General features: G+C 35.8%; 1 protein-coding gene across 1 annotated transcript; it reads right to left on the bottom strand.

The window, feature by feature from the left end:
• Positions 1-50,498: 50,498 nt before the first annotated feature.
• On the bottom strand, positions 50,499-284,816 carry ARP5 (actin-related protein 5). Its single transcript, XM_089798325.1, has 12 exons — positions 284,490-284,816; positions 284,322-284,392; positions 203,107-203,231; positions 197,235-197,271; positions 141,201-141,308; positions 140,819-140,928; positions 86,859-86,968; positions 86,649-86,739; positions 52,631-53,062; positions 52,175-52,302; positions 51,692-52,040; positions 50,499-51,599 (listed from the first exon to the last, which is right to left on the bottom strand). The coding sequence occupies exons 1-12, from the start codon at positions 284,588-284,590 to the stop codon at positions 51,090-51,092; spliced, it is 2,172 nt and encodes a 723-aa protein (XP_089654451.1). The 5' UTR covers positions 284,591-284,816; the 3' UTR covers positions 50,499-51,089.
• Positions 284,817-288,358: the final 3,542 nt, after the last annotated feature.

The following is a 288,358-nucleotide window of genomic DNA, read 5'->3' as shown; positions in this document are numbered from 1 at the left end:
TGATTATAGACAAAAATATAAATTAAAACAAGCAGGAATGCTTTAAAATTTATGTAAAGAAGACATTGGCATGATATAACCTATAGATCTTATCAAGACATGGTATTTTGTATCTCTAGACCACCCTTGAAGATTTGAAGATGGCAGCTTAGGAATTGCATAGTTGGTAGTGGTCATCTAGAGGTCATTAAAATCAATGTAGAATAGGCCACCATGTACTCATGTTATGCTTTAGATGTCTATGGAAAGAATAATAAGTACAACACATGAAACTTATAAGTCTAAATCTTTTCAAGCTTATTATGATGGCATGTTGAGATCATTAATTCTTCATCTTGAGGTCATTAAAATCAATGTAGAATAAGCCACCATGTACTCATGTTATGCTTTAGATGTCTATGGAAAGAATAATAAATACAACACATGAAACTTACAAGTCTAAATCTTTTCAAGCTTATTATGATGGCATGTTGAGATCAATTGATGTTAAAGTACCAACGATGAGATATTTGGCGGACAATTGGAGAATGAAAGTCTATCCAGAATCTCATTTCATAAGTCAAACAATATAAAGATTAGAGAATTATAACCTTTCTACTAAAAATAGCAGCTTTTGAAGCTTGAATTATATGCTATCAATTTCTACCACCTAGGAGGTAGAGATGTACCTAACACAAGCCATAAAACACAAAGTAGAAAACTAAGGGGCAACAGCTAGTTTCCATTAAAACTTGAAGGTTTAGGGGGGGGGAGGGGTCACTTCCCTATATTTAACTTGTTATATACTTTAAGTCCGCCATTGGATTTTATACAGATCTAACTTGATGTTGATTCCCTCTTTGGATGCTGGTCACTGCTCTTTGAACAAGTGCTTATGCTGATTGGATCAATGTATATGCTTCATTTGGAATGATTGCTCGATCATTTTTATGGCTTCAACTATCATGGTCTTCTTGCCTTTATATCTTGATGTATCAATGAAAAGAGACAACCCTTGGTAAGTTATTGCCCTTTTAGCAATGGTTATATCCATTCATTGATAAAAAAACATAAAGGAATCAAGACTTATCACCTAAACATACTTCCATATGCTTTTAGCACTCTAGGGTAGAAAATCACAAATGTAGCATGCACCACTAGAAATAAAAGGATATGAATGGGTCATATATTCTTACTACTTGCTTCTGAGTTAGCAAATTGAAATAGAAATATCAATCACAATATCTCTTACTCCTTTCATGTGGCAATTTAAAATAAAGACATTGATTACATTCTTCTAACTTATTGACAATTAGAAATGAAGAATGGATCATATACTTCTATTTCTTTATTTTCTCTCACTTGTCAATCTAAAATAAAATAATAGATAGAGAATATGTTCTTGATTTAAATGTAGAATGAAATGGTTGTAAGTATGCATTTCTACCACATGCAAATGATTTTGAGATACAGATCTGTGCAATCCAATCTCCCAAGGAATATATAGCACCACTTATCGCCATCTTTGCCAAAACATGATTTCTCATAAAGCGATGTTAGAATAGTTACTAAAATGGTCATAAATTATGTTGTTATAGTAAAAGAATACTTTAACTTAAGAAAAAAACTACACAATATTAAAACATGACATCATGCTTTAAAAATTAAAAAGGTACCTGTAACAAAGAACTTTATTTGGACTTGCTAATTGGTTGTCACTATTAACTATAAGCTTATCTTTAAAGTTTGAGCTTTACTTGGTTTTGAGAATAGTTTAATATTTTCTACTAAATAGGGCCAACCACGTGAAGGTGGAAGCTCATTTGGCCCCTCCCTCAACCCCCCAATAACATTCATTCATTCATCCATTTTTGAAATATAACATTCAATCATTATAATCACATGATAACATTCATTAACACATAAAATTCATTAGCACTCAACATTCATGAATAATTAATTAACACAAAATTCATTAACATGCAAAATTCAAGAGTAAGTCATTCATGAATAATTCATTAACACAATATTTATTAACACCCAACATTAATGAATAATATTCATTAACACAATATCGATTAACAATATTCAAGAGTAAGTCACTCATGAATAATCATTTCTTTTTGGCTTTCTTGCCTTTTTTTTTCATAAAATTTCTAAGAGGAATATCAATGTCCTCGTCATCCCCCTCCTCTATTGGTTCTAATGCATGTCTCCTCCTCATCTGTTTAGGAACATCATGAGGCCACTACACCAAAGGGGGGTCGACTACAATAGCAAGTACTTCCTAAGCTAAATTCACACCATTTTATATTAGTGAATTGAAAGTTTTTATTTAAGTGAAAGAACTATAAATCAAAAAATTAATTTAAAAGAACAAAAAATAGATTTTCTTTACTTGAATGTGTGACATGAGCTACCTGCTAATCAGTCTGAACATCCTCCAACACTCGTTCATCAGCATGACATGATTGATCTATATCCTTTAAAATATACACAAAAAGGTTATACCAAGTTCAATTAAAGATGATAAATTGTATTAATAATTACATAATTAGTTTTAAATAGCAATTGAGCACCTCCATGGACAGTATGAGGCACATTAGGGGCTTCATGATGCGGTGTATGATCTGTGTCATGATTAACAGGCTGCATTGCAATCTCATGCACATTATTATCAAATAGATTGTTGCTCAAGTATTCAATTTCTAATATGTTTTTTTGGAATATTTAACTATGCACATGATGTAGGAGATTGTTCGGTTGGGGCAATGGAAGCTTGCGTAGGCATTCAACCATGGCTACATAGCTTTACTTGAAGGCAATTCTTTTGTGTTCTTCCGTGGCCTCCAGATTAAAATCAGCGCCTTACATTTTATTTGCATTTTTTATTAATTAACAAAATTATTTGCATTTTAAAAACATTTTTTTCTCTACATTTCATTTATTGCTACTTACAACTCGTGCTTTGATTTGAGAATATCCCCTAGAGCCAAGTTTGCGCTACCCAACCTTTTCCAGCCTAGCCTTTGTTGCCTTTGATGTGTCCTGCAACCTATGAAAAGTTTTAAATATGTTAGATGATATAGATATAAAGATTAGTACTAATTAGTGCATTAGTACATTAATGTACTAGTAGTTAATACTATTGCATACCTTTTCAAATTTTTTGGTGTACTTTCTTTTTGACCTTCCCCTTTCTCCTTTGCATCCAAAATGAACTCATTCCACTCCCTCACTAAAATAAAGGGAGGACGCTCATACTTTAGGTTTAGGATGAGACTCTTTCTATATGAGTCCCTCACAACCTTAAGATGTTTGCAAGCTTTTTGTAACAATTTCTTATGATAAAAAATATTACTACCAAACTCATTCTCTACATCTTTGATGAGCTCATCTTTTAATTTTTTATCTTGGAAGTTCCACCTTTTAAGAAAAAATAGAAAATTGTTAGATATAGCTAGTATAAGAAAAGACCCGAATGAAAGGAAAAATGTTGCACCAATTAATGATATGAAAAAAAAATAGTGGGATAAAATTAGTTCAATTATGATGTTCCACCTTGTACATATGGTGGACCCAAATCTTCGCAATGTGAGGTCATAAAGCCTCCTATAAAATGTATCATTTCTTGCAAAAAATTTCATGGGATAATTAATAGTAAAAACCATTAAAATGAATCATGCAAATAATACTTTTCATAGTGAATAACATTATATTAAATATTCCACTCCACTCAAACTATTATTTTATGCAAAAAAATAAGTATACATTAGAAGGGAATTGACTTGTACTATAGCAAACTATAGACTCTAAATTGAAAACCACTTTTTCCCCTTTATAGTATACAATTGTGCAGTTGCTGATGTCAAACTCTACTAGTCAAACTAGTCAAACTCTACTAGGGTTCTGTTGCTGATGTCAAAATTCAGCCAAATTTGGCCTATGAATTCTCCTCAGCAAAACCACATTCTAAATACAGGACCCTGGCCATATTTGGACCAGGTCACACTGGACCCAAAATCTAGACTTCTAGGGAAGAATTTGGCAATGTAGCTTTTTTATGAACATATGCAGGAATAAGTAATATGTTTCATTAATTTAGTTTTACACATGCTTTTAAAAATTTTGTGTCAGATTAATTTACCAAATATTTCCAGAGATTTTGCAAAATCTCAAGTTTGTTAAAAAAATGGGTTCGTAGAGTAATTTGTCTAGTCTAAGTTTTCAAAGTATGATTGAAAATTTTAAACAGCATTAAGGATGCAGAAAAAGTTACTACAGTAACCAACATCAGACATAGCCCAACAAACATTTTCTTTCAGTCATTTCCATTAAATACCAAACTAAAAAATGTACTATGACTATATTAATCAATATACCTTGAAAAAAATATAGTTCATAATACATATAACTTGCCATGACCTTCATTTTTTTTCATTCTTAATTGATGTTGTCACTGATCATGCCTAGGATATTATGGAAAACAAATATTGCTAAAATAGATAGTGAAGCTGAAAGTGAGCACTCTAAACCTCTAATAGGCAATAGCAATGATGTTGGAAATCATTGAAAACTGAACATTGAATATGAAAGAAGACTCCCACTTTTAGTTCTCTGTAGAAAAATTGTTTAGTATCTTCTAGTGTTAAAGCATGATATTGCAATGTATCGAATGGCACATCTCAATGGTACACACACTTCCACTATTTAGATCATATAGTGCAAGTAGAAATATTTATATCGAACTTGGAACTCAGAGATCTAGTTCAAAAACATTAAAATGCAAATTAGACTTGTAGAGGGTTGTGCCCTAGCATAATAGACTTATTAAATATCAATAGAGGAAATCATGAACTCTAAATTACAAGTGATATAAATGTACATGTTGCTTTTGGTCTCCCATCAATGTACTTGCAATATTGCCATTTGAGCAATCCAAATTAAAACCACCATGAGTACTAAATCAAATACATTATAGCTCAAACTGGATTACTAAACTAGAGAATTACTGGTATAGACAAAAGGTCATTGATAATTCAGATGATCCTACCAAACCCCTAATAAAAAGGAATTCCAAAATAATTAAACAACTTGCACAATATGATATACTAAAGAAGGTCATGAGGCATCACTCCTCATGAAAAACCCTTGCATTCACCACTTCCTATCATGTTTATGTCTTGCAAGAAAATCCTTATTACAATATAAAAAATAATTATTTAAAGTACCTAGAATCTTAGGACATTTTAAAGGCATTGATTCATCATTGTCAATCAACAACAATGTCTGTATAGCTCCCATGCTAGAAACATGGGTAGCTCCAGGAAATGATGGTGAATTATCACCAATACATGCACTATGATCTGCATCTAGTGGCGTAGGAGAGGGTGCATCTCCTAGCACAAAAAAATAATCCACTATGTGACACACCCAAGATTAAAGTACAAATTATCAACTCATAATTAACACAAAACCAAATATAGTAAAACAAGGATTTACCAATTGGACGTCCCCTTGTTTCCAACATTGCAGTCAGTAATCTCGTATAGACGTCCATCAACCTCATAGGAGTCTCCTGCATTGGATGACTTGAACAATACATTGTTAGCAAAGACATTCTAAAATAATAAAAGTAAGAGTTAACTTAAGAAGTTTTGAATGTTTGAAATAAAAAATTCCTTCTAACTTGTCAACTAAAAGATTATTTTAGCAGTGGTAGTCAGAGCTTTGCTACTACCAGCCTCACCGCGTTGTTCTTGACCAAGTTGTGGATCAGTTGCCAAAAAATCTTGTATAACAAGAATTTAGTAGTTAAAGTTTCTTACAACTCTTTAAAAAAATTGCATCAATAAAGTATTTTTGCACATATTACATATTTTACTTCACAACATAAAATATTATAAAATATAAATCTTTATTGAACTTTTGTTATAACTAAAGATTCATTACTACTTACTTCATAATGACAAGTTTGTGCTCTCAAATCTGATAGCCTCTTCATCATCTCCTTGGATGGAATATTTGCCTCATCCTAAATTTTCATTATTTTTAAATTAATTATTTAAATTTTTTTCTTCAACATTATTGTTACATTGGGAGTTTCAGCAATATCCTCATCAAAAGGCATAGCTGGTGGCTCGGTGCTTACTGTTGGTGCTTTTCCCTTATCCTGAACATCAAATTGTGAGAGGAATATCAGTAAAACTATCATAAAAACTCAAAAACCATAAATTAAATAATGTAATAACATAAATTTTTTGAACTATCTAATTTGTACAATTTCAATAAGGTTTACCCTCACTAAAGAAGGGGTGGGAGTAGCGTTCTGGTGGCCTCTATCATCTGTCAGATCCATATTGTCATGTCACAAAGATTAAACATAAAAAAATTCAGCTAACTAAAAGCAATAGATAGCAAAAAAAAGGACTTATTAAGAAAATGGTATATAGTACTTATAACACTCATGATAGTAACTTTGTTTGTATCTATGTGATTTAAATGGTAATCTATTAGCAGTTCTTCCCCTGCACTTATTGATTTTATTGCACAAACAAAAACTTCATTCCCCTCATGCGTCTCAAATATGCAATTGGGTTGCTTACTAGTTGAGGAAGGTCGTGTACTATTTATAAAACCTGCAATATTACATGTTTCTTTTGGTCTCCCATCAATGTTCATACAAATCTTTTACTTTGATCATTTTCTTTCTGTTGTATATAATTAGCTAATAGTGCATACCTACGCATACTTTTTTTATGTCAAACAATCCGCATCCAATCATTGTAATTGTAACATGGACCGACATACTTGAACAATTCGACAACTTTTTTGTAACATACCTTTATCCCATCCATGGAAAATAGGCCCAAATCATGCAATGAGGATGGAGCAATGCCATATATCCTCTAATTAACACAAAAATCTATGTTAATTGGAGGTAGCTCATTGGGTATCCATTCTTTCTCAATGTGTGTGTACCGAAAGGGCACCTTGATGTTGCCTTTGGTCTCATCATCATAAGAACATGACCCCCCATTAGCAAGAAAAAATTGCATGTGTTTATCAATTTTTTTCTAATCTTTTGACCTCTAATTGATCTCCCTATTTTAGCCATACTACATGTAGAGCTTTCATCTACCATTTCCTCATTTCCCTCATTTGATGTAGATAGATTTTACAAGTACCTATTTGGTGGGTTCTGCAATCCATCAAATGGAAGTGAAAATGACAAATATAAAATGTAGTTAGTTGAAAGTGATTATACAATTATATTTCTATATGGACCTTCTTTGTCTATGTATACATTATATGATTATATAATATGCCTATTTATAACATACATGCTCAATGATAAACAAGAAGAATATAAGAAAATTATGTCTATTTATTGACTTATACCTACTGATCCATGTCACTGTGCACGATCCACGCCAAAGGGGTCAAATTTCCTCCATATGTTAATCATTTATCTTAAGTTAGCTAAATACTACATGATATGCATAAACATGAATAAATTTACCTTATATATGGAATGCAAGATCATCAACAGAAGGGGTGATGATGTACCTGTAGTCAATTGACTATTTGCAAAAAGGGTGATAATCAGACACAATATAAACATTGGTAATTATAAATAACATATGTTGTAATCGTTAGAAATGAACAGAATAAATATGTAATCAAATTTCCTGCATATGTTAATCATTTATCTTAAGTTAGCTAAAAATTACATGATACATGTATGCTACAAATAACTTAGAAGACAACATGAACAAATTTATCTTATATATGGAATGCAAGATCGTCAACAGAAGGGGTGATGATGTACTTGTAGTCAATTGACTATTTGCAAAAAGGGTGATAATCAAACACAATATAAACATTGGTAATTATAAATAACATATTTTGTAATCATTAGAAATGAACAGAATAAATATGTAATCAAATTCCCTGCATATGTTAATCATTTATCTTAAGTTAGCTAAAAATTACATGATACACATATGCTACAAATAATTTAGAAGACAACATGAATAATATGCAACATCGTAAACATGAAGAAATTTACCTTATAAATGGAATGCAAGATCGTCAAAAAAAGGGGTGACGATGTTTGTAGTCACTGATTATCTTCATCATCATCATCATCATCACCATCATCACCATCATCATCGCCATCATCACAATCATCATCACCATCATCATCATCATCACCATCACCATCATTTTCATCACCATCATCTTGATCTTCATCATCTTCAGTATCTTCTTCTTCCATAACATTATACTTTATCGGCCTTCCTCTTGGATCATGTCTAACAACAAATGACCAACCCTATTTATGTGGAATGTTTGAGTAAAACACTTGCTCACATTGGCTTGGAAGAACATAGGGCTCATCTCCAACTGGCTCAAATGACCTTGTAGTAATCATTATAAATCCATTATCATGTTGAATAACTATTCGATCTAGATCATTTTGATTTAGTCGTAACCTGTACCATTTGACGACAAATAGAACTACTTTGAAAGTGTTAAAATTACACTCAATTATATCATCCAAGATTCCATAGTATTGATTTTGAGATTGTTGAGAATGTATGTCATTTCTAGATGATATATTGGTGACCTCAAAAATTGCAGTTATCCCAGAAACACAAGTTTTCTTTTTGTCATCCAACTTTTTAATGCAAAATTTGTGGCCATGATAGTACATAGCTTTGTGGTGCTTGACCTACAAGTTTTGAAGTGTGTATAAATTATTTGCATCATGAGTTGATACAAAACATACATCAAGTTATGATCATTAATAAACTTCTATGTACCTCTCCACCTCTTAAACCCTTTACTAGATCAACTACCATCGACATAACATTGGAATCTCCATTACAGTGAGCTTCTATAACCAATGAAGCAACACCTTCCCATGTTAATGAGCAACCATTCCATCATCCAATCAAGATTGTTCACAATATACAAATGTATTGCATCCCACTCTCAACCACCTGTTTCAAAAAAAATACACCAATTATAAATAACTTATATTAAAGATTTAGAAGAATTAATTAACTACAATAACATCTTAGATTTACCTCTCACTTTCCTCAATCTACATTTTCCCATCAAGTACTCCCCTTCGAATTTTTTAATTGAGTTGGGATCCCAAATATGATCTACATGGATCTTTGTTGTAAACTTAGGAAGATATTCACTAATGTACACCATGGTCTGGTATATCATATATCTCTCCACCATAGAACCCTCAGGATGTGCTCTCTGTTGAACCAAGCCTTTCAAAAATTTCAAGTGCCTCTCAACCATCCACATTGACCTAGTTGGTATAGGTCCACACAATTCAATCTCCTTAACTTGATGTATGAGGTAGTGTTCTTGTGCATTGAAAAAACTTGGAGGTAGACACTTTTGCATTTCACACATAAGAAGAGGGATTTTTATCTTCCAATATTTTATATCTTCTTTATTGATTTCTTTAGATGACAACCACCTCATGTATTTTCCAAGATCATATATAACTTGTTTGACATTGTTGGCAAAGTGGTGTGGGAGAGATAGAGGTAGAACGTACTGCAATAATTGTAAAATGATCTTGTCAATATTTTATAAAAGAATGCAATTAAAACTACATGCAATATATAAATATATAGTGAATACAAAATAACATGAATTACCTTAATAAATATATGCCAATCATGTGTTTTCAACCCTAGCCCAAATTCACTTTTCTTTGATATGAGATTGTTTATGTTCACATCAAATCCTGTGAGAAATTGTATTTTTATGAGTTCTTTTATAGCATTGCTCTGTTGCTTTGACAATAACCAACTAAGGGCACTTCTATCATTTTGGTCTCCATTTTTTTTTGATCAAATGCCATTTTTTATTGCATGGTTGGATTCTTCAATGTCACTACAAGTTTTGACAATTTGGTCTTTGCCATGCCTTCCATCCAAGATTTTCCATAATATCTATGTTACATTCTTTCCAATATGCATAGGATCAAACAAATGCACAATTGGGAGCTCCTCATAGTATGGCAACCTAGTAAATTACGTAGGATAAATTTTTAGTCCTTTTGGAAGTTGGTCATTGATGCCTTGATGACCTTTACAAGCATCAATCACATCATTAGTAAACAAAACACAATATCAAGATATAAATTTGAAACAAAAACCATCAGATGGAATGATATTATCTCGATGATTTATTTTATTGTATGCCAACTTCCATAGGCAAGGTGTCATTCTCTATGGCTTTGACATAGTCTCTTCTTTCTTATTGAAAAGATGTTTTTCAATAATTTGATACTTATGATTTCTATGCAAAAAGTGTCTATTCTAATCGAAAACCTACTTTCTTAAACTTTTTAAATGATGAGATTTCGTCTTTGGAAAACAAACTAGACTACAAATTTTTTCTTTGTCTAAAGACCTACAAGATCATGTATAATTGGATTAAATATGTTAACTTTGACATGCCAAAAAAGAGGTGTTAAGAAGAGAACATACCACAAAAATGTGTTAGCCCATGGGCATCATGTATTGTCCATACAAGCATTGCATGAAATTGAAATTGTCTTTGTCCTATTGGTCTATAGATGTCATACATATAACCCCATTTCATAACTCCATCAACTCATCAATAAGGGGTTCAATATATACATTGATATCTTTAACTTGGTACTTACCTAATTGAATGAATAAAATCATTACATAATTATTATGACCATTTTGATGGATTAGTAATAATAAATTAATATAGATGACCATTAAATCAAAAAATACTTGGAACAATTAGTGTCAACATTATGTGCTCTCTCTTTATGGACAACCAAAGAGGTATGTTATTGTTAATAACAAAAATAGGCCACACCGAGTAAGTAGATCTCATCTCTCCAAAAGGATTGACACCGTCTACTACTACTAAAAGCTTGAGATTATGAGGTTCTTCTTTAAAGTGTGGCCATTTTCCCTCTATTTCCTTAAATGCTGAACCATCTATAGACATTTGCATAATGTCATCTTGACTTCTATTGCATGCACAGTAATCCATAAATTGTACCAAGCTATTGCACCTGAATAATCATTGCAGATGTGGAATAATGGGAATATGTCGAAGAACCTTGCGAGGCACCTTTTTGTTAATCAATCTGATTGATATCTACTAATATGACAAATAGGGCATGGTGTTGCAAATTCATGTTATTTATGATATTTAATATGATCGTTCGAACATGCATGTATTGTTTGATTATCCATTCCAATATCTTTCATGATGGCAGATAATTCTCACTATGACCAAAAATATAATTTGTTAATTTAAAGAATATTAATTGCTTCATGAACCCAATGTTAATTGTAAGGGAACTATGAGTAAAATAATGAAAGAAGATGGCATACCTTAACATATGTGTCATTGCTACGTTGGATAAACCATTCATAACCTTCACCAACAACAATACAATGGCAAGAAGAGTTGTTTTGGAGCCTTCATATAGGGGCTCATGTGCCTTCTCAAGTATAGGTACATCAAGCTCTGCATTATCATCATCATCATCATCTTGATCATCGTGATCATCTTGATTATCATGATCTTCATCATCATGGTCTTCTTCCATGGTATCATTACCTTCTACTTCAATATTCACACCTCCATGTTCCCTCATTTGGAAATCCGCATTCTTTGAATTGTCATGGTCCATAACATGAAACTCAGGGATGTTGACCTATATGAAAATGATGACCTTATATTAACCATAACCACGATGTCATCATCAAATCATGTTTTATGTAATTTATAAACTATTAAAATACATACCAATGGGCGATATTCATTTCCCCCTTTAATGTGACCATGTTTCCTACAATGTTGCTCAGTTTTTGTGATTAGATATCTTCGAGTCTTTAAGCCCTTACAAATTTTGAAAGGACAATAACATTTTCTATCATCTTTTCTTTTTAAGTTAGACTACAGTCTAGCAATTGTCTCCCTATTTTTTTTCTGCCTTGATATCATCATACATGGTCTTTCTTGAATGGAATGACTCATTGGTGGAAGAAGGATGATTTGTTTGCAACCTGCAGATGGACTAGTAAGAGGAAGACACATATAGAAATGAATAGTAAAGTGAGACAGATAGAAAGAGGTATAGATAGAGAGATAGATTGATAAAGAGATAAAGAAATATAAAAAATGAAAAGAAACAAATACTTAGTTGACCTTCCATAACTCTACCTCTACATATTGCACTAGCTACATACAAGCACTTCCTAAGAAAATGGACACCAACAGCCAAGAAGGGAATAGGAGAGTCCATTTGGCTCAAGAGGAGGATGCACAAAGTGACCAAGGGGCAAGAGGAAATGCTGATCCAAAGAGAGAAGAGTCTCTAACGTTCAATAGAACCCTACTAAAGACTGTCACAGAGCAAGAACTTCCCCAAAAAAATACATTTTTGGGAACTCTCTGCAAGGTAAGAGATAAGGTCTGCAAAGTTATTGTAGATTCCGGTTCAACTGATAATATAGCCTTAGCAGAAATGGTAGAGAAGCTTGGATTGAAGAAGTTGCCTCATCCTAACCCTTATAAGGTTTCATGGCTAAATAAGGAGCAACAAGTCATAGTAAATGAACAAGTTCATGTTCAATTTCAAATAGGGGAGTACAAAGATAAGATTTTCTGTGATGTTGTAGAAATGGATGCTTGTCACCAATTGTTAGGCAGGCCCTGGCAATTTGATGTTAATTCTAAGTCAAAAATGGGAAGGAATACACCATGAGACCACTACCAAAAGATGGGAAGGAGATCCAAAGGAGATCCAACATGCATCTAGTGCGATGATGGTTGGAGAGAAGGAGTTTTTGAAGACCCTCAAGCTCAAAAACACCCCTTGCTTTGCCATAGTAGTAAAATCAAAACTTGAAGAAAAAGGAAAGAAGTTAGGTCTATGAACTAAGTAGGAGTTAGGACATGCTGGAGTGGGGTCAGCCCAAGATATTTTGGAATCTTCAAGAACCTAGTAAAGGGTATCTGGAAAGGTGAAAATAAACAAGTATTTTTACAGCTACAAAGGATGAATCAATAGCATTATAAATAATGAAGAAGAAACTTAAATCCATACGACTTCACTTCTATTTACAATTTGACCTTTCTGCATGTGAAATATGACAATATACAAAATTTCTAGTCACATTTTTACTTAAAAAAGAACACCAAATATACCTTTGCTACAATATCTTCTTTAGATTCTTCGCTATCAGATTCTTTAGAACTGCAAGCTCCTATGCAAAAAAAAGATGAGATGTACTAAGTAATTTTTGATGGGAAATATTTAAATAAATCAACTATCAAAAAATAATTTATGAAATTTAGTTGCTTTATTATGTACTGAAGACTTGGCAAGATGTTCCAGTTCTATCTATAGAGTGCCTATTTGTATGGTTGTTTGCAAATAGTCTAGTATGGTGTTGCTTTTGAACAACAACAAATGTCACTGGGGCTGGTAATTTGGCTCAAGAGATGCACGAGCCTATTGACACCACATAACTTTTAGTTCATATAGCATTCAACTATCTTCTTTAACAAAATCCAAAGAGAATACAAACAATCTAATGATTTGTGTCAATCTCAATTGAATAGCAAGTACTATAGTGAGTATTAGTAAACTAACCCTGCAAATAGCATCCAGTTCATAAAGTAGAACTTGGTAAAATTGTCCTTCACTTACACCATCTCTAAATAAATACCAAAGTTGTCACTAAGGAGACATAAGAAATGCAGAACTAAATCTCACCACAAAAACTAATCAAAATGAAATAAATTCCCTATAAAATATGATTTGCAGAGGCTTTTGTCATGTTGCTCTGTGAAAAGAAATCAGTAGCTCCTTGCAAAGAATCAAAGTGAAATAATCATCTGAATTTCTTGATGTCATACTTTAAATTTCAAGTAGCAAGTAAATTTCCAAAAATCATATTTTTAATTTTGAGAAGCAGTAACTTGTCTAAGAATTTTCAATTTCATTGGTTGATTTAGTGTTAATAAAATGCATAATAATCAAGGCAGAAATTGTGCTCTAGAGGATTTTCTCCTCTTCATCATTTAGTAATTTAGAACACGTCCCTAATCCATGGTGTATGAAGTTGTAAAAGTTTTCCCTAGGTTAATTCTTTGTGACTTCAGGCCAGTCTTGAGATGCAACCACCTAACATTTGCACCAAACCCAAAATATTAAGATAAGCATTTCTCATATGAATTGTGTGAACTAGAACAACAACAAACAATGATCTATATTGAAAACCTATTGCCACTATTGATGGACTAGAATCTTCTCCAGGGTGTAGATGTGTGACATCTACCCCATAGGAGTCTAAAAGACATTGTGAAATTTTTAATCAAGTAACATTTCTTACTTGTAAGAAAACCTCAAAAACACAAAAGTCAAAAATCTAAAAAGTTATCCACAATTGCACATTGAATAAATAGCAATAGATTTGCAAAATAATAAAAAGGAAACTCGACACCAACTTGTATCGAGAATAATTGATCAAACTCAGATCACCTCAATGCGAAAATTAATTTAAGATATGGTGATTAAAAGTTAGGTTTTTTCTCAAAATCGCTACAACTTAGAGGACCAAAGCTTTGCTAATTAGTTTAACATAGATTGGTGAATAGAAAATTCATAATAAAAATCTATTTTTTGCCACACTTGTTCAAACCATATAATGAATGAAAAAAAATGAATTGTATACAAGTCACTCCAAATCCTTAGCTTTTAATATGCTTCATAGATGAGAATGCATTATATGGTTTGAACAAGATGTGGAAAAAAATGAAATGACAGAGTCACTCCAAATCCTTAGCTTTTAATATGCTTCATAGATGAGATTGATCATGACTCTATTGATGATTTAGAGTGATAAGAATACAAATAGAGTGTACTTTCTTTGAAAGTTCATGGTTTTTAAGTCATTTTGAAGGTCACTATGTTGGAATAGTCAGACCTAAACCAAAGGAGTGTATGCTAGGGTTAGAATATGTTTTAGTACTTCAAAAATGGTGTCCATAAATTATATTACCTTGTCAATTGATGTGGGAAAATGTCAAGTTATTTAGGCTTTTATGCTGTTGTAGGGTTGCTAGTTTGTCAAATAGGTCTCCTAAGGTGCATTGGAGGAATTGGGCATAGGGAGTTGGTTCTAGCCAAGTGGATGGTTAAATCTGGTTGAATACACATTATATAACTCATAAAAGTCTTATTTAAAATTGGTTAAGTCTTTTTTATGTCTGGAGTCATTTGGAGTCACTTCGGGTTTGTAGGTGTTTTTGGGCAACTTGGGTAACTTGTTGCTTGAAGAAGTTTGGAAGTGGAGTTAGTCTTGTGAAGTCAAAGGTGTAGAGCTTAGTGTGTTAACCTTTTGAATGATTATCCTTTGATAAAATATTGAGTGGGTTGGGTCATTGTTTCAGTTACATTTGTGGAAGATATAAGGGCACTATTACAAAACAAAGAGATAGTTAGTTATCTCATGCATTAAATCAAGGGTTGACGACTGACCTCTGCATCAATTATCTATTTCCTCTAGTATTGAACTTTGAAACAAGGAATCACCATTTGGCCTATAATATACACCAAGCATCATGCACTCCTTGAATTTAACACAGAGTTTAGTAGAGGAGAAGCACTACAAAGAAAAATAATAATTCCATATTAATTGCATAATACTTACTACCTAGCACAGAGGAAGCTCTTATGGAAAATTTACCACAAACCTCAATTAAAACTTTGTGAATGGCCCATTTCCTACTGCATAGACTCCTTCAAGTTAAAAGGTAATTAGCCAAGTTGATTGGATAAAATGCACCATCGATTATGTACAAATAAATATAAGCATGAGATTTAATATAGAATATATACAAAAGCCAATATAACTCCTATTATTTTAATAAATATACTTACGGATTAGTGATATATTCCACACTCTAGAGCATTCCATGGCAATCATACTTCATAGACAATATTAATATGGACTTCCATTTAAGTTATGTTAAATATTTGATAAATGACTTGGCATTAGTAATGCCTGCCCAAAAATGGCAAAATTCTAAAATTTAATCATAGGCCTACCCCTGCTAACCATATGGAGGGGAAAATGGAGGAAAGCATTAAATCACTTTAAACAAAAGAGGAAGTGGGAATTTTGCAACAATTGCAATACTTGAAGGTGTGAGAATACCAGACACTCTCATACATAATCCTGAAGAGTATACCAAAAGTTAGAAATGACTTTAGCAAGTGAGCTTTAAGTAATATATGAGATCTAAAATCACTTGTAACATCAAAAAACCACTTTGATATGGCTTAGAGAACCTAAAAATAAAAACATTATAGGGAAGCATCTAGCACAAACAAAGTATTTTTCACATAAGGTTTCGTGGGTGATAATTTTACAAACTTGGAGACAAATAAAGCTCACTTAACCTTGAACAAAACTAATATTTGTTCTTCAAAAGTAATGAAGATGTAGAATACCCAAAAAACTTAACTTAGATTTGGTTGAATTTAACAAGAAGGTTCTAAAGACCATTCATTAGAGAAATCAATTCAAAGGTGATGTCTTGTTGCATATGGTAAGAGAATTTCACTTTCTAAAAGAAATAGAATGCTTACTAGCTCTGTGACACATTTTGATACAAAAAATTATAGTGACTAGTCAAAATATCAATATGCTCAATTTGGTATTATATGTCAAATTTTATAGTGCAAATTGACTTCGAAAGGCATAGGTACTATCATCAGTTTCTTAGCTCCTATTATTTAAGTAGACTTTGATGCGATGAAGTTTGAACTCTATTTTGCAAAGAAAAGAGTTGTTGATTATTTAACTTACACTAGTACCACTTATCCAATTTATATAAAAAGAATACCATCAATATTTGATAATAATTTCCACAATAAGTTGATGTAAAAAAAAGTAGAACGAAAGTATAGTAATAGTCCAGATTGAGTTGAAGACAAATTTATGGTATTCATTGATTGTGAAGAATATCAAAATCATATATTATAGTTCAAAATTTTGAAATAGAAGAAGATGTGAATGTTAATTTTGGTTCTAATCCAAGATATAGTGCCAAATATTTTTAATGGTTATATACATACTCTTGTCAAGAAATAAGGTTATTATTTTTAAAATAACATTTAATCTTCAAAGCCACCCAAATGAAAACACACATTATTTCGGTCTTTTTGTTTCAATAATCCACTTATCCAATGAGGAATCATATCATTAAAAGCTTCATTACAATATTTATAAAGGTCTTAAATTTTGTCAATTACAATCTTCCATAGAAAGAAAAGAAGTTACCAATTGCCCAACCTAGATAATTTTGTTGAAGGAGATCTATGTTGTGGAACACTTCCAAGAAATGCAAGTTACACTTCAAAACAAACAAAGAAACACAAAGTCAGATGGTACTTTTTGCTTCTATAAATTATATTTAATCCTAATATTAACATAAAATAGAACAAGTTTAAATGACCATAAAGAAATTGGCTTTAAAAACTTTCACTAATTCTTGGAAATTTTTGAAACATTTAAATTGAAACCCAAAGTAACATGAATATTTGAACTTAGTTATCAAACCTTATTTTACTAGCTATGTACTAGCAAGACAAACTAAAATAGTTTGTAGAATAGGTTGTTGCATATACACACTAGTTACAAATTATAGCAAGATAGAAAAAACAAAAATAATGGAAAGTGAATTGAAAAAATCTACAAACAGGCATAGAACGAATGGGACAAGGATCTACAACACAGAGACTGGTGATAAAAGAAGCTAATTTTATAATGAAGTTCATCATAATATTGTAATTGGAAGCAGAATGTACACATTAGTTAAGGTGAGACAAAATGGCAAAAGTTGTGAAGAAAAGACAACTTATCCCCTTGGTAAATAATTAAAGGATATCATAAGTTTGGAGGAAATAATTAATTAGATTATTTTATATACATTACATATTGAGGACTCCAAGAGCCTTACAACAACCAAGGAGGGTGGAAGTAATCCACCACTGGTAAGAAATAAAGATTGCATGTGCATATAGCCTCAATCAGAGAGGATGATCTTAACAAGAACATCACATAAGAAATAAGATTAAATATCAGAAATAGTGATAAAAAACTTCAAACTGGCCATTATATCAAGCCATCATTTGGATAAAAAAGTGGATCATCATATACACAAAATTGATGAACATCAGAAACAATTATGAGCATATTACTTTCAAATTGATTTAAAATTATATATTTGATTCATTTCCCAAAAAAGAAATTCAACAATATAAACCATATTACATTTGTTTCCCACAAAAGCAAGTCAACAATATAAAACCCTTCACCAATCAGTAGTAAAAACTTCAAGAGATGATACAAAACCCTGCTATAGCCCTAGGCTTCTTATAATTTTTGTTGAATTTTTTTGTGCCTCTTTCACCAAAATTGAACTGTATATGAAAGAGTAGGTAGGGTAGATGAAGAAACAACAAAAAGAAAAGATTTCGAACCACTACAAACAACCAATAGTTTCACAATTTGATGCCCTCAATCTACCATAAAATCCTCTTCCAATTTTATCAACTCGAGAAGGAAAAGTGAAGGATGAAGTTAGAGGCATGGGTTGCCAGACCCCAAGCATATGCATCATATTCACATTGCAAGCCATTTACAAATAAACTCTGCATAACAAGCCATATTATAAATTGAAGCTGCATATACCATATAAATAGTTGCATTTTTCCCTTACCGTTGATGGTGGTAAGTCTTCAAGTGGCCCTATATGCTCAAATGATGCTCCAATCGATGAAGAATACTGGAAAGCTTCAAATTCTCCGCTTAAGCGAAATGCCCTCAAGAACAATTTTAAAGCCCTTTCCTGACTGCATGAAATTAAAGAGGAAGAAATTAGTAGAGCATGGAAAGCAAAAGATCTCTCCTAGCAAAAACCTCTAGACAACATGGGAAAGCAACAAACCTAAGGAAAACCCATCTACTTGGTATCTGCTGAAAATCCCTTAGAAGCAATCTATCACAGAAGGATTGGGAGAAGGCTAGTAGATGATTGGCAATGAAAAAAATAAAAAAAGTAGAGACTTTACCAAATCTCACAAATAGGACCTCAAGTGAAATGCTGGAATGGTGCTCAAGTAAAATGCCCTCAACACTAATTTTCTCAAGTGAAATGTGTTTTTGCCCTTCTTTTTTTGTCTTTATGCTACCATGTATGTCGCAATTGAGACCAACACAAAATACAAATAATTGGTCGCAACTGTGACCAACATGGGCATGTTATTATTTAAAAAAAAATTTTCTTTATAATGTGACCAACCAAGCCATTTAAAAGAGTTGGTTGAAATTTAAGGTTAAATGCACTAGTGCAAGGACAAAGCACATTGATATTCAATATCATTTTTTTCGAGAGGAGATAGATAGAGGACATATATATTTGGCCAAGATTCACATAGATGTTAACCCAATAGATATTATGATGAAGGCTATAGGTGGAGAGAGGTCCATTTGATGTAGAACTTCTCTTGGTTTGCATATTGCCTAACAATTGGTAACAATGGAAATGATATCTTGACAAAGGAATTTCACAAGTTTGTAATGTGACTTCAAGTGGGAGAATGTCAAGATGTGAAGTAATTCTACTCATCATCTAGTTGTGATTGTGTCATCAAAAGGGGTTGATTCATGATTGTTCATGCGTTTTGAACATTGTTGTGATTGTGAAAATTCTTGAGAAACAAAGTTAAGAGATTGGCCTATGGTTTTTTACTAGTGTATTTTTACCATGTTTTTCCGTGGAAATATTGTGTTATGTGATCTTTCTCTATTTTACAATTTCATACACTATTGTTATTTTTCATTACACCTACCTCCTACTATCTTATGATACATTAGGGTTTCTTATGAGCATGTATCAAATAAAAAACCAACCCTCTTGTTCCTAAGCAATATTTTGATAAGGAACAACTCTAAAAGATCATCTTCTTTCTTGGCATTGGAGCTTTCACCTACTATACAACTCCTTTAACACTGAAATATATCCTCGTGAAATCTATGTCAATCAAGATTTTTATTTCATTTTTTACAAAAGTAGAGTGCAACTTTTTATTCTTCACTAGCCTTTCTCATAATGAAGAAGTTTTCAATCCTTTGCCCTAAAGAGAGAAATGTTAATTCACAAAAGTCATTGACCAAATACATTCCTCATAGCTTTTAATCATATCGTTAAAACCACAATATACACATTGTTAGAAAAAATGTGACTAAGATGATATAGTTCAAGGCATTATCTAATCAATTTGTACAAAGAAGTTCACAAATCTCAGACAGAAAGGAAGGAAAATTAAGTTAGACTAGAATCACAATGCCTAACCAACTATAAAAATGATAAGTTATTAAGTTTCATTTGGATCCACCTAGGCAGGCTCTAACCATGTCATTGATAACTCGAAAAGGATCCAACAACATTTAAAAATACATATTGAAAATGGATCATTACTTGATTTAGCCTATCAGAGATAATCAAAGTAACATGGGGATGTGTCCACCACCCCTCCCCCCCCCCTTGTCAAGCCCCACATTTTGGAGACAAGGATACACTAGGGGTGGGGGGGTGTCATTGTGCCATTTTCAGCACTGCCACCAAATAGTTTTCATCCTTAGGAGACTAGGAGAAATCTTGACATCTTACGAGGGGGTAGGGGAATACGGACATGTCCCTTGAACCCTCTATGGGATGGGTGAACATTCTGGTCTCAACACAAAGTAAAAGCAATTTTTTATAAAAAAAACATATTTCTATTTAATCCTAGTGGTTGTTTTTTTACCCTAAGACATGTGGGGCCTATAAAATGTGTTATATTGTTTGCATTCTCTATGTGGCTTCATTTGCATTCATTTTGGGTTTTCTATTATTTGCAACAAAAACAAGAAAAGGGGTGAAGATTCGAGAAAAGGGTGTCTTTGAGGATGAAAAGAGTGATTGTGAGAGGAGTGACAAGTGTGGGGCCTCAACCTGACCCATCATAGTTCAACTAATACACTTATTTTGATACATTGTGATTTGATATTTTGAGACATTATATTTGATGTACTAGACATTTATCAGTATTATCTATGACATGTGATGATTACTTCAATATGTTTTAATTAAGATGATTATGATGTTTTAGGTATATTCATGAATTATGATGATTATTTTAGTAATTTAATTTGAATTGATGAATATGTTAAGATATTTTAATTATGCAATCAATTATGTTTTATCAGGTGCAAAAATGGAAAAGTTTACTAAAATGAAATTTAGAATACTTCAATCAATTAACTATGCAATGTGGTTATTATATACATGTGATTTTATTGAACTATTGATATTCGAATCAAGAGTGCAGGAAAGCTACCATGGAAATTTATCAGAGAAACAATAACCAGTCCTATGTGCAAACTATAAAAGTCAAGTTTGAATCTAATGAAGAGATTCAAACCTCATTGTCAAGTGATTTAATTTGTGATCATAATCTATATGGATGTGTTAGGTTATTTCATTATGCAATTAGTGATATGTCAAATGTTATGTAATGTGATTTTTGTAGTTTCACTTGACACTTGTCATGTGTATGTGTAAATGACATGTATACTAGGGTTGGAAATGTAACCCTTAACCTAACTAACTTTTAGGAGCCTGATTAAATCCCTCTTGATAAGAGATAACTTGTAAAGTCCCACCAATTATTTTATTTGAATTTAAATTTTCTAGTCACTTCTAGTGCCTAAGTGTTAGGGGCATGGGTTGGGGACATTTTAAAAACTACTAGAACCTCCTAGTGGCTTTGGTGACCCTCTAAATATTCCACTTTCCCCATGTTACAAAAATTGAGTGAACTCTTGACCTTTCCCAAACCCACACACCTTCTCAATCTTGCATTTATGGTAGGGGATATGATGATGGTGAAAGGACTTAGGGTCAATTCTAAATTTATTGCTATTAGGTGGGTGGGATTTGGAGGTCTTTTTAGAGGCCCTTGGAGAAGTTATTGGATGTTCACCCAATCTATATCTTTAGAGAAATCATGCTTGGAATTGGAGAAAGCAAAGGGATTAGGGCTCTTCTCAAACATCATTTTTCCATAACACATTGTAAAGGTTGGTGATCTCCTTTTCTATGGATACATGTTCTTATTTTTCAATAGATTAGTATGTGCTTGTAAATATCTTGCATATTTGTATTGTATATTTTGTGGTATTGTAATGTGAGGGATGAGATTTTGGGTTTTTTTGCAATCTTGTTCATATTTGTTTCTTGATTTTGTTGAAGGATTTCAAAAGGGAGTGATGACATTACTCACCTTTGGATAGGGAAGAAGTGGCCATGTGTGGGGGAAGGGGTTATTTGGACTCCATGGAACTATAGAGTCTCTTCTCATGGTGAGAAGAGGGATAAAGGAAAGGTGTATGGGCCATTGCTTGCCAATGCATATGGATATTATTTTGGGTGAGATAATGAGAAATGAGCATGGAAGTTGTATGTGAAATTTAGCCTTGGAAGAGACTTTTTTTTTTTTATGTTCTTCATTGACATCTCCTACATGGAAGTTTCACCTTCACCCCTTGTCATGGGTTCAAGGTGAAACCCATTTGTGATTACCTTGGATGGATGTCACCCAATTGGCTATTGTTTCTCCTAGCTTGGTGGGTGGCCACCTTGAAGCCTAGGTTGGGAGGTGAGCTCTCCATGGTATGTTTTATGTGTAATTTTAGATTTGGGATAGATTCGAAGAGGGAGAAAACTTGGATTGGATTTCTTGATGGTGTTCTTGAGTCACTTGTGTTGGGAGATTTCTCCATTATCACACCTTGTTGTATCTTGCATTCATGTATTAAAGGAAGAAATTGTAACTTGATGATGATCTATGAAATTGATCCAATGTTGTAAATTGCATATTTGGTAAAAAGAGTGAAGTTTATTTTATTAAAATGATGTATATTATGTGACAACATTTCAATAGATTTCAACTCATTTCTTGTCTTTAAATGCATTGATTTAACATAGTTATCAAAAGCTAGTTATTCCATAATTCATCTCTTGTAATCATTGATTCCAATCATGAATGAAAAGATATTTGATTGTTTTAGAATCATGGTATTGCATGAAGAAATTAAAATGAAATGTTGATAGGTTTCATAATGTTCAATGATAAAGCTGATGTTCAAATTGATATATTTTTCCAATAGTTATACCTTAAATTTAATTAGCAGAAATAATGGTTAATTAGTAGATTAAAATCCAAGCTGGAACACATGCATATAACCATATAATTCAATCATAAACTTATCTCAAATGCACCTAATAACATTACTATGAAAAATTGGAAAGTTCCTGAAAGATCCAGTTGTGCATTTGTAAATCACACTAAAATTTTCATCTTACACAATCATTATAATATAGGTTTTTAATAAGCCCATGTGACTAAATATCTTAGTTTAACCTATACCCCTTTATGAGACCTTATTATTAAAGGAAAAGGACAAGAAATGCCTTTATGGCATCTAAAATAAAAAATATTAAAGAAATGAAATTTGGAGGGGATGAGTGGGTCCCACACCACCCATCAGCGTCAACATCCCAATTATCCACGCTGGATTTTTTTGGATGTGCATGAAAAGTCAAAAACAACACTAAGTGCTTAAACTCCTAAACTACCCAATCCCCTACTTCCCACCTAACCCATCCCATGATATACCTTCCACCTAATGCCACCTCACCTTTCCCATGCATTGGCAACTACATCGATTACCCCTACCATGCGTACCATCTTCTATCCCCACTTGGACTTTGACTTGGGCATTGACATGTTGAAAATTAGGGAAGTAGCAATATGAAAACCTTTCCCTTGTCCCTTTTTTCCACCTCACCATTGATGGAGCCCTTAACCATGCATACTCCTTGGATAGGAGCGTTGCCCAACACCAAGGACATGTTAGTGCTTAGGGAAGTGTGCACTCAAACCTTGGAGAACACACATAAGGCTTGGGATTGGGGCTGCTTAGTGGCCAAGTGGCCCATCTATGATGAATAGAGTTTAGGGAATTTTTAAGTTAGCTATAGTTGCTAGTTTTATTGTTAGTAATTTATTTAGGTGTTTAGGTATTAGCAAATTAGATTAAGTGTTATGTGTTTTAATTATGATTTGTAATTATAAATTTTAACTATTATGTTAATAGACAGTGAATGATTGCTTATAGATAGTATTTTGTAATAGTTAGTAAGGGGTAAGAATAGGAATAATTGAGTTAGGAATTAATGTTAAGTGCTTTTATTTTAGAAATTTACATGTGTAATGAAATTTGTATTAGGGTTATTCATTTAAATTTTTTTAGAGCTTATATTTATTGGTAAAGTTCAAAATGGGCAATGAAGTGCTAGAGGATAGTTATTATTAAATAGTGTTAGGAGATTCAAAGGTAGTTTGTTTTTTCAATATGACTAGTGTTGGATCATAGTTTTGTAAACATGATACATATATTGTATTGTTAATAGGGAAACATCTTGTAATAATAATAATTGATGTTTATTAAGTTCTGATATGATATGTTACAATTGGAACCAAGTAATTTTAAATTGATAGGTTAACCTTAAGGGAAAAATTACTTCTTCTAGTGGATTGAACTAGTAAAATGATATGAGTGTAAGATATCAAATCAAACCTAATGTAACCTATGTTATTGATCAAATCAAATGATGTGTAATTCCATATGGTTAGGTAGCGTCTATCAAACCATTAATTAGGGTTAAAACTTGAATGTGGCCATGAAGAGGTGTGTTTCCACTCTCATGACAGAAAGTGAAACTTGTGATCCTAACTCTACTGAGACTGTAGCTAACTATCTATTTCAAATTGAGAGCTTGGAAACCCTAGATATACTTTTAGGTTGATGACAAACTATTGAAATATGAACTTGTTTATGTATACTTTAACCACACCTACTTACCTTTACCTGAATCAATGTTTTAATAAGAATTTGAAAACCCTAGAACTCTATTAAACTATTCATGCAATTTTGAGACTTGTACTCAACATTACCTAGTCATCATCTTCTACAATGTATTCAATGTTAGTATGTATTAAACTTAGTTGCTATTACCTTTAAAATAAAAATAAAAAATTGGTTTATTTTGCCCTAATATTTTGGCATGACAAGAAGAAGAAGAGGAAGAAGATTCTTCACCTTGTTGAAGAGATTTTTTAAGAAAAAGTTAGGGTTTCTTATTATTTTTGCATTATCATCAGAGATTACTTTAGCAACAAATCTTTTCCTTTTGGCAATCCTGTCTGACGGGTCAATCATCATTTGGAAAATATTTATCATATTTGGGTCCAACTGCGTTGCTAGATATTTATCATATTTGAGTCCAACGCCCAGGGTGGTCACCCATTAGTTATCACATGATTGGTCAAAAATATCGGTGCAATCGCCAATGCAATATATAGTTTGGATACATTTATTTTAAACATATCGCTAGCCTTTGCATGCTATTTCTTATTGGCCGACGTTATTTTGCCATTACTACAACCATATAAAATTTCCCTTAGGTTGGGTGTCACCAACCATTTTATCGATGTGTGTCGATCACCTGCCCCATTTTAGCCAACTGTTTTCTACTATGGGCTTGCATAGGAAGGTGCATTTCACCTGCATTTGATATTCCCACTTGTTAATCTCACCTAATTCACCAACCTAGATTGGACTATAAGAAATTATTATTCTACACAATTTGCTATTTTCTGGTCTGGAGACTGGCATTTCTTATTACTACCAAAATTTTAGAGTGGTGAGTGCATTGGCCATTGACTCATGGACCCTAGTTTTTGTAAAAGGCCAATGATTTTCAAATTATTTTGTAAGTGGTACTGGTTATTTTTTTAGTTTCACTGTCCAGTGTCTGGTGGTGACTAGACATCTCACATGCTAAGATAGCCTATAGGTATTAGGTTTGCAAATTATATTGGGTAGTACTATAGACTATAGTACTATAGTAGTAGTACCCTTTTTTTGAGAATGAATCATATTATTGTTATTATATGTAGTCTAAGTAGTTAAGTCTTTTGTTCAACAACTAAGTTAATTTTTTTTGCAACCTTTATCAGTTTGCCATGTCAAACAAGAGGGGTAGGATCCCTGAAATCCAAGAGAGGCCACCACTACCAAAATGCAGAACCATAGTAGCATATTTGGTGGTGGAAATGTTGGCAACCTACAAGATTCACAAGTTAGATCTCTAGTGGTTACTGAAAAAGGAGATTCATCATAAGTTGGACCCTCAGACAGTATTGAAGTTCAAGTTGGTGAACCTGATATCTCAGTCAAGGATGAATTTGAACAAGATCTGGAGGAACTTCCCCTGAGTAGGGAGTCACAAACTGAGATTATAGAGTTGGAGTTGGTCCCGGACCAGTCGATTGAGAAAACCAAAATTGATTCCATAAATCAGGTTCATGCACAAAAGGGGAAAAGAAAACTGGAATCAAAGAAAGATTGATCTCACTGGGATCTATCCAAAAGGAATTTTCAGTTAGAATGGGTGTGAAAGTACTAGTTCATTGAACCAGTGCCCAATCCAAATGATGGTGAGCCTCCTACAGAATGTAGATGTAAGATTTGCACAAAGATAACAAAGAAGACAAAGAGGTTGTAGCTTAAAATTGATACCATAGAAAAGCCTGTCGGTAAAGTTTACAAGAAGGAAATTATAGATGGAGTCAAAAAATCCATGCTAACTTGGAAAACAAAGGAGAGCTGTCTGCATATTAGGAATGCTGAAATATATGAGTTACACCAGCAAATATGGGAGAAACGTTCTATAGTAAAAGGTTCCATTGAAAATTTCATTGGGAAAGCAACGAAAGTGTAAAATATGGGAAAATTAGTTCAATTAGGTGTGGTCTTTTATATATTGAGTAGAGGATGCCCTATGATGGACTACCCTTCAATGACTGCATTATTGCATTTTTTGAAAACTTGAAACTATCGCAACAGTCACTAGTCAGTAAACAACGGGTGGGAATGGGCTAAATGTCTTGCACAAGTTGAAATAGAAGATATGAAGGAATCTATAAAAGCTCAAATTTCATTGCATTTTCTCTAGATGAAGTTACAACAATTGATAATAATTCCTGGGTGTGCATGTATGTTTATACTGTAAACAATCTTTGTCGTCAACCATTTCTACTATTTGTTGCTAAATTGAATCGTAGTGCAACAACTGAAAACTTATATGAATTATTAAAGACTACTCTAATTGAATCTAGAGGTTTGGATAGCATGGAGATTGCCAAAAAGTTGGTGTGTGTTGGAGCAGATGGTGCTCCGGTTATGCAAGGTCATAAAGGTGATCTTTGCAAAAAGATCAAGAATGATTTGGCACCCTACGCTATTCCCATTCATTGCATGGCCCATTGAATGAATCTAGCTTTTACAATTGTTAGCAATTTTGGTTGTGTAAGTAAAGTGGAATCTTTGATCAAAGAGATTTACCAATACTTTTGTCGAAGACCAAAACGAGTCCGAAAATTTCAACACTTTGCTGCAGGACTTACTAATGGGAGGAAGCTTCTTAAAGACAATGATACCAGATGGATCTCTTTGGATGGACTAGCGCATCGAGTAATGTCTGAATACCTGTCATTGCTTGGACTAATCCACTCTATGTGAGATAGATTCCCTCGACTATATTCAAGCCTAACTAATGTTAAGGTACTCTTAACTTTAGCAGCTATTCTCCCCATGCTATAGGACATGAGAAATATTATAAAAAAGGTTTAACAAAGAGTTATGTACATTGCAAAATATAATAAGCTGCGTAAAATGACATGTAGTAGCCTGGATACTCTGTATCGATTATTACCATTAGATGAAACAAAGTTTGCAAAGTGGTTAGAAATCTTACATTTGAACAATCTTGGAAGCTTTTTACATATTGGTGCAAATGATGAGGTATATGCTAGGGTATGTGGAGTTGACATACCAATGTAGTACTATGCCCGCATCAACCCCAAATCCAACCCCAATGAAGCAGGAAGCAAAGTTGAATTAGAACCAGAGAAGGTATTTTCACATGTTACAAGTGAAGCCTTCAAGAAGATCAAAGACTCTATTCTTGACTCTGTCAAGCGAGTTTGCTACAATCTATCATCAGAAATCAAATTCAGATTCCCTCCAGAGGAACTGCTGGAAGCAATGTCAATTGTTTTTCCACAATATTGGTCTCTATACAATCCAACTAATTTTTGAAGAGGGATGATGACTCTGATTCAACATTTTTGCACACCTAAAGTAATCAATGGAGTCACCATAAATGATATTTTAGATGAAACTTTACTGAGAGACCAATCATACTCTTTTGCAAACATAATGAGGCAACAATATGCCGTTATGGAGAACCCAAATGAAGAGGGAGCGATAACAAATCTTTGGAAAAACCTTGGTGAGGGAAATCAATTGAGAGAGGCAATACTAGAATATTTCAAGCTTATCTATTTATGTTTGACAATGATATTGGGTTCAGTGGAGGATGAGAGAGTTTTCAGTACTTTGGGCTTCCTTAAGTCAAAGGTTAGAAACAAATTAGACAAAAATTTGGATAATTGTTCGAGGCTCTATAATTCTAGGTATGAGGTAGAAAGTTTCCCTTATGACAGGTTTGTCAACATTTGGAGAAAGTTATGTCAAAGAAGAGGGATTGCCAACATTTCAAACACAAGTGGCAGTGGTAGTGGTGGTGGCAGTAGCAGTGGCAGTGGTTTATATCCTGATATTGAAAGTCAAAGCAATGAAGATGATGTTGAATTTGGCATGCATAGTGAGTCTGACACTGATAGTGAATATGAAGAAAACACAAAAAATAGTGAAATGTTATATGCAATAAATGAGGAGGATTCTAATGATAGTGATGATGAGCCGATCCAGGCAGAATGGCAACTACAGTAGCTTCTCAACCTTCTGTATGAGTCAAGTAGTAGGCTAGTAGCTCTAATCTAAGACTCTACCTACTAATTAATTATGTAACATGTTTGTAGAAGTTAATTTATAGCCTTCATTCACTATCCCTTTATAGATGCTTAATTTTTTATTTTATTTTTTGAACATGTTGATGTTACAAACTTAGTACTTACATGTGGAGATTTTCATTGATTGTATTTTTTTAACATGTTGAGATTTTCATTGATTCTAGTTTCTTTAAAAAATTGTAACATAATGCATTTAACAGAATAAGCTCCATTTAAAAAAAATTGTACTATAATTTATAATTACAAATTAGCCTGTAACACAATACATTTAATGATTGTCAATTACAAACAATTGCAACCCTTTGCAAATGACTCAATGTCAAATTGCAATGACCGTGAATTTCCTTTTGCAGATACAAGGGAGTAACAATAGTTGTAGGTCAATTTGTAATTGTATATATGATCAAATATGCTGGCTCTTGATTCCTGATATTGCATAGTATGCCAGTGCTTGGCTGCCCAACTATCCTGATATGATGACTCTTGATTCCTGTAACAATTAACATTAAATAAAGTTGAAATTAAATCCAAAATTTGAAATTAAAGAGCAACAAGTAACAAAATGATTATAGTTCTATCACTTACTAAGTTGCTACAGTGTTACTACTTAGTGCTATCAACTATGACTACCATTGATAGCAATAGTAACAATTTGAGAAGATGACCTAGCTTCACTGAATTTCTTTAGGGTGTTCCATTCTACATCATTTGGAAGCCCCATTTTTTTAAGGCTGTAGCTAATTAGTTCTAGTCTTGTCAACAAAAAATACTTCTGAGAGATAGAATCATATGATAGGAGGAATCTATCTATAACATCACTCCTTGTTGACAGTGGTTTGATACAACTTGCAATTCCCTCAGGAGTGAATTCCTCAGGTAATTTCCCTAAATCAAAATTCATCCTGCCCTGCAACTTCTTCATGTAATTTTTGTTTCCAATGAATGTGCCTTCTAAGTTAGCTGGATTTGGTTATCCAAAATTTAGAAAGTTCAGTATGGTTTTATTCATCTTCATCAACTCTTTGGAAGCAGAATTGAGCGATTCACCAATTCGCGTTACTTCTGCACAATGTTGATAGACATTAATGGCCATTACACATGCATCCAAGTGGTTGTTTATTCCATGGTTTTCCAAATCCCTATCACTGGATCTCTTTAGTTTATTGAGAACTTGGTTAGAAAGATCTTTTAAGGAACTGGTGAAGATTTGTCTTTTAGCCTGAAAATCAATTTTTACATTTTCAAAGACAATTCTGAGATTGCTATTTAAATCAAGCCATTCAACCAAACCATCACTGATTGTCATTATTTTGTCCCAAATTTCTTTTTTGATAAGCTTAACCGTGTTTATTATAGTATCCTTCACATGATGGTCTTTGGAAGAGGTCATTTTATTTTCTGCCATTACATTCTCCACCTTTTTCTTCATTTTAGACATCTCTTTTTCACTCTTTTTCAGTATTTCCTCTAGTTTCCTTTGCCAATTTGTTGCTCTCTTCCTCTCATCCTCCAATTTCTTCTTCAAATCTTGGATTTTATTTGCAGTAGTTACCTCTTTTTTCTTCTTTTCCTCAAGTTCCCTTTTCAAATCATGGATTGTCTTTGAAGTGGACTCCTCCTTTTTCTTCGCACTATCCAATTCCTTCTTCAAATCATGGAGACTTTGAGTAGACTCCTCTTTCTTTGTGTTCTCCAATTCCTTTCTCAAATCGAGATTTTACTTTGTAGCTGACTCCTCTTTTTTCTTCTTTTCCTCAAGTTCCCTTTTCAAATCATGGATTGTCTTTGAAGTGGACTCCTCCTTTTTCTTCGCACTATCCAATTCCTTCTTCAAATCATGGAGACTTTGAGTAGACTCCTCTTTCTTTGTGTTCTCCAATTCCTTTCTCAAATCGAGATTTTACTTTGTAGCTGACTCCTCTTTTTTCTTTGCATTCTCCAATTCCCTCCTCAATTTATGGATTGTGTTAGTGCTTGCAGTAACACTAGACTCCATTTTCTTTGCATTCTCCAATTCCTCCTTTAAATCATTGATAGTTTTTGCAGTTGACAACTCTTTTTGTTTCATATTCTCTAATTACTTATTCAAATTGTGGATTCTGTCTACACTAGACTCCTCTTTTTTCTTCTCATTCCCCAATTCCTTTTGCAAATTAAAAATCATTCTTGCCTTAGACTCCACTTTTTTCTTTTCCTTCTCCCATTCATCCTTCATAATTTTATTTTCTTTGGTAGTAGATTCCAGCTCAGTTTTCAATTGATTGATGACCTGTCCACTACTCTATAGACTTGAACAACTGTGCAGTAGACTCTTGTTCATTCTAAAGTCTTTTTTGGCACTCATCCAATTCTTCAGTCAAATGTTGCACTTTTTCATTCATCTTTTCTTGCTCGACAATTGCCTCTATAGGAGAATATTTCTTTATCCTATTTTTCAATTCTTTGAACCTATTGTTTGCTGCTTTCTCCTTCGCCTTCATATTATCAAGGTCTTCCTGTAACTTTTCTATTTGTTTTGTAAGCCTTTTGTTTTCCCTCTCCGCTTTCAGAAGTGTAGAGTAGACCATTTTGTTGCTCTCTTTTGATATATTGATTTTGTCAATATTTTTCACTTTTGACAAATCCATTTGAAGACTGGTAACTTGTATATCGATACGATTTATTACATTTTGTGGTGGATTATTATCTCTACCCAGGGGCATAACAGCCATGAAGTTCATCATTTCATTGTTTGGATCATATGTTGGAAATATTCTATTAGTAGATCCCTGACATTCAACAACTGCATCACTTTTCAAAGTCTTCATAATTTGCCTATTTCTTTCAGTTATCTTTTCAAATTTCAATGCAAACTCGTTCAAACTAAAATTCGGATTTTTTGACACAATTGAGTGTTTGAAAGGTGAATTACCAATTGTATAGTTGAATGTTGATGCTCCTCCATCTCCAGCTAAACTTACTCCACCTACAATTGTATTTTGAGGATTTCCAACATACTGAAGATGGCCCATTCCAAATCTTGGCATTTTAGGACTATTTTCAAAGTTTTGTACAGAAGCCACTGGTGCATACATTGCTGAAGTAACCACTGACATTTTTTGCCGTGTAATTGTCATAAGTTTTTTCTTTTTTGCACAAGGTTCATCCATGCTAGTGCCAGTGTTAGTGCCAGTGCCAATGAGATCAACTACAACTGGATTTGAAGATTTAACAAATAATGTGTTGGGATGACCTTCAGAAGCAGAAGTATAATGTTTTTTGCCCTTTTTAGATGAATCATCTTCAATCTCAGAGCTTCCAATGATTGGTCTACTTCCTCTTTTGGGTGGGTCTAGTACTGGAACTGGATTCCAAATCCCATCACCACTTGCAACAATGGGCCCTATACCTGCATAACCCAATTTTTGTATCATAGTTGCTCCTTTACCATACGTTTGTTTAGTAGAATCACTCATTTGAAGTTTAATAATATCTCTGCCCTTGGTTGACTCGGAATCCTCAATACCTTGAATGTCAGCATCAGACTGGAGGTTCTTTTGTCTTTGAATATCACTGTTACTGCAACTGCCAAGTTGATATAGTACAGTTGGATGCTCTTTATCCCAATAAGTGCTGAAAAGGTCATCCTCATCGATTTCCTCAAAATCTGCTGATGTCTTTGGTTCACCCAAATTTTGCCTCATTTTCCAATACTCAGTTATCTTGGTTTGACACCACATTTTAGATATGCATGCCTCTTTAATTGCTTTTGGCATAGACTTCTGAGATGGTTCAGATGCTTTCTTGTAGAAATTTAAGTATGTTAGAAGCCTTGATTTTTGTGACTCTGATATGTGCAATGTTGTAATTTGGGATGACAATTGTTGCATTGAAATATTATTCTATGTTGCATGTTTCTCCATCTCTTTCTTAACCTCATCCCACAAATCCTTGTTTTTTAACTTTTCTATCAATGACATCCCCCTAGTGTTGATATTTGCTTGTAGCGTTCCCATTGGCAATAAGTCTTATTTTTATTATGTTCAGTGGATCATAATTTCAGTGACTAACAAAATGAAAGCCAAAAAAAGTTACCAATTCATTTGCCACTTTGAAAGCCTTTCTCTCAAATGTGAGGCCTCCAATTGTGAAAGGCAAGGAAGAAAATATCGTTTTCTTTTGTTGTCCACTGAAAAGTTCATCTGCACTCTCCATCTACCTTACATATTCCAGTGCAAAAACCCTTTCTGTAACATGCATTGGAAGTTTGTAGGGTTCAACCATTGAACTATAAAACCTTAAGACAGTGTACTCTTCCATGAAGAACCAGTCAGCCAATTGAATTTGACTTCCCAGTTGAATGCAATCTTTACAAGACACAGGCAATCTATGCATTGTAGTGCCTATGATTTTTTGGTAAATAAGTGCCAAAAAGAAGTCTACAAAATGATTGTAGTTTTTATTGTTAGCAGTCATCCTCATCTTATTTGTCCACTCATATACTAGACTTGGTGTCTCTAATTTCTTCTGGGTTTTCTCATCAAACTTATAGACCTCAATATCAAGTTTGTTGTTCTTTGTCTCAAATATTGGGCGATGCTTTGCTAAAAGAAGGTAGCACAAGTAACTTGTGAACCTAAATGTCTTTGTCTTGCCTATAGTTGTACTTTATTTAATCATTAGTAATAGTTGTTGCATAGATTCAACAATGTACCAAACAAAATCATATCTTACTGCTACATTGTCAACTAACTAACCTCGACAATGGATATTATAAATCATTTCAAGAACACTGGCCCCCACTTCCTTGTTATTGTCCAATCCCAGGAAAAATGATAAAAAAGAAATAGAATTCTGAACCCATGGCACAAAAATATCGTACTGATAAGGAGGCTTATAGTATTTGTCTAGTGTAACACTAGTAGTGGACTCTGAGGGTATTAAACCCTTAATATATGAATCTTGAAAACTTCTTTCTAGCTTGTCATAAGCCTGAGCTAGTTTATCCAAGTCAATGCGCTCCTTAGAGCTTTCTATTCTAAACCCTAACCCTAGGTCTAACAAAGTGAAAAATTCATTCTCAGTTATTGATAAAATTTCCCCCTAAGTGTTTTGGTTTACAATTGTCTTTCTATTTTCATCATAATTCTGAGCACATAGCATTACAATTTCAAGGCAAGGGAATACTTCAGGTATAGCGAGGTTTGCTAATCCAATAACCAGAGCAGCTAGTTTATTTGTATATGCACCAATACTGCTGTTATATTTGTAATAAATTCTCCCCTTCTGTGGATCTTTCCACTTACTAAACAATGAATGTCTGATTGCCATGATTCCAGAATCTCCATGGATAACAGGATAAAAAATATCATGACATTCATCGGTGAAACCTGGGGTTTGTAGCACTTGTCTGAGTTCTATAATGGTGTTCTTTTCCTTTATGGGTGCACTTGTTTGGGAGGTTTTTGACTTTGTTTTGCCCATGCCCATCTGCTACTGGTTATTAGACTTCAGGCCCTATTCAAAATAATTATAAAGTGTAAACCTAAGACAATTAAAATCAAGATTTCTATTTTTGCAAATTGCAATGAATTTTTTTTTTTAAAATTAAATACCTGGAATTGAGATTGGATAATTGGTGTTGTCGTCTGATACCTAAGTTTCACACTTTCAGTCTTCAGAAATCAGAACACAAAATGGAATTTTGCCAGTCTTTGAAAATTTAAAATTTGAAAACCCTATGGCTATCGTATCAAACTCTCGTCTTACAGTTCTAAAACTCTCAACTTCATACTCTAAAAAGGTAATACTTGAAGTTTAATAGTTAAAATGAAATAAGTAATTAATGGTTTTAACTTTGATGTACAATGTACATCTAACCATAATTAATTTTCAAGACTCAATATTAAATAATGTAGTGATGTACATAAGTTACACGTGTCATGATTTCGGATGAATCTTGGTAGATGGAAAAGCATTCCCCAAATCGACCTAAAATTCATCTCAAGCTGTCGATCTATAGACTATCAAATGGTTATTAAATTTATTATTATTATATTATATTAATTAATATTATTTATATAATATTAAATAATATTAAATAATATAATATAATAATAATAATAATGGCCATCTCAATTTGATAAATCGACAGCCTGGGATGAATTTTGAGCCGATTTGGGAAATCTTTTCCTATATGCCTAGATTCATCTGAAATCGTGACACGTGTCCTTGACCAAGGACACATGTCATGATTTCGGATGAATTGGGCATATGGGAAAAGATTTCCCAAATTGGCCTGAAATTCATCCTGGACCGTCAATGACTCGATGGTCATTATTATTATTATTATTATATATAAATATTATATGGTTATAATTATATTATATTATATGGTTATGATTATATCATATGTTCTATTATTTTTAATTAAATTATTATTGTTGTTAAATATTTTTAACTTTTTTTAATGTAAGTGCATTGGTTTATATTTTATATTTTAATAATGTATTTTTTTATAAATTATAATATGTTTTTTGGCATTCAATTAAAAATAATATTACTTATACTATGTAATCATTTAATATTTATTATTATTATAAAAATAATATTATTTACAATTATAATTATTTATTATATAATAGAACATATAATATAATTATTTATACTATAATATAATATAATTATAGCCATATGATATAATCATAACCATATAATAAAATATAAATATAACCATGTAATATAATATAATATAATAATAATAATAAATTTAATAAAATATATAATGACCATCTCAATCTGATAGATCGACAGCCCGGGATGAATTTCGAGCCGATTTGGAGGATCTTTTTCCATCTACCTAGATTCATCCGGAATCGGGACAATCTGAAATCGTGACATGTGTCACAATTTCCCAAATCAGCCCAAAATTCATCTCGAGCCGTCGATCTATCAGATTGAGATGGTCATTATTATTCTTATATTAGATAAATATTATATGGTTATGATTATATCATATGGTTGTAATTATATTATATTATATTATAGTATAAATAATTATATTATATGTATATGATATGGTTATAATTACAATTTAGAAATATAATTGCAAATACTCTATTTTTATTCATATTTATTATTTAGTTTGAAAATTAAAATATAATATAGTTATAATATCTATAAATTATTAAAATTTAACATATATTGAAAATTGTGATAATTGTTTATAAACTATTTTTCATCATTTGAAAGATTTCATAATGAAAAAAAAATTTAGGAATGGGTGACAAGATAGGTATGAAATAAAAATTTGACACATAAATTATCAAAATTATATTCAACTTTGTTAAGGTTATAATCTATTAATCTTTAATTTTCCTTGAAGCTCCATTTGTTAACTTTTAACCAATTAGATTAAAGAAAAATAGTTAATTATTAACAGTTCACTATTTTTAACTAAGTCACAAACTAACAATAACATTTCAAAAGTGCATAATTTGAGAAACAAGATGCCAAAAACAAACTTACAAAGTCGTAGACTAAGAAGAACAACAATTTGAGAAGCCAAAAACTATTATTTTCATTAATAATATTTAGATTCATAGCTTACATATTCAAAATAGCTGATTAAATCACTAATTAGCCTAGTTTTACTATTTCATAATTTACAAAAAAGGGTAGGGCCCAATCCAAAGAAAAATACAGATATCTTGAAAATATTTTTTTGGCAAACTTTTTCCCTAATCAAAATATTTTTTTGTCCTAAAGGGCCAAGGGAACAAGGAACACTGAACAATGAACCAGAGAACCAGGGAGGCTGGAAGCATGAGCGAGCTGAGGGGCTGAGGGATTGAAGCCTTTAATCAGAAAGGTCTTCAATTCCATCTGCGAGGAATCTATTGGAGAAGATGATGTCACTAAATTTGTCCAGCCATGTGAAGTCTGTCTCGCTAATGTCATCATCCAACAACAACCATTTCCATAGAAAATCCCTTCCGAGTTGTGCCCACTTTCGATGGCGATTCATTTGTCGTTCGTTCATGCCGAGCAAGAAAGGATGCTTATGTATAATGCACCCTATGCCTTCCTCCCAACACTTGTCTGCTACATTTGCAAAAGGGATGCCAATACCTGGCCCTGGTATGTGCTTAGCCAATACAATAATTTTGATATAATCTTCTTAAAATGTTTCCTTAAAAACGTTATGCAAAAGCATCAACATGTCTATTTTCCTGCCTCCAAGGTCGAGAAGAGACGCGAGGAAGTGAGAGGTAATATCCATGGACACAGGTACCTCTTACCATTTCTCAAGAATTCATCTCCGAGTACCATGCATATAGCATGATGGATAAAAGGACTTCAACCATCTACCTTGCAAACCATGGCAAGGACATCATCAGGAATTTTGCCAAGAAAGAGTTTTTGCAGAGCCATATTAGTGCATTTCAGGTGAATTGGCATATCCATGACTATGACTCAAGAAACTGAAAACTTTGCAAAGTGCAACTACAAACCAAATTCAGATTGAAGAAATTAGAATATGAGAAATGATATTGAAAGAGGAATTGAAGAGCTTATTTAATGGCAGATTACAGTTGCATCTAATTCTTTGGTGTTCGCGATCTTCCATATCTTATTTTTTCGTATTCCTATTAATTTTCAAGTGTGTGAAATACTGAAATATGCTGACATTAATGTTGGACAGTCAATAGTGCCTGACATGATTAATGATTTCCATGCAAAATTTTTCACGTGTCTCCATTCTAGAGAATTACGTGCGACTCCAAGTCTTTTCAAGCGAGTGGCTCCGAGATGCATCTACTATCGTTGATCTCTAACTAATCAACGGTCAATAAAACTATTGTATTTACTATTAACATAACAAAAGTGATGATAGTCAACTTGGTAATTGTGACACTGACATAAGAATGTTACGACATTATTAATAACACACCTAAGATAGTACACAAGTTGAAACTTGAAAGTAACTACTCAGTAATCAATAGTCACTAGCTAATACATGTGCAAATTTTGCTTTTAGATTAAACGATTTTTCAGTTTACCACTGAAGATTAGCCAAAACCATTATTATTCATTTTCCTACAAAACAAGTAATTTGCCTCTGACATTATTAATCCATTTTTGGCAAGGGAAAAAATAGCCATCATTTATATATCCGTCAGTGAAAAAAAACATTAATTTGCCACATTTAAAATGATTTTTGCTAGGGCAAGAAAAAAATCGCCAACATATAATATTTTATTTCCCTATATGGAACAAAAAAATTGCCCTGGATATTAAATTTTTCCTGCCCACAAGATGTTGGATTCGCCCGCATTTTAGGCTCTCTTTTTTCGGGAGGGGTTTCTTAAAGTTATCCCTAATTATCATTAGTTTTATATTTTTTGTTATTTATTTTTGTTATAGTTATTTGAATGTCATCTCTAGATTGAAGTGGATTCTTTTTGTTTCAATTATAAATTCTTGTTGGTTAAACTTTGACTTTAAATTTTATTTTTTAAAGAAGGGCATATGTTGAAACCGTGTATTTATTATTATTTTTTATTTGGAGAAATCCAAAGTTAAAATGAGCCCCCACAGTCATGAAACAAGTGGCAATGCTAATGAGATAGAATTGGAAACTCACTCTCATAGTAGCCAAGAATATGAACCTAAAGCTGAGCATGATGATGAGAAGTAAGGGGGATGAGCAAATTTAATCTCAATTCATAGATAATTGGCCACTTGGTATACCATCTACTAATTTCCCCTCCACACTTTTGGAAAAGTGGGATGGGGTAAATATAATCCTAAATCACCTCAGACAAATTGCAATGACATCATATGCTCCAACACAAGAAGGTGGTGACACAAGAAAGTGGAAAGGCAACCTACGTGGTACATAATGGTTTGGTAGCATCACTAGAGTAAATGTACACTTCCTCTTTTGGACATGAAAAAGTGTGGGAGCATGTGATTTTTTCAGCCGCAATAAAAATTTGCATTATAGAATTGAATTCAACAAGCTTTGGGGTATACTAGATGACTTGGGGATTGAAATGCTTACTACCTTATCTGATAGGCAATAGATTGAATCTATTCAACAGTCATGCAAATAGAAATTAAAGGGAAACCATGTATTTTTTCTCCTGGATCTCAGCCAAGAGCATCATCATTTATAGGGGCAACTTCGGGACCTTCTTCCACTTTTAGTGTTATGGCCAAGGTACAACTGAGCAAGGGAAAACAAAATGTGACAATTGCAAGTAGTCTGACAATAGATTTATTTAATGCATGTGTGAAATAGGAGATAGAGGAATTCATTAGTAGACTTCTTTTTTTTCTAAAGGCATACCACTTCATATAGCTCAATCTCCTTATTATAAGGAGATGTTGCATAAGCTTGTGAAGGAGAAAGGACCATCATTTGTACCACTAGGTGAGCACAAATTGAAGACCACAATCTTGGAGACCATCATTTGTACAATGATGGAGACCATGAGGGTAGTTTGGGAGGCTTAGGATGCAACATTATCATGGATGGGTGGAAAGACAATAGGAAATGTTCACTCATCAATATCATAGTTGCATGCTCAGATGGCCCATTCTTTCTCAAGTAAATCGATTGTGTAGGGTGTCAAAAGGATGTTGATTTTTAGTTTGACATCCTTCAAACAACTATTGAGAAGATTGGGCCACAAAATGTGGTCCAAGTGGTGACTGATGAAACACCTATGTGGAGAGTGGTAGGGAGGCTTGTTGAGGTAGCATATAGACATATTCGATGAACTCCAAGTTGTGTCATGCCATGAACAATGCACCTAAGGACATGGGGTAGATCGACTAGATTAAGGTAGTGGTTAGCGAAGCTAGAGATGTGCAAATGTGTATGTGCAACCACCACACTTCGCATGCACTCTTTAGGAACTTCATGAAGGAGTTCCTTAAACCAATTGAGACCAAATAAGCATCCTACCTCATTCTTTTGTAGAGAATGTTTGAGTTGCAGGAGCCACTACAACTCATGGTTATAACAAATGAGTGGAATAGGTGGCATGGGTCCAAGACAGAGTAGGAGAGGAGGGTGAAGGAGATAGTAAAGAGTGATGTATTTTGGAGTTATGAAAACTACAGTCTTTATCATCACTCCAACTTTCTAGGTCATTAGATATGGGGATGGGGATGTGCCTAGCCTTGGAGAGGTGTATAAGTGCATTGATTCTATGTTTGGCTAGATGAGGGCAATTGTGCAAGAGAGGGGTCTTAGTTTAGCATTCTACCATGAGCACATTGGGCCTATCATTTAGCACAAATTCGATAGCTAAAACACTCCCCTACATATGGTTTCTTATGCATTAAATCTATCATGGTACACGCCTAGGCCTGGTAGAGACACACTGATTCAAGATGATGAGGTGATTCATATCATGACACTTATTCTAATCATATTTTTGTCTCATATTGTAACATACCCTACTAATTCTACCTTGAATTTTTTAGTTTTGATTCAACAGCATTTTGTCAAACAGTTGGTGTGCAAAGTCTGATTTATAATTTCTGAGTTCTTGTTCAGATGTTATAATACTTCTCTGCCAAACAATGACCATATGATCTGAAGAATAGCAAGGACAAATATCTTGGCACTTGAACACTACTACAAATATGCAATGTAAAGAGTTCTTATGGACTGATCCTAAATGTTCCGTACACTTATTCCTCTATTCAAGATATACAAACTTCATATAGCTGTGTACAAAAGTGACTGAGTTTGTAGTGCAAAGACTGTTACACAGTGACTGAATATGCAAAACTCTTTATAATTATGACACCTATACATTCATTGAACTATTATAATCGGGTGTAGAAGAACCTGGAAATAATATGATCGCTGCTGTTCGAAATTTGAGGATGGATGTCCAGTTTAGCAACCCATCTAATAGCTGCTCGGTTAGGGTATGAAATATGACCTCCAAGTACACAGAATGAGGATTGTTCATGCGCACTATTCACATGCACTGTTCACGCGCACTGTAGCAGCACTGTTTACCCACAAACCTGCTCCAAATCTCACCTCCAAATCTGCTGTCCATGCTGTTCAATGTCTGCAATGATATGCCTTTGGAAATGGAACAATTTCAATCTTACCTGTAGCTGAAAAATTGAAGCTGAATGCACACAGTATGAAGCTAATAGATCTTAAATCCCTTGACTCTGTCTTCCAAGAGCGAAAGGATTGTCACCAATGGAGGATTTCGTCTCCAAAAGCCAGCAACCAAACCAACCAAACTAAGCTTGAATTCATCAATCTCTTCATATCTCCACACCCCATTCATGGCTGTATATAAAGTCCTCTTAGAGGGTCGACCCCCACTCCACAAGCAATGTGGGATTAAATCTCATATTTGCATTTTAATATATTGTTTCCATTTATCACTTTAAAATACAAAATATAATAAAGTAACCTTATAATATTAATTTAATTGAAGTTACTTTATTAAATAACTTCCGGCATTAAAATTCCATAGCAAATGATCTCGAAACACCACAAATGATAGCTCGTTAGAAAGAGCTAAGAAAAACACATCCAACCCCATCATCAAAATTATCATCCGGCTAGCCTGGCTGACTTACTAAAAATAGTAAGTCACATTGTAAATGCCTCCAAACGAACTTAGTTGGCCCCAGAACAAAATCGACTAGGCCAAAACACCACAAGATCCCGTCCATGTCCTTGTTAGCCCCCGGGACCACATAGAAGTAGGCTAACGACAACATATATCCAAACTGGTTAAACAGGGGACATTACAGTCCGCCCCTCTTGAAATTGCTTGTCCCCAAGCAATCTCAACTCTGGATGTTGAAGAACCTGCTCTGCCTCCCATGTTGCATCCTCAATAGGTAGGTTCCTCCACTTCACTAGGTACTCCCTGATAGTCCTCCTGCGAAGCACCCTCTCCCGGGTGTCAAGTATAGCTTCAGGAACCAAGATAAGCTTTCCCTCATCATCGAGAGGTGGCAATACTACTGAAGGCACCACATTGTGCCCCAATGCCTTTTTAAGGCGTGACACATGGAACACATTATGCACTTTACTGTCTGCAGGCAGTTCCAACTCATAAGCTACCTCGCCCACTCTCCTGATTACTCTGAATGGTCCATAGTAGCGCGGTTTCAATTTCTCTGTTCCACTCCTCTTGAGAGAGGACTGCCTATACGGCTGTAACATGAGGTACACCATGTCTCCCACCTCAAAAGACCTCTCAACCCTGTGCTGATCAGCATATTGCTTCTGCTGATTTTGTGCCTTTTGCAAGTTTTCCTTCAAGGATCGCATAATGTCCTGACACTCTTGCAAAAGATCCTTGGCCTTAGGCACCCTACTGTCCCCAAATAACAAATCCAAGAAATTAGGAGCATCATACCCGTATAGTGCCATAAAAGGGGACATTTGAATAGACATATGGTAAGAGGTATTATAGCAGTACTCCCCTAGATGTAGCCACTTCACCCAAGCCCTCTGCTGCCCTGCAATATAGTTTCGGAGATATCCCTCAACCCACTTGTTCACTATCTCTGTTTGCCCATCAGTTTGGGGGTGGTAACTGGTACTCGGAGTGAGCTCTGTTCCACATAACTTGAACAACTCCTGCCAAAAGTGGCTCATAAATCTGCTGTCTCTGTCACTGACTATGCTTCTTGGTATCCCATGTAGTCTGAATACCTCTCGAAAAAATAGTTCTGCTGTTTGTGTTGCTGAATACGTAGACGAAATTGCAAAGAAATGTGCAAATTTCGTCAATCTGTCTACCACAACAAAGATACAATCCCGACCCTGTGCCTTGGGGAGGCCTGTGATGAAATCCATGGAAATGCTATCCCACTTCTTCTCTGGTATGGGTAGGGGCTGTAGTAAACCACCTGGAAAGGAATGTTCCTGTTTGTTCTGCTGACATACTTGGCACTCTCTAACAAATTGAAGCACCTCTGTTTTGAGTCCTTTCCAAGTGAAGCGCTCTCTCACCTGCCGATATGTCTTAAAGAATCCAGGATGTCCTGCCAATGGTGAATCATGAAACGCCCTCAAAATCTTCTGCTTCATAGCAGACCCGGGTACTAAATAAATCCTTTCCTTGTAGATGATCAGATCATTTACAACAGTGTATCGGCTATCCTGAATAGTTCCTTCAATAATACTAGATGCCCAACTATCCTTGGCATACTCTGCCAAGATCAACTCTCTCCAATCATCCATGACTATCCCAACAGCAAGCAAATGAGGCCTTCTGGATAAAGCATCTGCGACAATATTTTTCTTCCCTTTGACGTAGACTATGTCGAAATCATAAGCTTGTAACTTACTCACCCATTTCTGTTGCCTGTCATTAAGATCCTTCTGCCCAAGGAAGTGTTTCAAGCTGTTATGATCTGTTTTTACTGTGAATCGGCTCCCTGCTAAATATTGCCTGAACTTAGCTAGCGCGTGCATGATTGCTAGCATTTCTTTGTCATAGATGCTGTAAGTTCTCTCAACACCTCGTAATTTCCTGCTCTCATATGCGATGGGATGTTTGTCCTGCATGAGGACAGCTCCTACGCCCTCTCCCGAGGCATCACACTGCAGCTCAAAAGGCCTGGTGAAATCTGGAATGGCTAAAACAGGACACGTACTCATCAGCTCCTTGAACCTGTCAAAACAATCCTGAGCCCTCTCTGACCACTTGAAACTGTCTCTCCGTGTCAAATCTGTAAGGGGTGCTGCTATCTGTGAAAATCCCTTCACAAATCTGCGGTAGAACCCACAAAGCCCGAGAAATCCCTTGAGTTGTGAAGTGTTCCTCGGCGGTGGCCAATCCAGAATGGCCCTGATCTTGTCTGGGTCAACCCGAACACTTCCTGCACTAATAATATGCCCTAGATAGAGCAACTCTGTCATCCCGAACTCGCATTTACTCATCTTGGCATATAATGACTCCCTCTCTAGAATACTGAGCACTGTATCAATATGCTTCAAATGTTCCTCCCAAGTATGGCTGTATATCAGTATATCATCAAAGAATATCAACACAAAATTCCTCAGCTGATCTCTGAACACTCTATTCATACAGGACTGGAAAGTGGCGGGAGCATTAGTCAACCCGAAAGGCATGACTAAGAACTCAAAATGTCCGTAGTGGCATCTAAAAGCTGTCTTCTCCACATCCCCCTCTCTAACCCGTATCTGGTGGTAGCCAGATCTCAAATCAATCTTAGAGAAGTAGCATGCACCGTGCAATTCATCAATAAGCTCATCGATGCGCGGGATAGGGTATCGGTTCTTGATTGTCTTCTTGTTTAGCTCCCTATAATCAATGCACATCCTCATTGTACCATCCTTCTTCTTCACCAATACTACTGAAGAAGCAAAAGGACTCTTGCTTGGCCGTATGTGCCCCATGTCAATCAACTCCTTGATTGCCTTTTCTATTTCATCCTTATATCTCTTGGGGTGGCGGTAAGGTGTGATGATAACTGGCTTAGCCCCTTCCTCTAACTCAATAACATGCTCGATTCCCCTATCTGGGGGTCTTCCTGGAGGTATCTCATCAAACACCTTAGTATGTTTGGTTATTATTTTTTGTACATCAGGTGGATACTCCTGTTTATGCTGCTCTGTCACCTCAGGCATTACTTTGAACTCTGTTGCCCACTGCACCTGATCATGTCTAAAGAAACTCTGCATTCGTTTGAGTGAGACCACTCGAAGTCTCCCATCTGACAAACCTCTGAGCACTATCTTCTTACCATTTGCCTCAAACCTCATTTCCATTTTCTGGAGGTTAAATGTAAACTCTTCCAGAGACTTCATCCAGTTCATTCCAAGCACCATATCCTGATCACCAATGTTGACCACAAAGAAATCTCCTGTCATGTCATAATCTCCCAAACGAAGCTGCAAGTTGGAGATTTTCTTGGTACAGTCAATTTTGAAGCCATCGGCAACCATCACCTTAAATCCCCTATGCTCCTCTGTATGTAGCCCTCTGCGTGTCACAAACTTCTCATCAATGAAGTTATGTGTTGCCCCTGTATCAATGAGTGCCACAAATCTCTGTCCATCCAAAGTTCCCCTAACTCTGAAAGTGACGGCCTCCTGTATACTAGACAACTGAGCTATCGTGCCATCACTACGTGCTTCCTCATGTGAAGAATTATCATCATCTCCATCTGATTCTGATGACTGCTCTGAATCTCCATCCACTGACTCTTCAGCTGAAAAGTACTCCATCTGCTTAGCTTTTGCTTTCAATGGACACTTATGTGACAAATCCCAAGGCTCCCTGCAATGAAAACAAAGCTTCTTCTTCCTGAGATCATTAAGTGTTTCATTGTCCAACCTCTTACTTTCCTCCTTAGGTGGCGGAGGCTCTCTATGAAAAGGTTTCCTGTCCTTATCTTTCCTTGAAGGGAAACTCTTTGCGAGGAATTTATTTTTAGAAGCTGAAGAGGAATCCATGTCACGAGCTTTCTTAATGGCTTCCTGCAAAGTGGGAGGGTTGAGAGCTTTAATCCACCCTCTCAACGGATCAGCTAACCCATCCATAAATAGAACCAGTATCCTCCGTTCAGATACATCTGTTACTAACACTGCAAGTTTCTGAAACTCTGAAATGTATGTCTCCAATGATCCCCATTGTTTAAGCTGAGCTAACTCCTTGAAATGGAGTTCTGGATCCTTCCTATCAAAACGTTCAATCAGTCTTTCCGTGAACTCCACATATGAGGTAATGTGTGCATGACCCATAGTGACCATACCATGATGCCACCACTCGTGTGCTAACCCCTCCAGATGAATTGCTGCGTACTTAATAGCTTCTTCCTCAGGCATAGGGTTCAATTGAAAGTATGTGTCAAGCTTTTGAACCCAAGCTCTTGCTGAAGACTTCCCCGAGCCATCATAATATGGTAACTGAAGTTTCCCTACTTTCTTCCGTAGCTCATAGTTCTGGTTCCTGTCATGTCCACGTGGCATATGTTTCATCCGCACATCCATATACTCCCTAAAGGTAATTGCAGCAGTAAAATCTGGACCTCCGGCTTCCCAATCTCTCCTTAACTGGTCCTGTATATCAATGATCTGGGGTTCTGGTACGGGCTGCTCTGGAGCTCTAGGAGGAAATGTGGGAATCATGGGCCTCGAACTCACGGTCCTAGCTTGCTGGGGTGCATGACCGAAATTGTTCCCAACTTGTTCACCTTCATTATGTGTCCCATCCTGATTATTCCCATTCTGATTGTTACCATTCTGATTATTACCTCCACCCATGTTAGCATTCAACCCCATTTGACGAGCCATCATCTGCATCATAAGCTCCAATCTCTGATTCTGTTCCTGTGCCCTTTGTTCTGCTAATCGCTGTCCCTGTGCCAAGGTCTCTAATAATTGTAAAAATCTTTCCTCTCCAGGCTCTGGACCGGCATTCCCGCCTCCACCTAATCTTGTATTCCTGTCATCTCGGTCACCCATATTGCTGTCTTGATCAAAAAATACCTCCACTGTGTCTGTATGACTGGATTCTATACCCCCCTGTACGGATGAACTAGACTGTTTGCTTTGCAGGTCTGAACTCCTACTTTGTCTTGCTCTGGTATTGCGGAAATTATAAGGCCCCTGTCGCATGCTCAAACATAAATGCTCTGATTTTAGTGTTTTGACAAAAACACTTTCCCCTCTATCCGCCAGTTCCAAATTTCCTATAAGACCTCCACAGGATGGCAGGACTTATAGCTCTGATACCACTGTAACATACCCTACTAATTCTACCTTGAATTTTTTAGTTTTGATTCAACAGCATTTTGTCAAACAGTTGGTGTGCAAAGTCTGATTTATAATTTCTGAGTTCTTGTTCAGATGTTATAATACTTCTCTGCCAAACAATGACCATATGATCTGAAGAATAGCAAGGACAAATATCTTGGCACTTGAACACTACTACAAATATGCAATGTAAAGAGTTCTTATGGACTGATCCTAAATGTTCCGTACACTTATTCCTCTATTCAAGATATACAAACTTCATATAGCTGTGTACAAAAGTGACTGAGTTTGTAGTGCAAAGACTGTTACACAGTGACTGAATATGCAAAACTCTTTATAATTATGACACCTATACATTCATTGAACTATTATAATCGGGTGTAGAAGAACCTGGAAATAATATGATCGCTGCTGTTCGAAATTTGAGGATGGATGTCCAGTTTAGCAACCCATCTAATAGCTGCTCGGTTAGGGTATGAAATATGACCTCCAAGTACACAGAATGAGGATTGTTCATGCGCACTATTCACATGCACTGTTCACGCGCACTGTAGCAGCACTGTTTACCCACAAACCTGCTCCAAATCTCACCTCCAAATCTGCTGTCCATGCTGTTCAATGTCTGCAATGATATGCCTTTGGAAATGGAACAATTTCAATCTTACCTGTAGCTGAAAAATTGAAGCTGAATGCACACAGTATGAAGCTAATAGATCTTAAATCCCTTGACTCTGTCTTCCAAGAGCGAAAGGATTGTCACCAATGGAGGATTTCGTCTCCAAAAGCCAGCAACCAAACCAACCAAACTAAGCTTGAATTCATCAATCTCTTCATATCTCCACACCCCATTCATGGCTGTATATAAAGTCCTCTTAGAGGGTCGACCCCCACTCCACAAGCAATGTGGGATTAAATCTCATATTTGCATTTTAATATATTGTTTCCATTTATCACTTTAAAATACAAAATATAATAAAGTAACCTTATAATATTAATTTAATTGAAGTTACTTTATTAAAAACTTCCGGCATTAAAATTCCATAGCAAATGATCTCGAAACACCACAAATGATAGCTCGTTAGAAAGAGCTAAGAAAAACACATCCAACCCCATCATCAAAATTATCATCCGGCTAGCCTGGCTGACTTACTAAAAATAGTAAGTCACATTGTAAATGCCTCCAAACGAACTTAGTTGGCCCCAGAACAAAATCGACTAGGCCAAAACACCACAAGATCCCGTCCATGTCCTTGTTAGCCCCCGGGACCACATAGAAGTAGGCTAACGACAACATATATCCAAACTGGTTAAACAGGGGACATTACACATATTGTTATACACATTGATATTTGAACCTTTTCATAACTAGCATATTCTATTCCCCAATAATTTGGATTTTTGAAATTTTAATTTTCTAGGTGAACAAAGGGTTCTTCAAGTGCATTGATAGAATGCTTGACTACAAGACTACTGAGAAGGTTCACATTAAGTGGACTAAATTTTCTACTCTTATGGGTTATATAGTTGCAGAATAGGTGAGCCTAAAAACTATGGCACATGAGGATCCAATTTTGTGGTGGACTTGTCATGGACCAAAATCAACGACCACACTAGCTATTAGTTTCTCGCCTCGAGTATTTAGCTCCTCAATTGTAGAAGCTTTTTAATAATAATGAGTAATTGAGAAATGTCTTAAATTTTTACTTTTTAACTATAAGAGGGCTTAAGAGTTTTACTTTTCAACTTTTCTCACACTAGTCACTTAATTGCTATATCAAGTATCTAGTTCTTCAATTTCTGAGACGAACTAGTCTACATATAGCTTTGTCCACTCTATTAAGGGGAACAAGCTCTCTCAAAGAGCAGAGAAGGTAGTGGTTGTATAGTGTCTTGCATATAAATGATCGTAGGATGCATGTGTACAAGGAGTCTCATCATAGATTGATGATGATGGGGATATTGCATATGCAAGGCTAGTTGGTGTTCCTTTCATGACTCTTTAACCTTGGAGATTTTAATAGTTCTAATAATGACAAGCTTTTTGCCCTCTCCAGGGATGATTATAGGTCTCCTTCACTACATTTTACTATTCTAGGCCTGGTTGTTGGCATTTTGATTTTGACCCCCTTCACTATTTCATTTTGAGATGACATTGTGTTGCACTTGCTCAATGTAATCATCTTTATGATGATTGATGAGATATTCATACTTGAAATTTGATATCTATGACTATTAATTGGCTTTGTTGATTCATGGTTTTAGCATTCTAATATTTATAGATCAATGTTCAATCACAATGCAATGTTCAATTATTTAAATTTTATAAAATTAGTATTTTTTCATTTTACATCTTTATGTCTTATATTGTCAATGTTCTACCTCCTTCCATGTCTAGCATATAGTATATAGAATGGACATCTGCCCTTCCCTCGTCATCCCAAAATTGAGGCCCCTCTATCCCCCCTGCTCAAAAACTTGTCCCCCCCATCCTGATATTTCCTCGACCCCCAAGACAAAGTAACTATGTCGATAGTCCTTAATACCATTTGCTTAAATTATTTTTAAAAAGTCTAAAACGTGATAAATATCACTAGTCCAAAATGATCATTGAGTAAGACCATCTAAATAAGATTTGGATGAAACCGAATAAAAAGTGGATGAGTAAATAGGATATAAGTTTGCATGAATTTTCTAATATTAATAAAGAGAAAAATATTCAAAACTACTATATGGATAGAACCAATTCGTTAAAAAATACACTATATCAAAGAATTCAAATCCTTGTAGGAACATAATAAACAAACTTATTTAAAATTCGTAATGCTTAGCTGAGAATTGGGTCTCATCATCTTTGATGTGAAACAAGTAGCCATGAAAGATTCGGAAGGAATGAATTTGTCTTGTTTATGGTAAAGAGTGGTTGAAACAGAACAAAACTTTCATCCTACAATGTGTAGTATACGAGTACTCATTTTAAAAACATATTGCAAGTGAACATTTGAAATGAGACTTTTGAGAAGATAAGTCTTCACAACACTGCATGTTTTTGAGATACATAAATAATAGAAGAGTTAACATTAAAAGAAACTTGAAAATGGATCAACTTTGGGTCTCTTGGTTTCTAACACTATTTGGTCTCGTAGACATCATTAAAAGTCATTCATAAAATTGCTTGGTCTCATGAATATCATTATGATTCATTCATTCATCATTCAAGTCACTAAGGAGATAAGCTTGATGCTTTTGCCATTGTGTGTGGCAACTTGTGGGGCTTGTGGTGCCTACCAATCGTATTTGTTGTTGCCTTTGCTTGGACATGCTTACTCTTAAGGCTTTCTTTACTTTGTCTTATTTTGTTTTTTAATAAAAGTATGATTTCACTTTAATATTGTCGATGTTGATGGTCATTAGACTCCTTGTTTTGTAGATGATTAATTTTATGCATTATTGATATAATCAATATAAGTACACTCTTCAATTGAATAAATCCCAATATTGCAAACAAAAATTCATACGGTACAATTTTATATTTTATTGAATAGTGCACATGGGATCATGTAACAATTGAGCTTACAAATCCACATGTGAATACTCTATAAAATAAATACCTTGTATATTCGATCTCAAACCCAAATGTTAATCTAGAATATTAAACTAAAACCATAACTCTCAACTCTTCAGTAATGCCCCATTAATGGGGATGGAGAGTTTAATAAATTGTAACATTAATAATGTTAAAAAGCATTCTAAAAATGTTTAAATTGCTTACAGTGAAAACAATAATGCTCATATGAAATAGAATACTTGGCGAGGTTGAATTTTTTTAAAGTATGCTCATATACCTGAGACACTAGACTGTCTCATTTCCATTGTATATATACAAATCATTAACAACTTGCTTCCTCAAGGGGTACAACAAAAAGTTATAAATATCAGAAGTTACAACTGATTGGTGAAAATCAGCTTTAACTAAGCAACAAATGAATATCTCAATTGGTTTTTATGAAGCCAATCTTCCCCCATGCACCCGAGACACCTAACTATGTTCTTTCCATCGTAGGTATACAAATCATTCACGATTTTCTACCTCCACAGAGGTAGAACAAAAAAAAAAAAGTTATAAATAGTAGAATTTACAAATGATTGGTGAAAATCGACTTGTACTTTAAATTGGTACAGCATCTAAGCACCGAATGAATAACTTAATTTGTATTTTCGAAGCCAATCTTCCCCTTTCTCCATGAAGTCTTGTCTAGTAAAAGAATATACAGTAAAGAGTGAGGAGGCAGCATAATGGGATGCCCCACGCCATGCATCTAAAAGTGGATCAGATGCCCTAACCAACCTCACTGTAGATCCAAGAGGCCTTATTTTTTGTATCTCTGCCTGTAGCCTAGCATCCAAACCAGGCAAAAGTGAAGTCCCACCTGTTAATAGAATAGTACCATTCATTGCTGCATTTGCACTATGAGAAGGCAATCTTCGGGCTGAAATTCCTACCATTTCGTCAAGTCCTGCCTGATCAATTCCAATCATATGAGGTTGAAATAAAATTTCAGGGCATCTGAATCTTTCCACCCCGAGTGTGATGCGAAAATCCTCTGCAGTAAGTGGGCGGGGCTGCTGAACTTCCAATGTAGGCTGGCTAGCCGTGGTATCAGCTAATGGTAATATAAACGTAGGATCTAGTTCCTGTTCCCAAATGAGATCCATTAGTTGACAGTCCGTGGGATAAGTAAAACAAAATATTATATGTTAAATATACAAGAGAAAATACAGAAAACCTGAAGGCGTGCATTCAAACGTGCAAGTTCTGCTTCATCCTGGTCTAGTGTATTATCATCATCATCATCATTATCCTTGCTCATTTTCTTATACAGTTGCCAGTCTTCGTCTTTCTGTCCAAATGTGTCCTCACCTTTCCCACGATCAAAAGCAGCAGTAGTCAGAAGTCTCATGCGCTCCCTCTGTGCCGCATTGAGCCTCTCCCCACGTCCTACTCCTCCAGTTACAGTACCATTATTGTTTGTATGAGGAAAACCATTCACCTTTAAACGTTTTCGCTGCTCAACTTTTGCTGCAAGCTCTGCTTGTTTTGCGCGCAACTGCTCCAGGTAAAGCTCGGGATTTTCCCTGAATCACACCCAAAGTTGTAGGGAAAAATTCCTAAATCAATCACCTTCAAGGAGAGGCCCTGAAATCTATAAAGGGAACAATAACTATGTCTGATTTTCAAAAGCATTTTCACAATACTGACAAGAACTTACAGTCGCCTTTCCTCATCCTGCTGATTTTCTCTCTCCCGTTGTAATTCCTCCTCATGGCGCTTTTGCTTTGCCTTTGCCCGACCCTCAGAGGTAGTTTTGAGGAACAGCTGCCTCTTTTTCTCTTTTATCTGTTAAAAATTGAACGCCCATGAATAACAAGCATGAGCAATCTTGATTTTTAAGTTGCGTAGATCAAAACCCCCTTGAATTTGTGATGGATGATAGTCCAATTTAAAGAAGGTGCAAAATAAAGAACAACAATCCTTCAGCTCTAATCTGCTGTCATGAACAACAAATCAACAAGTTGTCTATTGTGCACTTGAAGCCTCTTTTACTTGGCGTGATGCTAGAGAGAAGCATAAACATGATAATGAAAGCTTGAGTTGCTTCCAGTAATAGCAGCTTTCTTTATAACTACATATTGAAAATAGATATAAATACCAAAAAGTGCATTACCTGCTCAGATGTCAGCATGCTGTTGGGAATGTTGATAAGAGGGTATCTTTCTTCCATTGCTACATCCTCCTTTTCCTTCTCAACTTCAGTAGGCTCACCCTTAAGCTTTCTCAAGGATGTCATGGATTTCACAAGTGCATTTTCTATCTCCTGCCTTGAACCAAAACCATTCTCAGTTGAAAATAAGTCTGCCTGATCATCCGAGTAGTCTAGTTGTTGTAAGAGCTGTTCAAATCCCTCAATTTCACTTTCTAACTCTGCAATCTTTGAAGAGCGCTTTGCAGCTGCCATTTCACGAAGCCGTTGTCCTTGCTTTTCTTTGATAGCTGCTTTTCTTGCAAGCTCTTCTTCTGTGATCACCTTCTCTTGAGGAGGTGGAACCCAGGGTAGTTGCCAATATCTAGTCTTCTCTTCAGCCTCCTTTGAAGCTTTCTGAAATCAAATCATTTACATGTGTTAAGAGATCCAACATGTTTTATCAAAATACTACAAGCACATTTCAATCTAAAGAAGAAATAGATATTTATACTTCACTAAATTTCTGTGCTTTTCAAGGCAACCTTTCATCATGCAACAATTTTTTTTTTATGACTATATAAAATTCTTCTGAAAAATCATTAATTTTTAATTTGAATTAACACTCATATTTTTCCCTGGAAAGATAGTATTACACAGTTGGGAATGTAAAAATAATTACTCATCAGTGGCAAGAAGACCGTGTTGTCGTAGGTGCCTTGTTCAATTAGCATTATAAAATCTATGTAGTTAGGGTGCAGGGCAGTGGCCATCTAGCAATGTTACACGTGGATTCAAAAAATATTTTTTAACTTGAAATTCGCTTTTAACCCATATGGCAGTAAAGTAGTTACATAAATACCACACATGTTACCGACTACTAAATGATTAGGAAACACATTCTGCATTTAGGTATATAGTCACTGTGTACCTATGTCACCAGAAATGCAATGGCAGAGGCTTGTTTCACGTTTCAATGGCAGAAATGGGTTTCTCCATTGCTAACGGCCGCTTCTAAGCTGTTCCATTGTTTTTAATTTTGTTTTAAAATTCACTGCAGTTCACTTACAATAACAGGAGTATTCAGTTGCAAAATAATCTTTGCCAAAAACAATAGTGGTCCTTTGCTGTCATTAACTACCTACAAGCTGAACTGTTCAATTAGTGTCTACTGCAATAAAAAAATTATTTAAAAGATTAGCAAGGCATAAACTAATAGTTAACTATTTTTGACTGCTTAAATGGAATAACACTGATAGTAGTTAATTAATTGTTTTGAACTTCTCAAATGTACATTTATCTGAAATGTCTAATAAATCCTATATTATGTAAATGTTCACAAGATCTCTGATAGAGTAAGTTCACAGATTTCTGATAATAATTAACAGTAGGTCTGATATAGAATTGGACTGAACTGAATAATATATATAAATGTGTGTGTGTGTGTGTGTGTGAATAAGTTGTTGCAGTGAACAACTTAACTTTCAAACAAATCTATTATATGCAATAGTACCTATGTAACAGTGAATTCTGAATGTAAGTTATGAATGCTTGATAACTACTGATCGCTGCTGAAGGTAATATGAATTGCCGTGGTGATTGATTCATTTCCCATCGGCAGCAACCTATGTATATAATGACCAATAGTCATGTCACGTAGAGATATGACTCTATATGGCTATTGCCACATACGGTCATGTCCCTACATGGCATGACTGACTAACCTTAATTAATCATGATCTAACAACCATTCGAAAGGTGCAGATTATTAACAATTTCAATCATACTGTTTTGACTGTATTGGGTATAACAAGGAAGCCCAATCAGATTATATTTTGTGGATGATATACATATATATATATGAATTAAATATATGCAAAGTGCATATATAGAGAAGATCTCAGAATGTCTCACTTTGACTGAAACTACTGTCTTTTAACATTCCCTCTTAGTGAGGGAGAAAAGAGTCATCCAACTTTCTCATATTCTCTTGATATGTGCACTGGTATCAACTTCATTGATACCTTTTAGGAGAATAGGTTATCTGATTTTTGGCACTCTGGGACACCGATTTAAAATAGCCTATCAGATAACAAAAATCACAATGTCATGAACTCTATCATGACAAGTATTATGATCTCCGGCACTCAGGGACAACTTAATGAAGTCTGATCAAAATACGTTCGTTATCATGACTTCTGGCACTCTGGGACAACAATTTAATGAAGTCTGTCATGATAACGAGTCTACCATTTATAAGATCGTCACCTTACAATGCTTACCTTCAGTTTATATATGTCAATGAGAGATCGTCGCCTTTCATGACATATCACATGCAACTATAAAATAGTAACATTTTATTTAGGAATTTATATGAATATACATATACATTTCAAAACTGAGATTTGATTTTTGTAGTTACAATCATAGTTGAACCATTCCAAGTTTACCTCTGAAATACTCTAATTTGGGCTTGGATAGATGTTTGGTGAGTACATCAGCTGTTTGTTCGTTTGTGCTTATGTATTCGAACTTGAGAATATCTTGATCTACCATATCTCTGACATAATGATAAGGGATTTCAATATGTTTAGATTGGTTGTGGAAAACTGGATTCACAGACAGCTTGATGCAGCTTTGATTGTCGCAGTGGATGACTGTTGGCTTCAAAGGTTTCCTGAACAATCCAACTAGCAATTTCTTTAGCCACACCACTTCTCTGGCTCCCATAGAAGAAGCTATGTATTTTGCCTCAGTGGAACTTAAAGCGACTGGCAATTGTTTTCTACTGAACCAAGATATTATTGTTGAACCAAGACTGAAACAACACCCTGTAATGCTCTTACAATCAATAGAGCTGCCGGTCCAATCAGAATCAGAATATCAATGAAGATTAATCTCAACTTGATCATACTTGAGATCTAGTACAATTCTACTACATAAGTAACATAGGATGTGTTTGGTTGCCATCAGATGGATCTTCTTCGGCTCACACATGCATTGGGTAAGGCATTGGTTGCGTAACGGATATCAGGACGAGTGTTTACCAAGTACATTAGTGCTCTAATAGTTTGTTGGTAGTAAGTGGGATATGTGGGTTCAAATTCAAAACCATCATTCTTCAATTTGTGTAGATTTGTTTCCATAGGAGTAGTTAAGGGTTTGCAGTCCATCATCCCAAACTTTGTCAGAATGTCAATAGTGTATTTTTCTTGATTTAGAAACATATAGTTCCTCTTTTGCCATACTTCTAAGCCTAGGTAGTGAAGAAGTCCTAGATCTTTCATGTAGAATTCAGCTGCCATATCCTATTTGCATTTTGCTATAAAATGTTCTTCACCTATTATTAGTAAGTCATCAACATATAATACAAGAATAATCATATCACCATTAACTATTTTGAAATATATGTTAGGATCAGCTTCAATTTTGGAGTATCCTAATTTTGAAAGATGACTCTCTATTCTTTTGTACCATGCCTTGGGAGCTTGTTTAAGACCATTTAGTGCTTTCTTTAGTTTACATACATAGGAACTTTTGTATTAATTTCTGGGGAAGATTGTGTGAGAGTTTTTTCATCAACGTTTCGGATCATACTGTATGATCCATCATCAGGATGCCACTGAGTCACTGAGAGCAAAAAATGGTGGATCATACAATATGATCCGAAACGTTGATGAAAAAACTCTCACACAATCTTCCCTAGAAATTAATACAATATTCATGGATTGTGGAAATCTGTTTGCTTTGATAGGAACTTTTGTCATGGGTGACATCCTTCTGGTCGTTCGATGTATACTTCTTCGATGACACCGTTTAGAAATGTAGTTTTAACATCCATTTGATGTATCTTCCACCCTTTGAAAGTTGCAATGACTATGATGGTTCTGACAAAAGTGTAATGAGCGACTGGAGAAAAGGTTTCTTCATAATCTATTCCTTCCTTTTGCGAAAATCCGTGAGCTACAAATCTGGCTTTGTATTTTTCAATACTACCATCCGGTGCATGCTTGATTTTGAATAGCCATTTGGAGGAGACAACTGATTTATCTTTACATCTGGGTACAACATCCCATACATCATTTTTTCGTATGGATTGATATTCTTCAACCATCGCATCTTTCCAAGGTTGGCATGATAATGCTTCTTCAACACTTGCAGTTTTTGTTTTGATGAGTTCGGATATTTGTGAAACGTAGCATGAATGATTTCTTATTCTTTTGCTTTCTTTGAATACTTCATCAGGTTCTACTTGATTTTCTTCTATCATTTCTCTTGCCCAAAGTGGCCTCTTTTTATTGTTAGGGGTTTCAATATTTTCTAGATTAGAACTTGGAGGTGCAAGACTTCCAAAATCACACACTCTCTGATTCTCTATTGTGGGATTCTCATCTAATTCGTTTGTTGGTTCTATATATGATTCATCAATGTTCTTTGAGTGATTCAAAGCAATGTCTTCTTCAAATTTTACATCTTTGCTGATTTCAATGGTTCTTTGTCCAGGGATGTAAATCCTGTAACCTTTGGATGGTTCACTATATCCTATAAAAATGTCTTTCTTCCCTGATGGTTCGAGTTTAGTTCTCTTCTCCTTGGGTATATGAATGTATACAGAACATCCAAAGATTCTTAGATGACTTAAGTCTGGCTTTGGCAGATTTTATGATAGATCTGTTTTTCCTTTCTGTAACTCCATTCTGTTGAGGATTATATGGTACAAAACTCCCTCTTAATCCCAATAGAGATGCAAAACACTTTAAAAATTTTCGAAATGTATTCACCCCCATTGTCGGATCTTAGAGTTTTTATTTTCTTTCCAGTTTGGTATTCAACTAGAGCTTTAATTTTTTTGAATTTGGATAGCATTTCATTTGATTCCTTAAGTTTAAGGAAGTAAATCCAAGTTTTCCTAGAGAAGTCATCTATAAAAATTACATAGTACAGACATCTGTTAAGAGAAGGTACTGACATTGGACCCCACAGGTTAGTGTGAATAAGTTCAAGTATAGTTATGGATTTATGTTCACTTTTGGGAAAGGAACCTTTTGTATTTTTACCTAATGGACATCCTATGCAAGTTCCAAAATGATAAGGTTTTAAACTAGGTAACCTGGTTACTATCTTTTCTATGGATGGTAAGGCACGGAAATGAAGATGTTTAAGTCTTCTATGCCAGATTTCATTAGTTTTTGAGATTTCATGATTTAGGGCCAATGGTATTGCATTCTTAATGTTGGAGTTCCTGGGCCAGGATAGTACTTTATCCTCTTGGAATATGATTTGATACCCTTAATCTACAAGGCCAGAGATTGAGACTAAGTTTCTTTTTATGCCAAGTACAAACAATACATTCTTTAGTTGGAGAGTGATTCTTGTTTTTACTTGAATTGAACATGATCCAATCCCTTTTATTGGATATGTAGAATTATCCCCAATAGTTACTTCTTCAGAGGAGTATTCATCCAAAGTTTTGAATTTGTCTTTAAAGCTTGTTATATGACGAGATGATCCAATGTCTATAATCCATGTATTTTTGTTGGAGTTGATTTCACTTGAGAGGGCTAAATAGAATGCTAAATTTTCATCCTTTTCATCCTTCATTTTTGCTAGGCCTGCTTGAATTTTCTTCTGCTATGGACAGATTTTATGTGTGACCAAACTTGTCACATTTGAAGCATTGTGCTTTGGACCAATCTCTTTTCTTGTACGTTTGTTGAATTCTCTTTCCTCTTTTTCGTTTGAATTGACCCTTCTTTCCTTTATTGGTTGTATTAGTTTGTAATGCTAGAATTTCTCCCACTTGATGTAGACTGTTTCCTCTTAAGATTAGTCTCAACTCCTCTTGAGTGCATTCATTTTTGAGTTGCTCAAAATTTGGTAGTTCAGGTTGAGTGCTTAATCCACGAATAAAGTTTTCCCAAGATGAAGGTAAACCTTTTGGAGGAATTAGACATAGCTCTTTGTTGTCTACTTGATTTCCGATGCTAGCAAGTTGATATTTTAATTCTGCAATTCTTTAAAAATATGATGTGATAGACTCTCCATTGTTCATTTTGATGGATAGTAGTTGTTGCTTCAATGTTAGCAATTTGTCTAATAGTCCTTGTTGTCTCACATCAAAATTCTCAAGTTTGGGCTATGGTCATTTTGTCAAACAGTTGGTTTGTGATCCCAAATATTACACTATAGTTTCACTGAAATATCTTTTAACTCCAATAATGCAGCAAAAAGGTTTCAAGAGTTCATATAATGTGAAAGGAAATACACTCAATGATAATGCTTAAAACAATGGCATTAGATTTAAACTCACAACCAGACCTTGTTTGAATGTTGAGTAAAGAAAGGGGAATACATTGATATATTCCTACACATGATTCGAAGCATATAAGAGTTCTCAAATTGTAAACAAGGAGATGATGAACCTGGTACCTTGCCGATGTTTGTATGCCAGCCGGATTTCTTTGATCACCCACTGTATTGTATTCCCACGTATTTTGGGTCGACTCACTAATAAAACCCGACTCGTGAAGTCTTTGTGTAGTTATGTCTAGTGTCTGTAGGTATAAAATGCTTGCACTGTTGTTATGGCCACGTAGTATAGAGAATATGGGTATTAGTATCGACTCTTCCTTACACTTGTAACAGGTATACTCTTTGTCTCACCGCCCAACTGCTAGCCATCAACCAGAGTTTTGCTCAATAGTCATAGTCATGACTGTAAATGCTGATAAGATGCTGATAGAACAAAGGAGAGTTGTGACTGGTCTAGTGTCATTAACTAACTGGTGAAAGCTACTTCTAAAATCCCACTGTCTCCTTCCAGATGATCTGATTATTGATGTAGGTTATCACTGTCACTCTTGTATACCTTCAATACACTTTAAATGTAAAGGATATTTGGCCCACACTTTTCGCAACTAATATAACCAAAAACTCGAACATACGTATATTATCTTGTCATCTCCATGCTCATAGTAGTTCTATTGAGTTCATGTGTTTCTCTGTAGTCTTCTCACTTGAAACCTGTTGAAATCTCCAAGAGGCTTGGGTTTAAGTCTAGCTTCTCTAAGTTTCCTTGAGGGTTTTCATCCCTAAGAAGGCACAGCCACATTTAAGCAACATTTTAGGATTTGAATAATAACATATATTCGTATTGTCAATCCCAATGCAACTGCTTTGTTTTATAACCTGGGAATGAGGGGAGATGCGAACAACTTAGCAATGTGGGATAAAAGTCTATTTCGTCTTTTAGTCACTTAAGTCATTTTGTCATAAAGTGACTTTAAATAATAATTTACTTTATAAAACAACTCAATAATACAATGTGACTTTAACCTTAGAATCTCCCACTTAAAATCTCCTCTACTGAAACCAAAACTCCTATGACTAGCCGGCATCCTACAACAAATGTCGTTAGCCTATCCGAATGGAAAGATAGACCAACTAGGCGCCATTAGAACTAGTGCGGAGAAGGGGACATTACAGTCCTCCCTTCCCGGGATTGCTTGCCCTCAACCAATCTCAATGCCAGATACTGTAGGATTAACTTGCTTTCCCAAGTAGCATTCTCATATGAAAAATCCTTCCAACGAATAAGATATTCCTTGATGGATCTGTTATGCAATTTCCTTTCTTTGACCTCTATTACCTCTATTGGAACTAATACAAGCCCCTTCCTCATCAAGTGGAGGCAATCCAATGGAGGGTGCTACATGCTGACCAATCACCTTCTTGAGGCATGAAACATGAAACACGTTATGAATTTTGCTATCATCTGGTAAGTCTAGCTCGTAGGCGACCTTGCCATCCCTCCTAGTAATGCGATAGGGAGCAAAAAATTTGGGCTGAAGCTTTTGAGACCCACTCTTCTTCAAGGTACTCTGTCTGTATGGTTGGAGACGAAGATAAACCATGATACCCAACTCAAAACTCTGCTCAGTCCGTCGGCAATCAATGTACATCTTCTGTTGATTCTGGGTCTGTAGAATGTTCTCCCGAAGAGATCTAAGGATGTCTTGTTGACCCTATATCCAATCCCCAGCTAGTGGTGCCCTGTTGTCCTACAAAGCCAACTCTATGAATGATAGGGGCTCGCTGCCATAGAGAGCTCGAAATGGAGACATCTGAATGGACATGTGGTAGGAGTTGTAACAATACTCTCCTAGACACAACCATTTAACCCAAGCTCTCTGCTGCCTTGGTACATAGCTTTGGAGATAACCCTCCACCCATTTATTTACTATCTCAATCTGCCCATCTGTCTGGGGCTGGTAACTCGTGCTGGGTGTCAACTACGTACCGGTCAATCTGAATAGTTCTTACCAAAAAGTGCTAAGGAACTTGTTATCATTGTCGCTCACGTTGGTGCGAGGGAGACCAATGTAGACAAAAAACCTCCCGAAAGAATTACTCAACTACCTGAGAGGCTGACCAATCTACTGCTATGGCAAAGAAGTGAATGAATTTCATCAATCTATCCACCACCACAAAAACAGAATCTCTGCCCTGCACCTTAGGCAATCCTGTAATAAAATCCATGGAAATACTCTCCCATTTCTACGCTGGAATGCGAAGAGGCTGTAATAACTCAGCTAGAAACTCATGCTCTGACTTGTTCTATTGACAAGTCCAACACTCTCTGATATGCTGGAGGTCATCATCCTTGAGGCCCTTCCATGAAAATCTTTCCTTGATCTGTCTATAGGTTTTGAAGAACCCTGGGTGTCTTGCTGATGGGGCATCATGTAGAGTTTCCATAATCTTACCCTTGAGTTTAGATCATGATACGAGGTAGATCCTATCCTTATAGAAAATCACATCATCGATTACCTTGTAACTGTTGTCCTGAAGTTGTCCATCCATAATCTGGCATGCTGGAGTATTCTTAGAATACTCAACCAGCAACTAAGACTTCCAATTTGCTGATATCTCGGAAATAGCATAACATTCTGCTACTGAAGGTCTCCTAGAAAGGGCATTAGCAACTACATTGTTCTTACCCTTGACATACTCGATGTCAAAATCATAGGCCTGAATCTTGCTGACCCACTTTTGTTGTCTTTCATTTAGATCCTTCTATTCTAGGAAGTAGCACAAACTATTGTGATCCATCTTAACTAAGTCTGCCACCCACTAAGTACTGTCTAAACTTGGCTAAAGCGTGCATAATGGCCAACATTTCCTTATCATATGTGGAGTACAGTCTCTTGCCATACTTGAGCTTCTTACTCTCATAAGCAATCAAATGCCTATCTTACATAAGAATTGCGCCAATACCGCTTCCTGAAGCATCACACTCAAGAACAAATGGTTGAGAGAAATCGGGCAGTGCCAACACTGGGCATGTGCTCATCACCTGCTTGAGCCTATCAAAGGTCTCCTCTGCCTCAACTGTCCATTTGAATGCCTCTTTCCATGTGAGATCAATAAGGAGAGTTGCTATCTGTGAGAAACCTCTAGCAAACCTCCTGCAGTAAGAGAAAAGACCCATGAATTCCCTCAAGTTTGATATGTTCCTCGATGGTGGACAATCTAAGATTGCTTGAATCTTTTCCTGATGTACCTTCACCCCATCTACACCAATCACGTGACCAAGGTAAAGAATCTCGGTCAATCTGAACTCACAGTTTGACTCCTTCGCAAACAATGAGTGCTCCTCCATGATACCAAATACCTCATCTAGATGTTGCAAGTGCTCCTCCCAAGTTCTGTTGAAAATCAAGATGTCATTGAAAAATATTAGTATGCTCTTTTGCAACTATTTTCTAAAGATATGGTTCATAGATGACTGAAATGTAGCCGGCACATTAGTGAATCCAAATGGCATAACCAAGAACTCATAGTGTCCATAATAACATCAGAAGGTTGTCTTATGCTCGTCCTCTTTGCGAACCCATATCTGATGGTATCCTGATTTAAGGTCAATCTTTGAGAAGTAAACTACCCCGTATAACTCATCAATGCAAGGGATGGGGTAATTGTTCTTGATGGTCCTCTTGTTAAGAGCATGGTAATCTATACACATGCGAAGAGTGTCATCCTTCTTCTTCACCAATAAAACTAAAGAAGCAAAGGGACTAGAGCTAGGTTTGATGTGTCCCATGTCTACTAGTTCCTTAATCGTCCTTTCTATCTCCTCCTTATATTGTCTGGGATGACAATAAAGTGTAGCGATGATGGGTTTGGTGCCCTCCTCTAACTCAATGATATGCTCAAACCCTCTATCTAGGGGAATGCCTAGAGGTATGTCCTCAAAAACCCTCTTGTGCTTTTCAAGCACTGGCTAAATGTCAACATGAATCTGCTATCTTGAGTCTAAGGTAGCCTTAGAAGAAATAAAAGAGTGCGTTGACCACTCCATGTCATCATGCCTCATAATTGCCTCCATCCTGTGGGCTGAAATCAATCTAGGTTCACCCTCTAGCATAGCCTTGAGGATCACCTATCGGTCATCCTATGAGAATTCTAGTTGCATCTTAATATGATCCACTGTGTACCTGCCAATAGTCTGCAACCACTATCTACCCGAAATGGCATCTAACTGATCCAAATCAACCACATAAAAATCTGCCTCAAAAAGGAAATCATCAAAATGAAACGGAAGTCCTAACACCTTCCTTGCGCATCTCAATCTCTCACCTCTTGCCACTCTAACCTAAAACTCAAGTATGTCGTTAATCTATAACTTCCTCTTGGTAACCTAGCGTGAGCTTATGGAGTTATGCGATGCACCTGTATCCAAAAGACATATATATGCTGCCCTCTAACAATTCCCTTCAAACGAAAGGGATGTCCCATGGGATCACTAGAAAGGGATGCTATGATAGGAGGCTGTCCCTAAGTGCATTCTTTCTTTCTCTATCTAGGTGGTCGCTCCTCATTTTCTTACTCATCACTACCATCATCACTGCCCTCCTTTTGCTCATCCTCTACCTTTAAGTGTAGCTCGACATAATGTATTTTTCCTTTGCCAAGGCATCTATGATCCGGTGTCCATGGTTCTCTACAAGTGAAACATAGCTTCTTCCTCCTGAGTTCATTTCGTGTCTCAACGTCCATCATGGAAGGTGCAGCCTTATGCTGGTTCTTGTTCTTTTGGAATGAGGTGGACCCTTTGTAAGGTTTCTTAGGAGGTTGTAATATCGAAGAGGGCAATTCTAGATTGTGTGCGATCTTAATAGCATCATCCAAAGTGTTTGGCTTAAGTACCTTAACCAAACCTCTATATCTATCCCGTAATCCCTCTGTAAACAACATTACCTTACATTGTTCTCACATATCTGGAACCATCATTGAAATCCGTTGAAACTCATCAATGAAATCACCTAGAGATCCACCCTGTCGTAACTGTGCTAAATCTCTATAATAGACCTCTATATCCTTACTGTCAAAGCGAGTGATCAACTTAGAGCTGAAAGTCTCATAAGATGTAATGAGACCATGATCCTAGGTGACCAGCCCATGATGCCACCAATGATATGTCACTCCCTCTAAATGCATCGTCGCAAATCTAATGGCTTTTGTCTCCGACATGGGCTTGAGTGTTAGGTATGTATCCAGCTTGTGAATCCAAGCTCTCGCTTAAGTCTTACTGCTGCCGTCAAAAGTAAGGAGAGATAATTTGTTCATAGCATGTTTCAAGTCCCTATTTTGTGCTCTCGACCTCCTATACTGTTGATCAGCAAACATATCCCATTCATCGTACATTGCCCTAACGTTATCCGGCAATAAGGTTGGTGCTGCAGGTGGTGCTACCTCTTCCTCCGCATTAAAAACGGGCATCAAAGGCCTGTCAGTGTTCCGTGTGGGGGCCCTAGCAGCTCGGGGTGATCCTGTCACACTACCACCTCCACTATGATGGCTTGGGGCTCCCCTGTTAACCGGGGCTAATTGCTACATAGTACTTGCAAGTTGTTGAAGCCCATTAGCGATTTTATTCTGCCTATCTCGAATAGCCCGCAATGTTTCTCTTCTCATTCTTGTTCATTCTCATTATGAGCCATTTGATTGTTTTGCACTAGTTCAATCTATTCAACCTCATTAACCTATTCAACATATTCCAAAATTTAACTCCTCATCCACTGAATAACTATCCTCTATGTCAATCTAATATGAAGATTCTGCGTGTTCAAGTTGGAGGTGACTAAATTTGTAAAGTTTCATCCTCATACCTAGCTGTCATTTTTCCTGTTTAATCCAATCTGTTACATAATAAATTTCCTACAAGTTGGCAAGACTTATGGCTCTGAGACCACTGTAGTAATCCTTGTTGTCTCACATCAAATTTCTCAAGTTTGGGCTACGGTCATTTTGTCAAATGGTTTGTGATCCCAGCATTACACTAGTTTCACTAAAATACCTTTTAACTCCAATAATGCAGCAAGGATGATTCAAGAGTTCATATAATGTGAAAGGAAACACACTCAATGATAGTGCTTAAAAAAATGGCATTAGATTTAAACTCATAAACAGACCTTGTTTGAATGCTGAGTAAAGAAAGTGGAATACATTCATATATTCCTACACATGATTCAAAACATATAATAAGAGTTATCAAATCGTAAACAAGGAGATGCTGAACCTAGTACCTTGCGGATGTTTGCATGCCAACCGTATTTCTTTGATCACCCAATGTATTGTATTCCCACGTATTCCAGCTCGACTCACTGATAAGACCCGACTGGTGAAGTGTTGACATAGTTATGTCTAGTGCTTGTAGGGGTAAAACGCCTGCACTACTGTTATGGCCACGCAATATAGAGAATATTGGTATTAGTATCGACTCTTCCTTCACTTGTAATAGGTATACTCTGTCTCACCACCCAACTGATAGTCATCAACCAGAGTTTTGCCCAATAGTCATAGTCATGACTGTAAATGTTGATAAGGCGCCAATAGAACAAAGGAGAGTCGTGACTGGTCTAGTGCCGTTAACTAACTAGTGAAAGCTACTTCCAAAATCCCACCATCTCCTTCCAAATGATCTGATTACTACTGTAGGTTATCACTATCACTCTCGTATTCCTTCAATACACTTTAAATGTAAAGGATATCTGGCCCACGCTCTCCTCAATTGATATAACCAAAAACTCGAACATACCTATATTATGTTGTCGTCTCCATGCTCATAGTAGTTCTATTGAGCTCACAGATTTCTCTGCAGTCTTCTCACTTGAAACCTGTTGAAATATCCAAGAGGGTTGGGGCTATGTCCAGCTTCTCTAAATTTCCTTAAGGGTTTTTGTCCGTAAGAAGGTACAATCACATTTAAGCAACCATTCAGGATTTGAATAATAACATACATTCATGGTGTCAATCCCAATGCAACTGCTTTCTTTTATAACCTCAAAATGAGGGGAGATGCGAACAACTTAGCAATGTGGGATAAAAGTCTATTTCGTCTTTTAGTCACTTCAGTTATTTTGTCATAAAGTGACTTTAAATAATAAAATACTTTATAAAACAATTCAATTATACAATGTGACTTTAACCTTATAATCTCCCACTTAAAATCTCCTCTATTGAAACCAAAACTCCCGTGACTGGTTGGCATCCTACAACAAATGTTGTTAGCCTATCCAGATGGAAAGATAGACCAACTAGCGTGGAGAAGGGGACATTATAGTTTTCTGGTATTATTAATTTCGAATGTATTCTTAATAGTGGTGAACATCTCATAAGCTATTTTTAGGCTTGATATTGATGGGAGTATCTGATCTTTGACAGAATCTATAATGATCTCCATAGCTTTATTATTATGTCTTTTCTAAGTTGTTTTGTCTGGATCATTCTCAGGCATAGACTTATCTACCTCTATTTATCCTTCTAACTCCATTTCTCGAAGGATAATCATAACTCGTATTTTCCATGATGCAAAGTTGGAGGCCCTTCAAGTCTGTCTTCTAATCTTACATGATTTACCATAGTTTCAGATTGAAGATAATTTTATTAGATTTAAATCTGAATGTGACTGATTGTGATGCTCTATCAATTAGGCTCCGATACCATGTAAATGTTCACAAGATCTTTGATAGTGTAAGTTCATAGATTTCTGATAATAATTAACAGTAGGTTTGATATAGAATTGGACTGAATTGAATCATATATATATGAATAAGTTGTTGCAGTGAACAATTTAACTTTCAACCAAATCTGTTATATGCAATAGTCCTTATGTAACAATGAATTCTGAATATAAGTTATGAATGCTTGATAACTACTGATCGCTGCTGAAGGTAATATGAATTGCCGTGGTGATTGATTCATTTTCCATCGGCAGCAACCTATATATAATGGCCAATAGTCATATCAAGTAGAGACATGACTCTATGTGGCTATTGCCAAGTAGGGCCATGTCCCTACGTGGCATGACTAACCTTAATTATTCATGATCTAACAACCATTCAAAAGGTGCAGATTGTTAACAATTTCAATAATATTGTTTTGACTTTATCGGGTATAACAAGAGAGCTTGATCAGATTTTATATATATATATATATATATATATATATATATATATCAGTGTAACGAGACTCTGCGAGTCTGACCAGGACTCTACGAGTCCAAGGCAAAGTCCCAATTTCCGAGGCAATTGGCCTCTGGACTCTGCCTCAGCCGAGAATTGGCAGAGTCCACATGGACTCACCGAGTCCCAAGCCCAGGACTCTCACTAGCAGCAAACACTTAAAGTGCAAAAAAAAAAAAAAAACATTGACTTAAGTTGGACTTTTCTGGTTCTTATAACATCTAATTGACCTAAAAAGGTCATTCCACCATTTGCTTATGCTTGTGATAGAGAGGAAAGAGTTAAAGAAGAATATTGGGGTTTTGAGAGAAAAATCAGCAAACTGGTTGGCTCTCCCATATCGATTGCTGATAGTTTGTGCAACTTTGTAGTTTGAACTTAAGCACTGACAAGAGCTTAAGGAAGCATTTGGAGGAGGCTTCTACAAATTTACTTGCATTTCCATTGGTTGACTTTGTGCAAATTTAAAGAGGTAAGCAACAAGTTGTATTTCTTTGTGTTGTTTTGTAATATGTTTTACATTCATATTTTTTATTTCCCATTTTGTATTTGTTTAGTGTCTACTTCTACTCTCTACTATTTAGAATCTACATTTATTCTAATTTATGTTGATGACAAAGTAAGAAGGCCCTAAAGTTTAAAAATCTGATTTGATGCTAACTTTTTTCTATTTATAATATATTCATATTGCAGCAGGCTAGCAGCAAACACATTGAAATTTGACATAATGCCTCAAGGTGAGGGAAGTGGAACTAAGCCCGCAGTTAACCCTAATGCAGACCCAAGTGCAATAGCAAGAGATGGGGCTTGGAAACATGCCATCCCAGGGCACAAAAAGGGAGTTGTTACATGTTGGCATTGCACTGTAGTATATAATGGGGGAGGAATAAATAGATTGAAGTTTCACCTAGCACATATACTTAGGCGTGATGCTAAAAAATGCAAAGATGTACCCCAAGATGTTATGAGAGACATGCAAACTCTTCTAGTGGAAAAAAATGGAGAAAAAAGAATTGGAAAAGAAGCAACAAGAAGAAATGGCACAACTAGCCCAATAGGGATCTTCTAGTTTTCATCTCCATTATCCCCTACTCTACCTACAGATGCTACTGCTTCTACGAGTGTGACCATTGGGCCTCACATTCATGAGCAACGATCGACACTTGATTCCATGTTTGTTCCATGCATGGCTCCAAGTTCACAACCATCGCTTAAGAGCATGGGTTGGAACAAGGAGAAGCATAATTATGCAAAATTGGCACTTGGAGACTCTTAATCTATAACAACATTTTATTCAATGCAGCAAGGTACTTATTTATTTAAATTTAAATTTATGTCTTACTTCTCTTGCTTTCAACTTTCAAATTTCAAGAGACAATAATATGCTTATTTTGTTTATTTTAATTTATATTTTGCTTTCAAACTTATTTATAATATACTAATTTGTTTAACTTTAAATTTTACTTTATTTGTTTTAGGTCCCCTTATTGGCAAATTGCAATCGATGTTGTTACTGTTTGTGTTCCGGAGTTCAAAGCCTCCAGTGCTGACGAGCTAGGACGCCGTATTTTGATCCAAAGAGTGGCTGATGTGGAAGGTGCAATCAAGGAGCAGCGTGAGGTGTGGAAGACAATGGGTTGCACACTCATGACTGATTGTTGGATTGATAGGAGTAGAAAATTCCTCAACTTTCTTGTCTCCTCGTCAAGTAATTGTACTTAGAGTCTTAGACATTAAAAATTTAGAAGTAGAACTTGTACTTAAGTAATTAAGTTTATAAATTATGAATTTATAAATTATGATTCATCATTAATCATTATACTAATTTGTTTCTTTTTCTTCAGGTGCCACGGTTTTTTGGAAATCAATTGATGCCTTAGGAAAAACAAAGAATGTTGAATATCTTTGTGAGGTAATGGATGAAGTGATAAAGGACGTGGGTGAGGAGAATGTGGTGCAGATAGTTACAGATAATGTGACAAATTATGTTGCTGCAAGAAAGCTTCTTACGGAGAGACACCCTCACATATTTTGAACCCCTTGTGCTGCTCACTGCATTGACCTCATGTTAGAGGATCTTGGTAAACTCCCTTAGATAAAAACAATTATAGAGCAAGGAAGGAGTGTATGCAAATTCATATATAATCATACATGGGTCCTCAACCTCATGCGGAAACACAATGAGCAAAAGGAGTAGTCTCGCCGAGAGGTCACTAGATTTGCAAACAATTTTCTCACATAGAAATTTTTGCTTGATTGAAAAGGAGGTTTGAAATGCATGTTTGTTAGTGAGGAATGGATTGCATTATCATATGCAAAGACCACTGCAGGGATTGATGCTGTTGATCACATTTTTTATGAGGCTTCCTTGTGAACACTGATTGCTGATATTGTCATGGTAATTTTCCTTTTTGTCCTCATTTCAACTTTATTTTTATGAAATTATGTTATAAATTATTGTTCATTTTTTAAAGAAAAAACTCAACGCTGATTATTTCTCTTCCAACTATCATATGAGTTCCTATTTGTAAAGCCGTTTTTTGTTCTCCTACGAACTGCTGATGGAGAGAAGCCCTCAATGGGCTACATTTATGAGGGCATGGATAGGGTGAAGGAGGCCATTCACTCTTTTTTTGCAAGAAGTCAAGATAGGTATGGGCCTATGTGGGATGTCATTGATAGATGTTGGCACAATCTACTTCACAGGCCTATACATGCAGCGGCCTACTTCATTAATCTAGCATACCAATTCAGCCCACATTTCAAGGCTGATGATGTGTGGAGCAGCCTCTACGATGTTGTAGAGAGAATGTCACCTAATTCAAGAGTTGGAACAATTGTAGTCTGTAAGATTGAGTTGTTTAAGAAAGCTCAAGGAGACTTATTTGCATGGGAGTTGTGCAAGAAAAATAGGACAGAATTGATGCCTAGTAACTTTGATTCTACATCCTAATTTCTAATTCTATTACCATTTTAGTTTAATAAATTCAAAGTTATTGATATGATTTAAAATTTTCTTGTTTTAGATGCATGGTGGGAGATGTTTGGCACAAAGGTGCCAAATTTACAGAGGATTGCGAATCGCATCTTGAGCCAGCCATCTAGTGCATCAGGATGCGAACTTAATTGGAGTCTATTTGAGCACATACACTTGAAGAAGCACAATAGGTTGGCAGTGAAAAGATTGAATAATCTTGTCTTTGTTCACTACAACCTTCGCCTTCGCCATAGATAGATCCTTGGCACCGATTGTATTAGAAAATGTTGATCCACATGCAGAGTGGAACACAGAGATTGTCGATCCTGTCTTCAATGATGAAGATGTGGAGTGGGTAGATCAAGTGGGTCGGGAGGCTGAGGTAGTAGCGATGGCAGTCGAGGAGGCTAGAGCATGAGGAGATAGAGTGCAGGACCCTAAGGCTAGGAGTGATGGATCTGAGTCTGATGATGAGGATTATGTGGGTGAGGATGAGGTTCAGCTTTAGCTTCAGACACAGAGAGAGAGGATGGCTCTACAATATTCTATGACTTGTCTTAGGCGAACTCGTAAGAGGACATAGACTACTACGAGCCTTAGTCTTCTAGTTATTATTTTGATATATGTTTTGAACTTTTGATACTATGGATTTCATAATCCATGAATATTGTAGACATTTGAGTCTTTGACACTGGAGTGACACTATGTTTATTACTTTAAGTTTATATTTTATAGTTTATAACTTTATAGTGTTATTCAATTTTTTTCCTTAAGAAATTAGCTTTTATATTTATGTGATCTATGCAAAATTGTGTGTATTAAGTAGCTTCTATTTATCTCAATTATTGTGTATTTGATGTTAATTAACTGAAAGATGCATGAAACAATCTTAAAATTCTTTAAAATCTTTGAATTTCGTGGGTTTTTCAAATTTTCGAGTCCTTAGAGTTCGATCGCTGAGTCCAAGCTCGAGTCGGATTTTGACTTTCCGAGTCAGAGGCAAGTCCGAGTCTTATAACTATGATATATATAAATCCTTATTGTTAGGGTTTGACAGATCTGGAACAATATAAGAATAAACAATTATATGCAAAAAATAATAGAAGAAAACACAAAGAACACAGATAACACACAGATTTAATGTGGTTCACCCAAAACTTGGGCTACATCCACCTACACAGCCTTCAACCTTTCTATTATTCAGCAAAAATGTTGACCAACATTACAATGCATTATGCATCTCAGTCACTTATAACAGCGTTTTAGGGCAACCTCTAAAATCGAACATTTTAGGGTTTTTTAAATTGTTGCGTTTTAGGACTACTGGAGAAGGCACCACAACATCAACCCCCACTACATGATCAGTCGCCACAATATCAACAATCTCCCACTTGGAGACTAATCAAGCTCCACACCAAACAATCTCCCACTTGGAGACTAAAACCAGACGACAATGTAGTATGTACAACTCCCATTGGATAAAAGACTTTGCTGTGTATTACCTCCACTATCATCAGTCAAGAAGCCCAATAGAAGCTGAGCAAGAAACCAGCTTCTCCTTGGGGACTACCTTTGTGAACATCTTTGCAAGATTTTCACTTGTGTGAATCTTTTCAAGTCACAATCGATCATTTTCCAAAATAGACCTTATAAAATGGTACCTAAGTTGTATGTGCTTTGTCCTTGAACGAAAACCAGAATTTTTTGCAAGATGAATGGCACTCTGGCTATCATTGTACAATGGGTGATCTTCCTGCTTCTAACCCAATTCCTCTAGAAAACATTGTAACCAAATCATCTCCTTGCTAGCTTCCGTAGCAACTACATACTCAGCTTCAGTGGTTGAAAGTGCATTAACCTTCTGCAATCTAGAAATCCGACAGACTGCAATACCCCCTATAGTGAAAACATACCCTATAGTACTCCTTGTATCAATATCTCCTACTAGATCAGAGTCAACAAATTGACTCAGAGTATAACTGGATCCTGTGAAACATAATGCCTTTATAGTGGTACTTTTCAAATATCAAAGAATCCATTTGACAACATTCCAATGTTCCATACCCGGATTGCTCATATACCTGTTGACAACTCCCACTGCATGAGCAATATCTGGCCGTGTAGATAACATTGCATAGATCAGACTACCAACTGCTAATGAATATGGGATGTTAGACATTTTATCTACATCTTCCTGTGTCTTTGGGCACATTTCCTTAAGTCAATTTGGAATGACTAGCCAAAGGTGTACTGACTGCTTTTGCATCCTATATATTAAATCTTTTCAACACCTTTATCTACTCACTTTGGGACAAACTCAAGGTTCTATTTTTCTTGTCCCGTGTAATACTCATACCAAGGATTTGCTTAGTAGCACCCAAATTCTTCATAGCAAATGACCTTGCTAATTTTTGTTTAAGTTCATTTATTTGTTGCATATTAGACCTAGCAACAAGCATGTCATCAACATAGAGTAACAAGATAATGTAACTCCCATTATCCAATCTCTTAAAATATGCATAGTGATCAGAATGACATTTATGGTACCCTTGTTCAGCCATGAAACTATCAAATTTTAAATACCAATGACAAGGTGCCTGCTTTAGGCCATACAGACTTTTCCTTAACTTGCACACCAAACTCTCCTTACTCTTGACCTCATATCCCTCTAGTTGCTGCATGTAAATTTCTTCCTCCAAATCTCCATGGAGAAAGGCTATCTTGACATCTAGTTATTCAAAATGCAATTCATCTATAGCCACAAGGCTTAGTAAAATTCTAATTGAAGTCATTTTTACAACAAGGGAGAATATTTCATCAAAATCTATACCCTTTTTCTATGCAAAACCCTTTACCACAAGTCTGGTCTTATACCTTTTCTTTCCTCCATCTTCCTCCTTCAACCTATAAACCCATTTGTTAAGCAAGGTTCTTTTTCCTTCAGGTAGAGGGACTAAGTCCCAAGGCTTATTTTTCAACAAGGAATCCATCTCCTCTTTCATGCCCAGCTTCCGTTGTTGTTTGGCACCCACCTGCATTGCTTCTTCATATTCTTCTGGTTCACCAAAATCAATCAATAAAATGGAATACAAAAGAGAAAACCTTTCAAGAGGTCTACTTGACCTTGTTGAATGTCTAACACTTGTAGGAGTTTGTGGGATAACCTGTTCTTGCTGAGCGTCAGGTACTAGCGGCTTTTCAATTTTAAGAGTCTCATCCAACACCACATATTCTTGTTTGACCTATTCATACTTCTTTTCCTGCAACTGTTCTTTATACATGACCTTCTTATTGAATATAACATCTCTACTTCTAATTATTTTAAGATTTTCAAAATCCTGTAAGCAATAAGCATAGTCATCTACTCTATATCCAATGAGGGTAGATTTTAGAGATTTAGCATCAAGCTTGGTTCTATTTTCTTTATCAATATGGACAAAAGCTTCACAACCAAAAGTTTTCAGGAATGAATAATTTACCTTTTTTCCAGTCCATGCTTCCTCTGGAATACCACCATCCAAAGGGGCTAAAGGTCCTTTGTTTATCAAATAAACAACAGTGTTTACAGCATCTTCCCAGAAATGAAGAGGCAGACCAGCATGCAATCTCATGCTCCTTGCACGTTCCATGATTGTCCTATTCATTCTTTCTGACACCCCATTTTCTTGTGGGGCTCCTGGAACTATCTTCTGCCTTCGAATTCCATTAATAGAATAGTAATCTTCAAAGGTTGTGCTGCAATACTCACCTCCATTATCGGATCTAAGACACTTCAACTTCTTTCCTGTCTCATTCTCAACCAAAGCTTTCCATTTCTTAAATATTTCAAAAACATCATATTTCTATTTCAAGAAATACACCCATGTTTTCGTGGTTGAATCGTCTATAAAAATAACATAATAACAAGAGCCACCAAGAGATGATACCTGAGTTGGTCCCCATACATCTGAATGCACTAGACTTAACTTCTCACTCTTCTTTTCTTTCCCAACTCTAAGAAATCTATCTCTTTTTTGTTTGCCATAAATACAATTTTCATAGAACTCTAAATCAACATTTTTCAATCCTGGCAATAGATTTTTAGAGTGAAGGATTTTCATTCCTTTCTCACTCATGTGCCGAAGCCTATGGTGCCACATTTTTTAATCTGTTCTTGCAACGTCTATAGTAGCTTTCCCTACATTAACATTATCTGTAGCAGCTAAGGTAGAATAAGTGTTACTAGTACACAGATATATTGTGCCTACCTTTACACCTTTAGCTACTACTAATGAACCTTTAGTGACCTTCTAGATATTGTCTGAAAACATGACTATGCATCCTTCACTACCCAGTTGTCCAGCAGAAATTAAATTTCTTCTTAAATTAGGGATATGCCTTACCTCCTGCAGTATCCAATCATTTCTATTTGGCAACTTGATCTTTATTTTTCCTTTCCCAACAATGGGAGTAGGGCTCATCATCACCCAAATATACCTGTCCAAAATCACCTTGAACATAATGTTTGAAAATATTTTCTATGGGGTGTAGCATGGAATGAAGCCCCAAAATCTATTACCCAGGAATCATTAACATTATCCAAACATAAGATTAAAGCATCTTGTAAAGTATTACTTGCAACATTAGCTTCCTTACTATCATCTTCATTTTCATCTCTTTGTTTGTTTTTCCAAGACCAACAGTCTTTCTTCAAGTGACTAGGCTTTCCACAGTTTAGCAATCTTTCTTTCCTTTAGATTGAGAACGTCCTTTCTTTGACTTCCCTTGTGACTTGTCATGCGAAGGCACCTTTCCTTTTTCCCTTGTTCTTCCTCTGTTCTCCACATTTAAAGTGGAACTTGATGAGGTTGAAGTTTCACTTGTGCTTTTCCGTCGCATTTCCTTGCTTACGATAACACCAACAACTTCATCAAATTTCAAAGTATTTGAACCAGAGATAGAGTTACTTACAGCCATAACCAAGCTATTCCAGCTTTCTAGCAAAGAACATAAGATTAAGAGAGCTCTAACCTCTTCATCGAATGAAATTTGTATGGATGACAACTGGTTGGTAACTGTGTTAAATTTATTTAAATGATTCGCTATAGATCCTCCCTCACCCATTTTCATATTAAACAAATGCTTTATAAGAATTACCTTATTCGAACCTAAGGGTTTACCATATAACGTAGCCAATGTCTCCATTAGCTCTACTGTCATTTTTGCCTTTGATATGTTGAACGTTACAGACGGTGCAAGGCACAGTCGAATAGATCCTAATGCCTTCCTATCCAAGATCTCCCAATCTTCATCTATGATGGTTCCCTGTTTCTTGGCTTTTCCTTCTAATGGCTTCCACAGATCCTTTTGATACAGGTAATCTTCCATCTGCATTTTCCATAATTGGAAATTCTGGCTATTGAATTTTTCAATCTTGAATATAGAATCCTCCATTGCTCCCACTCAAATCTAAAAGTCCTGTCAAACTATAACAACAAACCTTGCTCTGATACCAATTGTTAGGATTTGACAAATCCAAAACAATATAAGAATAAACAATTATATGCAGAAAACAATAGAAGAAAACATAAAGAACAAACATAACACACAGATTTAACATGGTTCACCCAAAACTTGGGCTACATCCACCTACACAACCTTTAACCTTTCTATTATGCAACAAAAATGTTCACCAACATTACAATGCATTATGCATCTCAGCCACTTATAACAGCCACAACATCAACCCCCACTACATGATCAGTCACCACAATATCAACACTTCTGAATTAAATATACGCGAAGTGCATATACAAAGAAGATCTCAAAATGACTCACTTCCACTGAAACTATTGTCTTTAAACATATTATTCATTTGGCATTTGAATGCCTCCAATTTGCATGAATATTTCAATTTAAATTTGAAATTTTTGCAGCCAACGATTACAACTATAATTATGGCTCCCACCATGATCCATTTGGGTCAGACTTAATTGATTAATTTCTTTTTTAAAATACTTCTAAATAAAATTTGAATTTATTGAAAGACTTATATTTTTTATTTTTATAAATTTAAATTTTTTAGTTTTAAGTATATCTTTTATTTTTATACTATATCTAATATTCGTTTCTTATACACAACTTTTGAAAATCTCGTATCTCGTCACATTCTCATTGCGATTCCATTTCTTGTTTCTTGTTTCTGGTAACATAGCTGTGTACTGGGAGTCAATATTGATTCTGAAAATTAATGGTTGTGGATTTCCATATTTTAAAGTGGAAACAACTAGGAATACAAGATGTCTGCACCCCTGCATTTATATAGCCAGAATTTTATTTTATTGTTTTGTCTTGTACATGTTTCTAGCACAAGGACCAAGGTTATAAACCTAAGAAATATTTCTGGTAAAATTCAATGACAAATGTAACTCAGCCAAGAATACATATTTTTTAAAAACTAGAATAAATGCAGAACTGGTACCTAGAAATAAAATATATAACAAATAATTGGGGAGAGAAGGGGCACTGATATACAGGACTGGACAGGACATGCCAAAAGAACAAAATAGTAGATGTGTAGCCAGCTTTTAAAAATTTGAACAGTTCATAGGAGCAACTTTGTTCTGGGGAAAAATCAACAAAAAAAAGTGTAAGTTTATTTTTAAATGGAGAAAAAACAAGGAAAATAATAAATCTAAAAAATGTATATTTTTATATAATTTATAATAATACTATATTGATAATAAAATATTATAATTATTAATTATATTAATATACTATATATTATAATAAATTAATATATGATATAATATAATATAATTAATATATTCAATTGCACAATGCCGGAACTGTAAAATTCTCTCTCTGTTAGGGCTCATTCCGGCAGCAATGGAGGATGAAATCAAGGTTTCTCTTCATGGTAGGAGGGCTAGAGGTGCTGGAGATGAATATTGCTCGATCTTCTCCTGAGGACAATAATTGTATTCCCTTAGTCCCCTTTTTGCACACAGCTCCCACAACAAGAGTTCACCAGAATTATTATAGGCACAAAGAACTTGATGGCCTAGGGTTCGCGCATCAGCCTCCATCTAGGATGAAGATGGGAGAGAGGAATGATTGGTGTCCAAAGATGGGAGGAGGAGGAATTGAAGGCCCTCTGGATCAGATAGCAAGGATGCAAGGTCAGATTTGTCTCAGCACTATAATTTTTTGGCTTCTGCACCTTCAAATGCATTATCGTTTGCACCTTCTAAGGCATTCAGGCCATATTACTGGTGCCCCTTTCAATATGGGGCTTGAAAAGGATTTTTTTCAGAAAATTAAGCCCTTTTCACTAAGTACGATCTGATTGGCAGATCCAGTGGACTTTGGTCAAGCCTGTCTCAGCTTCACCAATGGATTTCAAATAAATGACATGTCATGTTCGCTTCTAAATATAGGATTCAATAATAAATTATGAAAGAATAATTTATTTTTTGTTTAGTTAAACAAATGGTCAAAAGACACAATGGAAAAGTTGTGTCTCCCTCAAACATGAGGTATAAAAGGGTGAGAAGAAAACCTCATTTGAGGTAAAAATAGAAGGAAGAAAGAGGAAGCATAAGAATTAAGGATTGAGGAAGAAGGAACCAATGGGAAGAAAATAAGGAAGCAAATCTTTTAAAATGTTAAGGGTTGTGACCATAGTTCAAAAAAATGGCGAAATAATGCCAAAATCGCAATATTTCGCGAGCTGCTATGCTGGGCGATTTAACGACAGATAATATCAGCTACGAATTTTTAATAAAACCACCGCGAATTTATCTGAAAAAACCACCAAATCGCGTGCTTAAATAAGACAAAAATCGTACAAGTAAAAAGTCAAAAGGTTGACCTAAATATTATTTGAAATGGTAACATTTTTGCCTGCGTAAGATAGGGTTTCCCACAAGTGTTTCTAAGGATAAAGCAGAAGGAAAGTCATGGCACAGCACATATACAACGATGTTGGAATCCAATAGACGTCTTCAATATGCCCAAGTTGAAGTCACGGGAATAATGAAAACACAAATAAAACCCTATATAGAATATAATCAGTCAAGGTAATACTATAAATTTTAAATCTAAAAGATTTACATTAAATTTAATTTTTATTAAGTTAAAAAAATAAATATAGTAAATTTAATGTATTTATTTAAAGTAAATAGTAATATAGTAAATTTAAAGTATTTACAATTTTAAAGACAAAAGTAATTTAAGTTTACTGTATTTTAAATTTAAAATATACTTTAATATTGTTTTATTTTCATTTTTAGCAATATATTTTACAAATAATTATTAAATAATAGATTTATATTATAATATATAATATATTAATAGATTTTAGAATATTTTAAGAAATTTTATATTTTCAAATGTTTGATAAACGTGCCAATTTATTGCCAATTTTTTCGCCGAATTTTTGCTGATTCCGAGTCTTTCAAAAATTTTGGGCTGGCCGAGGTATTGCCAATACCGAGTTTTCAAACTATGGTTGTGACCAATGGAAAAGGGCAGACACGGTGAGAGGTGTGACCCTTCCTCACAGAAGATATAAAAGGGGAAGAAGGATCAAATTTTATGGAGGAAAGGAGGAGAGAAGACTTAGAGCAGAAGTATAAAGAGGGATTTGAAATAATAATTGAGAGGGAAAGAAGAAATTAAGATATGTAGATCAAGAAGAATATCATATGCAGGTCTTAAATGGGATATGTGCACATTTGAAAGCAGTAAAGACAGATTTGAGAATATTGAAGAGACAGCAATTGTCAAACAGATGAATCTTTTCATAACCAAAGGGTGTAACCCTTTCATAAAGGCATTAACAAATGAAAGAGGGTGACTCACTAAACTCAAATTAGATATAAAAGAGAAGAACATCATTTGAGAAGGGAATCCAAGGGAGATTGAGTTGGGACATAAATATATTAAAGGTAATGTTGCAAAGCGCTAACTCAATTGTTATGAAGGTGGCCACCCCTTACCAATAATGTATAAAGGAGAGATCATTCAAAGAACTCAAAGATAACTTATCTTTCATCACCGAACAATTCATCAAATTAGAAGTCACTCAATCATCAATCATCACTCAATAAAGTACATATTCATTCAATCATCATTCATGTGTATATCAAATCTCATTCACAAGTCCATCAAACATCAATTTGGAATCAAGCAACAGTGTTACTTGGGGATTGTCACTGGCTTGAAAACATTCATTCCCGTAACGAGGAAGTTTGCAAAATGGAGGATTGGCCAAGGGACGACCCCACCCATCCCCCAGGGAAATGCATTAAAATGTCATCAAATAAAGAAAAAACGCTAATTCTGACTAGCTCGTTTTTGGTCGATATGTGGACCCCTCCACCATATATATGCTAAAAGCTCAGAATTGTGACTTATACATTGCATGTTATGTTTTTATTAAATTTATTTCTTATCATAGCATTTCTGAGTTTCTCCCATTCACAGCAGCAGGAAGGGTTTGTGTCATTGTAGGAAGGAAGAGCTTGGAAGAGGTAAGTTTAGACATCTTTCCATCCTTCCATTTTTCATTTTTTAGCAAAGCTTAAGCTTGAAACAGTCAGTCTGTTCTATTTTATTTTTTGCACTATTTCAGTTCATTCTTCAATCTCAAAAACATACAAAATGAGTAGCAGTGAGGGTAGTAACAGTGCGAGGGTTGTGCAGCGCGCCAATTGAAAATTATCTAACATCACTAAAATCGCTCTCTCCCTCTTTCCATCCCACTCCCACTCCCACACTAATAAAATAATAATTAAATATTCTAAAGAAGGTATGCGTTGACAGAATATTGATTTTTCCTATATTTGACTTATACAATTATAAATTATTACTGGCCAAGTAAATACTAAAGGTTGTACAGCAATAATAAGATGAATTGTATTAAACATAACAATATTCAAAGAGGGGGTTTTTGCCTTACATGCAGTCGATGGCAGGGTATGACGAGAATTGTGCCCTTCAGTTTGTCAATGGGTGGAACGACCACAAGGTCACCATTAATGGAATCGCTTTTCAAGTTAATGAGGAAGTAATTGCCATGGCTACTGGTCTTTCAATGAAGGGGAAAAAATGGAGAAAGCTCACCAAAACCATTGATGAGGCCAATTTGAGTAGTTTTTTTGCAGAGGATGAGGAACTAGTGCGCTATAGAGGAGGATTTAAGAGGGATAAGTTGCCAGCTCCATGGGACGATGTTTGCCTAGTGGTACTCATGAAATATCTTATGTTGGAGGGCAAGTTTGATATTTGCTACTACTACCACTTTTCCTTATTGAATCATTTTAGAAATAGGGATTTTATTTCTATCCCATTTTTTCTGCTACACTCTCTAGAGGATATGGTCAGTGATGTTAGGGAGAAAAGGAATAAAGGGCATAACTTCACCATTACCCACTAAGGCTTAATCTTTCGCCTGTACCAATTCCATCTTGCCCTATGCCCCCCTAGGGTGGTGGTGGTTGATAACCAGCACCACCGATAGAATTCACCCCCAAGTACCAGCACTGGTACCAGAATTCAAACCCCTCGACATTCCCCTTGTTGAAGATAGTAGCTGTGATAGAGATCTTTATCTCTGGAAATCTGGACGTTATTATCGTTATTGTCATCTTCAACTAAAAAGGACACTTAAGTGTAATTTGTAATTATAAATGTAAATGACATGTGTCATTCACATGCATTGAGGCATGAATATTCGAAGAGTCATATATTATTATAGGAGTTATGAGAAACTCAAGAGATATTCGATTAGAATATGAAGAGTCTCTTCTATTTGTTATATATTCGCATCAAGCGATAAGCATTGTACACTTGAACTTTCATTATCAATAAAGATATATTTTGTTGTGTGGCTGGGTTTTTCCCTTCACTCTAGAAGGGTTTTCCCAAGATAATTTTGGTGTTCTTTGTTTCTATTTTCTCTCTTTCTTATTGTTGGTTATATCTTCATGCATTTCTAGGCTCTAGTTTCAATACCCCTAGCCGTGAAAATAAGAAAAAGAAGAAAGCTGATATGGCTGTGGAACAAAAGAGTAGTAAAAAGATTAAAATGGAAAAACCTGTGGAGGTGGAAGAGGAGGACTCAGAGGAGGAAGTGGGGGGCAAAGGCTAGGAGAAGATCTGGAAGAATTGCCCAAACCCAGGCTAGGTACAAGCAAAAATCTATCAGGGTGGAGGAGGTGGAAGAGGAGAGCTCAGATAATAATGAAGAGGAGAGGGAGGAGGAGGATAACTCTGATTCCAAGAGAGAAAAAGAGGAGGAGGTTGAAAAAATTATTAACTCAGCCTACAATTCTATTGACAATGCCCAATTGTCGGTTGACAATACCTAGGTTTTGGCTAGTAATGTTGTTACTACGGAGACTACCCATGTTTTGGCCAGCTTCACCCTACAACCCATTACCTTCTGTGAAGACAATAGCAAAGTGGACACCTTGCCCATTACTATTTCCTCCTCGGTCAAGGATAAATCTAAGGTTTTTACTAACCTAAGGGTTTTGCAGAATGATAACTAGGTTGAAAAAGCTAAAGAGGAAGCTAAAAAGATGGGAATGGCAAACAAGGAGGCGACCGAGGAGCAATTGGAGTTGTATGTCAAATTGGACAAGAGGGTTAAAACTTTAGAAGGGTTCTTCACCTTCTCTAAATTTGGCCTAAAGGTCACCCACGCCACTGTCACCACCCTCCAACTGTTGGCACAGGAGAAAGAGGAAATTGGAATGGATATGGAGGATCATAAGCTCCTCTTTAAATTCTTTGCGGATGATTGGGCTCGGGTTTTGTTGGCTGCAAAGGGAAAGGATAAAACTGAGAATTATGTTTCTTAGTTTTAAGGGATCCTCGGATCCAAGTTTTTTTATGTTATGTTAATTTGTTGTTACTGGTTTTGCTGGTTTCCAGTTGTTGCTCAAACTCGAGTTGGCCTGGTTGTCCAACAGTTTTTATGATGAACTCTAGTAGTATAGCAGACTTATTAGACTTCTATTATAGTTTAGTTAGTTTGGTTCATAGTAGCATGTTGGTTAAGTTACATGCATAGTTTTATTCTAGTTATGTGAAATTTTTGTATGTTTTTACTCCAATAATGTTCTTTGTGGGTCTCTGCTGGTAATGTGCTGGTCACCAGCATTTTGGTTGTAAGGGCTGACCCCCTTGTTTTTGGTCGCTTTTTATTTCAAAAACAATATTCAAATGAAGAAATAAATTATCAATTAATAATAATAATATATTTAGTAATACTAATTACAATTATTAAATTATAATAATAGTAACTTCTATCAATTATCCCTTGCCTTACTTGGGTCAGCGAATGCTAGTATGTAAAATAATAAAAACAGATTGTAAGCAACTGAATTAAAGTAGGGACTATTCCCAACCGAAGCATCTAAATTATTCATAAATATTTTGAAAACTTACAATAAAACAAATCTTAAATAAAATAAATAAATCAAATGTGAGATTCCAGACAATTACATTTAAGATATCATATAGATAATAATTAATTTTTTCCTATATTACTAATGACATCTTAACCCTAGTTTTATTCTGAATAGCTAATGATATCTTAAGCCTAAACAATTATAATTATATTTAGATAACAATATTAATCATTTTATTTTATTATGCCAAGCTCTTTGACATGCGATAAATTCTCTCCCTTGTCTATTTTGTTGTATGACTTTTCTTTTTTCACTCATTGTATCTTTGCCTATTTTTTTATCACAATGTTTTAGTTTGTCATCCAAAATGGTCGTTTGGCGTGTGCCACCTAACAACTCTTGGAAATCATTTACTTAGATGATTTGACAATGCCATCACCTTCCTTATCAAGTGCACAATCATCTAGGCCTATGTCATCCACTATTGGTACTAGTCATATTGAGACAAGAGGAAAGAGGAAGATGAAGGGCGGTGATAAGGGAGGAACAATTGAAAGTATGTTTAATCCACAAGCATGAGAAGTTACAAAATCATCCATTGCTATGCCATTGCATGTGGCCCATTCCTCTTATTTCAAACAAATGGTGAAAGATATAGCCACTATGGGTCCTTCATTCACACCAATTGTTGATCATAAGCTCTAAACTACCCTCTTAGACAAAGAGTACTCTAAGATTAATGTGTGGTTGGAGGATATGACGGACTTGGGCGATGACAGACTGCCCTATTGTGATATATGGCCACTATCTAAAAGTTGTAGAATTGTTCATGAAAGCATAAGGACATTGAATTCCAGCTCACCATTTAAAAAGATAACATATAAGAGATTGGGCCTCTAATGTTGTTCGATCATCACAAATTCAACATGTGTGTGCAAATCAGCTGGTTTGATGGTGGAGGTTTCTTACAAGAACATCTTTTGGACCTCTTCTTGTGTTTTAAAAGACGCAAGGAAGATAGATTGGGTGAAGCAACTGGTGTTAGAAGCTAGAGAAGTTCAAATGCCCCTTTGCAACCACTGCACCCCACTCACTCTTGTAAGATCCTTCACAATGAAAGAGTTCCTTAAACCTGCTGAGACAAGGTATGCCAATTTGAATTACTTCATTTTATTAAATCAATAAACTATTTAAATTATTGTTACATGTGTTTTGCCATTACATTGAGCCTTACATATATTATAGGTATGCCACTTGCTATAAATTGATAGAAAGGATGCTTGAGGTGCATGAACCTCTATGATTGATGGTGGTAAATGTAGAGTGGACCCCGTAGTCTAATTCTAGCTGTACTGAAGGGAGATCAGTCAAGCAAAAGATACTTGATGATAGTTGGTGGACAACTATGAGGTAAGTTATTGAGTCTATTTAAAAATTAAAAATAAATTTTAGTCTTTAGAAAGCTGATTTCATATTAAATTAAAATTTCTAATCTGATTATAAATTTATAATTCTTTCAGACTTTCTATTTGCATTTTGCAGATATCTTTACTCTATCATCTCACCCATCACAGATGTCATTAATACAAATTCTCCTAGTCTTGGAGAGATAGATAAAGAAAACAATTTTGGCTTAAGATCCTACTTTGGGGTTTATATGAACACCAGATTAGGCCCATTGTAATGTGGAGGTGGAACATAATGAATACCCAGCTTTATATAGCAGCTTACTCTCTAAATCCAGAATGGTATTTCCATGTGATGATCCATATGTATTAGATGAGTTTTCACAAGCCATTGATAAAACATTTTCAGGGGAGGACGTTTCCATACTTTGCACACAGTTTCTTGACTTCACAAAACTTCATGGCACAAAAAGATCCTATCAGATGGTGGATGTGGCATGGAAGCAATGGAACACAGTTGAAGGTGCTCGTCTCTCACCTCCTTGCCAGATTGCTAGTTCCTCTACTGCAAAAAGGAATTGGTTTCCATATGCCTTCTCTCATCCCATCCATGTTATTGCTGTGCCCCTCACCACCATGCTTGAAGGTCCTCCCAATCTTAGCCAATTTGAAGTTGTTGTTGGTGACGCCCTTGACTCAGAGGGCTCTTATCCCTTTATGGATGATTTTGATGATGATTTTGCTGACTTTTTTGACCTTGATGATGTTATGGATCCTTTTAAGAAATGCACCATCCTTTTTAAGAAATGCATCATCTCCCAAACTATTACTGACATCTCTAAACCTAATATCTCAATCAAAAAACGCAAGGATCACAACTCCAAAGCAAATAAACTTTGTATTAAAGGTTGGGACACGGTTGATGAAGGTACCCGGTAAACAATGGGCACCCTCCTTTGTAGGAGCAGGGCAAAGGGATTAGCAAAAAAGGCTTGTTGAAGATTCCCAGAGTGGTGGTTGATTATCCAGATTTGAGTTGCAGTAGCAATTTTTTAAATTTCGTATTCTCTGTCTTGAGTGCTTAAAAAATTTGAAAGTCACCTTAGGTTTCTTGAGCTAGAACAGCATACTTTTTGCTTCCCGTTCCTGGGGCTAAAGCAATCTTATTTTTTATTTGTTTACTATTACGGAAATAACAGGTTTTGACAGAACCCAAAACCCCTTTTACTAAAGATTCTTACATAATCGAATACACCACTAAAGGACCAGAAAATAACCTAAGATAAAGAGGCTGCAAAAGAAAACCACAGAGATAGTGACAGCTAAAGACCAACAAAAAACACAAGACAGCACAAATAAACCAGAAACCCAAAGAAGAGGGGCACCAGCTAAGCCAAGTTCTTGCGAGTCACAGCCACCTCAGCTTCCAGTTGGCTCATGTTCAGACCTGCATTTTTCAGGTCTTGCAGATCAATCAAGAAAGGGGGTCTTGCAGGTCTTGCTTTTTTATTTGTTATTATATTAGGAATGGGCTCAATCCCACAACTTGACTACAAAAAAACATTACTTGGAGGATATGATTACATATAGGACGAGGAAATAAATCCTCTTCAATATAGTTCATTACACTTAGTGCATATCAAGTTTAGTAATTCGTATTCAATTAAAAATAGGAAGACCTATATTAAAGGTGTGTTCTTAATGTAAATGTAATTATTTATAACTATTTATTTTTTCGTGATGCATAAGGTTTTATTCAATACTACAAAACTCTCTATGAAATGCTATAAGTGTACTTGGATTAGGATCCACTTTTAGTCAGTGCAAACAGAAATGTTTGAAAAGAATACTATTGATTTTGGATCAGCGTTGACTTCTAAATCCAATACAATAGAATATCAAATCCAAGAGAAACACACAAAGATCACATGCACAAGTTTCCCTGTTAAACATAATTATTGCTGCAAAGAACGCCACTTGGATTGTTGGTTAACTCTGAAATCACGAGATTTGAAGAATACCTTATGCTTTTGTATTGTGTGATTGTAATTACATTGGAAGGACAGCAAGTACGTTTCATTTGTTACATAATTGTTAATTTCATATGATCTTATTTTGCATATCATTTAATAAATTGCATTGAATTAATAGTAGTGGTGCCAAAATACCAACACATAAATATAGTTGATATCTCAAAAGGAAAATGGCATACAATTAGCTTTAATAAGCTAAGCAACAATGGAAATAGTGCTGTTGTAGAATTGATGGTGTGAATATCAACTTCTGATTTCATACCTTAAGCAATTTAGAAATCACACTGCTTAGTATGTGCACTCATGGAGCCCAACTAAAGAATAATACCAATATATGTAGGAAAAAAATTCGAGTTCTTTGTTACAATTGAATAGCTTCAACAAGCATTAGAAAGTGTTACAAGCCTAAAAGGTGAAAAATAAGCAGAAAATGAATAAATTTTTGAATTATAAATGAAATAATGAAATTAGCCAATACAACGGGCTATGATTGTGATGATGAACACAGGTACAAATACATAATTGAAAGAATAGAAACTTTAAAAAGAAAGAATCGTGTGGATTGTAAAATTATACTGCTAAACATACAATTCGTGATAGAATAGAAGACTCTATATTAGAAATATAGGCAAATTATTTATGAGAAGAACTTTCTTTCGACCTGAAAAATCTGCAGCTCAGAACTGTAATCCTCTGCCACATAGCAATGCTCCTTTTTTAGTTCCTCAGCTTTCTCCATAGTAATGCTGTCACTGTTTGAAATTCATGCAGAAGCTTCATGTTTCATACCAACAAGATATAGAAGGTTGAATTCAAAAACAAATGCAATATGAAACCAAATTGAAGACTTCAATGTGATGCAAGTTCTCACCGGTAATAGGGATACTGAAGCAAAAGTAATTTATTCATGTATTCGGTGATATGAGATCCTCCAATGTTAGTTCTACAACATGCTTCCATGACAGGCTCACCCCTTAGAACCTAAGTACAAAAATCAATACCAAATAAAAAAAAATTTAAAATGCATTCTGAAAATACAATGAAACTGGCTACTAAAGCATGTCTTGTTATGCCCTGAGATAAGAGAAAATGGAAAAGAAGTTACCAATCAATTATGCCTTTCATGTTATTGGTAAACCCCTAAAATGTAGAAAAATACCCAGAATATTTATATAGCTTCTATTTATGAAAACTGGGATGGTAAAAAATCAAAAAGAACGGATGATACAATAGTAATGAGTAAATAATCAACAGCAATAATTCATCATTTCTAACTTTACTTTCACTAGGTCAACTATGATTATGCTTGTCTAACATTGAATATCTGGTCTAAGTATTATAATGGATATCATGTATTCAGCATAAAGAAAATCATATTTTTGGTAGTGAAAGACATAATTTTATTGCAGATTAGTAATTTTAACTTAATTGCCTATGCATGTTTCCTTTTAAAATACATACAGGATCTTGATTTCCTATGGGGCAGAGAAGATGTGATAGGCTCATAGTAAATTGAAGCAAATTCTAAGTATAAGATATATGTGTGTATATATATATATATATATATATCATAAACATATCCTTGTACTATATATTCAATGCATTACAAAGTATCGAACTTAGCATGACTGATTGTCAATATCGACTCTGATCAAATGATATCCATATGAATCGGTATGTCTATCGTGACAAACAGTCACACTTTATTTTAAGGTAACCACATAGGGTCATGCCCCTACGCGGGTATATGTTATCCAATATTTATATACATTCTGAAGACCAGTGAGAAGCATCAATATCAGGGCAATGCAAATCACGGTCACTAACTAAATTCAGTCTGCTATATATATAGTTATAATTCATCTGCAATATATTATCAGTAAACAGTCTAAAAGAGTTCTGTTATTATTGAAGTTCACTTCCATTATTATCAGCATATATTGATCTGAAAAGAAGTTAATAAAATATTGATCAGAATCTCCAAAAGAAACACCCTGTTCAGTACAGTATTTTTTGCCCACATAAGTAATTCAGTCTCCTCCAATATGATCCTAAATTTTAACATGGTATCAAAACCAAAATTGGTAGAGAGGTTGCTAAACTAATTTCTTAAAATAAACATTATGGCAAACAATGTTAGAGTCCAGGATAGGCTTGAAGAAGCAACAAATTTCTTCTCATAGAAAATTCGAATTACAACAATCCTTGAAGAATTGGAATTAGAATCATTCATTGAAACAGGCATTTCAATACCTGAAGACTAGGCAGAAAAATCCACTTGGAAAAGGCGAAATAATAAAGCCATAAAAATCATTGTTGATTTAGTACAAGATCATATTCTTCCTTCCATATCAAATCTCAAGAAACCATTTGAAGTATTTAAAACAATTAAGGATACATTTGAGATCAACAACTCAAGTAGATTGCTTACATTAAAAAATCAACTTATGAATATAAAAACCAATAAAGGAGAGTCAATCTCATCCTACTTTGGAAGAATTTCCAAAATAAAGAATCAACTATCCTCTATTGGAAACAAAGTAGAAGATCAAGAATTGTCCATAATAGCACTTAGAGGACTACCTATATCTTGGGAAGCATTCATCCAAGTCATCAGCAGACTTTCAATACCAGCTTTTGATCAACTTAAAAATGATTGCACCTCAAAAGAATCAAGACTAATTTCTAGAGGAACCATTTCAATCAAGAGGGAGAAAATCAAGCTCTTTTCTCAGTCTCTAATAATAGAGGGAAGAAGAGAAAATTTAAACATAAAGGGAAGAAAAATGATCAATGAAAAGGAAACAATAATCACAATAGAAAAGACTTCTCCAAAGTTCAATGTTACAAGTGTGAGAAATTTAGACCTACCTTCAGACATTGTCCAAAAAGGGAAAAAAGTCTAGCCTCCTTAGCTGAAACAAAAAGGGAAGAAAATCTATCATTCTACTCAACACTATAAAGCGAGATGAAATCCAAAGAAAATGCGTGGATAATAGACAGTGGTGCATCCCATCACATAACAGCATTCAGAGACAAGTTTGAAACTTTGGGATATTATCTCATTGAAGGAGTCACCATTGGAGATAACTCCACATATCCAGTAAAAGGAATTAGGACCTGCTCTATACAACTACGAACTGGGATTAATCTAAAATTGAAAGATGTTCTTTTCGTACCTGGCATAAAAAAGGAATCTAGTATCCATCTCTGGACTTGCAAATGGAGGCTATCAGGTCACCTTTAATGAAGACAATTTTGTACTAGCCTAAAAACTCTAACCTCAAGAATGTTAACACCATAGGGTCTAGAGATGGAACCCTATATAAACTATGTAACATCCAAAAGAAGGCCCTAAATCGTGAAGCAACAAACCCTAATGAAATATGGCATAGAAGGCTCAGACATATTGGATTCAATATACTACCAAATACAAAAAAAATCACCACTGGAACACCTAACTTAAATTCAAATCATATAGGTATTTGTAAAGGATGTGCTCTAGGAAAGAATGTAAAAAGATCTTTTCCTCCAAGCGAACACAAATCTAAATTAGTTCTAGAACTAGTTCACACTAATCTATGTGGACCTATGTCAACACTTTGTCTAGAAGGATACTCATACTAGATAATCTTTATTAATTATTTTTCTAGGAAAACCTGGATTTACTTTCAAAAGGTCAAAGAATCAAATGAAGTTCTATTAAAATTTAAAAAGTTCAAAGCAATTGTGGAAAATCAAACGTCAAAAAGAATTAAAACTCTAAGATCAAACAATGGGGATGAATACACCTCTGAAAATTTCAAAGACTTTTGCACCTCTATTGGGATTAAGAGGGAGTATGTTGTACCTTATAATCCTCAACAGAATGGGGTGGCAGAAAGAAAAAACAAAACCATTGTTGAAGCAGCAAAAGCCATGCTACATGATCAAAATTTACACTTCTTAGTTTGGGTTGAGGACACTAATATTGTTGTATATATTCAAAGCGGATGCCCACACTCAATCCTACAAAACATAACTGTAAGAATTTGCCTTAGGGAAAAATGACACCAAGATCAAGAAGCTCAAGCACTAGCACAATATGGACCAATAATGAATGATCATATTTACAATAATGAGAATGAATATCATATGAATACACAGTAGAAATGCCTATATATAAAGGCATCTAGAATGACTAGGAGTCAGCAAAGTGATAAGCCTCACAACTAAGCACATGTCCACCAAAAGTGGATTATCCTCCATTGAGCACAGGAGTTTGTGCAATGATAAGAGAATAAGTTTACATAAGTGTATTTCGTAAAGAGATGTTGTAGACACCATGTGTTCAATTAAAGTGCAAACAACTATGTTGTCAACATGACAACTCATATGACTACTCATACTCCTAGGTGTCTATATGATAATGTAACCTAAATAAACTTAAGTGTAATAATAATTAATTATTTACACTAACACCCCCCCCTTAAGTGCAATTTAGGGGAATGCACTTAAACTCACAAAAGCTATGATGAAAATGCATGATAGGCCTCGGCTACTAGGTCATGTTAGGTACCTGTGTACAAATGCAAAGTTCTACGTACAATGCGATGCAATGGAATGCAATGCAATCTCTCTGAAAACGGAGAAAGAGGGAAAACCTCATGGGAAAAACCCTCCCCCAAAAAGAGAGATAAGTACAATAAAGAAGAGAAGAGTCATGTGACCCCCCTGGTGAAATATCCCGCACCCCCAAGAGATCTCGCAAATGAAGATACTTGACCTTAGTGAAGGGCTTGGTGAAGATATCTGCAATTTGTTGTTCTATAAGACAATACTACAATGCAATGACCTACTCATGAATCAACTCTCTGATGTAGTGCATATGAACCTCAATGTGTTTTGTGCATTGATGTTGCAATGGATGTTTTGAGATTTCAATGGCACTCTGATTATCACAATGTATGACTGTGGGTTTAGGTATGTCAAAACCAAACTCCTTTAGAATATGCTGTAACCAAATAGGTTTTGTAGTCGCAGTGACAGCTCCTCGATACTCAACCTCAGTAGATGAAAGAGCAATAGTGTTCTGCTTTTTACTATGCCAACAAATGGGGCTGGAACCAAGATGAAACATGTATCCTAAAGTGCATTTGCGTGAATCAAGATCCCTTGCATAGTTTGAGTCTGTATAACCCACTAACTATAGTCTAGTACCAATTGCATAGCATATCCCATATGTATGTGTGCACTGGATATAGTGTAAGATGCGTTTGGCTACCTTCCAGTGAAGTTCATGTGGCTCTTGCATAAAGTGAGAAACCATGCCAACTACAAATGAGATGGCAGGGTGTGTATATGTCAAGTAGATGAGACTTCCAACCAATTGTCTATACAAAGTAGCATCAACAAGTGGAGTGGAACACTTTGCTTTTAACTTAACACCTAAAAGAAATGGAGTAGATGTAGCCTTGCAGTGGCAAGTAGATCGAGAGCATACCTGGGTTGAGATAATGTGATCCCTGATGAAGACTGTTGTATCTCAATACCAAGGAAGTAATGAAGTAGAACCAAGTCGGTCATGAAAAATCTGTCCTGCAAAGTAGACTTGACACTATCAATGATGGATGTTGTACTGCCTGTAATGATTAAGTCATCAACATAAAGCACAAGTAGCAAGTGAGAATCATCTTAGTGAAGAATGTAGACATTCAAATCTAAATGACATCTGGTGAACCCTGCTAAGAGAAGGAAAGAATCCATCTTGGCATACCAAGCTCTTGGAGCTTGTTTTAGTCCATAGATAGACTTTTTCAACTTGCAAACCAAAGTAGAATCCTAGATGAACCCCTGTGGCTGCTCCATATAAATCTCTTCATAAAGATCACCATTCAAGAATGCACTCTTCACATCCATTTGATGAACAACCCATCTCTAAGTTGCAGCTATAGCTAGTGTCAAACGAATGGAGTTCATTTTTGCAACTAGGGCAAAGGTCTCAATGTAGTCAATACCAAGCACCTGAGAGAAACCTTTTGCAACAAGTCTTGCCTTATACTTATCCACACTTCCATCCACTGCAAACATGGTCAGATAGATCCACTTACACCGATCCAATTTTCTTCCCTTAGGAAGAGAGACTAAGTCCCATGTGTTGTTTCTCATAAGAGAATTGTATTCTTCCTCCATTGCTTTATCCCATTTTGGAACTCTTGAAGCTTCTTTGAATGTTTGAGGATCAAAAGCAACTGCAATATAAGCATGAGTGAGTGAGTTGTATTGTGATCTTGTCCTCCTAGTATATGAAGGATTCCCTACCAATGGTCCTATTGCATCCAATGTCTGCTGAGCCCATTTAGGTCTAGTGGAAGAAGATGTAGAAGTAGAAGGAATTTCCTCAACCTCATCTGTTTGCAGCCTCTGTTTGGGTCATAGACAAACATCTTCCAAGTCATTGTCATCACTATCACTCTCTTTAATGAAGGAGGAAGAAGAAGGAGTTGAAGAAGTAAAGCTTGGACAACTTTATTCAAAGTGTACACTCCTCTCATAGAAGATTTCATATGTCTCTGAATCCATCAAATTGTAGGCTTTATAAGAGTCTGCATAACCAACAAAGATGCAAGGTTTACTTTGAGGTTCCAATGCCTTGCGTTTCTGTGGAGGTATTCGTGATCATGCTGGACAACCAATTTCCCTCCATACCAAGCTTCAAAATGAGTTACACCATCCAAAGCTTTATAAGGACTCTTATTCTAAATATAATTTGCACAATTCATTGCTTCAGCGCAAAAAACTTGATCAAGAGACTTATGTAATAGCATGCAAATGGTCATCTCCTTGAGGGTTATGTTCTTCCTTTCTGCAACACCATTTTGCTATGGAGTGTATGGTACTGAATGTTGAAAGTCAATTCCCTCCTGAGTACAAAAGTCTATTAGTCTTGAGTTCACATACTCCCTTCCATTATCTGTTCGAAGAACTTTGATGGCTTGCTTTACAATAGGTTTCCTTCCATCCCAAGCTTCAAAATGAGTTGCACCATCCAAAGCTTTATGAGGACTCTTATTCTAAATATAATTTGCACAATTCATTGCTTCAGCCCAAAAAACTTGATCAAGAGACTTATGTAATAGCATGCAAATGGTCATCTCCTTGAGGGTTATGTTCTTCCTTTTTGCAACACCATTTTGCTGTGGAGTGTATGGTACTGAATGTTGAAAGTCAATTCCCTCCTGAGTACAAAAGTCTATTAGTCTTGAGTTCACATACTCCCTTCCATTATCTGTTCGAAGAACTCTGATGGCTTTCTCTGACTGCTTTTCTACTTGAGCCTTGAACATGAGAAATCGTTCAAACACTTCACTCTTATGAGCCATGAAGAATACCCAAGTATAGCGAGAATAGTCATCAATGAAGGTGAGTGCATAGCAAGACTTTCCAAATGATGGAATTGGAAATGGGCCCGCCACCTCGCTATGAACTAATTCAAGAACACTTTGTGCTCTCCAAGACTTCCCCTTGTCAAACATTTTTTCTGGATGCTTCCCAAGTGTGCAACCTGATCAAACACCATTCGAGAACTGGACTTGAGGTAGACCATGAACAATGTTCTTGCTGCTAAGCTGTTGAAGATACTTGTAGTTGAGATGTCCAAATCTCTCATGCCACAGTTTGCTTTCTGTATTCTAATGAATTAACAAGGCTTGCGCATTAGATTTAGGCACAAAAGAAGAGAAAGTGTAAAGGCCTTGAATCATGTTTAGCTTCACCTATTGCAACCATAGAATCATCTTTGATGCTTTTCACAACAACTGAATCTGAAAGAAATTCAACCTTGTTTCCACCTCCATAGTGAGTGATTTGGTAGACTGAAAGAAGGTTGGAGGTAAGATTAGGAACATAGAGAACATCCTTGAATGCTCCACTTTCCATCTCAACTTGACCTTTTCCTTCAACTTCCACTTTACTATCATCCCCTACAAAGATGTGAGGTACCTCTAAAGGTGTCAATGAAGAAAAATCTCTCTTTGAAGCACCCATGTGATGTGTGGCACCTGAGTCAATAATCCATTCCCCCTGACTAACAGTGTTTGTGAGTAAAGCTTGCCCTTTGCTCTTAGAATCTAAAGATGAAGACCCCTTTTCCTTATAAGCATTAGGTAATGGAACATTATGCTTCTTCATGATCTTTTTTCAATTCATCAATCTGCTTTTGATAACACTAATGTTCATCATGACCAATTCTTTTGCAATAGGCACACTTCTTTTCCTAATTATTGTACCCCTTTTTGTTAGTATTAGGAAAAGACTTGCTGTCTTGTTGATTTGATTTAGATGTGGACTTTTCTGTGTCCCCTTGTTTGTTATCTTTCCACTTTTTTTTGCGCTTGCCTTTGTTTGAACTTTCACCAATTGAATTTTTATAACTCTCATTGTTAGCCACCACTACCTTAGACTTTGAAGACTTGAGAATCCCCATTGTTATCAACTTAGCTTGTTCATCCTCTAACAACTGGGCATAGTCATCAAAAGTGAGTTTCTTATAAGAAAACACTAAGGTAGCCTCTGAAGTGTTGAAAGAAGAAACAAATTTGAAGTAGCCTGATAGCAGCTTATTCTAAATTAGATAAATAAACCTTTCATCCTTAATGGGACTACCACAATCATTAAGTTTTGTTCTCAACTCATTCACCTTAATGATAAATTCCTGGATGGAATCAATGTTCTTAGGATCTAGGGAGATAAGTTCATCTTCAATCTTATAGACATCCTCCTTAGTCACTTTCCAATATAGCTTTTTAAGGGCATCCCAAGTTTCCTTGGATGTATCATATTTTATGATCTGATAAAGGATCTTGTCATCAACCCCTAACCTAATGATTTCTACAGCTTTTCTATCTGCCGATTCCCAAGCATGGATTTCACTTTGAGTTACTTGATCACCTGTGGGTTTGGGAAGAGATCCATCGACATATTGAGAAACTTCTTCATTCATTAATTCACACCATTTTTTTACTAACCATGTGGCATAATTATGTGGTGTTAATTTTGGAACCTTAATGTTTCCCATAATGCAAGGAAAGAAAGATAACAGCAAGAAGAAAGGAACACAACATCAAGAGACACACCCCCTTTTCACTCAATCAAACTCCCCCCCCCAATGAATGTTTTAGGCACTTTATACTCAATGCGATTACAATAGCCACTTGCTAATTTAGGGCGTAAGTGGACTTTTGATTTTGCTGTTTACAACCTCCTCTTGGAGTTCAAATTTGGTACTTAGTAATGTTGCTCAAATATACAATAATTTTGAAGTTTAATTAAAGCAATACAATGCAAAAAAGACCCTATTTCTGAAAGTGGTATTTTTGTCCACACAAGTCTATAATCTGATTGCTAATCTTGAAAGTAGACAAAAAATTATGCACTTTAAAAAAAAAAGGCACTTGAATGTGTCCAAATGAGCTCGTACGAAGCATCTGAAGTTGCAAAATGCAGGATTGTACAGGTACAGTTGCCAAAGACTGATTTCTCTGACAAATCCATGCACAAAAACCAGAAAATAATAGCACCATTGAAAAATTTAGGAATTTCTAGCTCAAATAAAAAAAAAATTGCACCTGATTTGGAGTCTAGATGATTGAGATATGTCCTCCCAAAGTTGGACTGTCAATTCAAAACTGCATATGGTGAGGTGTCTGCCCTAATGACGTCAAGAAAACATTGTGTTGAATTTGACGTCCAAATAGCTATCACAGCAGTGCAATTTGGCCTTCCAGTGACGGTCAAATGGTCGTCAAATTTATGCTCGTAGATTAATGATGTCAACAAAAAAATTGGGCCCGACTGGCTAATGTGGCAATCCGTATTGTACGGATTGTTGATGTGGCAGATGACATCAACTGTATATGTGGCAGTATAGCCGGATGTTGGCGTGTCTATCTTCGTGGCAGTGGCTGTTCCAGGGGTGTTGACTTGTCGCCACGTGGGAGATTGATGTGGCAGTCAGCAGAGATCCGCTGTGGAGGTTGACATAGTGGCCACAGTGGCGGTGTTTGAGCGTCGACAGAGGAGGAAGAGTCGGCAGGGAATGCCGGTGGTGGAGCCGCGTTAAGCGCTGGCAGTGGAGCGACGAGTGTGGGATGTTTAATCCCACATTCGCCATGTGTGAAACGGCAGATGCGTTTAAAGATAGGAGCCCGTAGTATTCGTAGCGGCTTAGAAGCCGTTGGTTTATTATTTTGCCGGTTTGTGGTTTGTTGTTGTGCACAATCCACTTGCGGTCTGACGAATGTTAATGTCAACTGCAGGGGGCTAGGGTTTGACTGTCTGGCTTTTCTGCAGTAAAATTGCTCTCCTATCGGCCAGATGGCCAATTTTTTCGCAAAATTTCAAAAATAAAATGCAAATCCAAAAAGAACAATACGGAGATGCAAAAAAAAATTCAGATCTAAAGAGATCATACCAATTTTGCAAATTGGGCCTTCGGTTTCCGGTTTGCAAAAAAAATTTGCCTCAGATTTGACTATAGCCTTCATTAGGCAAATTTATAGTCAAAATTCGCCAAATCAATGCATCGGACGCAATGGTGAGGTCCGCATTGGCTCTAGACACTCCCAATAACTGCAGATACTCCAACTTTGAATTGTGGCCCTCCAAGAGGTGAAGCAAAAATGGTCTCCAATGGCTATGTGAAGAGATCTCCTATCGCTCTGATAGAATGTAAGAATTTGCCTTAGGGCAAAATGACACCAAGATCAAGAAGCTCAAGCACTAGCACAATATGGACCAATAATGGATTATCATAATAACAATAATGAGAATGAATATCATATGAATACACTAGAAGTGCCTATATAGAAAGGCATTTAGAATGACTAGGAGTCAACAAAGTAATAAGCTTCACAACTAAGCACATGTCCACCAAGAGTGGATTATCCTCCATTGAGCACAGGAGTTTGTGCAATGATGAGAGGATAAGTTTACATAGGTTTATCTCATAAATAGATGTTGTAGACACTATGTGCTCAATTGGAGTGCAAACAACTGTGTTGTCAACATGACAACTCATATGACTATGCATACTCCTAGGTATCTATATGATAATGCATTAACCTAAGTAAACTTAAGTGTAATAATAATTAATTATTTACACTAACAATAACCCTTGAAGAAGTCTTTTCAGGATTTAAACCTGACCTAAGTCATCTCATAATATTTGGTTGCCCCGTTTACATTCACATACCTAAAGAAAAGATAACCAAGTTAGAACCATTTGAGAAGAAAGAAATATTTGTTGGGTACAGTGAAAACACAAAAGGGTATAGAGTCTATATACCTGGACAGAGATCAATTGAAATCAACAGAGATGTCAAATTTGAAGAAATCACTGCCTTAAAACTATCCATTAGTACAAAAGATGAGCCCATCACAAAATTAGATGAAAATCTACAAACTGAAAATCAGAGGAGAACATATCAGAAGAGAATGAACTATTACCAGACACAGAAAATAGAGACATCTCTAATATCAAGAAAAGGCCATTATGAAGAGGAAAACGATTGAAAAAAATAATGTTGAACCAGATGAAATCTCCAGAGAGAGCAAGAGAACCAAAAATAAATCCTGTTACACTGCACTAGTAACTGAGCTTACAAAATCTGAACCATCAATTGTTGAAGAAGCCCTATCTTGTCAAATATGGAAAGATGCTATGGTTGAAGAATATCAATCCATATTACAAAATGATGTTTATGATATTGTACCTAGGCCAAAAGACAAATCAGTTATTTCATCAAAGTGGTTATACAAAAAATCAAGTATGCTTCAGATGGTAGTATTGAAAAACATAAAGCAAAATTTGTAACTTGAGGCTTCTCTCAAAAGGCAGGTATTGATTATAAGGAAACATTTACTCCAGTTGCTCGATACACTTCAGTAAGGACAATTATTGCAATTACAGCATCCAAAGGATGGAAGATACATCAAATCGATGTCAAGATCGCATTTTTGAATGGTGTCATTAATGAAGAAGTATATATCGAAGAACCTGACTATTTTGTTATAAAAGATAAGAACCTATATGTATGTAAACTAAAGAAAGCTCTTTATGGCCTCAACCAAGCACCACGAGCTTAGTATGAAAGGATAGATAGCTACCTTTCAAAACTAGGATACTCCAAAAATAACGCTGATCCTAACATATATTTCAAAATATCTAATGATGACATGTTAATACTTGTTCTATATGTTGATGATTTATTAATAACATGTGAAGATCATTAAAATGAAAGATGGAAACAACATCTTATAGCTAAATTTGAAATGAAGGATCTAGGCCTACTACACTACTTTTTGGGTCTAGAAGTATGTCAAAAGAAAAACCATATTTTTCTAAATCAAGGGAAGTACATCGATGACATATTAACTAGATTTGGTATGATGGACTACAAACCTCTAGCAACTCCAATGGAAACAAATCTACACAAGCTAAAAGAAGCTATGAATTCATAATCTATTGAACCCACTCCCTACAAACAAATCATTGGATTACTTATGTATTTAGTAAACACTAGGCCTGATATCTACTATGCCACCAATGTTTTAAGTGATTTCATGTGTGAACCAAAGAAGATTCATTTGACGGCTGCTAAACATATCTTGAGATTTCTGCTTGGTACTATTGGTCTTGGTTTTAAGTACAAAAATGTTAAGCTTAAACTTGAAGGATATACTGATTATAATTGGGCTGGTTGTTTCATAAACTGTAAGAGTACTACAGGGTGTTGCTTCAGCCTTGGATCAACAATGATGTCTTGGTTCAATAGAAAACAACCAACAGTTGCCTTGAGTTCCACCGAAGCTAAATATATGACAACCTCATTGGAGTACGCGAAGCGGTATGGTTGAGAAAGCTATTATTTGGACTTTTTGGAAAGCAACTAAGTCCCATAGTGATTCATTGTGATAACCAAAGCTGCATAAAACTTTCTACTAATCCTGTCTTCCACAATCGATCAAAGCACATCAAGACTCCATGCCATTACATAAAAGACATGGTTATGTCATCGAACTAATTTATATAAGCACTAATGAGCAAAATGTTGACATTTTCACCAAGCCTCTTGCAAGGTTGAAAATAGAGTACTTCAGAGGTAAACTTGGCATGACAAATTTGTAAACACATTTGTAATTCAATATATTCATGAATAATTGAAAATTAAATTGTTTGCAAATTTGTGTTATTAAAGGTGACAATCTTTCATATGTATGAGGCTATGTTGCCAGAAACGTAACAGCAAAGGCTTGTTTCGCATTTCAATGGCAGAAACGGGTTTCTCCGTTGCGAATGGCCATTTTTAAGTTCCTTTCTTGTTTTAAATTTTTTATTTTTTATTTACTACACTTCGGTTGTATAGTAACAAGATGGTTCGGCTGTCATTACCTACCAAGTGTGAGCCTAGCTGCTCATTTTGACTACCAACTCAGCTGCTCATTTTGATGGCCAACTCCAGCAAAACCAGGCATAGACTAGTAGTTAATAATAATAAAACTGGAGTACACTAATAGTAACATCTCAATAAATTGGTACTTGATACCTTCAATTAGTAAATAATATTTCAATTTAAATTTAAAGTTTTGTAGACAAAGATTATAATTTTAGTAATAATATCTTCCAACCTACACTTAGACAGATATTTTGATTAGCTATTTATGAATATTACAGATATTATATTTTCGAAACAATATAAATATAAAAACCTTTTTTTTTTTAATAAAATCATACACATATATATATATATACACAAATGCATTTCTTTTACGCAACTTTTAAAAACTCCGTTTCTCGTCACGTTGTCGTTGCGGTTAGGTTTCTCGTTTCTCGTTTCTGGCAACTATGGTATGAGGTCACTCTTGTAAGGTGATAACCTTATCAATAGTTGAGCTGTCTCCTAACACCAAAATGTGTTGGAGCAAGTGTTGTCATTCTTTTTCGGGCCGGATTTTGCTGAACACCATGAAATTAAATTGTTATGGTTATGTTGTCTTGCATTTTGTCACCACAAAATGTTGGTAACAGCATGAAATTTTTTCAAGCTCAGTTTTGCATTTCTTTGAATTTAGTTTGTTATTTAATTGGTTAGTATTGATCAACCAATCAGTACCAATTGATATAATGAATCCTTTTACTGAAGGCCTTCATCAAGGCTTTTTTGTTTTGCTTTCTATCGAGCCTTTGCTTGATTTTTGAAGCCTTCATCATCCGTTCTTTGTTTTTGAGTTTGCATTTGCTTATTTTTAATCCTTTGGTTTTGCTCATGTCATGTCTTTCATTTTTCTCTTCGATTTGGTCTAACCTAGAAGTCAATCGGAGTTGTTAGTCAAGAAATGTCCATTTTAATGCTTCAAAAGTGGACCTTTTGGGTGCAATAGCATGAATTAATAATATGATATATTTTCAATTTGACTTTCACTTTTTGAAAAATGCAACTTATATTCACTTTTTGTTACGTTATTAAGTTACTTTAAATTTTTAACTTAAAGTGACTATAATGCACTTTATGTTATAATTTTAAGTGGAGTTACTTTTTAATTTTTCACTTAAAGTAACTATATAACTATATAGTTTCAGTTTAACTTTTGGTTTTAAAAATCAAATGTTTATTTAAATGTTACTTTTAAATGATGTTTATATATTATATTTCATAATATGATAAATAAATATTGTTTATGACCCATTTGTAACATTTTTATAATTTTAAGTGAATCAAATGACTTAAAGTCTTCATCAATGGACATTTTATATGCAATAATATGTAAAATCCATCAAAAGTGGGCATTTTACATGTCACTACATATAAAGTTTACTTTAGTGAACCTTTTAAATGTTATTATATCAAAAGTCCATCATAAGTGGACCTTTTTGATGCTATTACATCAAAAGTGAAGTTTTCATGCTTATACATCTAAAAGGTGAATTGCATTTTAAAATATGCACCCTCCCTCAAAAGGTCTGTTTTTGTCTATGAGCACATTTTAAAACATGTAATGGTACCCAAAAAGTGTGATTTTGGAGAGATGCATGTTTTAAAATATATAAGAGACTCAAAAAGGTCCGTTTTTTATTAAGAAACATGTTTTAATAAATGCATTGACCCTCCAAAAGTCCGTTTTTGAAGAAGAACATGGTCTTGCCCTCCAAAAACCCGATTTGCATCAAACTTGAGATTTACTTGATGGTTTTGCATGAGATTTTCTCCAATTGGGTCGTTTTTACTTTGTCATGGATTTTCCAACATTGAAAATGGATTTATCTTGCTAAAAAACAATTTTCCAAACTCCTTCCAAGGGCGCCTTTTTTGAAAAATCTTCAAATAAATACATTTTGAGTGATTTAAATCACACTTTTGCAAGGAAATGAGGAGTTTTAGCATCTTCAATCATTTGCAATACATCTTGGCTCACATTTTTGCACTTAGAAGCCAAAAATGAATTCATTTCATGTCTTTTAGGAATCACGTTTTTGCTAAAAACAACTAGAAAATTAGGGTTTTTATCCACTTTTTTGTGTTTTCAAGCCACTTTTCTGCATTTTGATCCATGTATATACATTTGGGGAACTCATTTTTGCATTCAACAATCAAACATGACTCAAAAACATGCATTTTTTGGCCACGTTTTTGCAAAAACGACCCAGATTTTGCATTAAGAAGTCACGTTTTTGTTCAAAAAACTTTTTAAATGACTTTTCAGCCCATACATTTGAATCAAGAGGGGTCATTTTTGAGTTTTAATGCATGCTATTGTCTTTGGAGACCATGTATTTGATACTTCCATGTCAAATTCGACCTTTCATTGCACATTAATTTTTGTTAAATGCAAGTAAGGAAAAAGTCAAAAAGTTTTTTGAAAACCCAGATTTAAGGAAGAATTACTCTTCAAATTCTATGATTCTTGCTATTTTGGCTCTTTAACCTCCAAATACATGGACATTTTCAAACTTGCTCATCAAGTAATGCTTATCTTGCTATTTCCATGCATATTTTAGCTTGAAATTGCACATTTGTCCATATATATACCACGAAAAGTGCATTTTGCCTTTAAAAATGATAAAAACTCTCATTTTCACACTTTTGGAATTTTCCCAAACTCCAAATTCGAATTTAAATGTTGACATGCATTGCATCTTGACATGTTTGAGTCTTTTGCCAAAGGGATGTGTTTGTTTTGTGCTTGCTTGTCAGTTTTGTCCACTTTGGAGAAGTTGCAAGTTCTTTCCCAAGAACTTGTTTTTGCTTCACTTCATGCGAAAGCATCATCACATTTCACTTCCATTTTCCATGTCACAACACATCGCATCTCATCTGACAAATGCGATTACATGTTTTCTATCGCATTCACCATCCGCACATGTATGCAATCCCATTTTCTGCTTCCATTTTCATTCTCGCCTCTCCATATGCATTTGCGCCTACATGAGCAAATACATGATTTTCCACTTCCCATGTCATTACATGCTTTGCATTTCTTCCATTTGCACTTAAATGTAAAAGCTCATCCACCATTCGCCTTCGCTTTCCATCTCATCCTTCATCCTTTGTTGCATGTTGCATTTACATGTAATCCATTTTCCGTGCAATGACATCTTGAAAGCCCAAGTCACTTTTTAAAAATCAGCAATCTTCATTTGCATGCATTCCCATGTGCCAAGCACTTTACTTTTTAAAAAAAAGACTTAAAGGTGCTGATGGAAAGTTGTTCCGAGTTTACATCCACACACTATTGAGAAGGTTTTCAAAGTGTCAAAGACTCCAGTTTATGCTGATCTACAAAAGAGAATTCACGACAACTTGAGCGAGAAAAGTTGCATTACATTAAGTTTTCAAATGACAACAGACAATTTATCAAAGTCAGAAGTTATCAAAAGACGCAACATCATGGTTATCAAGAGGAATGCAGCACTACAAAGTACAGGAACTTCCGATCTTGTGATCATCCGGGATTGCATCGCCAAGTACAAGGCCCTTCAGAACAATTCCTAGAATTGTTTCAATTCTCTTATGTCTTTCTTCTTCTTCTTCTTCTTCTTTCATGTTTTGAAGAGGATGTATTACATGAAGATGTGTAATTACATGTAATGTGAGTTACATGTGTATGTAAAAGATGTAATGCGAGTTGCATGTGCAATTGCATGTAACCCTATATTTTCTCTTTTAGTTAGACCAGGTCAAAGTTGGTTGAGTTGCTCCCACTTTTTCCTCCACCTTTTTCTCAACTCATGTGCCCATATAAAGGAGTGCCCCCTCATTGTAAAAATCATCTTTTGTTGTATGCAACAAAGCTTTGCCACATTTGCACAAGCAAAACTTTGATTGTGTAGTACGAATTTGAGAGAAAAGTGAATAAAAGAAGCAATTGGTTTCGAAGCTTTGACTGGAAGCAATTGTGATAGAGAAAATTAGAAGCTTTGACTGTAATTTGTGCCTATTGTCTTGATTCATGTTATTACTGTGTGTTCAATAAAAGAGCATAGTGATTTAAGAAGCAATCGGAGCCAAAGCTTTGACTAGGAGCGGTTGTGGAAATATATAGCTAAAAGCTTTATCTGTAGCTTATACTTCTTTCTTAATTCGCAAAATAGTTAAGTATTCTTACTTTTAGGAGTCTTTGTGCCCTAATTGTAAAGCTTTTCATATAGAAATACAATCGGACTTAGAGACAAACCAGTACATTTTTAGCTAGCCTTTGAGTTAGTGAAGGTTTATTGGTATCATTGGTATCACTGTTTCCAGCTCTTCATAGAAGTGTAGTTAGAGATTCACCCTACCCATTACTCGCTCCATGAGTAAGTGGATTCTTTCTTGAAAGATAAGAAAAAAAGATATTGGTAACACCCATTTTATAAAAATCTCTCGAGTTCTTGCTTACCTTGAGTTGATCCAAGGAATGGTGAGAAGGGGGAGTCTTCCCTTTAAGGTAGGAGAAACTCTGTCTCACACGCTGTGGCTGGTCATCCTATTTTGCGATTGGATTTTTACCGAAAACTGTCAGTTGCAAAATATCCACCCAACAGGTTCTTTGGGCCGGATCTTGCCAGACACAATAACATAAATATATCATAGACCACACTTAAGGTGGTGTTTACTCTTGTATTATATCTACTCCAATTCCCTACTTGCTAAAGAGGGAGTGTTGAGAAAGTTAAGCTCATAGTAAATTGAAGCAAATTCTATAGGTATATGATATATATGTGTTGATGAATATCTAATATATACATTTACATACATACATACATACATACATACATACATACATACATACATATATATATATATATATATATATATATATATATATTCAACATATCCTTATGCTATATATTCAATACATTTCAAAGTATCGAACTCAGCATGACCGATTGTCAATATCGGCTTTGATCAAGTGATATTCATATGAATCGGTATGTCTATCACGACAAACAGTTGCACGTTATGTTAAGGTAACCACGTAGGGTCATGAGCCACGTAGGGTCATGCCCCTACATGTATATATGTTATCCAATATTTATATACATTCTGAAGACCAATGAGAAGCATCAATATCACAGCAATGCAAATCACAATCAGTAACTACATTCAGTCTGCTATATATATAGTTATAATTCATCTGCAATATATTATCTGTAAACAGTCTAAAAGAGGTCTGCTATTATTGAAGTTCACTTCCATTATCATCAGCATAATCGATCTGAAAAGAAGTTAATAAAATATAGATCAGAATCTCCAAAAGAAACACCCTGTTCAGTACAGTATTTTTTGTCAACATAAGTAATTCAGTATCCTCCAATACGATCCTTAATTTTAACAATTTTCACACTATTTCCTTTAGCATGAGAGTATCTCAAATTCTTATACCTATCTCCCAAGGGAATGCATCCATGGACCTCAGTTTTCTGAGGGATGCAAATACATGACACTGTGAACAACCCTAATGTCATGTGCCCTTTTTATGAAATAATCATCAAAAGATACATAACATATTACTTTATTTCCTATAAGCTGTTCAGGTGATGCAAGAGAAATTAATTAATAGTATACATTGTGTTTTCCTCTTAAGTAATTCAATACATTCATAAAAAACTAACATAGATTAGATTATTAAAATGATATAAAGTTAAAAACATAATGATGGATCACAAGGTGTGATTCAAAATGTTGATGCAAAATTTCAAACATAATCATTTCGAGAAACAAAAGCTTACGATATGATATAATGTGTCACTGAGACTAGGGATCAAAAAGAGTAATGTTTACTTAAAAGGGTTCCCTAGATACCTATTAAATAAAGTTTTAAAGAGAAACACAAAAAATGAATATAAAATTATATTCCCTCAAAGAGCTTCTATAAGGAGAGGTTTGGGAAAGAAAAGTAATGCAATTTACAATTTATGAAATCAAAACAAAATTTTCTTGAGATTGAAATTTGAAATTATTTGATAAGTAGGAGATAATTTCCACAGCAAGTCAAATTATGATATTGCTATCAGGATTTAACTGTGTATTTTTTGAGTCAAACTCATTGACCCATATTTCATGAGTAGTGATTCAACACGAATCCATCTCTCATGAGAATAAATGGAACACTTAGCACTCATTGGATCTAGGTGATGCTCATAGAGGTGAAGCACCAAAACTTCTTGGGAGGTCACCCATCCCAATACTACTCCAGCCTGAGCGCGCTTAACTACGAAGTTTCCTCCATGGTTAAACCCACTATGCTTGCAACCCCATTTGCAAAACCTTCACCAACTGTTCTACCTTATGAACCATTCACTAGAAAGCCCCTTAAGCTCATCAATTGATAAGCATACTTAAATATGACCACTTCTAATCCATCGGTTTCTATGTTACCTTCAGCAATTTCATCAACTGTAGGTGCTCTATTTTTTCATTCATCTATTCTTTAGTTTTGAATCATTTTTATTTGGCTCTGTTTTTTCAGCTTCTGAGATGACCCTCACTATAAGAGTCTCGAAAGAACAATACTGAACTGTGGAAATTCGTCAAATACTTGGCATACACACGATAAGTGAGTAAAATGTAATGTTTCAAACAATTCACCAAATGAGCTAGCTGTAACAAATGCAATTGGACAATGATAGTACCAACAGTATTCAGAAAAAATTATTCTAAGGATAGATCTGTTACAGTATAACGAGTTCTTCCCATATCCAATAACAATCCAATTGAAATGAATAACAGAGTCTGTACATAAACAACCAAGCAATATTAAGAACCTGGAATTACTGCTTCCATTGTTTGCTGTTTGAATGAGATTAGCTGAATGGCGATCGATTCAGATTTTTTCTTAATCCGTCCTTCACAACCTGGGACTATAGCTGATGCCGCAGAATTAATTCATATACTGCTAATTTTACCCGCCTGCCAATATTTACTATACTGATGCGATTTATAATATCATTCGCACCCCTGTCTAATCTGAGTCTGCCTAGTATAAAGATGCAAAATGCACTGGGTCGCATGCAATATGGATCAGCTACAAAGATATTAAATTATCCTCCAGTCCTCCTGCAATGAAGATTGCGGATTTGCTTGCAGTCCATGAACAGTCAATACGGAAGTCTCTGTGATGGGCAAATTCCAAACCGCTTCCCAACCTCCTGTTACATCTTGAAACTTTTAATTCCGACTCCAAAAAATAATGCAATTCGAGTTGTAAATTGCTCCCAGCCTTGGTTTGAAAGTTCACAATTAACTCCAGGCTTACGATTTTTTTAAATGATCCTTTAGACTCCACACCAATGATGAAGGTGGCTCACAAAATGGTCGTGGTGTTGGAGGTTAGCTCCAAAATTATTGTTTATGAAGAACGCTGCTCTAGAAGAGGCTAACCAATGGAAAATTGCCCTGAATTGTAGAATTTTGAATCTGTTGTAAACCCTTTTTTTTGAAGGTGCCTCCCTGGATGTAACAAAATTGCCTTACTTTCCTTACCAACTTCAGACCCTTAAAAATCGATTCTCAAATTCATCCAACATGAAATGGCTGAATACCATCTCCAATGAGCAACCCTTCAGAAGATATCTCACTTCCTCAGTTATGCAGATCCAAGGGAGTTTTCGTTCCCAAAGACCTAATGGAAATTTGCAGACCAAAGACCACAAATTGCTCCAATATAATTAGAAGTAGAATCCACAATATCGCTTGTCCAAATGGGTGCCTCCTGCCCTCTATTTATTCACTTTTTTAAGAAGTCACTGGGAACTTCTAAAAACATCTTTTTATAAAATCTTATTATAATGCACTTTATTATTAAATAACTTTATAAAATTAACTAAATAACTTTATAAAATTAAAAGTGCAATCTCAATTCAACATTAGAACATGTAGGCCCCACTTATTGGATGTAGGATTAATTATAACTCTCCGAGAGCAAAACGCAATCATCTGGCAACAGGATGACTCTCTCTCCAAAATCATTTGCCTACGAGAGTCAATGATAGGCAAATCTACTGTAGGAATCATGTCGCTAGAAAGGGGACATGACAGCTTCTTCCTCTTTATCTTTTCTTTTGTCAGTTTTCTTCTCTCAAGAGATCTCTTTTGTAGCTTGACTTCTTGCTAGTTTAGTCTTTGCTTCCTTTTTCAACGATTAAGTCTTCTTGCTCTTCACTCTTCTGTATGTAGAAGGTATCTTGGCTAATGGGCCTAACGTACCTACTTTGATTCGTTGAAGTTCTCCTTGTTTTCCTCTCTATCATCGGTGTCTTCAACTCTTTCTAGATACGTGCAAGAACTTGATTAAAAGTACCAAATCCTTTGCCGTTCTTGTCTACCAATTTGGACAATAATTCATTAGCATGTATGTTGACATAATCATCATCAACCTCATAGCCCATACATGGAAGCCAATGGGCTCTAGGGTCTACAGCCTGCAAAATACAAGAGTTTGTATCCACAAGAAAGCAAATACCATTCTTATACTTATCTACAATAGTAGTAGGAATTTCTTTTCCTTCTATGCATGTTAGATTGAAAATCGCTTAAGTAATCCCACATTAGAGTATTGAAATTCTCACCTAACTCTTTTATGTATTCACCTATCTATGTGGTCACTTGGTCGATCACCATGTAACTTGACCTCTAGCTGGAAAATAATTTAGGATGTAAAAGAATATACTTACTACTAGTGCTTCGTACTTCAGTGATTGTTTCTTGTCCCTATTTATTCTCTTCATATTCTCCAATAGTTGAGTTTTGATCATCTCACATAGATCATACACCACATCTTCCTTTGCAATCCGATAAGGTGCACGGATGGCAATGCTTGGAATATTGTTCCTTCTAGTTGACTTGTACAATCTGTAAACTATCACCATCAAAACAAAATGAACTTCTATGTCTTCAATTTCTTTAATTGTTATGGCTCTTCCATCGTATCTCGATTTGGTTAAGTCAATGACCATATTTTCTGCTATTTACCTCAACGTGCACTCTTCTCCTTGTACTCGAAATCCGGTTACTCTATAGATTATGGTTCTTGATATTTTGTTGGTTTATGCAACCACATGCATTGATCATGCAATCTACTCAATACATATCAAATCCAATTTGGGTGAAATTTAGTAGAAATATCCACTGCGTAAGCTAAACCTTTCGTTAAAAGATGTTTGTGCTGACTTTCAATACTCCATCTGTATATAATGCTTTTTACTCATTCTTGATTGCCTCTACTCCCAGTTCTTCGATTTTGAAATGGATGAAGCTTGAACATCTTTTAACAATAATACACCTCATAGAACGGTAGACAACACAAAAGACATGTCTACATCGACATTCTTGATTGGTTGGGGCTTGTATTCAAGTTGTGGTCCCTTTGCATTGCTCATTAGGACAAGTGTCTCAACATTATGTGCCATTTTTATCAACTAGAATAATGTACAAATTCAACAATGAACTAAACTAATTATTCGTGATAGACTAGTTAGGGCTCTCAAAACATGATACCAAATCACAAATGGAAGTAAAAGTGTGAAATGGAATGACTTCCCTCTATTTATCGTTGTAAAATAGACATTGCGGCCAATAGAGATGAACTGATTGTTCGTGATAGACTAGTTAGGGCTCTCGAAACAATGAATCTTCATAGAAATTATCATAATGAATTCTTCATCATGATATGCAAATTCATCTTACCACTCTTGACTATAGGGGATCGGAAATTAATTCTCCTTCATGTGCTCCCCCTAAGAAAATATTGTACATAGTTTGAAGACAAACCCTTTGCACCAAAGGATGGTGTTTTTCTTTCAGATAATATGACTTATTCATCTTTATTTTCTGTAATGCTTTGAACATGATTTCAGCCGACAGCGATCTTTGCTCAAAGGCAATCTCGGTCTGAAGGGATACTCAACCTGAAGGCAATGTCTTCCGAAAGGGGAGCTCAACCTAAAGGCAATCTCCTCCCGAAGAGGATCTTGAGTCAAAGGCAATCGCTCTAATAGCATTGTAAAATTCTCGTGTTGCTTTAGTGCCTATGGAAGTACCTTCAAAAGGAAACCAAAGGCCGCATGGAAGGAAGCCAAAGGCCACATGTGAATGATGGATATTAGCACAGAGCCAAAAGCAGGGGTATGGAAGATGGTCGTACGGTATGGATGTTGCTAGAAGTGTCCATACGGAAATGGGTGGGGGCATACAGTGTTGGCAGGCGGGGAGTACAATGGATATGGGAGTCCATGCGGTGAAGCCAAGTGGTCTGTATAGCGAATCTGAGGAGTTGTGTGGTGACTGCTAAAAGTTGGAAGGAGCTTGTCAGTACAATGTACAGTAATGACTATGAGCATACGGTTGATGTGGTTGTTGGCATACGGTGTTATGCGATCTGTGAGGGTAAGTTATGCAACAAGAAGATACCATACAGTATGTTGGATGACAGAAGAATGAATGACCAATGACTCGACGCCAAAGTTAAGCTAGATGTAGATTCTCCAAACAAAGACAATAACCGCAAATGATAATCAAGGCCAAACAAGATTATCCAGATATCACCAAGTAAAACATATAGTTGCAAAGAAAGTTAGGCACTCAGACATGCCAAATTCGAGCCAAGTAATACACAGACAAAATAGGGTGAGGGTTGAATCCCACCGAAATTGGAAAACTCAAGTAGGGAAGATCTTCCACTTCCGAAATGGCGAACAATATAGAATTCCAACAAGAATTGTAGTACAATAAAAAATAATCCAAATCACATAACAACTACCTACATGTCATACTCAAATTCCCTTTGGAGGAACTCCTGTGGGTTTACAAAGATAACCGATAGCAACACCTACAGAAACAAAAATAAAAATGGATTCGAGATATACTAAATCAATCGACCCATAAACAAAGCTTTGATTATTTATTTATTTTATGACAGGAACATTACAGTCCTCCTGTCCCAAAACTTGCTTGTACTCGAGCAAATGCAATGTCGAATGCTGAAGAATGTGTTCACCTTCCGAAGTCATGTCACCCAACGGCAAGTGTTTCCAGTGTAAGTATTCCTTCAAGGTACGGTTCTGCACTGTCTTCTCCCGTACATCAATGATCTCGGCTAGTTCCAACACGAGCTACCCTTCTTCATTGAGTGGCGGAATATCTATGGTGACTGTGATGTTTTGTCCGATGACTTTCTTTAGGCATTAGATGTGAAAGACGTTATGGATGCGGCTCCCTTCTGGCAGTTCCAATTCATAGGCAACTTCATTGATGCGGCGAGTTACACGATAAGGATCATAAAAACATGGCTTTAATTTTTCTTTCCCTTTTTCCTTCAATGAGGAAGGCCTATACGGCTGGAGCTTGAGATAGACCAAGTCACCCACTTCGAAACTTCTCTCGATTTGGTGTCTGTTGGCACAGATATTTTGTTGATTCTATGCCTTTTGTAAGTTTTCCTTCAAGAATCTCAGAATGTCTTACCCCTCTTGAAGCTAGTCCTTTGCCCTAGGTGTGCAACTGTCACCCAGAACCATTTCCATAAATGAAAGGGGTTCATACCCATATAGTGCTTTGAAGGGTGTCATCCCAATAGACATGTGGTAAGTTGTATTGTAACAGTATTCCCCTAGATGCAACCATTTGACCCATGCCTATTGTTGTGCTGAAACGTAGTTTCGGAGGTAGCCTTCCAGCGACTTGTTCATAAATCTTCATTTGTCCATATATCTACGGGCGGTAGTTAGGACTTGGCAACAATTATGTTCCTGCTAACTGAAACAATTATGTCTAGAAAATACTGAGAAACCGACCACCCCTATCACTAACAATGTTTCAAGGCAACCTATGCAAACGAAAATCGTCTCTGAAAAATAAGTCGGCTACCTATGCAACCTAGGAATCTAAGGAGATGGCGAAGAAGCGTACATACTTCATCAATATGTAGACCACCACAAAGATACAATCCCTTCCATTTACCTTGGGAAGTCCGGTGATGAAGTCCATAGAGATACTTTCCCACTTTTGTTCTGGTATCGGCAAGAGTTGTAATAGTCCTACAGGTAAGGTGTGCTCGGATTTATTTTGCTGGCAGACTGCACATTCCCACACGTACTGCAAAACATCATCTTTAAGTCCCTTCCATGAGAACCTCTCCCTGAGCTGTCTATAGGTTTTGAGAAACCTTGGGTGTCCGGCCAAGGTTGAGGTATGTATTTCCTTCAAGATTTTCTGCTTTAGTTTGGATTCAGGCACTAAGTATATTCGATACTTATAGTAAATGATGTCATCCACCACCTTGTATCGATTGTCCTGAGCATCGTCGTCCATTAGCTTACATGCAAATGTGTTTTTGGAATATTCCACCAATAAGTGTGCTTTCCAGTCAAGTAAGATTTAAGATAGTAAGCAGATGGCGAGTTTTCTTGACAAAGCATTTGCAACCACATTGTTCTTTCCCTTCACATATTCAATGTCGAAATCAAAAGCTTGAACCTTACCCATTTTTGTTGCCTCTCATTCAAATCCTGTTGCTCCAGAAAATATCTCAAACTATTATGATTGATAATGACGACGAAATTGAAACCCACCAGATATTGTCGGAACTTGGTCAGGGCATGCCTCTTTGTCATAAATGGAATATAGGCACTCAACTTGTGTAAGCTTTTGACTCTCATAGGCTATAGGTTGTCTTTCCTACATCAATACCATGCCAATGCCCTTTCCAGATCCATCACACTCCAGAATGAATGGTTGAGTGAATTCTGATAAGATGAGAACCGGGCGAGCGCTTATTGCTTCTTTTAACTTATCAAAAGTGTGTTGTGCCTTTTCATTCTACTAGAAGGACCCTTTCTTAGTTAGATCTATTAATGGTGCATTGAGCTGAGAGAATCCTTTTACAAACCTTCGATAATAATTGCACAGCCGAAAGAACCCTCGCAACTCAGAGCGATTTTGGTGGGGTCCAATCAAGGATAGCTTGAATCTTTTCCTAGTGGATATGTCATCCATATTTACTGACAACGTGTCTGAGGTATAATATTTTTGTCTTTCCGAATTCACCCTTGGATTGCTTGGCGAACAAGGACTGAGCCTCCATAATCCCAAGGACTTCATCCAAATGTCTCAAGTGTTCTTCCCAAGTTTTACTGTAAATAAGGATATCATCAAAAAATACCAGCAAGTACTTACGCAATTGTTTGTTGAAGATGTGATTCATTCAGGATTGAAAAGTAGTTGATGCATTCATTAATCCGAACAGCATGACTAGGAACTCATAATGCCCGTAGTAACAACGAAAAGTCGTCTTCTCTACATCTTCTTCCCACATATGGATCTGATGGTATTCGGAACAACGATCTATTTTAGAAAAATAAACTCCACCATCCAACTCATCCAACAATTCATCGATCCTAGGTGTAGGATATCTATTTTTTATTGTCTTCTTATTCAACGCATGGCAGTCCACACACATGCGCAACATCCCATCCTTCTTTTTCACCAATACCACTAATGATGCAAAAGGGCTAGAGTTGGGACGGATCCGTTCCTTCTCGAACACCTAAATCGTCTTCTCAATCTCATCTTTGAATTTTTTTGGATGACGATATGGTGTGCTGATAACTAGTTTGGGGCCAGCTTCCAACTCAATGGTATGCTCAAAACCACAATGTGAGTTATGTGAGGAGGAATGTCTATTAAAACTTTATCATGGGTACTGAAGATAGCCTATAGATTATCATCTTGGTGGGATATCCATTGTGCTCTTATTGGTTTTGCGGAAACAAAGCAATGTGCAGCCCATGCAATGTCATCATGCCGAAAAATGGCCTCCATCCGTTGTGCCAAAACTTCCTTTGGTTCCTTATTGGCCATCCCACGGAGAACAACCTTCTTCCCATCGACAATAAAAGTGAAGTCCATCTGTTTGAAACTTTGTGTGTATTCATCTAGTGACTCTATCCATTGTATGCCCAGAATAACCTCCATATCATCTAGGTCTACTATAAAGAAATCCTTTGTCACCATGTGACTAGCCATGGTGATACTCAATTGGGAAACAAGGTGCAAGCAGGGTAAGAGTGTTCATCCTGCGACCTTGACTTGGAATCCTACATGCGTCTCTGTAGGTAGACCTCTTCTTTTCACCAAAGATGAGTTTATGAAGTTTAGAGTGGCTCTGCTATCGAGCATCATAATGACCCTTTGTCCCTAAAGGGTTCCCCATACTCAAAATACCATACATCTCGAGCTCCCAGCCAAGGCAATGGTTCCTCCATGACATACCAATACGGCAATCTTCTTTGTATGGTTCAAATTAAACATTTTTAAGTCCTCTTGCAGGTGACCGTCCTCCGTGGTTAGATTCTCCTAATCGTCCTCATCATCAGACATGACCTCGATGTAGTGTATTTTTCCTGTACTAAGGCATCTATGCTCAAGTTCCCACAGCTCCTTATAATTGAACCATAATTTCTTCCTTCAGAGCTCCTGTTTGGTAGCTTCATCCAATGAAGACTTCTTCGGCAGAAGTTTGTTATCTTTGTACCTTGAAAATACTAGCAGTTTGGAGTGGGAGTAACCTCAAGAAGATGATGTTGATCATGATGCCATGCTTCACACCTTTTTTATAGCCTCTGAAAGGGTGGCAAGGTTGAAACCTTTTACCCAACCTCTCAATGAGTTTCTCAATCTGTCCATGAAGAGCACTATCTGTCTCTTTTCAGAAATGTGTGTAACCAAAAAAGGAGTTTCTGAAATTTCATGATGTACTGATCGACCGATCCTATTTGCCTCAATTGTGCCAACTCTTTAAAATTAAGTTTTGGATCTTTACCATCAAACCGATCTATCACTCTTTAAGTGAATTTTGCATAAGTATTTACTTCCTCATGCCTGAATGTAATGGGTGCCATTATTCCACCATTCATGCACCACTCCCTCCAAGTCGAGTTCTCCAAATTTAAGAACTTTTAGCATTGGATTAAACTGGAAGTAAGTATCAGCCTTCATTACCTATGCCTAGGTGGATATGAATCCGAATCTGTCAAATGGTAACAGATTTACTTTACTCAACTTTCTTTTAAGATCATTGTTAAAATATCCTCTGTTTCCGCCTCCGAAATATCGCATTCTCAATTCTGCATAATCTTTGTAGGATATATCCTTTTCCAAGTTTGCATTCTTCCAGTCTTTTGTCAACTATTCTTAAACTTCATCAAAGTTTTGCCTTCCTCCATGTGGTACCTTCGTCCGTGGTGGGAAAGTTGGCATGGAAGGTCGAGAGCGTGTTGGATGAGGATTTGCCTTTCTCGAGACTAAGTAGGCATTGTGACCATTTTGTTCCCCAAATATCTTATTGTCTCCCAATTTCCAGAGAGTTTCTTCCATAAGTCGTTGAGTGTCATTGATCTATGCCTGATTCCTCAAAAGATCCCTCAATAATGCCATGACTTCGGCAGGAGTGGGTTCTTGATCTGCCATTCTATCAACTAAGTGGGATCTCCTTCCTTTCTCGCTATAAACTTTCATTCACTGTCCACAGGCCGGCAAGATCTATGGCTATAATACCATTGTAATGTTTTGAACGTGATTTCAACCGACGGCGATCTCTGTTCAAGGCAATCTCAGTCCAAAAGGAAACTCGACTCGAAGGCAATGTCTTACCGAAGGGATCTCGACCCAAAGGGGATCTTGAGTCTAAGGCAATCGCTCTAATAGCACTGTAATATTCTTTTGTTGCTTCAATGACTATGGAAGTACCTTCAGAAGGAAATTGGATGCCACACGGAAGGAAGCCAAAGGCCGCATGATAGGCAGCCGAAGACCACATAGAAGGAAGCGAAGGCCGCATGTGAATGCTAGATGTTCACACAAATGCAAAAGTCAAGGTACAGAAGATGGTCATACAGAAGTCAATGGTTGTAGGATATCGATATTGTTGGAGGTGTCCGTACGGAAATGGTTGGGGGCGTACAATGATGCCAAGCGGGGAGTTCGATCAATATGGCAGTTCGTACAGTGAGGCCAAGTGGTCCATACAGTGAATGTGGGAAGTTCTGTAGTGACTATCAGAAGTTGGAAGGAGCTTGTCCGTATGGTGTATAGTAATGACTATGGTTGTAGGGTTCATGTAGTTGCTGGCGTACGATGTTATGGGATCTGTCACATAGTAGATATGAGGGTAAGTTATGCAACAGGAAGATGTCGTACAATATGTTGGATGACGGAAGAATGAATGGCCAATTACTCGACGTTGAAGTTAAGATAGATGTAGATTCTCCAAACAAAGATAATAACCACAAATGATAATCACGGCCAAACAAGATTATCCAGCTATCACCAAGTAAAATATAGAGTTGCAAACAAATTTAGGTGCTCAGACTTGCCAGATCTGAGCCAAGTAATACATACACTGAATAGGGTGAGGGTTGAATCTCACCAAAACTGGAAAAGCCAAGTAGGGAAGATCTTCCACTTTTGAAATGGTGAACAATACAGAATTCCAAAAGGAATTGCAATACAATAAAAAATAATCCAAATTGCATAACAACTACTATCTACATGCCCTACTTAAATACCCTCAGAGGAACTCCCTAGGGATTACAAAGATAGTTAATGGCAACACCTAGGGAAACAAAAATAAAAATGGGTCCAAGATATACTAAATCAATCGGCTCATAAACAAAGTTTTGATTATTTATTTATTTTATGATGGTAACATGACATTTTCTTTGTTTACCCAACCCTTTTTCATCTCATTTCTAATCTCATCAAGACTTACAAGATTCTTAAGTTTCTTTTCTTGTGATTGGTTGGGATATTGTTTCTTGTTTCTAGAATCTCTAGTAATGTGACCAACTTTGTTACACTAGAAACAAAGTATTAGAAGATTTTCTCTAGTATTACCTCTTTGCACTCTATTTTTGCAAATTTCAGTTAAATGCCCAAACTTGCCATGCACCAATCGTGTAGGATTGACTTGTCGCACTCTTCTATTAAAGTTCAATGGTTGAACAAGTGATCTAGGAGTTTTCACCTTAGATCTACATTCCTCATCTTTGTGTCCATACTTGTTGCATGTGTAACAGTACCCATTGAAACTACTATTATTTGGTCTACAATTAGGTTTAGATCTACACTTGTATGCAACATGACCATATTTATAGTGATTGTAGCAATGACTTTCAAATGAATTGGACTTATTCCCAGTTTGCTTCTACACACATTTGCAATATGATCAATCTTTCCACAATTAAAACAAGTAGGTTTGTCAAACCTGTTACCTGGTTTGGTTGTGGCCCCCTTCTGGGTGTGTTGTTGATTCTTGGATTCACCTTTGGATGACTCATCGATCATGAATTTTTCTTTGTTTATTTAACCAAGACCGATTGTATCATTGTGTCCCCTTTGGTTCTTCAATTAATCAAGAAGCTTTTGCATGCTATCATTGTATCGATTCAGCCTTGCATTTGCATCTTTCTCAGGCTACATATCCTTCTTCAATTTACCATTCTCCTCTTTCAACCTTTGATTATCTATCACAATTTGTTGGTTTCCCACAATCTTTGCATGAAGGTGTTTGTGCATGATAGCATTCTCTTGGGATATGTTGAAAAGTTGTTTTTCCTTCAATCCATTCTCAACAGTCCTTGCATCTTCTGTAAATTTCCTAGCTTCTTCAGGTGCTCTTTTTCCTTCAAGATCTTCACACATCCTGACTAATTGGCTTTCAAGTTCTCTTCTCAAGTTTTGTTACCTTGTCTTTGAGCTTCTAATATTTTTTCCATCAATTCTGCAATTGCTTTTTCAGATTCTTCGAACATGGCTCCTTTAGACAGTTGATCAATATAGTCCTGGCTTTCATTTAGTCAGTGAGTGACTTCTCTTCTCACAACTATGGATTTTTCAACTTTTCCTACAGCTCTAGAATCATTTTAGCACTTTCAAGTTGCTTTTCATACCCGTGACTTTCCATGATTGTGGATCTTTCCCTCGAGGTGTTAGGCTTCTTACCAAGAGGATCGTTGCTTTGATACCAATTGTTAGGATTCTTGATTATTGGGGGGGTGAATCAATACTAACAAGCATTTAAAAACTTCTACCACCAATCTGTTAACTTGAAATATTAACTTCAAAATAGTAAAACATATAACTCATGCTAACAAATAAAAGATAATAGATGTAAACCACCACACAATTATTACACATTACACAGTGATTGTGGTATCGTGGAAACCCTTGTTAGAGGGTGAAAACCACCATGGAAATGATACCCACAAGCTTACTACTGCAGTAAATGAGTTACTTAGTTAGGAGCATACAATTACCCTTTTCGAGGGTTCACCCTACTAGAAATACAAACATATCTACCTTGTTAAAAGATTTCAACTACTCTTTTAAGAGTTTACCTGGTCAAGGGATTTACACAAGAAATTGTTAGGCTTCACCCAATTCAAGGATCACCGATCTAGATATGGCACTCCTTGCTTGTCAAATCCAATTAGTTCTTTGCTCTTTTGTAACTCTCCTTTGCATCTTGATCACAACCTTCATACACTTCACAAGCTTCTCAATTTTATATCTTCTCTTATCAACATCATCTCTGTTACAAACCTTCTTTAAGAACTATTAGGTTAGGCATAACTTTTGCCTCTTAATCCTGACCATTCATTCAAATCTTAAACTTCTCGCTCAATCTCCTTACGCATATCACATATCTATATGTCCCAATATGATTTATTCTAACCGCATCAACCTTCAACTAGATTTCCATGTCAATCGCTTAGAATATTCAAAATGTATTAGTGTTGCCTTATACTGTTCCAACAAACCAACTAATATTAATACATTATCTCATAACTTTCATTCTTGATTATTACATTATCCAATAGGATCACACATATTGTACCTTTCAATGGTCTCGAATCTTCTAGCTTTCCTAGAGTGTTCTTCCTTTGCTTGACATTTGGAATAATTATAATTGTTTCCACTAGTCAACCAATTAGGTTACATGCTCGTAGATATGCATTGGGATAATCACTTAGACTCTATACATATGATCACATCTCTTAATTCTTCTTCTACCTCAACTGCTGTGAAGGTGCTTTATAAATTGTCAATTGCTATATTATTGTAGTCACCGATCATAGGCCTATTCACCGATCATGTTCCTATACTAACTTTTATCCTTTCACCAATTATAGTAGCTGCAAACAGTTGACATGTTACAATCAATGACAGCTATATATCATCATGCTTTACCAAACTTTCATCATAATCTTTTATCATAATGCCAACAAGAGAGAAAACTGGTGGTAAGGATCTTGGGTGAACAAGGGTCACGCGCTTTGCTACTAATTTTCTCAACTTGCGAAGCATATTGGAAACATTGAATGACCTGAGGCATAAGTCTATGAGTGTGAAATGGTTAGAGTTCTTATACCAAGAACTCTGAAGCAAAGGAGGTTGTAAAATTTGTGTTTAATGTTAGATTTGGCAAGCTAACGGAGGAGATCATTAATGTAAGTTTTCAAGTCTTGATTGAATTGCTTAATTTTTTAATATTGCAACTTGCTGAAGATTCGATGGGGATAAAAACCCCATGGGATGTCTATATGAGGCCATGGATAGGGCCAAATAGGTCATTCAACACTTATATAGGTCAAATGAGACCAAATATGGACCCATATGGAACAAATCGATCGTAGATGGAACTGACAACTCCACCAATATATTCATGCAGTTCCCTACTATTTGAACCCCAAGTTCTATTTCTCTGACACTTTTTGAGCAGATGCAAAGGTTCAAGTTGGCCGAGACGCATGTATTCAAAGATTAGTTGTTGATTTGGATCTTCGAGACCTCGTACTTGTTGAGTTACAAAGCTACAAGAGGGAAGAAGGGCCATTATTTTCTTCTCCTAATTGCAAATGTAGAAGATACACCCTGAATCTAGGTTAAAAAGTACATTTGTTTTGTTTTATTATTCCATTTATTTTGCACATAAGTTAATTGGAATCTTGACCACATTATAAATGGCTTTTTTATCCTTGTAGACTTGTGGTGGGAAGGTTATGGTGCCATAACACCTAATTTTCAAAAGTCTGCCATTCAAATATTATCACAGCCCTGCAGTGCTTTTGTTTGCGAGCGAAATTGGAGTATTTTTTATAACATACACACAAACAAGCGCAATAGGCCGGCTCAAAAGCACATGAATGAATGACTTGGTCTATGTGTGGTACAACCTTTGATTTAAGGAAAAGAGGGTGCAAGGGTAGGCTTCATATAAAGCACTTGACTTGGATGACATTGATCCATATGCAGCAAATTTGATTGCTCCTCTTGATGTTGCTGATGTGGATGTGCATGAGGATCCTTTGTTGACTAATAAGCAGCAAGCTGGGTTTGAGATGGAGGCAGATGATTGGGACACAGAAGTGGCAGCACATTAGGAGGAGGAACATGAGCAAGGTCATCCATCAAAGACTCCCGTTGAGGCACATATTCAAGGACTTCTGGAGGATGTTACAACTACTTGAGCAACACCCACCTAGAAGCAGCAATCTCTTTTGACCTTTACTCGTAGACGCAATAAATAATTTCTACTTCTAGTTTTGATCGATACTAAAACTTAATATGTATTCAGAAGTTGTAATTTTCTAGAGTTTGATATGTATTGCACTTATGTTTATTTAGATTTTGCAATTGTTTTCTAGAAAATGATATGCTAAGTTCTAATTGTTATGTATTTATGTCAAAACTTTGATTAGTATATGGTGGATATCTCAAATCAATATATGTTCTATGAATTTGGTGTACATGTGTATTTTTAAGATTATTTTAAGAAACTATATATTTTCAAATGTGCGATAGAATTGCCAATTTATTGCCGAGTTTTTGGCAATTCCAGGATTTTTATTTTTTTGGGTTGACTGAGATATTGCTGAGACCAAGATTTTCAACAATGGTATAGACTACAAAGCTCTTATAAAAAAATTGTATCCAATTTCGAGGTTCAATTAATTGATTGATGAACTACATGGTATATTTTATTTCTCCAAGTTAGACCTTTGAACAAAATACAACTACAAAAAAATCAGAGAAGGCATTCATTTAATAGCCTTTGAAGTGTCACCTTGGGCTCAAGTATCTAATCACACAATATGGTTTGATTAATGCTCCAACCACTTTTTATTCCTGCATAAACCAAATATCAGGCTTACCAGGAGATGGAGAGACTTGGAGGTTTGCGGTACTGGTACTAGTACCGGTACGGCTCTTTTTCAAATAGGAGACGGGGGTACTTTTGGAGATGTCAATTTTTAATATAATTTTAAAATTCCTAAGAAATACCATAGCTTCATAACATAGAGTAAAGATTCTGCTAATTCTTTGCTCTTTGTCTCAGACTTTTAGTTCAGTTTGAATGGCTGAGAATGGTCTTCTAAATATTATAAATATTCAGATTGGTTGATGAAGTTATAATTTATCTTGAATGCAGATCCAATGCTCTTATTTTCAATCTGATAAAATAGAATATCACAGACTTAGTATTTGCTGAAAGTAGGATGCTTATAGGAGCAGACTGTTGTGTATTGTGTGTCCCATAAACTGCATTCACAACCAAATATATATCCTTTGTAGAGGGTAGGTCCCTCAAGGGACATAACCCTTAACTTGGCAATAATTATAATCTTTCCTAAGTCGGCGATTTTAAGGAGACTTAGACTAGTAATTAACTAACTAAGTGTTAGTTTAGTAAACCAATAAACAAAGGCATCTCTTACAAATTGCCGGCACCTATAGGACAAGCATATATATTTATTAAGTTCCAATCATTAGATTTATTATCATATAAGAGAAGGTACGGTTTGTACTGTCAAACCTGTAGGATTATCTTGGTTAGTATTTTAACACTCCCTCTTAACCTAATAATCCTACAGAGAGATATTATATCTAGCAATCATCAATACAGATGAGTGAGCAAGAATTAATACTCTATATCTGTCTGTCTCTTATGTGGTATCATAGAACCCATGATACAAAGTCATATTACTTAAACCTGTGATATGACGAATCACTGACACTAGTGATATTATACAGGATAAATATGAAGAGTGATCACTTCATTTATCCAAGTTATGATTTCACAGAAACTGGTATTTCCATATCACAACACGATCTTGAGTTTTAAGATCTACTAGAATACACGATAAACCCAGAGAATACTAAGATCCTTCCTTTATCCAATTTGTGACCCATGAACATAGAAATGTCAACGTCACAATATGATCTCGAACTCATCTAGATCTTACAATAAATCTCTATTGTTTAGCACATTATCTAAGAGATCGTCACCTCTCATAATGTTTTATACAAGTGTTCATTAATTTTCAGAGATTGTCACCTCTTAAAATAATGAATACAAATTAATACAAATCGTGGAGCCCATAACAGTCAATAGCCTAACAAAATAAAATTATTTTATTAACAATCAAGAGAGTACAAATGGATTACAACTCAACCATACCAAGTCTCTTCCTGAACTGTTCTATCTTCACTCTAGATAGAGGTTTGGAGAGTATGTCTATTATCTAATCTGCAATGCAAATGTATTCCAATTTTACAGAATTCTTATCTACCATATCTCTTACATAATGGTAAGGAATTTCAATATGCTTGGACCTATCATGGAAAACTAGATTCACTAAGAGCTTGATGGAACTTTGATTATCACAATGAATAATTCTAGGATTCATGGCTTGACTAAATAATCCTACAAGTAACTTCCTTAGCCAGACTGCTTCACGAGAGACCATCGTTGCTGCAATGTATTTGGCTCCTGTAGAGCTCTGAGCTACTGAAGACTGCTTTCTTAAGTTTATGTAGATTGGTCTCCATAGGAAAAGACATAGGTTTGGAATTCCACATTCCAAATCTCTTTAAAATATCCGATGTATAATTTCCTTGATTTAATATGATACTATCAGAATTCTACCGTACTTCCAGTCCTAGGAAGTAATGAAGGAGTCCCAAATCTTTCATCTCAAATTCTCTAGTTAGACCTTTCTTGCACTGATCTATGAGATGCTCATCACCTGTAATTAGTAGATCATCAACATACAGTATCAGAATTACAATATCATCTTTATCTCTTTTATAATATAAATTTGGATCAGCTTCATTCTTTGAGGATCTTAAGCTGGTGAGATACTTATCAACTCTTTCATACCAGGCCCTAGGAGCCTGTTTAAGCCCATAGAGAGCTTTCTTGAGCCTGCAAATAAAAGCGTTAGGATCATGAGTTTCAAATCCTTCAGGTTGCTCCAGATATACTTCTTTTGAAATCTTTCCATTTAGGAATGTTGTTTTTACATCCATCTCATATACCTGCCATCCCTTTGATGCGGCAATTGCTAAGACTGCTCTTACGGAAGTATATTTGCCAACAAGAGAAAAGGTTTCTTCATAATCAATCCCTTCTTTCTAAGGAAATCCTCTGGCTAAAAATTTGGCTTTACACTTCTCAATACTACCGTCAGCAACATGCTTTATTTTAAATATCCACTTGGAAGAAACAACAGATTTTCCTTTAGGTCTTGGAACAATTTCCCAAACATCATTTTTCATAATTGATTGGTATTCTTCTGACATAGCTTCTTTCCAAGCTGAATGTTTAATAGCATCAGAAGGATTGGTTGGCTCTGTTTTGGATAAATCACTCATTTTTGCTGTATAACCAGGAAATCTTTTAGGTCTTTTACTTTCTCTGATAATTCTTGAAGGTGCAGCAAAGTCTTGAGCTACTTCAACCATTTTTATGGCCCAAAGTGTCTTTTCTTTGAATTTCCTTCAAGGTTCATATTTTGAATTTCATCTTTGATCTCTTCTAAGTTCTCCCTCTAGGATTCCAATTCAATATTTCTTTTAGAACTCGATAAGGGAGAAGATTCATCAGAACTTATGGCTCTTTTGAATGTAAGATCTTCCTCAAAGATTACATCTCTGCTAAGTTCATTAGTTTTCTGTCCAAGTATGAAAATTCTATATGCTTTAGAAGTTTCACTATACCCTACAAAGATACCTTTCCTCCCAGAGGGTTCTAACTTGGTTCTCTTTTCTTTTGGAACATGAATATATACAGGACATCCAAGAATTCTAAGATGACTTATATTGGGTTTTACTTTAGTAAATACTTCTTCAGGGGATTTATCTTTAAGATAGGAGTGAGGGCTTATGTTTTGAATATATAAAGCAATACAAGAGGCTTCTGCCCAAAGGTAGTATTGTTACAAATGTAAATGGCGGAATACTTGAATGAATTAATCAGAGATCAAACTGATCTATATATACAAAGAGGGGAGTCGAATAGAATAAAAACATTCTATTCTAGACTAAACCAAAATATTAAAAACATTCTAATATTTACAGAGATATAATAAGATATAATAGTGAGCATTAAAAAGAAACATGAAGGTTATTTTAATACCCCCCCTTAATGCTCAATCTATTTACTACACCAATAGATCCTCTAAATTTAACAAACTTGTCAGGACCAAGGGGTTTAGTGAAAATATCTTCTGATTGCTCTGAGGTAGGAACATAGCATAACTGAATAGATCCATCTTCTACTAATTGTCGGATGTAATGGCAATGAAGCTCTATGTGCTTGGTTCGTTCATGAAACACTGGGTTCTTGGCAAGTTTGAGTACGCCCTGATTGTCTGAAAACAAAGAAGTCGAACCTGCTTGAGGAATATGCATATCTGCAAGCATCTGCCGGAGCCAAATTGCTTCACAAGCTGCCTTGACAGCTCCTCTATATTCTGCTTCTGTAGAGGAGAGTGCATGTGCTTGTTGCTTCTTACTGGTCCAAGTAACTGCTGCAGATCCGATACTAAACACATAGCCAGAAGTAGATTTCCTATCATCAACTGAGCCGGCCCAATCGGAATTAGTGAATCCACTGAGCTGAGGAGTAGTACTCCTTGTGTAAAGAAGACCATAATCTAAAGTACCCTGTACATAGCGTAACACACGTTTTGCTGCAATCCAATGATCAGTCTTGGGGTTTGTCATGAACCGTGAGATGTAGCTGACTGCAAAACTGAGATCAGGTCTAGTAGTAGTAAGGTAGATGAGACTACCTACTAGCTGCCTGAAGAGTGTTTCATCTACAGGAGGAGAAACAGATTGTGCGGACAATTTCAGACCAGTCTCCATTGGAGTGGAGGCAGATTTGCAATCCTGCATTCGAAACCTATCAAGCAAACTTCTGGCATACTTGGATTGAGACAAAAAAATACTATTGTCAGTCTGCCAAACCTCAATACCTAAACAATAATGAAGCAATCCGAGATCTGTCATATCAAAAGTTCTGCATAGATCCTATTTGATTTCTGAAATCAAATGTTCTGAATTTCCAGTAATGATCAAATCATCCACATAGACAACAAGAAAAAGAATATCATTACCAGAGTGTTTAATATATAGATTACTGTCTGACGAACTACGCTAAAATCCTTGAGCAACCAAGTAATGATCAATCTTTATGTACCAAGCCCTAGGGGCCTGTTTAAGACCATATAGGGCCTTCTGGAGTCTACATACTTTGTGTTCTGAACCGGCAACCTTAAAACCTGGGGGCTGCATCATGTAGACTTCTTCCTGTAATTCACCATTGAGAAAGGCGCTCTTCACATCCATCTAATGAACTTTCCAACCATACTGAGCTGCAATTGCAAGAAGAATGCGAATAGTGCTCATCTTGGCTGTCGGTGCAAATGTCTCCTCATAATCAATGCCTTCGCGCTGGGTGAATCCTCGAGCAACAAGTCTAGCTTTGTATTTGTCCAAGGTACCATCTGCATGGTACTTGACCTTATAGACCCATTTACAGCTAATGGGTTTCTTCTCAGGAGGGAGATCTGAAAGAACCCAAGTGTGGTTCTTTTGAAGACTCTGAAGCTCAGAATCCATTGCTTGTTCCCATTCTGGAATTCCTTTGGCCTCTGCATATATCTGGGGCTCAGGGATACTGTGGATGTTGGCCATAAGAGCTATATTAACTGTGTTGTGCTGAAGGCTCTTATTTCTGGAGGTTCTACCCTCAATGAGTTCATCAGGACGAAGATCACTAATCGTTTGAGCCCACCATTTTGGCCGAAGAGTCGAGGAGCCAATATCAGATGCTGACGGAATAGCTGGATGAGAAGCAGGAGCAGGAGTTGTATTATCTGGAAGTGACTGAGGTGGTGTATCAGTAGCATCAGATGACTCATATAAAATAGAAGAACCCAAGTCAGAGATTGCTGAAGACTGAATCTCAGAATGTGGTGGGGACTCAGAGAGCGGAAATGGTCCAAATTCCTCATCAAACACAACATCACGACTGAAGATTAAACGATCAGTATTTACATCAATCAGTCTGTAGGCCTTATGTGTGTGACTGTATCCTGTAAACATAAGTTTCTGGCTTTTGGAATCCAACTTAGTGCGTTTGGCATCAGGAATCCATACATATGCCAGAGAGCCAAAAACTTTCAAATGGTTGATCCTAGGTTTGCGACCAGACCAGGCTTCCTCAAGAGTCTTATGATTAACTGCAAGGGTGGGTGACCGGTTAAGAAGGTAGACAGCTGTGGATACTGCTTCTGCCCAATATTTTCTGGGAACATTTCTATGTTCTAGCATAGTCCTAGCCATTTCTGTGATGGTACGGTTTCGACGCTCTACAACACCATTTTGCTAAGGGGTGTGAGGTGTGGTGAACTGACGTCTAATGCCATGAGTAGTACAGAAGGCAGAGAAAGCAGAAGAACAGAATTCCCCCCCATTATTGGTCCTAAGAGTACGGATGGAGGAACCAGACTCTTTTTCTACTAGAGCTTTAAACTGCTGAAATACAAGAAAGGCATCTGATTTTTGCTTAAGAAAATATACCCACATTTTGCAACTGAAATCATCCACAAAGAGTAAAAAATACCTGTTCCCAGTAATAGAAGGAGTATTCATAGGACCACATACATCAGCATGGACTAGCTGGAGTACTCTGTATGCCCGCCATGATTCACCATTCTTAAATGGTGTCCTATGTTGCTTCCCTGCTTGGCAAGCTCCGCAAACGCAATGGTTCTAGGTCTGAATATTAGGTAGGCCATGGACTAAATTATCTCGAGCAAGTTGTGCTAGATATTGAATGTTCAGATGACCGTATCGCTGATGCCAGAGACTGCTGAGAGCGGATGATTCGGCGATGAAGGCATGCTCAAGGGAATCGCCTGAATCTACAAGCCTATATATACCATGATCCTCAAGACCGAAAGCAAGGGTAGTGCGGAAAACACGATCAATAATCGAACACTTATTTCCACTGAAAACGACATCCAACTGAGGAGAGTGCTTCATAATCTGACTAACAGATAGAAGATTATGTTTCATGCCAGGAACATAACATACATTGAGAAACATGAGTTTTCTTCCTCCAGACTGAATCTGAACATTGCCCTTGCCGACAATATTGTATTCTTCACCGCCTCCAAAGATTACTGAGTCAGAATAGGGAGTGAATTCAACAAACCAATCACGCCTATGAGTGAAATGTCGGGAGGCACCAGAATCGATGTACCAAGCAGAAGATTTCACATGATTTGCAAGTATGCTGGCCATAAAGGCATGGTAGATAGATTCTTTCTGCTCTGAGTGTTGGGCAGCATTGGCGTGCTGTTTAATTGAGTCCAACTTTTGATGCTGCTGATACAGATGCTTATAATATGTGAATATTTCAAATGGCACAAACTTTGAGGTGAGAAAATGAAAGACCCAAAAAAATTGGAGAAGTAACCAGAAAAGAGCTCGAAAAACCCAAAAATAAAATGTTGTCGAAATCCAGATCTGCTGGCTCGAAAATCGAGGCACAAAAAACGAGGCACCCACAAAAATCTGATGAAGACCCATTTGAGATTTCAAAAAACCCACCAAGAATATGTGCTCAGAAAATTTTTCCGAAGTCAAAAACTAGGGTTTCGAGCAGAATAACAGTCGGCGGCCAAAAAGGTCAAAAAGGCAGAAAAAAAATGTTTGCAAGTGAAAACAACAAAACCCAACAGCTGAAACGCGAGCAGAATATCCAACAGGGATAGACAGACCCGTTTTTGAAAAAAACAACCAAAAAATCCCACTTTTTGAGATCTGGATGTGAACAGATTTGAAAAAACGACCTCCAGATTTGAAAAAACGACCTTCAGATTTTTGACTTACAGACTAAGCTACGGGTTTCCAAGAACGCCAGTAGCTGAAGACACAATTTTTCAATCGATTTGCACAGAGGGTTTTAAACCCTAGCTCTGATACCATGTTACAAATGTAAATGGCGGAATACTTGAATGAATTAATCAGAGATCAAACTGATCTATATATACAAAGAGGGGAGTCGAATAGAATAGAAACATTCTATTCTAGACTACACCAAAATATTAGAAACATTCTAATATTTACAGAGATATAATAAGATATAATAGTGAGCATTAAAAAGAAACATGAAGGTTATTTTAATAAGTATTCTAGATTTTGGTCAAAAATCATAGCCCTAGCATTCTATAATTGTCCTATTCTTTCTTTATGCTACCCTGTTTTGTTCTGGATTATAAAAAACAGTGTACTCCCTCTTGATCCCTAATTCTTTACAAAACCTTTTGAACAAGTCTGAGGTATATTCTCCTCCGTTATCTATTCTAGGGCTTTTAATTTTATGTCCTGAAAAAATTTCAGTTAATGCTTTGAATTCTTTAAATCTTTGTAGGATTTCTTCTGATTCCTTGCATTTTAGAAAATAAATCCATGTTTTCCTAGAGAAGTCATCTATGAACAAGATATAATACCAAAATCCTCCAAGAAAAGGAACAGACATAGGTCCACATAAATCTGAATTAATTAATTCTAATACATTATTTGTTTTCCTAGTACTATCATGAAAGGGACTTCTGGTGCTTTTCCCTATAGCACACCCTTTGCAAATACTAGGGTGGTCTTTATTTAATTTGGGTAATCCAGAAACCATCTTTTCCATAGTTGATAAGGTTTTAAAGTTTAGACACCCTAATCTTATGTGCCATATTTCATTTGAATCTTCAACTTTGTGAACTAGGGCTTGAATGGATCGACTAGATTCTATATTCAATTCATACAAATATCCCTTTCTTTGACCAATTAACTTTGCTTTCTTGATGGAAGACTTCTTAGCCCAAGTTAATACTTTGCCATCCACGAATGCAACATTGTGTCCATCATCTTCAAGTGTTGTAATTGAGATTAGGTTTCTTTTTATCCCTAGTACATAGAGTACACCTTTAAGAAGAAGAGTATTTCCTGATTTTAGTTTCAAAGTACAATTTCCAATTCCTTCAACAGAGTGTGCTAAGTTGTCACCACTGGTAATTTCACCATTAACCTTCTCTGATAAAGAATCTAGAGTTTCTTTGTATCATGTTATATGTCTATAAGATCCACTATCAATTGCCCATGCTTTGTTTGAAATTTCATTTGATAGAGAGGAATATAAAACACGGTTCTCAGGATCATAAGTATCTTCTTCTCTAGTGACATTTGTACAATTAAATCTATAGTGTCCAAATTTTTCACATTTGAAACACTTTATTTTAGATAGATCTTTCTTGGGCTTTCCATTCTTTTGATTCCCTTTTTCTTCTTGAAATGTTTCTTCTTGCCCTTATAGGAGTTTGTATTAAGAACGTGAAGCTCTTCATCTTCTACTTTTGGTTTCCCTCCTTTCTTTAGTTTTCTAAATTCCTCTTGAAGACAATCATTCTTGAGTCTGTTAAAGTCTGGATGCTGATCTCTGGCACTTATTCCTTGTGCGAATGTTTCCCATGAATCTGGCAATCCATCTATAGCCATAAGCGTTAATTTTGTGTCATTAATGATGGTTCCTATGCTTGATAGTTCATCTCTAATGTCGGCAACCCTTAGGAAATAAGAATTTATCGATTCTCCTTTCTTTATTGAATGTGATTCAGTTGCCTTTTTAGTGCAAGAACCCTGGTTGCGTTGTTTACTTCATATGCATTTCGTAATGCATTCATCATATCAAAGGCAGTTTGATGTTTTGTAAGCATAGGTACAATATCATTTTTAACTCCATTCAAGATGATTTGTATAGCTTTTCCATTTCCATTGCTCCATATGGATTTGTGAGGTTCAACTGGGGGGTTTTCGGATGCTCCATCAACGAATTGTTTTACATTGTTCTCTTCAAGAATCATTAAGATTCTGAATTTCCAGGCTTCAAAGTGTTCTTTCCAATCAAACCTATCCTCAGGTCTGATTGTATATGCCATTGAAGATAGGAGAAAAATTCCATTGAAGATAGGAGAAAATTACTAAGTATATACAAAATCTGATGACTGAATTTGCAGAGCCCTAGATTTAATAACTTGGCTCTGATACCATGTAAAGATTCTGCTAATTCTTTGCTCTTTGTCTCAGACTTTTAGTTCAGTTTGAGTGGCTGAGAATGGTCTTCTAAATATTATAAATATTTAGATTGTTTGATGAAGTTATAATAAATCTTGAATGCAGATCCAATGCTCTTATTATCAATCTGATAAAATAGAATATCTCAGACTTAGTATTCGCTGGAAGTAGGATGCTTATTGGAGAAGACTGGTGTGTATTTTGTGTCCCATAAACTGCATTCACAACCGAATATATATCCTTTGTAGAGGGTATGTCCCTCAAGGGACGTAACCCTTAACTTGGCAATAATTATAACCTTTCCTAAGTCGGTGATTTTAAGGAGACTTAGATTAGTAATTAACTAACTAAGTGTTACTTTAGTAAAGCAACAAACAAAGGCATCTCTTAGAAATCGCTGGCACCTATAGGAGAAGCATATATATTTATTAAGTGCCAATCATTAGATATATTATCATATAAGAGAAGGTACAGTCTGTACTGTCAGACCTGTAGGATTATCTTGGTTAGTATTTTAACACAGTGTGCTTTGAAAACAAGAATAATGAACATTAAAAAGTTATAAATATTAACATTCAACATTAGACATTTAAACATTTCATATCTCATAGTCATTATCTGATTTCAGAATATCGCATATGATCATCATTGTATCAGATTAATAATGGCTAAGATTATCATTAGATTCATTATATATTGAAATTTGAAATTCAAATATATATAGTTTGATGCTAAATCACTCTTATGCAAACAAAAAACTGAACTGTAAACAAAAATCAGAATATATCTAGTATCTAATGTGATGATAATACTATGATTTAAATTTATTTTTAAGACAGGCACACAGGAGACTCCATTCTTTTGGTTTGGAGACCCAAAGACTTTCGAAGACTCCATCATGAAGTCTCCCACCATTTTCAAAGTCTCTGGAAACTTCAAAAGTCTCGGAGACACATCTCTGTCTTCGAGACGGGTCTCAGAGTGTGGGAGATGTATCTCCCAATAATAGTACCAAATATTCTACCTGAAAAATTAATGAAGATGCCTTCATTTACTACAAGTCCTGGCAAGGCCATCTAAGACATTTTGATTAAGTTTTGGATATCCTTGAACCACAAGCTCTATTTGCAAAAGAGTTAATGGGTGAATTTGGGATGACAAATTTTCTATCTAGGGCATGTCATAATGCTTAGGGTGGTCAGTTGGACAGAGAAGATTCAAACAATCATGGATTGGTCATCTTGAAGACTTTATCATAATTGAGAGGAATTTTGGTCTCTATAGCTGTTACACAATGTTTATCATGGGGTTTTCCAATTGGGAGCACCCCTAACTGATTTGACTAATGAGGCCTTTACGTGGAATAATGCAGCACAATGGGCTTCTGACAAGTTCAAAGATGTACTGAACTCATGTCCAATGTTAGTTGTTCCTTATTTCTCTTCCTGTTTTGGAGACTCGCAATTGAGAGGATTTTTTGTCTCTATATCTGTTACACAATGTTTGTTACTGGATTTTCCCAATTGGGTGCACCCCTAACTGATTTGACTAATGGAGCCTTCTCATGGATTAATGCAGCACAATGAGCTTCTGACAAGTTCAAAGATGTAATGAACTCACATCTAATGTTAGTTATTCCTTATTTCCCGGTACCCTTTTTGTTAGCGTGTGACACTTCAAGGAAAGAAATCAGGGCAATTTGAATCTAGAAGAATAATCCAATCAGATTTGAAAATGATAAACTCAACGAAATAAAAAATAAGGTTCTCAAGGTATAATAACGAGATATTAGCCGTCACCTATGCATGGATTGTTTAAGCTCTAGGAGTATTTAGTTGATGGCAAATATGTAGTGAAAAGAAGGAATAGATTATGAAGAAACTCTTTCTCCAGCTGCTCAATACACTTCCATCCATACTATCATTGCCATTGCAGCAGCAAAAAGATGGAACCTACACCAGACGGATGTAAAGACAACTTTTCTTTATGATTTTATTGAAGAAGTCTACATAGACAAACCTGAGGGTGTCGTGATTCACGAAAAAGAGTCTCATGAATGCAGATTAAAGAAATCCCTATATGGTCTTAAGCAAGCTCCTCGTGCATGGTATGAGAGGATTGACGAGTATTTAATGGGTTTGGGTTTCTGCAATGTGATGTTGATCCTAATCTCATACTTCAATATTTTCAATGGTGAGGCCTTAATCTTAGTATTACATGTTGATGACCTATTTCTTACTGGAGAGGACCATCTCGTCCTTAGATGCAAGTAGTTAGATTCTGAATTTGAGATGAAAGACCTATGTCTCATGAATTTCTTTCTAGGATTGTAAGTATGGCAGAGGCCTAATGAGATCATCCTGAGTCAAGGAAAATACACCACTGTTATCCTAAAGAGATTTAGAATGTTGGACTGCAAATCTCTGACTACACCAATGGAAACTAACGTGAAGTTGACAAAATCTGCAGCTAGTTCAGATCTTGCAGAACCTACTATGTACATATAGTTGATTAGATCCTTGATGTGTCTAGTTAATACAAGACCAGATATTTAATATGCACTGAGTGCGATTAGCCAGTTCATGTGTGAACCCAAACAAATACATCTAGTTGCAGCCAAGCATATTTTGAGATAATTGTGTGACATATGGCTTGAAGTATTACTCCAATGTGGACTTCGACTTGCAGGGACATACAGATTCTGATTGGGCAGGAAGTGTTGCTGATCGAAAGAGCACTTTGTTTCAATTTGGGATCTGCTATGATTTCTTGGTGCAGCACAAACAGTCATGCATTGCTCAAAGTACAACAAAAGATGAATATGTTACAGCCAGTGTAGGGAGCCATGAAGTAATATGGCTTTGAAAACTCCTTCCAGGATTGTTTGAGCAACAATTAAATCCTACTACATTCAATGTGATAATCAAAATTGTGTGAAGCTTTCTGTCAACACTGTATTTCATGACAGGACAAAAACATGTAGAGATCAAATATCACTATATTTGAGATATGGTGCAAAGGAATGCAATCCAGCTAAAGTACATTAACACTAAGGAACAAACGACCGACATTCTCACCAAACCTCTTGCCAAAGTGAAGTTTGTATGCTTTCGAGACAAAATTGGAATGGTGGAGGATGAAGCCCTTGCCAAGAGGGAGTCTTAGCTTCAATGATTCCTTAAAATTTACTTGATAAATTCTTCTCTATGAGTGAAGTTTGAGGTTTCAGCCCTGGTAGCATTCTTCTCTATGAGAGAAATTTGACATTTCAACCCTTGTAGCATTCTTCTCTGTGAGGGATGTTTGATGTGTCAGCCCTTGTAGCGTTCTTCTTTGTGAGAAAAGATTCAAGTATTAGCCCTCATTCCACCCTCTGATAGTACTAAGGTGGTTACTGATACAGGACTCCAATGTCATGAAAGATTCCTCCCTAGCTAAGATGGAGTATTGAAAAAATAGCGTCAAGAGGACTATTATGAAATAGAGACTGAATATGTATTATCATAAACAAATTAATGAGCTATTAACAATAATATTCAGTTGTTAATCTGAGATAAAACAATAAAAGAGTGATCATGATAAATGAAGACTCTAACAATTATAATTGAAAGGAAAAAGAAGTACGAGTTTGAAAGAGAATGGATCACATCACATCCATTCATCGTGCAAGTATAAGACTATGAGGATGTTGTTTTTCAAAACTATTGGTCAAGATAATTAGGCATTTCATTCTGCGGTTCAAAGACACATTGCAGACAATAAAAAGGTCGCAGATATATATATATTTATTTATTTATTTATTTTTATTTTTTTATTTTTTTATTTATTTATTTATTTGAAGACTGTTGAGTATGTAAGATCATTGAATACATACAATTACTGAGATCACAGACTACTTGAGGTCACAATTAATATAAGGAAGCATGCTATAGATAGATAGATAAGCATTGAGGAAGACAGAATTATATATCACAAGATATATAATTATAGTGAATAACTGGAGATATATATCATCGAGGATATATGCATTTATTACAAAGAACATACTAGATTACAGACATTAATATGTATTGGAGATACATCTGGCAGATCAAGATTGATCTTGACAAACTGTAATCAGACCTTAACATTCTTTATTATCATATTCAGAAATTCTTGCTAGGGTTTTCACCTTCAAAGTTGATGGTTTTCCCAAGGTACATTGGTGTATTGTGATTATTAGTTTAGAATTTTAATATTCTTATTAAATCTGACAAAAAAAAACAGTTTACGGCTGCGTGATTATGGCACACTTGTAGCTGTATTATTTATGACAGCTCATATGTCACTGTGATGTCTTCTCCCTGTGATGGTCATCTTAATTGAGGCATCAAATATTTTGAAGGTAATACAATACTTTGTGGCAATTGTCACTGATATTTGTAATGACATTTGGAGGTCAAGCATCGCACGGTTGATATACAATTGGTATTCCCATGTTTTATTATAGATTATTCATTCCTTTAGGCCGAAAGCCAGATGTTTATACTCAAGGTCACCTGCAGCTTACTGTCTGATTCAGTATTTCAGTTATCTTGATCAGGGATTAAATGCTAAGGAGTTATGCTCATGCATCTTTTTGATTGGGAAATGCTGGGTAATTGAAACAAGTTAGAGGTGATCATCCTGTGGTGATTCTGTTCACGGATAGTGATGGTTCTGTTTAGAACATTAGATTATTCAGCCATACAATTTTCAGGGTGTAATCATCATATGATAAGTCTTGTATATGTTGTCTGGGATTAAATAAGAAAAGTTCATATTCTGACAATGTCTGTTATGTGATAACAACCTCTCTGAAGAAGTCACTCATTTGACTTAGCTGGGGAAGCATTGTATTGTATATTACAATTATCAATAAAGGATGTATGTAGGGTGTGGCTGGGTTTTTCCCTCAAATAGGAGGGTTTTCCCAGGGTATCTCCAGTGTCCTTGTGTTTCTTTGTTTATCCTTTATTTATTTATGCTATTCTGGTTTGAAAACTCAACATGGTATCAAAGCTTGTCTAGTAAAGATCAAGAATGAGAATTGGAATTCAAGAATTGCAAGAAATAATGGATTCTTATGAGAACATGTAGTTGAAGGGTCTTTGAGGATGCATTGGTGATTGAATTTTTTCATTCTCTTCCTGCACCATAACTGTGTGATGGCAAAAAAATCTATTGGTGTATTGTGAGGAAATCTAGGCAATAACGAGATAAGTATTAGGATCATACCTGTCATTAGCTATCATGAATTCTATGAAGTTAATGATATTCAGTATTTTGAATCATGTATGTTTTAGCATTTGTTCATGTGGTTATCTTCAAGATAGTTTGCTTCTATGAACTGTTATTAACCTCTCTAAAATGCTTTCAGAATGGATCAAGAAGCAATTGGATCAATGAGAGATTACTAGCAAAGTCATGCACGCTATATAAATGAACATGGGAACACTGCTTGCAGCCATGGGACTGAATTGGTGTGACTTATCATCTTTAAAGAGAAGAGCCTCTACAATTTGTCATTCTGATATTTTCATCAAAGAGGAAGAACTAATATTCAAAAAAAGACTATTCAACTGCAGAAATCATATTCAGAGGGAGCTCGATTGTCGAGTGTCAAATCTTTTTGCTGAGTATCAACAAGCTTGTGCAACATTATGATAGCTAAAGCTCCTCGTTTGCTCAAACTTGGAATCAGCTCTTTTATTTTGATAATCTAAGCTTGAGTATGCTGTCCCTCTTGAGAGGGTGTCTCAGCTGAGAGGAAGTTTCTGTATTCAGATTGTCTTTTATGTGCTTTATTGATTTCTTCTCCATGAGGAAGAAGTTCGAGGTGCAATCCCTTGTTAATGAGTTATTCGCTGTGAGGGGTAAGTTTGAGGTGCAATCCCTTGTTAATGAGTTCTATGTGAGGGAAAGTTCGAGGTGTAATCTTTTGTTAATGAGTTCTTCTCTATAAGGGAGAAGTTCAAGGTGCAATCCCTTCTTAATGAGTTCTTCTATGTGAGGGAGAAGTTGGAGATGCAATCCCTTCTTAATGAGTTATTCTTCATGAGGTAGAAGTTCGAGGTGCAATCCCTTGTTAATGCATTCTTCTCTAGGAGAGAAGTTTAAGGCTAACGTGCGTATTCCATCCTCTGGGAATAGCTATGGTGGATCCACCCTTTGGGAGTAGTCATGTGCAAGACTCCAGGACATAGTTTTATGTTCTTTCGTCTTTTGGGAATAGCCATGGGGAATGTCATGTTGAGATGACAATATTATGTTGAGAAAATCTGTGATATGATTTTTGTTATTGACACTTTTGGTTGCAGCATCATTGTGCTTGTTAGGTGAGGCAATCTATGATGTATGAATGATATCTCTCTTGCCAAGAGGGAGTTGTTGTCGGTAAAACTATACTGTAGCTGACAGGATTAGTATTACTGTCTGAAAGGTTGCGTGACAGTTCAGTCACCCCTTCAGGAAGTATATGTACATCGTCCGGATGGAATTACGAATCATCATTGGAATTGGAGTTGCATATCTGTTTATAACAATAAAGTATCTTGTTCTATGTTACATTCTAATATCTTAATGCAATAAACATCCGTTTACCCTGTACTGTAAACAGAAGTGATAATGTTTTGGTAGCTGCATGAAATATCATCCATACTTGTGATGACGTTTTCTATATTTCTTCTAAGTGACACATAGATTTATCTTTGATCGGACTGTTTTGAGTTCTCAATGATGGCTTATTGCGGGTGACATTTTTTGTAGCATGGTTTTGTTATCATCAAGGCTATTGCAGAGTATTGAGATTGAAGATTGCAAGGAGCATTTACTGTCAGCAACTGAATGGCCTCAATTTTTTGTAACTGTTGAGTTTGTGGCAAATTCTTTGTAATGTCACCTATATTATAATTGTTTATGGCTTCATGATTATGGCACAACTATAGCCATATTATTTCTGACAGCTGATATGCCACTGTGATTATCTCTTCCCTGTAGTAGTCATCTTAATTGAGGCATTGAATATTTTGAAGGTAATACAGCACTTTGTGGTAACCATCACCAACATTTGTAATGACATTTGGAGCTCAACCATCACAGGTTTAATATACAATTGGTATTCCCACATTTTACTATTGGTAATTCATTCTTTTAGGAGGCCTATAGCTCATTGTGTGATTCAATATTTCAGATATCTTGATCAGGTACTAAATGTTGAGGTATACCCGCACATCTTCATGATTGGGAGATGCTGGGTAATTGAAACAAGTTAAAGGTGATCATCCTGCAGTGATGCCATTCATAGGACAGCGATAGTTTGGGTTAAGATTATTCAGGCATATAATTTTCTGTGTGTAATCATCATATGATAAGTCCTGTATATGTTATCTGGGATCAAATACGATAAGTTCATATTCTGACAATGTCTGTTCTGTGATAACAGCCTCTGTGAAGAAGTCATTCATCTGACTTAACTTGGGAAGGATTGTATTGTATATTATGATTATCAATAATGGATATGTCTTGGGTGTGTCTAGGTTTTCCCAATGAGTAGGAGGTTTTCCCAGGATATCTCTGGTGTCCTTGTGTTTCTTGCTTTATCTGTTATTAATTTATGCCATGCTCATTTGAAAACTCAACAATTTCTGGAGCATTTATATCACTCTTTCAAATAAGTAAATCTGGAATATTTCACAATGTTCCTCTCTTGTCAAATAAGAAATCTGAATACAATGAGGGTCTGACAAAGAATCAGGGTCTAAACCATAAGTATGCTGATTTAGATGCTACAATTGCACAGCTTGCCGAGGTTTCTATGATCTATCAATGAGGCAACTTTTGCATTACACACAGCTCGTGGGAGTGGTGATCTAATTGACTGTAGTTTAAATGAGATTGAACCAAACGTTGACCTCAATTCTTCAAATGAATAAGAATATGAATATTAAATATTGATTGTAATTAGTATTTTCATTGTATAATAACATTTTGATACGTGAGTTTATCATTTTTTCGTATATATAATGTGTACATGTGTATATGTGTATCCATACATACATATATATACAAATATACATACATGAATGCATACATATATATTCCCATACCCATGCCTAAGGCAAATAAATTCTTGTAGCACTGTACTGGGTTCCAGTTCATGTACGTGCACCCATACCTGAAACAACAACTTACCAATACGAAGCATTGTTTCTGGAAGAGACACAAAATAAAGGGAAAATAAGAATGTTAACAAAGGTAATCCACCCAATACTTTCTCTGCTATTTTTTTCATCTTGACCATTCAATATACTAGATTTTATAAAGTATGAAAATGTCATACCACACAACCCATTACACTTCTAGTTTTACAAATCCTAATAATTAAAACTAAAAGAATTGGGCAGAATTTATTTTAGAAAAATCACAATGCACATGCTTTGACTACCTGTAAAGAAGTTTTGAGTCTCTTTCTGAGCTCATTAAATTGGTGATTTCTCAGCAACACGTAATTATTCTACATCCCTACATTAAATCCTGAATGCATAATCTCAGAGGTTTAAAGAAGGAAAGCTCTTGAGCTTTTGTTTAATATATACTTGGAACTTGGAGCTATAGGAATTGATAAAGACCAATATAGATTTGTGATAAATCTTGAAATAACCCCAACAGGTTATTGCTTCTTTTAATGCCCAAAACTTAAATTTTCAAGGGTTAGACATTTCGTCAAACAATTTGCAAACAAACCACTGAAATGACCTGAATTAAATCTGATATGAAACTAGGAAATTTTGTTGCAACTAAATGAGCGATTTGGTGATATTGGTATTAACATCTAATTCTGCTATACATGGAAAGATCATTAAATCACAGCAAATGATGTAGTTTGCACATTTTCTTCACCAACATAATCTTATTGTTTCATTAACAAAACAGGAAATAAACCGCTTGGAACCTGGACAATGATGAGTGCCAAAGGAGTCGATAGGTATGAATCAACGATATCTAGTTCCTGCCGTGGAGTCAAAACTGGTGTGTAACCCGCTATCAGACCCGCAAGGAAACCCTTCGAACATCCGCCGAAATTAATCCCGATTGTGGTCGAAGTTGCCGCCTAGCTTATTATATCATCGTGAGTCTTGAGGTCGCGTGGCATGAATATCCTGACTAGCCCAAAACTCGACTATAATCCCTTGCAAGGAGCGATTTCTGCCGATCTTCTTTCCCTCAAATTTGACCGCGGCCCTGCGATATGGAAATAATTATGTGCGGCTTTGTTCGAAATTGCACACAGATGGAGCGCCCAATCCGACGGAAAACAGCACTCAAGAACCCAAACACAATTTGCTGTCTCTACTCTGAATTTCGAACTGAAAAATGATGCATTCCTGTTAATGGCGAATTCTTAAAATATGCCTTGCTCAGCTCGTCAGTTTCTAGATCAAGAAATCCTTCCCGCACTGCAGTAAATTTTCACAAGATATGCAATCCAACTCCTTACAATTAAATCCTTTGGATGTTGGCCCTAGGCCACAAATTTCGCCCAACTCGAAATAGCTGAATGCTACCTCCAAAGTGCAATAATTCGGGTGATATTCCACACCCTCAAAATTGCTTATCAATGGGAGTTATCGTTCCCAAAGATAATCTGAGAATTTGCAGACCAAATGGCTACAAATCGCTCCAAATGGAATAGAAATCGAATTCACAAAACCACCCTGTCCAAAAGAGTGCCTTATGTCCTCTATTTATTCAATCGCTGAGAAGTTACTGGAAGTTTTCCGGAATTATCCTTTATGATGTACTTTTATTATTAAACTTTATTAAATAAATAACTTTATAAAGTTAAAGTACAACCTTAATTTAATAATGGAACAAGTAGGCCCCACTTACTGAATTATTATTCTCCGAGAGCAAAAATGTAATCATCTGGAAATAAAATGACCCTCTTTCCACAATCATTTGCCTACGAGAGTCAATGATAGGCAAATTTTCTGTTAAAATTATGTCATTAGAAAGGGGACATGACAAATCTCAGCAGCTTGACATGCATAAGGCCCCCAATTTACACGGATTTACTTCAATCCCACCATTTACTTTTACTTTTACTTTCATGCTTATGTTACTTGTATTGATGATGCTAGCAAATCATGGCATGAGAGGTGTGTTCACCTTAATTATGCCATGAATCCTCAATTGAATTGCAGAATATCTTTCTCATACATGCCAGTTAAACTAAACTGTTGTTAAACAAAGCAACTTGCCAAAGCCATAAAGTACAACTGTCTCACATGTATTGATGAAGTTTACATATCATGGCATGAGAGCTGTGGTCATCATAATAATGCCATGAATCCACAATTGAATTGCAGAAGATGTTTCTCATACATGCCAGTTAAACTACAGCATTAAAAAACTAACCAACATGAAGGAACCACAAAGTACATAGGTAATGAAGAGAAAATGGTGTATATATATATTCCCAACATCATAAATACTTCTGCCTTACCTAGACATTTAATGACATCTGGCACATATGTTCCCAACTTTTCGGAAACAGATATTTCCTTGCTCCACTTGTTAACAATTCTCTTTTGTCCAGTTCTTAATGATTGTTCAAGACTTACCACCAACTACAACAGTAATGAACAATAGAAAGATTTTGTTTTATCATTCAGCATCCATCTCATGTTCTACCATTTTGCTTTGAATTCCTTTCAAGCTTTTAGAATGATATTGAGTATCCAATTTATCAACTGTACATTTTCAGTAGCAACTTTCTCTGCTCTAATCCAAAATTCTTTGGTCAGTGATAAAAACTTACTGGAATAGCATGACTTGTATTATGGCCTGCATATACAACCAGACCGTCGTCATCACAGTTTCCTAGTTGCTGGTTGTAGTTGTAGCTGAAGGCAGCATCAATTCCAAAAGCTGCAACATGGCCATTTTAATACATAAGAAGGGACAAAAATTCCTTCAACGGATACTTATTATGCAAAAGAATTGGCTAATTATTACATTCATATCGTTTTAAAAATGAAACCATCATGCTTGCAACACAGATGCTCAAAATACACATAAATCAAATAGAAAATCCATCACTACCAACACCATAAAATCGCTACTTAGGAACTCTACCAGTGTATTAATTGGACAGTTCTTATTTCATAAGTGTTTACTCAAACATAGAAATAGTAAATTACCTATTGAAGGGATGTCATAGGTCTCAAAAAGAAGCTCTGCCATTTTACTGCGTGACTGATTTGGATTACAGAGGCACTCAGTCATCAGAATGGGATGCCCAACCTGTTCTGTCCTCCAGTTCATAGAATTATTTGAAATTGATTAGTATAAATACATATTTTCATACAACATTTTCTAGAACATGAAAGTAAAACTTTAAAAAAACCATCTTGACATTTTGCAAAAAATCACAGCAGGATGAGAAAATAATTATTAACCAAAGGGCACATTTTGTCATCATTAAACTGGCAGATGTAATTCAAAAACAGTGACTATTAACCCATAGTTTAAAACATTCCTATCAATGTAGAGGGAATCATGACATCATGTAATTTCTTCACATAGCATTAAACATGTGAGACTGTATTTTATCTAAACCTATAACGCAGAATTCGGATAAAAAGGTAAATTGGCCTATAAGAAACAATTTCAGATGGGCTTAAATTTTATTGCAGCACAAGAGCTTTAGGATTTACCATATAAACTTAACAGGAGTGTTAAATTAAAGAGAAAAATAAGTGAACAATAACATGTGAGAAGTACGAATGCTGCTGGTATTAACTTATTAAGAAGAATTTTGTTTGCTGATATTTCATTTGTTATGATAAATCAATATTGAATTAAACAGAGGAGATTAAAGCTTGCTATGAAGATTTACAAAGATAGCGTTTATAACAGAAACAGTCGTGAACTAAAGATGAAAATAGAAACTACCTAATAAACTGAAGACTAGCTAAGATGACCACTAAAGAAACAATACAATTTTCAAATACCCTTCCTTAATGTCCATCATCTAACTACCCTACAAAAGATTGTACATTTCTTGTGGTCATAAATTCTTCAGAACATTCTGCCACTATTCATACCCTCCCTAGATTTACAGAATGTTGATGACCAAGAATAGCCAAAATCCATCTAGAAAAAATAAATAAGGCTGCCCTCTTATTTAGAATGCTTTGCAATAAGAGACAAGCCTGCCACTGAGATGAGTCTACCACTAACTCTCGTAGAATCTGCAAAATTCGGACTAGAAATCATCGCAAAACATCCAACCTGATGTTGGATAACAGGGTTGTCCATCAGTATAGCCAGACACACACACCAAGAACAATTGCCTCAGTTTTGAGGAAAAATCAGTAAACCCTCCAATTATTGGAGAAAAGCATGATGCCCCAAAACAAACTGCAAAAAGTCATTATTTTTTACGAAAAAATTGCTATTGCAACTCCAAAATTCAAATGCCTAAAGACTTGCCCTCAAGAGTTCAATCTGATCAAAACAAAACCTTGAGCTTGAAGATTAGATTTGCACAAACAAGCTCAAATTTTGACCTACAATAGAAAGCCACAAAGCATGAACCCTAAAATCCACCAAAACAATACACTAAAATCTCTCAAAAACTATTCAATGGCACTGAATAAGTTCTACTAACATGTATGAATTGGCTTTGAAGGTCCACCCAAGATCTAGAGGGCTAATGGTAAGCACAATAACGACAGAGAAATAATATGAGTCTTAGCATACAAGAGGATTTTTTCAAGAAAGGATAAGATGCCTTCGTATTTTATTCTTTGTTAGTGCAGTCGCAAAACACCCATCAACACCTACCTATCCAAATCTCACTAGAAAAAGAAAACATTTACTCCAAAAAGTGTTAAGTTTATTGGAAAAAATTAATATCAGGTTTATGGTCCCTTGCTAGGTCTCAAACAACCTTATGTTAAGGAAACACTCCAAGAAATCACAATCGGTTTGGGGAGTACATGCATCTAATGTTTGAATGCCACCATACTCCACAAGAGATCCTCATATCATCTTCACTTCTCTTGACTCCTTCACCCACTTAGAAACCATTTCTCATCCCACTTTTTAGGAAATTTTGGCTTTTGGGAAGGAGAGCATTTTTCTTTCCATCCTCCTTAGCTCTTGAGGGTTGAGAAACATCTAACATGACACTATCCAAGTGGTTTTTCAAAGAAGCCGAATGAGAAGTTGAAACTAATCTAGAATTCAAATCAATATCTTTCAAACTCCAAACATGTCCCTTCATATGGGAATCACCTTCTTTAGAGAAACTTTGCATGCTATAGTAGCATTGACTTCTGAAAGGATGTATAAGTTACCATAGTCAAAAATATTTGTGTCTTCTCCAACATAAATATTTTCAAGCAATTAGATTTAGGTTCTTATTTCTTCTCAAGGACATCACACATGTTATTGAATTTTCTTGTGAGGTGTCATTCCTCTAGCAATTCACATTCTTCCTCTTATTTTGAGATTTCACAAGAATAAACCCACTTGAGTCTAGTTCATCAAGTCTTTCACTCTTGCTTTAGTTTAACTTCCAAAACCTTACAGAGGAGCTCGAAACACTTGATTCCTTTTATAATAGTTCCTCCATGAATGCCAGTAAATATGACAAGCACAACATCTAACTAGAATGGCTTCATAATCTATTTGGTGGATTCATTTTATGTTACCCAATATAATCTCTAAGGAATCAAGAGGTAGATTATTCCAGTTAGTTTCAATAGAAAGTTGGGCATAGTCTCTTACCTCTTTGTCCAACATATAGTGAGATTGGCCCAAGAACAATTGCTAGCAATTGCAAGAAGTCTAGAAAACTCCATGAAAAGTCAAAGGAGGCAAACCCAAACTATGATTTTTGCAAGAAGATCCTCCATTGAATCATATCCCACATGGAAGGGCATAAGCTTAATTGTAGAAAAATGGAACCCCTTCAAATATCTTTTACAATCTACAATTAGTGCAAAAACGACAAATAATATCCCCTTGCAACTAAGATAGTTTGCATATCTCCTTCAAGTTACCAAATTCTATAGTTTCAAGCTTCCAAGAAAGGAATAGAAATCCTTACCCCCGACTTGCAAATCAAAACATGAGATTTGCCAATCAAAGCATGCTTAGAAAGATAGAGCACATTGTCTACAATCAATTTTGGATTCATGATTGGTTGATCCACCCCTTTCTCCAAACACCCATTTATTCTATGTTGGATTTCTAACTATTGATATAATCTAGCATCTCTGATTGCAAGCATCAAGACTTGAAGAACATTATCATGCCCAAATGAGGAGGGTTCACCAATATAAAAGAGATCTTTGAAAAACAAAGCATGGGGTTTACCTAGACCTCCATGCATTTCCATGCAACTGTATCTATAAGAGAACCAAAATTAAAAAATAAAAGAAGAAGAATAAATCCCCTACCCCACCCCGCCCTCCCCCAAATACACATGCTCCAAAGGCAAGCAAAATGTGGGCCCTACATATTGTAGAATCATGAGCCTTTAAGGGTTCAATGTTGCAGCCTCACACAGCCCTCATAAGTCATATCTTTGCAACTCCTTTCCTTTTGCTATATATTAAATACTTATGTCACTTTATACATAAATATATGTGTGTGTGTGTGTGTGTATGTGTGTGTTAAATTAAATAAGATTTACTTTAGCTATTACTATTGCATTTAATATTGAAGTAAAACAAATAGATGTGAAGATAGTTTCCATATATGATATTGAAGAAGAAATATGTCACAACTACAACATTTTATAGTTATAGAAAAGACTTGATTTCTAGGGTGAAGAAGTCCATTTATAGCCTACAACTATAGTCCGTTCTCAGGTAAAATTTTTATAACTATGCTATGTTACCTTGACTTTCAGTATGTGGAGATGGGGAAATAGGTTTTCCAGAGAGGATTTGATGTTGCCATTTTAGGCAATTGGGGGGACAGCATAAGAGAGCTATATAATAAACTAGGGAAAATTACAAATTTGTTAAGAAAATCTAAATATTCATATGAAAACATGGATAAAGCATGCTTATATACATTACAGAACCTTCGCATATAGCATTTGGGTTAAATAATTTGAATTGAGAGTTCACATGAGATTCAAAATCACACAAATTATCAAAACTCAAACATTAATATTGTGGGACAGCTAAGGGATGCATTTCCAAATAACCCCGAGCTTTCAAGATAAATCAAAATAAGCCTCAGGAGATACCACTGTAGCTATGATCAGATTCCTTCCGACCGGCATTGATAACATAAAGGTTGTGTGATTATAATTATTGATAATATAAAATTAATATATTGATAATAAAATTATTTTAAAAAAAGATAAATAATTATTATAATTACGATAATTATTTATCTTGTTTATTTGTTGAATTTGCAATGCTTGATTAACTGTGGGCAATCTCATTGTCATCCCAGCCACAAACGAACAACAATTGTCTCCCCCGAACACACTGGTATATTTGATCTGCATATTATTATTCAATATTGTCTATATATGTTGAATGAGATCACACATCTCATTATATATGTAAGAGGTGATTTTTCACCAAGGTTTACCACTCTGTACATGTGCCCCATTTATTATATTATTAATAAAATATAATAATTATATTATCATATTAAATATTATTATATAATATAATATATTATCTTGCAATAATAGAAATATAATCACACCTTTGTGATATCTATGGCGGCCTATGAATTCCAGGGATAGCTATAATAAAATCAACATTCCCTCTTAGCTAGGGAAGAATAATTTTTAACATTTACAAGTTACGTCATGTTATTGTGATGATTGACCACAATGGCTACATCCATATGTGGAAAGATATCAGCCCTTGTGATGTTAACCATAGTTGAAAACAGTGTGATATATCATTCTTCATAAAGGCTATCGATATTATCAAGCAGAATATCAGAGAAATTTAATCAAAATCTCTGGAAAATATTTGTTATTTCTTGTCATGATTTGAGAACTTAGAAAATGTCAAACTACTATAAGTAATGATAATGACTTCATCATCCATCTGTGGGCACATTAGTCCATTCATTTCAATAACAGAAGGGCCTATACTTTTCATGAAAAGTATTGGGTCTTAGATCCAAGTCGACAATTCATTTGTTCTGAGCACAGCGATGTCACTGTTTTGGGCAGTAAGGAGAATTGAATCTTTTGGTAGCTAGGCTTGACACTGGGATGATTGTTTTCAAATTGGAGAGAGGGGCTTGCCTATTTTAAGGATTGCATTGAGACGTCTCTCAAGAGGAAGAGGCTATACAAATTGGGATCAGTTTCTTCTTTGAAAACTTACTGGGTCATTCAAAGGCTTCAAAGAATCAATGAATATAAAACACTACCACCATCACTTGAGCTAGGAATGCTTATTCTTGTGAACGACTTTCTGTCGCTGCATGAACTCCATATTGGCAAGAGTTCCAAGTTTTGACACAGCTATATGAGTTAAAGTGTCAGTTGAACTGAGATCAGGATAATTAATTCACTAGCAGCAGCTCTTGCCTGGATAATTTGCATGCTCCGTTAGTTGAGAATTGGGTTATGTGCAGAGTTTATTGTTTTTTCTCTTAAAATTCTTTAGAGATGACTATCAAAGAGTAGAAACAGCGCACCCAGAAGAATCCTGGCCTTTAAGGTCTATGAAAGTTCAATGTGCTAACTAGAGACTATCCGGCACCAAATGCATCAATTTGCATCAACACTGTTGATGGTTGTTGCCATGTGTTCACGAGTATAAGCTGGAGAAACTTCGTGAGCCATTCAAAGAGGCGGGTTTGATAAGACATAGGCACAGTAGTATTAACGTGTCTTTGGTTTATGACCACATAGATTATAAAACCAACTATTAACCAACAATTAAGGCAAGGGTATGAAAGCTTAGGAAATTAAGCATGTGAAGAGATATTGAAACAAAAAATTTCATCTTGAAAGATGATGGATGCTACCATTCTCTTTAATGTGAATGATAATTCACCTCTATGAATTTATACCCGACTCAAATCTGTCTTCATTGAAACAGCAATAGATATTGTTAGTACAAATAGAACCCATAAAAAAATTCGGTATATTTCCCATGGTTAAGTTGACTTGGAGACCCTTATCCATACTCTTAACTCGACCAGTGATCCTTATAAGGATTTTGTGTATTCTCCATGGACAGTGTCGCTTAAGTATTGTATCTCTTAAAGATGATGCTTGTCCAGCTTAAGGCTATTGGAGTATACAGAATAGATCTGTTGTGGAATTAAGACTGAGCCATATAAACTAAGCATTATCATATGGATGTAGAGACTTGCGAACAAGTTCATCTTCATTTGTCACCTGTCATAGTCTTAGCAAAATACTCGAAGATGATGCTGGAGGATTTCTTGGTCAAAGTCGGAGTTGTCAAGGAAGATTGTCTACTCTCTAATCTTCAGGAGGACTGGCCCAATTTCAATTCAAGGCTTTGTTGCTCAAGAGTTTCAAGTATCACTTGGAGGATGTTATCCTTAAGCTACAAGAGGATGGATCGAGAAGCATAAGAAAGATGAGATATTGCATTCACAGGGAGTGAAATTTGGAGAAATCACAACAAGAGTTAGTAGCTTCAAATTTTGTCCTTTGCAGAATCAAAAAGCTCATGAAGTAGTGTGGCCTCGAAAGCTCATTTATTGTAGTCATTAGAGGTGATTTAGATCTAATTGCATCAAGATACCTCCCATCATAGGCTATGCTTTCGTGTCAAAGGTAGTGTTAGCCTTTCCAAATAGACTAATAACTAGGTATAGTTCACATAGTCAAAGATTGGACATCTTAATGAGCATCTATCTATCTATGGCAAGGTTCGTTTAACTTGTCAACCCAAGGACACAAGCTTGAAATGGCTTTGCACAGTATATGCACTAAGCATCTATTGGAGTCATGCTAATATTACTTGGAAATGAAATTGCAGGAAAGTAAGTACTGAAATGGAATCTAAGTCCTCTTTACCAAAGCATAACTGAACATGTAAACTAAATAAGTGCATATTTTCCAGCATGGACTACTATGCCTACCTTGGTTGCTGGAACAGACACAGGAATTGTTTCCATGTGGCTGCAGGAACAAACAAGGATTTGAGCAGCAACTACAAAATCAGGAAAATGCAATGGTTCACTCGCCAAGTGCGCCCCTTTTGATGAGTGAATCCAAACAACTTAACAAGCTATTGACTCAGAACAAACATCACTTCTTTATTCAATAAAACTGAAATGGATTAAATATGATAACTAGAAACCAAAAAACTATATTGCTGAAAACTCATTACATCAACTTCATAATGATTTATATCTCTTCTACTATCTAGCTAACATGAAGAGGACTCCAGCAGCTAATTTATACCAAAGATTACAACTAACTCTACTTCTACTGACCACTTCTAATAAGATAAGTAGTGACAATTATTACATTAAAGAACCATTAAGAAACTTTCTAAACAAGAAAGAATTATTATATGTCAATTATTATAATATTCAAATGTCAATTATAATATAGTTTGTGATTTTGTACAAAATTACCTATAAACTAAGTACAAAGTTCCAAAAACTCAAAAGTAGGCAAATGACATGTTAGGGGGCAAGAGGCTCTGCTAATGCTTCTCCTCGGAAAGTCCCCAACGTAAGTTTTTCAACAACACTTACAGAAAAGTTTGCCACTTCTAAGGTTTAAGATCTTCAGGCTCAACAAAATCATCAGCAGCAGCAGCATAATCAAAAACATCATCATCACTTTTAGATGCAGCAATCCACTCAGATTGTAGATCCATCTCGTCAAGATCAATCGGGGAGTCATCCTCAATACTACATGTTATTGTCCACGCAGAAATTAGTCTTTTCCTAGAAATTCACAACACAATGAAAACATCTTCAATTGAATGCAAGATAATAAAACTCCTACCTTGAGCTTTCTTCAACTTCTGTTTTAGGTTGTAGCGGACAAACACGATTCATCCATTTTTGTGTTAGACAATTGTGTTTCTTGGAATGCATGTGTTAAAAAACACTCCAATTATGCTCACAAGCAGATGAGTTGCATGGCTGGGTAAAAATGTGTATTGCCATCCACCAGAGAGTTTTGCATTTGTGACCAAAACATTCACACCATTTAGCTGAAAAATAGATTATAGGGAGATGATACCATGTAAGAATATCTTCAAATATTAACAAATTTGTTGATCACGTTAACCAAAAAAATCCATACATAAGAGATTGCCTGGTTGGAAGGACGTTTTTCCTTCCTTGACAGCCCTATAAGAGAGAAAACCCTTTCCCTTTTTATACATTTGCAGCTCTGACATAGCAGCTTTCAATTTGTGTGTTTTGGAAAAAAAATTCCATGCACATGAGTAAGCCTTGTGTGATCTAAGCATCAATATTTGTGAACTTTGTGTTGTAGAACAATGAGGGATTCAAAAAGAATCCTGCAGAATAGAGAGGAGAGTGCATCTATCTATCCCATCTCTTGTCAATTGTGTCCCATAATGGTTGATAGCTTGTCTTGTCATTTTCAAACCTAACCTTCATCACCTCCCTGGCCCTATCCATGGCCTCATACAAATATCCCATTGTGGATTTATCCCCATCCACTAGTCTCAACACTTTTACAACAGGCTCTAAGGATTCTACCACTTGCTCCCAAAACTAGGGAGTATACATGTACTCTGCCAGGATCATACGATTTGTTCAATTTGAGAAGTCTAATTCATCCACTCAGCTAAATTGAACATGCATCTCAAGTTCATTTTTTGTTGAGCTAGAGTCCGTTGTGCAAGGAAGTGTGTTGCAAACCTTGTCACCACAGTCAAAACAGCTCCTTGCCACTTGTGAGTTGGCTCATCAAACTCAAAACTTTAGTCTGATTGTAGATAAATTTGGTAGTTGTGTGAGCCTTTTGAAATGCCTTCTTCACCCATGCAATTTTTCCAATGCCCACTAGATTAGATCAAGGCAATGTGTCGCACATGGGGTGAGGGGTATTTGTCTGTCAAACATTTCACAACAGCAACATTGTCTATAGTAAATTGAAACACATTCTCTGGCTCCACATCTATGACTACTAAATCATACATCTTGTACAATGCAGATACAATTTTCATTACATGTGATGCATCCATAGATTTCAGAAATATAGTGTCTCTATCAAAACAAACGAGAACATTGATGAAGGATCAATTCCTCCTTTCTGTCCATCCATTTCACATAATGGTGCACCCTTTACTAGCCCACTCTAACCACTACTTGTCAACAACATGTTAAACATTTTTTATTGCATCATCGAGCATACCAACCCTCATCATATCATAAGATGGGGCCTTAAACCCAAGCCTTGCAGCTGCAACTCCATCCATCATAGCTTGCCAATATGGAGATCTACAAGCATGAAATGCCATGGTAGATGTTGTTGAGAAAATGGGTAGTTAGACAATTGGTCTACCCGATGGAGTTACACAAATGTGACAGTTCGCCTCGCACCCACTTGGACACTATATGTGTTGGTTCCCAAAACCGCAGATTGGAATCCAATGAGCCTTGCCCGCTCGATGCTAGGATATCCAACCGATAATGGCCAACTTGAAAGAACTGATCAATGCAATCCAAATCCCTTGCACTTCTAGCTCTGCAAGGCCAAGGTGGGTGCACCTAATCCTGGACAAAACACTTAGATCCAAGACACTTATAACAAAATGTGAATGTATTGAAAGTTTCCCAAATGGAAAGAATTATAGAAAACTTTAAACTTGCAATTTATGAATTATTTATAACAATAAATGAAAATATGAATGTTTTCAAAATAAGAATAAGTATAGAATAATGCAACAAATGAATATATTAATTCCTCAAAGGAAAGAAATGAAATTATTGCCAGCATATGGATTATGAATTATTAAAAATATAAAGACCAATGCCAAAGGGCGATAGAGTCAATATTATAAACTTAAAACGTGCAACTTAATAGAATTCTACGCATATCAATTATAAACAATTTAATAATCAAGATGTCACAGATCAAATATATGGATGCAATTTTAAAACAGTCTCGAATGTATTTTAACTCCTATGGCTCGGAGACAAACCAAACATAGATTCGTAAACAATTACAATATTTCTCAATATCTACAATTTTCGATTTTAAAATGCTATAATCAACCCTGTCCATGTATCTATCATATAAATTATTTATAAAATTAAAATAATAATTATAAAGGATGAAACTATATAATATCTTAACTCTAAAGCTTCATGCAAATAAAATAAAATAAATATCTTACTGATCATGCCCGTAATAAAATTGCACTGGAGACACTCTTTACAGATGATCCATCCGATATAATTTAACTCCAGAATCGCATAAGAATTTATTCAATAACCCATAATCCATGAGCTTAGTTCAAAACTTCATTTCTCCACCAATAAAAGAATACAATATATCATAGAGCATATATATAACTTGAATATGTAAAAATTTGATATGAATATGAATTGTTTTAATTGTTTTTTTGCATCTATATATATAGATTTGAAGGAGTATTGGTTGTTTTCTCAAGCACTGCGCCTCTTCCTAACAAATAACTAAATAAAAACTATTTAAACAATTTTGTCAAAATAATTTGAAGTCTAAATAATGAAATCGCCTATTTGTCTTGTTCAAATGATCAAATATACTTCAGCATTCATATAATATCTTAACTCTAAAGGTTCATGCAAATAAAATAAAATAAATATCTTACTGATCATGGCAGAAATAAAATTGCACTGGAGACACTCTTTACAGATGATCCATCTGATATAATTTAACTCCAGAATCACATAAGAATTTATTCAATAACCCACAATCCACGAGCTTAGTTCAAAACTTCATTCTCCACCAATAAAAGAATACAATATATCATAGAGCATATATATAACTTAAGTATGTAAAAAATTTATATGAATATGAATTGTTATAATTTTTTTTTTGCATCTATATTTATAGATTTGAAGGGGTATCGGTTGCTTTCTCAAGCACTGCGCCTCTTCCGAACAAATAACTAAATAAAAACTATTTAAACAACTTTGTCAAAATAATTTGAAGTCAAAATAATGAAATCGCCTATTTGTCTTGTTCAAATGATCAAATATACTTCAGTATTCATATTCCCGACTAGTTCAAGCATGGGTGTAAGTTACGCAAAGGCCTTGAAGAGAGACACAAAACTGTTTGGGGAAATCTGGAGATTATTCGTATATTCCTTTCCATTCACAAGATGTTTGTTCTTCATTCTTTTCTTCATATTCTTAATTTCTGACACCTCAATCTTCTCTTCCAGAAAACCATATTGGAGCAGAAGCCTCTAACGCTGGGGATGTTCTATCGACTCCATGCTCAAAACTTATTAGTTCAGATTCTGACGGCTCCTCCACCAATCAGGCCCTTTGCAAGAGCAAATTGTATATAATTATTTGCCTTTGAAATTTAATTAGTAATTGGAAAGAGGATTGCGTGAATATGCTTTTAGCCTGGATAGTCACATATCATTGACGGAATCTCCCTATTCTTTAGTTGCAATGGGTCAACAAAAATTCTCAGCTCTATATTAGCGACTACATATTTGAGGGCCTCAGTTTTCAAAAAATCCTCTGCTCCTCATCTCGTGCTTGTTCTCTTTGATTGGTGTTGAAATTTCTTAACTCCTTGTCTCCAACTTGCAAACGTTACTAGTGACTCTTCCATATATACTCAAAGATCATATTGCAATATCTTTATCTTGCCCACTTTTCTTTTGCTACATATTTTGTATGGTAACTCTGTTTGTGCCATGTCATGCATTCTAGCTTCATATTTGACCACTTCCTCTTTTGTATACCTGAAGGTCTAACTGACTCATAAATATCATAGATATGAATTGTGTGGATTTTACACTTGAACGATTTGCTGTCAGCAGGTAATATAATGACCATTATTTCTGGACATGCAGTTTGACCTAGTCTATCAAGATCTTTGCCTCTATACAAATGCTTTAACTATTTGTTGCAGATTATTAACAAGCCTGAACAATGACAAATTGAACTTAGATCTATGCCTTCTCTTTATCTGCTATATCTTGGTACAAACCTGGGCACCAAAATATGCCTGCTCCAGATAAAGGCAACCTTCAAACATTCTCCTGAGACTGGTATATCAACTCTGGTGATAAGGATTTGCTCGGGTTTGCTCAGTTTTTGATGTTCGTCGTCTATGATAATCTTGACCAAAGATAACATTTAATACTCCCTGTATATGCCAATGCCGCATGCAAATTTTACATATGCATAGTGTTCATGTAGGAATCCATAAACAAGCTCTTGTTTCAGGTGAGTAATCCTTGTTATGACCTGAAGATGGGACACTGATCTCCAACATCTCTTCACAAATGGAGACTCTAAATTTTGTGAAAATCCAGGCTCCATCAATGGCTTTGATTGGGGGCATATGCCCCTTGTGGGCATAGTGAGAATTCCAGTTGTCTCTGGAGGAGCAAACCAAACATCCATGCTTAACATGGTGCATGGTGAAATTGGGTGGCCCCAGGCCCCCCAAAATGAACATTGATCCTTTCTTCTGTCGAACACCCCATTCTGATCATGTAACACGTTGAACCTTGCCAAATTAAATGCACCATGTTGTTCCTTAATAAAACCTAATCCGTTAGAAAATAAAAAACAATCATCGCATGGCATATGCATCTCCTATTTAAGATTAGAATTTACATTTGCCTTACCAATAGGATCATTTGAGAGGAAATAAATTTCATCATCATTTAATCCAAAAATATGATCTCTTGCTTTATTGATTTGATCAATATACGTGGAAGAAAAATATTCAAAACAAAGATGATGAAAACTTGAAAGCATTTCCCTAAGCATATTATTAACAAATATTACCACAGGGTCTTCAAGGATGCTTACCTCGGTATGCTGCTCATATTTCATACATGTATCAAATACATTATTCTTATGAGCAATAACTACTATCTCTGCTTCATGAATGCAATCCTTGGTATTTGACTTTTGTTCTACTATTGAGAAGTTATTAAATATATTGTGATCTTTGCTGACTGGAACATCCTTTGTATTGATTGGTCATAGAAAACATTGCTTCATTTTTATTAAGAGTCTGATTAGATAGGATATTTGGAGAACTTTCAGCACCATATTCGCATGATTGCATTCCTTGCTCATAGGATGAGCTGGAAGATGTCTCATCTTCTAAATGCATATCACGAATTGTGTCCAATTCAACATCATCATCAGGTATATTATTTTCATCATAGTGCTGAGATATTTGACATAAAAGCCCTTCTTCAAACAATGGGCTCAAGAAAGAAACCTCCGGAATATCTTCATGAGAACCTTCATCTAAAACTTTCTCATGCTCATATATCACGTGCTGTTCTACTTCATCTTCACAAGATATTATGTCCAGATTTTCTATTGTTTCATTGCATAAAAGATCTGAAATGATTTGGAGGTCCTCCTTGGATGCATCTTCTTCTTCTTCCCGAATGCTCACATTTTCCTCAAGATCTATAAGTGTATAAGAACTATATTCTTCATTCTTTTTTGCTAGTCCATCATATATGGGATTTGAAAATTCTTTGAAAGTGTATCCAAATTGATCTATTTCTATACTTAGACCACAATGCACATCTTCAACAAATACATCATCCTCCTGAGAGTTGTATACTCCTTTTGGTTCATTGGTTTCCTCCTCATGAAAATTATATGGATTTGACAAGATGAATGAATTTTTCTTGTTCAATGAATCTATCATAGAGCACATTTATTGTCTTGTTAGTTTGCTTTTCTTTGTATATGGGAAGAAAAATTTGACCTCCTTTCTCAACATACTTTTGATATTCTATGTCTAACAAAATTGAAATCTCATCCACACTGAGAGAATCCTCTTCATCATCTCCATTTTCTTCACAATCTAATTTCTTACCGGTCTCATCATGATCGAATTCTTCTTCAATTTCTTCTACATTTGAATCTGAAACATCATTACGTTCTTGTATTACTTTAGTATCTTTTGATTTATCTTTAACAACTTGATCCCATATCTGAAGGAGTTTCATATTAGGGTCCTTCGGCGAGATTCTCAACTCAAGAATTTTTTTTAGAAGTTCCTTGTTAGGAGGTTTGAGATTTGATAGAATCTCATGGTAAGTGTTCATCATCCTCAAAAACAAATGTGCTCAAGTCTCGCCTTCATATCTTTCCATATTGAAAAAAGCATCAAGTGGAGACATGTAATGATCCTCTTCCATGTTGCAGCTTTGATTTTCATCTTGTTCATAACACACATCATCTTCCTCGCTTGTATCATGAAATTCATATAGGAACCATTGTTCGAATTGTTTCCAAGATGAGATGCATTGTGTGGGTAATGATTCATATGCCTGTCTCGCATCATTCTTAAATGTTCTAGCAAACAACTTCATTACCTGATCTTCCGCACAAATCTCATAGTCTTCTATAAATATATAGAATGCATCCAAATGTTGAATTGTCGATTCATCCCGATCTCCATGGAACTTTGGTACCTGTTGTGAAAGCTTTGGAGATAACTTGCTAGGTTCATAATCAAATTTGCTGAAATCCAATGGCCTGATGCCATCTGGAATAAAAGACTTTCTTTGAAATGATCGATGCATTTGAAAAAATGTATAGCACTCCCTTTTGAGTCTTCTCCCTCAGTAGAGTCACTAATGATTCAGACACTTCTTTTGTTAAAGTACCAATCAAAATAGAATAAATTCGCAACCTCCAAATGGAGGAAATAAATAATCTTCAAGAATCTGAGTTCTTCCTTCCAGCAAAGTATACATTACCAAAGATTGAATCTGCAAAAAAAGCTTAAAGAAAAACATAATACTTCTACAAGATCAAGTCTTCATAAAGCAATTAAAAAATTTATAAAATAATTACGAGAGATCAATATCGTCAAGGAAATTAAATGCACTATAAGAAACTTATCAAAATGTTTTAAGAAATTAAATAGAATCTAACTCTTACTAGTCCACAATCAGAAACTCTTAGGGTTTGTTTTGCAACTCTCCCCAACAGAGTTGCCAATCTGTTGGTTCCCAAAACAATAGATTGGAATCCTACGAGCCTTGCCTACTCGATGCTAGGATATCCAACCAATAATGGCCAACCTGACGGGACTGATCGATGGATCCAAATCCCCTGCGATTCTGGCTCTGCAAGGCCAAGGCGGGTGCACCTAATCCTGGACAAAACACTTAGATCCAAGACACTTATAACAGAATGCGAATGTATTGAAAGTTTCCCAAATGGCAAGAATTATAGAAAAGTTTAAACTTGCAATTTATGAATTAATAGTAATAAATGAAAATATGAATGTTTTTAAAATAAGAATACGTACAGATTAATGCAACAAATGAATATATTAATTCCTCAAAGAAAAGAAATGAAATTATTGCCATTATATAGATTATGAATTATTAAAAATATAAAGACCAATGCCGAAGGGCGATAGAGTCAATAGTATAAGTTTAAAACATACAACTTTATAAAATTCTATGCATATCAATTATAAACAATTTAATAATCAAGATGCGACGTAACAAATATATGGATGCAATTTTAAAACAGTCTCGAATGTATTTTAACTCCTGTGGTTCAGAGACAAACCAAACATAGATTCGGAAACAATTAAAATATTTCTCAATATCTACGATGTTCGATTTTAAAATGCTATAATACACCTTGTCCAGGTATCTATCGCATAAATTATTTATAAAATTAAAATAATAATTATAAAGGAAAAAACTATATAATATCTTAACTCTAAAGCTTCATGCAAATAAAATAAAATAAATATCTTGCTAATCATGTCAGAAATAAAATTGTACTTGAGACACTCTTTACAGATGATCCATCCGATACAATTTAACTCCAAAATTGCATAAGAATTTATTCAATAACCCATAATCCACGGGCTTAGTTCAAAACTTCATTTCTCCACCAATAAAAGAATACAATATATCATAGAGCATATATATATAACTTGACTATGTAAAAATTTGATATGAATATGAATTGTTTTAATTGTTTTTTTGCATCTATATTTATAGATTTGAAGGGGTATCGGTTGCTTTCTCAACCACTACGCCTCTTCCTAACAAATAACTAAATAAAAACTATTTAAACAACTTTGTCAAAATAATTTGAAGTCTAAATAATCAAATCACCTATTTGTCTTGTTCAAATGATCAAATATACTTCAGTATTCATATTCCCGACTCGCTCAGGCATGGGTGTAAGTTACGCAAAGGCCTTGAGGAGAGATGCAAAACTGTTTGGGAAAATCTGGAGATTATTCGTATATCCTTTTCCATTTGCAAGATGTTTGTTCTTTATGCCTTTCTTCATATTCTTAATTTCTGACGCCTCAATCTTCTCTTCCAGATAACTGTATTGGAGCAAAAGCCTCTAACGTTGGGGATGTTCTATCGACTCCATGCCCAAACCTTATTCGTTCAGATTCTGATAGCTCCTCCACCAATCAAGCCCTTTGCAAGAGAAAATCGTATATAATTATTTGCCTCTGAAATTTAATTAGTAATTGGAAAGAGGATTGTGTGAATATGCTTTTAGCCTGGATGGTCACATATCATTGACGGAAATCACCTATTCTTCAGTTGCAACAGGTCAACAAAATTTCTCAGCTCTATATTAGCGACTGCATATTTGAAGGCCTCAGTTTTCAAAAAATTCTCTACTCCTCATCTAATGCTTGTTCTCTTTGATTGGCGTTGAAATTTCTTAACTCCTTGTCTCCAACTTGCAGACATTATCAGTGACTCTTCCATATATGCTCAAAGATCATATTGCAATATCTTTATCTTTCCCACTTTTCTTCTACTACATATTTTGTATGGTACCTCTGTCTGTGCCATGTCATGCATTATAGCTTCATATTTGACCACTTCCTCTTTTGTATACCTAAAGGTCTAACTGACTCATAGATATCATATATATGAATTGTTAAGAATCTAACCTAGATAACCTACAGGTCTGATGGTATAGACCATACCTGCTCTTCTATTCATATATTCCTAATGAATGACATTCAAATTAATATATATTTTCTCTAAAGGTGTCGATGATTCATAGGCAAGTAACTTATTTGTTCTTGGTTAAACTTAGTTAGTCATAACTAATTTATCTACTAAGATCGTAGGCTTAGGGATGACAAATTTGTTTGTTAAATGCCAAGGGTTATGTCCCTTAAGGGACATACCATCTAGAAAGATATATATACGGGTTGAGAATGTAGTTTGGATGACACACATACACACAACAGTCTGATCTTCCAAGCATTCTCCTTCCCACGAATACATAGCAGAGATATTCTCAATCACATAAGATCAAGTATAGAGGACTGGACCCACAGTAAACATTAGTGATATCTGCCTCAATAAATTTGAATATACATATTGTTTAAAAGATCATTCTCAGCAACTACAAACTGAACTATAAGTCTAATTCAAGACTCAAGAGTTTGTAGAACTTTACATGGTATCAAAGCCAAGTTATCAAATCTAGGGCTTTGCAAAATTTCAATAATCAGACCTCATATATATTCAGTAGTTTTCTCCCATTTTCAATGGCATATACAATCAGACCTGAGGACAGATTCGATGCAAAGGAACACTTTGAAGCCTGGAAATTCAGAATCTTGATGATTCTTGAAGAAAATAATGGTAAACAATTTGTTGATGGAGCATCCAAACAGCCACCAGTTGAACCTCACAAATCCATATGGACCAATGGAAATAGAAAAGCTATTCAAATCAACTTGGATGGAGTTAAAAATGATATCGTACCTATGCTTACGAAACACCAAACTGCCTACGATATGATGAATGCATTACAGAATGCATATGAAGTAAATAATGCAACTAGGGTGCTTGCACTAAAAAGACAACTAAATCACATCCAAATAAAGAAAGGAGAATCGATAAACTTTTATTTCCTAACAATTGTCGGCATTAGAGATGAATTATCAAGCATAGGAACCATCATTAATGACACCGAACTAACGCTCATGGCCATAGATGGATTGCCAGAATCATGGGAAACATTCGTACAAGGAATAAGTGCTAGAGATCAGCTTCTGAACTTTTAAGAATAATTGTCTTCAAGAAGAGTCAAGAAAATTAAAGAAAAAAAGAAAACCAAAAGTAGAAGATGAAGAACTTCACATTCTTAATGCAAACTCCTATAAAGGCAAGAAAAAGTACTTCAAGAACAAAAGAGGAAATCAAAAGAATGGAAAGCCCAAGAAAGATCTATCTAAAATAAAGTGTTTCAAATGTGAAAAATTTGGACACTATAGACCTAATTTTCCGGAAAATTCCAAACAACAGAAAAATTGTACAAATGTCAGTAGAGAAGAAGAGACTTATGATCCTGAGAACCATGTTTTGTATTTCTCTCTATCAAATGAAATCTCCAATAAGGCATGGGTAACTGATAGTGGATCTTCCAAACATATAACAGGATACAAAGAAAATCTAGATTCCTTATCAAAGAAAGTTAACGATGAAGTTACTATTGGTGATAACTCTACACACTCAGTTGAAGGAATTAGAAGCTGCACTTTGAAACTAAAAACAAGAAATACTCTTCTTCTTAAAGGTGTACTCTATATACCAAGGATTAAAAGAAACCTAATCTCTATTACAACACTTGAAGATGATGGACACAATGTTGCATTCGTGGATAGAAAAGTATTAACTTGGGCTAAGAACTCTTCCATTAAGAAAGCTAAATTAATTGGTCAAAGAAAGGGATATTTGTATGAATTGAATACAGAATCCAGTCGATCCATTCAAGCCCTAGTTCACTAAACTGAAGATTCAAACGAAATATGGCACAAAAGATTAGGGCATCTAAACTTTAAAACCTTATCAACTATGGAAAAGATGGTTACCGGATTACCAAAATTAAATAAAGATCACCCTAGTATTTGCAAAGGGTGTGCTCTGGGTCAAAGTACTAGAAGTCCTTTTCATGATAGTACTAGAAAAACAAATAATGTACTAGAATTAATTCATTCAAATTTATGTGGACCTATGTCCGTTCCCTCTTTTAGAGGATTCTGGTATTATATCTTGTTCATAGATGACTTCTCTAGGAAAACATCGATTTATTTTTTTAAGTGCAAAGAATCAGAAAAAATCCTACAAAGATTTAAAAAATTCAAAGCATTAATTGAAAATTTTTCAAGACATAAAATTAAAACCCTTAGAATAGATAATAGAGGAGAATATACCTCGAACTTGTTGAAAAGGTTTTGTAAAGAATCAAGGATCAAGAGGGAGTACATTGTTCCTTATAACCCTGAACAAAACGGGGTAGCTGAAAGAAAGAATAGGACAATTATAGAAGCTGCTAGGGCTATCATTTTTTACCAAAATCTAGAATAATATCTTTGGGCAGAAGCCTCTTGTACTAATGTATACACTCTAAACAGAAGCCCTCACTCCTATCTTAAAGATAAAACCCCTAAAGAAGTATTTACTAAAGTAAAACCCAATATAAGTCATCTCAAAAATTTTGGATGTCCTATATACATTCATGTTCCAAAAGAAAAGAGAACCAAATTAGAACCATCTGGGAAGAAAGGTATCCTTGTAGGGTATAGTGAAACTTCTAAAGCATATAAAATTTTCATAACTGGACAGAAAACTATTGAACTTAGCAGAGATGTAATCTTTGAGGAAGATCTTGCATTCAAAAGAGCCATAAGTTCCAATGAACCTTTTCCTTTATCAAGTTCTGAAAAATTTAGTGAATCTGAATCCCAGAGAGAGAACCTAGAAGAGGTGGAAAATGAAAATATGAACCTTGAGGAAAATTCAAAGAAAAGACCACTTTGGGGCATAAAAACAGTTGAAGCAGCTCAAGACTTTGTTGCACCTTCAGGATCAGTTAGAGAAAGTAAAAGACCTAAAAGATTCTCTGGTTACACAGCAAATATGATTAATTTATCCAAAACAGAGCCATCCAATCCTTTTGATGCTATTAAACATCCAGCCTGAAAAGAAGCTATCACAAAAGAATACCAATCAATTATGAAAAATGATGTTTGGGAAATAGTTTCAAGACCAAAAGGAAAATCTGTTGTTTCTTCCAAATGGATATTCAAAATAAAGCATGCTGCTGATGGAAGTATTGAGAAATATAAAGCCAAATTTGTAGCCAGAGGTTTTTGTCAGAAAGAAGGGATTGATTATGAAGAAACTTTTGCTCCTGTTGCCAGATATACTTCTGTACGAGCTGTCTTAGCAATTGCCACATCTAAGGGATGGAAGGTACATCAGATGGATGTGAAGACAATATTTCTAAATGGAAAGATTTCAGAAGAAGTCTATCTGGAGCAACCAGAAGGATTTGAAACTCATGATCCTAACGCTTTTGTTTGCAGGCTCAAGAAAGCTCTCTATGGGCTTAAACAGGCTCCCAGGGCCTGGTATGAAAGGATTGATAAATATCTCACCAGCTTAGGATTCTCCAAGAATGAAGCTGATCCAAATTTATATTATAAAAGACATGAAGATGATATGGTAATACTGATATTGTATGCTGATGATTTATTAATCGCAGGTGATGATCATCTTATAGATCAGTGCAAGAAAGATCTAACTAGAGAATTCGAGATGAAAGACTTGGGGCTTCTCCATTACTTCCTAGGATTGGAAGTACGACAGAATTTTGATAGTATCATAGTTAATCAAGGAAAGTACACTTCAGATATTTTGAAGAAATTTGGAATGTGGAATTGTAAGTCTATGTCTTCTCCAATGGAGACCAATTTGCATAAACTTAAAGAAGCAGCTGCAGAATCACCTCCAATAGATTCTACTCTCTACAGACAGATGATTGGGTCCCTTATGTACCTAGTAAATACAAGACTTGATATTTGCTATGTTGTTCATGCATTAAGTCAGTTTATGTGTGAACCTAAGGAGATTCACCTAGTTGTTGTTAAATACATTATGAGATACTTACAAGGCACTCTTAATTATGGACTCAAATATGAGAAAATTGATTTAGATTTGCATGGATTCACCGATTCAGATTGGGGTGGAAGTGTTAAAGACAGGAAAAGCACTTCAAGATGCTGTTTCAGTTTAGGATCAGCTATGATTTCATGGATATGGAGAAAGCAGTCTTCAGTAGCTCAGAGCTCCACAAAAGCCGAATACATTGCAGCAGCGATGGCCTCTCGAGAAGCAGTATGGCTAAGGAAGTTACTTGTGGGATTATTTGGGCAAGCCCTGAATCCTACGATTATTCATTGTGATAACCAGAGTTCCATCAAGCTCTCAATGAATCCAATTTTCCATGACAGATCCAAGCATATTAGAATTCCATACCATTATGTAAGAGATATGGTAGATAGGAATTCTATAAAATTGGAATACATTTGTGCTGCAGATCAAACAGCAGACATACTCACCAAACCTCTATCTAGAGTAAAGATAGAACATTTCAGGAAGAGACTTGGTATGGTTGAGTTGTAATTCATTTGTACTCTTTTGATTATTAATAAAATAAAATAAAAATTTGTCAGGCCATTGACTATTATGGGCTCCACCATGTGTAATCATTATTTAAAGAGGTGACGATCTCTGAAATAATGAATACTTGTGTAAAAGGCATTATTAGAGATGACAATCTCTTAGATAATGTACTAAACAATAGATTTTACTATAAGATACAGATGAGTTTTAGATCATCTTGTGACATTGACATTGCTATGTTCATGGGTCACAAATTGGATAAAGAAAGAATTTTAAAATTCTCCGGGTTTATCCTGTATTTTGGTAGATCTTAAACTCAGGATCTCATTGTGATATAGAAATACCAATTTCTATGAGTCACAACATTTGTCTTATCACTAGTAGCAGTGATTTGTCATATCACAGGTTTAGTAATATGAGTTTGTATCATGTGTTCTATGATACCACATACTAAGAAGAGACAGACAGATATAGAGTATTAATTCTTGCTTAAACATCTGTATTGATGTTGCTAGATATGATATCTCTCTGTAGAATTATTAGGTTAAGAGGGAGTGTTAAGAATCTAACCTAGATAACCTACAAGTCTAGTGGTACAAACCGTACCTGCTCTTCTATTCATATATTCCTAATGAATGGCATTCAAATTAATATATATTTTCTCTAAAGGTGCCGGCGATTTATAGACAAATACCTTATTTGTTCTTGGTTAAACTTAGTTAGTCATAACTAATTTATCTACTAAGATCGCCAGCTTAGGGATGACAAATTTGTTTGTTAAATGTCAAGGGCTATGTCCCTTGAGGGACATACCCTCTATAAGGGTATATATGCGGGTTGAGAATGTAGTTTGGATGACACACATACACACAACAGTCTGATCTTCCAAGCATTCTCCTTCCCACGAATACATAGTAGAGATATTCTCAATCACACAAGATCGAGTATAGAGGACTGGACCTGCAGTAAACATTAGTGATATCTGCCTCAATCTGAATATACACATTGTTTAAAAGATCATTCTCAGCAACTAAAAACTGAACTATAAGTTTGATTCAAGACTCAAGAGTTTGCAGAACTTTACATGAATTGTGTGGATTATACACTTGAACGATTTGTTGTCAACGGGTAATATAATGACCATTATTTCTAGAAATGCAGTTTGACCTAGTCTATCAAGATCTTTGCCTCTATACAAATGCTTTAACTATTTGTTGCAGATAATTAACAAGCCTGAACAATGACAAATTGAACTTAGATCTATGCCTTCTCTTTATCTGCTATATCTTGGTACAAACCTATGCTAAAAAATATGCCTACTCCAAATAGAGGCAACCTTCAAACATTCTCCTGAGGCTAGTATATCAACTTTGGTGATAAGGGTTTCCTCGGGTTTGCTCAGTTTCTAATCTTCCTCGTCTATGATAATCTCGACCAAAGATAACATTTAATACTCCCTATATATGCCAATGCCACATGCAAATTTTACATCTGCATAGTGTTCATGTAGGAATCCGTAAACAAGCTCTTTTTTGAGGTGAGTAATCCTTGTTATGACTTGAAGATGGGACATTGATCTCCAACATCTCTTCACAAATGGAGACTCTAAATTTTATGAAAATTCGGGCTCCATCAATATGTATGCATTATTCCTCTTGATTGGGACATGGTATGGAATACATTTGTGTATGGTAACCAATTAATGAATATAATAGTATTGTGTTCTCTTTAAATTCTATGTTAAATACTTTATTTCCGGTATGCAATTAATCTCTGTTACCCACGAGGGTAAACATTTGGAGGTGGCACTTTGACTGAAGAAGTTATGGAGATCAATTCAAGGACACAAAAAGATTTACGCATTCGCACGAACCAAGCCTATGAGCTACGGAGGATACTGGACACTTCAAGGACGCACCCTACTCCCTCTTAGTTTATATTTTTGATGTACTTGGTAGTTGTCTCCAATTGTGTAACTCGTCAAGAGACGACCTTTACTTTTGGGGAGCATGATGTTGTTAGGAAATGGGTCGTTAGACAGTTGGTCTACCCGAGGGAGGTACATGGATGCGACGGTTCACCTTGCACCCCCTTGGACACTATATGTATGCAATATTTCTTTTGATCGGGTCATGGTGGTACAAAAAACATTCGTGTATGGTAACCAATCAATGAATATAATACTATTGTGTTCTCTTTACATTCTATGTTAAATACTTTATTTTCGATATGCAATTAATCTTTGTTACCCCATGAGAGTAAACAATAGAGAAGAAATAAAAATTTGAAATCCCTTTCAATGCCTATTCATAAACTGCTTTCTTCCACCCTGTATTGTCCAAAGTAGTTTGTGATCTTGGCGTACTATGAGGTGCAAAGAAATCATTAATGCTCCCTCCACCCATGTTTTGGCCACATGTCAGACTATATGTTCTCTCACTGATCTTAGATTCTCTAAAACCCTCTCCCCTATCATCTTTTTCATTCAACTGATTCCTCCTAATGCCTATAGAACAAGAACCTAATTCAATCCATGTTCTTGCCTTTTTAGCTGTAATATCCCAATACTTAAGATTTAATTAATTATTAAAATAAATAATACAACCTAAGAGATTATTAGTCTTAGTTACCAGGTTCTGCTATTTAGGCCTGGGTCCTAGTACTGGTACAGTTTGGTACTAGTTCTTCCTGGATACTTCTTGGGTTCTTTGTGGGTCCTTCTATGAAGGAACTAGAGTGAACCTGGGCACCCAGGATGTACCCCAGGGTGGTAGGTCAGCTTATGTATGTATTTCTGATTTGTTCATTAGCATGTTCTTTCTATCAGCTTTAAATACTCTCTTGCAACAGCTTGGTAATATTATTCAATCTAAAATTGTTTTTATGTAATGGCCTTAGTTTATGATAGTAGTGAACAGCAATCTACTTCGATTCACTTGAAGGTCAGGGTTTGACTTTATTTTATTTGTAGATCTAAGGACATGACTGTTCGTAGATTTGTAAAAGCCAGCCAATAGTTATGTTTGTTGATCATGTTCGGATTGATGTCAATTGCTAATGCATTTAATTTGAAACTATATCAGTGATACAATTATTTTATTTATAACTTTGTTGGCAATTATTAATTTATTAGTACCACTTTTCTTTTACATTTGTAACTTCGATGTTCTAGCATACATGCATGCATACATATGCAGACGAACCCAAACCCACAAGGGAGAAAAAAATTGCCATACCCACGTACCCGAACCCCGTACCCGAACCCGTATCGGCAACTTAGTTATTAGTATATAACAATATAGTTTTAATATAAAGATATATTGTTAGAATAATAATAATATTATTCTATTATTATATATTATAATAATATTATTCTATTAATATTATTATTTTAATAATATTATTCTATTGTTACAATATTAATTGAATCTTAAATAAATACGATTATTATATTATAATTTATATAATAATAAATATATCAAAATTTATAATAAAGTAATGAAGGAATTTAAGAAAAATGAATTCTTAATAATGAAACTAATACCGTTTGAAGAGATTGTATACGACAAGACTGTAAATCATAAACTAAATAACGAATAGTGATAATATAATTGTTTATGATAATACTATTGTCTTTGTTTCTCATTAATTCCCACGGACACTTATAAATCGAATAATTATAATCATATGTAGACCCTCCTAACGTTTTATAATGGAAAGACCCGATTAGGGTCATGTCACTTCACACCTATATTAATAGGCAAGCGGTCAGAGACAAATGGGGGATATCATCGCGGGAAACAATAAGGATATATATCACTGCATACTTTTAAGAGTACATCAGAGACAGCACTTCAATCATTGTAAGAGATTATATCGATCATATTTCAAGCTCAGATTGGTATATCAGAGATTGCGGGACTTGTGAACACATCCATCATATTTGCATAACATTACTGCAATATCGGATACAGAAGGGAGAATTATCACAATAAGAATCGGGAGTAGGAGGCAATCGATTAGTATCCACTCCAAGGGCAGACATCGAACTCTGTACGGGAATCATCAAACAGAATTGCATAGCATATGGATACTGATCAAGAGCGTGACATCATTGGGTAAAGCCATCCACGTCAAAAGAATTTTCAGCGCTGTCCAAGCACAATCAGAACACCATGAATAATTTCTTCATCCAATTATTTTACATCTGCTGCGTAGATCTACAACAAGACCATAATCTATCAATCATAGCCTTCATCATTGGTCATTTCTTGAATCGATTCAGATCAGACTTTTCACATTGGAATTGCTAGTAGGCTGACTGCTGTCATCACATGGAATTGTATTGAGGATAACGTATGGTCATGCTAATTAAAGGGATAATCTTTCAGGCATAAGACTATTCAGATTATAAAATAGCATGTGAAATAAGTAGTCAGGTTGGTGCAAGGATAAGGGATTCAATAATCCTCATTCAGTCGGAAATACCACATGTTACTCCTATACAAATTAGGAAATACTTTCTACATTTAAGAAGAATTACTCATAGAATCAGACTTTGATAGCAAAAGACCTTGACACATTTATCAGAATTCACCATTTTCATTGTAATTGATTAGACCGAGTGAAAGATTGCTAATATTAGTGGCAAAAATCATAGTCAACAATAATAAGCTACATATTCAGTCAGAACTTTAGGAAAAAAAACATAGAGAACATTTGGAAGAACTCAGAATTTAAAGTAAAATAATAAAGTGCAACCAAGAAGTTCTAGTGTTCTTTCCTCAATTAGAAGAGGGGGCATTACATTAGCCTTGTTCTCAAAAATTTGATCAAGAGCCCTTTTGGCCTTGTGCATGACATCTGTAGGGCATTGACTACATATTGCAGTGTTATTTCCCTTCTCTTAACATTATCAGATTTCCACAATCCATAAGTAAATGTCGGTTTATTTCTTGAAGAGAGGGTGCGAGAATAGTAATAGAAAGGAGTAGACCAAGCTTGACTCAATAAATATAAGCCTGACTCATTGCTTGATTCAACAAGAAAAAACAATGCAAAGCAAAACCCTAAATCCTGTCAAAACAAAACCATTTTTTTCTATTTAATAGTCACGCGAGCCTGTATTCAACATCTCGCACAAGTGTTGCATTTTACCTTTCGTTTTTTGCAGAATATTGATTGTTGGGCAACTAAGGTGTGCATCTCTGGTTCTAATTTTTGTAGAGGCTCACCATTTTGCAAAGGCTAACATTTTTTTGTAGTTTTCCCAAGTATCTTTCTAGTCATTTTTGTATACCATATGAATGTATTCTTTCAAGTTTTCTGCACCAATATCTTCTGCATTTTGTATTTCAGAATTTTTTAGTCAAACAATGTCATTGTCTTCAATGGAATAGAAGAGTTAGACTAGCGTAATGTTCATGTACTTCCAAAGTATGTTAGGTCAAGCAGGGGATGACGCCATACATGCAATCGGAGCTTGTACAGGATATTTCCGTCATGAAACCCAGTCTGTCTTTGGCCTCAATGCTATTCTCAAATTTAATGTCCACCTTCACCGATTCTTGAAGAATCAACCCTTATTCAAGCACTTTCAAGAAGGCAGGAAGGCACTTTCAAGGAGGCAGGAAGATTAACTAAGGTTTTAGTTACATACACTTCGACATTGGAAAGGGAGGAGTATAAATCAAAAGAGATGTGCAGTATTTGTTTAGTAGTGATAAATTGGTAATGCATCATTGTTATAGGCAATAGAAGCTTCTCAATGTTCATCCACTACTTATAATATTGCATGTACAAGACACAAGTATATGTTTATTTATTATTTCTAATTTTATAGAATTGTTGTCACAAAACAAGTCTATGTTGTACCTATGTTATTGATTATTTGTGTCCAAAATCAAATTTTGTGCATCAAGCAAGAAATAAAATTATGTCTTAGAGAAAGGCTTTTTATTGATATTTATGTTATTTCATTATTTACTCAATCTAGCTTATTTCTATTATTGCATATTGTTTGCACTTTGCAACAAAGCCCACATGCCATTGACAGTTACCAAGGTAGTTCATCTTAGGTGTCACCTTAGAAATTTAAATTCAAGAATAAAATTTATGCATGTGGGTTACACGCCTTGACCTCTATTCCACAATCTCAAAGTTTAGAGAACCGTCTGTCCCAATTACCCTAGGATTTCACAATAAGGTAGGAATTACAGACGAATCCTATATTAGGCATTGCGTGAATGTGATTAATCTCAATCAAAAATTATCAAACAAAATGCATATTGCATGAATGTAATTAATCTGATTAGACATTCATGCCCTAATAGCTTGGAAAAAAGTCAAACAAAACTTCCCTCCCTAGCCTTTTGTTTCATCTGTAGTTGGTATAAAACTAGGTGATACTCACAAAAAGAACAAAGTAGTGTAAGCTCAACATTTTGCATTCCAAAGTAGCGTAAACTGTGTTAATGGAAGCACAATAATTGTCATATACAGTAATCTGTAAATCATGAAATTAAAATGCTAAAGCCATAAAAGCAATTGAAATTTCATCATTTACAGAATACTAAACCTATTGTACATTAAGAAGCCTTTTTTATTGTAATATGTAAATGTTTAATGTGATTAACTAAAATGCTTCTGCAGATTTGATTCTCAATCACAATGCCACATGAGAAAGAACTTGCATAGACGCATTGTAAACCGATTATCAATAGCACAATTACAGTTAAATGCAATTGGTGGTGTCTGAACATTGTCAAAGGTGGAATTTACCACTTCAAATGGCAATAGTCAAAAGGAAAAAGAAATAACACTACATTATGTAATAAGAGCCTTGAAGATGTTATATACCAAGCCAAAAGATCTCTCAAAGGAATTGTTGAGAACAAGGCAAACAAGGCAAGAACTGGGATAGAATTAGGTTCCTGTTCTACACGCATTAGGAGTAATCAATTCGATGAAGAAGATGATGAGAGGGTTTCCAGGAATCAAAGATCAGTGGGAAAACATGTACTATGACACGTGGCCCAAACACGGGTGGAGGGAACATCAATGATTTCTTCACACCTCGTACTACGCCAAGATCAAAAACCACTTTGGAGAGTACCGGTTGGAAGAAAGTTGCTTATGAACAGGCACAAAAGGGGATTTCAAATTATTATTTCTCCTCTACCTTGGAATTCCATGCTTGCAAGTCTCCATATTGGCTAGCTGTGATGAATGGCATTGCTGCAAGGCCTTGGTTTAAGGTCCCATCTTACCATATGATGAGGGTTGGTATGCTCGATGATGTAGTAAAAGACGATCAACATGTTGTTGACGAGCATGGGTTAGAGTGCGCTAGTACATGGCGCACCATTATGTCAAATGGGTGGACAAATAGGAGGAATTGATCCCTCATCAAATTCCTCATTTGTTCTAATAGAGGCACTATATTTCTGAAATTTGTGGATGCATCACATGTAATAAAAACTGCATCTGCATTGTTCGAGATGTATGACTCAATAGTCATAGATGCGGTGACAGAGAATGTGGTTCAATTGATCACAGACAATGTTGTTACTTGTGTTGTTGTTGGGAAACTTCTAATAGACAAATATCCCTTCTATATTTTTTACCCCATGTGCAGCACAATGCCTTGATCTAGCAGTAGAGGGCATTGGAGAAATCTCATGGGTTAAGGAGGCATATCAAAAGGCTCACACAGTAATCAAATTTATCTACAATCACACAAGAGCTTTGAGTTTGATGTGCCAATTCATAGGTGGCAAGGAGCTGGTTTGACTGGAGGTGACAAGGTTTGCAACACACTTCTTGCATTGCAGACTCTAGTTCAACCAAAAATTAACTTGAGAAGCATGTACGTTTCAGTTGAGTGGATGGAATTAGACCTCTCAAATCAAACAGATGCCATGCGCATGGCAGAGTACATGTATACTCCCTAGTTTTGAGGCAGAATTGAGCATGCGGTAGAATTCTCAAAGCCTCTTGTAAAAGTATTAAGACTAGAAAGGGATAAATCCTCAATGGGATATTTGTATTAGGCCATGCATAGGCCAAGGAGGTGATGAAGGCTAGGCTTGAAAATGACAAGACGAGGTGTCAACCATTATGGTACACAATTGACAAGAGATGGAATACACAGATGCACTCTCCTCTACATGCTACTGGATACTTTCTGAATCTGTCATTGTTCTACAACACAAAGTTCGCAAATATTGATACTGAGATCACACAATGTTCTTCATATGCATGGAAAAGATGTTTCAAAACACACAGAAATTGAAAGACAATATGTTAGAGGTGCAAATGTATAAAAGGGGAAAGGGTCTCTCTCTTCTAGGGCTGTCCAAGAAGGCAGAACATCCTTCCAATCGCATAAACTCTTATGTATGAACTTTTGATAGTCCATCTTTTGTGGTTGACATGATCAACAAATTTGTTAAGATTTGAAGATATTCTTACATGGTATCATCTCCCCATGATCTATTTTTCATCTCAATGGTGTGAATGTTTTGGTCGCGAATGCAAAAATCTCCTGCAAAGACCCGAACTAGTCTCTAACTGAAATGCTGATGCACAGACTGATCTTTTTGTATTTTGACGTTTTCCTGGTTTTTTTTTTTAAATTAGGAATATTTTTTTTTTGCAATTTTTTGAAATAAGGAATTGCTTCAAGAAATGACAAATTCAAACTTCTGAATCACACCAACTTGAATTGAAAATAAAACTGATTACAATGATTAATTGCATAAACTTCTGGAAAACAAAATGCAGCAAACTCAGAACCTGATTATTGAAATGGCAAAATGATTGGCCTTGACAATGTGGCCCAAACCAGGTGTTTGATCTGATCTTCTAATATGCTGAATACAAACCAGGATGAGGTGATTAATTGCCCCCTTGCTCAACTATAATGCCCAATTTCCAATGGTAACCTCTTGAAGGTAAATCGCAGGTGGGAAGAATGAAGCACTGACCAATACAAGCTGATCGCATGACCAAATAGCAGATCGCAGGCCCAAGAACACTAATATTAATGGTTCACATGCCCAATACAAATTGTCACCCAGCCTCTAGGGAAAACAATTTGGCTCGGGATATGCCAAATATGCCCACATTAATTAAAACGCTGCTCTTCAGGTATAAGTCAGCAGCTAATAATTCCTCAATTTGAACCCCTTCAATGTCACAGCAGTTTGATAATGATTTTCTCTTCCCAAAATCCACAAAATACTTCCAGCAAAATAATCTCCTTAGACACAAATTAAACTGTAGGAGAAGATTGGCAAATTGTTATACCACAGCAACAATTTGTAACAACACTCAGAGCTATTCTCGGAATTTCACAAACCCTCAGGCAGATGATCAAGAAGAAAAATATATAATATTCAAGATGCTTTTTTCTTCCAAAAGAAGCCATATTTATAATGTTTTTTGTGCAACCTAGCTTCACCATGACATTTTTCACTTAGAGATTGCTTTATAATATAAAGTCCAATTACTTTTTAACATAAAGCACAATAATAATTATAAGTGCATTAAATAATCATGAAGTCTCATTATAATTGAAATAAATATGACTTCACCAAAGTATTTCATCTGCAGTCCAAGAGCAAAATGACAGACAACCATCATTGCTAGAACTGCCTTGCCAAAAATAGGAACTTGCCAAAAGTTACCAACGGTAACCTCTTGAAGGTAAATCGCAGGTGGGAAGAATGAAGCACTGACCAATACAAGCTGATCGCATGACCAAATAGCAGATCGCAGGCCCAAGAATGCTAATATTAATGGTTCACATGCCCAATACAAATTGTCGCCCAGCCTCTAGGGAAAACAATTTGGCTCGGGATATGCCAAATATGCTCACATTAATTAAAACGCTGCTCTTCGGGTATAAATCAGCAGCTAATAATTCCTCAATTCGAATCCCTTCAATGCCACAGCAGTTTGATAATGATTTTCTCTTCCCAAAATCCACAAAATACTTCCAGCAAAATAATCTCCTTAGACACAGATTAAACTGTAGGAGAAGATTGGCAAATTGTTATACCACAGCAACAATTTGTAACAACACTCAGAGCTATTCTCGGAATTTCACAAACCCTCAGGCAGATGATCAAGAAGAAAAATATATAATATTCAAGATGCTTTTTTCTTCCAAAAGAAGCCATATTTATAATGTTTTTTGTGCAACCTAGCTTCACCATGACATTTTTCACTTAGAGATTGCTTATATAATATAAAGTCCAATTACTTTATAATATAAAGCACAATAATAATTATAAGTGCATTAAATAATCATGAAGTCTCATTATAATTGAAATAAATATGACTTCACCAAAATATTTCATCTGCAGTCCAAGAGCAAAATGACAGACAACCATCATTGCCAGAACTGCCTTGCCAAAAATAGGAACTTGCCAAAAGTTACCAACGGTAACCTCTTGAAGGTAAATCGCAGATGGGAAGAATGAAGCACTGACCAATACAAGCTGATCGCATGACCAAATAACAGATCGCAAGCCCAAGAATGCTAATATTAATGGTTCACATGCCCAATACAAATTGTCACCCAGCCTCTAGGGAAAACAATTTGGCTCGGGATATGCCAAATATGCCCACATTAATTAAAACGCTGCTCTTCGGGTATAAATCAGCAGCTAATAATTCCTCAATTCAAACCCCTTCAATGCCACAGCAGTTTGATAATGATTTTCTCTTCCCAAAATCCACAAAATACTTCCAGCAAAATAATCTCCTTAGACACAGATTAAACTGTAGGAGAAGATTGGCAAATTGTTATACCACAGCAACAATTTGTAACAACACTCAGAGCTATTCTCGGAATTTCACAAACCCTCAGGCAGATGATCAAGAAGAAAAATATATAATATTCAAGATGCTTTTTTCTTCCAAAAGAAGCCATATTTATAATGTTTTTTGCGCAACCTAGCTTCACCATGACATTTTTCACTTAGAGATTGCTTTATAATATAAAGTCCAATTACTTTATAATATAAAGCACAATAATAATTATAAGTGCATTAAATAATCATGAAGTGTCATTATAATTGAAATAAATATGACTTCACCAAAATATTTCATCTGCAGTCCAAGAGCAAAATGACAGACAACCATCATTGCTAGAACTGCCTTGCCAAAAATAGGAACTTGCCAAAAGTTACCAACGGTAACCTCTTGAAGGTAAATCGCAGGTGGGAAGAATGAAGCACTGACCAATACAAGCTGATCGCATGACCAAATAGCAGATCGCAGGCCCAAGAATGCTAATATTAATGGTTCAAATGCCCAATACAAATTGTCGCCCAGCCTCTAGGGAAAACAATTTGGCTCGGGATATGCCAAATATGCCCACATTAATTAAAACGCTGCTCTTCGGGTATAAATCAGCAGCTAATAATTCCTCAATTCAAACCCCTTCAATGCCACAGCAGTTTGATAATGATTTTCTCTTCCCAAAATCCACAAAATACTTCCAGCAAAATAATCTCCTTAGACACAGATTAAACTGTAGGAGAAGATTGGCAAATTGTTATACCACAGCAACAATTTGTAACAACACTCAGAGCTATTCTCGGAATTTCACAAACCCTCAGGCAGATGATCAAGAAGAAAAATATATAATATTCAAGATGCTTTTTTCTTCCAAAAGAAGCCATATTTATAATGTTTTTTGTGCAACCTAGCTTCACCATGACATTTTTCACTTAGAGATTGCTTTATAATATAAAGTCCAATTACTTTATAACATAAAGTCCAATTACTTTATAATATAAAGCACAATAATAATTATAAGTGCATTAAATAATCATGAAGTCTCATTATAATTGAAATAAATATGACTTCACCAAAATATTTCATCTGCAGTCCAAGAGCAAAATGACAGACAACCACCATTGCCAGAACTGCCTTGCCAAAAATAGGAACTTGCCAAAAGTGACCTACTAAAAATAGTAAGTCCAAAAATAGCAAATCCGCAACAGAGACCCCCAAAACCAAATGTCAACTCACAAGGGTCGCAATGATGAGCTTACATACCCAAATTCCAAGATCCTACTAAATTGGGGACATTACATCTCCATTGGATGAAAACACACATTTTGACCCAGACATGCAACTCATCTGCCTGTAAGCAAATTTGGAGTGTTTTTGAAAACATACATTCCAAGAAAGTCAACCGTCTAACACAAAAAAGAATGAATGACTTGGTGGTTGTCCAACACAACCTAAAACTGAAGTTGAAGAAAGCTCAAGGTAGGAGTTTTATTATCTTGCATTCAATTGAAGATGTTTTCTTTATGTTTTGATTTTCTAGACAAAGACTAATTTCTGCATGGAAAATAACAGAAGTATTAAGGATGACCCCCCAATTGATCTTGATGAGATATATCCAGGAAGTTTTTGGAAAGAGCTAAAGCTGGCGTGTTTTTGAGATTGTTGTTATCATGTTGATCAGTAATAGGGAATGGAAAAGTACGAATTGCCATTCTTAGTGGACCTCTTGGTGGAAATCTTAGCAGACCTATTGGTGGGCCTCTTGGTTGGTAGATGACTATGGCTTGCCTATTATTAACTCCGTCTCCATTGAATTGTTGATTAGGGGGATTAAGATCCAGATTGCCCAAGATCTTAACAAAAGGATTAAAGTCAATAGGTTCCTCAAAGATGTTCAGACCAAAAGGTTCTTCTTCTGAAGATGATGAGGAAGTTGGTAAATTCTGAGAAGCATCAGCAAAGGGATTTTTGTTGTCTTCTTCCTGATGGACAAGAATTCCTCCTAATTGGTTCTCAAGGTTAATGGGAAGATATCTTCCTAGAGACTCTCTTAATCTTCTTCTTATATTCATGTCAATTTATTGAGAACTAACTTAGGTTGGAATCAATTTCTAAAAGAAATACTGACTAAAATAACTTGAAGAAACATATAACAAAGATCGAGCTGAAAACTTGAATCAATGGCTTCAATAGGTTCTTAGCTTGACACCATCCCTGACAATAGCACCAATTATATTCGCCTTTCTAAATAGACTAGTAGCTAAGGATAGTTCCCATACTCAATGATTAGACATCTTAATAAGCAGCTATCTATCTATGGCAAGGTTCAATTAACTTGTCAACCCAAGGATGTAGGCTTGAAGTGGCTCTGCATAATATATGCACTAAGCATCTATTGGAGTCATGCTACTAGTACTTGAAAATGAAATTGCAAGAAAGTAAATACTGGAATGGAATCTATCCAAGTCCTATTTACCAAAGCATAATTGAACATGAAAACTAAACAAGTTCAAATTTTCCAGTTGGGACTGCTTCACCTACCATGGCTGCAGGAACAAACAAGGATCTGAACATCAACTACAAATACAGGAAAAATGCATAGGTTTATTCACCAAGTGGGCCCCCTTAGATGAGTGAATCTAAACTACTTAACAAGCTATTGACTCAGAATAAACATTGCTTCTTTGTTCATAAAACTGAAAACTGATTACGTCAACTCAGTAATGATTTATCTCTCTTCTGCGATCTAGCTAACATGAAAAGAACGTTAGCAACTTATTTATACCAAAGATGACAAATAACTATCTCTACTTCTACTGACTACTTCTAACAAGATAAATAGTGTCATTTATTACATCTAAAGAATCATTGAGAAACTTTCTCAACAAGAAAAGATTAGTTTGTCACACAATCACAGGAGAGAATATAGGATAACAAACCCCTAAATTTGTTGTTCATAAAGACATTCCAACTTGATTCATGCAAGAAGTCAGTTGACTCGGATGGGCCTACATGTCACCTTAATTTTCCTTCTTCATGGTGGTGTGACTTGGTTCAAGTAGTTGGTAAAACCTTGCTGAAACTCTGTTGGACCGTTTCTCCTTATTGACTTGTTCCTGCAGCAAGGAGTTTGGAGTACAAGACATGCAAATTCATTTATTTCACACCTCATCCATTCATTATATCTTAGATATAATTAGACATGCACTTATCACATTGTCATAGGAAGATGAGGAACTTGGGTGCAGGAACTTATTACTCTACGATCATTCACATAGGAATAGTATGAAGGAAACCATAGTTCAATACATCAAGTAATTATCTAAAACAGGTAAAGTTCATAGTTATAGAACCATTTTATATCATTAACATAGTTCAAAGTATCTGGACCTAAAGTATTAGAAAGTGTCTTTTAGAACAACATAAAACTTAAGGAGTCTAAGAGCACAGTACCAGAAAACACAGATAAACTTGGCCATTAAATTGGCCCATTAGAGGGGAGGTAGAGCATCTCCTTCAGTTGACTTTTGAGGATCTTGTCATATTTGGTTTAGAGGGAGCGAACCATGTCGAGATGGTTTCTTTGGTGATCAAGAATTAGAAGACTATGATCCATGGGATAAAGTTCCATAAGTGTACGTTGGAAAGCCTTTTATGCGGAATCCTAGATTGTGATATTCCTAGACAAATGGATAATTGTTGGATCAAGGTGCATTCAAGAGATGAGCTTGATGTATCCTATGAAAGTCATATTGGTTGAAGAATGAAGACACAAATTCCTGCCATGAGGCTGAGTTGGAGGCACATATCTAGATCAATTTCTTCGAAGAGGAAGAATTAACATTCAAGGGGAGTCTAACAATCCATCAATGGCAACCTTTTACAAGGATGTCAGAAGGTTAATCATCATGAAGACTTGTTAATGAGTTCTTATCCATGAGGGAGAAGTTTGAGGTGCAATCCCTTGTTAATGAGTTCTTCTCCATGAGGGTGAAGTTTGAGGTGCAATCCCTTCCTACTGAGTTCGTCTCTACGAGGGAGAAGTTTGAGGTGCATCCCTTTTAATGCATTCGTCTTTGTGAGGGAGAAGCTTGAGGTACAAGCCCTTGCTCCACCCTCTAGGAGTAGCTATGGTGGATGTTATGTGAGATAATCCACGACTTAGCACTTGTGCTCATTTCAATTTTCATTCATGGGAGTAGTCATGATGGACCCACCCTCTAATATGGTTCATGGTGGATGTCATGTGTGTGACACCATGACAACACCACGTGAGAGAATCTGTGGTGACTTCCGTATGCTTGTGTGTTCATCCTTTGCATGAACCATGGTGAAGCAAGGTGATGATCTCACAATGATAGACACTTGTGCATCCTACCATCATTGTGAGGTGACAATCTCACAATGATGGTTGGCATCTCGTAAAGTAATATTGATGGATAGCCATAATGGTGGATACCATGCAAGGTGATATCTATGGATAAGCCATATTGGTAGATATTACGTGTGGAGATGTCTATAAGCCATAATGGTGGATATCAAGTAAAGTGATATCTATGGATAAGTCATAATGGTTAAATTCACAGGATGTGATATCTTTCCACATATGGATGTAGCCATTATGGTCAATCATCACAAAAAGATGATGTAACTTGTAAATGATAAGGAATCCTCCCTAGCTAAGAGGGATTGTTGAAGATGGCGTCAAGGGGACAAACCAAAAGCTATCAAGAAGGATTCCTCTATAGCTAAGAGGGTGTGTTGATGTTATTGTAGCTATGCTCGGACTCTTTCAAGCCGATGTAGACAACATAAAGGTTGTGTGAATATAATGGTCAATCATCACAAAAAGATGATGCGACTTGTAAATGATAAGGAATCCTCCCTAGTTAAGAGGCATTGTTGAAGATAGCATCAAGAGGACAAACCAAAAGTTATCAAGAAGGATTCCTCTCTGGCTAAGAGGGCATGTTGATGTTATTGTAGCTATGCTCGGACTCTTTCAAGCCAATTTAGACAACATAAAGGTTGTGTGAATATAATTATTATATTAACAATAATTATATTGTTGATAAATAATATTTATAATTATTGTGTGGGATAATTTATTATATTATAATTATATTGATATAAAATTATTATATTATTATCTTAATAATATAATAATTAGCCACTTGGAATAGTGGCATCTCTTGGTGAAGGGACACCACAAAAGGTATAATGGAAAATAAATTTTCCTCTCTTTGATACAGTATTTTAATCATATTTGCAATCTACAAAATAAACAACAGGTAACATTGTAATTATGTGTCCAAAAATACATTTATACAAAGTAGAGTTTATCACTATTTATGTCTCAGCTTGGTCATAATGTTAATGTAGTTTCTGCCAGATAAAACTCACAAAAAATAGATATAGATATTACATATATTACATATTATATATGTTGTGTTTATATGTATACAAATATGTGTGTGTGTGTGTGTTAAATAACAAACTATTATATTAAATACTAATGAATAGACATGTCACGTGAAGGGACATGTCTATCCATATTTCATCTAATATAAGAGAGATGGCTGCCATTTGGAAAGCACATACCTTAACAAGTAATGCAATTATATCTGCAAGCGATCCTCAAAAATAACATGGTATCAGAGCCTAATTGCAGAGGTATGAAAGTCAAAAGGGAAGAATAAGATTATTCGTAGAGACATCCTATGACAAAAATCAGAGGTAGCACGGTATTTTATAAGGACAGAATAGAAAATAGGGAATTACCAACTATCAAGGGTCAAAACAATCAACCATTGACCACAAGAAACTTGGTGGAAACTGCAGTGAATGGATGACTATTTATCTCGTCCAATTCTTGGAATGCCTCCATGGAAATGTTACGTGAATGATCAATGCCCTAGTGCTCGAGATGTTTACAATCAAGTCGGATAGTTGTTGAATCACAAAAAAAGCCCACATTTTGAACAATAAATAAATAAATACAGTAATGTGGATCTCGGATTGGATTAGATGTTCAATGCTCATCGAATGTTGTTGGAGTGCAAATTAGGTAGTCGGTCATCTCCACAATGTCTCACGGGAGTGCTACTATAGATTTCGTGGCAATGGAATGTTGACTGGGCTCGGCATTAGCTATCACAATGACTAGAGAGCTTGAGACTAACCAAGTTTGATCGTGGTTGACGGAGGCTTTTAAAGAAAATAATCCAACATTGTCATTGGGTTTATACCAAATCGATTGAGTTGGTTGTGTGAAAATAGATATTAAGGAGAATACAGAATAAGAAGAGTCCAAGTTATCATCGAATCCATCCATCAAGTAGCAGGATCTTGACATCTACCCTAGTCATTGTCCAAGTGCGGAATTGAAGGAGAACTATTTTTTTTTAAAGATCATTATCTCTTTGAAGGGACTAATAAAAGGAGCGTGGCAAGTAAAGGATAATTGGATATCATACAACATAGCATGTGGGATTCAATCAACACTGCGTGACAAATATAGCATGCAAGATTATATTATAAAGGGAGAATGAATGAGGACTTAGGAATATCGAAAAAGCAACTAATTTTGCAAAAGGAAATTGAGCTTAATGGAAGAAATTGTCTGGAGGATGCAACATTTAACAATCTGACGTAAGTATTCTATTTAAGAACAATTTCTAAATAATTGTATTCCTAATATAGTAAAACTCTTTCATTCATATTTCTATAAGAGCTATATGCCTTGATCTTTTCCTCAAAGAATATTACTATACGAAAAGGGAGATTGACCTCAGACTCAAAGGGAGTTTGGCACCTCTTCAAAGGTAACATTGGATGAGCAATTATGAAGATTGATATTCAGAGGGAGTCTAGAAGTCTGTGTGTGTGACTACATGGTTTTAATGGGCCTACCACTGTACACATCATGAGGAAGTAACGACTTGCAAATGATTATAACTTGTATTTGCAATTGTTATTAAAAGGTGACAATCTTACAATAACTTAATTTTCTATTATGATGGATATCTTACAATGTCTATGCAGATCATGATAGATTGTACTTTGCATAGTGGATGTTCATATGGTAAGCATTATGAGAATGTGTGTGCACATACCTTATGAACAGTTTGAGTACATGGTGAATGTTATGCAAATTGATGTTCAGGAGAACATTACACAGAGTACTTAGCGAATATCATATGAGATGACATTCAGGAGGCCATTATTCACAGTGCTTGGTGAATATCTTGCAACTCAACATTTAGGAGACCATTACTCAGAGAGTTTATGGTGAATGTCATATGAGATGACATTCAGAAGGCCGTTACTCCCAATAATTTTGTGAATATGATTTGTTGATATTCTAGAGGCCAATACTCGTAGTATCAAATGTGATATCAAAATGTTGAATATCTTCTGATCAAAGATATTCTTATATTACATTGAGGTAATATATGCTCTTGTGTTTATCCTCGCTAACTAAGTGGGAGTGTTAATGTTAGTACAGTTTCAGTCGGATAAAACTCAATATATATATATATATGAGATATATATTTAATTAGATAAATGTGATATATTACATATATATAATATATTATATATATGTGATATTTATATATATACAAATATATGTGTTAAATAACAAACTATTATATTCAATACTACTAATGAACATACATGTCCCATGAAGGGAAATGTCTACCCATATTTCATCTAATACTAGCATTTGCACCAAAGGAGGTGCAAAAGTTAAGCCGATAGTAAAATATAGTCAAGTTATAAAAATGTACGAAGTATATTCTACATAAATTTTAACACTGACTTTTGTACATTTTATGAAAACAAAAAGTTTTTCTATTTTTTATCTTAGAATGATAACTTATTTTCTATCAACACTAAACCTTAGCTTTAACTACAATCAGAATATGATTAATAATATTAATATTAGATGGAAGATCTTAATTTGATTTGTAAAAAACAACAATCTGTATAATTTAATAAAATAATATTATGAATGTTTTAATCAATTTTTTAAAACTTTTTTAATCTTTTAGTTTTTAATAATTTATAAATATTGAAAATTATTAATTATCTAAATTGCATATACCATATACTATTTCTAATATCATTTATTGTTAATTGATAACCTTAGTGTTGGTCCATAGCCATCCCTTGACCCAAGTAGGGCATAATCTAGAATAATAATAAATTTATTAGAAGATTACGTCCAATGGATACAAACTGAAATATATTTTTAAAGGATTCAGAGTTATATACTATTTATATGACATTCCTTCATTCACAATTTTTTTGGAACACTTATTAAGTATAGTAGTTCTATGAACCTATAAAATCTGGTAAAATCTAGTCAAAAAAGAATATTTATGGTTAAATATTATTAATAATTTACAAACAGACATTATTAGTCAAATAACCTATTATATTAATCGGCGGTTGGCATCATCGAATTACAACACTTGTCTAGCTAAATTTAAAGAGGTGTACATTATTTTTCTTTTCCTTTTTATTTCAAGGCTATAAGCAATGTCCACTTAATGATTTTATAGGCTCTTTATATGAATTTAAATATGTATGATTTGAGTGTAACTTAATTTATCAAGGATTCCAAGTTATACTATTTAAATGAATTTAAACGACATTCCTCCATTCACAACTTTTACCATTGGTCATCCCATTGACGTTGGACTTGCTTTGGCTGAGCAAAGTTATTTCTAAATTGTATCGATGTGTTTTGTGTGCTAGACATTTCCTCTAGACCCTTCTCAATCTTAAGGTCTCACTGCTATGCTTCACGAAGACGGTGCTTCTTCTCTGTGCTTGATTTATTTTTTTGCGAGGCCCGGCAAGTGTTTTCTAAATGACATGGTTGTGCCTTCTCCTAAGTGGTGGCCTCTGCAAACTAGGCAAGGTTGTCGGTTCAAATTGTGGATCTTGCCAGCTATGGACAACACTGGGGTGGATGCTATTTTTTTCTCATGTACCTTTGAGGTTGTGTTCGTGCTCTGGAAGATACAACTGCGAAAGGTGTGCTTCTTGTTCCTACCGCCTTTGTTTATTGCTTGGTCTCTTGTCACACAATGATTGATTTGCAGAATGTGATTGGTTAAGAGGACTGAGTAGTCTATTTGCTCACCGTCTTTTGAAATTTCTGTTGTTTTGAGGTCTATTTGTTTCTCCAATGGAGTGTTTGTTGGTCTTGCTTTTAAACCTAGCTGCGTGCATATTTTCACGAGTTCCCTTCTGGCTCCCTAGTCGCATCGCCTCATTGTGGAAGCATGCACCCACGGGTGTTTAAAACTCTCTAAGGCATGATTCATGTGAAGGCAATGCACCCGCGTGTATGACCATGTCCTCAAAAACACCCTATTCTTAATTTTGAATTGCAATCTAATTCACTCCATTGTGACGCCCACTTTCGAATTACAATATGATTTCTTCGAACGCAATGCCCACTGTTCCTGATGGAAAATCAATTTTCAGTGTCGCAAAACTAAAAATCTTGTATCAACATCACATTTCCCGGTCAATGTCTAAAAAGTTCTTTTATCGGGTTTGTGAGACATAGGGATTTCGGTGGTAGGTGATTCCCATATAAAATAGCCTATCGAATAATAAGAGAGATGGCTGCCATTTGGGAGCACATACCTTAACAAGCAATGCAATTACATCTGTAAGCGATCCTCAAAAATAACACTTGGTGACCATTATGTTATCATGGTATTATATGTCTCTAACTAGAAACAGTAAGAAAAATATTGAAGATGTTAAATCTCAACTCATCATAATTTGATATGAAGGATCTTGGTGCTACAATTTTTTTAGCATGGAAATTAAAAGGAATTGCTTAAACAAGAAACTTTGGTTGAATCTGCAGAAATATGTTGATAATACATTGCAAGGGCTTAGAATATAGGAATCTAACCTTGTTAATTTCCCTACGTTTATTGATTTTATGTATAAACAATGGCTCAAGACATGAGAACGACAAGGACAAATGTTCATATGTAAGTGTTATTGGGAGTCTCATGGAGAGCATAGTATGTACCAAATTACAAATTGCTTGTGCAATGGGAACTTTGAGTCCACATATGTCAAACACAGGGAAGGAAAATTGAGTTATGGTAACAAGGATCTTCAATTATTTGTGCAGCACTCAAAATTATGCAATCTATTGCCGTGAAAACCCTGAGATGGACAATTTAGTGTAAGAATTTGTCTTAGGGAAAAATCACCCAAGATCGAAGAACTCGAACAAAAGCACAACTATAGACCAAAAAGAGTATGATCAATATATCATAGCACATCCTAATACATCACTATGTTCAGATGATTGTACACACTAGGAGTGTCTATATATAAAGGCCTCTAAGATGCATCTAGAATGTCTCTCGAAGGTGCCAGGAGATAAGCTTGACGACTAAGCACACGTCCTCCATTGTGCATGAATATACGTGCAACAATGAGAGGATAAGCATGACAAGGTGTCCCACGTGTGGAGATGTTGTAGACACCATGTGCTAAAATAAAGTGCTTACTCCTATGTTGTAGACACCATGTGCATAAATGAGGTGCGAACTCCTATGTTGTCAACATGACAACTCACAAGAGTGCACATACTCCTAGGTGACTAATAAATAAATATTAAAATAATGCATTAACCTAAGTAAACTTAAGTGTAAATAGTGAATAATTATTTACACCAACACCACCCCCTTAAATTCAACTTAGGGGAATGCCCTTAAGCTTACGAAAACAAGGATGAAATGCATAGATGGGTCCCGGCTACTACGCCATGTTAGGTACCCATGTACATAATGAAAATGCAATCTCCCATAAAGCGGAGAAAGAGGGAAAACCTCATGGGAAAAACCCTCCTCCAAAAAAAGACCCCCCCATTACGACATACATCAAGTATATACAAAAGAGAAATAGGAGGACAAAACCCTCGAAGAGGAGAAAGTCCCCTCCATAAAAGAGAAGAAGAAGGAGACAAGATAGTCCCCACCCCTAAATGTAAGGTGCCAACCAATGAGAAATGCTCCAATGTAGAAGTTGATCCATGACCGTTGAATAACGTTCCTCCCCTTTGGAAGAAACAGTGGCAGAGGTATAAGTGAGATGCTTCCCCTGTGTGTGGAAAGATTCTCGATGATGAAAGGTGTCTTTGAAACTTGTTCAAGTGTCCCTGTGTCGATACTGATGGTGGCTCCTTCCAAAATTGTTGAGAAGAAGTGTAGATCTAGCAAGGATTGTTGTAAAACCTGTTTCAAAGAACCAACAGTCTCCTCAAATGATAGAGAGACCTCCTGCAACTGTTGTGCATAAGTATCCACAATCACGCCAACCTGTAAAGATTGATCATGTAGAGAATGGACATGAGGATCAGAGTGAGCCCTCGCAACAACTGTAGAAGGATTGTCCTCATCAAAGAGAAGTGATATATCATCAAAGAAGTCCTCCAAATCTATTGTGTGACTCCACAAACAAACCTGAAATGTCAATCAAGAAGTCATCACCTAAGGTTGGAACTGGAAGGCATAGTGTACCCTACAGTGTTGAAGTACATGAATCGGTCACTGCGGCAATAGATGAAGAATTCACCTCAAAAAGAAGGCGAATATCATCAATAGTGTCTCCCAGATCTTCAATGTGAGACTCCACGAACAACTGTGCAATGTCTGATAGGAAGTCGTTGTATAAAGGTAAAGTAGGAAGACATAAAAGGTCCTATTGCACTGAATCTGAAGCATCTGTGGCTGGAACAAGATCAGTAGGAGCAACATGAGCATCTGGAGGTGTGATCTCATCTGGAGAGGATGCAACTACAACTGGACGTAAAAGATCTTTGGGGAATGGAGGAATGTGTGGATCTCCATACATCTCCCAAAGATGAATCCAAATATCATATTAATCTTTTGACTTCAAGTCATCAAGTGAATCCATAACCTCCATATTCATAAATAGAAAGAGTGCACGACAAAGGATGGAACATGTGTCCTCATCGTATAAAAGCCCTCTCACATATGGTAGTGCATTATGCTGAGTCAGATATGGGATAACCAATTGACTCCATTCCTGATAGTTTTCTGGTGTCAAGATAATCAAATCTTCCTCTTCCATGATGTACTAATCAATGTAACCCCCAAAGATGCAAGAAAAATCAAATTAAAGAAACCCCCCTAATGAATGATTCGGTGCTTTAGAAGTGGTGCGTGTACAATAGGCCACTTGTCAAAATGTACAAGATGGTCTTCTGATTTTGCTTGTTACAACTACCTTTTGAGGCCTAAATCTAGAATAAGCACTGTAGCTCAGATATACAATAGTTATAAAAAGTAATCAAAGCAATACAATGCAAAAAAAGCCCTAATTCTGAAAGTGAGCTTTTTGTCCACACAACCCTAGAATCTGACTGCAGAAGACGAAAAATAACGCACTTTCAAAAAAAAAAAACCTGAAAAGGAGTCTAGATGTGCCCATACGGAGCATTCAAGTTGCAAAATGCAAGATTGAACAAGTACAGTTGCCAAAAAATGCAATTTCTGAAAAATCCTTGCACCAAAACTAGAAAAGAACACCACCACTCAAAAGTTCAGGAAATTCTACCCAAAATAAAAAAAATTGCACCTAATTTGGAGTTTGGATGACCGAGTTATGGCCTCGCAAAGTAAGGCTACCAAATCAGAAGGCAATCTAAAGAGGGGTCTGGGCAGGAAACTGCTTGCTTAAATTTGATGGTTAAACAGCCATCGCTGCAGTTATAAAATGCCTAAGAATGACAGTCAAACGGTCATCAATTTTAACACCATGAAATTCTGATGTGGCCAAAAATCAGCCCTCATGGTGATGTGGCAGCACGATCAGTACAAGTGGCAAAGGTATGGTCCACATGGCAAGTGTACAGCACAACACGTGTCTGTACGAAGAAGCTGAGGTGGACGTTGAGGTGTTAGTCGACGTGGCTCCACGTGGCACAGCATTGTCAGCTGAGTTGGCGGTGACATGGGCGGACAGTGGGTCCAATGGCTGATTGTGTTCCCTATCCACGTGGCAAAAGATAAACTATCCACGTGTCAGTTTTCAGACCGAGGTCTAGCCGCATGGCAGGGTTTCCAAGGGCCACATGTCGCGAGGTTGTCTGGAGCTTGCCTTTGGACTGGGTTTGCGTGGCAGTGAAGGGCAAAGCCACGTGTGCATCTGAGAAGGTCAAGGACAGTGGAGGTGCCACCATGGATGGGCCTGGCATCCTGAGTTGGAACCCGCAGCTTACATGTTAGTGCTTGCCGCATGGGTTTCACTTGCCGTTGGGAGAGGTTAATCGTCCACTGGAAAACTTTTGCGAGGTCCGTGCGCGGGGGCAGAGGGTTAAACGTGTGCAGCTGGACCTATGACCACATGGCAGAGGACGATATCGGCCAGAAATTGATTTCTACGATCGCCAGTTTGCCTATATTTAGTCCCACATTCGTGGGTTCATGGGATGCAAAGGCCTTTAAATGCCCAAAGCCGCAAATGGAGTATAAACAAGAGCTCGCCAAGTGTGGTTGGAAACTCGCCAAAGTTGGTGGCGGATTTGGCTGGTCCAGTTATGTAAGGCGAAAATTTGTAGGATTGATGCTAGCAGATGAAGCCAAGGAATATTTGTTGGTTCTCTGTAGAATATTCTATGCGCAGGGTGTAGGGTCGGGATCTAACTGCCCGGTACTCGTACCAAAATTTAAAAACTCTCTGCTGCTCGACGGGCAAAAAAAAAAATTCCGAAAATTTGCAATAAAATTGTGACGGAAATACAGAGAAATTAAAATCAGATCTGAAAAATTAAATTACAGATCTCATAGAGCATACCCGAACTTGCAAATCGGGGCCTCCGGGTGCCGATTTGCAAAAAAAATTTTGCCTCACGATCGACTTTGGCCTAGGGTAGCCAAATTTATAGTCGATCTTCACCGAATCGACATTCTAGACACAATGGCAAGGTCAAATCTGGCTCTAGACACTCCCAATGACTGCAATGCTCCGGATTTGGGCCAAGGTGTTGAAGCAACAATGGTCTTGAACAACTGTGTGAAGAGAAATTCTCCAAGCTCTGATACCATGTAAAAATTGGTCTTAGGGAAAATTCACCCAAGATCAAAGAACTCAAACACAAGCATAACTGTAGACCAAAAAAAGTATGATCAATATATCATAGCACGTCCTGATACATCACCATATTCATATGATTGTGCACACTAGGAGTGTCTGTATATAAAGGCCTCTAAGATGCATCTAGAATGTCTCTAGAAGGTGCCAGGAGATAAGCTTGACAACTAAGCACACGTCCGCCATTGTGCATGAATATATGTGCAACAATGAGAGGATAAGCATGACCAGTTGTCCCACGTGTGGAGATGTTGTAGACACCATGTGCTGAAATAAAGTGCTTACTCCTATGTTGTAAACACCATGTGCATAAATGAGGTGCGAACTCCTATGTTGTCAACATGACAACTCACAAGAGTGCACATACTCCTAGGTGACTAATAAATAAATATTAAAATAATGCATTAACCTAAGTAAAGTAAGTGTAAATAGTGAATAATTATTCACACCAACAATTAGTAAATGTACAAGTCTTTGTTGATCTTAATTGCATGGATAATATATATTATTGAAGATATGCATATACTTACACAATTATTTCGTTCAGTGAAGTAGTCAGTTTGATGAGCAAGAGGAAAGCAATTGTTGCACTTTCAAAGTTTCAACTACAAAATATTGATTATGTGGTAGCCACTCATGCATATAAGGTAGTAGTATTTACATATTGATATTGTTAATTTTGTAACTCTATAATCATACTAATCTGATGAAGCAGATCGTACAAATCTGATTATAGATATGATGCCTTTCAAAGGCCTATAAATATGTTATTCTGTCCTCTAGGATAATCGGCATCTCTCTTAGGTTAAGTCTTGTTTGGTTAACACTAACAAGATTAGTTAACTTAATTGTTATTTTGTCTAACTCCTAAATGGGCGCCAATTTGGAAGAGACAGTCCCAGCCGACCTAGAGAGGGGTGTGTCCCTTCTAGGGTCATTTCACTTGGGCACCATATTTATAGAGGTATGTTTGTGGATAAAGAGCACACAAAACAATTTCAATTCTGCCTCTTTAGCATTCATTTTGTCAGCGCTTTATAGCAGGATATAAAATATTACTTGCAGAACTATTATCAGCAGAAGAACTCATATTCAATCAAAAATTGAACAAGACAATCTCCCTCAAGGAAAGGTATTAGATCAAAGATAGTTGCAAAATATTACTGAATATTTTCCATCAGAATTTGCAGAAACTTTACATGGTATCAGAGCTTTGGTAGTCAAACCTAGGCTCTACAAAATTTAGTGATCAGACTTTAATATATCTAGCATCTATCTCCTATCTTCAATGGCATACACAATCAGACCTAAGGATAGATTTGATGAAACAGAACACTTTGATGCCTGGAAATTCAGAATCATGATGATTCTTGAAGAGAATGATGTAAAACAATTTGTTCCAAACAACCTCCAGTTGAACCTCATAAATCTATATGGAGCAAAGGAAATAGGAAAGCAATTCAAATCATATTAGATGGAATAAAAAATGATATTGTACCCATGCTTACAAAACATCAGACAGCATTTGATATGATGAATGCATTGCTAAATGCATATGAGGTCAATAATGCAACTAAGATTCTCACACTGTAAAGGCAACTAAATCACATTCAAATAAAGAAAGGAGAATCAATGAATTCTTACTTCCTAAGGGTTGCAGGCATTAGAGATGAACTATCAAGTATAGGAACCATTATTAGTGACTCGGAACTAACACTAATGGTGATAGATGGATTACCAGATTCATGGGAAACTTTTGCACAAGGATTACGTCCCAGAGATAAACTTCCTGAATTCAACAGACTTAAGGGCAATTGTCTTCAAGAAGAATCTAGAAAATTAAAGAAAGGAGGGAAACTGAAAATAGAAGATGAAGAACTTCATGTTCTTAATACAAACTCTTATAAGGGCAGGAAGAAGCATTTCAAGATTGTCCTGAGAATTCTAAACAACAAGTGAGCTATACAAATGTTACTAGGGAAGAAGATAATTATGATCCTGAGAACTATGTATTATATTCGTCACTATCAAATGAGATCTCAAATAAAGCATGGGTAATTGATAGTGGATCTTTTAGAAATATAATAGGATACAAAGAAGCGTTAGACTCTATTTCAAGAAAGGTCAATGGCGAAGTTACCATTGGTGATAATTCAGCACATCCCATCAAAGGAATTGGAAATTGCACCTTGAAACTAAAATCTGGAAATTCTCTTCTTCTCAAAGGTGTACTCTACGTACCAAGAATTAAAAGAAATCTAATCTCAATTACAGCACTTGAAGATGATGGGCATAATGTTGCATTTGTGGATGGCAAAGTAATAACTTGGGCAAATAACTCCTCAATCAAGAAAGTAAAGTTGATTGGTCAGAGAAAAGGATATCTATATGAATTGAATTCAGAATCTAGTCGACCTATTCAAGCCTTAATTCATGAAGCTGAAGACAAATGAAATTTGGCACAAAAGATTAGGGCATCTAAACTTCAAAGCCTTATCAACTATGGAGAAGATGGTTACTGGTTTACCTAAACTCAATAAAGACCACTCAAGCATATGCAAAAGGTGCGCACTAGGTAAGAACACCTGAAGTCCATTTCATGATAGCACTAGAAAAACAAATAATGTTTTAGAATCAATTCATTCAGATTTATGTGTACCTATGTATGTTCCTTCTCTTGGAGGATTCTGATACTATATTTTGTTCATAGATGACTTCTTTACGAAAACATGGATTTACTTCTTAAAATGCAAAGAATCAGAAGAAATTCTAAAGATATTTAAATAATTCAAAACATTAACTGAAAACTTATCAGGACATAAAATTAAAACTCTTAGAATTGATAATGGAGGGGAATACACCTCAGATTTCTTTAAAAAGTTTTGTAAAGAAATAAGAATTAAGAGAGAGTACACCATTCCTTATAATCTAGAACAAAACGGGGTAACAGAAAGAAAGAATAGAACAATTATAGAAGCTGCTAGAGCTATGATATTTGATCAAAATCTAAAATATTATCTTTGGGCAAAAGCCTTTTGTACTGCTGTTTATATTTAAAATAGAAGCCCTCACTCTTACCTTAGAGATAAAACTCCAGAAGAAGTCTTTACTAAGGTTAAATCCAATATAAGTCATCTTAGGATTTTTGGGTGCCCCATATATATTTATATTCCAAAAAAAAAAAAGAACAAAGTTAGAACCCTTTGGGAGGAAAAGTATTTTTGTACGGTATAGTGAAACATCTAAGGCATATAGGATTTTCATACCTGGACAGAAAACTATTGAACTTAGTAGGGATGTAATTTTTGAAGAAGATCTAGCATTCAAAAGAGTCCTAAGCTCTGAAGAACCTTCTTCTTTACCTAGTTCTAAAAGAAATATTGAGTTTGAGTCTCAGAGGGAGAACTTAAAAGAAATTGAAGACTAAATTCAAAATCTAAATCTTGAAGAAACTCAAAATGCAAAGAAAAGACCACTTTGAGCCATCAAAACAGTAGAGGAAGCACAAGACTTTGCTACACCTTTTGCAACAGTCAGAGAAAGCAAAAGACCTAAAAGATTTTCTAGTTATATAGCAAACATGAATGATTTGTCCAAAACAGAACCAACCAATCCTTCAAATGCTATTAAACATTCAGTCTAAAATGAAGCTATGACAGAAGAACACCAATCTATTATGAAGAATGATGTTTGGGAAATTGTTCCAAGACTTAAAAGAAAATCTATTGTTTCTTCCAAGTGGATCTTCAAAATAAAGCATGCTGCTGACGATAGTATTGAGAAGTATAAAGCTAGATTTACAGCTAGAAGATTTTCTTAGAAAGAAAGAATTGATTATGAAGAAACCTTTGCTCCTGTTGCCGAATATACCTCCATAAGAGCAGTCCTAGCAATCGCAGCATCGAAGGGATGGAAAGTACATTAGATTGATGTAAAAACAACATTCCTAAATGGAAAGATTACAGAAGAAGTATATCTGGAGCAACCTGAAGGATTTGAAACTCATGATCCTAAAATTTTTGTTTGCAGGCTCAAGAAAGCTCTCTATGGGCTTAAGCAGGCTCCAAGGGCTTGGTATGAAAGAATTCATAAATATCTCACCGGCTTAGGATTCTTTAAGAATGAAGCCGATCCAAATTTATATTATAAAAGAGATAAAAATGATATAGTAATTTTGATACTGTATGTTGATGATTTACTAATAACATGTGATGATCATCTTATAGATCAATGCAAGAAAGATCTAACTAGAAAATTCGAGATGAAAGACTTAGGACTCCTTCATTACTTCCTAGGACTGGAAATACGGCAGAATTCTAACAATATCATACTTAATCAAGGGAAGTATACATCAGACATTTTGAAGAGATTTGGAATGTGGAATTGCAAGTCTATATCTTTTCCAATGGAGACTAATCTATATAATCTTAAAGAAGTAGTAGCAAAATCACCTTCCATAGATTCTACTCTCTACAGACAGATGATTGGGTCCCTTATGTACTTAGTAAATACAAGACCTAATATTTTCTTTGTTGTTAATGCGTTAAGCTAGTTTATGTATGAGCCAAAGGAGATTCACCTAGTTGCAGTTAAACATATTATGAGATACAAGGCACTCTTAATTTTGGACTCAAATATGAGAAAGTTGATTTAGATTTGCATGGATTCACCGACTCAGATTGGGGTGGAAGTGTTAAAGACAGAAAAAGTACTTCAGGATGTTGTTTCAATTTAGGATCAGCGATGATAACTTGGATATGCAGAAAGCAGTCTTTAATAGCTCAGAGCTCCACAAAAGCTGAATACATTGCAGTAGCGATGGCCTCTCGTGAAGCAGTTTGGCTAAAGAAGTTACTTGTGGGATTATTTGGGCAAACTATGAATCCTATGATTATTCATTGTGCTAATCAGAGTTTCATCAAGCTCTCGGTGAATCCAATGTTTCATGATAGGTCCAGGCATATTGAATTCCTTACCATTATGTATGAGATATGGTAGACAAAAATACTGTAAACTTAGAATACATTTGCACTAAGATCAGACAACAGACATACTCACCAAACCTCCATCTAGAGTGAAAATAGATCACTTCAGGAGAAGACTTGGTATGGTTGAATTGTAATCCATTTGTATTCTTTAAATTATTAATAAAATAATTTTATTGTCAAGCTATTGACTATTATGGGCTCCACCATTTGTATTCATTATTTAAGAGATGACGATCTCTGAGATAATGAACACTTGTATAAAAGACATTATGAGAGATGACGATCTCTTACATAATGTGCTAAGCAGTAGAGTTCTATTGTAAGATCTAGATGAGTTCAAGATCATGTTGTTATATAAACATTGTTATGTCTATAAGTCACAATTTGGATAAAGGAAGAATTTTATTATTCTCTGGGGTTTATCCTATGTTCTGGTAGATCTTAGCTCAGGATCTTGTTGTGATATAGAATGTAATGTCCCCCACTTAGCCAGTTTGGAGGTATGTTGTCGTTAGCCCATTTTTGTATGGTCCCGAGGGCTAACCAAGACTTCTAAAGGTATCCTGAGGTTATTTGGCCTAGTCAAATTTAATTACAGGCCAAACGAAGTTCGTTTGTTGGGTTTTCGGAAAGACTAACTATTTTTAGTAAGCCAATAAGGGGATGCAGTGCCTTCAATTTTCAGTGATAGGATGAGATGCGTTTTGTTGGGCTCTTTCTGATGAGCTATTATATGTGGGATTTTGAGTTTATTTGGTATATTATTTTAATGTTTGAAGTTACAACGGTAAAGTGACTATTTAAATTAAATATTATAATGTTTCATAAAGTCACTTTATAAAAAATAAGAGTCCCCCTTTTGAGTACATACATGGACTTTGTAAAAAAGAAAAAAAGAAGTAATATTAAAACTCATGTATTATCCCACATTGGCAAGATGGAAGCGTGGAGCAAGTGAGGAAGGGATTAAGAGAAAGAGGATAGCTCTCATTTAGGATGCTTGGAGATATCAAAAAAATTGGAAAATTTTCTGAAGATTATGTCTCAATAGTTTGAAGGACGAAATCCCTTCAAGCTAGAAATCTTGACGCCATTGAAAGATATGGTCTTGAGATTCAACATTGTAGCAGTCCGAAAAAACAGATAGAAAAAAGCAGCCCGAAAAAGCGAAACCGAAAAAGCAAGCTGAAAAAAGCGGGTACGAAAAAGCTGTCCGAAAAAAGCGGAACCGAAAAAGCAGGCTCAAAAAGCGGGTGCGAAAAAGCAAGCCGAAAAAGCAGTTCGAAAAAAAGCAAAATAGAAGGGGCAGCATAGGAGAAAATTATTACAGCCATCTACAACCAGGTCCTTTGTTATGTATTGTTTTTTTGGGTGTTATAAGCTTTCAGCTGTAAGTGTGCATTATACCAGCATTATCATTTTGTAATCCATGTAAATGCCAAAGTCTTGGCCATATTTCATGAGCATTGTAATTTTCATTGCAATTAAGAAGATAATAGTTGCTGGTGCCATTTAAGCAATTTAATATCATTATTTATCAACTAGTTAGTTTGCATACCAACTGTTTGTAAAAATGCCAATTGGCTGTAGGTGTTCATTTCTCATGCTTAGATCATATATATGCACTGAATATTGTCAAAATTAGTAGCACACTCATGTTAGGTCATTGTGTAGTCCATTGTAGTCTTCTAGCACAAGATTTTCATTGATGCAAATTGAAGAAAAAGTCATTTGAAGCTAGCTGAAATACTATATCAGTCATATGTCCCTTGCATGTGAATTGTTTGATGAAATTCCTTGAGCTTTCATCAGCATTTTTTTGAGGGCAGATTAGAGGTGGGTTATTACATAGAAGAGCCAATACCTATAAATCACAACTTGGATAAATGAAGAATTTAATTATTCTTTGAATTTTATCCTGTATATTGCTTTCATGCAATATCATCATCACTAGTGTAAGTGATAAGTCACATCACAGGTATAGTGATATGACATAAGTATCATATGTTCTCTAATACCTCATGCTTGAGGATTCAGATTAGAGTATCATTCTATGTTTATTCATATTATTTGATGATGCTAGATATGTTATCTCTCAGTATGATTATTAAGTTAAGAGGGAGTGTTAATTCTGTAACTCTATAATCATACTGATCTGATGAAGCAGATCATACAGATCTGATTATAGATATGATGCCTTTGAAAAGCCTATAAATATGTTATTCTGTCCTCTAGGATAATCGGGGTCTCTCTATGGTTAAGTCTTGTTTGGTTAGCACTAACAAGATTAGTTAACTTAATTGCTATTTTGTCTAACTCCTAAATGGGTGCCAATTTGGAAGAGACAGTCCTGGCCGACCTAGAGAGGGACATGTCCCTTGGGCACCATATTTATAGAGGTATGTTTGTGGATAAAGAGTACATAAAACAATTTCAAGTCTGCCTCTTTAGCATTCATTCCCTCAGCGATTTATAGCAGGATATAAAATATTACTTGCAGAACTATTATCAGCAAAGGAAGAACTCATATTCAATCAGAAATCGAACAAGACAATCTCCCTCAAGGAAAGGTATTAAATCAAAGATAGTTGCAGCATATTACTGAATATTTTCCATCCGAATTTGCAGAAACTTTACAGATTTCATAGAAAAAGTTGTAAGGATATATTGTGACTAACATACTGCAATTTTCTTGGCAAGAAACCCCACTTATTACGCTTGAACAAGGCAGACCAATTTGTACTATATTTTTGTTACAGACAATGTTGAAGACAAAAAGTATTTCTGGCATGCATAACACATTAGAGAATGCCGTTGACTTGACAAAGTTGCTGGGCAGTATTCTTCACACATGAAATCAATAAGCATGCTCAATCTTAGCAATTCATCCATGTGTGCATTGTCCCTTAGCAAACCATCAAAATGTAGAAGACTTGTTGGTTATGATTTGTATACTTTGATTGTCTTATAATCCATCATACCTAGAAAAGCCTAAGGCTGCACCCCAACAGAAATGTCTATCCAGAGATCAAAAAGTTGCATCACTAGGGAGTTTTTTATATTCAGTAATTAAATTAAAGTTTATAACACATTTATATTCAGATTTTTAATTTAATTATTTAATTCAAAAAATTGTCTTATCAGACACCTTTTTTGGTGCCTGCATAGACATTTCCACACCCCAACTAGGGAATGAGGGATGATGTTTTTGGGGCCCTTGTAGGTGAATTATCTGGCGCATGGTTTCACCACTTTGTTTTGTAATGATGCTAGTAGTTTCCTATAGTGATGTACCATTTAATACTTGTCAATAGATTAGGATTAAGCACAAAAGAGAAACATCTTCTTTTAATATATTGTGTATTGAGTTAACATAACACGGAAAGTGTTGCTTTTGCTAGGTTTTTTCCTAAGAGGGTTCTCCAAAATAAATAATAGTTTTATATTGTGTGTACTTTTCTCTCTATTGCGTTTAAAATCAATTTAGCATTCTATTGCATTTAAAATTAACTTAGCATTTCTTCTCCTATATAGGTTTATGGCATTGTTTCTCAGCAAAACTTAATGAACACTTCCAAAAAAGAGCTCTCAAACAGAGTGGAATGTTTTGAGCTCAAATATGGCTTTGTGTATTGCTTTAGAGTAATTAAGAGGCCATAACTGAGGCCATAACTGTGCTTCCACCAGACTATCTTAACTGCACTGCTTCACAGCTTACCTTCTCAATTTTACAGCTACAAAAACATGCAAAGATCAAGGTCTGATACCATGAAAATATTTCAAACTTTGTCACTGAAATAAAAAGTAAAACATAGAAACATAAAGTTGAAGCTCCACATTTTATTATGAAAGACATTTTTTGCTTCTTGTTATCTTTCTTCCGTACATTTCTCATTGCATAATACTTGAGATACAGAAAATGAGAATCTTGTCTGTCTATCTGCGTTCTGACCTGATAAGGTTCATGTGTCACTGAATAGTGTTTACTATTAATATGTGCTTCCTTTATAGTCCACCTGTATACTATTGTACATTTCCTTCACTAAAACCAAATTCATTTTTTTCCTTCATATTCCACTTCTGTATTATTGTATATGTGCATCACTAGAAACAAATTCATTCATTTAATTTTCCTATGAATGTAGCCCTCCATTGCCAATATCTTTCTAGGTCTAACTCAATAAGATCATTGCTGATTGCTCCAAACACAAGTATATGTAGCATGTAATGAAAAGCATATCTTGATGATGGTAAAGTATCATCAGTCGAGAAGTACTTCAAGTTATGAGAAAGGTGATGTAAAGGAGATGATAGCAGAATGTTAAAGAGGAGGAGAATTACCTCAATCCCTAAGATGGCTTATTAATAGATGTTTAGGAGATGGTTCTTTCTTGGAGTAGAACCAGGTATTTACAGAAAAGAAAGAAGACTTTTGAGTTTTGGGCTCACCGGAGGGGGAGAGAGAGAGAGAGAGGATACAAAAGTTTAAAAATCACTCGCAACCAACAATGCAGTCGCATCTTTATTGTCACAGTGTGAGCATACAAGTCCAAAAAAAAATTTTAAGAGAGAGTAATGTTAAAATGTGTACCTTCGGCGCCCATTCTCTCAAATGCATAGTCTAGAATCTGTCAAAAACATGAGATATGTAACTCATCTTACCTAGCTGCTCAACTTATAACCAAACAGGCATGTGAATTTGTAATTGATATCTTGCCTAGTTAAGTACGTTGCATATGAGCTTTCTATGATACATAGAATCACAAACAACTACCTGCTGCTGTTGTTTACAAAATTTGAACAGCATTACATATATAAATTGCAAAAGACTGTCTACAGAATTATTGAAGCAAATGTTGTTAAAGAAAAACCAAAATAGCTGGCTACAGAGAAACAGATTGATTAGTGTTCATATGCATTGCAGATCATTGATAACAGCCCATATCAATTCACTAGATGGGAATAATTCTATTGCTAAGATTACAGATTGGTATTCATATTACATGGGAATAATGGCTATGACAAGGTCACTGTCATACAACAGAGATTATTTATTTGACAAAGATGGTAGGCAAAGGTGAGCTGTATCCACACGTGCACAGCACTCCAACATTTCCACATAAATATAAAAATTATTTGAGACAAAAAAAATCTTAGTATCATTCAAGTTCCAACAATTACAAAACCTTTCCATCACTACAACATAACTCTACAACAACAATGGGATCAATCATAAATCTAAAAATACTTGAGGGACATCTGTAAATGCAATCAAATTTTTTATCAGACTGGTATACGTTTAACAATTTGCAGATTTGAATGCACGAAGTCCTCCTTTGTTGCAGTTTATGATCAGACTTTATTCTTGAAGGAATCGGTTTAGTGGAATAGATGAAATACAAATGTAAATCTGAGAATTTTATGTTCAGGTCTGCAAGTTCCAAACTTACCAATGAGAGAGTATTTATTGATTTAGATGTCTCTCTTGGCCATTTGATATTGGTATAAATATTGTCTCTAAGAGACATGTCATGAAAGGACATGTCCTCCACAATGAGGAGCCCTGTCTGTTCATGGCATAGCTCTCCATTTAAACAAACAAACTTAATCATAACTCAGACCGGGTAAGCTAATACTTAACCAATATTATTATTTATTGCAAATCGGCAATCTACATTGAAAGTGAATGGGTCACTTGCTCGATCCAAATCATGTTCCAATATTAGTACGCTCTGTCATTGCTTGATTGATTCTATGCATGTATATCAGATCATTACTTGATTTGTAGCAAGAGAAGATGATTCTGCAAATTCAAGTTTCATTATACTTACTATGATATATAGAGCTTCGATTTAATGCAAGAATGATTGCTTTGTCTCCAAGGTATATGAAATGATGATTCTTATTGAGCACAAAAACTGTGTGTGTGCATGCATGGCAGTTCACATAATGAACTGACATACATACACACATGTTGGGAGGTTGGTGCCTCTATCCCCTCTAGGTGAAGGTACCATTCAACATAGACCTATGGATTTGTGACATGTGCTTAACCGCCTCCTGTGGATCCTTGTCTCTAATTGTTGTGACGTTCATTGACAGCTCGAGCTTTTGGTGTAACAACGACGGTGATTTCAACAACTAGTATCAGAGCATTGGGTTACGGGTTCAAATCCCTCGGGTCATGCTGGGGGGGATTGTTGGGAGGTTAGTGCCTCTGTCCCCTCTAGGTGAAGGTATCGTTCAGCATAGACTGATGGATTTGTGACATTCCCATGGATCCTTGTCTCTAGCTGTTGTGACATTCATTAATAGCTAAAACTTTTGGTGAAACGGCAATGGTGATTCCAACAACACATGCACATATATAATCAATACAAGCAATCATCCTTGTATCTGACCGAAGCTGCTATGTATCAACAAAATCAATATTTTACAGTTAAGATTTAAATGTTAAAATTATGTGACGATTCATCAGGATTCAGCTGCATCATTTATAGTCAATCCTCTTTACCCCAAATCCCATGAGTAGCAATTTATAGAAACCCCTCTCTAATGAGCTTTAACACTTTTTGCATCTAGTAGGTGAAACAAATTATTATCCTATACAGTTAACTTATATGAACACTTATATTATCCTGTATTATCATCCTATTTTTTGGGCACACGAGTAAAGTAATCGACATGCACCCAGACTGTATTGGATACAGGGATATGAATGTCTGAGGAAGGACAGAGGAGTTTCTGGTTACTCTGATGATGGGACTTGTCGCAATCACATATGGCATTTTTTGTGGCTTGCCTCCAGTTGTGCAATTGGAATTTCTTGTGTGACTTTGGATTTTTGTTGTAGGAAAATTTGGTTTGTTTTTGTTGTATAGCAAAGGGGAATTAGTCCAGGGGACCCATGGACTGTTTCATATCACCAATTAAAGAGCACTTTTAGTTGTGATGATGCAGCCAATAAAAGCTATCATAGGCAAGGAAGGTTTAATAAGTATTAATAAGTTACCAAAAGCAATATTGAGTACCAATATGTAAAGATCTCTGCTAATTCTGATCAATGAATCAAATCTGATCTTAAGGTATTATGTCAAACAATTGTCATGAAGTCACAGTCCATAATTCGTGCACATCGTAACCTTCATACTACTGATACAAAGGCTAAGAAATGACATTCTAACTTTAACCAAAAGGAATTATACTAACATTAAAACTTTTAAAAAATCATGACCATATACTCATGACAGTATATTAGTGGACTTTTACAGAGAATAAGATGACAGCCATTCCATATTAGCAAGGCCTAATAAAAATAATGCAGGGAAGATATATGGTGGACAGACCCGTTCCAAGGAGAATATCACTGAAAGAGTTAAGGTAGACTCCACACACTCAGCCCAACCACACCTTCTGGTTCTCAACTAACCTGCCGTTTGCTGTGATTTGCTTCCACCACTCACACTGAGAAAAGAACCGACTCAACCCGGAAGGGAGTAAGACTAACATCGTTGCCCACTGCGGATTCCGTGAATACCACCCAAGTTCTTTGTCAGCCGTCAATCACATACATTCCGCCGGTTAAATGAAATAAGGTTCAGAAATCCTCCCAGCTGCAGTTATTCATATTGGACGCGTTTTCTAGTTATCCTTCTGATGACGACTACCATATATGTAACGTTCTAAGGTTGGACGGTAAGTCTGCAGAAGATTACGTGACCAATGGTCTAGTGCCTCCAGTCTGTAACAAATGTCTGCCAATCTTAATAGCCTGTGGAGAGTATGCAGTCCTCCTGTACCATTAGTTTCACCTACCTGCGGACTTAAATCTGAGTATGCCTCCCATAGCTGTCTACCCACTGCTCATACCCCTGATAGACTAGATTATATCTTACTGTAAAAAAAACAGAATGCACTTACTTCGACTGGGTCCATATCTCTTCTTGCTGATTTCTGCCTGGTGGTATTTATTTTCCCAAGAGAAAAGATTGGGGTGACGTCCAATTTCCTCACACAACTCAAGGGATTTTGTCCTTGGAGTCTGCCAGTCACATTAAAGCAACCAGAACTTCAGTATATTTGAGTTCGTAAAATCTTCTGTGTAAATCCCAAGGCAAGGTCTCTTATTTATAACCTCGAAGTGAGGGGAAGACGTTGAAATAAGAGATGTGGGATAAAACAACAATTTCTTCTTGTGGTCACTTAAGTCACTTTATAAACATAAAGTAACTTTATCCAAACACTATAATATAATATCTGATGTACTTAAGATAAAATTTCCGATGTGACTAGCAAGCATCCCGACAGTTAATGTCGTTAATCTATCTGAATGTGGAGATAGATTAACCTAGCACCATAACACTAGTGCGGAGAAGGCGACATGACACAATATTAGGGTTTCTATCATGCCTCCACTAGTTAGGGCTGAGGAGTACCAGTTGGAGGCAACCAATTCTCTAGTGAGACAAAATATGTGTCAAGAAACAAGCAACATCAATCCTTAATTATAGCGCTTGAAGCATCCATTTTGCAGCTGCAAGAAGCACATGAACTAAGGTGGATAAATAAGTACTAAAGGAATTCTATCAATGCATCCATATAGCAATACTGCATCTCATTATCTCATTTCATAAAGGAACATAAGTATTCACAAGTGGCTTTACCAAGCACCAGTTGACAAATGGTTTGTTGCCAAGCACAGTGCACAAGATATCAGTCATCAAAGGTAACAAGGTACATTGTGAAGTGCCAGAGACACAAGGTTCTGCACCCTTACTAGAAGTGGTGCCAGTGTCAAGCAATAGGGTGTACGACATGTTGCTGCACATTAAAAGACAGCATCTCCAGGCAGTTGTGTCGATTAGGTTCTTTTTCTTGTGTCAGGTAGGGAATTTTCTTTTACTGCTTTAGTTTAGGCCAATTGCAAAGAGTTTTTGGTCTTGAGTGGCAGTGTTATGCTCTGTCCTATTCTAGGTGATCTTGTTTTGGTTTTAGTTTATGGTATACTGTAGGTCAAGATAGTGTGTGATAGGTTTGGCAGACATTCTACAATGATGTTAAGCTGGTGATACTGTTATCCTATATGTATGGATACAGTTGTAGTTGAGCTGGAGCTCATTTATAGATTTCCCAAAATATGATTAAACAACAGTAACCATGTTGAACTGGTCTATAATATATATTAATCTATTCATATGCAAAGTTAAAAACTTATGAGATCCTTTATTGGTTAACTTGATACTTTCATTTCATTTAACCATTTCTGCTAATAAAGTCATAACAGAAATATGGACTGCCTCAATGCTATGTCCCAATAAGGTAAGAATACATCATTTATTATTATTGTACAAAAATCTTAAAGTTCTAAACTTGTACCTCGACCTTTTCACCTTTATGATAACAATGTTGTATTCTATTTATAGATTAAATTTATGTATTATTGAAAAAGATTGAGAGTGCCAAGTTGAAACGTTTGTGTGTATTTTTCCTAGCCATACAGGAATCAACAGGATCTCCTCCTTCATAGACAGCCTTACATTCCGATATAAATGAGCTTCCCATCAAGTGATTTAATTGTGTTTGGACTAATAAATACAGCATATTTCTTGGAGCTATGATTCTTTTTCTGATAGAACTTTCAATATAAAGAAGCATGTTTTCACAAAGACCAAAGAAATCGCACTGACATGTCTAGAGAAGTCACTCCATGTACCCACATTCCTCCACAGGATCAAAGGAAGAAGAGCACTGACGCACCTCCTAATGCTGATCCTAAAATGACTGTTCATGGATAAAATTTAGTATGACAGTGACAGACAACCGATCCCTATGCATGGCTCTTTGGGAAGCAAAGATGTCTCAGTGAATTGCCCAGTTAATCCTGTTCCTGGGAAGAGTGATGATGCCAGTTAAAATGATGTTCCTACCCCCTGTCAGAAATTAAAGGAATGCCCATTCAAAGTGGAGGATCAGATTTTATATTGAGCTTAAGGTTAAGAACTTAAAACTTCTGAGAAGCAGGCTGTTGACTTGCTGTACACCTTAGACAAGAAGGAAGCAGCCAAAGTGAAAGACTAGAAGATACAATCGGTTCTCTGTGTTTATAGTGATTTGTGTAATTATGGGTACATATCAGATACCTGCTTTGGTTAATCATTTTGCGCACGTTTTGAGCACATTTTGATACTCAAGCTAGTTGGAAGCTCTATTTTGCTGATTTTCAGTTTGCTTGTTTAAAATATGTGTATTCAAAATTTTATTTTTACAAAGGCTAGACCACTCATAAAAAAATTAAGAAAGAAAAACAAACTTGAAAAAAAGTGCCATTGCCAACAAACTTGAGTTAATAAATTCAAACACATACAGTTAACCACATAACATATATAAAAGCTGGCTCAATATACAAAATCCCCAATGCACAAACAAAATATAAATATTGAGAGCTTAAGTAAAGAAAGTCTTACATATTCCATATACTCAAACTGATACACAACATTTCCATCAAATGCCGATCTAAAGTTGGAGCGTCCAGATTCAAAGAACTTCATTAATCCATGATCAAAATCTCCAATGACATTTACAGTTTCTCCTGTTTTATTAAACAACATGTTTATTCCAAAAGTAGATCTGATGAAAAACAGACATGAGCAATGGGTATCAAATGTAGATCCTTAGTCATTAATGCTTTAATGCTTGTCAATGTTTCTATTTCTGTGATAATCTGTTATGCGACTATAAATAATGAATACTTTAAAGTTTAAAAAATCAAATGTGTATGGAGATTAGAATAGTGAACAGATGCAGGTTAATTGCTCCCTCTTTTACAAAGCAATACCAGGATTGGGATCCTAAAGTGTCAGGGAAAATGTAAAGAAACATACAATTAACCCAAACACACTAAATTCAAACTGCTCCAACAAATTAATTGATATAAAAAGACGGCATCCAAATTTAGAGAGCTACCAAAGCATGCTTTTCTCCATTGATCTCCAAGTATGTATGACAAAGCAGTTAGGAGTTGGACACTCAGTAAATGAAATGAAGATTGCCAAACAAATAAAGTTTGCTTATGTCATTCTTTTTGGGGTATTGATATGCAATTGAATACTGACCAGTTTGAATGAAGATTCTACTTGTGCTTATCTTTTCATAGTAAAAATCTCATCATTTCATGTCAGAACATGTTTAAACTTTTCTACACAAGCTATGACCATTTGAAGTTTAAAAAATTTAAATTCACTACTTTTAAATAGAAACATATGTATCATAATTTATTATGAGTAATATATCTACAGATAATATGTATCTTCTACAATAACTTATGCGAAGATATTTTCTGTAATATCATGAACACTCTACTTGAAATTCTACTGCATACTAAATTATATTTTCTTATACACTGTTTATGATTTGTAGCTTCAGTCGGATAAATCTATAGAAAGCTAATTATATATATTAAGTATATATGAGATATAAATAAGAAGAATTCTTTTCTTTTATATATATATATATACACACACACTTAAATTTATATATAATATATGCATATTTAAAGGAAGAAATTTAAATATAATTTCTTATGTAATTCTAAAGAGATTAATATAAATAATGATGGTTTATTTGCAGGGCTAGAAGCTAGGCTGGCTTTCAAGCAGATTACCAGACCATGGACCATATCTTGATGCTGCGGGCTATTATTGAGGAGGCTCAACATCACTTGGTGAATGTCTACTGCTGCTATGTAAATTTCCGTAAGGCTTTTGATTCTATCTCTTGGGTGGCCCTTTTCCAAAGACTTAGAGACATTGGGATTGAGGTTGTATGAGAGTGTGGTAGGCAGATTCAAGACTCCTGAGGGCTTCTCAATTCCTATTCAGAGCACTATTGAGATGAAGCAGGGATGCCCTCTTTCGCCCACCTTATTCGATATTTATATTGATGAGTTGGAGACTTATCTTAGAGATTCTTTGCTCCCTAGCGATGGTTGCTATTTGCGTTAGTTCTTGATCTGTATTCTACTTTTTGCTAACTATGTGATTGTTTTAGCCTCCTCCCCCGGAGAGTCTTCAGAGACTTCTCGATGGCTTAGCTTCCTTTTGTGAAGCAACAGCTAGTGGTGAATCTGGGTAAGACGTGGATCATGGTCTTCAACTACATGAAGACCTTGCATCTTCATTTCTACTTTCAAGGGAAAAAAATTGAAATTGCTTCCTCATACACATACCTCGGGATCAAGTTCTCTAAACCTCACTTCAACTTGAGACCCGCCATCCAACCTAAGATTAGCAAGGAGATGAGCTCCCTTGCCATGTTGCAGAGGCAATGCTTCAGACACCATTTTTCAAGACATTTTGTCCAATGTGTCCCTTGTGGACTCCTTAGTCATACCAACAAAGCTCTACGAATCTGTGGTTTGGGGGTCGTCCCTTCTTGACTCGGATTGGGTCTCTATCGAGCGCATCCAAATTTTGTTCCTCCACCACATCATCAAATGTCATCGATTCACTTATCACAACATTATTTTGGCAAAGTTCGGGGCTCATCCCTTTAGGCTTGCGGCCATACTTGACCTCATTTGGTTTCTCCACCATCTCCGTGGCTTTGCGAACTCCATGGACGACCAACATATATTTTTACTTAGCTTACTATTCCTTTGTTGCAGTTGCGGACTTTGACCCTTCCTCTAGAGCCTAATGTTGGTATGCCCAAGCTACTTGCCTGTTGAGCTCCATTGGGATCAATCACCTCTCTCCCTTTTATTTCTCATTGAACAAATGGAGTGATAATACTAAAGGTGGAGGTTATAAACATGTCCTCAATCTTGGGAAAAGGATGCATTAATACTTTGTTCTAAGTATGCCTCTGTTGTCCTTAATTAAGAACTAAGCTTAAAGGAACTGGAAGTCATCTGGAGAGCATTATTCTTTGACTACATGAGATATGTATTCTTTTTTTAGTACAATTAAGTATTGTATTCCTAATATATAGTAAATCTCTCTTATTTGTATTTCTAAGCGTACTATAAGATCTACTTGCCTTGATCTTTTCCTTTCTCTTTGAGGATGTTCTTGCATGAAAAGAAAGATTGATATCAAATTCAGAGAGAGTCTAACACTTCATCAGAGGTAACATTCTATGAGGAGCTCAGAAGATTGATATTCAGAGGGAGTCTGCAAATCCATGTGTGTGACTACAGGATTTTAATGGGTCTCATGAAAATGATTATCACTTGTATTTGTAGAAGTTATGTCATGTCCCCAAATTATGATAGTATAGATAACTAAATGAATAAAATAAAATACTTATAATATTTTAATGACTATATATATATATATATATATATATATATATATATATATATATATATATATATATATATATATATATATATATATATATACACTAAATCATAGTAAGAGTAAATAACAATATATAAATTATATTATAAGTTCACTATGATTAAACATACTTGAAATAAAGATATATTATACTAATAATGATTAAATAAAGAATAATATAAATTAGTATAATAAATAATAGTCAAAGATTATTATTATGCATATTAATTTATATGATATAATATCAATTTTGAATAGAGGAACAATCTATTTATAAATAAATATAGCAAATAAAGATTATTAATAATTAATTAATTTAATTGTGAAGAGTCGGGACTGATGGGAAATTAGATATAAGTGTTAGGAAGAAATGTCATTTAAAGGGATATGGAAAATATTTGAATCAGATCTAACATTATAGAATGGAGGAATATATGAGTAAGAAAATGAAATATATAAAAGATGGTCTGAAAAAGATTTAGTTGAAAGAAATCAAATTAAATTAAGTCTGTCCCACTGAGGGACATTACAGTGGTATCAAAGCATGATCCTGTCATCCGATACGATATAGAAACAATATCACATCATAAAGAATATCTTAAAAATACAAAGAAATGGATGATCAGACTTACAGATTTTGATGTAAGACATCAAATCAACGCAGAAACTAGAATGAACTAGAGTTAATGAAGAATCGAGGAGATCATTACATGAAATATATGATAAATATTTTGCATAATCAGTATATATGTTCTGTGACTTGGGCAATCAGTCTACAAATAGTTGGGAACACACATATTGGTGTTTTCTCTGTGTATCATAGATGAGAAGAATATCATGGTGGTAACTATTCATTGAATATTGAATATTTAAGGACCCAAGCCAATAGAACATGTGGGAGAATTACGATGTGGTAATCTTAGATCCGAATTCTAAACACTTGGAGATTATTGCCAGCACCGGAAAGAAGCATGGAGTTGACAGTCAGACAGAATCAACTACTATGTGATATATATATAAATCTCACGCTGACATAATATTGCTCCTTGTCTATCTCTACTAGTGCTTATATGTTCAGATAAACAAAGACATACAACTGATCCTTTAATTTTAATCCCACCTGGTCTAATGCAATGCGTTTATAATCAATGAGGGAGCATGTGAGGGTATTGAAATACAGTTAACCCTGTGAGAAGTCAAATGGAAGAAAACCGCACCATTAAATGGAGATAGAAAAAAAAAACAATAAACGAATAGGGATATGTGAGAGTATCAAAGAATCAAAACCCCATGACCAATACTTTAATGAATTTCCACTAACCTTATGTTGGAAAGAGTATTTCAGTGTTAGAACAATAAAGCGGGTACCAAATCCATATCTACTCAGGCCACGTAATAAGTATGAATATATTAAAGGGAAAAAAATTATATGGTGATCAAGTAAGGAAATTAAAATAAGGACTGAGAAAACAAGATTTTATTTTTATTATCAATCTATTTTGGATCACTTAATTGAGTGATAGAATCTCCAAGTCGTGGAATCGTGGATGCATGAGGAATCAAAGGATGAATTAGAGATCACAATGGGAGGAGAGAAACTTGTTTTAAAAGATAGTTCATTCACAGCATAATTTCAATCAATCATTACCGAATAATTATTGGAGGCAGCAATCAGCATTCAGTTCATAGGGAAGTTAAGAGAGCCGCAGATACTACATAAATTCATTATGCCTTGTGAATCTTCCGTAATATTTTAAAAAAAAGACATGAATATCGTGAATGGAGTGAGCGATATTCAACTATAAATAGAAAGAAAGAGAAACTATGGAAGCAACCGTAGTTCCAGTAAGTAGTTAGAGAATGGGATCATTAAAAAGGGCATTATAGAGGAAGCTATATTGCTCATATCACTCTCCTTCAAAATACCAGCGGTTATTGAATAAGAAGGAAAGGGAGGTGCCAAAGAGCGAGCCTGGTGCCACGTTATGGTTTGGAGAATTAAAAGGAGATTGTTCCTCCCTTAAAAAATAACACAACTTATGCACAAATTAAATGCAGCTAGGGGTGAATAACAAAGGGCATCCGTTCTCAACCTAATGAGGAGAATAAAGCCACTGCCCTTAGGTCAAGGTAAGAAAGGTAGGTTTAATTTCATTATTTTTTAATTTAGGTAAATAATTAATATTGAAGGATGGATAGTTATATCTATGGTTTATTAAATAAAATAAGAGAAAAACGGAGTAAATATTATTGTGAGATAATTAAATAAGGAAGTAAAATATTAAGATTAAATAACCAATGACTTAATGAGTAATTAACTTTCGATCATTTTAAATACAATGACTCAAAATAAATTGAAAACGTATGTTAATGAGGAAAGGGCTAGCTAGGTAAGAGGGTTGGATTGATCCCTAAGGCAAGCGAGGTATGTATTTCTCTCTTGGGTTTAGGCTTATCAAGCTATGGGACCCCACTACAATGTCTGAGTACTCTAGTACGGTATAGCACCTAGACATGGTGTGGGATAGAAAGCACCCATTGAAAGATCAGAGAAGCCTTGGCAAAAGGATCAAGGTTCTACCCAGGCTTTAATGAGGTCTCCTTGTCCAATCCCCGGATGACCTAGCCTAGATACATTGATATGTTGTAGCACCTAGGCATGGTGAGGGATGGAAAGCACCCATTGAAAGATCAGAGATGCCTTGGAAAAAGGATGAAGGATATACCCAAGCTTTAATAAGGTCTCATTGTCCGATTCCCAGATGACCTAGCGTACACATATAGGTTGAACTCATAAAAGTAATGAATGAATAAATGATTAAATGATTATTTCTATTACAAGGAAGAAATATAAGCATTTTTCCTAACCCTATTTTTCCTAACTAAAACTATTAGTTTCTTTTGAAAGTATACTCGTGTGTACTAACTCATTTTCCTTTGGTATAGGATTTTGGCTAAAAGCACAATGATAAATCTTTTTTTTCATCTTATCAAATTATAGGATGATATTTTCAAGATGTGTATACATTGTGTCTTCATGCATTAATGTGTCTTCTTCGTGTATACTTCGTGTCTTCATGCATTTATGTGTCTTCTTTGTGTATGCTTCATGTCTACAAATCATGCATTTACCTTGTGCAAACTTCATGTTCTCATGCATTACAATATAAAGTCCATGCATACCTTGTGGATTCATGCATCCTAGTGTATAGCTTGTATGTTGGCTTTACAACAAATGTTCAGTATAAATGGTCATTGGTTGATGACAAGCTATTTGAGGAAGGGTGGATTGTCATGTCCCCTAATAAGGATAGTATAGATAAGTAAATGAAAAAAATAAAATACTTATAATATTTTAATGACTATATATATATAATTGTATATACTAATCATAGTAAGAGTAAATAATAATATATAAATTATATTATAAGTTCACTATGATTAAACATACTTGAAATAAAGATATATCATACTATTGATGATTAAATAAAGAATAATATAAATTAGTATAATAAATAATAGTCAAAGATTATTATTATACATATTAATTGATATAATATAATATCGTTTATAAATAAATATAGTAAATAAAAATTATTAATAATTAATTAATTTAATTGTGAAGAGTCATGACTGATGGGAAATTAGATATAAGTGTTAGGAAGAAATGTCATTTAAAGGGATATGGAAAGTATTTGAATCAGGTCTAACATTATAGAATGGAGGAATATATGAGAAGAAAATGAAATATATAAAAGATGGTCTGAAAAAGATTTAGTTGAAAGAAATCAAATTAAATTAAGTCTATCCCGCTGACATTACAAGTTATTGAAAGGTGAAGATCTTACAATCATTTAATCTTCTATTATGATGCATAATCTTATGATGTCTAAGCAGATCATGATAGATTATATCTTGCATGGTGGATTAAGTACCTTAAACAAACCACAAATATTCCTATGGTAAGTATCATTGAGGACATGTGCACATGCAACTTGATGTTCAGGAGGCCATTACTCAAGAATACTTGGCAAATATCATGCGACTTGATGTTCACGAGGCCATTACTCAGATATTTGGTGAATATGATGCGACTTGATATTCTAGGGCCATTACTTCTAACATAATGAGATGATATCTTATGGTGAGTATGTTTTGATCAAAGATATTTCAAACATACCATTCTTCATATTACACTATTGTAATATCAAATTTATGTGTATATCCTCCCTAGCTAAGAGGGAGCATTATTATTTTTGGTAGCTTCAATCGGATAAAACTTGTAAGTCTAAACTATTAAAGATATTATGTATTTATTTAATTAATATCATGTGAGATATAATATATATATATATATATATAGAGAGAGAGAGAGATTAATGTGATAATGATTCATAGAAATTAGATATATAGATAGATAGATAGATTCCTAATACTATAAAATTATAGTTGTCATTATATTCACTACATAATAATGAATAGACATGTCCCATGAAGGGACATGTCTCTTCTTGGCTCATTCTCAATATAAATACAAGAGATTGTTGCCTTTGGAAAACACATACTTTACAGACAATGCTAATACATTTGTAGCGATCCTAAAATCAACAGCTTCGCCATGGACTGATCTTAAAAAGGAAGGGGCTTTTTATTGGTTCACAAAAGCATAAGTAACCTTTGAGAAACTTCAAAGTATTGTAAGTATAGTTTTCAGTATTAGCACAACTGGATTTTACAAAGCCTTTCGTTGTGGAGTATGATGCTTCAAGATAGGGAATTGGAGCAAGATAGATATCCTATTGTGTTTGAGAGAACAAAACTCAGAGATCCAAAAAACTATACTCCACCAATGACAAAAAGATGTTGGCTATCATGCATGCTTTAGCTAAATTTAGACAATATTTAGTAGGAGCAAAAGTTACTGTGAGAAATTATCATAATAGATATTTTTAGAACAAAGGGATCTTAGTGAGAGGCAGCAAAAATGGGTAAACATGATTTAGGTGTATGATTTTGAGGTGGAGTACATCAAAGGAAAGAAAAATGTGGTGGTTGATGCACTTTCTAGGAAACCTATCTTTGTTCACCTACAAAAGTTTCAACTGATTGGAAATCACAGCTACTGACTAAATACGCTTAGAATCCTTCAGCTTGTGATAAACTCGATGGAAGATGAATGATGTGAAATACGTTGTGCTAAAAATAGAATATACTATAAAGGTAGAATATATCTTGTACCAGGGTCCAAGTTGATGCAAAATATTTTAATGTTGTACATGAGACTCCCATCGCAGGGCATTCGGGTTTCATTGAAACTTACTAGTAGACTAAAGAAAGGTTTTCTTGGAAAGGTCTTGAGGATGAAGTGCTGCAATATGTTCGTGAGTGCTTAATTTGTCAGCAGAATAAAGTAGGGCATAGATTTCCACTAGGTCTTCTACAACCCTTGCCCATTTTTGAACAAAAGTAGCAGGGTATTTCAATGGACTTCATCACAGGTCTCCCAAGGGTATAAGGGAAGGACTACATATTGATTGTGGTGGATAGATTGACCAAATATTCCCATTTCTTTGCCATTGCCACTAATTACTCAGCATCACCAGTTGCTGAATTGCTTTTCAAAGAGGTGTTCAGATTGCACAATCTTTCAAAGACCATTGTTAGTCATAGGGACAGCAAGTTTATCAGCTTATTTTGGCAGCAATTATTTTGGTCAATAGCGATAGAGTTGATGTCAAGCACCAATTATCACCCTTAGATGGATGGGCTGATGGAATTAGTACAAATGGGTTGAATGATATCTCAAGAGCTATGTTTTAGTACATCAACTTGCATGAGTCATATAGTTATATTTGGGTGCGGTTAGTAGCGAGAGAGTTGACGTCAAGCACCAGTTATCACCGTCAGATGGATGGGTGGATGGAAATAGTAAACAAATGGGTCAAATGTTATCTCCAGAGCTATCTTTCAGTACAACAACTTACATGAGTCATATAGCTCTATTTGGGTGAGTCTTGCTACAATACAATTGTAAGACTATTGGGATGTCCCCATTTAAAGCTCTATATGAAGCTGTCATTTGTGAGCTTAGTTGGTCGTGATAGCAAGGTGTCCTAAGAAAGGGAGACTTTACAAGAGTACCAAGATATACTCAAAGCGTTGAAGGATAATATTCTCCACGAAAAAAACCAACAGAAAATGTATGCAGAGAGGCATAGGGTGGAAATAGAATTTCAAGTTGGTGATTTGGTATTTGCTCACTTACAACCTTATAGGCAATCTTCCCTAAAGAGCAGTTGAGCAAAAAATTTGAAATCAAGATTTTATGGACCCTATAAGGTGCTTGGGAGAGTTAACAGGATTGCTTATGTACTTGAGCTTGCCTTAGGTAGTAAGATTCATAATATTTTTCATGTATCTTGTTTGAAGAAGGATTTGGGAAAACAAACTTGCATCTCCAGAGTTACCACCATTGGACAAGTTTAGAAAGTTGGTGCTTATACCTGAGACATTGTGATTGGCGACAGGGAAAACTGAGAAGTAAACTGATCTGGGAATATCTAATCAAATGGAAGGATTAACCTTTAGTAGATGCTTCTGGGGAGGGAAAGGAAATTTTACAACATCCGAACTTGCAATTGTTGTGGAACAGCAATCTCAAGAAGGAGGTTGTCATGTCCCTTCTCTAACTGCAGTTCCTGACTCTCCTAATAAGGTTGTAGTATATTTCTTCTCCATACTTAAACCATATTTTTGAGTTTGAAAAGTCTTTTGTTTCAACAAGTGGCAAGACCAAATTCACTTAAGTGGCTTACTGCTTCTTACTCATATTATTTTATTTGTGGATTAGAGCTTAGGGATATTATTTTCCCTATTAATATTGCCCAGTGTAACATGACTCGGCGCAAGTTAGGTGAGTCTCCCAAGTCGGCAAGTCACCAATAGCCTATCGGGTCAAAATGACCCATGACCCAGGCTCGGCAGGTCAAGTGATGTGACTCGCCTAACTCACCTAACTAACGAGTCACGACCAACTTGACCCGGTCGCAGCAGTACTTATCCGATTGAGTTAAAATAGCATTAAAAAAATATTTATTTATTTTTTGTTCTTTGTTATTCTTATAACCGTAAAAGGGCTTTCATAACACTCTATTGTGAGAAGAAGAGAGAGAGAGAGAGAGAGAAATAGACTGTCATTGTTTTGCAACCAGCTGAAAGGAAGAGGAGAAAAGCTTACATTTGTGACATTGGAGCTTGCATTTAGATCATCAAGGAGTTTATAGGAGCTCTTCTCAACACTTCCCAAATCATTTCAAAGAGGTAAGAGTTGAATTTTTAGATTTTGATGATTTTTTTCTCTATGCTTATGGGTTTTTTGGATGAATTTTTTTTGTATGTTTATGGGTTTTTTTTTTAACTTTAGATCTTCATAAAATACAATGCTTATATGGTAATATTTGGTCTAAAATGTCTTATTGCAGCAACCTTTACATTTTTCCTTACTCATATTGGCTCTTGGAGGTTAAAAACCCAAGCTCTCTAAAGGCAATTAAAAAAATGAGTGTTGGAAGTACACGATAGACTTTTTGGGTAGAGGTAGAACTCAAACAAAATGTCTATTTTATAAGATCATTAATAGTGGGGGGATAAATAGATTGAAATACCATATTGTTGGCATACGTGGTCATGATGCTAAGCCTTGTAGAGCTGCAACTATTGAGGCTCAACGTTTTTGTTATGTTGCCTTAGAAAAATATGAACAAGAAAAGGAATTAAAAGAAAAACAATTAGCAGAGTTAGCTCAGATTGGTTCCAATTCCCTTCCACACTTATCTGAAAATATAATGTCCCCTTTCTAGCATTCATAGCATGATGTGTCGTTAGCCTATTTCCCCATAATCCCATAGGCTAACCAGGACATCAAAGGGACTTAGAGGCCATTTGACCTAGACAGTTTCAGTTGCAGGTGTCTCTGAGGGGTTTTGAGGTAGTTTTGGGTATACTTACTATTTATAGTAAGTCATTCTAGATATGATTGGACATCCTATGGCAGCAACATATCAATGGTAAATGTTTAAAATTGACAAAAAGATTCATTTATTAGTGATATGATTTATTTTGCATTAATAAAGTCATTTATAAAGTTAAATTCAAATATTTAACTTTGTTAATGCTTAGACTATAGTTGGTGGGAAATATTTAAATAAAAGAGTCCCCCTTATTTTATAATACATGGGAGATATAAGTTACATAAGGGAGTTATGTTTTATCCCACATTGACAAGACAAAGGCATGGGTTTTGTGAGAACAAAATAAAAGAGGTGGAAGAGTTTCCATTGAGGCATGCTTTTGTTGATTAAAGAAATTACTTGTTTATTTTGGAGATAATCTTCCTGGGGCTTTGAGGACGAAATCTCTCTCAGCTATCAATCTCCACGCTCTTGCAATATACAGTCTGGGAGTTTATTTGGTGCCTGCAAATCAGAAGCTAATATGCTAAGTGAATGGTGAACAGTGACAGCGCTACAGTACCGAGCTACAGTGACACGGCTACAATAATTGCTATCTTGTTGGAAATCAGATTGTGAGGTATTTGATATTTTATTTGAAGGAGGTCGTTAGTTCCTTGGGAGTTCGATTTTATGCATTAGGGAGGCTAGGATATAACCCCAAGCGATTCTGAACATAGCATTTTTGGCAGCCAAAACAGTTGCAAAAAGATTACTATAGCTGTCGTACATGTCCGTATTGTACGGCCAGTTTCAGCAGCACGGTACAGTGCAATTTTTTCTAGACCAGTTTGGGGAGCAGTTTGGGTGTCTCTTCATCAACATTCGTCAACAATAACTTGCATCAATTTCCAGGTTCCAATTTAATGTGTTCAGCAATAAGGGTCTGTTATTTATTAATTGGGAAAAAATAGTACAGACTGTAACATTCCAATATATGTATTAGAATCAGTCACTGTTATTCATTGGAATCATATATATATGTATTTGGAATGTCCTAGTGAATGTTAAGTGCATTGATGAGGTTTTGACATTGCAATAGTTTCATTGTTCATGTATTGGAGTTGTAACATCTGAATGTTGTAATTGGCAACCCTCCTGAAATACATCATTATTTGGTACTGTTCTTACATCACTACATCTTATGCATATTGGCACTGTAATTACATTGGTTTACTGTGGAATTGTTGCACAACAAATTCTTGAGTACGGAATTAAACCTTAACAGTACAAATCAGTTTGCTTGCCAAGTGTTTGATGGAATTCCCGTAGTACATATTCAGTTCCATTCTACAGCACTATAGGTCAGATTTTGCCAAGTGTTTAACAAAATTCCGTACTCCAGCATTAGTAGTTGTTAGTAGTCTTTTAGCAAGGACCATTACAGTGGTATCAAAGCTTGTTTATCCTGCCATCCTAGTGGGTACAAACACAATGAACAGGTGGTGATATGACAGATTGGAGTGTTCAACCTTTAACTCATCACTATAATTTAGGAAGAACTAGGGCTCGTCTAAACACAAGACAAGAGGAATAGGGAAATCTAGAGGATCATATTGATACCGGTGAACAAGTTATTGGCAATATGGGAGATAGGAATGTTGATGTTGGGGATCCTCGAGAGGAAAGATTCTTACAATTATTAGAGACCTTGGCACAAGGACAGCGATTAGCAGAACAGAGGACACAAGAACAAAATCAGAGATTGGAGCTTATGATGCAGATGATGGCTCATCAAATGAGGTTGAACGCTAACATGGGTGGAGGAAATAATCAGAATGGTAATAATCGGAATGGTAACAATCAGAATGGGAATAATCAGAATGGGACACATAATGGAGGTGAACAAGTTGGGAACAATTTTGGTCATGCACCCCAGCAAGCTAGGACAGTGAATTTGAGGCCCATGATTCCCACATTTCCTCCTAGAGCTCCAGAGCAGCCCGTACTAGAGCCCTAGATCACTGATATACAGGACCAGTTGAGGAGAGATTGGGAAGCCAGAGGTCCAGATTTTACTGCTGTAATTACCTTTAGGGAGTATATGGATGTGCGGATGACACATATGCCAAATGGACACGACAGGAACCAGAGCTATGAGCTACGGAAGAAAGTAGGGAAACTTCAATTACCATATTATGATTGCTCGGGGAAGTCTACAGCAAGAGCTTGGGTTCAAAAGCTTGACACATACTTTCAATTGAACCCTATGCCTGAGGAAGAAGCTATTAAGTATGCAGCAATTCATCTGGATGGGTTAGCACACGAGTGGCGGCATCATGGTATGGTCACTATGGGTCATGCACACATTACCTCATATGTGGAGTTTACGGAGAGACTGATTGAACGTTTTGATAGGAAGGATCCAGAACTCCATTTCAAAGAGTTAGCTCAGCTTAAATAGTGGGGATCATTGGAAACATACATTTCAGAGTTTCAAAAACTTGCAGTGTTAGTAACAGATGTATATGAATAGAAGATACTGGTTCTGTTTATGGATGGGTTAGCTGATCCGTTGAGAGGGTGGATTAAAGCTCTCAACCCTCCCACTTTGCAAGAAGCCATTAAGAAAGCTCGTGATATGGATTCCTCTTCAGCTTCTAAAAATAAATTCCAGGCAAAGAGTTTCCCTTCGAAGAAAGATAAGGACAGGAAACCTTTTCATAGAGAGGCTCAGCCACCTAAGGAGGAAAGTAAGAGGTTGGACAATGAGACACTTAATGATCTCAGGAAGAAGAAACTTTTTTTTTCATTGCAGGGAGCCTTGGGATTTGTCACATAAGTGTCCATTGAAAGAAAAAGCTAAGCAGATGGAGTATTTTTCAGCCGAAGAGTCAGTGGATGGAGATTCAGAGCAGTCATCAGAATCAGATGGAGATGATAATTCTTCACATGGGGAAGGACGCAGTAATAGTACAATAGCTCAGTTGTGCAGTATACAGGAGGCCGTCACTTTCAAAGTTAGGGGAACTTTGGATGGACAAAGATTTGTGGCACTCATTGATACAGGGGCAACACATAACTTCATTGATGAGAAGTTTGTGTCACACAAAGGGCTACATACAGAAGAGCATAGGGGATTTAAGGTGATGGTTGCCGATGGCTTCAAAATCGACTGTACCAAAAAAATCTCCAACTTGCAGCTTCGTTTGGGAGATTATGACATGGTGGGAGATTTCTTTGTGGTCAACATTGGTGATCAGGATATGGTCCTTAGGATGAATTGGATGAAGTCTCTGGAAGAGTTTACATTTAACCTCTAGAAAATAAAAATGAGGTTTGAGGCAAATGGTAAGAAGATAGTGCTCAGAGGTTTGTCAGATGGGAGGCTTCGAGTGGTGTCACTCAAGCGGATGTAGAGTTTCTTCAGACACGACCAAGTGCAGTGTACAGCAGAGTTCAGATTAATGCCTAAGGTGACAGAGCAGCATAAACAGGAATATCCACTTGATGTACAAAAAATAATAACCAAACATACTAAGGTGTTTGGTGAGATACCTCCAGGGAGACCCCCGAATAGGGGAATCGAGCATGTTATTGAGTTAGAGGAAGGGGCTAAGCGAGTCATCATCACACCCTACCGCCATTCAAAGAGATATAAGGATGAAATAGAAAAAGCAATCAAGGAGTTGATTGGCATGGGGCACATACGACCAAGCAAGAGTCTTTTTGCTTCTTCAATAGTATCGGTGAAGGATGGTACAATGAGGATGTGCATTGATTATAGGGAGCTAAACAAGAAGACAATCAAGAACCGATACCCTATCCCGCGCATCGATGAGCTTATTGATGAATTGCACGGTGCATGCTACTTCTCTAAGATTGATTTGAGATCGGGCTACCACCAAATACAGGTTAGAGAGGTGGATGTGGAGAAGACAGCTTTTAGATGCCACTACGGACATTTTGAGTTCTTAGTCATGCCCTTTGGGTTGACTAATGCCCCTGCCACTTTCCAGTCCTGTATGAATAGAGTGTTCAGAGATCAGTTGAGGAAGTTTGTGTTGATTTTTTTGATGATATACTGATATACAGCCGTACATGGGAGGAACATTTGAAGCATATTGATACGGTGCTCAGTATTCTAGAAAGGGAGTCATTATATGCCAAGATGAGTAAATGCGAGTTCGGGATGCTAGAGTTTCTCTGTCTAGGGCATATTATTAGTGCAGGAAGTGTTCAGGTTGACCCAGACAAGATCAAGGCTATTCTGGATTGGCCACCCCCAAGGAACACTTCACAACTCAAAGGATTTCTCGAGCTTTGTGGGTTCTACCACAGATTTGTGAAGGGATTTTCACAAATAGCATCACCACTTACAGACTTGACACGGAAAGACAGTTTCAAGTGGTCAGAGAAGGCTCAGGATTGTTTTCACAAGTTCAAGGAGCTGATGAGTACATGTCCTATTTTAGCCATTCCAATTTTCACCAGGCCTTTTGAGCTGCAGTGTGATGCCTCAAGAGAGGGCATAGGTGTTGTTCTCATGCAGGACAAACATCCCATCGCATATGAGAGCAGAAAATTACGAGGCGTTGAGAGAACCTATAGCATCTATGACAAAGAAATGCTAGCAATCATGCACGTGCTTAGCTAAATTTAGGCAGTACTTAGTAGGAAGCCGATTCACAGTAAAAATAGATCATAATAGCTTGAAACATTTCCTTGGACAAAAGGGCCTTAATGACAGGAACCAAAAATGGGTGAGTAAATTACAGGCCTATGATTTCGACATAGTCTATGTCAAAGGGAAGAAAAATATTGTCGCAAATGCTTTGTCCAGGAGGCCTCATTTGCTTGTTGTTGGGATAGTCATGGATGATTGGAGAGAGATGATCTTGGCAGAATATGCTAAGGATAGTTGGGCATCTAGCGTTATTGAGGGGGCTATTCAGGATAGCCGATACACCGTTGTAAATGATCTGATCATCTCCAAGGAAAGGATTTATTTAGTAGCCGAGTCTGCTATGAAGCAGAATATTTTGAGGGCATTACATGATTCACCAATGGCAGGACATCCCAGATTCTTTAAGACATATCGGCAAGTGAGAGAGCGCTTCACTTGGAAAGGACTTAAATCAGAGGTGCTTCAATTTGTTAGGGAGTGTCCAATGTGTCAGGAGAACAAACAGGAACATTCCTTTCCGGGTGGTTTACTACAGCCCCTACCCATACCAGAGAAGGTGTGGGATAGCATTTCCATGGATTTTATCTCAGGTCTTCCCAAGGCATAGGGTCGGGATTGTATTTTTGTTGTGGTAGACAGATTGACGAAATTTACACATTTCTTTGCAATTTTGACTACGTATTCAGCAGCACAAACAACAGAACTATTTTTTCAAGAGGTATTCAGACTATATGGGATACCACGGAGTATAGTCAGTGACAAAGACAGCAGATTTATGAGTCACTTTTGGTAGGAGTTGTTCAAGTTATGTGGAACAGAGCTCACTCCGAGTACCAGTTACCACCCGCAAACCGATGGGCTGACAGAGATAGTGAACAAGTGGGTTGAGGGATATCTCTGAAACTACATTGCAGGGCAGCAAAGGGCTTGGGTGAAGTGGCTACATCTAGGGGAGTACTGCTATAATACCTCTTTCCATATGTCTATTCAAATGTCCCCTTTCATGGCATTGTACAGGTATGATGCTCCTAACTTCTTGGATTTGTTATTTGGGGACAGTAGGGTGCCTAAGGCCGAGGATACTTTGCAGGAGTGTCAGGACATTATGCGATCCTTGAAAGGAAAATTTGTAAAAGGCACAAAATCAGCAGAAGCAATATGCCGATCAGCACAGGGTTGAGAGGTCATTTGAGGTGGGAGACATGGTGTACCTCATGTTATAGCCGTATAGACAGTCCTCTCTTAAGAGAAGTGGAGCAGATAAATTGAAACCACACTACTATGGACCATTCAAAATAATCAGGAGAGTGGGCGAGGTAGCTTATGAGTTGGAGCTGCCTGCAGACAGTAAAGTGCATAAGGTGTTCCATGTGTCACGCCTTAAGAAGGCATTGGGGCACAATGTGGTGCCTTTAGTAGTATTGCCACCTCTCGATGATGAGAGGAAGCTTATCTTGGTTCCTGAAGCTATACTTGACACCAGGGAGAGGGTGCTTTGCAGGAGGACTATCAAGGAGTATCTACTGAAGTGGAGGAACCTACCTGTTGAGGATGCTACTTGGAAAAATGAGCAGATATTGCAGCATCCAGAGCTGAAATTGCTTGAGGACAAGCAATTTTGGGAAGGGTGGACTGTAATGTCCCCTTTCTAGCATTCATAGCATGATGTGGCGTTAGCCTATTTCCCCATGGTCCAATAGGCTAACCAGGACATCAAAGGGACTTAGAGGCCATTTGACCTAAACAATTTCAGTTGCAGGTGTCTCTGAGGGGTGTTGAGGTAGTTTTGGGCATACTTAATATTTATAGTAAGTCATTTTAGATATGATTGGACATCCTATGGCAGCAACATATCGATAGTAAATGTTTAAAATCGACAAAAAGATTCATTTATTATTGATATGATTTATTTTGCATTAATAAAGTTATTTTATAAAGTTAAATTCAAATATTTAACTTTGTTAATGCTTAGACTATAGTTGGTGGGAAATATTTAAATAAAAGAGTCCCCTTTATTTTATAATACATTGGAGACATAAGTTACATAAGGGAGTTATGTTTTATCCCACATTGACAAGACGAAGGCATGGGTTTTGTGAAAACAAAATAAAAGAGGTGGAAGAGCTTCCATTGAGGCATGCTTTTGTTGATTGAAGAAATTACTTGTTTAGTTTGGAGATAATCTTCCTGGGGCTTTGAGGACAAAATCCCTCTCAGCTATCAATCTCCACGGTGTTGCAATATACAATCTAGGGGTTTATTTGGTGCCTGCAAATCAGAAGCTAATATGCTAAGTGAATGGTGAACAGTGACAGCGCTACAGTGTCGAGCTACAGTGACAGCGCTATAGTGTAGAGCTACAGTGACACGGCTACAGTAATTGCTATCTTGTTGGAAATCAGATTGTGAGGTATTTGATATTTTATTTGAAGGAGGTCGTTAGTTCCTTGGGAGTTTGATTTTATGCATTTGGGATGCTAGGATATAACCCCATGCGATTCTGAACATAGCATTTTCGGCAGCCAAAACAGTTGCAAAAAGATTACTATAGTTGTCGTACATGTCCGTACTATACAGCCAAGTTCAGCAGCAGGGTACAGTCCAGTTTTTTCTGGACCAGTTTGGGGAGCAGTTCGAATTTCTCTTCATCAGCATTCGTCAACAATAACTTGCATCAATTTCCAGGTTCCAATTTAATGTGTTCAGCAATAAGGGTCTGTTATTTATTAATTAGGAAAAAATAGTACAAACTGTAACAATCCAGCATATGTATTAGAATCAGTCACTGTTATTCATTGGAATCATATATATATATATATATATATATATATATATATATATATATATATATATATATATATATATATATATATATATATATATATATATATGTATTTGGAATGTCCTAGTGAATGTTAAGGGCATTGATGAGGTCTTGACATTGCAATAGTTTCATTGTTCATGTATTGGAGTTGTAACATCTGAATGTTGTAATTGGCAACCCTCCTGAAATACGTCATTGTTTGGTATTGTTCTTACATCACTACATCTTATGCATATTGGCACTGTAATTACATTGGTTTACTGTGGGATTGTTGCACAACGAATTCTTGAGTACAGAATTAAACCCTAATAGTACAAATCAGTTTGCTTGCCAAGTGTTTGACGGAATTCCCGTAGTACATATTCAATTCCATTCTACAGCACTACAAGTCAGATTTTGCCAAGTGTTTGACAAAATTCCATACTCCAACATTAGTAGTTGTTAGTAGTCTTTTAGCAAGGACCATTACAAGAAATGTTTTTGTGTCTAGTTTTACACCCGGGCTAGGTTCAATAGGTTGTTTTGGAGAAGGTTCTTCCCTTCCCCCCTATCGTCCTAGTGCTTCTGCTACTTGTACTTCTTCTACATCTATTTGTTGCACTGCTAGTGGTGCTACGATTGCTGCCCCTTCTAGTAATATTGACTTTACCTTTCGTCCTAGAGTCAAAAAATCTAGGTTGGACAATTTTTTTGTACCGCGTTCCACTCCTGGTGCACAACCCTCACTTGAGAGCTTGAGCTAGAATAGGGAGATCCATGAAGCTGGAATAAGAGCAATTTACAAATTTTGATTTTTTTGCAACATTCTATTTATAGCAGCCAGGTATTTAAGCTTCATTTATATTTGATTGTTTTCCGTTTTTAACTTTTAAAATTTAGATTCAATTTCATAATTTTAATTTGATGTTGAAAATTTGAAATATGTTAATTAAAATGTTTTTATAAATGTAACAGGACTCCTTATTGGCAGGGGATGATTGATGCGGTTTCCATTTGTGGTGCAGGGATTAAAGCCCCCATTGAAGATGAGTTGAGTGGCCCCCTCTTACTAGAAATGGTTGAGGAGATGAAACTTGAGTTGGAGGACCATAGAAAAATTTGGAGCCAAAAGGGGTGTACCATTATGACGGATGGATGGATAGATAGGAGGAATAGGACCCTCCTAGATTTTCTTGTTTGTAGCGGAGGTAATCGTCCTCTGCTTCTCGAAGTCTAAAATTTAATGTATTATTGAATAACTACAAGTTTGTTTTATTGACTATTGATTCTTGAATGATAATTATTTTGTTTAATTTTCACTTTCAGGATCCACCATGTTTTTGAAGTCTATAGATGCTTCCTCACATGTCAAAAATGCAAAATTCTTATGTGAGGCTACTGAGGAGGTCATAAGGGAGGTGAGGGAAGAGAATGTTGTCCAAGTGATGACTGATAATGCAGCTAATTTTGTTGCTGCAGGTAAAATTTTAACTTCTAACTTTCTAAGTTCTAAAAAAATTATTTTAGTTTTTAATTAAAATTTTTAAAATTAAAAGTTTTTTAATACATCAAAAAATTTCATTGTTTACTAACTAATTTAAAATTACTGCAGGAAATCTTTTGATGCAGAGACACCCAAGAATCTTTTGGACTCCATGTGCGGCTCATTTCCTCGACCTCATGTTAGAGGATATTGGCAAGCTTGAATGGGTGAAATCATGTGTCGCTAAGGCCAAAAATCTTTGTAAGTTCATTTATAATCATGCCTTGGTCTTCGGCATTATGAGGGAATACACGAAGGGAAAGGAGTTGGTTCGTCCCAGTATCACAAGATTTGCCTCTAATTTTATCACACTAAAATCTTTGTTGAGTTCAAGGTTAGCTTTGAGGTGCATGTTTGTTGGTCCACAATGGAGTTCCTCCTCCTTTGCCACCACCACTATATGGATAGATGCAACAAAATGCATTTATGATGAAGAAGGTTTTTGGGAGCCAAGTTCAAAGATTGTGGAGGTAATTTAAATTTTAAAAGCTTAAGTCTTAAAATTTTATAAGTTAATTTATCTCATAAATATTTTTGTTTTATTTTCATTGTGCAACTTTGCAAAGTTTCATCATTCACTAAATTGTTTTTTTGTTTAATTGTTTTGTAGATCATTGAGCCCCTTGTAGCCCTCCTACGAGTTATTGATGGGAAGAAGCCCTCTAGGGCTACATATATGAGGGCATGGATAGGGCCAAGGAGGGTATGAAAGGCCAAATATGTAGGAGTTGAGGAAAAGTATGGCCCTATTTGGGACATAATTGATAGGAGATGGCAAAATCAGCTTCATAAGCCCATCCACGCAGTAGCCTATTACCTCAATCCGGCATATCGTTTCCATGAAGATTTCAAGGCAGATGAAGAGGTTCTTAGTGGCCTATACACTGTGATATCGAAGATGGGCACTAATGCCACAAATGTATTGCTTGAGATGGATGCCTATAATAATGAATCAAGGCCCATTTTTTCAAGTCAAATTTGCAAAGAAAGTCGTACAAAATTGCAGCCAAGTAAAAATTGCAGCTTAAGTCTTATACAATCTAGCTTTAAAGTTCAAACTTTGAAATGAAACGTATTTTTTTCTTTTCTTTTTTTCAAAATTCAGATAGATGGTGGCAAATGTTTGGGCCTTCAACCAAAACCCTTCAGCAAATTGCCATCTACATAATGAGCCAACCAAGTAGCACTTCTGGATGTGAGCACAACTAGAGCATGTTCGAGCACATCCACTCGAAGAGGCGTAACAAGCTGTCTATGGAGAAAATGAATAGGCTAGTCTTTGTGCATTACAACCTACGCATTAGGACCAAGGAGATTTTGGATAGTGACACCTCTCTGATTACTCTAGAGGAGGTTGATCCAGAGTTTGAGTGGATCACTAAGGCTACTGATCCTATCTTTGATGATGAGAACCTAGAGTGGGTTGACGAGGCAGATAGAGAGGCTGAGGCCATGGCTATGGCAGCAGAGGACCAGAGAGCTCCAATTGTTCCTAGTGGCACCTCACAAGCATTAGCAGAGCCAGAGACTACAATTGATCCTAGAGGCACCTCACAGGCTGATGCTATGGCTAATCAGTCATCCAAGACGTACCTCAAACGCCTTACTAAGAGGCATTTTATAGATTATACTGACCCTAAAGTTGAGGTTGGGGATGAGGATGAGGATGACGATGAGGACTAGGAGCCATAGCTATAGTCTTGTTTTAACTTTTTGTTTAACTTAACATATGATCGGAATTTGGAACATTTGATGATGACTATTGATGTGTTGGATTTCATATACATTTTGATGGGTTGCATGGATTTATCATTTTATATATCTATGTTCTACTTTTATAATATTTCCTTTAGCTACTGTTTAGTATTTGGCAATTTACCTTTGTAGTGTTGTACTTATGTAATCGATGTATGTTTAACTTTTATGTATGTGCATTATGATCAAATTATCTTCTATTTAATGATGTTATTGTGTCTTTAAGCTTGATTCAATAATGGGTGCATGAAATGTTCTTTAAATCCTTAAAAATCTCAAATTTTCAAGTTTTTTTCACTTTGCCGAGTCGCTGCCAAGTCCGAGCCAGGTCACAAGTCAAGTTACCCTTGTCGAGTCCGAGCCGGGTCCGAGTCACATTACTTTGATATTGCCAAGTTAAGTTTTGAAGCATCAATGTTAGGGTTGAAGGGTTGAGAGTTATATTACTACAATAGAAGGAAATGATTAGGGGACTTTTTATTATGATTTTATATTATCTTTGGTCTGCCGCCAAAACTCTATGCTAAGGACGCAAGTCCTAACCATCAAGCCTTGTACGCTACCCTAAGATAACATTTTCAGCTGCTACATGCATGCTAAACAATATAGGTGCGAATACGGAAGTGGATTTCAATTTCAGAATCGCTATCCACAATTGTTGAGGATTTCAGAAGTATTTGTAAGGTTTCAAAGGTATTCGTTCAGGAATAGCTGCTATGAACAATGAAGGGTTTCACACCAGATTTCAGTATTTCTCAACTATCCAATAAAAATAAAATAATAATGTTTTAAATACCTTACTTTTGTAATTGACGGTTTATGCATTTCTAATTTAATTTGTACGATTCTGATTTATTTCTGAAAAGGAAATTTGTTTTGGGCTTGTTTGATCTTTTTTTTATAAGAATGTTTCGAGTTGACAGTATTTGTAATACAGTACACTAACTAGGTTATTTCAATAAAACTCTTCTAATCAAGTGAGAGCACATTTGTGCTTTACCCTCAAGAAGGCATCAAATTTTGCAATGGCAAGCCAAAAGTTCCTTAGAAGCCTCAAAGCAAAAGCCTTCTTGCAAACTCTCTCGTAATGAAATATATTGAAGAGAAAAGACTAGCAAAATGAAGCATCTAGGAATGCAATAGGTCATCCTTTAGACAAGTCAAGAAGTAAGAAAGGATCGAAGGCCTCAGTGACATCAATTTCCAATCAAGAACCCATAGAGGGCCATCCATTCTTGCATATTCCTCAAGAACCAGCAACAGGTAAGAGAGCAAAGAGGCCATTGGAGATGGCACTTCACAATGAGAGTAGAGACATTGCTAAGCAAGACATAGCTAGATGTATCAATGCAAATGAATTAGCATTTAGCATTGTTCACTCATTGTATTGGATAAAGAGGGTAAAGATCAATTAATGAGATACCAAAGAGTTTCAAAGGCCCAGGTTATGAGGAGGGGTACACTACCTTATTAGACAAAGAGGTGAAACATATAGACAATGTCTTGAAGCCCATCAGAAACAGGTATGTCCATAGTATGTAATGGATGGAAAGATGCAAGAAATCACCCTTTGATCAATGTTATTGTAGTGTCCACAAGTAGTGCAATGGTTTTGAGAGCAATGTGAAGAGCAAGTGAAGGACGGTTCATTTATTGCCAACATTCTTTTCCAAGCCACGAAGCAAGTTAGCACTCAAAATGTTGCTCAAGTCATAATAGACAATAGACAATGCCAAAAATTGTAGTGTTACTAGGTTATTGGTTAAGGAGCACTATGATCACATTTTTCAGAAATGTTGTACTAACTCACTCAACTAATGGTGAAAAAAACTGGAAACAACGTTGAATGGATCAAACAAATGTATGCTAATGCTCAAGAGATCAACATGTTCATTGCCAACCACCATATGTTACCAAGCATATTTAGACAATTCTTGGCATTAGAGCTCTTGAAGGTAAGTTCAATTATTTTATATTTCAATATGTTTTACATTATTAAATTTATTTAGTTTCAATTTAATTTTTTTAATTTTTTTATGAAATAGATTGTTGATGTAGGAGCTATTGAAGATGGTAGCTGCGACAGAGGTCTTTATCTCTGGAAATATGAATGTTATTACCGTTATTGTTACGTTCAGCTGAAAGAGACACTTAAGTTTTAATTTGTAATATCAAATGTAAATGACATGTGTCATTCTCATAAATTGAGGCATGAATTTTCGAAGAGTCATAATTAATTATAGGAGTTATAAGAATCTCAAGAGACCTTTCGGTTATCATGTGAAGAGTCTCCTATTGTTATATATTTGCATCATGCAAAGCATATTGTACACTCGAATTTCATTATCAATAAAGATATGTTTTGTTGTGTGGCTGGGTTTTTTCCCTTCATTCTAGAAGGGTTTTCCCAGGTTATTTCTGGTGTTCCTTTTTTCAGTTTTTCCTTCTACTTATTGCTGGTTATCTTCATGCATTTCTGGCCTGTAGATTTAACAGGAGCAACCCAACTTTGGAAATATTATTTGTATTTCAATGTGTTCCCTATAAAAAATGTTTGTAAACGTAATTGTGCAATATTGCAAAATAAGGATTTTGCAATGTTGCACCACAAAATCATAATGAAAAGTCCTAAGAATGGGAAGAATCTTTGCATCCCAATAGTTTTAACTGCCCAAATTGATTATAAAGGGCATGTTTGATCAAGGGAAATATCCACAGCAGAAGATGAATTAAAATGTAATTTATTTTATGCCTCTGGCTGTTGACAGCCAAGAGCAACTTTGTATTAGAATAGTTTATGAAATTCCAGTTTGATTGCAGTGGTTTCGAGTTCATTAAATTTCTGATTTCCTCATTTGATCCGACATATTACTGGATTCATTTTTTATACATTGTTCTAATTTGTGGGTTCATGATGTATTGGCCTTGATACTCAAAAAGTTGGAGTGCAATTTGTTATTGGGCTTGATTTATTTGCATTCTGGTTAATAAGTTTAGGCATTGATTTGATGCTTGGAAAGCTTGTTTTCTAAATGATTTCAGTTCTGATTTGATATTGGTTATGACAGGCTGCCGTTATTATTAGATTCCTGTTTTTATGTGTTGACCCAAGAATTGGTTTTATCTAGGTGTTGTTGCATTGTATTCAAATTCGACTTAGCACAAAATGTTTGCATTTATACTGAATACCTGATCCAAATTATTGGTTCAAAAATCCACCATATCATGTTTTGAATGAAACCTGTTCTTGTATCAATAGTTTAAAGCAAAATTTACTTTGTTTCAATTTGGGGAAAATAGGAAACAGTCCAATGTATCGGCTATTTCTTGGAAGGTGAACAGATTTCAATGGTATCTATTTTACAGTGGTTTGAGTAAGGATCATTATGATATGGATTTTTGCATATGAATTGGTTATGTGGTTCAATGTATAAAATTGATTTTAAACAATGATAGCTCAGTGTTTCTTTTCGAATACATGACCGATGCAATATTGAAAGTATGAATATCGGCCTTTTGCTAGTTTATAAACCAGTTTCGTGAATCAGTGAAGGGAGTAATTTGTTTCATTTTATCCTTGATATTTGTGCAGACCAATTATATATTGAAATAAGTTGGGGATGACTTGGCATTGGGTTGATTGGATGATAATGATTTCTATAGATTGAAATCTGAATCATTTTCATGAGTAGGTGACTAAAAAGTTAAAACTTATTTGATTGTGGAGTGATATCAATTTTGTGGACGGTGATGAGTTGAAGAATTGGTTATTTAATGATGGCCAACTGATTGAAGTTTATATCTGTTTGAATTTCTCATTCTCTTTTCAAGGAATCGGCTTTGGATACAAGCATAATTAGATTAGATTTTCGGGTACCTTAAGATGAATGTGGGCAGATTGCAAAGTTTAATCAGATGATGTTCTGGATTATGAGTGTTGTTGCAGATTGATTAATTGGAAAGTTTATTAATGATGAAGAAGATTGTAGAGATATAATTGGCCTCTTATTAATTATTCTTATGAAGAAATGACTACTGATTATGCAGATTTGGGAATCGCTATCTGTTACTTGCATCAAATTGGTATCAGAGCTAGAAGTTCTCGAGGGTGTGAGGTATGGAAACTCACACCAGGACCTAGCCTTGTGATTTGGTTATTGGATTCTTGTTATGAAGTTCTGGTTGCAGGTGAACATTCACTTGCTGCAAGAGGTGGACATGAAGGTCCACCAAAGGATCGTAGGAGCTGATCCAGGGCCATAGGAGATGGTCCAGTATGTCACCAACAGACTAGGGAGAGAGGCAAGAGAGGACTATGTGGTGAGGGACAGAGTTGTTGCTGTGTGTTATGGAGCATTTGGAGGAGTGGACTTGTGGATTGATATGGCACCTGGGAGAGATTCAGTATGACCTCCACTGATAGTAGTCACAGGTGAAAGTTTGGGAACAGCAGAGGTAAGCATGCAGGCATCAGAGGTGTCAAAGCAGAATCAAGATGAAGAGGGAGAGATTCGATTGCAGGGTTCCTTACAGTACATTTCCATGGGACATGGAAACCTTTCAAAAATCGGAAGTATGATGTAGGAGCACCCAACTTTGGAAATATTATTTGCATTTCAATGTGTTCACAATTAAATATGCTTGTAAACGTATTTTTGAAATATTGCAAAATACGGATTTTGCAATTTTGCATCACAAAATCATAATGAAAAGTCATAAGAATGTGAAATCTTTGCATCTCAATAGTTGTAACCACCCAAATTGATTATAAAGGGCACGTTAAATCGAGGGAAATATACACATACCAGATAATGAATTAAAATGAAAATTATTTTATTCCTCTGGATGTCAACAGCCAAGAGCGTTTTTGTATTAATGAAATTCCAGTTTAATTCCAGTGGTTTCAATTTCATTCAAATTTCTGATTTCTTCATTTGATCCGACATATTACTGGGATTCATTTTTGATATATTGTTCTAATTTGTGGGTTATGATGTGTATTGGCTCTAATACTCAGAAAGTTGGACTGCAGTTTGTTATGAAAGGCTGTCTATTCTGATTTGCTGTCGGTTATGATAGGCTGCCTATTACGACAATAGATAGCTTCTATTATTAGTTAATGGTTATCTATTTGTAATCTATGTAAATATTAGAATGGTTCTAATATTTAGTTAGGTTGTGGATAACTTTTTATTTTCTTTCAGCTAGAATAGAAAGTTTCTATTCTTTACGATCATTTCCTAAGGAAACATCCTTTCATTGACCATATTTTAATTTTTTCGAAAATCATAATTTATTTTCCGAAATTATCAGACCCTACTTTCAAAATTATTTTCATAAGCATTTTGCTTTGAACTAGGGTTTGTCTGAAAAAATCACACCTGTACACAGCAAAGTCCATTTTTCCATGTTCTTTTCTTCATGCTTGTGACTGGAAAAATCGTGTGTTCTTGCTTTTTTCAAACACAAGTTTAATCTGGCTCGTATCTGGTCATTGAGGGCGTGATTGCGTGACCTCTAGACGTCATTTTTCCTGAGTCAGGATGCTAGCACCAGGCTTCATTTTTTTCCAAATCTGAAGCAACAAACTCCTGCATTTTTTGAAGACGTTTTTGTAGAGGCATTTTTTTCTGTCGTTTTCTCCCTAATGCATGCCTGTAACACCATTTTTTGGTGTCAAAATCTTCATCTCCAGCACCCTCTCTACCTAAAAGTCTGTGAAAAAATTGGACGAATTTTATCAGCAAATCTCCATTTTTTCTATAAATTCATCTTATGGCCGCCGACTAGGGTTTTGTTCAAAAACCTTAATTTTTTGGGTTGAAATCTTTTTTGATTATAGATTCTTGGTGGGTTTTTCAAAGCTCAACTAGGTTGTCAAAGTTTTTTGGATGCCTCAATTTTTGAGCCAGCAGATCCAAAAACCAACAGCACATTCTTTTTGGGTTTTTTGAGGTTTCTTCTGGGTGCCCCTTCAATTTTCCTTGGTCTTCCATTTTTTTCTTGAAGTACGTGCCTTCACAGATTTTCACGCTTTTTCATGCTATGGCATCTCAGACTAATATTTTGCTCGAAAGCAATTCAAAATTTAATGGTCGAAATTATGGTACTTGGAAGCATCAAATAATAGCAACTTTTAAATATCGGAATAATGATTAGATTGTTTTGGGTGTTATAAAGCGTCTAACTGCCCCTAGTACTGATCAGGATACATGAGATCTGAATAATTAGGAGGCGGTGATGCTTCTCAAATTATCCATAATTGATGATCAGCTCTCTCAGATTCCATCCGACATGACAACTGTCCAAATATGGACACATCTCAAGAATCTTCATGAGACTTCTGACAAAAGAAAAGCTTTCTTTTTGAAAAACACTCTCTTTTCTATTATCATCGATGAGTGAACATCACTCCAAGCTCACCTGAATAGGAGTCATGAAATCCATGATCAATTGCTTGTCATTGGTCGCAAAATGGAGCAAGAGGGCATTGTGATCATAACTCTCAGAGGTTTACCAAAGTCCTACAAGCATTTTATCAAGACTCTCAACATCACTTTTGCTGGTGTTGATCTGAAATTTGCAGATCTCTACACACTTCTACTTCAGCAAGATCGGTGGAAACAATGGCTCAATAGCAATTCCAACTCCACCTCCACAGAGCAAGTCTTTGCTGCTAAATCCTTTCATAAGGATAAAGACGAGTCTCAGCAGTCTTCTCAGCATATGTCCTCTGCTCCAGCTTCAAAAGTCCCTCGGAAGAAGAACATTCAATGCAACTATTGCCACAAGTTTGGACACATAAAGGTTGAATGTCAGAAATGCTTAGCTGCCCAATCTAAGCAATCAGGTTCGCAACACAAAGCGAACAGTATAGAGCACACTGAGCAGAATGAATCTACCTTTTACGCCTTCATGGCTAAAAGACCTACAGATCAGGTGAAGTAGTCTGCTTGGTACATTGATACATGTGCCTCTTGTCATTTCAATCGTTGCAGTGGCTGGTCCACTGACTACCAGCCTAATTCCGATTCTGTTATTTTTGGTGGTGGACAAGAGTACACCATTGTCAACAAAGGCAACATTCAAATTCAATCTGCTAGGAGGAATCTCATTTTCCTCAATGTGTATTACATTGTAGGGATGGAACTAAATCTACTCTTAGTCAGTCAGTTGCTGCAACATTCTCCACAGTTGGATGTCACCTTCAATTCACATCAGTGTACCATCACTGATAGGGCGACTCAGTCTATTGTTGCAGTAGGTCTTGAAGATCGTGGTCTTTTTTAACTTACTAATTCTAGTGAATCTCGCAACTGAGCTATGGCTGCTTGACAATCTTCTATCAGCACACTTTGGCATTAGCAATATGGGCACTTAAATGTGCATTATCTCTCTTAGCTTGCTTGGGAAGAGCTAGTCCTTGGATTGCCAGCAATTCAGACTCAACAGCTTGAACTTTATGATGCATGTCAAGCTAGGAAGCAACATCACACACACCCTTCACCAGTAGTGATTCATGGCGAGCTTCTCAAGTACTACAGCTTGTTCATGCTGATATCTACGGCCATATAGCCACTCCTCCTATTCTTGGGTCCAAGTATTTTTTATTGTTTGTTGATTATTTTAGTAGAAAAATGTGGGTATATTTTCTTTTAAAAAAATCAGATGCATTTCCTGTATTTCAAAGTTTAAACCTTTAGTTGAAAAATATCTAGGAAATCTATTATTACTCCTAGTTCAAACAATGGGGGGCAATTTTGTTGTAATGAATTGTCTAGCTTCTTGGATACTCATGGCATCAAACTCCAGTTAACCACACCCCATACACCACAATAGAACAATGTAGTTGAACATCAAAAAAAAAACAATCACCAAGATGGCTAGATCCATGCTCGAACACAAACATATTCCGAAGAAGTTTTGGGCTAAGTAGTTAACACTGCAGTTTATCTTTTGAACCGATCATCCACAATGGCGATCAAAGGTAAGTCTCTGGAAGAGACCTGATCAGGTCGCAAACCTAGAATAAGTCAAAGGTTTTTGGCTCTCTTGCTTTTGTTTAGATCTCTGATGCGTCACACACTAAGTCAGATGCCAAGAGTTAGAAACTCATGCATGTTGGATACAGTAGTCTTCACAAAGCATATCGCTTGATCGACACTAAGATGTCTCGTCTCCTATACAATCGTGATGTAATCTTTGATGAGCAATGAGGACCATTCATGCATGTTTCTCCTGTTCCTAATCCAGCAGACCAGCCTTTGAAGACTCATGATTTGGGAGTTAGGCTTCCATTAGGTCCACCTGATGAGAGGGCTCCAGCAGCTCCTACGGCTCCAGTTATAACAATGATCCCTATACAAACAACTCCAACTTCTCCTATAGGACCACCGAGATTTGTAGATGCCTCAACTACGTTTGATCTAGATTCTTTTGATGAGGAACCTAATCATAGAGCATCTCCTAATACTAATGTTGGTCACTCTCCTCTCCATCCTAAGTGGTGGGCTAAGATGCTTGGTGCTCTTCGTGATGATGAGCTCATTGATGGGAGAACGGCTTGGAAAAAGAACAAACATACAAAGTCAGTTAATTTTGCTCTTATGGCCAACATTCACAATGTGTTTGAACCTCAAACAGATTCTGAATCTAAAGGAATTCCACAGTAGGAACAAGCCATAACATCTGAACACCACAGGCTGCTAAAGAATAACACCTGGGTCCAATTTGATCTTCCACTAGGGAAGAAACTCATTTGCTGCATATGGGTTTATAAAATCAAATACAAATCTGATGGTACTTTGGATAAAAACAAAGCTCATTTAGTTGCAAAGGGTTTTTCTCAGTGTCAAGGCATTAATTATGAGATCTTTTCCCCTACTACAAAGATGAGCGCAATAAGATTAGTCCTAGCCATGGCAGCACGGTTTGGCTAGAAGGTCAGATGGATGTCAAGAGTGTTTTCCTTAATGATGACCTACAAGAAGATGTACATGACACAGTCTCCTAGTTTCAAGGTTGCTAGTAAAGAACATCAGGTTCTCAGATTAGTGAAAGCTCTCTATGGCTTGAATCAGGCCCCTCGAGCATGGTACATGAAAATTGATAAGTACCTCAGTGATCAAGGCTTCCAGGGCAGTTCTTCAAACTCAAATTTGTACATCAAGACTACTAGCAATGACATCATCCTTCTGGTTATTTATGTAGATGATTTGATCATCACTAGCAATTTGACATCTTTGATTCAGGGAATCAAACATAATTTATGCCAATTTTTTGATACAACTAACCTTGGGCTTATGCATTATTGCCTAGGTGTTGAGGTTTGGCAACAGTCTTCTAGTATATTCATCTCTCACTCCAAATATGTCAGGGCTCTGTTAGACAAATTCAGGATGCAGGATTGCAAGCCTGCATCTACACCCATGGAGAAAGGTCTCAAATTATCATCCAAGTCTGATTCTCCTCCCACTGATGATGCTACATATAGGTAACTAGTAGGCAACCTCATCTACCTCTCTGCTACTAGGCCTGATATCAGCTTCGTAGTCAACTAAATCTCCCGCTTTATGACTGCTCCCAAGGCTGATCACTCGATGCCAGAAAAGCATGTGCTTGGTTATGTGAAGGGCACTTCAAATGATGGACTTCTTTACTCTAGGAGCTTTAATCCTAGACTCAATGGGTTCACAAATTCAAATTGAGCAGGCTCTGTTGATGATAAAAAGTCAACTTCACGATATGTATTCAGTTTGGGATCCAGTGTCGTCACATGGACCAGTAAGAAGCAACAGACATTTTCTCCTCTACAGAGGTTGAATACAGAGGGAAAGTTGAGGCATGTTGTGAAATTGTTTGGCTTCGTCGGATGCTTGGTGATATCCAAATATCACCAACAGGACCGACCACTTTGTTTGTAGATAACGAAGGTGTTATCCAATTAGCACAGAATCCAGTCTTCCATGACAGAACCAAGCATGTGGATGTTCACTGTCACAACATATAATAGCTGGTTAAAGAAAGGATAATGGATTTGCAGTATGTTCCTACCACAGATCAGACTGCAGACATTCTCACCAAGCCTCTTGGTCTTGATAAGTTTGTCAAATTCAAAGGACTACTCGGTCTTGGGGATAGATTAATCATTAAGGGAGGGTATTACGATAATAGATAGCTTCTATTATTAGTTAATGGTTATCTATTTGTAATCTATTGCAAATATTAGAATGTTTGTAATATTTAGCTAGGTTGTAGATAACTGTTTGTTTTAGAATAGAAAGTTTCTATTCTTTACAATCGTTTCCTAAGGAAACATCAAGTCATTCTTTTGTATGCATTGACCTCTCAGTCTCTATTAATATTAAGCAAATATTTACCAATTACTTCATAATACTGCCATTATTATTAGATTCCTGTTTTTATGTGTTGACCCAAGAATCGGGTTTATCTAGGTATTGTTGCATTGTATTCAAATTCAACTCAGCACAAAATGTTTGCATTTATACTTGAATAACCAACCCAAAGAATCAGTTCTAAAATCCACAATTGCATGTTCGAATGAAATCGATTCTTGTATTGACAGTTTGAAGGCAAATTGACGTGTTTAAATTTGGGGAAAATGGGAATCGTTCCAATGTATCAGCTATCTCTTGGAAGGTGAACCAATTTCAATGGTATTGGTTTTACAATGGTCTTAGTAAGGATAATTATGATATGGATTTTTGCTAATGAACTGGTTATGTGGTTCAAAGTATAAAATTGATTTTAAACAATGTCGGATCAGTGTTTCCTTTCGAATACATGACCAATGGCATATTGAAAGTATGAATATCAGCCTTTTGTTAGTTTATAAACCAATTCCGTGAATTGGTGAAGGGAGTAATTTGTTTTATTTAATCCTTTATATTTGAGCAGACTGATTACTTATTGGAATAAGTTGGGATGACTTGGTATTGGGCTGATTGCATGATAATGATTTCTACTGATTGGAATCTGAAACATTTTCATGAGTCAGTGACTGAAAAGTTAAAACATATTTGATTTTGGAATGATATCGATTTTGTGGACTGTGGTAGAGTTAAGGAATTGGTTATTTACTGCTGGCCAACTGACTGAAGCTTATCTCTTTGAAATTCTCATTCACTTGTCAAGGAATCCGCTTTGGATACAAGCATTATTAGATTAGATTTTCAGGTACCTTCTGATGAATATGGGCAGATTGAAGAGTTTAATCGGATGATGTTTTGGATTATGGGTGTTGTTGCAGATTGATTAATTGGGAAGTTTAATAACGAATAATGATTGTACAGATATAATTGGCCTCTTATAAATTATTCTTATAAAGAAAAGACTACTGATTATGCAGATTTGGCAATTGCTCTTTGTTACTTGCATCAATTGGTGCGACTCATTTGGCCTCCAACATGATAGTTTTGACACCTTCTAAAGGCTAAAGAGGCCTTTTCTACAATGGCAACCAGAGCCAATATTGGCATATGGCGGCAATCTGGTAGTACAAAGGCAATTGTCATTAAGACAATGTGGTGGGATCGTGTTAAGTAGCTCGTAAGATTTACACAGCTTATATTGAACATGATTTTATACACTAACATGGATAGACCTTGCTTAAATAAGGTATATGATGCCTTGGACACATGATTGAGGATATGAAAAATATGATAAACATGAAAGAGAAATATCTTGAAGAAATATTTTTCAAGGAACTACAGAATATCATGATGGAGAGATGGAACAAAATGACTGCTCCTTTGCATCTCCCTAACTTTGCATTGAGCCCCAGATATTATAGTCAAGCACTCATTGATGACAATACCACTAGTGTTGCCCTATATAGGGATCTTGAAGTTGCTCAAGGGTAAAAGGCAGCTCTTTGTGGACTCTTTGCCAAAGACCTACAGCCTATGGTGAAGTCTGAATTCAAGAGTTTCACAATAATGAATGATTGTAGTCTTCGCACTCTTGCAAACAAGCATAATGTTGATGATCATTAATGGTGGTACTTCCATCAAGAAGCATATGATTAATACCTACCACTGATTGCTATCAAAATTTTATCACAAGTTCTTAACTCTTAAGATTCTAATTTCTAAATTTCAATTTTTTTTGTCAGTAAAAGTTATTATATTATATAAACAATTAAAGATAATTACATTTACAGTCATCCAAGATCTTAATTCTTGGGTATGGGTATGTGCACGTTTGGTAAAGCCTTATTGAAGCCGACAGGGATAAAAAATTGAATTAGTATAAAGGAAAGCATTTTTGTATGCAAGGATATGGATGGATATAATATGGTGTTGTGATGTGTGAGCCTTGATGCTGAATGTCAGAACAGAGCAGATGTGAGCTTCATTGGAATCAATCAATCATTGTGATGCTACGTATTGTTCACTGGATATAACACAGCTTTTATGTAATATGCTATTGTAATGGGCAGAGAGTCCTTGAAGGTGGAATTAACCTTCATCTTTGAGCAGTGAGCTCCCTTTTTGTTCCCACAACTCCTAACAGGGTTCAAGACCTTTAACTGGTTCTGTTCTCCTAACAAGAACTTACGCACTGGACATATTGCATCAACTCCTAAGAAGGCCAGGTCTCCTAACAGGAATACATTTACACTAGTGCAATATCTTGTGGGTTCAATCCCCACTGAGGCTCTCCCTTAGTCATGGTTTCCTCAATATCAAAGCACAGTGTTATGAGTTCTCTTGTTGTGTAAGCTTTATTATTGTTCTTTATTATTTCAGTTAGTGCAATATCTTGTGGGTTCAATCCCCACTGAGGCTCTCCCTTAGTCATGGTTTCCTCAATATCAAAGCACAGTGTTATGAGTTCTCTTGTTGTGTAAGCTTTATTATTGTTCTTTATTATTTCAGTTATTATATGGTATTGTGGTAAAAAGAATAATTTGATTAGAAGTGTTGCGACATTGATTCACACCCCCCCCCCCCCCCCCCCCCGCAGTGTTTTTTGATTGTAACGATTGGTATCAGAACCTAGTTCCTCAGAAGAAGTCTTGGGGCTTGAGGAGGATCATGAAGAATGCAAGCAGTTTACAAAGGAATTTTGAAGCGGCACTTAAGACTTGGATAAAGCAAATGCAGATCAAGAATAAGCTCAAGGATGCCAAAGACTATCAAAAGGCTTAAGGAACAGATTGATATTTCTAGAATCGAAAGGAAGGAACTGCTTCAGCAGATGAAAGATGAGGCTAAGGTTGTCAAGATTGAACCATCCTCAGATCTGATTGAGGAACTTCAAAAAGAACAGGAATCTCTTTACCGTGAATATGAAATCACTATTCTTCAAATGGCCAAAGAGATTGAGCAAGGAAAAGAATATGGAGAGAAGCTTAAATAAGCCTTGAAAATCAAATCTAATAAATGTCATGGTTTGAATACTCAACTTGGATGGATGAAGTTGAAACTTGAAAATTCAAGATCTCACGGTAAGGAATTTAAAAAGTATACCAATATTATTGAGCTTGTTGAGGCAAAGAAGCATATTGAAAAACTCTATTCAAGCAGTGATAAACTTGATAAGCAATTGCAATAACATAAGCCTAAAGGTGACATAATTGGCCTTGGTTACAATAGTGTTGAAAGTTCAAAGGCAGCAGAGGAAAGGATGATGCAAGATACTATTCTACTCAGAATGAGTCACCTAGAGAGTAGATCAATAAGGTTAAAGGCAGATGTTTTGCATGCAACAAGTATGGGCACATGAAGAAGGATTGCAAAGGTATAGTGATCCTAAGCCATTCACTGGATATTGTTTCAATTGTTTTCTATATGGCCACAAGTCACATGAATGCAGATTTAAATCAAATCAAAAGACAAAGAAGGATTTCAAAGGTATAGTGATCCTAAGCCATTCACTGGATATTGTTTAAATTGTTTTCTATATGACCATAAGTCACATGAATGCAGATTTAAATCAAATCAAAAGACAAATGAGAGAACTAACCCTAGATCTAATGTTTGAAGGGCCTACTGGAAATAATAATGTTATATCATTAAGAGTTACATGTTATAAGTGCAACAATTTTGGGCACATTGCAAGGGATTGCAAATTGTAGATCAATCAAGGTGGTCCAAGGTATGCAAATTCAATTGTTACTTGTTTCAAATGCAATAACCTCGGGCATACAACTAGATATTGCAGATTCAAGGGATTTGTTAACGATAGGAGAGCACCAAACCATAGAAGGAACAATTATAATGGAAGAACTACTGGATCTAATCAGTTAGAATATAAGGGTAATCTCAGTGACACATTTATAAAAGAAAGAATGAATGGCAATGAAGAAGTATGGAAGGAGAATAATCAGAATGATTCATCAAGCAAGGACGAGCCATTTAGCTTGATTCTACTAGAACCTGGTGTTGAACCCTCAAAATCAGCTTGATTGGCCAAGCATGGCCTTTGGGGGAGCACTTTGAAAGTGACACATCTTGCCCCCAGATTGCAAAAATAGAGCATGTGACAAAAGGATATGGTTAGTCAAGGTTAGGAGACTTGATGTCTTTGATATCAGACCTTGAAGTTATGTTTAGCATCGTCGTCATCAAGTGCATGGTTACTGGCTTTATAGCAGCTTTTTCAAGAATGTGACCTAACGCACTGAATGCACAATCAGTACAGGTTATTGAAGGATAAAATGGATTAATCAGACTTAGTCTTCACCATTTGAGCACAAAGTTTGAGCAGATTGAAGAACAAAGAGCCTTCAAGGAATTTGAGCAAAGATTTTGAGTTTGACAACACTAAACCCTAGCAACTGTAAAAGGTATTCAGTTTTATCTTGCGAGCTTTGTTTACAATAATTTGTAATTGATTAGAGACGGATACACCTATGATATATGATATTAAGGAAAGGAATAGATACAACTTTAAGAGGCACCCATTTAAGTCCATGGAAGACAATTCAGAGTGAACATTCTAGCAAATCCCTGACGGAGTTCTCTATGTGGAATATATTATGGCCTATATATATTGCAAATATGACTGCATTGGTAATTTAGATATCTACAATGATTTGAAAGATGTGTTGTTTGAGGACCATTCATTTAAACTAGAATTTAAATATTTGGAAACCCTAAACCTTGTGCACATCATGGACTTTCAAGAATTCAATGGGATTGAGTGGATTAAGATTGTACTAAGCAGAATCAATGACCAATTCTTCTGGTTGGGAGATCTATCTGTTAAGATCACAAAGGAATTAATTCTTTAGTAATTGATTTGGACAATGCGGGTATTATACCCTCTATGATGAAAACTGTGAAGAAGGAAGTTAAAAAGAGCACAGGATCTAAGTGGGATAAGAGAGTCATGACCATCACAGACATCAGACAACAAGATGTGAGGCTGATTTCTAAAATTTTAGGTTACAAGATGCATTATAGCAGTAGAGTTAATTTTATTTCAGCTGAGATAATTCATGCATCTTAGAAAATGGTAAAGAACATGAGCAATATGATATATCTGAGATAATAAGACTTCAACTTCTGGACAACCTCAAAAGAATTAAGCATGAGAAGTCACATGCATTTAGATTTTGATCTCTGATTTTGCACATGTTTTTCCATATTTTACAAAGATTTCCTAACATGCATCCTAGTGCATGGAAGGATGATGTTCCTACTGCAGTTAAAATTACAGAATATTATAGGATGCAAGATAAGAATCAGATTGATAGTAATTTGTTTGGGTTATTCAGAGGCTTTCAAAGGGAAATGAAGTAAAGAATGAGTTTCCTAAGGAAATTGGACAAGTATGCAGATACTATGTGTTTTGTGGTAGAGACTGACTATACATGCATAGAGGCAGTGGAGCCTAGGGTACAACGGATTACCCCTATGGGATATGAAATTGACCTTTATATTGTTACACAACATGTAGAAGCTATATTGGCTTCTGAGAAAGATCCCAATGAAAAGAGCTAAGGCACTTACAAAGACAAGTCTGAGAAAGTATGGGAAGAAATCATCAGAAGTTCTAGGAAAAGAAAAGCTCCGAAGATTGTTGATGAGATTGCAGAGAAGGAAGGAATCTCAAAGGAACAGATGGCAAAGATTAGGAAGAAGGGTGAGGCAGTAATGCAAGCCAAAATTGAGGCCTCTACCCCAACAATGACTGTAGGTAAAAGTACACTTAAGCCTGAGCCTTTGGAGATACCAGATTCACCCTTAGCAGTAGTCGCAGTCATAGAGACAACATCTGTACCAAGGAGTCACAAGAAGATCTTCAAAACAGAACACCGCCAGTGAAGGTGGATGAGAAGAAAGATGAGGCAGCCTAGATTGCTGATGCTACTGTGGAACCTTCTAGGACTCCTAGACCAAATGCTATGGCTAAGGGACCAGGACCTAAGAAGAGTAAGGTAAGTGAATCACCACCTGAAGAGCCAAGTGAGAAAAAGTCAAGGACAGAAGAAAAGAGACTAAAAGAGAAGTTCAAACGGAAGCCTGAGATGAAGAAAATTGTTGATAGAATTGAGAACCAACGTATGATTAACCAACTAAACGAGTACTATGATAGAAATAATTCTGATGAACAAAAGATGCTAGAAGATTGTGTCATAAACTATCCCTTGAATTTTACAAGGATTCTTATAGAGATATAGGGTAGCATACCTGATGACTTTTTTGAGAAACTGAATGTGCGAAGACAAAGGGCATTAGAAGAAGATCAAAGGATTAGAGAAAAGACCTTGCATGACATTTGTACATTGATTACTTGTGAGAAGATGCATAGAATCCTTAGAAGAGCTAAGGATAAGATGAGATCGAAATTGAGGATTATCAAGATTATGGCACGAGAATATGAAGAAATTGGTTAGGAAACTAAGACCATTATTTCTCAAGTATTGTTGGAGATTAACTATAAGGGTGCACTAGTACCACAAGCGAAAGGCATAACTATAAGGGATCAAATAGAGAAACCTAGTGAACCTAATGGCAATAAGCAGAGTAAGGATGATAATGAAGACATCAATAAATTCTTTAGCATTGTGCAGCCACCTGACTTCTTTGTGTCAATGATACCTATCACATTGGATGCATCAAAGGAAGAACAAGAAAAAGATTTATTCATGGGTGATTTCATCTCTAATGAAGAGATAAAAGAAATTATGTTAAACCAGAGAAGATGGTTGAAGGAGAGGAAAAGACTAATAAAGAAAAAGATAAGGAGACGGAAGATGAAATCATGACTGAAGTGGAGATCAGACAAGTGATCAGTGGAGGTAACCCTTTAGTAATCACTCTTGATGATTAAATACATGATATGTCAGACAACACTAATGTACGGAATTCTCAACTTCCCAAGGTTAAAGTACCTAGCATTCCAATAGTTGAGAGTGAATGTTCTTCGATATAATGATATGTGTCGTAATATGCTATTAAGTGTTAACTGTGTCAATGGTTGTAACTATGGTCAAGGTGTAGGTAGTAATGGTCGTGATAGTTCACTTCACACCCCCTCGGGAGTTATATGTACACTCTCTCGATTGAAAGAGATCGTCATTGGCATTGTTGTTAGTGTTTGTCATTGTCACTATGTAAACTTTGATTGATATTAATGAAAGCTATGGCAATTCTCTAATGTTACATTCCACTTACTTGTATCCAGTATAATACTCTATCAGTAATATGCACTAACTCCCTTTACCTGTAAGAACATTTGGCATCATTGCCTCTATGACCTCGAGAAGTGACAAGGTGTGGATGGTGAACAGAAAGCAATGGGGCAGCAGATAGACTATGTTGAAAGTAGCCGCCAAGAGCAAGAAGAGGAAAACCCGAAACTATTTTAAGGCAAGCGGGCATTGGTGTTGGTCTTTGTCACATTACTACAAGCATCTATTGAATAATTACATAAGAAGGGAAGCCGCGGGGGAGAAAGTATTGGAGGTGGATCGATTGACGTGCCATCTCCCTTGATTGTTGGCACAAACATTCCTCGCCCTTCAGATTCATTAGGAGGTCAACTCGGAGAATTGAAGGAAACAAATCCTACAAGACTACTATCGCCGAATGGAAGACCGCTAAAGAGAGGAAGACAGAGACGAAACCTATCGAAAGGAAAATATGACCTAAACCCCGAGATGGAAATATGAATAAAGGAGAACACAGAGTGTTATGATTATGTCTTTGCGGTGACATACATTGTACACAACAAATAAATGAATAAAGTGTTCTTGATTATATCATGTGTTGTTTCCTTTTGAATACACAAAGAACAAATTTTTGCCAAACCAATTAAATCCAAATCCAAATCCAAATCAAACAGAACAAGTAGACGAGGGGAGGCTATCCAAAAGAAAATGTCGTTACAGCAACAGGCAGAAAAAGGCGACAGTTGAGGAGACTCACAGAGGGACTATCCAAAGAGGTGGTCAGTGAAGGTGAGGTCATCGACAGTGAATGCGAATAAGAGTTCAATAGTGAGGACCATTCTGAAGAGTTTGACAATGAGTAACAACGTGGGGTAAATGGAGAGGAAGATTTCATCAAGGAAATGACAACTCGGTTCGGGAACTTAACTCTAACCCCATGAACAGAAGTAAGGGAAATCTGAAGGAAGGAGGGAGAAGAGGCCGAGGGTAGAAGTGCAAGGGATATTGGTGCTGCTACGAGTGTCGAAGGGACACTTTTTCAATTCATGGACACCAAGACCTAAGACATCAACACAAACAATAACCAGACTAGTCATAGTGGCACATAAGCAAAAATCACTTAGGTTTACAGACGACGAGAAACAAGACTCTGTACGACACTATAAAACATGTGAAACAATTTGGATGGCAACGAAGTAACAAACCACGATGAGTGAACAAGATAGTTTCTACGGACGTTGCGCAGAGTGGTCATCAACTAGTACTCTGACATAGATCAAAGCAAAAATCCCTACATTTTCAAACTGAATTTTGGTTACACAGGGATGATCACAAGATCGTTGCTGAAATCTACAATACTAAACAAGCAAAGGATGAAACCATCTGAGGGTATGATCGGTGGCTGAAGGAGTTGGCTGGAAAGATAGAAAGCCCACTGGCAGATGGGCTGAAACAGCATGGGTTCATCGAAGTATTAGAACCCTTCCTTAAGAGAAAGATGAAGATCTTATCATTGCCATCATATATTGATGCATACAATAGGGTAATGGACTTAGAGAGTGAAAGTAAAATGGAAAAGAAAAAGAAAAACAATTCATCCGACGACGATGATTCTTTGGGTAAGAGCAGTGACACAAAATCGAATAACAAAATCCAAACCCTATAGAAGGACATTTTGGGTATGATGAGATAATTTAAAACAATGAAGGGTAGCACTAGCTGAAACGAGGATAGTGCCCTATGGTGTACACAATGCAAGGAGGAAAGCCACACCAAGGGTGCATGCTCGAAGAAACTATTATGTGACATTTGCCAAATAATGGGCCATTTCACAAAGGAATGCCCATATAATATTAAGATGCAGAGCCAACAAGTCTCGTTGACACAAGAACCATCCACCTCAACGACAACGAACATACAATCCACCAACACTACGACATCATCTAGCGGCTATCAAAACAACCGACAGGAAGGAGCAACAATAACAATGACATCAATAACAACAATAGCGAGGGTCAAAGTTGCAATCAGTATGATGCTAAATGATAGTCAATGATACAATGTTCTGCATGCTGCCAATGGGGGCATTTTGTCAAAGATTTGTCCAAGAGAAGAAACACCACATTCTTCTCATGATGGTGTGGTTTGGGAGACTAAGAGAACATGAATCATCCGAAGTCTGGGGTGAATCAGTTAAACATTGAAAGAGATGGTACACAGAAAAGAGTGTTGGCAACCACCCAAGGGCAAGCAAAGAAGGCTACCTACCTGCATCCCACTGCAGAGAAGAAAAGCATACATAAAGCAAAAGCCGACATCGAGAAGGAGATGATGGCCGAGTGGAGGGAGACACATGACACGAAAAGTACCTCATTGAGAAGTCAAACCAAGCAAAACATACTTAAGCAAATGATGCAGACAAAAATTCCAGTAAAAATCAAAGACTTCCTTGAAACCATGCCACAACTACGAATGGCTTTATTGAACATTATACTATCTCCAAAAGTGCCAAACTGTGTGTACCGTACTGAAAAATCCATCGGACCTTCAGAGGACACGATGTTGTTCGCAGTTAGCACAGGAAGACAATAGACAGTGATCGAAATGGGCATCCTCCCTACCATCTTGACAAACACCATCATTGATAGAGGATCGAGTGTCAATGTACTACCCAAAGAGACATGGAAGAGGCTAGGGCGACCCACACAATGCCAAACTTTCCATCTTGTAGGCGCAAACCAACATGGAATCAAACTGATTAGTACACTGATGGTAAAAAGAATAATGATCGACAACCAACCATTCGTGTTGGATTTTGTGGTAGTCCCACTGAGGAGGAAGGGATATGACGCCATTCTCGATAGGGGTGAGCTGGTGCAAGCAAAAGTAAACCATGATTGGAAAAGGAACACCCTATCTATGAAGAGGAGCAGCAAGACTTAGCATCTTCATCCGAGTCAAAGGCAAGGGAAGAAGTGGATGAAGGGAAGTGACGCATGGAGCCCAATGAGGAAGTTCTCAAATTGGAAGAATACTCAGAAGATGACTTGGACTCGATGAACGAACTATTCCATTATCAAATGGAAGTTTATGAGTTGTTTCAGTACAACATGCTCCAGGGGGGCAGAAAAGGATTCGTTTCCACCCGAGTAAAGAGAGTATAAGTGTTACATCCCAAATTTTTGTTGTATTGAAAAAAATAATTTACTAGCTATTAGAAAATTATATGAAGTTAGTTGTTCGGTAAATTGGTTAAAAGAATTGTTCATGTGAAATTGATCTATCAATAAAGATGTTGAGATATTTTGATTCTTGTCAAATGGAAATTTCAGTTATTAGTTATTTCTTCATGTGACATGTTAGTTAGCCATTATGATGGGAATTGAAAAATGAATATCTTAGAAATTGAAAATGATTTTGTGATATTTTATTATTATTTCAAATTATGGAAATATGTTATTACATGGGATCATTTCCAATTTGCAGGAGCACGATGAAGGGGGCGAAGTGTTGCCAAAATGGGAGTTAGGAAGGGGGATACCCAAATCCACTATTAGGCTATCAGGTATGAATCTAGCCACCTGGACCAAGGATGAAACGACTTGACAAGCAAGAAAGTACAAGGATGACCATGAGCTATCCAATTAAACTAAAACACTATAAAATTCAAATAAGAAATATTACCTTCATTTTATGGATGATCTCAATGTATCTTGTAAATTCTATCATGTCTTAGTATAGTAATATCGTGTCTATGCTCATACTTGTGTGAGTATAAAATGTGTCTGTATACACACACACACATATACATACATACATACATATACATACATATACATACATATATACATATATATATATATATATATATATATATATATATATATATATATATATATATATATATATATATATATATATATATATATATATATATATACACTTATTAAGGCTACTAAAGAAAGCATGAATATAAAGGGGCAACATTAATATACTAAGGCATGAGCATAGATGATATTGCCACCCTTAATCTTTTATTTTGATCCTTGACTATGGTGAGTGGACACCTTTTCCCATGAATCCTTCTAAGGCATCGGGCTTTATGTTGATCTTTTATTCAAACATGAAATTAAAGGCCCGTGCAAACATTCTTGCCACCTCAATCATTTCTTGCATAATTGAGCATGCACGTTTAATGTCCCCATTCTCAAAGACAATTTATTAAATGAGCAATTACAAATCATATATGTGATTTATAATACATAATAATTATATAATTTGTATCTATAATTAGATAAGTTTAATTAAATATTTAGACTTATATATTGACAAACATAATTAATATTTATATTATTAGATAAATATTTACATATAAATAAATAATAAATGATAATAATCCAGTATGAATCTATCTTACATAGTAATATACATCTACGTGACAAAACATTAAATAAAATAAAATAAATAATCTCAATATATAAATCATGATTATAATAATATATAATCATGAAATAAATAATAATTATAACATAAATAATGAATATAGAAATGATAAGAATAACACATTCTATTATTAAATCATTCTTACAATTGTATAATATTTTTCAATCCAATTATATATATGTGCCAAGATAAGGTGCAAGTACGGACAGAATAATGGACGTCGAGCACACGCCCATTTATTGATCAAGATTGTTGGTCTAGACTCGGGACATACTTATATGAATCCATTATAATGAGTCTCCTATAGACCATGACAATTGGAGTATGCAAGTAATATAGTATACTTTGAAGCCAGTCTAATGTTTTTAATACTAGCGAACTATAGTCAGACCTCTCATGCATAATAACCATTTCATATCTGATGAGTATAGCCTGAATTATCATCATCCATAGCAATTAGTTTATATATATTTTAGATAACAATTAACAACATAATTTTAGATGTGACACAGAAGAATTTGGTACACAGCCAATATATCTATCTGGGGCTAAAATCATTGTCTACCAATAGTCTCTGCCATTAATATTTTTAAAAGAACTTCAACCATTGTTATGATTAATATTATAATCATAATAACGGTTGTCATATAATGTAATTAATCATAAATGAAAAGTCACAGCCCACATGGCGTTGAGGTATTAATGGAGGATACAACTGGTTTAGTGGGAAGGGAGAAAAAAACACCTTAGTTAAGCAGCGAAAAGGAAGCAAACCGCATAGAGGAAAACTGTACGGGAGATGACCACGAAAAACTTCTGCAGTCTCAAGTGTGCAGAAGACTAATAGTGCCCACAAGAATGAAACATCTTTTCTTATTTACATAACTAATATTGAATCTACTCTAAATCAGTAGCGGATAAGTAAGATAAAATAGTATTGAAGAGAGCATATCAATAGAAACCAAGTCATTCCCTTTATACTTTATAGGTAGCCAAATAGAATACAGGAGAGCCCAGTCAACATTCAATATGATATCTGACATCAAAATAAGAGAACAAATTCAACGCTGGATAATTCAGTATCAGAAATTACACATCATCTTCTAGAGTAGTTCTGAGATTTATTGGATTGAGCATTTTCCACCCACTATTAACTGGTTGTGCATATATGAAGAAGATCACAGACAAACAACAACTTACTCAGAATTCCAGAAGTATATCGACTCATCAGACACATAAAGAATTGATATAAGAATTAAGTGGAAGTTGCTTTGACGATTTAAAGGTTAGCATTAAAGGTAGCAATTCAAATGCTATCAACAATATTATAACACCTCTCTAATTGTCAAAACAGAAGAAGCTAGCAAAATCATCTGGCATACTCAATCAATCATATCAGAAATAGAGAAGAATTTTCCTTTTCACTAAGTGCAAATATAAATTCACAGAGCATATATCTAAGTAGCTAATCAGAGATAGCAGCTATAAGTCATGCAGTAAGAACAACTCTAATAATTGTATGAGTGATCTAATAATTATTCATATTCTTGAAATAAAATTGTCAGTTCTAATATTCTATAATAATATTACACAAGTAGCATTATATATTGAATCTCATAGTAAAGAATTTGAGGAAATTGTCCGCAAATTTCTGAGATATTCTATACGGGACATTTCAGCACGCGGGTGACTTTTTGATTAACTTTCCCACCTCTTTGACGATGTTTTATTTATATTGCTGTCATTCCCTCTAGGGTGCTCCTTGCATTCAATTTGTCTCCACAGAATTCTCTTCTTGTTCATGCTAAGTTCCTCGCTGTTCATAACCAATACAGTGGTGTTTGTAATTGGCGAATGCTTGATATTGCCGAATCTGGGAGGAGATCCAATATATTGTTCTTTGATCAAATTTGTTAGTTGTTAACCAAAGCGGGTGGCATCCTCCTACACTGATACCAATCATATCTGCAGAATCAAGTCATGCATTACATTCATATTTTCTGATCATGTTTATTTTGAGCATTCTGAACTTGCCGAATTGCTCTTAGAGCAGGCCTTGCTTGTTTTTATTGAAAGCCAGAATCAGGTGGAGTTGCTTGATGTATTCCTTTACATTATTATTTGTTACAAAAAAAGAGTTTTTATGTGATTGTTGAAAGGCTATGCATGTGATATTATTGGAATTAGAAGGCACGTATATGTTCTCTGTCATGAGTACCGAACCATGCTGGGATATGATTCATACCTCCCTGAGATGGAAAGCTGCTCTATATGTAAGAAAACAATATTCAGAGTAAAGACTTAACACTCTTATGATGTCATAGGCCAGAACTGGCATGAAGATGGCAAATGAATAAGTACTCTTTTAAACAGTTATCACATAATGAACCTCCCAAGTAATCATCCATAAGGACCAGCATGGTCAAGATGAAGGGAGAGAGAGTGGGAAGAATCCTGCAATGAAAGGAAATATAATCAGAAATAACAGTCAAATTCAGTAACAAATATAGCTCATGGAAATCCTTTGTATGCATTCTTGTTGTCAAGTCAAGCGGTGGGTGATTGGGCATACAAGTCGCCCATCCGAAATCCTTGGCCAAGGTAGTTAATGGCATGTTTGCCACCATGATCACTAGAGGTCAAAGTGCTGGCAATAGTGAGATAGGCTGACTCGAAAGTGTCCACAGTCTCGACAACTGACTAGTCGACACTCTAGCACCAGGATTCTTAGTGGTTGGATAAGAGTGTCCCAAGCCAACCCCCAGTTAAGGAGGGCCTTTCTCAATGGAGATTGTGTGGGGATACTAAGGGTCCACGGTTGGGAGGTTAAGCCCATGGCAATGCTTCTCCTCTCTTTTAGATGCCAAGACTTGCACAACTCAGTGACATCAATTGTTTACTCTCTGGTAACCCGTTCATGTTTTTTCGTAGTTCATTTGATAATTATGTTGCTTCAATGTAATTGATTATTTCCTAAAGTCAAGAACCTAGATTAAGAAATGCAAGTTAAATGGTAGTTATTAACTGAATGTCTTGTGAAGCTAGTAGTTAAAAAGGTTGTTAGTCTCTAATTAGTGGAAATGTAAAATATAGATATCTTGTTTTTCCCCTTCATATAAAAGAGTAGAATAATTGATTTAACTGTATCTATTTTCATTCGGTTAAGATTGTGATGTTATGTCTTTTATTTAAAGGTTAATTAGTTTCAGAATTTTAGTATGTTACATATAGTATCAAAGCGCTAGGTTCAACTCTAAACCCTTGGCCCATCACACTATTCAAACAATCAGAAAAAATGAAATGTAGATTTGATGTTAACCAGAATGTATACCCATATGACACCTCGCAAGAAACCCTAACTTCCCATAATTTTCTATTTGATTGAGAACACGCCAAAACATGACTATTCCTATTGTTCCATACCCAAGGATAATGAAACCTTAGCACAAGCATTGCGGCGAATCAAGAAAGAGAGAGTCAAATGGACTCCAGCTAGGAAGGCAGTAATGAGAAACAAACTTATTGAGGCATGGAATGGCAAGCAAACTAATCCTCTTATGATTTATTATAAACCATGTCAGGGACAAGACAAGCCCAGAGATGAAAATGGACAAGATGTCTAGGAATAGGGCGTTAAGTTTATTGTTAATTTATTTTTGATGTGTCCTTTGGAGAGGAAATTTTTTTCAATAAATTAGTTGCAGCTGCAACAAGCAAATTCAGTTGAAGCAATTAAAATAAAGAATTGGCAATCCTTCTCTTTTATTGAACATAATTATTTAAAGTAATCATATATTTGTTGTAAACAAATATGAGCATGATATTGATTAAAGATACAATTGTATATCTCAAGAAAAATCAACCTTAAAACATGGCCAGCAATGGAAACACTATAGAGAACGATGTAAACAGTGGGGCCAATCTCCAAAACTCATCGGATTTGTTGGTCTAGATTTTGCAAGATACGCAAGCAAAACTAGAAACTATAGAAAAGAGAATGAATGAAATGGCAGCCCAGATTGGGCAAGGTTGGGAGGAGACCCATTCCTAGCTTCCTCCTAGATCACAACCTGAAAACTCTAGCCACGACGGAAAAAGAAGAACAAGTTTCATTAACACCCTATGAAAACCAAAAGAAACAAGAAATAGTTAGCGATCTATCCACTGATATAAAGAAAATCAAACCTCCTAGGTTCTCAAGTTCCGAGTCCGGAGAAGATGTTGAGGCATGGCTAACTGAGCTAGAGCTACCTTGAAATTAGGAGCTTTTCAAAAACATGTAAAGCAATATGGGGAATATACCATCTCTCCGGAGAAGCAGCTACTTGGTGCTGAAACACCAAAGCAGAACTCAACATTAAGACCACTGAGATCATATGGGACAGATTTGTCTCCATCTTCAAAAGTCGATGGCCTCCCCAAACCTTCTATGATCTAAAATTGTTGTACTTTCAAAATCTCGAGTAGGGAGATTTGACTGTGCATAAGTATTGAGAGAAGTTCACCCCTTTATTAAAATATGTTCCCTGTGATCAAATATTTGAAAGTTAGGAAGTTATCATGGGATTAAACAATAGAATTGGGGGAGCTGTAGATGTCCTCGCTCCACAAACTATGGCAGGAAGCTCTCAAGAGAGCCATCCGGCAAGAGCGCAAAATCGAAAGGGATGACTCCATCTGAGATAATAAGAGGAAGACCAATTGGAACACTGATAATTCGGATTCAAGAACCCATGAAAGGAATTTTAAGAACTTTAGGCCCAACAAACCAAAATTCAAGGGAAATAGCGGAAAGGAGGTTAAAGGTAACCCCAGTAGCAATAGCAGCAATAAAGGGAATGAAAAGAAGGGGCCACCCAAAGGATGCTTTACATGCGGCGGGGTTCACTACACTAATCAATATCCCAATAGGTTCAACAATAATCAGCAACGACCCCCACTACCTCCTCGGCAAGTTGTCTATCAGCAAAGAATCCATGCAGCATTGGACAATCGGCAAGTTGAACATCAATTGGGTCCTATAGAAACTCCAGGTAAGATTTATGGTAACCCTATCTCTATATTGATTGATACAGGAGCAACAGAATGTTTTCTCCCCAAAATTGTTGAGTAGGTTTCCTAAGAGAGCTGGATTTATGCCAAACCCATGGACTGTTGAGTATGAAAACAAGACAAGGGCTAGGGTAGAGCAATGTCTATTTGAGGCCTTGGTAGATTTCCCAAACTTCTCTACTAAGGTAATTTTGTATGTAACACCCTTAGGATCTTATGATATCATCATGGAAATGAATTGGCTCAGTGAGCACATGGCCAAAGTACACTGTCTTACCAAGACGATAGAGTGTGTGGACAATCGGGGAAACACTGTAAGCATTCAAGGGATAATGCATGAGGTAAAACCCCGCCAAATCTTCGCTATGCAGCTTAAAAGATGGAGGAAGGGGAGTGAAATCTTCATTGTAAAAATAGAAGACCTAAGAGAACCCCTAGAAAACACTTATCAAGATGACTACATCTTTGCAGAAGGGAAAATCAAAGAAAAACTGAGGGGATCTTTTGAAGAAAAGTATCCATACCATAAACACTTTCAAGATGTATTTCCAGAAGAACTTCCCGACTTACCTCCATCCAGAGTATTTGATTTCACTATAGATTTGGTGCCCAGGGCGGAACCCATATCAAGGGCGCCCTATTGAATGACCACTACTGAATTGATGGAATTACAAGTGCAGTTGCAAGACCTCTTGAATAAGAAACTCATTCGACCAAGTGTTTCACCTTGGGGACCCCGTACTATTTGTCAAGAAGGATGGAACTATGAGACTGTACATAGATTACAGGATGCTTAATAGGGTCACCATCAAGAATAGGTACCCACTTCCCAGGATTGATGAGATATTCGATTAGATGAGGGGAGTGATAGTGTTTTCCAAGATCGGGCTATCATCAACTTCAAATCAAGGAAGAGGACATTCACAAGACTGCCTTCAAAACCCGTTATGGACACTACGAGTTCACAGTATTACCTTTTGGGCCATCCAAAGCTCTGGCAGCCTTGATGAACCTCTGAATAGTATACTTCAAGATTGTTTGGATAAATTTGTGTTAGTTTTTATTGATGATATCCTCATCTACTCCCGAAATGAGGAGGTACACCAAAGGCATCTAGAGATAGTCCTTCAGAGGCTAGGAGAACATCAGTTGTATGGAAAACTATCCAAGGGTTCTTTTTACCAAAAGGAAATTCAGTATCTAAGGCACGTTATATCAGCTCAAGGAATAGTCGTAGATCCTGCCAAGATTAAGGCAATTAAAGATTGGCAAGTACCTAAGAATGTGTCATAAGTTAGGGGCTTCATGGGTTTTAGACGAATTTTATAGTAAGTTTGTTATAAAAAAATTCCAAAATTGCATATCCTATCACCTCACTTCAGAGGAAAGGAAAGGAGTTCATTTGGACTGACAAATGCCAAACAACCTTCGATTACCTTAAGGAAAAGTTAGCTACCGCCCCCATACTCAAAGTGGCTGATCCAGAAGGTCAATTTGTGGTTATAACAGATGCATCAGGGAAGGATTAGGAGGCATATTGATGCAAGAAGACCAAGTTATTGCCTATGAATCTAGGAAATTGAAAAATTACGCACTGCATGACTTGGAATTAGCAGCCATTGTGCACGCTCTACAAATGTGGAGGCACTATCTAATTGGAAAGCCTTTCGAACTTCGGTCAGATCACCATGGGCTGAAATATAAATTTACCCAGCCTAACCTCAATGCACGCCAAAGGAGATGGCGAGCATTTCTAGCAGATTACGATTTTGAAATCAGTTATATCAAGGGTAAAGAGAATAAAGTGGCAGACACTCTAAGCCGACAGAGGCATATATCAGCTATGGTGGCAATAAACATTGGGCTCAAGAAGCAAGTAGTACAGTGTCTGCCCCATGATAACTTGTACAACGAGGTTCGTCAAGCACTTTAGAAGGATCCTCAAGATCGCAAATATGAAGGATACCACCTAGAGAAGGATGAACTTTTGAGATATAAGGGTAGGATGTACATACCTAAGAATCCAAAAATTCAATGGATAATCTTAGGAGAAATTCGAACTGCTCCTTATTCTAGACACCCTAGGGTGACTAAAATGTTGGCAAATCCAAAACTTTTATACATTTGGAAGGGATAAAGAAGGTAATTGTAGATTTTGTCGCAAGATGCCTTGAGTATCAGAGGGTCAAGGTAGAGCACCATTATCCAGTTGGGCTATTGCATCCAAATGAAGTTCTAAAATGGAAATGGCAGATAATTACCATGGATTTTATTCAAAGGTTACCCATGACTCGGAACAGCCATAATACCATCCCAGTGGTTGTGGATAGGTTGACTAAGGTGGCTCATTTCAAACCAAGTAATCTAACAGATGGAACATCGAAGATTGCTCATAAGTTTGTAAGAGAAATTTTTAGACACCACGATATTCCAGAAAAGATCATATACGACAGAGATGCCAGGATAAGGTCCAAATTTTGGTAAACCTTATTCTCAGCTTTGGGAACCAAATTGAATATCAGCTCCGCCTATCATCCTGAGACTGATGGTCAAACAAAAAGAGTGAACCAAGTATTAGAGGACCTCCTAAGGGTGTATTGTATGGACCGACAATGCCAGTGGGAACATATCTTCCATTAGTGAAATTTGCATTTAAGAATTCTTACCAATCTGCAATTAAGATGGTGCCCTTGGAGGCTTTATATAGGTGTAAGTGCAAAACTCTTGCGAGCTGGAACACGATCGAGGACCGAATCATTCTTGTGCCTGAGATGCTTCTAGAGATGGAAGAACATGTAGTTTAGATCTTCCAAAGGCTAAAGGAGGCAAACAACAGACAAATGAGCTATGCAGATGCGAAGAGGATCCCTCGAGAGTTCTCAATAGGAAAAAAAGGTTATCCTTAAGGTTAAGCTGCGAAAGAGCACCATCAAGTTAGCAAAAACTCAAAATTAGCCCCAAGATATTTAGGGCCATTTTAAACATTAGAAGTCATAAACCTAGTAGCCTACAAAATTACTCTACCCCCAACCCTTCCCAAAATGCATAATGTGCTTCACGTATCATACCTTAAGAAATATATAACACATCATGAGCATGTCATTGATTGGAATCTCTTTGCAGGAGAGAGACCCAAAGGTGGTGGAAATAGAACCACTTAAAATACTTGAGGTGCATAAGCTTCGCTTGCAAAATCGAAACATAACTTAATGCAAGCTATAGTGGGACCAATAAACTGAGGAAAATGTCACTTGGGAAGATTATGATGAGATCTTCCAAAAGTTTCCTCGTCTGTTTCCAAGAGCTTGAACTATGAAAGAACTCTAAATTAATATATATGTTTTGATTTATGTTTTAGTTATAGTATTTTTGTTATGCTTCAAAGTTCATGGAGGACGATGAAACACAAGGGAGGGTATGTTACATCCCAAATATTTGCTACAATGAAAAACATAATTTACTAGCCGTTAGAAAATTATGTGAAGTTATTTGTTGGGTAAATTGGTTGAGATTAATTGTTCAAGTGAAATTGATCTATCGATAAAGTTGTTGAGATATTTTGATTCTTGTGAACTGGAAATTTTGGTTATTAGTTATTGCTTCATGTGACATGTTAGCTATCCATTATGATGGGATTTGAAAAATGAATATCTTAGAAATTGAAAATGATTCTGTGATATTTTATTATTATTTCAAATTATGGAAATATGCTATTACCCAGAATTATTTCCATTTTGCAAGAGCACGATGAAGGGGGGAAATGTTGCCAAAATGGGAGTTAGGAATGGGGACACCCAAATCCACTGTCAGGCCATCAGGTATGAATCTAACCACCTAGACCAAGGACGAAACAACTTGACAAGCAAGAGAGTACAAGGATGACCATGAGCTATCCAATTAAACTAAAACACTATAAATTCAAATAAGAAATATTACCTTCATTTTATGGATGATCTCGGTATATCTTGCAAATTCTATCGTGTCTTAGTATAGTAATATCATGTCTATACTCATACTTGTGTGAGTATAAAACACACACACACACACACATACATGTATGTGAATCTCAAATTTAGCGCACACACACACATATTTAGGCTACTCAAGCAAGCATGAATATAAAGGGGTGACATTAATATACTAAGGCATGAGCATAGATGATGTTGCCACCCTTAATCTTTTATTTCGATCCTTGACTATGGTTATTTATTATTTATTTAATTGTTGGAGCGGCCACCTTTTCCCATGACTCCTTCTAAGGCATCAAGCTTTATGTTGATCTTTTATTCAAACACGAAATTGAAGACCCATGCAAACATTCTTGCCACCTAAAATATTTCTTGCATAATTGAGCATGCACGCAGGTGACTTTGTGATTACCTTGCTCGTCAATCTTTTATTCAAACATAAAATTGAAGACTCGTGCGAACATTTCTTGCATAATTGAGCATGCACGCAGGTGACTTTTTGATTACCTTGCTCGCCACTTTGAGGATGTTTTATTTATATTGCTCTCATTCCTTCTCGGGCGCTCCTTGCATTCGATTTGTCTCCGCAAAATTATTTTCTTGTTCATGCTAAGATCCTCGCTGTTCATAACTAGTACGGTGGTGTTTGTAATTGGCGAATGCTTGATATTGTCGAGTCTGGGAGGAGGTCCGATATATTATTCTTTGATCAAATTTGATAGTTGTTAACCAAAGTTGGTGGCATCTTCCTACGTTGATTCCAATCATATCTTTCAGATCGTATCTACAGAATTAGGTCATGCATGATATTCATGTATTTTGATCATGTTTATTTTGTGCATTCTGAACTTGCCGAATTGCTCTTAGAGCAAGCCTTTCTTGTTTTTATTGAAAGCCAAAATCGAGTGGAGTTGCTTGATGTATTGCTTTCCATTATTATTTGTTATAGAAAAGTAATTATGTGATCGTCGAAAGGCTATGCATGTGATAATATTGGAATTCGAAGGCACATATATGTTCTTTGTCATGAGTACCGAACCATGCAGGGACATGATTCATATATCCCTAAGATGGAAAGCTGCTCTATATGTAAGAAAACAATATTCAGAGTAAAGACTTAACTCTCTTATGATGCCATAGGCCAGAACTGGCATGAAGATGGCAAATGTATAAGTACTCTTTTAAACAGTTATCACATAATGAACCTCCCAAGTAATCATCCATAAGGACTAGCATGGTCGAGATGACGCGAGAGAGAGTGGGAAGAATCATGCAATGAAAGGAAAATATAATCAATAATAACATTCAAATTCAATAACAAAGATAGCTCATGGAAATCCTTTATATGCATTCTTGTTGTCAAGTCGAGCGGTGGGTGATCGAGCATATTAGTTGCCCATCCGAAATCCATGGCCAAGGTGTTAATGGCATGTTTGTCACCATGATCACCAAAGGTCATAGTGCTAGCAGTTGTGAGATAGGCTGACTGGAAAGTGTCTACAACCTTGACAGCTGCCTAGTCGACACTCTAGCACCAGGATGCTTAGTGGTTGGATAAGGGTGTCCCAAGCCAACTCTCAGGGTAGGAAGGGCCTTTTTCAATGGAGATTGTGTGGGGATACTAAGGGTCTGCGATTGGGAAGTTAAGCCCATGGCAATGTTTTCCCTCTCTTACAGAGGCCAAGGCTTGCACAACTCAGTGGCATCAGTTGCTTACTCTCTAGTAACCCTTTCAAGTTTTTTCGTAGTTTATTTGATAAATATGTTCCTTCGATGTATTTGATTATTTCCTAAAGTCAAGAACCTAGATTAAGAAATGGAAGTTAAATGGCAGTTATTAACTAAATGTCTTGTGAAGCTCGTAGTTAAAAAGGTTGTTATTCTCTAATTAGTAGAAATGTAAAATATAAATATCTCGTCTTTCCCCTTCATATGAAAGAGTAGAATAACTGATTTAACTTTTATCTATTTTCATTCGGTTAAGATGGTGATGTTATGTCTTCTATTTAAAGGTTAATTAGTATCAAAATTTTAGTATGTTAAAACAAGGAGGGGAAGGCTCAAGTGAGCCGAACTCCAACACACATGTTCAACAAGAAAAAAGAAATCAAATATTAAGGTGAGAGAAGGAAACTTGTCCTGAGAAGCAGAACCTTCCAACTCATCTATAAGTCACCATACAAGATGGAACCAGACCAAGTACTCCAACTATGTGTAATAGAGGAGGTCTCAAATGTTATAAGGGAGGCTCACTAGGGTCCTACTAGAGGGCACACGGGGTCATAAACAACCGCGCACAAAGTCCTACTTGCAGGTTTGTGGTGGTCTATGCTATAAAATGATGCAATAGAATGGGTCATGACCTATGACATGTGCTAGAGAGTCGACAGACCATTGCAGAGGGACTTTATGTCGTTGAAGCCCTCTTTTGTGCAGGAATTGTTTGAACGATAGGGACTAGGTTTTTTTGGACTATTAAAGGCAAGTAGAGCATAAAGGGTAGGGACATTGTTATGGCGACAGAATACCTAACCAAGTGGGTGGACGCACAGCCATCCTTGAGGATGGTGAGGTTTCATCTACAAGCAGATAATCACAAGGTATAATATCCCCATTCAGATAACAAGCAGCCAAGGGGGAGACTTTGTGAACCACATTATTAAGTTGCTCACCATTGAGTTCAAAATTTTCCACTCATTCTCGAGTCCCTACTATCTAAGAGCGAACGGTCAAGTTTAGGCAACCAATAAAATATTGGTATTTGTAATTTATAAGTCCTGCAAAGTCGAAGGAGAGGACTAGGGAAAAAGGTTACCATCAGTATTGTGGGCCTACCAAACAACATACAAAGTAAATTACAGGTCAAACTCCCTTTCAATTGATGTATGGGATGAAGGATATAGTACCAGTTGAATTCATGGTGCCAAGTCTGCAAACAGCAATTGTCAACAGACTAGGAGATATGGAGAGTTTATGGGAGATTTTGTACGCTCTCAATAAGTTGGACAAACGGTGCATAATGGGCAACGGATTCAACCCAACAACAGAGGAAGATGTGGCATAATAAACACCTCAGGTGGACGAGGTTTACATCGGGACAGCTCGTACTAAAATATAACAAGCGAAATGGGATAAAACCAAGGAAATTTAAGGTCAAATGGCTTGGTTCGAGCTGGTACAAGAGGTTTCAAAGAATGGAGCCATTAAGTTCTAGAGTTGGATGGAAGTAAGATCCCTAATGTCATGAACGGATCCAAGTTGAAACAATACCTTGAGAGGAAATCATGCATTGGGAGTTCTGAGGATCCTACAAGCCAACATAGAAGGTGACTTAGTATAGGAATTATTAAAAAAACAAGAATTTTAAAAAATTATAAATTATAAAAGAAAAAAAGAGAGTTGTTGTCATACAAATACTGCCGTATAAAAGTGGATAGTACAGCCAACTACTAGTTAAAAAGCCAACTCAGCGATGGCATCAAACACCATAAGACAACAAATGGTGTTGTCAATGCTTCCAAGTGTCGAAAACACCTTTGTCTTACGATTAAAGGAAAAAAGACCTCCCTGAAGGAAAAGAAATATGTCATACAGTCTTAGTGAAAAAATGAAAGCATAGTGTCTGAAAGTTGTTGGGGAAGGAAGAGAAATACCGCTAGCAAGAGTGGAAAAGCATAAACGCTAACAACAATTTTGTATGGCCAAACCATACCATGCAGCGTAAAGGCAAAAAATAAAGACAACTAATCATTCATTCTAGAGGGTTGAACATTTGAAGTATTTGTTGATAAGAGGATTGTTGTAGCCACTATGAAAATAATTATTAAAGGAGTTGCACGCAACCAATACACATGTTGCTCCATTGAAGACCAAAGGACGCAACAAGGAGGCCACAATAGAATCTATGAAAGTCGTAAATAAATTGAAGACCATGAGAGAAGAACGCAGGAGGACGTACTAGCCGTAATAACAGAGGGATTTGACAAGGTGTTTTGCAATCCGCTAAACCAAGCATAAAATGTCACACGGTGAGCACCAGCAGCATTGTTGAAAATAGCATAACAGTATCACCATGCCAAAAGGCAAAGACAAATAAAAGAGGGAAAAAGCTGCACAGGGGGGTTGTGGAAGCCACACGATGAAGGAGACAATCAACTTCAAAGTTGGGCAAACACCTAACAATTTTTTGTTGCACAAAATGACAAGTGACAGTTATTATGGATTCAACAAGTAAAAGAAGTTGGAAAGAAAAGTAGCAGTCACAAACAAGTAGTTCCAGCAGCATGAATAAAAATGCCAAGTAGAACTACGCTTGGGAGTAAAAATTGCATGTAATATAGATACTAGTTCGAGCAACGGCAAGAAGGAGATAACGCGCAAAGTTCAAATGGCATTGTCTCCTCCTAAGGATGTAGTTACAACACAGACGGTAGCATTCGAGGGCTCGAGTGGACTCAAATGCAGGAAGTGGTAGTAAGACATACCAAAGGATGATTTGATAAAGCAAAATTTGAGAAGGGTACAAGTATAATGGGTGATATAGATGCATGTGTTTGGCAGTAGGGATTATGAGGGTCCATGGAGGGTGATGATAGACACATTTGATAGATTCTCGAGAACCAATACATTCAAGTACCTCAGCCATGACCTGATGGTTTCGTTTACAGCCATGGAGTTCACAAGGGTATTTTACATGCTTGGCAAAGATGGTAAGAAAATTGATTGGAAGGCTAGGAAAGTGAGAAGGGAGGAAATGGAGTTTTGGATAACGCTAGTGTCACAAGACCTTACACTTTTAGAGTTGGAGTTTGTAGTGAAGGCATCAAAGGGGCAAGGAATGAAGAAGTTATTCATTGCCAAAGGATCTTGGCATTGCCTTATGGATGTAGTAAAAAGCAAATTGGCAAGGTCGAGTAAAGCATCTGACACTGCATTACCCTAGATGGTCCTCATAAAGGGGCTGCAAAATAGTTGTGTACGATTGGGTAACACTTCTTGCCGAAAGGATGTACGAATTTGAGACATTGTAGAACAAGACCTTTTACATGCCACGCTATGCAATAGGCCTTTTTGCACAAGTCCAAATTCCCCATGCAAACCTTGAGGTCCTAAGGGTATTCTTACTCTCAGTGAGCCACTGATATTTCAATAGAGGCATTTGGTTGTAAGGACAACACCCAATAGCCAGAAGTAGTGAAGACAACTTGCTTTGGAGTCTAAGCCAGAGGTTAATGGGAGAGAAAACACCTCAGAGAGCTCGCGTCAAGACTCAAGAGATAGAGGTAGTCATGGGGGAAAGGATGACATCATAGAGTTTGTTACAGTGGCCCCAACACCCACATATGCAACCCCGCAAGTTTTGTTTAACTGAACCTTATTGTCGGACACTGCACACTTGACTCCATCAATACCAACGAGATTTGTAACTAGTGTAGTGATTCCAGCATTTGACCAGATTCGCACATCAGTGAGCATGGCGACTAACCTGGAGATGGTGAAGGGATAGATGACTCAAGATAGGGAGGCATGGGCTACGGAAAGGGCAATCATGTAGGCTGAGAGAGATACTGTGTTGCCTCAGTTGGAGGAGGCCAAGGCAAATAATGTCATGTTAGAGTCACACTTGGCGAGTTCAATGGAGAAAGTGGATGCCAGGGAGAAGTTACTAGACGCATCCATGATGGTAAAGAGGGCGATGGAGCAAGATTTGCTTGCAGATCAAGACTTGCAGCTCAAAACACATCAGGTGTACGAGTTGCAAGCTCGCTTAGCAGCAGTCCAACCACCACCATCGGCGACTACGACATCAAGGACGCACTCTCAGCCTCCCCCATCCTAATTTTTTCTCTCTTGTCTAGTTGTAGTGTGGGTTCTAGCATCATTCCATTTTGATTGTACATCATCAAGAGACGACTTTCTTATTTGGGTGGATGATGCTGTCAAGCATAATGTCATCGAATATGTTATTAAGTGTTAACCATGTCATTGGTCATTACTATGGCCGAGGGGTAGGTAGTTATGGTTGCGACAGTTCACATCGCACCCCCTCAAGAGTTATATGTAGACTCTCTTGGATGAAAGAGATCATCATTGGTATCGTTATTAGTGTTTCTCATTATCACTAAGTAGACTTTGATTGATATTAATGGAGCATATGGCAATTCTCTAATGTTACATTGCACTTACTTGTATCTGTTATAATTCTCTATCAGTAGTATTCATTAATTCCCTTTAACCATAGGTGGTAAACAGTGATAAATCTCTTGACGCAAAGCAAGTGGCAAAGAAATTACAAATTCCCATAAAACTCCAATTTTTTTTTATTGAGAAGACTGGTTCAGATGCATTGTTGGCAAGTGACCTTGATAAGGCACAAGCTAGAGTAGACAAGGAAGAAGATCTGGAAACCTATGATGAAGATCGGTTGACGAAGCTATCATTAATGGCCTTCGCAAAGACTAAGGAGAGAAGAAGAAAGAGAAGAAAGCTAGTCTTGAGCAGAACCTTGGATACAATGAACAAACTTTTGCCTTTTCCCTATGTATTTCAAGGAAGCAATGCTATCGAGAACTTGAATAAAGTTCTAGATGATTTTGATGCTCACTTTAGGTCAGTTGAACATGCAGCTAAGCATAAATCTAGCAGAGAATACAAGGCTAAAAGATTCTCAGAGGTATGCAAATCTATAGCTGGTGATAACAATTTGGTTGATGAGCATATTATAGATGTGGCAAACTATATCTTTGATGGAAAAAAGTATACAATTCAGTGCATAATATCAACAAACTATGTAGCAGACTTGAAGAAGCTCATCACAGAGCAAGAGGAAAGCTTAGAGAAGCTTGCAAAGGTTTTTGAAACATCAAACGAAGCTATCAGGTTTTGATATGGAGATATCCATGTTAATGGACAAGATTAATGTACTTCAAATTGAAAAGGGCAAGATACTTAAGAGGTTTACAGAGTTAAAGGAGTCTAATTACTCCGAAGATTAAGGTGATGCAAAAGGAGCTTGAGTTGTTGGAGACTTCACAACAGCCTTATGTTGTATTCAGTTTTACAAACCTTGAGGTAGCAAAGATAGTTGCATATGTCTTGTGTGGTGAAATCCAAGTTGTAGAGTCTTTAAAGAAGACTTCGAATATGGATTTCCAAGCATTAAAGGTAAATCTTGCAGACATTCTTCAACTAGTATAATCAATTTTGCCTTGATGCAATTTTGACTGTATATACAAATATACATATATGCTAAGGAGTTTTTGGCATTTTGCCTTTGTCATTGATGTCAAAGGGGAAGAGATATAGTGAAAATAAGGAGATATAATATGATGTACATAGATTGTTACATCCCAAATTTTGCCCTAAATTTTTTAATTTGATCATAACTATCAGTTTAACGAACTATTACCTTTTCCTGATCATGTGAAATGAGTTAATTATTTATATACGTTGTACCAACTGATAATGAATTATTTCTTTCATGATCATGTGAAATGAGTTAGTTATTATAGACGTTGATGAAATAACCAATAACCTATAACTGTCATTAGATGATTAGCAGTTGTTTGATTTGAATTAACGATCAATATATTTTTTAATCAATGTGTTGGCGAGAATGCTTTTGCTTGGATGATTGCAAAAGAAGACTGAAGAGAGGGGAAGCATTGCTAAACGAGATCATTGGAATGGGATGGTCGTTTGGTTCAGTCATCAAGATCGGCAGGTATGACCTAAGACTCCCTTGGAAAGGATACAAAGCCTTGACCACAGGTTACATTATGGGACTGCAGGAGCTATTTAGAAAACCATGTAATAAAAACATAAAATAAACTAAATTAAAATATAATTCATACCTTTAGAAATTTAATATTAAATCTTCTTATTTTATCATTATAATAAACACTTAAATACGATCACATAAATATAGAAATGAAATGGCACCAATAAATTATAATAATATAATCTAATGATGTCACCTCATCAATATATATACGTAAACATACATAAGAGCATATAATAATAAAATAAAAGATTAAACTCTTCAATTCCTCCTCATTTCTTTTCCTGCTTTAATTCTTTTCAAAATCGAAATTCTTATTGCATCCGAATAGTCATATGGAAGCCAAGGAGTTTCAGCTAAGTTATTAAGGAGCCATGTGATCGAACTCCCAAACACCATCTCAAGACAATAATGAAGGTGGTCAAAGGATTGTGTTTAACAGAAATAAATAACAATCATATAATCAGGTGACAGAGATGATATTGAACATCAACATGTACATGCAGCAACACATATTTGGGCAAGATTACCTTGGCACTTAAATCTGAAGTCTGATGAAGAAACAAACTAATACAAAGACTGACATATACCTTTGCCATGGATAAAAATCTGAAGGAGACAATTTGGAAGATTCAGAAATAATGAAGTAGAAACTGTTTGTTGCAGTAACAGTGGAAACAAATTTCAAAGATAATTAGCGTTACATGTCATCATTTGGTAGCATTTCCGGATGAAGCATTTATCTGTGGTAGCACAACCATCATAACTGTAGCAATTCAACAATCATCAGCAATTCTGGAAGATCTTCAACACTCTATAGAGAGCTGAGGAAAGAGAAGCCAATGCTGACAGGACAGGCTTTAGCCTATTTGCTGAAGAAATTCAATACTGAAGGTGAATCACCTTTGAATATGCTTGTCTGCGGTGATTCTGGCAATGATGCAGAATTATTCAGTGTTGCAGATATCTATGAGTATGGAGTCATGGTCAGTAATGCACAAGAAGAATTATTACAATGGTATGCCACAAATCTAAGGACGACGCCCAGCTTGGTCTCCCGATGTGATAGCAATCATCTACAGGTGTAAACAGTTTGCCGTGGGTCAAAGAAGAAATCCAAAGGATCCATTCACGTGTGCAGAAAAGTCTGAGAAATCCGCAATGCAAGATGAAGCATGAGGATAAGACAGCAAACACAAAAACCCGATAATTCCCAATGTTCTGGGTGGAAACCTGTTGCTGTGAGTATATGCAGATATCGTGGTTAAGCAGGTCTGTTAATAGTCAAACTGAGAATGGTTGGTTTTGGCATTATCCCAAAAAAGTTGCGACACCATACAGATATTAATAAAAATAAAATTGAAAACCCTATCAAATATAGACATCACAGGAATATCGTATGGCACAAATTGATAAATGGAAGGCTCAAACACATCAGATATGGATGCCATCCGGGATTATGAATGATGAAGGCATATCGAAAGACAAACAACCAAGGTCATCGTGTTGGTGGTGCACCGATCATATTATGACTACCATCATTGTAATTCAAAAGAATACCATAGGAGTCATCCGCATTGAAAAACCACTAGTCATGGGATGATTAAATATTATCTATAATATTAACATCTGTAGCGACGGATTTAAGCCAGTTCTCTTATTCAATGATGGTCGGATGCGAGTATATGTTTGATGACTGCGTAGAAGTCAAGAGCCAAGTCACAAGCAAAAATTCCACATCACAGCGATAATCCCCCTGAACATTTCTTCATTTGTCGATTTGCTATTCAAAAGACAAAATATTAAGACCAAATACCTTTAGTGTGCAAGTCAATTATCAGTTAGTGATTCCTATTAAGGATTAAGACTAGTGTTTATCAGTCAGTCACTTGTTATGAGGAGACATGCTTTTTATGATAAGTCATATCTTATAACATTTAAGATATAAATATGACTTGAGAAAAAACATTGTAATATCCGAACATTCATTCAAATTCACAAGGAGCATTTTTATATTTTACATTTTTGTACGGAGGAATAAGGGCTCAATATGGCTTTGAAATATAAATTCCATTATTTATTTATTTTAAATAAAATAAAATGTCTTTTGTGTATTTTTAAATGGTGTGGAGATTTAAACTGCAAGCGAATCGTCCTTTGTAATTATTTTTTGGAATTCTGTATACAATTTTGATATCAGATAAGTGGACATGGTCAATTAGCATTTTAGATTTGATCATCATAGGTGTTGTGAAATATTAAATTGTTTCCATACCTCTATCCAGTTTGTCTCCTTCTCAGCGGAGTTAAAATTCAATCTAGACTAATTTAAGATTGCATTATAATTGGTCTATCGCATCTGGATTATTAAAATTGTTGGCAATATAAGTGCATTGAACATTATGAAGTTGTACGTGAAAGTTCACCAAAGTTGACTCTTTCGCCTAGATGAGCAAAGGCATTGGTCTTTTAATTGGAGTCAGAAAATCTACATATTCCTCCTACAAGCATCAATTTCATTATTAACAAAATTTATACAAAACATTCAATTATCAAGTATTCAACATCCAATTTCATTTTAATCGAGTTCGAGGACCTTGCCAGCTGGAAAACTCCAAAAAAATTAATTCGCTATAGAAAAACCTTAAACTAAGCAGTCGGTGTTCGAGGTGAAGGTTTACCCGCCTGGGTGTAGCGGAGCCTAAAGTGCAGGGGAATTGGGAAGTATTCATATTCGTTGGCCTGAACTAATTAAGAAGTCCTATCGGAGAAGTGACAAACTCTTGGATTTCCAATCTGCGGTTTTGGGAACCAACAGATTGGCGACTCTACTCGGGAGAGTTGCTCGCAGTACATATTGCGAAGTTACCCAGAATTTCTAAGTTCATAGATCAGTATCAGAAGTTGTATTAGTTTGGAAGTGTACTCTGCTAGAAGTGAGAACTTGGACGATTAATACATTCCTCGAAAGAGGTGGCGACTCTATTCAATAAAGTTTTAGTTGGTAACTCTGCTGACGGAGAGGACTTAGAAGGAGATGATTTGATTATCTAATATGAACAATATGTACTATGATCAGGATGAGGATCTATGTTACACCATGGAGGAAGAATACATACACCCTCTAGATGTGTTTTTCAATTTGGAAAGATATGAAGGAGAGACATCGGTAAATTTGTTTGTAAGGATGGTGGATATTTTTCGGGAAGTGCCTTCAGAGATCATGCCTTCACGCAATGAATTGATAAGAAAGTTTTGTGAGTTGGAAATCTCGCCAAAGATCCTGATTTGATGCTTCTCTTCCAAATATTAGATGAAAGTCCAAGTTATATATCTCCTTTGGATGCATATTTGAATTTAGAAAAGAAAGAGGATGAATCTGCAACAAAATTCTTCATGAGGATGTTTAATGCTTATCAAGAAATACCTTCAGAATACAAACCTCCATCATCTGATCTTCTCTACAAGATGCGGGAATTAGGCCTCTTATATGATCATCGGTTTCTTAACTTTCTTGAACTTATGGATAATGAGCTGGTTGCAGAGGATAATGAATGCAAGACTGAAGTAACACAAATCAAATAAAATTTCAGATTCAAATGGAGATGAAAATTTTAGGCATTCTGAAGGAGAATCAGCCCATGATGATATTCATATGCTTACAGCTGATAGTGAATGTGAAAATGAGGAAGAGGATTCTTTTAGTGTGGGGAAGATTTCAGCCTTGTTAGATCTAGAATATCAGAAGCATGTTGAGAGAAATGGTCCAAATTTTTTCTCAAATCACTATGGTGAACAAGTTGATGAATCAATGCATTCTAAGGAGGTATTGGATGAAAGAAGTGATCATTCTGAAGAATCATATTATGAAGATGAAATAGAATTGTACACAATGTGTGAACAAGAAAAAGTTTTAAAGTATATTGCTGATGAAGATATCCCCCTTGCTGGTCAAGCAGATTATGATTCTCAAAGCGATGAACTTAGTACACGATTTGATGAAACACTTGATGATCCGGGTGAAAGCTCTTCTGAAGCCATGCTTGAATTCTCTATGTTTGTAAACCCTTTGTTTGAGGAGCAAGCAGAAGCAGATATGCCTAAGTTCATCACGTTCTCAAATCCATTGTTTGAAGAAGATCTCTTGGGCGATCAGGCTCATCAGCATATGTCAATGCTTCCCCTCTCACCAATGTCGATGCTTGAACAACAAGATAAAGGGATTTCTCCATTATTTCTATATGTTTCTTTTGCACTTTTACCTTTAAACCCTTAGAAGAATAATTAGACAATTTAGTTTTCTAATAGTATAAATTGAATAAATATATTAGTTGATATAGAAGATAGTCGTTACTTTATTTTCAGCTGAATATGTTATTAGTTAGAAATGGTTAAAACATTAGCAATGTATTTATTTATTTATTTTGTTATATCAGCTAAACATGAATTATAGTTGGAATAGAAAACAGTTACTTTAGCGTAGTTATATTTAGTTAATGGAAGTCATTGTCATATGAAATGGAATCAGTTACTTATTAAATCAGATTATTAGGTGTTTTAAATTGGTTATGAAAATTCGTTTGTTACATACGGTATCAAAGCGTTGGGTTCAACACTGAACTTAGGGCACCCTACCTTCTCTGAACTTGAAAGTTTGGGACTGGTTACACAGGATGCAAGTACGTAAAACACCCCGCAAAAAGACTCGACACCCCATTTTTCCCTATCTCATTAAACGCATGACAAAATACAACTACACCTGTTGTTTCATACCCCGAGACAACAAAACTCTGAACCAGGGAATACAACGGATGAAGAAAGAAAGAATCAAGTGGACTCCTACTAGCAAAGCAGCATATAGAAACAAGCTGATCCAAAACTAGAACGCTCGGCAAAGCAATCCTCTTTTACAGTTTCATAGATCCTAGATGGTGCGGGATATGTACCAATCTAAACCAAAATTAAGTGTTGCAAAGCAAAATTAAATGTTATTTTGATATAAACATCCTCAATAGAGGAAACTTTGTAAATAAGGTTGCTCTAAGTGAAGCAACGAAGTATTAAGTTAAATTTAGTTAATTGCGATTCATGTGTTTGCAAGACTCCTTTTTGTGAAAATTTCTTCTTCCTCCACTTAATTGCCACAATTTGCAAATTAACAAGTGGGAACAATAAACATAAAATGAATAGCAACGAGAACATTGTAGATCAAGACATAATTCGTGAGAACACCCATCTTCTAATGATTTGTTACTTCAGATCTTGCAAGAAACGCAATTTAAGTTAGAAAACATGGAAAGAAAAATGAATGAAATGGCAGCCCAAATGGGCTAGAACCGCAAGGAAACTCAATCCTCACCACCTCTTAGAGCGGAGACAGAAGTCTTTGAGCATAGCAAAACCTCCTCCCCAAGCAATCAGAAAAACAAAAGAAGCAAGAAATAGTGGCTGATTTGTCAGCAGACATTAAGAAAATAAAACCACCCAAGTTTTTCAGTTCCGAGTCTGGGGAGGAAGCAAAAGCTTGGTTAACTGAGATGGAACAGTATTTTGAAATTAGGGATTTCTCTGAAACCTCAAATGCAGTTTGGGGAATATATCATTTCACCAAAGAAGCTGCAACCTGGTGGGCAAACACCAAAGTTGAACAAAACATAAAAACCACTGAGATCACTTGGGAAAAATTTGTAACCATTTTCAGAAAACCGCTGGCTGCCTCAAACCTTTTATAATCAGAAGCTTTCAGACTTCCAAAACTTAAAACAAGGAGACTTGTCAGTACATAAGCACTGGGAGAGGTTCACCCTACTGTTAAAATACGTGCCACCGTATCAGCAGGACACCAATTTGAAAGTGAGGAAATTTATCATGGGTTTGAACAATAGAATAGGAGGAGCTATTGATGTTCTCGCTCCCCGAACCATGGAAGAAGCTCTAAAGAAGGTTGTTCGGCAAGAACACAAGATCAAGAAGGATGACTCCATCTGAGATAACAAGAGAAAGACAACCTGGAATTCACAGGGTGCTGATTTCAGGCCCCAGAAGAGACAACTTAAGGATTACAAGTACAGCAAACCAGAATCAAAGGGTAATGGGGTTAAGGATGTCAAAAGCAATTTCAATACCAATAAAAATAACAAGAATAATGAAAAGAAGGGACCATTTGGAGGATGTTTTACCTATGAAGGAGATCATTATGCTAATAGGGGCCCCAGTAAACCCAACACCAACCAGCCACAATGACCACCTTTACCGCAACAACACCAAGTTTTTCAACAGAGAATTCATGCGGCCCTAGATAATAAGCAGGCAGAACAACAGATAGGCCCAATTGATACTCCGGGTAAGATCTACAGAAATCCTGTGTCCATTTTAATTGATACTGGAGCTTCTAAATGTTTTATATCACCTAAGTTGTTAAGTAGATTTCCGAAAAGATCTAGCTTTATAGCAAAACCATGGCCAATCAAGTATGCAAACCAGTCAAGGGCTAAGGTAGAGCAATGCTTGCTTGAAGCTCAGGTTGACTTCCCAAATTTTTCAACAAAATTGAACTTATGTGTAGCACCTCTTGGGTCATACGACATTATCATAGGAATCAATTGGCTCAGTGAACATAAGGCCAAAGTAGATTGTCTTGCCAAAACTGTAAGCTGTGTGGATGATCAAGGTAGATCAACAAGCATTACAGGGATTAAGCATGAAATTAGATCAAAATAGATTTCTGCAATGCAACTTAAAAGATATGAAAGAAAGGGCTGTAAGATTTTTGTAGTTAGGATTGAGGACACAAGGGAACCTAAAACCACCACTTATGGAGATGACTACATTTATGAAGATGGGAAAATCAGAGAAACGTTAAAAGAATCCTTCGAGGAAGAATATCCCTATTTAAAGAATTATCAAGATGTGTTCCTTGAAGAACCTTTTGGACTGCCCCCTTCCCGAGCATTTGATTTACCATAGATATGATACCAGGAACAGAACCCATATCTTGAGCACCATATAGGATGACAACTACAGAATTAATGGAATTACAAATCCAACTTCAGGATATGTTAGATAAGAAATTGACCCGACCCAGTGTCTCACCATGGGGACCCCCAGTACTGTTTGTGAGGAAGAAGGATGGAACCATGAAATTATGCATAGATTATAGAATGCTCAATAAAGTCACCATCAAAAACCGCTACCCATTATCAAGGATAGATGATCTCTTTGATCAAATGAAAGGCACGACAATGTTTTCAAAAATTGACTTGAGGTCAAGATACCACTAGCTTCATATAAAGGACGAAGATATACATAAAACCGCATTCAGAACCAGGTATGGACATTACAAGTCTACAGTATTGCCATTCGGGTTAACCAATGCCCCAGCAACTTTTATGAACTTAATGAACAGCATATTTCAAGACTGCCTGGATAAGTTTGTATTGATCTTTAAAGATGACATTTTAATATATTCTAAGAACGAGGAGGAACATCAAAGGCATTTAGAAATAGTTCTGCAAAGATTAAGAGAATATAAACTGTATGGGAAATTATCTAAGTGCACTTTTAATCAAAAGGAAATACAATATTTAGGACACATTATATCAGCTTAGGGTATAGCAGTAGATCCATCAAAAATAAAAGCAATTAAGGAATGGCCTATACCTAGAAATGTATCCGAGGTTAGGACCTTTATGGGGTTAGCAGGGTTCTATAGAAAGTTTGTCAGAAATTTCTCAAGGATAGCCTACCCGATCACCTCACTCCAAAGAAAGGAGAAGAAATTTATCTGGATGTCAATCAGCTTTTGATTTTTTGAAAGAAAAACTAACTACAGCACCTATATTAAGGGTACCTAACCCCCAAAAACAGTTCGTAGTTATACCAGATGCATCCGGAGAAGGACTAGGAGGTGTGCTAATGCCAGATGAACAGGTTATTGCTTATGAATCCAGAAAACTGAAAAACTATGAACAGAATTACGCACCCCATGACCTTGAATTAGCAACTATTGTACATGCCTTGCAAATGTGGAGACATTACTTAATCAGAAAATCTTTTGAGCTTAGATCTTATCATCATGGTCTGAAGTATATTTTCACCCAACTGAATCTTAATGCTAGACAAAGGAGGTGGCTGGAATTTTTAGCAGATTATGAGTTCGATATAAGTTATATTAAAGGCAAAGAAAATAAGGTGGCAGATGCCCTAAGTCGGAGAAGACACATCTCGGCAATAACTAGTGTAAACTTCAAGTTAAGGGATCAGATTTTCATTTTACAACACTTAGAGCGTGATGAGTTTTATGCAGAAGTTAGCTTAGCTCTTATCAGGGACCCACAAGATCCCAAGTATTCAGAGTTTAACTTAGAAGATGATGGATTACTAAGATATCACCACAGGATCTATGTATCCAATGACCCTAAACTCCGAAGACTGATTTTAGGTGAATTTCATTCAGCCCCATATTTAGGACATTCAAGAGTAACAAAAATGCTATCTGATATAAAACACCTATATTTCTGGAAAGGAATGAAAAGGGAGATAACCAAGTTTGTCGTAGGTTGTTTGGAATGCCAAAGAGTAAAAGCAAAAAATCGGTACCCAGCAGGTCTGTTACACCCTAATGAAGTACCCGAGTGGAAATGGCAGGTAATATTCATGGATTTGGTACAAGGATTACCTATGACATGAAATCGACACAATACCATTTTGGTCGTGGTTGATAAATAGACAAAAGTTGCTCGTTTTATACCAGGGAATTTAATCGATGGAGCACCAGAGATTGCCCATAAATTCATGAAAGAGATTTTCAGATTGCATGGAATTCCAGAGAAAATTATTTCACATAGGGATGCTAGGATAACTTCCAGATTCTGGAAAACATTATTTTCAACCTTGGGTACTAAATTAAACGTTAGTTCAGCTTACCATCTTGATACAGATGGTCAAACAGAACGTGTGAATCAAGTATTAAAAGATCTCCTGAAGGTATACTGTATGGACCGACAGTACCAATGGGAAATATACTTACATTTGGTAGAATTTGCATATAACAACTCCTATCAGTCCACCATTAAAATGGCTCCCTTTGAGGCCTTATATGGTCGTAAATCTAGAACTCTAGCGAGTTGAAATCAGTTGGAAGATAAAATCATTGTTGGACCTGAAATGCTTCAAGAGATGGAAGAGCAGGTAATCTAGATTCATCAAAGATTGAAGAAAGCTAACGACAGACAGAAAAGTTATGCTGATGCCAGAAGAACACCTAGAGAATTCTCAGTAAGGGACAAGGTATTACTAAGAGTTAAACCTCTGAAGAGTACTATCAAGTTTGGCAAAAATGTTAAATTAGCCCGGAGATATGTGGGACCCTTTGAAGTTCTGGAAGTTGTGAACCCAGTAGCTTACAGGATTGTTTTACCACCAGCCCTTGCCAAGATGCATGACGTCTTCCATGTGTCATATCTTAAAAAGTACATTACCCACCATGATCATATGATTGATTGGAAATTATTGCAAGTGTGAGAACCAGGGGTGGTAGAGGTAAGACCACTCAGAATACTCGAGGTGCGTAAGCTACGCTTATGAAATAGGGAGGTGACTCAGTGCAAAGTCCAGTGGAACCAGTATGCTGAGGATAATGCCACTTGGGAAGATTATCATAAAAAATTTCAAAGATATCCCCATCTTTTCTCTAAAACTGAAAACTGAATATTTCTTTTCTTCTTGTATAAACTGACTAAGTATTGCTTAAGTTTTGTTATTATGTTCATTGAGGATGATGAAAAATCTAAGGGGCAGGGTATGTTACATCCCAAATTTTGCCCTAAAGTTTTAAATTTGATCATAAATGTTGGTTTAACGAACTATTACCTTTTCTGATCATGTGAAATGAGTTAGTTGTACCAACTGATAACGAATTATTTCTTTCATGATCATGTGAAATGAGTTAGTTATTATAAACGTTGATGAAATAACCAGTAAACTATAATTGTTATTAGATGATTAGCAATTGTTTGATTTGAATTAACGATCAATATATTTTTGAATTAATGTGTTGGCGAGAATGCTTTTGCTTGGGTGATTGCAAGAGGAGACTGAAGAGAGGGGAAGCATTGCTAAATGGGATCATCGGAATGGGATGGTCGTTTGGTTTAGTCATCAGGATCAGCACGTATGACCTAAGACTCCCTTCGAAAGGATACGAAGACTTGACCACAGGTTACATCATGGCACTGCATGAGCTATTTGGAAAACCATGTAATAAGAGCATAAAATAATCTAAATTAAAATATAATTCATACCTTTAGAAATTTAATATTAAATCTTCTTATTTTATCATTATAATAAACACTTAAATACAATCACCTAAATATAAAAATAAAATAGCACCAATAAATTATAATAATATAATCTAATGATGTCGCCTCATCAATATATATATACATAAACATACATAAGAGCATATAATAATAAAATAAAAGATTAAACTCTTCAATTCCTCCTCATTTCTTTTCCTGCTTTACTTCTTTTCAAAATCGAAATTCTTATTGCATCCGAATAGTCATCTTGAAAACTGATGGACGCCGAGGAGTCTCAGCTAAGTTATTAAGGAGCCATGATTGAATTAGGTGGACACACTCCTTCCATCTCTTGTTCTCTCCAAAAACCATACATCTAGGTTTGAGCTCTCAATCGAATACCTTCCTTTCTCATACCCTGAATCCCTGTTGTTCTTCCAATATATTAATCCCTGTTGTTCATACATTATATTATTGTTGATGAATTGAAATCCGGAATCAGCCTCAGATTTGTGGGAGGACAAGAGGCCCGGCTAGAGCAAAAGATACAATCAAATCTCAGGCCACGATTTCTGAAAATGATTTTCTTGTTCATGTATTCCAAGATAAATCGACTGGAATAATTTTTCTAATTGCAAGATTGAATACCATAGAAACAATGCAAAACATAAATCAATCTTACTGAATTCGATATCTAACTCAGCCGATACATAAAGATAGGTAGAGAATAATTTACATATTTTTCCAAATCTTTTTCTTTCTCTTTTTGATTCGATATCCACCCATGGCTAGCTAAGCCTGTTAAGTAGAGATCAATCCAAAGTACTACTGTTTGTAATCTGAGGTGGATATGAAATCATTCACCAAGTTTTCCTGAGTTTACATCATTTATGAAATCCTTTGGAAGTTGTAATAAACTTGATTGATTATATGAAACCACATCATTACACATGCTTTAATAAAATTTCCAAGCATATTCAGAACACTTTGACACCGAGGAATTCACCCGGCAAAGAAGCCATAGAATTGCTGAAGAGGTGTAAAACAAAATCAGAATCATGTGGACACTGAGGAATTCACTCGGTAGAGAAGCCAATGAATGGTGAAGAAGTGGAAATAAACCTGCAGATACAATAATGAAATCAGATTGGAATAATAAATAATTAATAGCTCATGCATGCTCCAGTAATGGAATTTGTTGTCAAGTCAAGTGGTGGAGATTGGGTTCACGAACCCAACCGAAATCCTTGGCCAAGGTAGTTATAGGCATATGCGCCAATCATGAAATCTTTTTGTTTGTCCATAGACATCAGTTGTATAGGTATAATTGATGGGGCACTCAAACCACTAGGTAGCTCAGATCGCTAGACTTAAGAACATCCCAAGCCCGATCCTGAGGAAGGGAGGGCCGTTCTATTAAGTTAGGATGTGTGGGGATAAGTATGGTCCAAGGTTGGGAGGTTAAACCTATGTCAATGCTTCCCCTCTCACCAATGTTGACACTTGAACAACAAGATAAAAAAATTTCTTCATTATTTTTGTATGTTTCTTTTGCACTTTTACCTTTAAATCCTTAGAAGAATAATTAGATAGTTTAGTTTTGTAATAGCATAAATTGAATGGTTAGTTGATATAGAAGATAGTCATTACTTTATTTTCAGCTGAATATGTTATCAGTTAGAAATGGTTAAAATGTTAGCAATGTATTTATTTATTTATTTCGTTATATCGGCTGAACATGAATTACAGTGGGAACAGAAAACAATTACTTTATCATAGTTATATTTAGTTAATGGAAGTCATTGTCATATGAAATGGAATCAGTTACTTATTAAATCAAATTATTAGGTGTTTTAAACTGGTTATGAAAATTCATTTGTTACATAGATCATGTAGCAAGGGGGAGTATTATCAGAGTACTACTTAGAGCATTGTGGACACTTGGCCAATTTTTCACAAAGTGTTGCCTAAGTCACAAGATTTGAGTTCAAGTTCAAATTCAACAACTATGAAGTTCGAAAGAAGTTTGACGAGGATTAAAAAAAAATTTAAAAATCGTCACTAAATTCCACTTGTATAATTTTTTATAATATTTTTTAAAATCTAAGTATATTCAATAAATTATCAAAATAGTTTAACATTACAACATGGATTTGAAATCATAATAAAAAGATATCACATTTTTTAAGTCAATAAAAATAAAACTAATTTTTAATTTAAAAAACATTAAATTTATAAAACAAATATATATAGTAATTAAAGTTTAAACCATATCATTTAAAACATAAAATCAAAATATATTGATATTTTCTTTTAACTTTACCAAATAAATAATAATAATAAATGAAATACTTGAATTTATTACATTTAAGATTACATGTAAATTAAAATATTAATAAATAAGTTATACTAAATATTAATATTTAAATAAAAAACTAATATACGTAAAACTTAGAGAATAATAAATTTTGTTTCATATTACTAAATAAATTAATAAAAAAATCATAACACAAGAAAACAAAATGAAATTGAAAACCTAAAACTTCAAACTATAAAACATTAAAGTTTAAAACAGAAACTTCAAACATTAAACAAAACTTCAAATGTCTATAAAAAAATAGAACAAAAGAAAATATCAAAGAGTAGCAATGCACAGAGAGCATATGGTAATCAGCAAACAAGCGTGCCACGAAGTTTTCCATTCGTTGTAGACTAATAGCGTTGCAAAACCAGAGCTCGTAGTTGCAGCACAGAACTTGTTGTTTCAAAGAACTCATGGTTGCAAGATGGACAAGAATTATGTGCTAAAACTTATATAATTCCTTGGCTGCCCTAGTGTCAAACGACTAGCACTTACAATGATCAAACAATATTTATTGAAAAAAATTGATTGAAAACATGAAAAAAAGGCCTTAAAAAAAAACAGTTTTATTAACAAGTTGGACTTGTGTTAGCCATACAAACTTCAGCCGAACTTTTGTGAATTTAATATTTTTTTATGGATTTCACGAAATTTGAACTTCAAGCCAAAAATTTGGCGAACCTTGTGATCAATGCCAAAAGGGAGATTGTTGGCAACTATATGGCAATGGCAAGCAACCATATAAGTATTGTCATTGATGGCAACATGTCATTTTTGTATGGCCACTAATGTTGATAACACATTTTGGTCAGCGACGAAAAAGGATTTATTAGATGGGTCTATAACTTTGGGAATGTGTTACTTGGGATGTATATCATCTACTGCTACGATCGCCAGTGTGAGTATGTGATGCAACATAAGATATAATAGCGTGAAGTGTAACACGTCCAGGAAGGCAGTATCACATGACAGTTTTTGGTAATCGAACAAATTGGCTTAGTAAGCTGAATTGGTTTACCAATTCAATTACTTAGCATTAAAGGTAAAACATCCAAGGTCTTATCTCTTGGATAGCATGATCCAATTTTGTGTTTTGGTATGGGTATGTGCATGTTTGGTAAAGCCTTCTTGAAGCCTACTAGAAAACAGAATTGAAGTGGTACAAAGGAAATTATTTTGGTATGCAAGGATATGGATGGATATGATATATTGTTGTGATGTGCAAGCCTTGATGCTGAATGTCAGAACAGAGCATATGCGAGCTTTGTTGGAACCAATCAAGCATTGTGATGGTATGTATAGTTCGTTGGGTATAACCCAATTTTTTATGTAATATGCTATTTTAATGGACAGTGAGTCCTTGAAGGTGGCTTTGACCTTCATCTTCAAGCGGTGAGCTATTATGAAAATAGATCAAATAGTATTTTATTTCAATGTATAAGATATTACATTTGATAGGTATTTTATAATGTTTATGTAGGCCGTAGAAAACAATTAAACAATTTAACTGTGCACAAACCACTCTATAACTATCTAACCTAATCAGTGTAATACATTTAATAACAATGTAATACATTATACTAACAATCCCCCCTTTATTACATTGTTCCTGCAATTGTATTCATCTCTTGAGAAACCCCCTTCAAAATCTACATTTTAAAATTTGATGAATACAAAATGTATACATATTTTGTGAAACTCTGCACTTAAGAAACAAATCTTGAATCAAGTGGAGTTCATCAAGTTATCCGATAAGATTCGTAAAGGTGTAGCCCCTATCTAAGATTCCTGAGTTCTCCTACCATAACTCCCGAATCACAGCCTCGCAAGCTACTGGACAACCATCCATATTGAACTCTACACAAAACCCCGTACCTGCCACTACAAATCAAACTTTACAAAACATGTATCTTCAAAAACATCAGCAATAGGAGGACTAAACAAAAAACCAGAAAACCAAAAACACTTCTCAACCAAAACATCATCTCAAAGTGAGAAGCTAGCTTGAGATGATTATAAACCTCCATCCTCCTATGCCTCCAACCTCCAAAATATGAAGGCTCAAAGTACTAAATAAAAATCACCAAAAGATCCATTAATAACATGCTCACCATTTGTTGAATATTTATCATAAATGTCAGCAACATTGCCTTTACTTGATTGCTCATTCAATTTTCCCTTGTTCAAATAACGCATTTGAGGAAGCACTGCAATTTATATTTTCGTTCATAGACATCTTTGTTCGCACTTCTCTCCTTGTCAAACTTGAAAACCAAAAAATGCCACCATGCATATATCTCTATAATACTATTGCAAACTCCGATCTAAAAGATTAATGTCCTTTGCACCAACTTTTTCTTTTCATCAAAATGACCACGAAGCAATTAAAAAAAAGGCTATCAAGAGTATATAGGATCAATAAAACTTTTCTTTATACTAACTTATCTTCTCTTCATTCTAAATCTATTTCACTTCTCTATAAATAAAGATATTACCACTTGCTGCAATCCCATCTTCACAGTGGCATCAAGAAATGAAGAATCAAATATTTATCATCTAAAATATTGTGTGCAGATCGTCTTAGCTCTGATACCAATTGTTATGAAAATAGATCAAATATTATTTTATTTCAGTGTATAAAATATTACATTTGATAGGTATTTTATAATGTTTGTGTAGCCCATAAAAAACAATTAAACAATTTAACTATGCACAAACCACTTTGTAACTATCTAACCTAATCAATGTAATATATTTAATAACAACATGAGCTCCCTTTTTGTTGTCACAACTCCTAATAGGGTTGTAGTCCATTAATAGGGTTTGGTCTCCTAACAGGGAGTTTGTAGTAGACACATTGTATCAACTCTTAATAGATCAGGTCTCCTAACAGGGATATATTTGTACTAGTGCATTATCTTGTAGGTTCAATCCCCACCGCTAGGATTTCCTTGAGAAAAAATCATGGTGTTATGAGTTCTCTTGTTTTGTATGTTTTATTATTATGCATAATCATTTCAATTATTATATGGCATTGTGGTAAAAAGAAAAATTTGATTAAAAAAGGACCAAGACCAAGGACCAATATAAAATTTGTCTGGTCTGAAGGTCCAAGGGGAGAACTAGGTAACCTAGACTTTTGATGATATTTGATCGATGATGGTTGATTTTTTGAGTTGACATTATTATTTTTGAACTCAAAAATTGATTTAGTGTTGTATTTTGGCATTTGGATTTGTTATTTGGGCTAAAACATTAATATATATGGTAGTGCATTTTGCTATATTACTTTAAAATTATATTATGAATTAACTTGCTGCAGCATATATGTATTGTTTTTATAATTTTTTGTATGGACAAACTGAAAGCAAACCTGAACCCCCCAAATATGATTTTGATCAAACCCACGAACCCAAATCTGAATCCAAACTAGGACCAGTAACTCAATGTTGATTGATGCTCAACTAAAAGTCTTTTACCTAGTTTCCATTGCATATCATAAATCAATCCAGATCAATAAGGGGGTGTATCTCCTCAACCACGTTGCATTCAGCTCTTGCCTATCTTCATCATCTTGAAGTTGAATCATGTGGTGATCCCCCCAATGAAAATGGAATAGTGGGTTTGATCTCTAGCTTGCATGATGAGATCCTTACCACCCCTAATCCGTGCAATTTCACTCCCATGGGCAGGTGCCCATGAAAGAAGCTTTTTAAAATGAACTTGTTAGGTGCTTACAAGAATACCTACAAAAGCAGTATTTCATCGTGGTTTTCTACCACATGGGTTTCCACATAAATTGTGTATTCATCATATGTTCCTTATTGCTGCATCTTGCATGTGTGTTATTGTTGAGGATAATTAAGTTTTGAGATAATACTGCAGTGGTTATTTATATTAGGCTAATGTATCCATCAATATCTTTGTATTTTTATTTAATCGTCACTATTGTAAATCTTGTATATAATAGAATATTTCTAATTCTTACAATTGTTTCATTATAAAAACATCATCTCTTTGTATACTATAAATTAACATCTTGTTCATTCACTTAATTCATTCAAACTTTTACCAATTACCTATGTATAATTTATGCTTTGAAAAAGCAAACGATTGTTGTTATACTAATTCAAACCCCCCTCCTACTATAATTGAGTGCTCTTCATACTTAATATAAATGTGTAGACACAGTTAGGTCTATTGAATCATCCTAGATGAATGGTTTCAATCATTTGTCTACCCAAATCACAAAAAGGATCTGTTTAAGAATGCTCTGTTAGGGCTCAATCACCACGACTCATGCAACATTGAAGTAATGAGCTAAGTGCAGTCCTAGCAAGATGGAACCATTCCGTGTAGAAAATAGCCTACTTAGCTTGTTGCCATCAATTATTTGTCGGATAATGGATGAGTACAATTAAATATATATCTCAACGATTTCCAAGCAGTTGACCCTCGGCACTCCAGCCATTATTTTTCCAACACACGCAAGTTGACACTACGGTCTTCTCAAACATGTAAGTCTACTCTCAAACATGTAAGTCTACTATATTTTATGAAATGAAATGAAATGAAAGTCTTTAATGACGTCCACAAGACCCACGATCTATGGGACCAAAAGAACCCTTAGTTAAATTACTATGCTTTCTCCAGGCTATCCCTTTTGTTGTGGATCTGCATAAGTAAGATTCCCCCCTTGTAGAGTCTTGCACCTTCAAAAAGTTCTTTTATGTCGGTCCCCTGTAAAGAGTCCTTGTGCTGGTTGCGAATGTCCTCACATGCAGTGCAATCTTTCACATAGTGCCCTTCTGTTTCTACCACTCCATCTTTGCAAAACCTACAAATTTTGTCCTCCCACTCTTCTTTAGGAACCTCCCATCTGCCCATTTTACATCTCAACCAGTGCAATCCACACCTCAATTGGGCAATTAGAATTTTAGCTTTTCCTCTGATCTCAGCCCCTGAGTATTCTTTGTCGCCGTGATTGCATGCGGGATTAAATTCTTTGACATAATGAGCCTTTTATCTACCTAACTAATTTGTCCACATGGCAGATCTGATTTTTTCTACCACCTACTTTTTAATTTCTAAGTTGGATTCTAGGCATTCTTGGTAGTCAATGTTCCACTTATTGAACCATTTGTTGTTTTGTTTCTTCCATGTCTTCTTCCAACAGTCAAACTCCTCATCAACCACCATTTTAAGCCAGCAATGCGTATCCATTTTATCTACTATTTTAAGGTAGCTCAGCAGACAAATAAGTATCGTGGTCTCTACCGGAAACATGCTTGCTTCCGCAAAAAGAATTTCGTATGGGACCGTTGACTTGACTTTGAGTTTAGTGGTGATGAAATACTTTTGTATTCTTTTGATTTGCCACCATTTGTGGTTTGAAATGCTGCTCCCCATCATTTCACTGCCATAAAGAACCGCCGGAATCACTAGCAGCCCAAAGAGGGTTTTTCTAGTTTTCCAATCCCATAACTTTGTTTTTCTGCATCTGTTCTGTAGAAGGTACGAGGCCTTCCACCCTCCCTATATTCTTTTTGATCTACATGTCTCCCAACCTAGTCAGTAGTGGAAGTTTATCCCCAGATACTTGTATTCTTCTACAATTTCTCAGGCTTTACCTTTGAATATGAAAGTAAGTTGTTGTTTTCTTTTCTTCAAGGAAAAGACCATGATCTTGGTCTTTGATCTGTTGACTTCCATCCTGACCTCCGTACAAAATGTTTCTAAATTCCTCAACTGTTCCTTTAATCCCTGGGCTGTATTAGCAATGAGTATAAGATCATCGGCATAAAGGAGCAACATAATTACATACTCTGCTAGCTGAATTCCCTTTCCATTAGCTTTGTTTAACCATTCTTCTAGCTTGTCAATATAAAGATCAAACAAGGTGGGGAAAAGTGGGCAGCCTTGATTGACCCCTATGTCGCTGTCAAAGCACTCTGACATGCCTTCTTTGGTTCCGATTTTTGCTTTAACCTATTCATAAAGCTTATAGACAACAGCTCTGTACTCTATTGGAACCTCCAATTCCTCCAATCTCCTCCATAGTTTGTCCCTAGGTACGGTGTCGAAAGCTTTCTTAAAGTCGACAAAGCAGCAAAAAGCTTCTTCTCCCTGTTTCTCCCATATATCGTAGAGTAATATAGTGATCAATGGTGGAGTATTTGGGTCTGAAACCCGCCTGCCCCTTAGCTCTTTTTCCCTCTTTTTCTACCCAACCGCTGATTCTATGCTCTAACATACTCCCATAAAGCTTGCCTAAGAGAGGGTTCACCATAATGGTTTGGTAGTTGGAAGGATTGTTGACATCTCTGCTTTTATGGAGGGGGATAACTACGCTGCTTGTCCATTCAGTGGGAAAGCTGCCTTGAGTGACCTTATTAAAAATGTTCTTGATGTGTGAAGTCAACAAATCTGCCCCCCACTTATTAAATTCAGCCTGTAAACCATCAATAGCCGAGTCTTGCCGCTCGCAAGTCTCTTTATCCCCAAATTAATGTCCTTGTCTGAGAATAATTCAACCAAGCTGCTGATGGTGGGAAGTTTTACTTCCCCTTCTTGTCTTTCATAAAGACTTTTTGCATATTCCAGTCATTGAGAATCTGTGATTTTGTTTTCGACCTGTTTTTTAACTTGTTGTAACTCCTTTTAAAAACCTTTAGGGTTATGCTTTCCTAGTTTGATTAACTGTTTTCTTTGGTTAGCCACATATTCATCTTTTTTGAGTTTAATCAATTGTTTGTATTCATGTGTAATTGGCTTGTTTTCCTTTTTCCCTTTCAGGCCCCTTTTTGCAGCCTTGCATTCTTCGTCATACCATGGATTAGCCGGAAAAGTGGTTGCGATATGCTTCTTTGTTCTTGTTCTCTTACACTCGTTTAATGCTCTCTGTATTAAGGGGATCATTGAATTGCTGTTAATGTGTTCATTCTTATCCTTGTTGACATTGAGGTTCTTGCTGCCTTGGGTCGATTGGATCTGTTGTTCAAGGGCAGTGTAAAATAACTCTTTATTTGCATTGTTTATAATAATATTTTCCTCTTTATGGCCTTTCGTGCTGACCTCTTGGGCCTGCTCGTTTTTCAGCCTTCTAACTCTCATGTTGTATTTAATAAAGAGAGGCATGTAATCTGAATTTAGCTCCATAGGACATTCTTGAATTCTGAAATCAGCAACCTTGGTGAGAGATGATTGAGAACAAATCATATAATCAACCACGCTTTGCCCATTATAAGTTTTGCAAGTGATTCTATTTAAATTTGGCCACTTCTTCATGCCATTGCAAACCACCAACCCGTGTAGGCTACAAAGCCCTAGAAGTTCAGCCCCGAAGTGAGACACCCTGCCTTTTTCATCCTATGAGGTCCTTTTATTGATATTGTCTTCCTCCTCTTTTAGCCACAAGGGGTTGCATGCTCTGTTGAGTCATTGCTCAACTGAATCGATTGATTACTTGCAGTCCTAACATTAAAGTCTCCCATAAGAATAATGTTTCCGGTAGAGCTAAAAGAGAGCACGTATTTCTTTAGGGTTGCAAATGGGTCTTCATTATCTAAATTTCTTCTTTTGTAGAGTTTAGAGCTTTCAGGCACAAAATAGCATGCTGCCAACCATGCGATATCTTCGTTATCCTCAATCTTTAGCCATATGAATTGTTTATTTGAGTCCTCTTTCTCAAACTTTATGTTTTTGTTCCACATATCGTTTATCAAGATAGTAATCCCTTTACCCGTCTTCATTTCTTCATTCCATACTGAGAAGATTATGTAGTTTTCGAAATGTGGTTTATTCATTACATGCAAATTTTACAAGTACAGTGCTAAGTTTATTCAGTTACACCGTGTAAGTCTAACATAAGAATTATAAAACATTCCAATTTTCCCTGTCTCGTTACAGTTTTCTACGTGTAGCCAAGTGTTTGTCTTCGCCCTATATATAGTATGCTACATTGATCGAATATATTTAATAATTCCATTGCATTATAACCATGTTCTCCACTCCAATTCAACAACGTTTTTCTCTTCGAAATAAAGAATTCAATTTACCGGAGGCTTTGTGGCGAAGCTTGTGAACGCCATTTCGAAACACGAGGCGAGGTTCGACCTCTCCTGCCCACCTGCAAGACACAAATCAAACCCTAATCAATCTTAAGCAAACTTTAGAAGCAAAACAAAAGTTTTGAGAGAACGTGAAAATTAGGGGTTTACAAGTACCCGATGCGGAAACTGAGAGAGCCATTGTCGATAACCAGAGGGCATTCCCTTGGCACCAATGCATAATCTGTCTGGCGAGCGGGTCTCGTGATAGAAGGCATTCTTCTGTTTATCCTGTACTAAACTTCTTCTCTGCTATGCTCTGCAATGGAGACAATTAGACATTGGCAGCTGTTTTTATTCAATTTCTTTCCGCGAAGAGAGACATCTAGACAGTTGGGAAGATCCACACAGAATTTAAGAGTTGGCAATCGTTCAGAGTTTATTTTGGAGAACTGGAAGTTTAGCTTCTCAAACTGGAAAGTAGTTTGTTTTGTTTTCGGTTTTTTTTTTTAATAATTTATTTGTAATAAATAGGCTCCGCTGGAAAATTCTCTTTATTCTCTATTTTTAGAACTGAACGTACATCTTTTTAGAAGTACTTTATTTTCAAAATATTTTAGATATTGTAATTTGATTTATTTTTTACAGATTTGTTAAAATTTAACTGTAATATTTTTTATTTGTATAAGAGTTTTTTTAATAAAATATGTTTAATTATTAGTTATTGAAAGGATGCTTATAGAATTTTTTAGTTTCAAATTTTTTATTTGAACAAATTATTAAATTATGTTTAACAAAAACTTTACAATTCATTATTAATATTTATTTTCAAAATTTTAAAAAATATAATTTTTCTTACATTATTGCATTGGCTTTGTTCAAGTACTAATCAGTTTCTACCTAATAACTATTAATGTGTAAAGTTTTGTAATTTATTTATGACTTTTAAATATTATACAAATTATATGATTGGATGAATTGTTTTGGTGTTATACTCCGTTGTCCATATTGCATTTTTCTCGGCTTAGAAACAAACAAAAGAACTTTGATATTATAGATTATAAAAATTTGAAGACATTGACATATCTACATTTCTAAATTTATATTTTAAAATATTATCTCATGTATCTTTTAAAAAACCTATTTTCTATTACATGAATTATTTATTACAAATTTAACAAGGGTCATGTAGTGGCTAGTATTTTCTTAATAATTCAATATAATTTTTTTTATAAAATAAAATTTTAATTTTAATTAATAAAAATATAAGAATAAACTTATAAAGTAATAAAAATATCTATAAAAAAAATAAGTATAAAATTATTTAATAAAAATATAAAAATAAATTTATAAATTAATAATTTAAATAAAAATATAGATTGTTGATGATTATATTATAATATGTTTACTTTTGAATATTAAATTAGATGAATTAGACTTAAAATCTAAACTAATCATAATATTTGGATGAGTTTGATAAATGATCTGTGTATAAGATGTTAAATGCATCATCCAATCAATGCTAAGAAAAATAATATTGATAATGTTAAAACTTTAAAAAATAACATATAGACTTCAGAAGTTATTGAGAAAAACTTAGAAAAAAAATACCATATTGTGATTGGTAGAAATAATTTGTTTTAATAGCTAGTTAACACAAATTGATTGCAATACTATTTAGCTTGTCAGCAAATACTAAAAATAATATATTGTTTCAGATAATATTGAGATTTTTAAAATTAAAATAATAATGACATTGATAACATTTACATTTCTAAATATTATTTTATTTTTTTCTATAGATAATATTTGTATTGTATTGATAAAGAGAGTACATTGTGGCGATATGGCTAAGAGCCTTACAGTTTAAACTACCCTTACCCTACCCATATAGATGTCATTAGATAAGCAAAAAAAGAGTATAAGCACTATGAAAGTACAAACCACCCACCCATACATTAAACCGATCTACCAAGACAAAAAGAGCCACCACCATCCTCATTGTCAGCTACTTCTTAAACCAATTTGTTACTTCCTCATGAGTGAAAATTGGGGTTGAGTGGTCATCCATCACTAAGAACCCCTGGTTAACCCTACAGTGCTTTCCATTACCCATCCTCTCGTCGGTAAGCAGAGAGGCATCAACCCAAACTCTCTCTGTTATAGGCGTGCCCTCATGCAAGTGAGATTCCTTTGCAATCTGATGGCAAATTTGTTGTCCAAGGGCTAGTGTACTCTTCCTCGGCATGGCCTTCATAAAGCCTCGTTCATGCTCCTTCGTCACCCAAATGTGCTTAGTCAAGTATTCCATGATCATTTTCTAACCCTGTTATGCTTTGGGGATATGAGTGCCTTGCAGATTTGAAGAAGGCCACACCACCAGTGGTTGAATGGAAGAGTCCCCTCCGATAATTAGCCTCCAAGGCTCAATACCCATCTCAATTCCAACACCCAAAACAACTCTCTCAATGATGTCATCAAGTCCTAGAAGCCCTTGCCTATCCACACTTGCAACCACGACCCGTTGAGCCCCTTCTTTCGATTCCCCCACCATCAATGCAAGTGCAACAAACAATGATGCCACATCCAAATTTGATCTCCTCTTCCAGAATGCCTCCAAATACTCTGGCCCTAAAATTTGTTGGTTGCCCTTCAGAAAGCCTAGGTCATCAAAAATAAAGATATCTTTCAGGTGCCACATGGATATCTGACCTTCATAGGTATCTATCTAAGAATCTAACCCAAGAGCAAAATTTGTCTCCATTTCTAACTCAAAGAAAGCAAATGAACTTTACCTACCTTCAGCCTAAATATAATTGTCTCAGAACTCTTTGGAACAAAGTACCAAAGCAAGCCAAACTCTCCTTTTGACACACGCGAGGGATACATCGGTAACATGGAGATCTCTGCTTATTGTGGAATGATTAATGTCATCATAACTCAAACTCATGATGTCATTCCCTTCAAACTCCAAATTGAAGCACCATGAGTGAATTATTCAATCTAATGTCCAAACAAATTTGCTCTCTTTAATTAACACCAAGATGATGGAAGTCCTCAAAAATTTTATATTGAGGACCCAATTTGAATTGGCACCTAAATTGGATAATCAATCTGACATTCTATTCGCTTCCAGAAAGCAATGTGAAACCTTAAAATCGTCGAAGTCCAAAAGCAATTCCTTGATTTGTCATATACTTTGATCCAGATGCCAAGCCTCCATCTTTCCTCTCTTAATGCCATTTATAATGATCTCTGAGTCTCCTTCCAAATGTATACATTTGCATCCAATTTTTGCTCCTAATCCTAAAGCTTCCCTAGCAGCAAAACATTCTGCAGTATTATTTTTACCATCCTGCAAGCGTTTAGCCGCAAACGTAAGTATGTTGCCCTTATGGTCTCTTGCCATGCATCCACATCCTAATACACTTGGGTTTCTCTTTGTCACCCCGTTAAATTAATTTTTAACTATCCCTCCTCTGTAAGTATCCATGATGTCACCTCCCTTTTTGAAGTTGGATTAGCCCCAATACATCCATGAACGGGCCTAAATTTAAATTTTAAAACATTATCTCATATAGCTTTAAAAAAATTGAATGATTTATTACAAATAAATGATAAATGAGATGCAAATATAACATTAATTGTATTTTTTCCAAATCTATATTTTTTCCAAAATTTTTACCTTCAATAATTTATTTTATTTTTAAAAATAACTATAATATATAGGAAAATAACTAACTTGCTTTAATAGAAGCCTTTGTTTTCTATCTATTGAATTTTTTATAACTATTTTTTAGTGTTTTATAATTTGTAATTAAATTGAAGATATATAATATTAAAATAATATTTTTACATTTAAGAGAACTTTCATTGAATAATATTGTGTGATTTATTTATTATGGATAAATATCTTTCATATTTTTGGTTGGAATATTAATGTTGTGGTATTCAATATTCAAAATCTAAACATATCAATTATGAGTGCATATATAATTTGTATTTAAAGAGGAGACAATTTGCAATTGGTACAATGGATCTATAAT

Source organism: Cupressus sempervirens, chromosome 8 (genome assembly GCF_028749045.1).
Source record: "Cupressus sempervirens isolate cs-2001-9-10 chromosome 8, ASM2874904v1, whole genome shotgun sequence".
NCBI lineage: Eukaryota > Viridiplantae > Streptophyta > Pinopsida > Cupressales > Cupressaceae > Cupressus > Cupressus sempervirens.
The sequence above is the reverse complement of the archived record's forward strand: the minus strand, read 5'-3'. Positions and strand labels throughout refer to the sequence as shown.

Excerpts from the sequence above, each read along its gene's own strand:
- ARP5 (XM_089798325.1), bottom strand. The coding sequence starts at position 284,590 with ATGCCTTCTATCACGAGACCCGCTCGCCAGACAGATTATGCATTGGTG. Across the intron at positions 284,393-284,489 it reads TCTCTCAGTTTCCGCATCGG|GTGGGCAGGAGAGGTCGAAC; the intron begins GTACTTGTAAAC and ends TGTGTCTTGCAG. Across the intron at positions 53,063-86,648 it reads CTGAGCTGCAGATTTTTCAG|AAAGCTTCAAAGGAGGCTGA; the intron begins GTCGAAAGAAAG and ends ATTTGATTTCAG.